Source organism: Numenius arquata, chromosome 12, assembly GCF_964106895.1.
Source record: "Numenius arquata chromosome 12, bNumArq3.hap1.1, whole genome shotgun sequence".
NCBI classification, from domain to species: domain Eukaryota; kingdom Metazoa; phylum Chordata; class Aves; order Charadriiformes; family Scolopacidae; genus Numenius; species Numenius arquata.
Window position 1 is genome coordinate 2,089,703 of NC_133587.1, and position 255,880 is coordinate 2,345,582.

A 255,880-nucleotide genomic window follows, 5' to 3' on the forward strand; every position below is an offset into this window, starting at 1 on the left:
GACACTGCACTGAAAGATTCATTCTCCAGCTGCGGCCTAGTATTGTGGTCCCTCTGCCGCCATGTGACTCGGCGCCATCGGTGCAACGGAGTACATCCCTCTCGCCTGCTGAACAAAGGCAGGCTGTGCACCTCTGGGGGCAGGCCTCAAGGCCTCTTCCAGCAGGGAGCCCAGCTCCTCAACCGCCACGGCACCGGAGGGAGGAGAAGAGGCTCGGGTGGAAGGCGGCCACCCCTGTTCCTGTCAGAGCGGTGGTGCTGCGGCGTGAGGCAGGCTGAGAGCCTCGGAGCAGCCTCTGCTGGAGACCCCCAGGGGGGCCGGCGGGGAGCGGGCTGAGGTGAGGCGGCCGCGGCTCCGGAGCCCGGGAAAGGCCCCCCCCTCAGCGGTCGGCTCGCTGAGGGGCGCGGGGGGGGAAGGCGATCACGCCCCCCTCCCATCCCCCCGCGTTATGTGACAAAACCTCTGCGACACGGGTGACCGGGCGGTGACATACGGCCGGTCCCTGTCAGCGACGCGGCCGGTCCCTGCCGCCGGGCGGGGCCCGCCCGCCCCGCTCCCCTCAGCCGCGGCAGCGCGGGAAGGGCGCGAGCGCCCGCCCCGCCCCGCCCGCAGCGCACGTGGCACCCGCGCCTGGGCTGGTCACGTGACGCGGGCTTCCCCCCCCCACCCCCTACCCCCCCTTTCCTCCTCCCCTCCCCTCCCCTTCCCTCCGCGTCTGACCCCGTCTCCCGTCTGGTCAATAGCGGGCGGCGGCGGCGCATGCGCGGCCTGGCCGCAGCACGCCCCCGCCCTGTCCCCCCTCCCAGCCCGTCTCCCTCCGCCCTATATAAGGCGGGCGCGGCGGGGCTCCCAGCTCCGCAGTGTGCGTGGGCGGGCGCGCGGCTCCGCGCGGTGGTGCGGCCACCCGCGCGGCCTCCTCCGCCTCCCTCAGCCCGGCCCAGCGCCGCCGCCGCCGCCATGAGTTCGGGGACCCCCTACATCGGCAGCAAGATCAGCCTGATCTCCAAGGCGCAGATCCGCTATGAGGGCATCCTCTACACCATCGACACCGAGAACTCCACCGTGGCGCTGGCCAAGGGTGAGGCGGCGCGACGTGGGGGGGGGGGGGGGGGGTGTCGGGCCTAGGCTGACTCTGGCGCCGCGGCCCGCCGCTCGCTGAGGGGACGCGGGGGGCCCCCCCCCGCCGCCTGCCTCTCCTGAACAATGAGCTCGGCCTGGGCGAGAGGCGGCCGGAGCTCGCACGCCCTGAGGGACCGCTGCGGGGGCCCTGCGGTTCGGGGGGCGGCGGGACCGGAGCCCCGCGCCTCCGGCCCTGCCGCCTTTCCGTGAGTCAGCAGTTGGGAGGCCGCTCCGTGAGGCAGGGACGAGCGAGGGCCGTGGCCGGGGCTCGCTGGGCCTCCCCGGCGGGGCATGCAGGGCCCGGGATGCTGAGGAGCCCTTGGCTTTGACGGGCCGTTACCAGTGCCCTGGAGAGGAATGCTGGCTCCTCTTACTCGTGTCAGGGCCAGGAAGGTGATGGTCAGCATCCCAGTTGGTGGTTTGGTTCCCCGCTCCTGGCTGTCCATGGACGCACGGCGGTATCTCGGTGCTTGGCTTGAGCAGGGCCGCAGGCCAGCGCCGGGGAAAAGAGAGTTGCTGTCGATGTGTCTTTGTTCCTTTCGTGGTCGATAACTGGACCCCGCGCAGGTGAGGAGGGCGGGAGCTGGTGCGGGGCTGTGGGGTACCCACGCGTGGGGCTGGTGCTCCCCACCTCGCAGGCTGCTCATCGAGGCTTTGCATTTTGTTTCCCTGTAGAAATAGTGATCTTTATCTTTTAAATTGTGTCATTTGGATTCAGTTGTCAGCTGTGCTGGGATCTCCCGTATTTACTCTCAGAGAAACCTGTCCTGTCTTGTTTAGACTCTCAAATAGGATCTCATTTCTGTACTGCTTTTAATGTCCACCTTGGCTACTCCAGCTAATGTGCATCAGCTTTTTCTTTCCCCGAGTTTTGTCCTTCCCTGTTCTGGGAAGTTTACACCTTCTTCATTGCCTTCAGCAACCCATCAGCATTGTCCACAAACCAAACATCTCTTGTTTTGGAAGGCTTATCTGCTGGCATGAGACACTGACTTGCCTGATTCTCAGTCATCCTCAAGACATCCTGTGCCACAATATTTATTCAGTATAATGTTTATGTGGTGCTGGACATAAGTATTTGACACCTATTAGTGTGTACTCTGAAACTGAAAATTTCAGTTTTGAGTTTTCACAAATTCATTTTTTTCCCTAGGGATGTAGGTGTTTATTTAAGTGTACAAATGCAGCTATTTATGTTAGTCTTTCACTCAAAGTAATAGGTTGCAGGAAAGATGCGATTCCTTTACTGTATGTGCAGGAAGGTCTTCACTCTTAACCAGCAGCAAGTAGAAATGGTTTCTCACACGGTTCTGGCTTCCACATAGCACTTGCTACTTCAGAGCTCAAGTGGTGTGTTTCAGAGGCACGTGTGATTAAAGTGCTTTATGGTGTGAGAAAGTACATGCTCTGTGTAAGATTTCTGGCAGTGCTCGTATTTATTGGTCTCTTAGTGTTCAGTTTTGATGAACTGGAATGCTTAAGAAGTAGTTGTTACAGTAGACAGAGAATGCATTTTTCCCACTTAAAGTGCTGGTCTATAAACTTCACAGTACAAACCCTGTGTTTCATTTTAGCTCGGAGGGTTTTTTTAAATTTAGAGACCTTATATCAAAAGTAGTGTCAGCATTGGGAACATAGCAACAACATTGGAGTTGGTGACAGCAGTATCAACCCTGTGCTTAGGGGGCACAGCGGTTTAACGCACTTGATCTGTAAAGGGTTAGAAGAACCATGAATTACTGACAAGCAGTAGAAGTTGTCCAGATAATTTACTAGCTATTATTAAGCTCTAGAGGCCACTGTTTAAGGTTCAGACAACTTCAATATGTAATTCAACTGCTATTCTCTTTACTTTTTGTCATCCAAGTAATATAAAGAAAAACTTAGATTGAAAGAGACCTCAGGAAGGAATCTGGTTCAAGTTCTTGCGCAAAGCAGGACTAACTTCAATTGATTTGTATTTGGTTCCTGTTAAATCTCAACACAGGCACAATATCTCAAATGCTGGATAAGGAGACTCCATGTGCTTAGTTAGGCACTGCAAGAAAGTTGTCTGTCTTGTTAGATGCTAAACTTAAATTGCAAACAAAGGAGTTTTAAGCCCATTACTGTCTGGTTGGCAGTGAACACCAGTAACTTACTCCCCCTTCAGTAGCAGTCTGGAGTTTTTGAGCAAGGAATATCCACGTAAGCCCTGCTTTCCAGACATCCAGGCACTCTTGTTTTGCTTCCTGACCCTTCAGAGGTCTAGCTCAGCAGAGCCCCGCACACGAGCACAAACCATATTGTGAAGCCCTGGCTGCAGCGCTGTGTGGGATTGATTTCCTCATCATCTGTAAACAATAGTCACTGTGACTCTTCGTGGGAGCCAGCCCTTCAGACCTCTGCAGACGCTTAAAGCTGTACTTTGAGATGTGCCAGAAACCATTAAACACTTCAGGTGCAGAGGGCAGTCATGCTCAACTCATAGAGCCCTTTCAAATGCCCTCCCTGATGTTTTGTCTACAGCAAGGACATAGTTTTCCAGCTTTTCAGTTAGAAACCTTGGGAACAACCAACTGAGAAGCTGCCTGGACAGCTTTGGGCTCTGCAGGTCATGCATTTCTCCATGTGGAAGCTAACGGGCTGATGCTGGTGCTCAGAGAAGGTGTGATGCCTTCCAAACTAGCCGTGGGATTCTGCAGTAGTCCCTGGGTGGCTTCAGCATACCTTACCATGAGCTGTGTGCTGTAATAATGTAATCTTGAGCAGGGGTGTTGCTGGTATGGTTCATGTCTGAAAGGCCACAAGCATTGCCTTCAGTTTATAATGTGTTTCTAGTTGACTAGGTTACAGCTGTAATATGATCAAACAGCAGCTGGAGATCTAAAATAACTTGGAGAGGTTGTATACCCTAGGGCTAATGGAAGGCACTCGTTCAAAGGAAGCAACTGGCAGCTTGTCCCCACACCAGTGGAGGTTCCCTTCCAGTCAGGTGTAAGCTGAGGTGCTCACTGGCATCAGTGTAATGGGGACAGGGTTTGGCACTGACCTGCTGTCCCCACAGCTCACTGCCCCTGTGAGCTGACAGACGTGCTGAACAGGGGTGAGGACAGCTTGCAGCACTAACTGGACACAGCTTTTCATCTCTAAGATCGGGACTCTTGATGAGTAGCCCATTAACGCTCCTAACAAATTAGTAGAGCTACTAATTAGTGTAGTACACCAGGGATGCTCAGCACTGGAGTTGAGTGGATCCCCTTTTTGCTGCCCTCTTTCTGGGGAAGCTGTGGTGCCCCCTGTCCCCTATCATCTGTGTGACAGGGCTGGCTGTGCCCATATCTTTCCAGCTGTGCTGTGGGAGTGGCAGCTGGCTGGCATGCCACCACAGGCAGTGACATGGCAGGTGCTTGTGAAAGGTCTGTTAAGGGTGTAATTTGTAAAGGTACTGCAGGAATAGTGCTGTGTCCTGGCAGAGAGGTTGAGTACTTCTATGGTAACCTGTTAGAAGCAACTGATGCAACTACAATACAGAATTATTCTGTGGCCAGAAAGAATACATCAAACCAGTATGTGCTGGTGCTTATCTGAACTGGCAAAGCTCCATGAAGACAGAAAACAACTAGACTAGAAAACTTGATGAGCTTCTGTAACTTGTGGCTGAAAAAAAATCTCTGTACATGTAGACCATGCCCATTCTCTAGCCCATTTCAAGCGTCGGTGTCCGATATAACTGCCACCTGTTTTCCTGCACTAGCAACCCAGTAGGTCTGAGTCTGACCTTTTCCTGTTTAATGGCTTGAATTAATTTATGCTTCTACCTGGTAGCTGCCACACAGTCAATTGCAGCCTTTTTTCCACTCGAATGTGTAATATTGCTGGTTAGTACCAGCTCAAGTATTCCAGTACTGGGTTAAGTCCCAGTAGGTACGAGATTTTGGATTTACCACTAAAAGCTTGTTTTGCAGTCAGTGGGTTTTAATCATAAACCGGTGGCATGGAGTAGAGAGAGAATTTTAATTGGATGTTCTTATCACTGAGTAGGTAAAAAACTTTACCTCTGCGTATAATAAATATATGAAACCAAAGGTGCAAATTTGAGCTCTAAAGCCTTCTAAAGTTTTTTCCCCTGCTGCTTCAGGGGCCTCTGGTGTGCTCTGCTGCAGTGGCAATTGTCTCAAGCTGAGTGATTGCAGAGGACAGTGCCTGGGGAGGGAAGGGGAATATGGCAGTGTAGCACTGTGGGGAAGTCCCCAGTTTGGAGTAGGAGTCTTCACTCCAGCTGGTCTATGGTCTTTACCTTCACGGCTTGATGTAAACAAAACTGTTTATACAGGCTGCTGAAAAAGTTGGCATTTGAGGGAACAGATGTGTGCAATAAGGAGATTTCAGGGTTCTGGAGGTAACCTTTTGTTACTTTTGGCAAGTATTACAAGAGTACTTTTTTAATTGCATAAATAACTGACAGAATGCTGCAATGGTAATACTGGGCTAATAGTAATCTTTCTAATGCTAAAGTGCGATCCTTTGGTACTGAAGACCGGCCCACAGACAGACCTGCTCCTCCGAGAGAAGAAATCTATGAATACATTATTTTTCGAGGAAGTGACATCAAAGACATCACTGTCTGTGAACCTCCAAAAGCTCAACATACTCTGCCACAAGATCCTGCCATTGTTCAAGTAAGTTAGCCTGAAGGGTTGGTGGAAAGCTATGATAAAACATTGGTGATGGAAGACTTGATTTTGGTATAAGCTTATAAAAATGAAGGCTAGTAAGTGTCTCAAGGAATCTTCAGATTGAAACATCCTAAATCTCATTGTAATGTTTAAAATAGCATCAGCATTAAAGACTTCAGTCAACAAAAGCCAGAGCTAGTTTACCTAGCTGAGAATGCAGGAAAACCGTGAAGAGGTAAACTAACCCTTCTCAGTATTTACTTAAGCTTTAGTAATCCTATGTGTGAGGTAGAGAATCGCTGCCAAAACATGTTGACTTCTGGACACTGTAAATGGAAATGTACTTTGTCTTGTTTCAGTCTTCACTGGGCTCTGCCTCTACATCATCCTTTCAGCCACATGTGCCTTACAGCCCGTTTCGAGGTATGCCACCTTACAGCCAGCTCGCTGCCAGCTCTTTGCTTAGCCAGCAGTATGCAGCTTCCTTAGGCTTAGGTAAGTAAAAACTTTACTTGCTAGAAAAACTGTACTTGCTAGTACAGTTCTTGTATGCAACTACTCTGAAACCAAATAACAGTAACTAATACCGAATTCCTTGCCGAGCGTCAGGCTGCCACAAGCAGTGAATCGGTAGTTAACAACTTTGTGCAATGATCTTGTTGCAGGGGGCCCTGCCTTTCACTTACATGCACATAAAAGAAAGAAAGAAACTAAATAGCTAAAGTTTCTTTCTGCAAGTAATCCGAATACCTAACAGTTGAGGCCAGTTCATTTCTAACCTAACATACCTTACGTATACATCATGTGTAAAAAGAACTTGTATTCCCAGAGAGGATGGTAAATACACTGCTCTAATGCTGTTCTAGAGATTCTTGTATCCCTCTCCAAGCCCTTCAGATGTTTCACTACCTTGTATCTTATCCATATATCTTTGCTTTCTCTTCTTCCCTCTATCTCTTTAGAGAAATTGGTAAGCCCTCCAGCATCAGCAGCTGCTTCCAGCCCTAGTTCTTCTCCGTCTCCACAACCTGTTTCAGAGCCTGACATGTCTTCAGAGCCCCATCAGCTCTCTTCCAAGGGTAACAGCAGTTTGAGGACTCCAGATATTTGGAAGAACTGCATGGCACTTGCAAACACTCTGTTCTTGTTAACCCCTCCTAGAATGATAGTGCTTATATGGGTAATGCTCGTAGAACTAGTTTTTTCTCAGCTGGTTGTGCCTTTCGTTACATGAAGTATTGCTCCTGTCCTAGAAGTATCAATTAGAGAGACAGGAGAAAGAAAAAGTACAGGACAGCAGATCTTCTTGTGTAAGTATCAGGAGAGGGCTGAGGTCTAGGGATGCTGATGTGCTGCATCCTGTCCAGGAACGCGTGTTGCCATAGAGACTGGGCGAGGAATTAATTAGTCTTTCCTGGAAAGATGAGCACACTGCTTAAATCGTGGGTGGCCTTGCTGGTAGAGACATAGGTTAATAGGAAATTTAGGAGTATCGCTGTAATTGAGGAAATATCAGGATAGACTTCCTGCATGGTGGGGGCAGAGTACCTTGTCAAGAGTCCCCGTTAGTAAAGCATGACTAACAGTAAACAATCTCTGAGTTGTGGTAAGCTGAGATAACGCAGTTCTGGGTGCTTGCTTCTGTGTGTGAAAACTTTTAAAGGAGGTTGAGTAGAGATACTAGACTGACCATCCTCAGAGCAGAGAGACCAGGTGCAGCCTGCACTTAAACATGGTAATTAGTTTCATCTGTTTTTAACTTAAGCATGTGTGCTTGTGTTGGCATGAAACTGTTCTTACTCTCTGGTTTTGGCCATCTATCTGTACATACTTTCTGAACATTCTGGCTAAGCTTTGAAACTTTCTCGTGTTAAGCTCGCACAGCAGCTTTGTCCTCCTGAATAATCCTTAGGATGTGTCTGTCTTCCTTGCGAGTTTTCCAGGTGTACATTAACTGGGAACCTGCATGATGTTACCTACTGGGTATAGCTCATGTGGACTTGGGTGACCCAGAAGTGTCAGTGGCTTGGTTTGTGTGTACTCTTCAGCTTTTCACTTTTCTTGCTCTTAAAGTATCTTCAGTTAAAGTTCGCTTCCAAGCAGTTCTTACGCATAACTACGTAAACCTGTAGTACTCCAAAACTTCTAATTAAATCTAGAATGCAGTGTTTCTTCTGAGTACTGAAGACTGTCACTTTTTGCTATAATTGGTGTAAGGTATACCAAACCATGAAAAGTATTTACGTGTTTTGTAGTGTGAATAAATAAGCCTGGATGGAAGAGCAACAGAAGTCTTGGTAACACTTTGGCCTTGACCAAGAAGGAATTTAAAAGGGTAACTTTGAGATCCTGGTCTGGTTTCAGGTTTTCTTTGTCTGAAAGCTAACAATAAGCAATGAAGTTGAAGGACTTCTAAAAGCGGCTTACAAAATGGGATATAGTTGAGGTGGTTAAGCTTTTGCTGCAAAACTTTTCTGACAAAGTGGGGAAGCTCTCTTGAGCAGTTTCAAAATAGTGCATTTTTTCTTCAGATTTAAAGTATTGTGCAAAGTAAAATCCTGCATAACCAAGGATACACATAGAAATTGGATTTTGGTATAAACAGTCTAAGAGACTGACCTGGCTTGTTTATCTCATGTATGTCTAACTTGGTTTAAGAAATAAATGGGTAAATTTCCTGATTGTAAGGCTCTGGATGTGAGAGCCAAGACTCGTGTGGCAGTAGTGCCTTACCTAGTGTATGTGCCACTTCAACATAGCGTGTAACGATAAACACTCAAGGCTTTGAGTAATTCCTGACAAAGTGGTTTCTCCATAGAAGCGGGTAGGGTTTGAATAGTGCTGGCACATTTTCGGAGAGGCGCTTAGTTACTGGGATTTTTTCCAGGTGCTGGCTTTCCTTCTGTTCACCCAGTCCGCAAGAGCCCCATGGTGGAGCAGGCTGTTCAGACTGGCCCCGTTGACAACATGAATTCACAAAAGCCACCCCCTGTGAAAGTACCTCCAGGGGTTCAGCGCAACGGGCGGCAGGTTCCGCCGGGCAGCAGCAAGACAAATGGTAAGTGTGCATCACCTTGTCTTCAGAGTGCTGCTTGGATGCATCCCGCAAAGACACGTAGCGAGACTAATCTGGTTTGGGTTTGTTCTTGTGCTCCTTTATTGAGTTTATCCTTCTTGTTCAGTAGATGCAGTTCAGCCAGCACCTGTGCAAACCCAAGGACAGGTGAATGATGAAAACAGAAGACCCCAAAGGAGAAGATCAGGTAGGTGAACCTCACACTGAACAGTCACCTCTGCCTGTAAAGGCAAATATTGCTAATTTCAGTGAAGGATTATTGGACAGAAGATTGAGGGCAAAATAAAGCTTGATAAGGCTGTGGGCATCCAGAGATGCTTCCCTAATAAAATAGGTTCTGAAGTCACAGAAGTTCAGAACATTCCAGGGACAGAATTCTAGTGTCTTTTCTAGAAACTGGAAGGTATGTTATACAAATTGATGCTATGAGTTGGCAGCAGCAACTAGATTTCTCTGAAACCTGAAGTGTTTTTACTGGGAAGAACAGCCTATTTGAGAATTTCCAGAGCTCTTGCAACTGAGAGGTGCTGTGGAGCCCTTGCTTCTATGGAGCATAGGTCTTAGCTCAAGACTGCAGTTTAAGCACAGGTCAAAAGAAAATGAAATTAAATTCAAACAGATATTTCTGCCCAAGCAAAATGAGAAAAGGCAGGAAACAAAACTTTAGGCTTCTCAAGTCTTCACGTTCATTTGCCTGAGGGCAGCAGTGTAGAAGGGGTTATAGGTTTTTCCAAAAAGGAGTTGATAGCACCTCAGTTGGAAACCAGAAAGCTGACAGAGGGCAAGCTCCCTTTGGGGGTAGACGAGCCTCGGGTGGATTTTCTGAAACCAGTGACCAGTGCTGCTCTTCACCGTTGTGACAGGTTTGTAGGGTAATTGCAGTACTGCGCTTACAGAGGAATAGCAGGCAGAAAAGATAGATTTCCCTGTTTCCCTCAGCTTTTCTCGGTTTAGTGCTTGTTCTGATTTCTGCTCCTCACACTGGAAGGAAACTTGGGTGTGCTCAGTCTTAATGGTAGGACTGACATCCAGGAATGCTTCTCAGAAAGCTGAAGTGTTGCTGTAACGTGTGTCTTCTACAGCCAAGTTCAAAAAGTACTTTGAAAGAGGTGTGGGCAAACCACAGACTGGAAGCCAGAAGCTCCGAGCTCTAACCCGGGTTTCCTCTGGTCTTGGGCGAGTCGTTTCACCTCCGTGTGCGTTACCCAGTGTTTGAACTCTCCCTCTTCCAGGGAACAGGAGAACCAGAAACCGTTCTAGAGGACAAAACAGACCAACTACTGTGAAGGAAAATACAATAAAGTTTGAAGGTGACTTTGACTTTGAAAGTGCAAATGCGCAATTCAACAGAGAGGAGCTCGATAAAGAATTCAAGAAGAAACTAAACTTTAAAGGTTTGTGACTTGGTTAAGTATGAATTGCTGAGCTAATAGTAAACACTGTGTGGACAAAGCCGTGCTGAGACACTGCGTGATTACATGTGGCAGCATCTCAAATCTTGTTTGAGGGAGCAGGAGAACAGATGGCTCTTTGGTATGCGTCAAGGAGGTGTAATACGTTTTATTATCTTCAGATGACAAACCAGAGACGGGGGAAGAAAAAGGGGACCCTGGAGTGGCAACTCAGAACAACGACGGTAACGCAGAGGAGGACCTTCTGGGACCCAACTGCTATTACGATAAATCCAAGTCTTTCTTTGACAACATTTCTTCAGAACTGAAATCTAGGTGAGTATTTCCTAAAAAGTTGCTTTTTTTTTTTTAAATACAGTTCTATGCTTAAAGAATTCTAGACTTATTTTACGTTGCATGGTTTAATAATTTAAAAATCTTAAAATGCAAGAAAGTCAGCAAACGGGTGTGTAGAAGGGGGTGTTGCCGTGTGTTTGATGGCTCCTGAGGGACAGTAACCAGGCTTCACGCAGCGGGATCAAACCAAAAGCGAGGAATTCAGCCGACGGTGATACGCTTGCCTAAACGGCGATACAGGAGTTTCCAGTTCTGTTTCCCAGTACTGACTTTGAGCCCATTGATTTTAAACAAATTTCTTATCTGGGTTGTGGGAGGCGGCAGCAGGGTCAGGCTGTGCTGGGGATGCGCAGCTGGCAGGCGGGAGCGGGCTGGTGTTTGGGCGGAGAGGGCCAGCTCTCTCTGCGGGAACGCATCAAATTCAATGCTGGGAATATTAAAGGAAAGCCTCATCTCTTGCTGCTGACACTGGCGTTATCAGCTGCCTGGGGAAGTCGGACATTCCTTTAGTGGCAGTATGGGAAATTCCCTTGGGAATGGGAATTCCTCCTTCCCATTCTCTGCTAGAGCAGAGCTCTCTTCCCAGTGCTGTGGTCTGCCGGGCCCCAGTCACAACAGGGCTTCCCGGGTTCCTGGAGAGGCTTCCCTCCAGTTGGTAGTTTGCAGCTTACAGGAAAGCAAGACAGGGTTTGAAATACCAGCGGGACCACGTTCAGCCCTTTTCCAGCCCCGTCTTCAGTTTTCCAGCATGACTGTAGCTCACAACAGCCAACAGCCGCCGCTTTCAAATCCCTGCCTAGCAGAGGAGCGGGGCTGCTGTGCCGTGCATGTGCTCGTGTCACTCTTGTCGCAGTTCAGTTCCCCAAAAGAGGGTGCTGGGAGCCTCTGAGCTAAAGGGGCTGGTAGGTATTTAATGTTTCTGTAAAATCTGAACGCAGCCTTGTTCAGTTCCAGACGTACCACGTGGGCTGAGGAAAGGAAGCTCAATACAGAGACGTTTGGAGTGTCTGGACGGTTCCTCCGTGGGCGCAGCTTTCGCGGTGGGTTTCGAGGTGGAAGGGGCAGCGGAGCGGCGAGGCGGAACCAGCCCGCTCACAGAGCTGGGACCGGCCGAGTGTAACCCCAGAGGCAAGTGTTTCAGCGGGAATAACCACCGACTCCGGGCCAGGGTCGCCCAAACTGTCTGTGCAACCTCTCCTGCTCTCCAGCCTCATGGATGGGCAAGAGCAGTTCCTTACTGTGTCTGAGCCGTCTGTTGAAGCGGCAGAAGGAAATAGGAACGGTTTTAAGGTGTTCTTCAACACGTTGGTGGTTCTGCTGATTTTTTTGGGCTCCCCCTCTGTCCGTGAGAGCAAGAGCTGCGGGTCTGAGCTCAGGCTCTGGCTGGGCGTTTCGCACCCATCTATCAGCTGAACTTTGCTGCTTTTCTTTTTCTCGGGGGAGGATCCCTGTGACACCAAACCTAATTCTGCCTTTTTTTCCCGACTAGGCTCTGACATCTCTCCCGAGAGGATGACGCTGTACATAGAAAGAAAACAACCAACTGCTGCACTAATGTGGGAAAATGGTTCATATTGTTTACTGTCTCGGCTCAAGCGACAGAACTTCATGTACTACTGCTTATATTCTGGACTTATTTTGGACCAGCAACTGTCAGCTGGAATATTCTTTGGAAGAGGGAATGTGTTCAGGGGTACCTTCTTCAGGGTGTCTTTTTTGTTTGTGTTTGTTGTTTTTTGTTTTCTTTTTAAGTGCAGACTTAACTTACATGGTTCTTCTTTCTGGGTCTCTCAAAGGCTGCTACAGTCTAAGCTTAAAGTCAGACTCCTTTTCTGAACCCTGAAGAAGATAAATCATGGTATTTTAACATGGAACCAAAGCTCACTTGAAACAAACCAGCTCTAATTTGTTTGTTTGGGAAACCAAACGGATCCCGTGGCGCTGCCGGTCTCCCTGTGCTGGGCAGCGGGCGTGGGGTAGCGCTGGGGGCCTGGGAGGCTGGATTCCTGGTGCTGAGCGGTTGTGTATATTGTCACTTGGGAATACTGGATTGTGGATCATGTAGTAGTGTAAATGCCCGTATGGCTGTTTGTAGCCGGCACGGACGCGGAGGTACCGTGGGGTGACACAAACCGGGGACCCTCCCTGGAGTGGGGGGTGCTGGGTGCTCCTGGGGGGCCGGGAGCCCCTTCCTGGCTCTGGGCAGCGTTGGGGGGGGGGGCAGGGGGGGACAGGAGCGGCGTCGCCCCTCGTGCTCTCGGAAGGAAGCGTTTTTTGGCAGTAGGTGACTGTCTGGGCTGGGGATCCGAAGCCCTGACTTCTCCCCTCAGCCTGTACCTCGCGCGGGGGTCGTCCCGAGCACAAACAGGTCCCCGTACACTCGTGACTGTGGTGGAACACTATGGGATGTCTTCATTAACCTAGCGATGGGAGGCCGTGTGACGAAGATTAACAGATGGGCGTGTTTAATTTGTTTCCTCTGTACCCCCCATACTGTAAATAGTTTAGTTGGGTTTTTTTTTTTCCTTTTGTTTTTAAAAAAAGCTGTATGTGGGGAGAGGGGCTGGGAGGGGGGTGACATTCCTTTGCATGACGCAGTGGGTTAAATCGCTCTAGGCATGTGTCCCTTTTTCGGTTGGTAGGGAATTTTGTTGAAAAAAGCACCTTGATGACTGAACCCCTTACATAGCTAGAATTTTTTAGTTCCGCGTTGACCTAGGTTACTGTAAAAGCTTGGATTTATTTTTGTAGGACTTTATTGCTAAGAATTAGACGATAGCAGTGGGGCTGCTCTTTGGAGTAATGTAAATTGTAATTATAATAAACATGTAAATGTTTCATGTTGCCCTCCCGCTTTGTTCTGTGTGTAGCTCGGTACCATCGGCCCCTACAACCTGTCGGACGCCTGTTCCTCGCAGGGCTCACAGGAAACCGCGCTGCAGAGTTCTGCCCGGCCTGGGGAGAGTTACACCGTATGTGAAACGGGCTTAAAAACCCGAGTCCAGGCACTGACCCCCCTGTCACCGGTAACTGTTTGCTCGGGGTGAGGGATTGGCCTCGTGGGTGTTGCTGTCACCCTGAGCTCACCTCCCTGTGCCCGACCGGCGCAGCCCAACAGCTCCTGTAGCTCCAAACCTGCAGCCCGAGGACTGATAAATGAAACAACGGCCCTTTCCAGCGCCTCCCTCCCTCCAGCTGCTCGGGCTCAAGCCCTCCCTCAGCAGGAGGGGGCGACGCTGCTGCTTTCCCGGCCTTGGTGCCCGAGCCGTGCTCTGCCCACACTCGCCTTTGCAGCCTGGGGGTGTCCCGGGGAGGGGACAGGGACGCTTCCAGTCCTGGCCGTGCTGCTGCCTGGTGGGTCTCGCTTTATACCTGTAAGAGCAGGTGCTGGTTGTCAGTAGCAGAGGGAAAAGCTGCTTTCAAGGGCTGGGGGGATAGAAATAGGGAAACTGGGGGGGGAAAGGCAGCACAACCGCTGAGGCCACCAACTGTCCCCTTCCCTGAGAGCGGGGAGCACGGATGGGGTGGAGAAAGCCCTTCATTGCTGAAGGGTTGTGTTGAAAGAGAAGAGAAGATAATGCACTTCTTAACACGGAGAGGGGTGATGAGGGGCTGGTGCCCACCTGGGGCAGCAAGAGGGGTCTGTGTCTCAGAGCAGCTCCTGCCTTGGCCCCAGCAGGACGTCCTGCTGTCCCCATCAGGCTTCCTGCAGCGCAGTGAGGGTGACAAAGCAGCCGGGAAGAGCTTTTCCCTGGCCAGAAGCGGACGCTGGATGTGCCCCAATGCACATACCCATCCGAAACAAAATTCCCTGTTCCCAGCCCCATCCCCCGGGGGCTGGTTCTGAAGCAGTTGAGTGAACGGTTGTCACCTGCCACCTCCAGATTTTACGTATTTCTAAGTTTATTACCTTACACACGTCACCGTCTGCAGCCAGGGGACGGCACAGCACGTCCTGCCTCCCCAGAGCACCGGTCTCTGCAGCCCCCACTGCACCTGAGGGCTCCCCCTCCGCGGGGAGAGGAGAGAAGGGGCTGAGGCCATCGCTGGGACCGGCACCAGGCTCCAGCAGAAACCCAGTTAAACCCAGCTCCAGGACGGGTGGGACGTACAGGAGGGGCAGCAGAGCGTTACGGTTCAGCTGTGCCGTATGTGACATTCCTGGAGTGATTTTTAGCATCGGGAAGCGCCGGGTCCGTAGGTCCCACAGCGGGAAATCACAACGGCAGCGCTTTATTATTCTGCCCTGGGGGGTTAAAGGTGAAGATGGCAGTTAGGGAAGGAAAAGCAGAATTCCCTATTTGTTCTGCTCTGGGGAGGCCAGGACACAACCCTCCAGAAGCTCCTTAAAAAAAAAAACCAAAGGGAGAAACTGCCGAGTGAGAGGAGGTGGGAGAGAATCATTAAACGAACCAAAGTGTCCCAGGAAAAAAATGCAAATAAAGTCTTTGTCCTTTAATGGGTCACCACTGCCGGCCGTAGCCAACCAAATCACCCCGGGGAATGAAAATCCAAGGAACAGACCGATACCTTTAAAATAACAGCTTTAAAAAAAAAACAACTCAGTGGGTTTTTATTGTAGGTCTGGAGGGGCACAGGCTGGGGCGTGGGGTGCCTCCCCCTCCGCACAGAGAAACCCCGCACTCCAATTAAAAAGCAGCAGCTGAAGCCGTGGAGCGAAATCCATCATGATGTTTTCTTCTGTTTTTTCTTTTCATTTTCTTCCTTTTCTTTTTCAATTTCAGCCACGTACTTCTCAATTTCTTCAGGGTTTAGGATCTGAAACAGAGACACGGGTGACCCTCCGGATACCGACACAACTCGGAGGCTTTTATTTAAGCAATTCTAGTTCTGACACGGACAGAGTTGAACCGGAGTTTACCCAGGTACCTCGTGCAGACACAACGACATTCCTTTAATAAAAAAGGAAGAACTGACACGGAACAGAAGTACTGGTGACATCGGGGCTGGACGTAACCGTGGCTCAGCAGGGACAGGACGAGGGAAAGGGAAGCGGAGTCGAGCCCTTACCTTCAGCGGCTGCTCCCGCCTCATCACTGCCAGCTCGATGTTCTTCCCCCCAGACTGCACAACCTTAACGAGAGACAGACGTGGCCGTTAGCAGCGTCTCCGTTAATTAAAATCTAACAAACCCCTTCCAGGTCGTCTTAGAAGAGAAGAGATGGGGAGTATTTCACTCATGAGCTCTAAGCTCACAACTCCGGTAGCAGCGGGAGCCCCAAAGCACAAGGCTCTTCCTGAGGAGCACCTCCCTCCCTCCCTCCCTCCCACCCGGGGTATCTTCTGTATCTTAAGCTTCAGTACAAGAGTAAAATATTCTGCATATGGTTGAGCACATCTTTGGTGTGTTTTTATTTTCACACCCAGAACTGAGGTCCGTTTTCCTTCCCAGAGAGAATTTCTTCTGTGTGAGCTACAGAAACCGTTACTGAAATATTCTGAACCTCAAATTCAATCCCACCCCCAGCCCGCACCGACCCGTTCCCACGGATCATAGAATCACAGAATCATTCGGGTTGGAAGAGACCCTTGGGATCATCGAGTCCAACCGTCAACCCCACTCTACAAAGCTCTCCCCTACACCATATCCCCCAACACCACATCTAAACGGCTCTTAAACACATCCAGGGATGGAGACTCAACCACCTCCCCAGGCAGCCTAGTCCATCCTCTCCTAGCGCTTCCCTGTGACACTCGGGAAGGTTTTCCTACGCTCCCATCGCAGAAGCGAATCCAAAGAGGCAGTGAGAAGCCACACGAGGGATGAGAACCAGACCCACCTCCAGAAGAGCCTTGATGACGAGTTTAATAGTGAGATCATCCGTTTCGATGGCCTCATCCGTGTAGTTCTTCTCCAGGAATTCCCGCACAGATTTGGCTCCTCTGCCAATGGCATTAGCCTGGAAACATCAGGGCGGGAAGGAGATAACAAACGGAAGTTTGGAAAACACTTCACTTACAGAACAAGCAAGAAATAAAGAGTTGTGCAAATCACAGAATGATATGGGGTTGGAAGGCACCTCTGGAGATCATCTCCTCCAACCCCCTGCCAAAGCAGGTCCACCCAGAGCAGGTCCCACAGGAACGTGTCCTGGGTTTGAACGTCTCCAGAGATGGAGACTCCACCACCTCTCTGGGCAGCCTCTTCCAGGGCTCTGTCACCCTCAAAGTAAAGAAGTTCCTCTTCATCTTTACATGGAACTTCCCATGTTCCAGTTTGTTCCTGTTACCTCTTGTCCTGTCCCTGGGCACCACTGGAAAAAGACCGGCCCCATCCTCCTGACACCCACCCTGGTAGTATTTATAGGCGTTGATCAGATCCCCCCTCAGTCTGCTCTTCTCCAGGCTAAAAAGCCCCAAGTCCCTCAGCCTTTCCTCCTAAGAGAGATGCTCCAGGCCCCTCATCATCTCTGTAGCCCTCCGCTGTCCCCTCTCCAGCAGTTCCCTGTCCTTCTGGAACTGGGGAGCCCAGAACTGGTCCCAGTGCTCCAGATGGGGCCTCCCAAGGGCAGAGCAGAGGGGGAGGATGACCTCCCTCCACCTGCTGGTCACACTCTTCCCCATGCACCCCGGGATGCCATTGACCTTCTTGGCCACAAGGGCACATTGCTGGCTCATGGTCACTCCGTTGTCCACCAGGACCCAAGACCCAGGTCTTTTTCCTCAGAGCTGCTCTCCAGCAGGTCAGCCTCCAGCCTGTACTGGTCCACGGGGTGCAAATACACAATCTGAAACCATTTTGGGATCACCGTGTATTTTCAGGAGACTGAACGTGTCACTCCCCCATGTCACACAGGCAGACGGTTGTCAGGGACAACAACTCCGGGGGAGAAAACGGGACAAGATTTCCCGAGTGAAGCTGAACCGCAGACTGCCATTCCCAGTAAATGTGATGGTTAAGGATTTCTGCAGCTGTGAGCCAGCACCATCGGGGCAGCGAGATCCCCTCTCGACACAGGCCTCTCCCTCAAGGAGATGTGAACTCACAGATACCTCACTTCATCTCCACGGGAGAGAGGAGCTCACCTTCCAGGCGTGGTAGGTGCCGGAGGGATCGGTCTGGTACAGCCGCGGGGTCCCATCGAAGTCAAACCCCACGATAAGAGCGGAGATACCGAAAGGCCTGCGGCCGTTGCTCTGTGTGTACCTCTGCGCAGGAAGAGGAGACACTTGTTTCAGCAGCAGTTTTTAGGGCAGAAAACAGACTCTGTAGAAGTTACAACCAGAGGAGCCACCAGAAATATTTTTAGTGGGCTCTTTTGCCACCTGAACCCAAAGTCACAAACCAACTATTTGCAACAATTCCATCAGAAATCACAGAAAGAGGCTCCAGGAAAGCCCGTGTCCCAGCCCTCCTGTTGCCACCTCGCCCACCAGAAGCCCCGGGAACGGGGAGGCCGGGCACCAGCAGCGTCCCCGCAGCACCAACACTGTGCGAGATTCATGCTTTTTAAGTTTTAAAGAAATGGTCAGTGTGGCAGGATGAGATACACAAACGTGAGATTACTGTAGAGGAAAAAGCTGAAACTTTGGGAATTGCCGTCCTGCTCTGGCAGGCAAGGGATTACTACAGAGTGACACTATTATCACCATCACTGCACTGACACGTCTGCGCACAAGTAAATTAGACTTTTTCTAATCCCCACTAGTTTCTGAGAATCAGCTCAACACACTGGCAGACGAATAATTTTATCACAGCATGCAGATGGGCATACTTTGACCCTGTACTTCCATTTTAAATTCATGAATATCAGCTGTAAATATGTGAAATTCTGCAGTGATTTGCTCCCCTCGGAGCCCTCCCTGCAACGGCTTAGTGGGAGGGAAAAGGAACAGGAGCCCCCAAAACGCTTCGACAGTAACAGCCCCATCGTTCTGAGGGTGAATTACAGCAGCGTGTTCCTGATGGTATCACAAACAGAGTTATTCAGCCCTTACAAGTACTAATTAATTTCTTCATCACTGGGAAGAAAAACAAATGGTAATCAATTGTCCTTTCCCATTACTACACCCCTATTTCCAGTAAGCACCCGCAATGGGTTCTGTTAACGCGGATTTTGACCATCCGAGTAGAACAAGGCCAGGAGAGAGGTTTCACACAGGGGAGGTGTCTGGAGCGTCTCCGTGTGGCCCGCGGTACCTGTTTGAGACTGGCGATGTAACGCGTGATGTACTCCACGGTGACAGGATCCTCCACCGTCAGCCTGTGGCTCTGACACTCCACCCGGGCTCGATTTATAACTATCCTGGCATCAGCCGTCAGCCCTGAAACGACAGCGTATTCTCAGAAATACTCGAAAACAAGCATCACCCCTTAAAAAAAAAATTAAAAAAAACCCCTTATTTCTTGTAGCTTATGATGCCATTTTCAATTTACAGCCTTGTTTCTGTTAGAGAACTTTTCTTCAAGCTTGTGAACCCACCCGCACGTATCACAGCCCTCAGCAAAGCAGCACACGAAAGCTGAAATCCACTGGTTCTGCCGGTTAATCAGCTCCAACACTGACACAAAGATTCTAAACTACTTGGAGAGAGGAGAAACCTTCTGAAATACATCTTCTCTCCATTCACATTTTTTTTTTTTTTTCTAAACCTTCACACCTCCTGTTCAAGCTTTGAACAATGGAAACTAAGGCATTTGGACGAGGAAGAATGTGGGAATGGAATATTTACACTTCAAATCCAGAGCTGTCCATTCAGAAAGAGTCTTCTGAACTAGAACCGAGGAGATTTTTCTTTTTTTTTTATGCAAGACTGCAAAATGTAGCTTTTTTGGCTTGATGCATGTGGGAAAAGGTCCCCATAACTGACAAATGTCTCCTATACTCCTGTAATATGTATTAATAATACATATTATATATATATTAAATTTAAAAAAAAATTTAAATGCAGAAAATATCTTAACTAAATATAGATAATAAATAAGCATATATGTCTATATAGATTTAAAGAGATGCCAATAACAGTTTTCATCCTCACATTGAACCTAGAGGACCTCAGTAACTTTAACATGTATTTCCTCTCATCGGATCATTGGCTCTCCCTGTATTTATCCATACAGTAGGCTACTCTTATTCAAAAAGGAATAAGCAATGGTGGAAATAGACTCCTTCCCCACAGTCCTCAGCCAGTTATGCTAATTATTTTATGTTCTCAGAACCCACAACCATACCCAAAGGTGCCCCAATAACTGCCAACCCCCCCGAAGGGCTCACATACCTGCAAAAGCCATGCAGACATTGTCATCCAGGGCACAGATCTTCCGTACAGTTCTTTCATCCTGAAGTTTTGCCACAGACTTCTTTTCCACACCAAGCACAACAATGTCCTTCCCTCTCACTCCAACCTTCAGCGTATTAAAAGAAGAAGAAAAAAGTTAAGTTAGGACCCGAAAACCCAGTAGTCGCAGACTTTACCGAAATGAGTAGGAAAAAACAAACACAAAAACCTCACATTGTAAATAATAATTTTAAATATAATTTATATATTTATTAATTATTTAAATTTAAATAATAATAATATTTTTTCAACTTGAAGTCAGTACTTTATTTCCTATTGCCACAACCTGGAGAAAGAACTGATGTAACAGAAACTGCGTTAGATTCCAGGGTGCAGTTTCATAATCATCTTACACTAATTTAAATCCACATGGCTCCCAAGAGATATATATTCCCACTCCTCTTACCACCTGCGTTTCCCCAACACCAGCATTCCCGTTTCCGCAGCCACAGAAGCAGGATCAACAACAAAACCACCTCTGCAACTAGTCCACGGGGATTGCTCAAGTCAACTGAAGATCAGACCGAGTGAAGCCTAGAAGCAGCCTGCCAGCAGCTTACTGTCCTAATTCGTGCTTTGAATATACATTTTCCAACATCAGGGAGGAAAAGACAGTTGGCCTTTCACACTCCTTCCCACTGCTTCTCCTAGGGTGACGGGAATCACTCTTTCTTAGGGGGTGGCCCTGCTGTTAGTGTGTGACGGGTGCTTCCAAAAACACTGAGCTCATCCAACCACCCAACAAAGGGCAAGACAGATGTAGATTATATTGCACGTTAGCTCTGATTTTACAGTGCTTTTAATTTCGGGGGGGGGGGGGGGGGGGGAGAAGAAAAAGATAAAAAGAAGGGCCTATTTGGCACTAAGTCTTGTCACGTTTACTTCCACTCCAAAGGCAGTACATTTTCTTCCAGGTATTGGGCTTTTTGGGAATTAAAAGAATCACAGAATCATAGAATGGTTAGAGTTGGAAGGGACCTTAAAGATCATCGAGTTCCAACCCCCCTGCCCTGGGCAGGGACACCTCCACTAGAGCAGGTTGCTCAAAGCCCCGTCCAGCCTGGCCTTAAACGCTTCCAGGGCCAGGCTGGATAATAGATGCGGGTTTTATTCCCTACCAAATGAAGAACCCCTTCATTGAGCAAAAGCTGGGGACGCTGGCAGAGAGGAACCGGGAAGTTGCTTCTACGCGGAGCTACTGACACCTTGCCCGATCCCCCGGGGATCGCACCCGAGTGAGTGGCCGAGGGTCACCGTTGTTCCGCCGGGGGCCGCAGCCCCTGCCCCTCGGGGGGACTGGCACCGGGGACCCTGCCGGGGCTCCGGCACCCACCGCTGATGGGCCTCAACGCATAAAAACCCCGACATTCCCCCCCAAAACCCACGCTAACGGCCCGAAACGGATCCCGAGCTCCGCAGGCATCTCGCCACCCGCCCCGAGGAAAGCGCTGCGGCTCCAGACCCGGCACCCAGCCCGGACACCGCCGCTGCGGCCTCGGAGCCCCCCTCCGGCAGCAGGGAGGCTTCCCGCGGGGTGACGGGCCGCCCCTCACCGCCAGCCCGGCCCCGCTCCTGCCGTGGGCCCGGCCGGACGGGGAGCGCGGCGAGCGGCAGGCGCCATGCCGGGCCTTCCCTCAGCCGGCCGGCCCGCCATCCCCCGGCCGCCCGCCCCGCGCTCGCTCACCGCGGTGGAGCCCTTCTTCACCGCCTCCTGAGCGTACTCCACTTGAAAGAGGTGCCCGTCCGGCGAGAAGACGGTGATGGCCCGGTCGTAGCTCATGGCTGCCGCCCGTGCGTCCCCGCGGGGCCGGAACCAGCCGCCTCCCTCAAAACAGCACACTCATCCCCCGCCCGCCGCTTCCGGCGCCCGCCGCCATTCCGGCCGCACGCCGACGGCGCCCCCTGCGCCAACTCCGTACGCTGCACCCCGAAACCCGCCGCGGAGGGGCGGGACCACATCTACGCTCTTGGCGTACGGAGCCCGCCTTACGCACCCGGCGTACCCCCCCCACACCTTCCTTGGCGCACAGGGCGGGCGCCCTACGCAGTTGGCGCAGGCGGCGCAGCTGGCGGCGGAGGCAGGAGCCGCCGCTCGCCTGCGACAGGAAGCCCCGCGGCCGGGACGCACCATGTGCGGCGGGCGGGGAGAGGCGGCGGGACCGGCGGCGGCCGCCTCCCGCCCGCTCCCCGCCTCCCCGCCGCCGCCGCCGCCCCGCCCCGAGCCGGCGGTGCGGGGAGGGGGAACGGGGGGGGGCAGGGGCGGGCGGCGGTGCGGGGCCGGGGGCCGGTGGCGGGGCGCAGATCGTACCATCTGCGGCGGCCCCCCCCGCGCACTGCGGCGGGGCTGAGCGCGGCCAGAGCGGGCAGATAATAACAATATTATCGGAGCCGGGAACGCGTATGTGATAGACACGGTAAAAAAAAACAAAACAAAAAAAACCAAAAAAACCCACCCAGTCCACCATGTCGGTTGCCTTTGCTTCTGCTCGCCCAAGAGGCAAAGGGGAGGTCACCCAGCAAACTATCCAGAAGGTAAAAAAGCATGCTTTTCTACCCAGGATTTCGGAGGTTTATTCCGCCGCCGGTGGTGCCGCCGGGAGGCCGGGGCGGGCGGAGCGGAGGCGGAATGGCGAGGGCTGCGGAGACGGACGGCTGGAGAGAGAGGTGTGGGGGAAGGAGGAGGAGGAGGAGGAGGAGGAGGAGGAGGTGGAACAAAGCGAAGGTGCGAAGAGAGCGCGGAGGAGCCGGGGGCTGAGGTGGCGATGGCACCTGGTCCCCGCGGGTCGCGGAGGGGAGACGCCGCCCGAGACGCGCCGGGACCTGCGTTAATGTCTGATGGCATGTGGGCTTCTACCACCCCCACCCCCCCTCCAAATCCAACCTAAAAAAACCGAATTAAAATAAAATCTTCAATTTGCAAGGGTTTTCTTTTGTACTGGGATGCAGGATTTTACTCTCTCCGAAGATAGAGGGAGCACCGATCGCTGGTGCTGTGTTTTTCACGTACTATTCTTATTATTATCGGTGATATTTGTTGATGTTCAATGGCAAACAAAGGTTTTGGAAGGTTTCTCCCCTGTGGGGGCCAAAGCCGCGTTTCCCGGTGGGGAAGGGGGTCGTTCCGACGGCAGGGACCGGGCAGACACCGACACCCCTTCCCCGGTGCGGCAGAGGGTCGCGGTCAGCGGGGAAGAGGCTGGAAATGTCAATAAAGAACATGCATGTTTTTACTTTGCCCGCTATTTGTCATTTGTACAGGGTGTTTTGGGGTGCTCCCCCCCCAGCACGGGTGCTGTGTGTGGTGCGGGGGCGGCCAGGGGGGGTGCGCTCTCCGTGGCCCCTTCGGAAAGAGCCAGCGGAGAAGAAGTGCCATTGCCGGTACCGCAGTTAACCATCGGCGGGGGCTTGGAGCCAAACCATCATCTGGTGCCAATTTATGCCTTCTAGGGAAAAAAAACCCAAGGCACCCCAGGGGCAGAGTGGGACAGGACGGAGATTAGGGCAGGACAAACTGCCGGAGGAGGGACGGACGAGGTGACTCGAGTCTCAGGAGACTGTGTGGGAACTAATCCTATTTTGCGTAGCTCTTGCAGCACACGTAGTATTGTGAACTCGTTAATTTTAAATACTAAATTATTGCCTTCTCAAGGGGTAAGTTTTTCTCTAACTGGCAGATTGGTTGGGGTTAGCACAGAATTTCATAATTCGGATAGTTTGTACTGAAAACCACGGCTGTATCCACAGACAAAGGGCAGCCAAAGAATCCTCAGTTTGATTTCCAAGCCCTTTTCCTTTTGCATATTTGTGAACTTTGTGGAGGCTTCAAAAATGTTATTTCTTTACCAATAACGCTGTAAGAACCCGCGTGGAGCCGTTTCCCATCTCGGGTGCACTTGCTGGGATGTTGCTTCAGGGCGGTCGGCGGTGGTGTTGGCTGCGGTGATGCCGAGGAAGGGACGCGCGGTGACGGGATGGGCTCCGTGGGCACGGGTAGTGCTGGGGCAGCGAGGGAAGGGGCAGGGGCTGGCGAACAACCCCCAAAGTCCTCATAAAGGGAGCTTTTTAGAGCACATGCCGATTTCCTTGAAAAACAAGGTTATTCCTATTCGCATTCGTAATATATAGGCAGCTTGTTTTTATTTATTGACTCAATTTCAATATTCTTTCAAAGCTGTTACGATTCCAGTACCAACTATTCCTAAAATAGCTTTCACGCGGAGGGAGTTAGAACTTTTGACAGGACAGCAGTGATGTCTTGATGATGCTTTGGAACAGTTCATCAAACAGCATTTGCAGGGCAGGAAACTTCTGTTTCTTCTGTGTAATGGAGATGAGGACTCCGATCTTTTTTCCTGGTAAGTTAGGAAAAGAGCTATTCCCCGTTCCTCTTGCAGTAAGCAAAATGTCAGTCAGGTAACCGTAGAAGCACAGCCCTTTTCTGACAAAGGTAGCTGTAATATTGCTTGGATTCTTGCTGCTGAGGCCACATCTTAACCGAATGGGAAAACGTCAGTGGCATCTGTCGTGCAAACGGAAAAGGACAGGTTTATATTCTTTGCTAATTCTCTGTACAGAATTTCCACTGAGACAGGTGAAAATTCTGTGTGACAACGAAACAAGGAGCTGCCCTGTGTATCAGGCGGGAGGGTTTTCTCTTAAAATCACAGGCTGCACCCGGGTTCCATGGGCACGGGCACACGGGCAGGGGGAACACGGACTCCCCCTGCCAGCGCTGGAGAGCAGGGGGACAACCTGCCTGGGCAGCCACAGCATCACCCCTGCTCCTCAGACCCCCTGTCACCGCGGGTCCCAGCCTGTCATGGACTGGGGGGGTCCAGCAAAGTTAAGACCAACTTGGAAATCACCAGCCAGAAGCGGGACAAGCCGAGTTCTCCAAGGGAGTGACTCGCTGGATCGCAGGTCCATCGGGAACACTCTTCTGCTCCTTTTCCCATCATCTAGCCCTTGTCTGCATCTGAATGGGTCAAGAATTTGTTCTGATCAGAGCACCAACCTACACGGATAAATTCACCTTTAACTCGTATGAAAACATCTTATTCTTTCCTCAAGGGTTCTTCTCTCCTGCCAGCCCAGTGGCTCAAAGGCCCAGTCTTGCAGGCGCTTACCAGCGGTGGTACCTACGAGCTGTACTGGGTTGGGAGTTTTTGCCAGAGGCAAATCTAGTTTGTAAATACTGTTGTTATTTTCTCCATTCGTCCACCTGCAGAAAGCTTGCCGCAGTCACAGGAAAGCAAGGGGGGAAGAGACAAACTATTGTATTTGAAATTTGAAAACAAATCAAAGGGTATTTTAAGCTTTTAATTCTATTGTAAGTCCATTAAGTAAAGGTCAGTGGTCATTTTGCCCAGCAGCCCTGATTCCCTTGGAACGAGTCAGTCACTAGAATTTATTGAATGACACTGAGCCAGCAGCCACCGATACACATAAATTAACTGATGTATAATAACTCTGTTTTCATTTTAAGCCCTCCCTGCATTAGAACTGAACTACCCCAAAGGGCACATTGGGGTGCAATTCTCTTAGACGTGGTTTCAGCAGATCCAGTAATGCAAATTTTATACTTCATCAAGCTCAGTAGTCAGCACACACAGGAAAACCCGTAGGTTTAAATCGCTTGAAGGTAATAAAATCTGAAGTTTTGGAAAGGGCTGGGTGGTGTTTTCGGATGAGGCAGAGGTATTTCATAGTGAAGGTGTTTTCCTTCTTCAGCAGAAAAATCTCTGCGATTTACGGAGCAGAAGAGGTAAGTCCATTAATTCTTCTGTGTTGCGTATTTCAATTAACTCCTTTAAACATAATGGTTCATAAGGGAATGACTTGAAAAGCACAATCTTGTGGCTCAACAGAGTCACGTGCAGGTACTTCGTAATGTCCCGAGGCAACAAAACTGCACAAAACACCCGCCACAGCCAAGAAGGGTGAACGTGGAGCATCACAAAACCACGGGACTTTAATAGGATTCTCCTAGTAACGTGTTTTGATTGTATTTTTTTCATGCAGATGCTAGATGAAAATCACCACCTAATACAGTGTATTATGGATTATCAGAGCAAGGGGAAAACCGCAGAATGTACTCAGTGAGTATTGCGAGTTTTGGAGCGTGTTAGAAATGTTTGGTGTGCTCAAGAGCAGCGCTATGAACAGTTCTGTTCACTCGTCACTGAGAAAATAGTTGGACTACTTTTTTAGATTGACTTGCATTAAGAAATGTATATTGTTCTTGGCACAGAGGGTTTTCCTGAAGTATTTGAGTGTTTAGTATTTACAATATTTTTAACAGATCGTTTATTAAAATAATTATAAACAATCGTAGTTATTGGACCACTTGCTCTAAGCAGATTCATTAAATTAAAGTAGAATCAGGTACAAAGTTAGTAAGATATTTTCATCAGAAAGTAATTAAATGTTAAGGATCAGCCATGTGGTTATCTGTGGCTAAAACACTGTGCCTGTAGACATACCAGTTTGTAGCACTGCTGACTATGCCTAATCTTGAATGCAAAATACTTTTATAACCTCAAGGAGTAAAATCTCGGTCAGGAAGAAGAGCCAGTCTGCCCCATGAAAGGTCAAGTTCTGGGGCCAAACCCAGAAAGCTGTACTTTTAAAAAAATGGTCTAAAAAAGATACCTTTTATGAGAGAAGTCACCATTCTGGCTTCATTTTTCCCACTTCCCAGCCATTTTCCCCTTACCAGAAGAAAACTCATGCTAAAAAACGCATTTTCTCCTGCTTTCTTGGAACTGTCCCCGTTCCTAGAAGTTTGACTCGTCCCTTTGCGGGGTGGCCCAGCTGTTGGTTTGCTTTTGGATGCCCTCCTGCTCTTTATTATGAGCTTTTCCAGTTCATTGACAACTGTGAAGGAGCATAAATGGTTCTGGTGGTGCTTACTTGAGTAAACACTCCAGTTAGAGCACTCTTGAAAATAACCTTGTTCTCAGCTTGCTGGCAGGGCAAACAGGTTTTGGGTTTGGGAGTTCTGGAATTTTATTACCAGTAGGACCCTTGTTAAGCAGAGGAAGAGGAAGTGGCTAATTGTTCGAGCAGCTGCCAGGTGTCACTGCTCAAAGAGGGAGCTCCCGGCGGCTTCGCAGTTCACTCAAAATGCTTTCGAAGGAGAGTGTATTTTGCTCTTCCCTTCCCCCAGGTTTACCCATTTGTAGAAGAGGTGTTGAACACACCGATCCTTGATGAAAAGCGTGACAGCACAGATACGGGTCATTACTATTGCTGTTTATTATGACAATGAAAAGTCAGCTAATGTAACTTAACTAATCATTTGTAAATAGCAAAAAAAAAAAAAAAGAGAGAAAGGTTTGGAATTGTCTGTATTGTTAACCCTTTCCAAATAAGCTTTACTCCTTATTCTGTAGATACCAACAAATCTTGCACAGAAACCTGGTTTACTTGGCAACAATAGCAGATTCTAACCAGAATATGCAGTCCTTGCTTCCTGCTGTAAGTACCGGTGCGACCATCAGATACATTTACTGTGCCAGAGGGAAATGGTCTTTGATTCTGTTACTGATCACTGTCTATAAAGCATTTTTTACTAATTTTTTCCAGCTAAAAGTTTTGAAGTGGTCAAGTAGACCACTGAACAAATCGAAAGTTACTTTTACTGTGTTTAAAACACATGATTAGGGACGTTTGTGTTAATCTCTGTTTCCGTAGCTCAAGTTCTCTATACTGTAAATGGTGCAGTGGTACAGATCTGAACAGGTTCCATTTGTTCCAGATTCATTATTCTTTGCCTGTCCGTACTGTGTTCTTTCCTCAAGAAAAAATGCCATTTTTATGTCAAAAATGTAATTCAGCATTTGGACATTGGTTTTGTCTTTAAACATTGTATTAATCTTGCTAAATGGATTGATTTTGGAGGTATCCCACAAAATACAGCATAGCTTTATGCTTGAGAAAGGTCAGTTTGTCAACACCCTTCTGTGTCTCCTTTGCTCACGGACACCCCCCCAGCGGTGGGGTTCTGAGCAGCACAAAACAAAATTCATGTGCGTACGGAAGAAGGGGCACAGAAGCCCGACTCTGCTCTAAGCCCAATTTTAAGATCTCCGCTGTGCTTCCTGCCGGCTTCTCCGTGTGGTGCCGGACGTCACTCACACGGTAGTCACACCAAGAAAGGTTTACGCAAGCCAGCCCCCAACGTGAAGGAAGCACATATTTAGTTGAGGCAGTTTTTTAGTCATAGTCAGGCTAATTTGGGGGATTATTATTTTTCTAATTAAAACCTAACAAAAAAAAAATTAGCTTCTCCTCCTTGTTATTTGCAGCCACCAACGCAAAACATAAACTTGGGCCCCGGAGGAATGACTCAGAGTGCATCCAACCAGTCTCTCCATTCGCAGAGCAATCTCAGCGATGCCATTGGGACGGGCCTTCCTCCTTCCTCCCTCATGCAGAGCCAGATTAGCAACGGTGAGCTCCCGGCCCCTTTGTGCTGCTTTGCTGTTGCTTGGCAACAAAATCATTAATGCAGAATATACTCACAGAGCTGTAAAAGACCTCTCCGAACTCACCTTTCAGGCATGTGGGGATTTCAGGCGCACGCTGAAATCATCACAAAATGGCTACAGTCAGTGATGATGTTGGCTTCTGCAAGGTCTCCAATCTGCTCAGTATTTCTAGAGGGGAAATTAAAAACATTTTTTAAAAAAAATGCATAATGAAAATCACCAAGTAAAGATGCATCCAAGTTTTTAGTAAGAAAAATGATATATTGTGGTATTTTTCTCTTGGAAGTGGTGGGTTGGCCAGGGTAAAATGGAATTGCTTGCATGACTGACCGCACAACCGAGCCTTTAGATTGCACAGACCTTCCATGGCACATCCTTCTGAGAAATCATCTGGTGCTGCATCAGTCTTTGTCCTCTACAGCAGCTCGCAGGGACTGTACTACACAGCCAAAGAGTTTGCACAGGCATTTCAGAGGAATAAGATAATATACTTTGCCTATTTGTTTCTTTTATTCATGCAACTAAAAAGAAACTAATTGAAAGACATTTTTTTTTTTTTTAACTGTGCATTTTATAGAATGAATAACATGTTTATTTATTTTGTAGTTTGTTGTTATTTAGTCAATTCTCATTTCTGTGGGTCTTTCCCAGAGTGACAAAGAGAGAAAGCAGATTCTATAAATAGAAATATCTGATTGTAAAATCACAGACCTTGGCAGGGGGACTCGGGAGCAGATGCAAGCCATGAAATTACTTCTGACTTTTTAAAAATCTATTTGTGGTCAAGCTGATAGTACCTTTTAAACTAATGGATGAAGTACCTACTTTAAACAGTTACAGCTTGTAAAGTGAACTTATTAAATTTATCTGGGCCTTCTTTTTGAAAGATTTATTACCTAGTATAAGTATTATAATAAGTCAGTCAAAACATTGCTTTGTGTTACTAAGAATCTATATTTTCAGTGTTATTGTTGGCTGGGTTTTCTTATTTGCCCCCCACCCTCCAGTTGTCTCTAGGAATTTAGTGTGGGTGGGAAGAACCAGTCCGGCAGTGCTGGAGACTGGACTGATGGGGGACTGGGACCCCCACACCCTGGGGCTGGGGGACACTCCGTGGTTGCCAGCCTCTCCTGCTACTGTCCCAGTGCCAGCTAGAATGGAGTTAGCACAGCGATGCTGGATGACACAGCCATCTGGATGTGCAGATAGACTTTGGGATGGAGAAATTACTCCACATTGGTCAACAATTGCTGGACAGTGTTTTTTGGAAATTAGGAGTAAATATGCACAAAGAATTCCAACATACGTAGGGCTCTAGTACTTGTCAAAATTTCTCATCTAATGGCAATAGAGATGAAAGTCTGTAATGAAGAGGTACAGCTTTGTAAGAGAGGGAAGAACAGGGAAGAAACAACAGAAGCTACTACATTTTATCCTCAGTCAGGACTTTACAGGGATCACCTCTGCAGGACAGTAACTGGGTAATTCCCTGATACACGGGAACTCTCCGTAGTGGCAGCTGGCTCAATTGTCATGATAATTCTGCTGGTGGGGACAAGCTGAAAACCAACCCACTGAGATTTCAAGTAGTCCACCAGCCACAAGTCAGTGATTCTTCCTGGCACAGCCCTGCAGGCAAACCCATTACATTCAATAAGCCGACCAGTGAAACTCGGCTGCCTCTGGACAGAATCGGGCCCAGCTGAGAATTTTAACTCTTCAGAAATCATGAGTGAGGCCTTTCAAAGAAAAATCCAACTGCCTTAGATTCATGAAAATATGAAAGAGGTTCAATGCTTTGTATTTATCTTATTGTTTTCGTGTTTTTATTTAAACACTTTTGGTCATGCTTTCATATTTTCACTTATAATCACAAAGTAGCCAAACTTTTTTCTTTTTTTTTTTTTTATTTTTTGCTTTGAAGAAGGCCAAGATTCTCCTAAGTTTTCCCATGCATACAGGGCAAGGTTTACCAACACTCGCTTCACTCCATCTCTCACTCAAAGCAGCTACTGGCTCCATTCAAACACCACATGGTGTTGTGTTGCACAAGTACAAGTATCAGCTTTGCAAGACCCACAGAAACTGGAGTGAAACACAGGGCAAGATCTCTCTCACGATTTATTGAGCTGGCTCTGCTGATTTCAGTAGAGCTGGCTCTCTTTATCTCGAGTTGAAAATGCTGCTAGCATCTCTCCATCAGAGGAAAATATAATAATCTACAGCAAATTTTCTCATTTTGGTGTCTATTAATACCATTAAGAGTAATTAATGAGGCTTGTACTAAGAGAATTATACACATTTTTCAGTGGCTGGAGATACACTTAGTAACTGCGAATTAAAATATCATTATCTAAACATTACAATATAATTCTGTCTCTTCTAGGGATCCTTCATGTCTTCCATTCTACCTAAATTAATTTAGATTGACAACAATACACACTGTCACAACTTAGATAGTAACAATACACAATGAAAACAACTTTCCAAAACTCATTCACAAAAGTATTTACAGCAACAAACAACAAAAAAATTAAGAAGCAGATTCTCCCCAATTTTAGTTACCCAACAGCGATAGAGTTTTAAAGAATAAGCATACTGCCGGGGAAGCAGGATGATACAAACTCAGGGTACAATTGGAGCAGTCTGATGATTAAGTGCAGTGATGTTGGAAAGGGAGTACCGTAACAACAGGGATTATTACAGTGACCTGGAAAATTTATTGTCACCATCTGTGTGAAGGGGGAAGAGGAATCGACAGCGGGACAGGAGGAAGGAAAGGACAAATTTGCGAAGGCAAATGTTTCCAGAGTCCGTGTATTTTCTGAAGTATCTGAAATTACTGGCATTTGTTAATTCTGCTGCCTGCTGCCGGTGAGGAACTGGTTGTAGGGCATTGCTGCTGGTTTTGTTCTTCCTGTCTGCAATTCTGTACAGCCTGGCTCTGGCTGCCAGGAAGAGGGGGATCACTCTAACTGTGCAGTAGGCAGTTTCAATTTGTCTGACATAACAGGGAATTTAAATAATGAGGATTTTTTTTTGTTTGTTTTGCCTTATCGTAAGGTATTTTAGAAAGGCCGCGAGGGCTTTAATGCTCACTGTACGTTGCCAATAATAGCACAGATTTTCTTGTTGCTCTCTTTAATTTTTCTAGGTCCCAATCACGTGTCTATGCAGCAGTCAGGCCAGAACACTATGCCCACGACCTCTCTGAGTATGACTGTCAGCAGTCATGGAACTGGGCCTGGTTATAGCCATACAGTGCCTGCATCTCAGAATGTGCCAATGCAAGGCCAGGGGTCAATAGGCAATTATGTCTCTCGAACAAACATCAACATGCAGTCTAATCCAGGTAAACTCCCTCTTCCTCCTTCGGGGCCAACTTGACTTTTCAGTGACCTCAGAGGTTTACCACACATGAATTTGTTCTGTAAATATTTTCTGTAGACAGCGACAAACATACACGAGGAACAGACAGCTTTAAGACATCTCTGAATTTCAAGATGTCAGGCACCAGTGTAAGTCAGAACAGTTTCAGACTTGCTTTAACTTACACAGACTTGCTATGAGTTAGCAGTGAGTTGGGGGAAAGAGGGTTAGCTTGAGGTGCAGCAGCACGATCTGATAGCCCCTGGCAACAAATCCCTCAGCTGTGGGAGGGATTGGAGAAGCACCTTTATCCTAGCTTAAAGAGGCCACCAGAGAGCATTACACACTTACTCTTTGTACATTTTTTGTTAGTTTGTTGATACTTCACACTGCTTGCAGGGCATAGAGAGACTAGCTGACAACTCGGGATTAATCTCTTAATTTGTAAAAACATTTGCTACTGAGTATTGAATGGGATGTCCAATGCTTAAGAATTCTTCCTGACAATATGAAATTTCGGGATCAAATAAATCCTAGAATGTTAGTTTATTTCAACTGTGTAATCATCAGGTATACAGTAAGTTGAAGAAAGAGTTGATTAGAAAAGAAATGCAGCAATGAATTAGTCAGGAGGTAGAGAGGAACAAGCATCAGTTCTTATTTCTTTCTTTAATCCTACTGTCATAGTGATTACATGATTTTAAATAAAATAATAATAATCATGGCTAGATGTATTTTTAAATGTCTGACTGAAGCAAGTGGCAAGAAGTGACCATATAATAACATCCTTTCTGGATTACAGTGCAAAAGAGTTAAATACACGGAGTAGGAAAACATCTCCCCCTGTGGAAAATCCCCAGAATGATCAGGATGCATGTTAGTTTAAAGTTTTAACTTGCTTCCGAAGAGACTAGGGAGAGAACTGTCACATCCTTTTAGAAAACAGTGTTTTCCATGTACGTTGTAGTCTCCATGATGCACCAGCAAGCAGCGACGTCGCATTACAACTCGGCGCAAGGAGGCAGCCAGCACTACCAGGGGCAGTCCTCCATCGCCATGATGAGCCAGAGCAACCAGGGCAACAGCATGATGGGTCAGCGACCAATGGGCCCTTACAGAGCTTCGCAGCAAGGTAAAACCCAGTATTAGATTAGCGATATAATTAGTATTAGATTGATGATAAGCAGCCCGTCCTGTGGGGTAGGTAAGTCAGCAAAATTTCCAAGTCACATTAATGAACAGGGAATCTTATCCGGGAACAGAGGAAATCTGGAATGGTGGAAGTAGCATGACAATCAGATGAACTTTAATCTATTTTCAAGATTTATCTATTTAATTATTTCAGGTGTTTAGAAAAATAATTCTGTCTAAAAGGGATCACATATCTCTAAAGAAAAGATGAACAATTTGACATACAGCTCACTCAAGCCACTGGGAATCTTTTCAGTTCTTTCAAATGGTATTGGATCAGCCGTAACATGGCACAGTTAACAAGGAACACATTTCTGCAAAGAAGATATAGTTTGCCAGCAATTAGTACGAAAAATTAGGCCAAGGAAAGGAAAACACCAGAGGATAACTACCATGCTCTAAGGCTTCTCTGGAAAAAGTTCTAAGAGGTAATAAAGCTGCTAGACTGATTCTAACATAAACTGATTTGCTAAGAAACAAATTAATACATTAATTAAAATATATTTAATTCTTTCTGTGCTCTTGAGCGTGGAATACATTCCTGTGCTTTCTAATAACTCCTATTAGTAAATGAAATGTAGCCATTACTTTCAGTATTGCCACAAAGTGAATGGTTTTAGGGCATGTTACTGACCATCGCCTAATTCAATTTCAACCGGCTTTGTCTGAGAATACAAGTTTATTTCCTTTTTCTAGTGAGAAAGACATCTTTGAAACTGCTCTCAACATGCATAGCTTGCTTACTTATCTAGATGTAAACACTGTTTTCTTAAAAAAAAAAAATCAGATAAGAAAAAAAATATCCCTTAGGAGTCCCCGGGCTCAGTTTGCACTCTCCTGTCTTTGCCTTGCAGGTTCCTCGCAGCAGTACATGGGTCAGGAAGAATATTACAGTGAACAGTACAGTCATGGACAAGGCTCCTCAGAACCTATGAATCAGCAATATTATCCAGACGGTAATTCCTCTGAGCTGTAGTCACTGTAATACTGCTAAAGCCTAGCCCAGCATGACTTGCCATATCCAAGGACATGGCAAACCCATTACGATTCACGTCCAATTTAAATGCTAGAAAATTCTAATCCCAAGAGATGGGAGCCTGGTACACAAACGCACACATCACTGCATCCTGCTTCAAAAAGAGCACAAAGCCAAGTTTGGATTAGTAAATGCGAGAGATTTATCCATAGGTGTGGCTTTCCTTGCCATGTGTTAAACCTCCTGTCTAAGGGGTCTGTATTTCCTCTTAGCCTCATCTTTGTGCATAAGTAGCTTCACAATAAATGTGTTCAACAATGTATCTCTAGTAATATTAACAATGTGCCTGATAAATCTTTGCAATTCCTTGCAGGACATGGTGATTATGCCTATCAGCAGTCATCCTATACTGAGCAGAGCTATGACAGGTCATTTGATGACTCTACACAACATTATTATGAAGGAGGTAGGAAAATAAATTGGCAATCTTTGTAAAGCAAAGCTCTAATCCGCTAAAATACTAATGGAATGCTTATGAAAATGTAAAATATGAGTTGCAGTTTCTGCATCACTAACTGCTACTTAGCTATATTCAAGGAGTGTCCAGGAAATGGAATTTAGCTAGGTATAGCATTTTTTATACCAACACCACTATATCAGACTCTACACACAGTATCATGTCACTCACTGTAGTGTGAGGCAGTCATGCTGTGCGGCCTCATGGGATCAATAATGACTTGTGTGGAACCTCATTCATTAGAAAAATGATCCTTGGTTGTAGCTGAGCCAGGTGGAATTATAGCTATGGATATTGAACTTTTTTTGCAGTAAGAGAAAAGACTTCCAGGAGATCAATATCCTCCACTCTTACAAAACTGCTTAGCAATTTATATAATGCAAATAAAAATGGCTGTATTAAAGTAAAAGGTTCTGCTGACAAAGATAAACTAACGCACTGCAGTTAGAAATGGCGTTCAGAGCTGGAAAAAATGGCAGCCATGAAAGGAAATTTCTCTAAGAAAGCCTACTGGTTAATTCCAAGACCAGCTTTTTTTAATCTTGCTTAATCCACCTTACAAATTGTGAAAAACAACGGGTTAAACGAAACTAATCTTTGAAAATTACCAGTACTATCAGTTTGCAATTCTACCACTAAAAAACTCTCAACAGTAATATGTCAGTAATGTCAGTGATCCTATTAAGATATCTGAATTCTAAATTAACTGCAAAGTATTAACTATTATGATACAGCGAGGTGGCATTTAGGAAAAGCAGTGTCACCTGTATCGTCTCGTTTCATTTTGTTGTTTCAGGATACTGCAAATGGAATTTCCATCATAGGTGTTTCAAAAAATACCAGGAACAACTAGCTAAGTGGTCTTTCTGGGATATATGAACAAACATTGTTATCAGGAAGAGAATACGGTGGGAGGGCTTCTTGAGAAACCGGCTATTTAGTCTGGTACCCTTATCTTTGTTACTTGGTGTTTTTCCTCTGAAACACTTCTGGGATAAAAAAAAACAACAAAAACCTTTAGGGAACAGGTTGCTCGTTTGCTTGTTTAGTGATGTGTATAAATAAACAACTCTCTCCTGTTCAAAAGACCTAAAAATCACTGAAGACATAAACTCATCATGATTGGCAAAATGCAAGCATCTGTTTCTGAAAAGAGTACTTGTTTATGAGTTCCAGGCCAAGGCCTCTTTGTTTTCCTTATGATTCGCACGCACAGTGAAATACCTGCCTCATCTTTAACCAAACTATTTCAATTTTTCCCTCATTAGGGAATTCTCAGTACAGCCAGCAGCAGGCAGGGTACCAACAGGGAGCTGCACAACAGCAAACATACTCCCAGCAGCAGTACCCAAATCAGCAAAGTTACCCGGGACAACAGCAAGGATACGGTAAGAAAACTGTCAGTTTTTGCAGTACTTCATCCTGACGCCTCCATTCCTAAGCTAAAATACGCTGTAAACTATTCCCTTGATTAACCTTGGACATCCCCATACCAAAACTAGCCACAGAACATAGCGTGAAAAGGGGTTCTGAGCAGGAACATACATTAGCATAGCGCTGCATTCCATACTGTTACGTTAGCATCCTGCACCCCTCTCTCTTGTGAAACAAACATGGAAAGTTGGAAAATACACTTTTGCCTCCTGTTGACTTCCTGGTCAGTGTCAGCAGGAGGTGACTGCCTGGATTCTCAGGCCTCCTACACAGCCAGTAGTTCTGAGCTGACATGAAAAAATAACATCAACAATCCAGACAGTCACTACTCCCTCACTTAAACCTCTTGCAACATCATCGGGGTTTTGTTCCTTGGTGAGGGACTGAGGCGAAAGGAACAACGTGGAAGTGCTTTGAAGGGGCTCTCGAACCCTTTGGATCACCAGGGGCGGAGTTGCCCACTGTCATCAAAAGAATCCGAGTTTGATGTCTGTCTCTGAGTTTTCTGACCGATGGAGGCAGCTTGTGTGTATCCTCAGCCGTTGGGAGAAAGAAACCATTTTGGGTTATTAAGTACAAAAACAGGGTCTAGAGAGCTTGGAATAATCTAAATCTTAGCTTCAAGGCGAGGGATTTCTTGTGAATCTCCCAGATGTGTTGGTACTTGACCTTGAACTGGCAACGTTAATCAAACTTGATAAATTACTGCTGCTATAAACAGCAAACTCATTCCAGAAATGCAAATTTTCATGAAACAGAACCTACATGCCTAAAAATGTAATTAAATTATTAACATCTGACTCTGCAGTACTAGTGGTTTGGACTACTCAAACCAGATATATTCTGTGAAACTAAACCCAAAATTCAGCTTATGATGTTAAAATCTGGCTTCCTTTTTGTAAAGGTTCTCCTTCATAAAAATCCACTGATAATGCTAAGAAGTAAGTGCACATAAAAGTCTATATACAGAATATACAGTCCCAAATAAATGGCAATCAATATCCCTGTGCAGTTGGGTGTCTGATTTGCATGTTTTTAAAAAGTATCTCTGTATGCAAGAAATTTCTTAGGCTCTGCCAGGTCAGCAGTGCTTATGGTGGCACAGCCTGATTAAATAGGAAATTAAATGTGCAATTGTTACTAAAATAAAGGCCAGGTAGCTTGTATATAGGTAATTGAGCTGTGCCAATCCAGATTTCAGGTAGGCAAATCATTTAAAAGTATATCACATTTCTGCACAAAGCTTAGAGCCTGAAGTTTCCACTGCTGCAACTAGATCATTATTAGTATTAACATTTTCTAGTGTAAAGCTTGAGGGGAGGTCTGTAAAATTTGCTCCCAGTTCATACTCGCAGAGCTTACCTTGTTCCTATCATGTTTTACATTATGTTACCATAAGAACTCCCCCTAGCAAATTAAGCCTTAAAAATAGATCTCACTGTCTCCTCAGGTCCTGCACAAGGAGCCTCTTCACAGTATTCCAGCTACCAACAGGGACAGGGGCAGCAATATGGAAGTTACAGAGCTTCTCAGACAGGCCCGTCCGCTCAGCAACAGAGGCCTTACGGCTACGAGCAGGTAAATTGTCTAAATCTCTGCCATGAAAAACCAGATTTAGCTGTTAGCTTTGCATATAAATCTGTCTGATAGTTTGGGGATACTTCAGTGGGTCTTTCAAAATTCATAGACCAAAAGAAACTGTCTAACTCACTGTTTGTAAACCTCTGATACGTTACTCTCCAACATTTTTATTTCTCTCTCTTTTATAGGGACAATATGGAAATTATCAGCAATAAAAGAATACGATCCCGTGTCAGATTCATTTCAATAGTATCTCCATCTTTTGAACTGGATGTACAGGCAGTTTTGATTAATTGTAATATGTTGGTTACCCCTTAGCACAAAGCAGCGTCTGTATGTGAACAGTGTTCATTTCATGCTGGATATGAAGCAGTGCACTACTGGTAACAAGACAATGCTTTAATGGTTTGATATTTGGTAGTGTGTATAGTACTGTATGTTGATACAATGCAGAAGTTTTCCATTTACCCCCCTACCCTGCCCCATTCTTGATGTTTCTAAATAGCTTTAGGATCATTTGATCACAGTTGTGCCCCATTCTGGAAAACAGCCAGGTTATTCTGCAGTCTGGCTCAATACAAAGCCATTCACTCATAGCCCAGTCCAGAGAAGTATCCTGTGGGAGGTTATTGATGGTTTTAACTGAATGCATTGAAAGAATACCTGCCAGCCTCTCAAATCCACGGCTCTTAACTTTACTTCTTCAGAATAAGGGCATGGATACATCCCTTAGGTGAAGACAGTTCTATGCTAGATGATAAAAATTAAAATGAACTGCAATTTCTGCAATACCTACCTACCTACCCGAGTCTTATAATTCAGTAATCTGCCTAAGTCCACATTTCTGTTGTAAAAGGTACAGAAAGAGGATCAAAACCTGTATTCAAGGAAATGTTAATCACTAGAGGCACCTTTTATATATCCATGTAAACTAAAGTATTTCTATCGTGGAAAGAAAAATAGAGGAGAGCTCTGAGATCTGCAGTGTCAGCCTACTAGATGTCAATATTGCTTCATATTGTGCTTAGCTGAGAAAAACTGGCAAAACTCCAGTCTTAAACATGCTACTCCAAATTTTATAACTCACATATACATTTTCATGCCAAATTATGCAAGCAGGTGGCTGGCATCCTTCGTTATTTCTGATTCTTCCATTGCCCTTGCTCAGATTTTCCAGCAAGCATTATAACCATAAATATTGTCAAATCTCTTGGTTGGCTGTTCTTACAGCTCATTATCATTTTTATTTTTCTCCTGTAGCTTGACAGAAATAGGTCAGAAGTAAAAGGAAAAAAAAAATCCATCTTCATTGCAGATAAGAAAGTAAATTCAGCTTTAATTGTGAAACAATATTATGCATATAGAGAGGGGAACTATTAATGGGGTCAACCAGTGAGAGAATACCTATAGAGGGAGAACTTAGAAATAAAAACTAGTGGTATGTAAAAGCCAGTATGAACAATGTAAGTCACTTCTATTCAGTTTTATATGTTCTTATAAAGTGTTGAAAAAAAAGCACTTGTAAAGTGCTTATATAAGTGCTGAATGAATTACCAAATTCTCAGAGGCAAAAGGTGAGGATGACTATACTCCATGAGCATTTTTTAATACAAGATTAACTGCAAATTTACAATATAGAGTAAATACACCCTCCGTAGGATTTTCTCCTTTTCTTTGTCTGAAATGGTGTATTTACAAGATTTCAAGTTCTAGTACTTTATATTTTGAAAAACCAAGACCACAAGGGAAAAAAAAAAGATCTCTCAATTCATTACTCTTTTTTCCTGTAGCGGAAGGTCTTTAACTGGACAGCTGAAGAGTTGACTATTAAATGTTGTCCAAGCACTGCCCTTGCTACATTAATGATTTCAATTACTGATGAAAATAGAAGACATTTTTTTAGTCAGTCTTGATTTCTCTCACCTTCCCTGCTGGTGTTTTCATACAAATAAGTACTCTCAAATAGCAAGGAACAGAAAGGAAGTAAGATTGTTTTCTTTACAATATATTAATATTACAGGTAGCCAGAAGAATGCAATATTGCTCTTTGCCAGCTTGGAAATATGCCTTTTATGTGGTTTTGGAAAGTGCTGAAATACTTTTGGGAGAATACAAACAACACTTAAAATGAAACAGCAACATTACATCAATCTGAAATGTCTTACATTAAGAACTTCTTGAATGTTGTGTATATAATGTATTTGAAAGAGCACTTTGGAAATAGTTTGTACATTTATTTCCTAATTTATACATGATTTTTGGTGTTAATATTTATAATTGTTAATAACAAAATGTTTATTTAATGTGTCGTCCATTTTTATGTATTAATGTGGAAACAAAGTGATGCCAGCATTTTGACCTCTTCCATTAATTGTATCATTTTCTGTTTTGTAATACAGAATGCTTGAAAAGTGTTTAGGTTAAAAACTATCTGAAAACAAAGTTGGTGGTACTTTTCTTACAACACGGGACATTTGAATGGAAACATCAGGGGAGACTTCCTTTGAGCTGCGCCCTCTCCCCTACTTCTCCAATACACTTCACAGATAATTATATATAATGAAAGCTGGTCCTAGCTTTCCAGTTATTTAATGTGCAAAGGTGAGATGCTCTGTGTGTACAGATTGGGTGTGTGTAGGTAAGAGCTCACCTCATGGTGTGGGGGGAAGGCATGCGGCAGGCAGACTGACGGTGCAGGGCTCCAGGGGCCGAGGGAGACTCCACAGGGGGCTGGGGGACTCCTCATGGGACCGGGGGAGACTCCTCAGGGGGCTGGGGGACTCCTCATGGGACTGAGATGGACTGACTCATCATGGGTTCGAGGGCAGAACTCCTCAAGGGGCCGAGGAAGAGAATCCTCAAGGCGCAGAGAGGGACTCCTCAAGGGGCAGAGATGGACTCATCATGGGGCTGAGGGAGAGACTCCTCAAGGCGCAGAGAGGGACTCATCATGGGGCTGAGGGAGAGACTCCTCAAGGGGCAGAGATGGACTCATCATGGGGCTGAGGGAGAGACTCCTCAAGGGGCTGAGGGAGAGACTCCTCATGGGGCAGAGATGGACTCATCATGGGGCTGAGGGAGAGACTCCTCAAGGCGCAGAGAGGGACTCCTCAAGGGGCTGAGGGAGAGACTCCTCAAGGGGCTGAGGGAGAGACTCCTCATGGGGCAGAGATGGACTCATCATGGGGCTGAGGGAGAGACTCCTCAAGGGGCAGAGATGGACTCATCATGGGGCTGAGGGAGAGACTCCTCAAGGGGCAGGGACCCCGGTGGGTCAGTCACCGAGCCCCACAGGCGGCGCTGTGTTACCTCAGCCGTCGCAGCTCGCCCCAGACCTACTGCGGGGACAGCGACTTCCAGCGCCGCTAAGACCGCAGCGGGCAGGACACTCTCCGGGCCCCTGAGGGACGGAGATCCCGAACCCGGGTCCCCCCACACCGCTCTTCCACTCATCCCTCACGGGTACCACAGACCTTTGTGCGTACCCCGGCGCTCGGACTCCATGCTCTGCCTGGGGCGGCCGCTGTGAGGCGCGACGGGCGGCGCGGCTGCCTGAGAGGGAGCGGGATGCTCCTTCCCGCGCTTTCTCCACAGCGGCGCCTGCGCCTGCGCGCGGCCGGGGGCGGGACGGGGCGGGGCGGGGCGGGGCCCGGGCCCTGCCGGTGGTTGCCCAGGCCATGCTGCCACCTCGCTGGGCCGTGCTGGCCGGCCAGGCCCTCACGGGGGTTACCAGCGCCGTGCTGCCGCCGTGCCGAGCTGTGCTGGCCGGCCGGGCCCTCCCGGCGGCTGGCGGTGCCGCGCTGGGCGGCTGGTCCCCGTGGAGGCCGGCCCTTCTCCTTCTCCTCAGGCCGGGGCCGGCGGGGGGCCGGCAGCCGACTTTCTCCACGAGCTGCGCGAGGTGCTCAAAGAACAGGCGGCTGAGGCAAAAAAGAGTCATTTCGGAAAGGAAACTGGTGAGTTCTAGAGTAAATGAGCTGTCAGTGTGCGGTGCAGTCACCTTGCTGGGCGGTCACCGCCCAGGCGCCTCAGGAAACAGCGTACCCGCTCCTTGCCGCTCGCTCCTCACAGCGGGCACATACGTGCTCTTGATGTGAGGGACTGTTTTTTCGAAAATCTGATTAACTTTGTGAATAGTGAGGAAATAACTGTGCCGCGAGGCAGTCCCGGTGCTCGGAGCGGTGTGGGTGCCCTGAGCCGCGGCTGGGAGTGTCCACAGGTCGGGAATTATGTAGATTTAAAGCTAAAATACCGTTATGTCTCTCACTGGTTTTACAGTCTCACACAGTAGTCAGCTGCCAAACAGACAGCATTTTATGTCAGAGAAACTGCGGTGTCCTGGAACTCTTTATGGTTTTTTAACGCTTTTAGGGAAAACCTTATTTTCTGATGATCAATAAATCACTTCCCATTTAGTTTCTTGTCTCGCCGTGTGGGGGTGCCAAATACTTTTCTAAAGAGGCTTTTTAAGAAATCACTGGTCATGGTATAACTTTGATTATCAACAGTTAAGGTGGTTTTATTTTCAGTTGTTCATCTTGGTATCATAATACTAATAAGACTTTTTCTCCTTCACATACTGTTTGGGCTGTTTAATTAAAGTGACCCTTGTTGCTCATTCTCGTTAGGAAGTCCCTTAGTAATTGACAGAATTTGAATGTTGCCACAGTCAAGGTCATGCTTTCTCTTTCCATCCCAGTACACAAACAATTTCACCTGCCTCTATGAATGTACTTCTCTAATACTTTCCCTGGGGGATTTCAGCCCACTTCCTGGGGATGAGTAAATATCATTAAACCTGTTTTGCCGACAGAAAAGCTAAAACATAGCACAGCATAATTAGTTTGCCAGAAGTCAAATATTAAGTTAATGTCAGAAATAGAGCCAAGATCAGGAATTCTCTTTACACTATAGTTTTTTTTTTTAGCCCTTGAGCAACTGGTTGGGGCATATATTAAGATTTCACCTACTTACTTTGTTTGTAAATACTTTCTATTCTTTGTCTTTAATATTTTTCTTAATTGTTAGAAGATTGAAGTTTGCCTTGATTTCATCACCTGGTATAGAAGGCATGAATCAGGATGAGAATATCCCTCTCACACATGTACTATGTCTTTTTTGCAAATTTCAGTTTGATTTAAAGAGGTAAAAAGTTTATGTATATAATTTTTTAAAAATTTTTGTTTTCATGAGTAGGAATGCAGTTACTGTGGGATTTTGGCTTACAGTGTGGCAGCTCTCTTGAGCTACCTGTCAGCATCATGTAACTGTATTAAAGAGATACTCTTCTTGTTATTAGTTCCCTTAACGCGAGTTTTGCACTTTTGATATCTGAGCTGCTGCATTAGGGTGTATCAACATAGTCTCAGGCAAGTACTTTTGAGAGGTTTCTTAAAAAATACTTGAACAGTTAGATCTGTTTTTCTTTAATATTGTACTTAATAGGCTGGTTTTAGTTGATGTGTGAGTGGCAGCAGAGTTCCGATTTCTTTGTTTTGTTTTTTTTTTTTTTTTTGCTGTTGAATAGAACTGATGATGACCTAGCAGGTCTGCATATTACTAAGTTTTGCAGAGCAATCAACTTGTTGGAAGGTGACTCTGATACACTGTACTTAAAGGGTACAAACCCCATCTTTGTTACAGACACGCTATTTTGTGGATCACCGGAAGGTGCGTGTGGTTGGAGGACAAGGAGGAGGAGGGGGTCATTCTTTTCATAGTGAACCCAGAAAAATATTTGGAGGTCCTGATGGTGGAAATGGAGGTGATGGGGGTCACGTCATTTTGAAAGGTAAGACTTACTAAATGTGTTTTGTTTTGTGTTGTCTTATCACTTAACACCTCACCCCCCCAGCAAAAATAACCCTAGAACACACTGTTTGTATGGTGGGAGATGGTAAATGTCAAAGATGTTAAAATGGTTATTTCTGTGTAATAACCATTACACAGGCTTTGCTTTTTAAGCTTTGTCCTGAGCTGTGGTAGCAGGAACATAAGTGACACTGACAGCCTTAGAAAGCATTTTGAAAATGAAGATATTTTGCAGACGTTTTAGTGGCTGATGCATGACTATGTTGTGATAAGGCTGGGATCTGATCAAATTTCACTCTTAAGATGGATAAAGCTGCTTCTGCCACCATCCTGCTGAAAAATCTGCTAATTTAGCAAATGAATTTTCCAGAGGATTTTGTAAAGGTTGATTTTGGAATGACCACGTAATAAAGTGCATAGTTAATAAACCTAAGTAAAGGCAGTTAAACTTCTTCACAACCTAAGTTAATATTAGTTTTCCCTGATAAGTTATTGTTGAGACAGTAAATAGGATATGCATTCTTGCAGTATTAAAAAAGGGAAAGAACAGTTAAAAGGTTGCTCTTCTGTGCCTGTTGTACTAACACAATGAGTTTAAAATGCACCTATTTTGCTTTACAGCTGACCGGCAAATGAAATCACTTTCTTCAGTCCTCCCCTTCTATCAGGGTTTTCATGGAGAGAAAGGAGGAAGAAAAAACTGTTACGGAGCTAATGGTGCATGCATGTATGTTAAAGTAAGTAAATTAAGCTTGCATGCTAGCGTGTTAGCTTTGTATGAACATTGTGGATTTTCAGGCTGGGTGACCTTATTGTGAGAAAATGTGCTTTTTATCAGGGAGCTTGTGTGCTGTCTCTGCTGAGACAGGGCTGGTTGGCACACGGGCGGATGAAGCTGTTTTAAGTCATTTGTAAAAATTAGACTTTTTTGGAATGTACATCTGGCCAATTCTGATTTGCTTTACTTCTAGGATTCATATGCCTAGAGCAATCACAACACAGAAGTTCTTAAATAGGAACAGACTTTTTTTTCTTCTTTTTTTTTTTTTTTTTTTTCAACGTGCCTGTTTTGGTGCACACCTACAATATGTTTCTCAGCTCACTACTGTGCTTAGGTTTCTCTGCATAAAAGGAGAGAAAGGGTTATGGTACTGTTAACATTTCAACGAATTGTAAATGCCTGATAGTGCTCTTTGGGTCCAGAAAGTGAGCCTCATGAAAGTCCACTTCTCTTTCTGGATTCCCCAGCTTGAGAATACGAAGGACTGATTTTCAACAAATCTGAAATCTGCTGGTAAAGAGTCTGCTGAGGACAGCTCTGCTGCAGGCTTTGAGCTGCAGTGTAACGCTTGCATCTCTCTTCAAGGTCCCTGTGGGTACATTGGTTAAGGAGGATGGGAAAGTTGTGGCTGACCTCACCCAACACGGGGAAGAGTATGTTGCAGCTTATGGAGGAGCTGGAGGGAAAGGCAATCGCTTTTTTCTTTCCAATGAAAACCGAGCTCCAACATTATTTACTCCAGGAGAGCCAGGTCAGGAAAGGGTCCTCCATCTGGAACTCAAGACAACAGCTCATGCAGGATTGGTGAGTGTCGCTGTGGTTCTTCAGCTTCCTTGTGGGATGACACTTGACTGACTGAAGAAATAATGTTTGATAACATTTTTGTTAGCCTTTTGGCTTGCTGCTTTAGAGATGCAACTCGATGCATTCTCACTGCTACTTGGTAGAAGGGTGTCCAAAGTGATCTGCAGAGCTGTCACTCTCTTGCTACTTGATGTCATCCTACTTTCACTAAAATCAACACTATATATAGGAAAGCGATGTGCAAGATTCATCAGCGATTAATAGATTCACTGAAGATGTACAGCAGGCTTTGTCTGCTGGTTCTGCAGATGAACAGTACAGTATGGAGAGTTCTTCTAAATTAATTTCTGTTTTCTTGGTTTTTTTTTTCTTAAAATTGATAAAGTTCAACTCATCTTCTATTTCACCCTTATATTTCTCTTTTTACAGACACTAAACATTCCACTTTGTTAGTGCCAGATTTAGCATCCTCTGAAAAGAAAATACTATTTAGACATGAATGCTAAGTCAATTTAGGGCTTAAGCTGTTTTCATTTTTAAGTATGGAAATGTTTTAACACCAGCTGGTAAAGCAGTTAAAATTACATTTTTTTTACAAAGAGTTCTTGCTGTAGTTCGACAACTGCAGAATAACTGGCTGGTCTAGCAGAACTTTGTGAATTTATTTTGAGACTGAGAAAAGAGTTGGCATTGATGGATCAATACATTTGATTCTCTGACCAGCTGGACACTCTGGTCCACCTTTTTTTGGCACTAATTTGGAAATCTGAGATTAATCTGTTCTGTTCTTCACTTCCTCAAGAATTCAAAGCGTCTGACATCAGCAAATAGGAGAATTTAGGATTTGATCTATTTTCATCTGGGGATTATTGACCATCTCTGTAGCTTTCACATATCAACTATTGGATATCCCAGAGTAATTTCATTTCTAGGATAGGTTTGTTTAAATTGTGCCTACTTCCCAAAAGGCCAAGTTGCAATTTAATTCGTTCATGTCGAGACTATGAAGAGCTGTAAAATCCCAAACTTGTGGGCAGTCTTTTTACTTACAGGCCAAGCTGTGTTACTGAATCAGGGACAAATCCAATTCTGAATTATTTTGGAAAATAATAAATCAGAGAACACAGTTAAAATGGGAAGTGCAGAACAAAGCGTAATAACATTATTTCAGGGTAGAAGACATCTTACGGTATATATGTTTTTGGCTCTGAACAAAGTGAATACTTAAGATGTCACAAAAAAAGTTAAGGGGACCCTTCTATGTTTGATTTGTTTGATGATTATGAGAAAGTACTCATATAAATAGAACAGGGCTTAGTAGAAATAAAAAAGGGAAAGCAGGATGCTTTTCAGAACTAAGTATGCAAAATTAATGTTCTTAGATTCATGCTCGAAGAACCTTGTCTCATCTGTAAAAGCTTATAGGGTTTTTTAATCGGGATTAATCTACAACTGTGGCTTTAATGAGTGTTTGTATTCCAGGTGGGCTTTCCCAATGCTGGCAAATCCTCCCTTTTGAGAGCAATCTCCAATGCAAAGCCAGCAGTGGCTGCCTACCCTTTCACAACCCTCAATCCCCACGTCGGCATTGTCCGCTACCAAGACTATGAACAAGTAGCAGGTAAGGATTGCAGTACATTGTGTGTGCCTTGGTAGCGATTTGTGTCACCTGGGTTGGTCTTTGAAATGCTGCACAAGTTTAGCATTTCTGTAGAATTCTTGCTAGTTCCAAAGAACTTCAAACAAAACAATACTGAAAGCCCATTTCACGTTGACTTACATGTGCCCTTAATATCAACCTTGCTATCTGCATTCTGTCCTCGCTGGAATAATCTAAATTTAGGGGTTTTAAAGGATAATAGCAGCCATACTTAACATGAGGTAAGCTTTAATATTGATGCTTTGAGATGTAATTCTAAAAGTACTTGCACTGGCCGGTAAAAAAGATAGGGATTTTTCTGTTTTATAGCATCTGTTGGATTCACTGTGATATTTCCCTCGTTGTAGTTGCTGACATTCCTGGCCTAATCAAAGGTGCTCATCAGAACAGGGGCCTCGGGATGGCCTTCCTGCGGCACATTGAGCGCTGCCGCTTTCTCTTATACGTGGTGGATCTCTCCGTGTCTCAGCCATGGATGCAGCTGCAAGACTTAAAATACGAACTGGAGCAATATAAAAAAGGATTGTCTGAGAGGCCTCGTGTTGTCATCGGGAATAAGATTGACCTTGCTCAGTCCAGAATCAATCTGCCTCTCCTTAAAGAACATACAGATGACCGGGTCATTGCACTGTCCGCATTGACGGGACACAACCTAGAGGAACTGCTGTTGCATTTGAGAGAACTTTATGATGCTTACGTGAAGACAGAACAATCACGAGGGCAAAGCCCAGTCAAGTGGTAGGAACCACAATTGCTGGGAACTGTACTGGAAGGAGGAAAAAAAAAAAAAAGTAATTTGATTAGATGGCATCTGTATGGTTTTGTTTTGGGTTTGGATTTATTTATTTTTAATGCGTGGGTCACAGCATGTGGATTTGTTCTGGACTGCTGCATTGGAAAGATTTGTTTATTTCTTCACCTTTGGGGCATCTCAGGTGTTCTACAACAAAATTTGAAGATTGTAATCATGATGGGTATTGAATTGGAAACCTGGGTCATGTTTGGCATTAGATAGCATTCTCTTCATTCCATAATGAACTATCTGGTAGAAAGGACTGAAACTCAGGATCTGCAGAAGATGCCGTCTTGCTTTCTGAATTGGAGTGAAGTGACTTCTCAATTTTCACTAACCAAAAATTCTAAAATAAAAACTGATGTGGTCCCATGTTTATTTGTTTGGATTTTTTTACACCATAACGACTTTCAGTCATCTCATAAACTTTTCTCCTGATTTGTTTGTTTGCTTTTCCTCAGGAGGCACAGGTGCTCAATGTTTTTAGGGAGGAGCAGTATGAAACAGCTGCAATTAATGATTCAGATTATTTCTATGTTGGTATAAATAATTAACTATCTTTAAATGATGGCAGGAGCTAAGTAGCTGTATAAACTGGCCAGGGAGCAGTCATTTGAGACTCACTTCTGAGTTCTTCTCTAGTTTCTTTGAGGAATCTCAAGCAATCTTCTGAGAAATCCAAGGCTTAGATATTCCAAGTAAAAGAAAAATTGAGTTTTCTGCTCCCCACCTCCCCCCTTTTTTTTTCCTATGACATTTTGTGGATGGTATTCTTAAACTTTTGTTCTCTAGAAGTTCAGATGGACTGGCTATAGCTGGAACGGGTCAGTCTTGTTCAATCTCTAAATTAAAGCTCAACTCGCACCCTCCTGCTGTATCTGTGTTGGGATCAGCTCTGTGATTATGATTATGAATTAGAACTCGCCTATATAAGGAAGAAGGTGGGTGCTGCTTGTTATTTTTAAGAGCAGCAGGTTTTTCTTCTGAAAAAGTGCAAGGTCGACTCAAATGCCTGAATTATTAAATAAAAAAATATGGGCAAATCAGGTGATTACCTCTTCTAAATTCACATTCTGAGAATTTGTAATTGTGATCAGGTGTGAAAAGTAATCTATGCATTATAAGCATTGATATTGGTATAAATACGATCGGGAAAAAATGAAACAACTATTAAATCCCAAAGTTGCTCTCATGTTTTGTTTCCTACCTGCTTCATCCTTGGGATTTACCAAACTGAATTAGGTAGAAGTTAATATTCAGTTCTGCACTTCTGGTTGGGTTTGTGCAGCATTTTTAGGCTTCACTGTTGTTTTTCCTTCTATTGCTATCTGTTTTTCAGCCGTATTTAATAAAACCAGGAGAAGATTGCTGGAACACAAAAGCTGGTGCAGCTACTTTGCAGAACATTTGATACCTACAAATACTTTGCGCTCTCTCTGGCTGTATTTTAGTATTTTACAGTCTTTGAGAATGACAGACGCTGTTTTAAAAGCCTCTGTACTCACAGGAGCTTTCACCTTTACTTCCTAGTCCTCACGCAACCTCAGTTCTTGGAGTGGAGAGTATTTTGTGTAGCGATGTGCAAAAAGCACAGCGTGTTTCTGGATGGCTTAACAGAATTCCTGTCGATCGTGTAATTGGTTTCTTTGTTCTTAACATTTCAGCCACCTGTTCCGAGATGACAGTACCAAGTTCCTAACCACATGCTTGGAGGGTTCAAAGAGGTTTTATGGGAGCCCATACTCCTTCATCTGTTGATGAAAAGTGCCAAGTAGGTCCAGCTTTAGCATTGGAACAACTTGTTTGTAGGAGTTTGAACTTGCTGTAGTCAGTAGATATCTATACCAACTGAAGAGGTGCCTGTGTTAATGCTAAAGGAGCTGCTGTGTGCTGGCCAGCACAATCCCAGCCAACAGCTTGGGTCACGTTTCTTCGTAGGGCTCCTTCAGTATTGGCATGAATTTCTCTTGCACCCCGTTCTAGTTATGAGGTGCAGAACCGAGGAGTAACCTCTGGTTCTGCTGAAAATAAGGTATTTGCAAAGGAAACCTGTTTTACCTCTAGGAACAGAGAAAAAAAAAATAATCACATTACAAGAGAGAATGATGAATTGTTTCAGAGGATGATGTACTATAGGATTTCTTCCCACTGTGTTTACAGCTGGGGTTGGGGTGGGCTGGCTTGTTTTCTTTTAGGTTTTAGAGGGGTTCTGGTGGCTTTCTTCTGCATGACTTTCCTCAACTAGCTTTTGCCTTCCTCTGCTGAAACCTTGATGTTGTCCTTGATTTTTAAGTTGACAAGAGGAAAGAGATCAGGGATTTTATTTCTCATTCTGACAATAAGCCTAATTTTAATGTGAATTGAAGTCCCAGTCTGTTTTATATTTCCTAGAGAAGCTTGAGACATAATTTTTTTTTTTAGCACTTTACAGTTCTAGTACTCATCTTTTGAATACATTTTTTAGTACATGATTGCAAGAATATTTTAGTGCTAATTGTGGGGGTTTTTTTCTATGTTTACTTGCAATCCTCTCTGCCTTTGTAGGTTCTTGGAAAGTGTAGGTGGTATCACTTGCGCAGAAAAAGAAATGATAACGAAAAAACAAGTACTAAAAAGGATCACACTTTTAAAACATGGATATTGAGGACTCACTGCAGTACGTTAAATAAAACATTGAATCATTGTGTTTAAGCTTTGTATATATTGCAATCTGCTTTACTTACATGGTCTTGTTAAGCACTTTTTTTTGGTATTACATAATATTTTTGAAGGTGAATCAGAACGTGTTCGCAATGAATTGACCTGATGGCAATAAAAATGAGACCCTGGCTGAACCTGTACTCAGGGGCTCTGCTCTGCTGCAGCACGGCACTGGGGAGAGAGCGAGGGATGCCACCACCCCCCCACAGGGAGCACTGCTTGGGGGCTTGCCATGGGGCAGGAGGAGTAGGACACTCCCCAGATGCTGTGTAATATCTGTCTGTATTCATTCTGATAATATATATGCTTAGACAGGTGATATTAAAGCAGCGGCAGGTCACCGGTTGCTGGAATGCAATGAAAAGTGAAGGCTGCCACAAGTGTCAGGTCTCACTCGGTTTCTTTTTCCATTGCAAGGGAAACTTCTTTCACTATTGCATGTGTATTTACTAAGCCTCTTCATAGTGATTTTTATTTTTAAGTAAACCTGTTGTTTTTAAACATGATTCAAATCACAGAATTAGAGGAATGGCTATGAACCAGAGATGCTACTGCATACACAACATGGATCTAACTTCTTTGCTGTCTTGTCTTCCACAGGATATTGCTAAGGAGGCTCGTTGGCTGCCACCTGTAATGTAAGGTTAATGTTGGGACCAGAGGTTAGGTGTGTTGCAGGTGTGCAACTTAATGAGTTATTAATTGAATGGCAGGTGGAATACGAATAGGGAGCAGACAGGCTGCTGGAATGCTAATGTCTGTTAACTCTGCAGTGGGAATTAAAAGACAGTGAGTATATGCTTTGGCTTAGTCTTTCTATGAATATCATTGTTGTGTAAAAATGGATTTTTACTAGTAGCAAGATTACCTTTACTTTGGGAGCTCTTATTTTTGAGGACACGGTAGCCCATAGCCTGGAGTTGATTGTCTTATGTGCAAGTTGTGAGAGATGATGCTTTTTGGGGGAGGTAGTACCTTGTGCAGTGTGTGTAGGGAGAACAGGTAAGTTTGGAGCTCAGCATCTCTTTGATAGGTTACAGCCCTTTCATTCGCGTGAAAGTTGTATTTTGGTTTTGGATCACTTCCATTAATAATGAAGTTCATCACCACTGGGCTTGGTATAAATTAAAAATTCATCCTGATACTGCTAAACTGCATCCCAGTGTCGATGTCTGCCTGGCATTTAAAGAGCAGCTTTGTTTTCTCCTGTTTGTCTTTCACACTGCAGTTTCCAGTGCTGTTCCCCATTAACAAGTTTGCCCAACTCGTTAAACAGGGATTAATTGTGCCTGCACTACAGAGATCTGGAAAGACTGAAGTTATTAATATTTGGAGGGGAGGTTGTATATGTGTGCCAATAATGATAAGGGGTGATTTTGCAACTCTTGATAATAGAACAAAGCTACCTTCGGGCTGCACTCTCCATTTTTCTCTGTGCGGTTCTGAAATTTATTATGTGGTTTTTGCCCGTTTTTCTGAGCCATAAAACATAGCTGGGAGGACAAAGGCAGGGAGATTTTTATCAACCTTGTTTTAATATTGAGATTGTGTTTGCCCTTCATTTTCCCACTGAGAGTAATTTTTCATCTCCTCTTTCTTGATTGAAATAGAATTGTCCAAGGAGGCCTTAACAGTGTCTGATTTCTTATCCACAGGTTGTTTTTTTTTTTTCTCTGCCCTTGTTTATATGAAATATCACTGACTCCTTGAAGTGTGCATTCCTTAGTTAAGCTCTAGTTTTGCTTATTGTTATACCGTTATGTCACCAAGGTGGAAGTATTTGTGTATTATAGATGTATTTCCTGAGTGATGAGGAAAGACAAAAGACTACCCATGCTACTAGACCATCTAATTATGATTTAATAATGAACTCATGTCCGCATGAGTTAGTTACTGCTCAATTTCAGTAAGAGGTAATGGGTATGGCTGGTTACTTTGTTATGATCCATTTTATTCTGGTAACATGCCATTAATTTTAATTGGAGTCATTCTGGCATAATGCAGCGGTGACCCTGGCCGAGGTTGGGGGTTTTTTTGTGGTTTTTTTTTTTTTTCTTTTAACCTGAATGTAACATTGCAGTATAGTAAAATGCTGTTATTTTATGTCATCATTACTGGATGAAATAAGCCACAAAACATGAAGAGCCTTGTGCTTATTCACATATGCTGAAAATGTTTTATACAGACTAAATCACCTTTTAAAATACACACTTTAGAAACGCACTTAGATCCAGACTTACTGGCACTGATTGAAAAGGAGGGCTAAAAACTAACTGCAGAACAAATTATGTTTTGTTTTTCAAATCCTCAGTGGGTGTCTTTCTGTCTTTGTAACCAGAGAAATCGATAGTCAATTAATGTGTAGGTAAGAGTCGATATTTTAGAAAACATCTAGGGGTTTGGATTGATTTTAGCATATGGAAAAGCTTGGTCATAGCTTTAAAGATTTTTCATTTGAATCTTGACATTTGGTTCCCCGTGCTTAATTATCATTGAGACTGGAACATCACTGTTTTCCAAAGACACGTGAGTCCCCGCCCCGAGCATCCTTTGTACACACACTAATCAGCCATTGATACAAGTTAGCTATTCACTGCCTAAATCTAGATAAATTAATCCTCCACTAAAAGTGGAAAATGCTTATGAAGAAAAATATTTGCATGAGGCAATGTAATTGCTAAAACACTGGTTGTCAAGAAGACATCTGTGATGTTACAGATGAAGTATCCATATTTTGATTATCTTATTCATGAAATCGTACTGGTTTGTGGCTATTCATTTCCTGTTGTTTTCCTCTGTTACAAATGAGGAAGATGAGTTTGGGCAGCTAGTTTGCTTTGTCCAGACAGAACACGCATTTATCACATTTAAAAAATAACCTGGTAAAAGGTCACCGTATTAAATCAACATTTTTTTACTGCATTATTTTAGAAAATATTTATTTTCCTCATTTACCCACCCCCACACCAGACATGTAATGGAAGTTTAGAACAGTAGTTCAAATAAACAATTACCGGGACAGTGAGCTCTGTCTAGAAAAACAAAACCTGGTGACATTAGTAACTTCAGTGCCAGAAGTTGGGGTTTTGAAGCTTGCCCGTGGATGCTAAGGATTAAGTCCCGTGCTGGCTGGGAGAGTCCTTATGGCCCCTGTAGCTATAGATGTACAAAACTTATTTTATTTCGGTAAGCTAACTCATCTCTGTTTCTATATCAACCAAAATTTTCTAGCTTCATTAACTAATTTATTGCCATTAGGAAAATGGCTTTGAGGGATGAAAATTTCCTGTGTTTTACATCATATATTCTTTTTTTTTTTTTTTTTTTAATATTACAATACCTTATGTTTGAGAGTGATTTATTAACCGTCTTTCACTGGTAGAATCACAGAAGGCTGAGTTCCAATTCTAGCCAGGCTAGGAAAAGCCTATATCCCACCTAATTTTAGCAGTTTTGAATTTAAATCTGTCTGGATTTGGACTCCATGGACTTGCACGGTCACACAGGAAATCTGTGGCAAAGTGGAGGACCTGGGATTTGGAAAAAATGGAATATAGTTCTAGTCCTGTAACGCTACTATTTTTATTGTAGGTGTGTTGTGCAAGCGTAACTTGCAGCTAACCATATAAGTCTAATTTGCATTTGTAGGTGGAGAACAAAAATTGCCACCTGAGACACGTACAGTTTATTAGCTGGTGCTACTACTTCATGTAAATTATCCCTAATTAAATGTTCTAAAGATAGTGATTTTTTTTTTTTTTTTAATGCTTAGTAAATGTATTGAAGTGGCTCAGGAAACTGATCAACACAGAAGAGTTTGAGAATTGTATAATAAGACTAAATTAAGTTAGTGCTACGGAAGTTAATTTCCTGATGTATTTAGTCTGGAACAAACCCAATAACACATTTAACTAGCCAGGTCGCTTGATGAACACTTGCACAGTTGGAAATTTGCTTTTAGTGAATATTCAAGCTAAAAACTAGCTATATTCCCACTTTCATGCTAGTAAAGGCTGAGTGCTTATATATTAATGGAGAAAATAATTGCAGAGGGTCATGAATGTAATTAAATAAAGAAGGAACTTGCTCAGATTTTCTCAGTATGCTTGTTCTTGTCTTTGATAGTTAATATATCTGTTTTTCAAGGGCGGTTTGGTAGATCCTGTTGGCGCACAAATATATATCTTCAGAGACCGCAGTTACAGTTAGGCTAACTAAAGTTGATGGTTTGTGTTGCTTTGGTGCGGAGGAGGCAATTCTCCTGTTGTATTGCCTGCTGACTTGATAACTTGTCGTGCCACAGCTCCGAGTGATTAATATTGATTAGAAAATTTCCCTATTTATACATCGTGATTGAAAGGCACTCTCCTGAAGTGATGCATAGCGAATAGCACTCAGTGAATTAATTGCTGAGGTAAAAACACGTGGATCATAATGACCTTAAACAGTTGTTTCCCTGTTAGTCTGTTCAGGACGTTGGCTGGGGCAGCCTCTCAAGAGACGAATGAAGGTTGTATTTCTAGCTTTCTCAAAGGAAATTGTTATAAAACCCATATTCTCGGAAACAATTTTTGAGGTGCTCCCTTTGAAGCAGAGGTCAGGAGCCAGTGGGATTTTTGCGGGGGGATGTCTAAGGATTTCAGCTCTGTCTGAAATAGATGAACTGTTGTGCGTGTACTTCAGTCTGTGTGAGTTCTTCAGAAAGGGTATCTGGGGTGCTTTAGTCCTCTGCTGAGATTTTAATTCACCTTGTTGCTGTGCACATGCAATGGCAGTCATCCATAGATTCATAGATTGGTCCAGGCCGGAAGGGACCTCCAAAGGTCATCTAGTCCGACCTCCCCGCAGTCAGCAGGGACACCCCCAACTAGACCAGGTTGCCCAGGGCCTCGTCGAGCTTCACCTTGAATATCTCAAGGGAAGGGGCCTCAACCACCTCCCTGGGCAACCTGTTCCAGTGTTCCACCACCCTCATGGTAAAGAACTTTTTCCTAATATCCAATCTAAATCTCCCCTTCTCCAACGTGTTTGGAGAGTCAATCCATGCGTGTTTGATTTCAGTCTCCCTTACTCTAGAACTAGCTATGGCAGCATTCTTCTGGCTGTATAGTCCCGTAAAGAACTTTGTGACCTGCATTAGAAGTATTAATGGCAGCAACAAAGGATCTTCTTACTTGTTACTTTCATGAAAGCTGTTGGGTAACAGCTTAATTCCTAGTTCTCAGAGCGCTTAACTTACTTCATGCAAGTAGAGGTATTATTTATCCCTGTGTATTTTGAATACAAGCTGTATCAGAGATATTAAACAGTGCTTTAGCAGTAATGGTCTATTAAATTTGTGCTTCTTGGAGTGTAAATTATTTTCATAATGGAGGGTAATTGCTCTGCTTTGTCAATCCTCCATCAATTCATGAACACCGCGGGGTGTACATGCAACCTCGTGTTCAAGGAATTATATATGCAACTCCTGTTATTGTTTGTTGTTCAATAAACAGCTTCTAATGACTAAAGCTGTGTGTGAGCTGTTACTTAACAGCTAAAAAATTTACCAGAACTGTCATTGCCCTTCTAGCAGAGAGCTCGTTGTTAGTGAATGCTCCGAGATATCTTGACTGAGATTATTAACTACTTTGCAATCAGTTTTCCTTCAGTGTTAATTGTGCTGCGAAATCCTAAGATATTGTGTTAAAAACCATTCAGAAGTCAGAGTCACAGATGCGTTTTTGTGCTTAAAAGAGCAGATGCTTAAGTTAGGGCACAGTCTGCCTATAAAAACTCCATTTTTGTCATGAATTGGGTATTTACACTCACAGGGGGGACGCTTGTGATGTTTGTACACACACGCGCCACAACCAGCCGCCCTCGTACCCTTTCCCTGCCATCTCTAATATATAACCCTTGTATGTTATGGCAGGGGGTCCTAGGAATTATTGACAGGTATTTGATGTGTAAGAAAAGCCTTTACAGCACAACAAAGTCCTGCTTGGTGCATCTGAGTCATTTAACAAATTGCTGCATGTTGTAGAATTTGACAAATGGAAAAATAATAGTCTTGTTCTTCCCCCACAAATGTGCGTGCGTAGCTCTACCTATAATGTTTGGTAATTGGATTAAATATTAGTTCCCTTTTTTTGTGCCCAGACTGTGCAAGCAGCTTGTAGATTATGGAGTAAAAACGTGGAGCTTGTGAATACCCAGTAATAAGTAATGCTCATGCATCCTGGACTGCAGCAATAAAAATGGTGCTGATTTACTGAGTCATCAGCATTCTGGAGCTCGCAGCGAGAAGTTTAGGGAGGGACTGGGGTTTTCTTGCCTTTGAGGTGTGTACGAGTCTCCCTCTCCCGCGTCGCAGTTGGGTTTGTTGAAGTGAATGCCAATGATGGTTTTATAGCTTTATAGCCAATGGTAGCTTTATATCTATTATAAAATGATGGTACTGGGTTATAGGTAATACCTTTCACCCTGCACAATTCCTCATTGCTTTTCTAAACCCCGTAATTCCTTAACGCTGCAAATACAACTATAATGTTGTGCGATGGTGAGGAGGAGATTTACATCAAGGTTAGGGCAGACAGAAGTGCTGCGAGTTCCCCACCATCCACCACGACGCATGAAGCCTTGGTGAAAGGCGGGCTTCGTGGTGGTAGAAATCGAGAGGGCTTTTCCCCTTTGTGGCACTCATCTGGGGTGGCTCGTGAAGTGGTTTTACTCTTGCCTGCAATTCCCACATCAGAAGTAATGATAAACAATACTCCTTATTGCGTTCCATCTGTTTGCAGAGCGGGTTCTGTGGAGTGGAGGAAGTCTCTTTGAGGACTGGGTCTGTACTGCGAAGTTGGGCTGGTGTCACTGCACGAGAGCTGGCATTATGAAAAACTAATCCTCCCTCAGAGAAATCGTGTTGTTAAACTTTCTAGCAAGGACACTAACCTACTGCCTTCCCGTCCTAGTTCTGCTGTGAAAATGAATGTTCATTTACAAACATGGAAGGAAAACCATTAGCATTCCTTCAAATCAAAATGTAATCACATCTTCCCCATTTCAAAGCCCATCCCTCCCGGCAAATCTCGCTAATTATCCCAGACAGGTGTTTTTCAACAAAAGCTCCTTCTTGTGTCCTCTCTTCTTCTCCAGCTTCTCCTTGAGCTAATGAAGCTCCAGTGATGCCCCTGGAAGGAGGGAGCAATTTGTGTAACTCCGGGTTGGAGAGATCAGACGGTAATTGAGGAAGGTGCTGGGGGGAGAGCGGGGGGAGCAGAGCCCCTCTCTCTGTGTAAAGAGATCTCTCCTTGGTGGTGATTACGGAGGGAGCGTTTCCCAGCCAAAAAGAAAGTAGCTGCTCTGAAAAATGTTCTTTGATAGTTTATTGATATGCAGGCCCACAGACCTCGTTAGGGTGGCCTTTCCATCCTCCAGTTAATGGAGTGTGGGTTTAAATTAAGAGAAAGGAGCTGGTCTTACGGGAAGAGACTCGGCCCGTTTCTTTAAAAAGCTCCTGGGTACAACTTACAGCTGCCCCAACGTTGTTTACTAACACTCCAGGCGTAAATTGCAGACTTCTCACTGGAAAAAGCTGGGTTGCTTTTCCGTGCGGAGGCCTACGTGCTTCCACAACTATCTGATGTGTATTCGTAATTACAGCGAGTCTCCTTATGAAGGCAGGTCCTGCCTGCTTGGTTTATGTCTAGACAACAGGAACGGGGCATTTTTGTTAGCAGGCACGGCAGCAAAAAATAGATAGATGGGTGTTTTGCTAAGGCTAGTTGACAAGAAGCCCTGCCTTGCCTAATGGTAATGTGTTTTCACAGTTCATATGTGATTATGCCTAGAAGCTCCCTAGTCCCTGCCTCTTCCAAATGCTAGAGACGTTCATATTCTGAACTCTAGAAATCAGCAGAATTCAAATACTCTTTTAAGCATATTTGAATTGGTAATCAGCTGCTCTGAAACTTCCAACCAGCTTATAACATTTCCAGTATGAAAACCAGGCTCAGGTGTGACCTCACGTCCAGGCATAAGCAGTTATTTTTCTTTTTTATTTGGCAAGGCAAGAGCTCTGCTTTCAGGAGGGAATATAAGTATCTTCCTTGCAAAATCCACCAATGAATAAAATTACTTCCAGCTAAGTTTAGGTGGAAGGTCAGAGACCATAAAAATACTGTGCAAAAGGCTTGCAGTGAAATGAATCCATTTCTTTACTCATTGGGGAAGGGACTTGAAGACCAAAAGCTCATTCTGAAGGCTCAGAGAAAAGTACCATTAGGATTTTAAATTATACAGCAATAGATTGATGTCACTAGTGAGCCTCTAAGAAAGCATGGTACTTGCACGATGACCTGCATTTCACGTGCATCATGGTCTTACAGATCACTGAAAGCAAAACCGATCTCCACCAACTCCCTGTGGAATTAGGAATGTTACGAGCCTCTTAAAACTGGGTATTTTGCTTACAGCTTCAGCTCTGTGTGTGAGCACGTGAAAGGCAGGAATTCCTTGCCCATGTGCTTCCAAAGTCACCTTGAGATTTAAAGCTGGTCTCGCTGCTCTGGAGCAGAGTTACTACCCGTGGATGTAGGGGAAAACCTGCTGCTTCCTTCAGTGCATAAATACTTCATTGTAAGCGAAGAATCTGGGATCTGAGGCTCAAACTATCTGGAAAAAAGGTCATGTTCAGAATTTAAACAGTTGCAATTCCCTTTTTAAGTGGCTGCTTGCTCAGCTCAGCATGTGCAGGAAAAAACAGTTCTGGAGCTCTAAGTGTTAATGTGTTGTTTTGGGGTTTTTTTTAAACTTTGATTCAATGAATTCAAGCTCTAAGAAGGGAAAATTTCTAGAAAGGGGGGAAAAAAAAGCCTGCTAAAGTAACTCAGCGTATGGTCCCTGTTGCTTAGCTCTGGTCTTCTTGCAGAATAACGTTTTAAGGTTCTTGAGGTGTATTGGAATGTGGAGGAAATAAGAAAAACAAACCCACCCCCCTCTGTCATCTGCCTGTTTTATTCTACTAGAAATCCCGATTACCGGTCCCTGCTCAGGCAAATGTCTCCAGTAGGAATCGATAAATTCTTTTTTCATTCATTTAGTCAGAAGTAACAAACCCGCGGTGTGGAAGGTGTTCTCACCTCTGGTTTATCGGAGGTTTAGCTGTTGACCCAGAGAGCTGGGAGAGTTTGTTTGGACCAGCTTTTATCTTTTGTTATGTTTCCTCTCTCGTAACATAATAGAACAAGTGTCTGTGCTAATGAGGTTGCTGGGATTCCCACTGTGTTTGGGGGTATTTCTGCAAAAAAACAAGCCCCCCATAAAGGGCGAAGGGAAGGAACCCAATAAGGTGTGTTATGCTGCAATCTTACTCGGTTTAGTTAAATAACTGGTATCTGCCTTGACTTTTCAGTAGCTGCCTGTAGCACCATACGTTTTGGGGGCAGTAGATGCCGTGCAATCAGCAGTTATTTGCAAGTGTGCCCAGGATTGGGGAAAGAAATCAGGGGACCAGAGGGATGTGTGTCCTACAGGTACAAGAAAGAGACACTTGTGTCATGTTGGGGCCAAAGAAGTGCTAGAGGAGCAAGTGTTGTGGGCATGGCTTCAGAGTCTGAGAAAATCTTCCTGGAGAAAGCTGGCTCTGGATGATGGAATGATGAAATGGGGCCTATTTCCCTTTTGCAACCAATTTAGTATCATTTTTACGGTGGCTTGGCCTCTACTGTGGCCAGACTATCAGAGGTCAGAGAAACTCAGCTGTTTCAGGACCTGTTTTTTTGTGGAATGTGTAGGCTTTAACTCTCTCCTCAGGCAAATCCATAGATGTTTTGCTTTCAGTTGGATGTTATCATGACCAGCAACACCCTGTCTACCATAAAATATTTGGCAAGCTTCATATAAAAATACTTTATTGGGGTTTTCATAAGGAGGCGGACACAAGGGAAGGTACAGGCAGGCTCAACAGCACATACTGTCAATTCTTAGTACACTGACTTCAAGGGATATATTTTAACCCATATATAATGGTCTGACTGAACATGTCACGAGACTGAAATATCATATACACAAAACAAGACATCGTTTAAAACCTGACTTCAGGTGACGATACTCATCTACTGAACACATAGCACTGCAATTAAAGTTGGATGGCGTTTTCTTTTATTCCTAGCAGCAGCCAAAAAGCAGTTTGCTCACAACAGCGAAGTGTAATTGGCAACCACAACATCATAAGCTTTTGGGCACTACTTTACAGCATTTGGGTGTCTATTTGCATTTGTAGTTTTCAGACATGATCTTGAACTTCCCTGTACAATACTGTTAAATAGGAGCGCTTGCCATGGCAACTAATTGCGTATTTGTATTACTTTATCACTGAGCAGTGCCAACAGAGATGGGCAGTTGAAGTCTTTTGCTTTATGGTCATGCTACATCTGTTCCCACAGAGGTTACACAATAAATGGGCAAGTACGATGAAGCCCGAGATGGGAAGCAGAGATAAAAGATTTTATGTTAAGACCAAGGGTAGAGCCCTGCTGTCTTGAGTTTGGTGCTCCGTCTGTGGAAAGAGTCGGCTGCTTTAAAAAATTTAAAAATAAAAAAAAAAATGATGCTGATATTACCTGGATCAGCTCAGCCTACATCTCCATTCAAATGATGTATTTTAAAAGAAACCATGTGAGATTTCTGGGACTTGCTAAAATTAAAAGGTCTGAAACGAACTTAAAAAAAAAAAAAAACACAAAAGTGTCCCTTCTCCAGGTGCTTGTCATTCTCCAGCACATGCCTTTGGGTTGTGGTGAGGGAGGCTGTGGAGCAGCCGGTGCCCTGCTGGCACCTTTCCCTCTCCTGGGGGCTCCCGGTGGGCTCCTGCTGTGGGAGCCCTGCTCTGGGGGGGCCGGGCGCAAGGAAACCCACTCAGATTTGAAGCCGGGCTCAGGGAATGCCAACAGGGTGCTGCGGGATGCTTGATGCCTCCCAGTCTTGCTATAATCTTCTTCGGGCAGAGATTTGTCCCTTCCTGGGGCGTGGAAGGGACGTTGATTGTACCGCATGCAACGGGCATCTAGATTACGGCTGTAGCTGCTGTGGCAGAAATGATAAACGAGCTGTTTTCCTTCTGGTTCGTTCTTTTCTTTCTGTATCATCACACATGTTTCATATCTTAAGCGTAAGGAAAAAACCCTCCCACTCGTGAAAAATCAGGTTTGCAAGCAGGTGAAATGTACACTAGTCCAGTGGCTTTAGGTTAGATATTTATTTTTGTTAGCTTTTCTTTTTCAGTTCTTATTTTAAGAAAAAGCTGGTGCCACTCGGGCTGACTAGGTGGCAGCAGAGCTCTTTTGTGGCACCTGCGAGTGGAGGACATGGATTTCACTGCCCGTGATTAACGTCAAAGAAAAACTCCTTACCCTGCTATTCCATGTGATTTTGTTGTTGATGGACAAGAATAAATGAATAGTGGTCTCACTGCTGCCTTCCTCGTGTGGCCCAGACCAGTGCTCCCAGGTTTTTCCAAGGAACCAAGCCACAGTCCTTTTCCCTAAGACAGGTGTATTAAAACAAGGCTCTTCTCCTCTGCACACAAGGGCTGGCCTCACTTCCAGCAGTTCTGAAGGCGATCGTGAGGTTGGATCTTTAGCTTCTTGGGACAGAGGAGTTTAATGAAAGCTCTTCTGAAGCTGTAGTGGCAGAGGGGGTAGAGGATGGGGTTGACAGCCGAGTTGATCCACAGCAGCCAGAAGGAAGTCTCGTACCAGTAGTCGGAGATGCAGTGGCCGTGGCAGCCAGCACGGATGATCATCAGGAGAGTGTACGGTGCCCAGCAGATCCCAAAAATGCCCACGATGATTGCCAGTGATTTAGCCACTTTCTTGTCTCTGGAGAGCCTGAGGCATTGAGTCATGCTCTGGGACACTGTCTTCATCCGTTTCTCTAAGGACAGAGTGGAGGCTGAATTTTTACAGTTCTTTTTGTTGCAACACTTGGGTTTCCCGGAGCTCTCGGAGCTGGTCGACAGCAGGTCTTTGGCACCCAGGCTGGCAGAGGAGGCTGCTGCTTGAGCTTTGCTCTTGGAGAGGTCGGGGGTTTCAGCTGGCTTCTTCTGCTCCCACTTACAGCACTTCAGGGACAGCTTCGCTTCTGGGCTCGTTTCCGTCTCTCTGGTGAAGGACTGGTTGTGCACTTTGTGGAAAATATCCAGGCGGATTTTGGTCCGCTTCTGTATGTTCAGGTAAATGCTCAGGTTGAAAAACATTACGCTGATGAAAGGGGTGAAAAACTCCAGCGTCGAGGCTGTCATGAGAAAATACCAGTTGTAGAAAAACTCAGCGTAGCATTCCCCGGTGGGTATGATGCTCCGGCCGGAGATGTACTCCCAGCTGATAATGGCAGGTCCGTAGAGCAGGAACGCCAGTACCCACACCATCACCATCTTCAGCACCGCTCGCTTGGTGTTGCCTTGCTGGGCTCTGTAGGCGACCTGCAACGGGGAAACCTTGCCTTAAGTGTGGCCACACACCCCAACGGGTTGAGGCTCTTCACAAATGAACTGTTAGCGTTCCTGGCAAAGTTGCTAGGCAATCTCCCAGCGGTCTAACAAATTCATGTGCCATAGGCGACAGGAGCAATTGCTAGATAAATCACACTCCCGCAGGGAAGACTTAGAACCCTCATCTTGCAGCTCCGAAACCAGACGTGGCTTCTGCTTAGTGGAAATGTACTGAACTGGTTCGGAGCCCGGCCGCCTGCCGCACCCCACCACTGGCCCACGGTGACCCCGGCTACTCTCTGCGACTCCCAGGGAGCCGCACGCCTCCCTGGACCAGCTTTCTCCCAGCTTTGTAGCTAATCCCTGTTGTATTTTGGAGTCGGGGAGCACACAGCCAGCTGTGGATCTGACCTGCCTGCGAATTGCTTGTTCCCTCCTTATGAAAGGCTGAGCCTTTTCATCTCACCACGCATCCAGAGAGCTCGGGCTGTGCCCTGCCAAAGTTGGTGCTGCAATCTACTGCCTTGGTAGCCAGGGAGAAGCTGGGAGTCCGACTGCAATCCGCTTGTTTGTCCTGGAGATAATAAGCCCCTGCAAGTTAGTAATAGGTCTGCTTACCTCGCTGACTCACTGGTACGCTACTGTCCTGTCATCTGGGAAGGGAACACCTGCACAATGGGGTCTGAACCTGAAATGGTTTAATTATGCCAGAAATACTAATCTGAAACTGCAGCTGAATTATGTTATTTGTGGGTAGTTATTGCTTTTCATCACCAGGCTGAAAGATTCTTAATTTCTGGAGGATTCAAAGAGCTTTTAATTATTACAGACAATCCGGAGGATAAAGCAGGAGGAGAGTTATTCTCCTCACAGCTGCCATGACAGGACTCACCGCTCTTGTCACCGAGAGGAATCTGTCATAGCTAATCAGGACGATGTTGAAGACCGAAGAGGTGCAGAGCAGGTAATCAACTACCAGCCAGAGTTTGCAGAGGCTTCTCCCGAAGATCCATCTCCCCGTCAGCACATAGGGCACGTACAGGGGGATGCAGAAGGCACCTGCAACCAGAGGGTTCCCTTGGCATCGGGATGCGGGAGCCCGCTCGCCGGCTGCCCCCGGTGGGGGGGGGGGGGCGCTGCGGGGTCCGGTCGGGCTCCGAGACCCCCCGCAACCGCCTGCGGCCACCGCTCGGCCGGGGGGTGACCGAAGGGTGCCCGGGAGGTGTCCGGGGGGGAACCCCGGGGCTGCGGGAGGGTGTTGAGGGGCAGGAGCGGGGCACGGCCGGAGGGGACCCCGGGGGTGCCGGTGAGGGGACGCCGGAGCAGCGGGACCGGGGACAGCCCCTGCCCGCCCCGCCGCCAAGTTGCTGCCGGGCCGGGCCGGGGCGCGGAGCCCCGCGGAGGGCGGGCGGGGGGGGACGGGGGACGGCACTTTACCTACTAGAAAATCCGAGATGGCCAGGTTGAGGAGGAAGAAGTTGTTCTGGGTGCGCAGGCTGGAGTCCGCCACGAAGGCCAGCATCACCAGCGCGTTGCCGGCCACCGTGACGGCGATCAGCAGGGCCATCAGCGCGCCCAGCGCTGCCGTGCCGGCGGCGGCGAAGCGCCCGGCGGCGGCGGCGGAGCCGTTCAGCGCCCCGCCGCTCTCCATGGCCCGCGATCCGCGCCGCGCCGCCGCCGCGGGGCTACCGCCCCCTCCCCGCCCCGGCCCGCCCCGCCTCCCCGCCCCGCCGGGGGGACCGGCCATCCGGCCCTGAGCATCCCTGCGGCCCCCCGGAGCAACCCTGAATCCCCTAAAGCATCCCTGGGGCCCCCCAGAGCATCCCTGCATCCCCCCAGAGCAGCCCTGCATCCCTTCAGAGCATCTCTGCACCCCTCTGGAGCAATCCTGAGTTCCCCCGGAGCCACCCTGAATCCCCCAAAGCATCCCTGAGTCCCCTCAGGGTATCCCTGCATCCCTCCAGAGCAACCCTGAATTCCCCTGGAGCATTCCCGAGTCCCCACAAACCATCCCTACGTCCCCCCAGAGCAACCCTGCATCCCTTCAGAGCATCCCTGCATCCCTCCGAAGCAACCCTGAGTCCCCTCAGAGCATCCCCGCATCCCCTCAGAGCATCCCCGCATCCCAGAGCAACCCTGGATCCCCCAAAGCATCCCTCAGAGCATCCCTGCGTTCTTCCAGAGCAACCCTGCATCCCCCCAATTGCCCTACCTTCCTCCTTCCCTCTCAACCCAGGAACATCCTTGAATCCTCCTAGACTAACCCTGCATTCTCCCACAGGAACATCCCTGCATCTCCCCAGTGGATCACTCTCACAACAGAGGCCGCGGGGAGCACTTATGGTTCCTACCTTGGGGTCTCTGCCTCAGTGGGGAGTGGAGGTCAAGGCTTAGCTTGTCTTTTACTCAGAGAGCAGCCAGGAGCGCTCCCCAGGCAGGTGGAGCGGGGAGGGGGATACTTTTGCCCCTGCCCCTCCCTGGCAGCAGGAGGAAGGGGTAAAGCTCCCTGGGAGCAGGCAGCTCTTTCCCAAGTGGCCATTCCACTTGGTCTGCAAACCAAGGAGTCCTTGCCCACAGTCCCCAGCTCCAGGGGGGTGATTAGTGCCTCCTCCTCCCTCTGCTTGTTTAGCTTTTCATATCTAAGGAGAGTAACTTTTGTTTGAATACTTTCTGCAGTTGGTGATGCTCCAGGATGAAGTCACCTGCCACTGTCACACCCCTGTGTGCAGTGCCTGCTCCAGACCACAGGAGTGGAGACGTCTTCACGGGTGTCCTGTCACTGGGGCAGGGTGAGTTCACCACGACCACCACCCTGGAGAACGGGATGGGGATGTGTGGGGCAGCGACACTGGAAACCAGGGAAGGATACTGGCTGGAGAGCCTGGCCAAGCGCCTTTCTTTCTGGGGAAGTCTGATAAACTGTGTATGTCTTTGAAGTACAGGGATTAAAAAAGCTAAGCAAGAAAATTGTGCAAACCCAGAAACATGCATGAAACTAATGCCCAGGGGGTTTGCCGCCTTCTGATTACTCCAAAAGCCATTTTCACATCAGGAACTGTTACAGCCTCGCAGAATTCCTCTTCAAACCCACTACCACAGCCACTATCTTGATAGCAGCTGCTGATCCTGCTGGGAGGAGGCTGAAAGGGCTCTTTTAAATCACGGTAAATCATTTCTAGCCGGCAAAGCCGGGAGGTGAGAGCACCTCTCAGCGCTGTGCAGCGCAGGCAAGGAGCTCGCCAAGCGCTCCCGCAGGGGTGGCCTTTGGTGGCACACGCAAAGGGTGGCCTCCGGCAAGGACCAGCCTTGTCCTGTCCCTTAACTTGCCCAGCACTGGGACAACCTGCTGGCTCCACGTTTAAATCCGGGCTTTCTTTTTGCAGGGGCAGTGCAGGCAGGTTGTGCTTGACACGAAGTGTCCCCTTCCTCAGGGAGACAAGTGTCCCCAAGCCACTCCACTCCACAGAAGGCTGGGTCCCCCGCTGCTGCCGCGTCCTGACGGAGGATGTCACTGTGGGCTCGTGGGAGCCACGGGTGGGAGAGCAGAGGATGCTGTGGGTGGGAGAAGAGAAGGATGCTGCGAGTGGGAGAGCAGAGGATGCTGCAGGTGGGAGAAGAAAAGGATGCTGCGGGTGGGAGAAGAGAAGGATGCTGCGGTGGGATAACGCCTGGGGGCTGCGGTGTGCCCGTGGGAGGCTTTGAGGAACTTCCCGGGTGGGTTCAGCGCTGCTCGGAGGAAGATCAGATTTGCTGACACCCCCGACTGAATTCCCCCCGGGGCGGGGAGCAGCCTGGCTGTGCAGCTGCAGCACGGCCACAGCTGAGAGCACCTGAATGCTGTGCATTTCATCTCAGATGTGACAGAGAAAGGGTTTCTTTTCCCCCCACCCCCCAGTTTAATAACCTCACAGACCACATTCATTCTGCGACTGTTTGTGATCTGGTGTTATTTGTAATCTCTAGCTATTCAGACCATCATTAGTATTCACTGAAATGTTTACAAATTCCAAATTATTGTGTGCATGTCGCAGCATTATCTCTAGGAGCTGTTTGCTGTTTGTTGGCTGTCATTCATTATTCAGAGTTTTCACCATCCAGATAGAGAGCAGAAGCCGTACTTTGTACCAAAGGTGATTTATAAAGTGATTTGCAAAATGTAACGTGGACAAATCTCAATTATTGTTTATCCAGAGTAATTTGCCAGGGTTGTTAGATAAATAAGAGATGGCAGAGCTTAGCAGAGTATAGTTTTCCCCGTCCTGATGTTTCTCTCTTGCTTCATCAGAAGGACAAATATATTTCTAATATATTTCAGGAAACATGCTATCTTGGTAATAAACCAAAGGAAATCGCCCAACCTAGAAGGGGCAGGTGAAGCAGATTGCATACAGATACACAAGCAGATGATATGGTTGCTAACATTTTAACCTGTCTTACACAGTACATTTGCCACGTGTAGATACCCCGTATGTTCCTAAGTGCTGATACATGTTCATATGGGGTGTTGATCACCCATGGGCTCCTCTCCTGGAGCCCCAGAGCCTGAATACAGATTAATCCTTGTGTAGGTACAGGGGCCAAAACAAGACCTTTCTAGAGGGTCAGAACTATAATTCAGCTGTAAGCTCTCCTGAGTTTCTCTTTACTCTAAGGTTGTGCCTGAGAAGGAGGGAGTGGGGATGGCAGATGCAGAGGTCCCAACCCAGAGCTCCCACCTGAGCCTGCTCTTGATGGCTTCTCCCCTGCTGCAGGGACATCCCAGCTGGTGGCAATGAGGCACTGGAAGAGACACAGCTCACGGCCTGGGTACCAAGGTAATTCAGCATTTCCTGAACACACACACACACACACACACACAAGGCTCAGAGACATGGCCAGAGAAACCCTAGAGGTCCCCAGGAAGGGTGAAGAGCTGGGGGCAGCCCAGCTCCTCCCCTGGGGTATCTGGAGCAAGGGGGCCAGGAGCTCTCCTCCCCTCCCTGCTTCCTCCCCTACTTTATTTTTGAGAAGCATTTGGCTTGAACATGAATTCTGCAGACGTCCATACCTTTAAAAAGAGGCCAGGGTAATATGTGGCTTTTTAAGGCTGCTTTGTACTGGAAGAGGGGTCTGCACTTGAAAGTCCTTTCGCATTCAAGCAGAGAGTAAGAAGCGAATAACCCTCCTGGAAGACGGCTGTTCTGGGGAGCTTCTCTGTGATGTGAAGCCTTCAGGCTAAGAGACAAACAGCTTCTGCAGCCTCCTGGTGTTTAGGGAACCGGAGCTTTGAATGTAATTTAGCGGCTGGCCCTTTCCTGGGTTTTTGGGCCCTGCGGAGCCCGTGTAGTGCCACATCACAGAGCGGTGCCCGAGCACCGTCGACTGCTGCAGGCTCTGCTGGTGACCGTCGCCTCTGCTTGGTACTGGTTACCGTGGGGGAAACAGGCCATTGCTCTGACTCACGGGGTGCTTTGTACATGCTTTGTATGCATGTGCCTTCCTGCCACTTGCTTCTGTTTCTGCTGTTTATTATTTTAGCTTGAAGGTCCTAGAGGGACCAATTTGGAGTTTCCTTTGCACAGCTATATTTCCTCTCTTCAGCATCTCATTTATGTTTTCTCCTGCGACTTGCAGAATTGCACACAGATTTACAAGCTGGACAGAGGAGGGACGGAGAAGTTCTGTCTTCTCCAAGAACTCTCATCCAAATAAATAAAGTTTCTGTGAGGACTGATTATGTTGGCCACCACAGACACAGCGCTGGGATCCGCTCTTTCCAGTGGGGCTCCTTGTTCTACAGGACAGCTTTAATTCTCCTTCTTTCTAAAATTTACCATCCCGTAGTTTTATTAAATCCCCATAATTCCATATTATAAAAATACCATGGTTTTATTAAACACCCAGTTCAAGATGTTTTTACTGTAACACTTGAGGGGTTCCTTGAGCTACAAGGCATATGCTACAGTCCATGTCAAATCACAGCCCATTATACATGCATCTGTTTTGTCTTGGACCACCGTCACTTGTTACTTCATGCATTTATTTGCAATTCATGAAAAATCTCAAGACAACATAAGCCAAAACACTGGATGTGGAGAACCATGCTACGAAACGTGTTTGCAGCTTCTTAGGAGTGCTGTAGGGATGCCGAGATGTTGTTGGAGGATTGTTTAGGTTCCTAGATTTTGTTAGATGCTCCTTATCTTTCTAATGAACCAAGAAATCCAGATGCAAGGACTTGGATTGCTGCCCGCTCTGGGAGGCATGTCAGTACGTCTGGGATGAGATAACTTTGTTGGCGTACTTTGTTATTTTTATCTGATCCACTTAAGTTTTATTACATGAAATGTCTTTTTATCCCTGAAGAGTACATTAAAGAGTTCCTTAAAGACGGCACCTTCTTGCACACAGGTAGCTCTTCTATACAGTAAACCTGGAGCGAGGAGGATATTCCTTTTTAGCTGGTTGATTAAATATTGCTACGTAATTGACAGATCTCCCACCTTCAGAGACTGTGATCTGCTACAAATGACAAAGTGATAATCATGCCTGAGTCATTAAAACAAAAACAAATTTATGCTTAATACACACTGTCTCCCTGCGGTTTGTCTTGAGACGGTCACAGCCAAATTCGACACACAAATGCTCCCGACTCCATGAGGCAGCAGATGGCTGAAAAGGTCCAAGAATTTCCTGCCCCTCACTTACAGGCACGTCTGTAACCCAGTGCTCGCACTGATGCGCTTGGCTCCCGCTCAGGAATCAGCTTGGAGACCAGCAGAAGTGTCTCCATCGCGGGGCACAGACGTGTGGGCAGAGCATCCCTCCCCAGGCCAACCCAGCAGCGCCAGGGCACACATCTGTGCTTCTTCTGGAAGGGGAGAGATGGAGGCTCCCGTTTCTCCTGGAATAAATCAAATAAACCCAGTAAATGAGGTGCTAATGACGAGGGCGTTATTCATAATCCGCAGGGACAGAAGTAACGTCCCCTGGATGTCGATCAGGCTCCTCCCGCCCTCCCTTGGAGGAATTTGCACTTTGGTACCGGTTTAGATACGCATCGTTGCAGTTACACAGTGGGGACAGCTGTGTCCCGAAATCGAGTTATGGAAATCAGAAGGCATATTAGCATCAGTAACACTGAACGGGGAAATGAGAGCTTTCTCTCCGATGTGTGTCTCTCTCTGCAGCCTCTGAGGTGCCACACCGAGGAGTTTGCTCCTCTTCCAGGGCAGTGAGGATGCGCAGGGCTGGGGGCAGAGCAAACACCAGACCTCCAGGAGATGTGCTGTTATTGCTATGCGTGAGTTGTCGTTTTTCCACTGCTTATTTCCGTCCCATGGAGCCAGTTTGTCTGTGAAACAAACTTTAAAGAAAGAGATGATTAAAAAACCTCTTTGTGTTCACATCTTTACTGATGAAGGTTGAAAGTGCTCTGGCATTCACACAAGTATCTGTCACCATGAAACTCGTCCCTCTGTTTTATTTCCTTTTCTTCTGCCTTTCATCACGGGGAAGGTTTATTCAGTTTGAAAAATTCCCTTTTTTGAGATCCCTTCGCAAGTTACCAGCACGCGTGGGTGAGAATAAGGGCAGTGTGGCGGAGAAAAGAGATCCCAGAGCAGCTGAGGAGGAAATCTCTGGAGGAGCCCTTGAGCCCCTTCTTCGCCAGACCATCGAGCTACTGCACAAACGGGGAAGCCGACCCCCACTATGAATTTTTTACACACAGCATCAGAAGACAGGACACACAAAATGCCGGGGGAGCACTTCCCATTCTAGAGATGCCTTTCCAGTGAAATGCTGCTCTTTGATATATATTTCTCTTTTAAAAACAAAGCCAACAACAACTTGTTTGTCAAACTTGGGAAGTTATTAGGACTGAAAAATAGCGATGGCAATCCAAACCCGGATGGGACGTCATGGGATCAGTTGCTGGGTGCCTTCATCCCGCTGCTCAGCCAGGAGTCAAAACGACTTCTGCTGCTGGAAGGTCTTTTCCTTGCCATATCGCAAAGGACTTAATTGAGAGAGCTTAAAGTTGGAGAAAGGTGATGCTGACAGGAATAGTCCTCAAAAATGCTCAGAAATACCCTGTGAACCAGCTTTCAAAAAGGTAGGGAAGAGCATCAGGCATACTGCAGGGCACCGGCCGCACCAACGCCGCTGGGGCTCTGGGAAGAACCACAAACACAGGAGGGAAATCACCCCCGCCCTGGGCTGGGTGTGTGTCCATCCCTATTTAAAACAAGCCCAACACCTTTGTACCTCTTTCTTTTCTTCTTTCTCCCCGTTCCCAGCTGTTGCTCTAACCTCCAAATCCAAACTCCCGAAGTGCCAAAACCTCCATCCTTTAGCGCAGGGAGACAGTTGGTCGTTGGACCCATCCCAAAGCGCCGTGACTGCTCTTGGCTTCTTGGGAACTAACTTTCTCCAAATTACCAATCACCTTGTCATCAACAAAAGTCACATTTCTAGTCTTGTGCAAACCGACTGTGCTTTTGTCAGCGTGAAAATGCTGAGTTTAGCTACTCTGGGGGAGGACAAAAACCACAGCAGAGCGAGATGAGTAACACGGTTACTAACGAAGTAACTGTCTGATCAGAATTAACACCTGGTTCTTGTCAAGGCCAATTCAATATTGCATTTTGAAACGAAAATTTCAGAGCGCAAGGGGAATAAAAACAAAAGTCATCCTGCATCTGTCAGCTTGGACCGAGTTGGCGGCTGCTGTTAAGACCAATAGATGTTTTCAGAGCGAGCCAGCAGGGTCTGAATAACAAGTCATGATATCCATGTACAGCTGCTGCCGACGGCGCTGGAAGCAGTTTGCCACGTGGAGGAGTAAACATTAAAGCTCTGTTGAAAAAGCATCCCTTAAATTCGGTACAGGGGACTGTTTAAGAAGCAGGGCTGGGCTTGGTTCCTAATACTCTTAGTGGCAGTAAGTGGTGTGGGTTAGGAGCGAAGTGAGGACACCTGAGAAGGACTAAACAACTTCTGATTGAAGGCGGTGCTGTTCCCAGGCGGCTGGAAAACTGGAGCAGCTGTAGAGAAAGGAGCTGGGTTTCTCCAGGCTCCGGTGCAAGCTGCGGCACAGTGGGCTCCTTAACATCTCAGCAAACTTTATAAAACTTCACGACACGAAGCAATTACAGGGGTAGAGTTTAAGCCCGCTCATGGAGTCCATGGTTTTCTTCAGAGCTACCACCAGGTTCTCGTGGGAGAAGCCCTACAAATGTCAGCTCCCTCGCTTCCCGCTGGCCCGCGGAGGCCCGGAGGCGGGGAACTCATTGGTAAGCTCATATAATATTTAACAGACTTCCTGGGCTAATTAAGCATATTACTTTATATAGTAACTAACATATCTCTAATATGTATCAAAATTTAATTCAATTTATTTCATTACCGCCGCTCAACGTGGGCCCGGTTCTCTTCGTCCTTTCAAAGACGCAGCCGCGTGAATTCCTCGCGTGTGTCAGGGAGGACAGGGCAGCCCCCGTTCTGCCAGATCGTCCCCAAGCAGAAATATAAAGAAAACTTTGCTCTTGTCTCTGCACAACCTGACTGAACCCAGAGAGTTCCTTCAGAGTCAGGCTGGCTCGGCTGAGAGCAGAAGCTGTCCCCAAACCCTCCCGTCGGGTGTTCAGTCTCTTACGAGCTGGAGGGTCCTTCGGGCACAGTAATTGAGGGACTTTTCTGCAAATCAAAGCTTGGACTTGCTGTCTGGGACTCATTCCCCGAGTGCCTGAGGTGGTAAAAGCAACACAGCGGAGAAGGAAAGGTATTTCCCTGAAGAGCAGAAGGCAAACAAGATCCTTGTTGCTGGGATTAGGAAAATCAGCAGTCTAGCTAGCTTTAACTTGTTTATTTGACCATTTGACTTCTGCAAAGCCCCTAATAACGAAGTCTGGTGTCTCCAGGCTGCTGGAAAGTGTCTAGTCAAGAGGGACTGAAGCTTCTTGCTATTCTCTCCCTCTCCAGTGGCTGCTGTGAAACGATCCAGCAGCGTCTGCCCAGGTCCTGTGGACAGCACGTTCATTCCCCGAGAGACTTTCTTCAGGAGAAGTCCCTCTGCCATGCGGACAGGACAATCTCTGCTGTTCCAGGCTGGGCTTTGGGGTAGGGGACTCTTCCTCTGAGCCAGCACCAGAAGCAAAAAAGGCTCCTGTTCACACGCAGCCCCTGAGAACAGCCCGATACCACACTCACGCTGCCCTGGGGTGGGTACACCGCTTCCCACCGGTGCCCCCCATGCCGATGGAGACCTCCGTGTGCAGGCTGTCCCTCAGGGGGAGAACAGGACGTTAGAATTAAAAGCTCTGCTCTGTTGCACAGGAGGACGGGGGGGAGATGCTGGGGAGGTACAAGGGGAGACGCAGGCAGAGTTGGCTGGGCTGCCTGTCCAAAAAGTCTCTGTAGGGTTCTGGGCTGTGACAGGTATCCTGGGCTGACCCGCAGATCCATCTCCCGAGGGATCCTGGGGGAGAAGGGCAGGCACAAGTTACAGGAGATGCCGCTGTTGTCACTCTTAGCAGGATTTTCAAGTGGCTGTTGCCTCTAAAAGCACTTTCAAGGGCAATCTGTCAAAGGCTGTAGGGTCCAACAGCTTCGTCGCCACTTACCGAGCGCATTTCCTCTGAAGGCAGGTACCCTTCCTGGGGAGAGGGGACATGTCCCTCTGTCTTTCCAGCCCCCAGCTGGGTTCCCTGTCCCACCCCCTGCGAGCCACCCTTCTTTTCCGTGTTTGAAGAGGCCGGATTCTGCTCATCTCCCCAGTTACAAGTCTGCTCGCAGGGGGATGGACGCCCCCCGCCTGCCCGTGTCCTTCCGAAGCCTGACCCCTGGTCACCCGCTGTCTCCAGATCAGTCTAATTTAGAAAGATCTTCGTCTGTACAAGGATTTTCCCTGACTCCTGGCTTTTCTCATAAAAACCCCTGTCTCAACCCCGTCTCTTGCTGCTCGTGACAACTCCAAGCCTGCCCTTAGATCTGTCTAACAAAGGCAGATGGAAAATGTATTTCATATTGAGCCTTGGTGTGTCTAATGTATTCCCTTCTATTAGCTATTGCTCTAGGTCCTGATCTCTGATTCCTTATCTTTTCAGGCTTCCTTTTGATGTTCGTTATAAGGCAGCAGAGACTAATAGAGAGTATGTCAGGCATCCGACTACAAAAGCATGGGGAAGAGGGATTAAAAGGGACACAGTGACAGGAGGAAGACAAAGCATTTAGGAAGCATCAGCTCTCTGCAGGCGAAGCTGCAGCGATGCTCAGGATGTTTTGGCTGTGCTGCTATCTACCGTCCTCCCCTTCCAAGCCCAGGTCTACGTTCCTGGAGCTGCCCTGGCCTCTAGACAAGCCAGTCATTTGGAGTCAGATTTGGGCAGAGAGAAACAGCTCAGGGCAGAGGAGCCAGAGCCCTCCTGGGTCTGGAGAGGAGCTGAAGCCCCAGCAGGTCTGTTTATTGGGCTGGCTTGCAGCAAACAGTGTTTTAGCCACGAAATCCATCAGCCTGCTGTTTGCTGAGGTTTCTGGGATGCTCCTCTGTAAAGAGAGGGAGTTTGCGGCTGCTGGAAGCAAGAGGATTCTCATTTTCCCGGCTGCCTTTATGATGCTCCTCTTCTGGTGAAGCCGCTCAGCTAAGCCATCCCGGGGGACTCCCGGTGCTACACAGCTGCCACCGAATGTAACAGGCGCTGTGATCTTAGCCGAGTTCAGAACATCCTGGAACAAATAATGGGGGGGGAAAAAAGAGAAAGGGAAACCGAAAGTCCCCCTCTCTGCAAGAAGCAATCATGTCCTGCCGGCGCTGACCTCTGCCGAGCCAGGGTGCAGCCGCACAGGAGGTGGGAGATGGGGCGCAGGGAGAAGCCGAGGACAAGGAACAATGTTAGACGCCTCCGGTATGAATTAAGGGGCTGAATCACACAGAAGCTTCAGGAAAACAAGTTGTGCAGGAGCCAGGCCTTCCTTCTGGAGGGCGTTTGCTCTCATCCCCCCTGGTCGTTGGCTGGTAACGCACAGGGCGGCTGATCAGGTCCTGCACCTCCAGGGGATGACGGTCAACCAGCAATTTTCCTGCGTGCCGTGGGGCAGGGGTGCATGTTATAGGAGTGAGAGTTTGGGGGATACCAGGAGCCAGGTCTCTTTTTAGCCTGCACCATAAACCCTACCTGCTTACCCCCAAACCAGCGGTCACAGAAACTCCTCTTCCTCTCTCTCTTCCCACGCCTCTCCGCCGCGGAGGCTGTGAATCGTCGCCTGTTAGCGGGGAAGGGAAAGCGAGAAATAATTTCCCCCCTGCCTCTTTTGTTCTTCTTTCCTTTCTTTCACAGGGCCTACGAGACACGGGGAAGCTTGAAAATGAATGTCAACCAGACACAAAACTCTGCCACGCAATTTCTGCAGGTGGTATTAGCTGATGGAGGCTGGGTCGGTGCTGGGCGGGTGGAGGGTTCCGCAATAATTTGCTTGGAAAAGAGAGGAGAGCAGCAAAAATAGGAGAGAGATGCAGACCTGCGTCTGGTGTGAGGGCACGGAGACTTCTCTGCGGCCACAGAGCTCCCACGGGGTCTCTCTCGGGCCACTCTGCGGAGGTGGTTTTCCTATTTCCCAACCAGATGCCGAAGGAGAGAAAAAGCAGCGATTCCCCGCGGGCAGAGGGGTGCTCCCCGGGGCTGCCCCTGGTGCTGGGGCTGGCAAAGCACGGACGGGGCAACTGGGAATGGAGGAGGGCACCAAACTGGTGCCAGTTGCCTTTGGCATTTCCCTGGTGGCTAAAAGCTTTGGCAGAAGGTGAGGAGCTGGAATATTCCCCTGCCATCCTGCTGCCACCTCCCAGCCGGGACCCCAGCACAATTTCTCTTTTAATTTCCCCTTGTCTCGCTCCGCTTTCGCTCTGCGAGTTTGGTGGCTCGCGGCTCTGCCTGTCGCTTCAGACGCTTTTTCCCCCCTTCTCTTTCCTTTCTGCTGTCTGTCAGCGCTGTCTGCCAGCACGACACGGCGCGGCGAAAAAAAGGGGGGGGGGATCGCAGAGCACAGCGATAAATTAATTGCATTTGCTCAGGTACAAGATGAATTGTCCAAATCGTTTTGCAAACAATTGCGTGTAGAGGCACCGAGCAGTTTCCTGAAACCCAGTTAATCATTCCAGTTGTTAATAATGCGTCGCACGCAGCTGATGCTGTTCCCAGCGCCCACAGCCGGGCTTTGTGGATCCCACTTGTTTGCAGGCAGGTTGGGAAGGAGAGGGAATTGATTCTGAATAGCGTTTCGTGAGACACTTGGCGTTTAAGAATATTATGGCATTGTTTTAAAGCGCTTCACCGGTTTCAAAGCAGTCCCACCCCAGCTCGCATGTATAAAAATGTGCTTATTTGTTGGCGCAGGTTGACATTGTATGTGTGATCTCCCCCGGCTGTCACAGCCCTCTTTTGAGCATCGGCACACACCGGCAGGCTTTCACATCCAAATTAATTGTGCAAAGTGCACGGTATTTTGAAAAACAGTTCCTAAATACTCAGTCTTGAGCAAGAAATGAAAGCGATTGGGAAAGCACATGGGTTGCTCTTTCCAGCAGCTAGACTTCAGAAAGTTTTAGCAAGCTACAGGCTGCCTTGAAAGCAAGCTTGAAATACTCCATAATATTCCTTTAATTCAATTATCATGATTAAGATTTATTTTTTCAATATAATGATACTAATTTTAGCAGCTCGGACCGGCTGAAGTCACTCTCCCCCTGCCTGCCCTGGCCACGCAGCCCGGCACGAAGAGATGATCAGGGCCGACGGAGCTTCGGGGGATGTGCTTCAAAGAGCTTTTCTACTGCTCTGCTCATCATCTCCCCAGCTCCGGTCGCTGTGGCAGGCTCATGGCAAGTGTGGAGCAGCGGAAAAAGCAGCACGAGGACGAGGAGGAGAGAGGATTGTGTGGGTAATTGCTGGCCTGTAATTATCTGCCATTGTGCGTTCCGTTAGCTCTTCCTGCTTCTCATTAGCATAGAGCGGGGAAAATATTTAATTGCCACACGGCTCCGTCTATGGCGCTATCTGCGAGTACAGCAGAGCAAATCAGCCTGCCTTGTGGGGACGAGGGAGCGATTAGCTTCAGCGGGGCAGCGGGTACAGCTGATGAAGATGAGGAGGCAGAATACAAATTGCAGGGTGCCGCACACCCGCCTGCGGTCACACGAGTTGCCGCCTGGAGCCGGCTTTTCTCTCCTCTTCTTTCTGCCCATCACTTGGTGGAGGCAGAGTCCCAGCCAAGGTCCCAAAGCACTTTGCAGCCCCAGGTTGGTTTCCCAAAGCATCCACTCGGGCTTCCACGCTCGGCAGGAGGCGGCTGGCAGCGGGGACGGGGAGTTGCGGCTCGGTGGCTGCTGGAAAGCTGGGGTTGAGATGGGGACACGCTTTGCTGTCCCTTGTCGCCGTGTCCCGTGCTCGGTCATTGCACGCTGGCAGGAGAACGCAGCCCCGGGGTGGCACAACGGCAGCATCCCGGTGGATGGGAGAGGAACAGAGCCCTCTCCCCACGGGAGGCTGCGCCGGGAGCAGCGAGGTTGAAGAAAGCACCAAAATAAAGTTGTATCTTGCAAGAAAGAGGGTCCGGAACAGCGGAACGCAGCTGGGCACGGACTCTGATTTTAACGAGGTGTGTGTGGTACAGTGCCAGCCCGAGCTGCTGCACGTGCAGCGACCACAAGTGGAGGCAAAACTACCCGGACGTGATCTGAGAACTGGTTTCCATCACAGTGAGAGATGCTAAAGCTGCCCCTTCCTCAGCCCCTGCTCCTTTTGCCCAGGCTGGAAGCTCAGCTCTGGCCCAGTTTGGCCGGGCACAGGCCAGTGGCAGCCCTGTGGCGTGGGTTGCTCGTGTGGATGAGTGTGGCTTTGTGCCTGCTGATCTGGCTTCCAGACACCGTGGTACCCCGGGGACCTCAGAGAGGGCTTGGGCAGCACTTTTCCCCACGGTCTGTGCCATGAAGTGAGGAGCTGGGTCTCAAACCAACGCTCTCTGCTCCCGGCCACCCTCTTGGGATCTGGACAGGTTGGATCGATGGGCCAAGGCCAATGGGATGAGGTTCAATAAGGCCAAGTGCCGGGTCCTGCATTTCGGTCACAACAACCCCCGGCAACGCTACAGGCTTGGGGCAGAGTGGCTGGAAAGCTGCCCAGCAGAAAAGGACCTGGGGGTGTTGGCGGACAGCCGGCTGAACATGAGCCAGCAGTGTGCCCAGGTGGCCAAGAAGACCAACGGCATCCTGGCCTGTGTCAGGAACAGCGTGGCCAGCAGGAGTAGGGCAGTGATGGTGCCTCTGGACTGGGCACCGGTGAGGCCTCACCTCGAGTGCTGTGTTCAGTTCTGGGCCCCTCACTACAGGAAGGACATTGAGCTGCTGGAGCGTGTCCAGAGGAGAGCCACCAAGCTGGGGAGGGGTCTGGAGAACAAGTCATACGAGGAGAGGCTGAGGGAACTGGGCATGTTTAGTTTGGAGAAGAGGAGGCTGAGGGGAGACCTCATTGCCCTCTACAACTCCCTGAAAGGAGGGTGTAGAGAGGTGGGTGTTGGCTCTTCTCCCAAGGGAATAACGACAGGACCAGAGGAAATGGTCTGAAGTTGGGGCAGGGGAGGTTTAGATTAGATATTAGGAAGAATGACTTCACTGAGAGAGTGGTCAGGCACTGGAACAGCCTGCCCAGGGAGGTGGTGGAGTCGCCATCCCTGGAGGGATTTAAGAAACGTGTAGACGTGGCACTTGAGGGCATGCTCTAGTGCCCGAGACTGTTGGGTTGTGTCTGTTTGTGGGGGTGTGTGGGGTGGAGTTGTGGGTGTTTGTTTTGTGTGGTTTTTGTTTTGGTGTTTGGTTGTGTGTGGGTTTTTTGTTTTTCGTTTTTTGGTTTTGTTTATTTTGTGGTTGGACTCGATGATCTCAAAGGTCCCTTCCAACCAAGAAGATTCTGTGATTCTGTAATATTCCCTGCAGGCAGAGGCATTTTTTTTTTCCATGCCCCGGCCGGATCCGTGCTCAGCAGCCGATGTGATCGGCGAGGGTGGCAATATTGAGGCTATTACTCCGGCGTGTTAGCCCGAACGACTAAGTCATCCCACGGCTCCGCAGCCACCTGATCTGCGGCGCCGGTTCCCACAGCCTCCGCGCTGCCGCCCTGGAACGCCGCCACCGGCGTCAGACATAACAGCAGAGTTAATTAGGGGGTGGCAGCCCGCCAGCACCCAAGAGGCAGAGCCGAGCTGCCGGCGCCGCTGTCAAAGGGGCAGTTTTTTTTAAAAAAAAAAACCAAAACCCCACAACACTGGGAAATAGCAGGGCAAGCCCTGCCGGGCCGATGCCAGCGGGGGTCAAGCATCTGTTTTTCCTCGGGTCCGTCCCCTCGGGGAGAAGCATCCTGTGGCTGACCCCGCTCCGGGGATGCTCATGGGGCGCATGGTGCGGTGTTGGGTCTCGCCCCCATCCCGCCCTGCCGGAAAGGGTGATGGAGAAGTGGGATCCCCACATTTCTGCGGGCTGGGGTGGAGATGGTGGGAGCTCTGGGCTTTTCCCCTGCACCGCGCTGCGGGTGACAAGCGGGGGGTGGGCCACGGCCTCATACGCCAGATGTGAACGCACAGACCCTGCCCGGCTCACCTGCCTCTTGCTAATTCCTCACGTTTTGGAGCCTCAAGTCTATTCACTTCTGTGACAAAACGAGACGAAGTGACATATTTCCAAGGCTATCGAGGATCTAAACATCTCCTCCCCGGAGACCCCAAGCGGGAGCGAAGGATGGCGAGCACCTGACTGAGGTCCCAGCCCTGCTATGGGGTTGTCATGGCATCTGTCCCCCCCCGGGCCACGCCACGCTGATGGTGCCAGCGCAGTCTTGATGCCGCAGGATCCCCAGGGGTGGGTACTCAGAGGAGGGCGGCATCTTTGCATCTGGAACGGAGCAGGAGCAGCCGCACGAAAGCAGGACGGGGACGACGCAGCTGCGGGAGGAGAAAGGTAAAATCCTCCGGTGCCACTTTGCAGCCGGCAGATCCCCGTGGCACATGTGCTCCGCAGCTCCAGGCAGATAACAGACAATGCCCTGATTATGGGAATGCATTTAGCATTGTGCGCCAAATTGTGTGAACGCCGGGTTAAAGAATAGCTATTCCACCAAAAAAAAAAAAAAAAAAAAAAAAAAAAGACCAGAGAAAAAGAAATCAGCCTTTGGTTTCTGAGTCATGGCTTTGCTTCGCACTCAGGATTTGGTCCACTGTGTGTCTGGAATAATTATTAAGCAAGTTCTGATGGAAGAATTTTATTTACCCAGTCTCAAAAAGGGAAGAAAAGAATCCTTAATAGTTGATTAGATCAAAAAAGCATAATTTGTTTTTCAATAAGTGCTTTAGATGTAAGATCAATGGCTTGAGGTTGACTGATAGGAGCTGTTTGCAAGGACCTTAGATCTAATTGTACTCAGGCAATCATACGGACTTTTTCTTTGACTAATACTAGACACCATCCCCCTTGTGCAGAGGGGGGGGTACCAGAAAATAGCAATACTTTGCATCGGAGAGTTGCTCAGCAACTGCCCTATAATATTTTTGAGTTGTCCCTGAGTACAGCCTCCTTTCTCTTTGATCTTTGCGTAATTTTTGTTGCTGCTACTTCTCAAAAAAGGCAACATTTTAAAAGAATTGCATCTCCATTTGCCACAATCTCTTTTTTTTTTTTTCTTTTTTTTTTTTTTTCCCCCCAAGCACAGCCGAAGCCTGATGACATCAGGGAAAGCAGTGCATTTCTTTGCAGAGGGGAGGAAACGAAGGTCCCTCTGCTCTGCTAGAGCCTTTCACGGGGCACGGGGGAACCTGGGCTCCTACAGAGATTCACCAGCTGTGTCTGTACATGGTCCATACGTGATATTCAGGGGCAGAATAACGGTGCTGGGCTCTTGCCACCGAGCAGCCCCGCAGATGGGTTTGGGCAGAGGAGCTGGTCCCATTTTGGCAGCATCTCATTAAGAAATGGCAACGGGATGATTTGTCTGGAGAAGAGACTGCCAAGGCTGGGATTTCTCACCCCGCTGGAATCCCAGATGGAGCTTGGCGTGGAAGGCATTACTCTCCGGTCCTGGTTTGGAAGGAGCATCACATCTCGCCAGGCAGTTATTATCAGCCCTGCTGAAAAATGCCTTTATGTGAGGGAAACAGTGACCCACCCCTGAGCTGCTCATCCTGAACCAGCGCTTCTTCCATGCTCTGGATGACACAGACCCCTCCTGGGGCCCAGCAGAAAGGAGCTGCTGGTTATTGTGGTGTATCTGATCCTCTTTTCTCTCTCTCATTTAATTTCTCTTACTGCCACGTAACAAGAGGTTTGCATCGTGTTTCGGTCTCCCCTGGGTACCACATGCAGAAGAGCAAGAAAACACTAAGTCCCTGCAATATGAAAAAAAAAAAAAAACCCTCAAAAAAGTTAGAGAAGAAAATAACCCATGAATTTAAATAGCACTTGCAAATATGAGTCAGGATTATCTGTGCTGAAATCTCTAGACAGCAGCGTTGTACAACTGCTGCCAGCTACACGGGCTGAAACTGGAACCGTTCGGGGAGGGTTAGCACAGCCCCTGCTCGAGGAGGACACCCACAGCTCCCGCGCCAGAGGATGTCATCGAGGGAAACAACCAATTCTGTCATTTCTCTCTGGTCTCAGAGTAACCCCATGCGGCAGTCAATTACCCGGGCAGAGCTGCAGAGCCAGGCACGGGGGGGTTCCTTCTTCCACTCCTGCCCCAGTGATGGGTGGCAGAAAGGAGCCGCTTTGTTTTGCTGGTGTTTAACCAGGCGCCACCCGAAAGTCTGAAAAACAAAACCCTGAAACTTTTCAATGCAAATTAACACCCGAGGCAGCAGCAGGAGGCAAATCTCTACATCTAGTAAAAATTTCAGCTTGAAAGGTCTAAAAATAGACTTTTCTTGCCTTGGGAATTCTAGCCTTGCCTTGTAACTCGTGGTGCTGCAGATCATTGCATTCATAATTTAAATGTTGGATGGGTATAAAATTACTCGCGTGGGAGTTATTCAATTTCTGGTAAGTACATTTACATTAAATAGCGGCTGCACATACAAAAGGTAGGAAAAAGCCCTTCCACTTCTGTTTGCCTGAAGCGGTGAGAACATGTGCAGCCCCACAAGGCTGCTGTTGTGAGCAGATAATCTTTTTTTCCTACTGAAAAGCTGATAAAGTTCACCATGGCTGAAAGGGCACTTGTGTCTCTTCGCTGACACTTGGCATGGGGCTGCTCTGGCCTAATCCTTCTCCGGGCTAGAAAAACACGCCGTGCTGATCTGCGCCTGGCCAGCGATGGCGGGTTGTCTCGTTTCCAACCACTGCATTTTGTCACCTCGGTGCCTGTGAAGCTGGAGAGCCCAGTTTCACAATGGCCCTCTCCCAGGAGTGTATCTATTTCTGTCTACAACCAGGTTGGGCTTGCTGGGCATCATCAGGTGGACCACTGTTGCTTCAATAAATCACTTGTTGCCTTTGAGGTCCATCCTTCTCGCTGCCTAATCCTCCCCCTCTCTGCTTCTGGAGTGGGTGCTCTGCATTTATGGCAACAGAGAGTTGGGGTTGTTCAGCCTGAAGAAGAGAAGGCTCCAGGGAGACCTTATTGCGACCTTTTGATACTTAAAGGAGGCTTATAAAAAAGATGGGGACAGACTTTTTAATAGGGTCTGTAGCAATATGACAAGGGGTAATGGTTTTAAACTAAAAGAAGGTTGATTCAGACTAGATATCAGGAAGAAATTTTTTATGCTGAGGGTGGTGAAACCCTGGCCCAGGTTGCCCAGAGAGGTGGGAGATGGAAACATCCAAGGTCAGGTTGGACGGGGCTCTGAGGAACCTGGTCTAGTTGAAGATGTCCCTGCTCATGGCAGAAGGTTGGACTAGATGGCTTTTAAAGGTGCCTTCCCACCTAAACCATTCTATGATTCTCTGTTTTTACGATTAATTTGAGAAAATCAGAGTCTCATTGGTCATTGTTCTTTCCTCACCCCACTCCTTGCCCCAGTCTTCATTCCCGCTGCCCCCGTGCTCCCAGAGAAGGGCTGTTTCTGGTCTGTGCAAAGCCACTGCCAAAAAACAAGTGGTTGCCTCTGGAGAGCCATCGAGGGAGGATGGTTGAGCTGGACCCAGCTCAATCTCCACCATCGGGGAACCCAGCTCTGCACCCGAGGGGCTGCAGCAGCCCCAGCACCCAGCCTGTGAGAAGTCCTGGCCGTCCCCACCGGCACGGCAGCATTACTGGGGCACTCGCTTGCCGGGCAGCCCCAGGGGTTTCAGTGATTTTCTTGTGCGATGCTGTTTTAATTCAGACAGTGCAAGCCTTCTAATGAATCACATCTTGGTCAATTAGAAGTTTCCTGTGAGCCGTGCCTTCTTGGACGTTATTCACGCCAGTGTAAATGCCACGCTCGGAGCCACAAGTGAGCTCCATCAGCCAGGGAGAAACCCTCCCTACGTGGAAACGAGGAGAAAGTACCTGCAAAATCTGCTTCCCAACGACAGGGCTTGAAAAATGCAAGTGTGCTTTGCATCCAGAGTGGTTGAATACAGGTTAAGTGGCTTCTCCTCCTCCCTTTCCCAGCCAGGTCCTCATCCCCGGCGATGAGGAATAAATAGGAATGTGGAAGGGGCGCTGGGAGCGATGCAGAGCGGGTTCTCGCTGCTGGAAACCCATAGCAGGCAGCCAGCTGGCAGGGCTCCTTCCTGCCCGCCCGCGGCCGTGGGGACGGATGGATGGCTGGGGATGTCGGCGATCGCGCTCGGCGCTTGGGAAACGCCACCCACCCAGCCGAGCAGACACCCGGGGGGGGTGAATTCTCTCCTTACAAGGCTCAGGAGTTGGATTTCCCCCCACGGTGAACAGCTTCGCCTCAGCACAGCTCCCCAGGCTGGAGCAGGGCTGTGCTTTGTGTCTGGGGCATCATTTTTTTTCTGCGTGGAACTGGGGAGAAGGAGGGATTCTATCCCCCTTTCGCCATCAGGGTGAGGGAGCTGGTACTTGCCAGCTGCAATTTCAACCCACCTTCATCATTAGAGACTTCTAATTCGGCACTTGGCTTAGTTAAGGTAACAAACCCTGGTTTTCCACGGTGCCCAGGCTGAGTCCACCTCACTTTTCTGTTACCAAATATACACACAGTAATCAAAATGATTCATGGTACTTTAATAGACAGAGAAATACAGCCCCTTCCTCCACAACAGGGTCCTTTCTTCGCTCCTGACAGCCATTCTTCCACCTAATCACTTGTTTTCTCCCACTTTCTGAAGAAAATGGGACAAAAATAACGCTGGACAGAAATAACGCTGAACGTGTAAGACATCATTGTGAATATCAATGGAGGTTTTTTTTCTTTTCCTTCTGCTCCCAGTTCCTCCTCTGGGCTAAAAGCAAATAGAGTCAGCTGTAGCTGACACAGAAGCTGATGAGGGAGGCACATTAGTTGCTTCTATAGCAGACTTCAGATCCAGAGCCAAACTTCCCCGCTCCATCTGGGACAGGATCTGATTTTTTTTTTATTGTTCATGCTCAAACATCCTACCTATTTTATTACTTTTTTTCTTTTTTTTTGGTGGAATTTCATGATGAGACCCTTTTCATATTTATCTTTAAACTGAAAATTAGTATCATTCGTTTCCAGAAAGTTTAGCTGCTTTCAAGCACGGAAGATACTGAGGCAACGTTAAATTAACCTGGATCTTATTTTGATCGATATGTGTGAATTTGTAGTTGCTAATTAGTTTGTTCTAGTGGTTGCCTAGGGACCAGTGAACAGGACTTTGTTACATTCAGTACAGGAGACTGTCCCAGCAAGTAATATGTGCATATAAATATTTGCTGGATCAAAGGTGCTAATTTTATAAAGCTAAAGAAAATTACGTGCTGAATTGGTTTGGAGCAGTCTCTAGTGTATCAGTAAAAAAAGTTTACATCTGCAATACCCAGTGCTTTGGGTTTGGTTTTTTTTTTGCAGGTGTTACTGGCAACCACAAGTGCTAAGGTTAAAATCCAGGGATTTTTTATAAAATTGCAGCGCTGAGGTGGCCTGAGCCCATTCCCGGGGCCAGCAGATGCCTGAGCTCGGGGCTGAGCCGTGAGGAGGTGGCACCTGGGGCGTTAGGGCAGTTGTCCTCCTGCTGTCACCTCTGCCAGCCCCGGCGGCTCTTCCCTGTGCCGTGGGGCACCGTGCAGACGGGTCATCAGGAACTCGTGAAAAATACACGTGCCCAGCACAGGAACCACCCCTCTGCTGTCTGCTCCTCCACAAAGCCAGCAACGGGGAGAGGGAACTGCTGCTGACCTGGGGAAACACCGCGCTACGGAATTAATAAGCATCTAATTCACTAAATAACCTAATGAAATTAATTTACCCGACAACAGCAACACCTCCATAGTGGCTGGGCAGGGGAAATGAAATCTGTTTGACTTTCTGACTTGGCGGGGGTATATCCAAAGGAAAATATCCCTTGTGCTGTGGGCTGCGAGGAGCATCCCATCGCCCTGCCTCGTGCACACCCATCCCGCTCAGCCCCTCGTGACGGGCGAGATCCTGGGGACAGAGGGAAGTTACCAGGGAAGCCCTCAGACAGGTTAAATTTTACTCACACTCATCAATAAGCATAATTAGCTTCTGCTGACTTCAATTTCCAGAAAGAAGCATCACACAAGCCATTGAGTTAATCTCTGAGGGAAGTACTGCCATACGTAGGCAGGAATTTGGCCCAAAGACTGCCAGGGTAACTCGCCATGCTGCTGTACACGTGGCTAAAACCAGACACTGTAATTAATTCTAAATAAGATGGTCTTGTGGCCGAGTTTGGCAAATAAGCCTCTATTAGGCTATAAAGCATCATTGATCACTGGCAGATGAGCTGGCAGCAGCACGATGGCGCTTGGGCACTGGGAAAACAGAGCATCTTCAGATCTGCTCCTGAGACAGAGACAGCCCAAGCTCGTTCCTCAAATCGGGCTCCACGGGGGCTCTGGTATCCCCCCACGGTGCCTCCCAAACCCTATATAAGTTGGGGGAGATGACAGTTGTGAATCAAAGCTGATCCATCATCTTGCCTGCCTGCTCTGGAGATGCAAGAAAACCATGGACTTTCCTCCCAGGGAAGGAGAGTCGGGATATGGAAGCGACCGAGTTTTGTCCGACTGTTTTTATCCCGAGCACAGCCCCCTGCTCATCTCTGCTTGGCTCCGGGAGTGGGATTTTCCAGTGCCAAAAGTCGCATCGGGAATTAGAAGGATTCAGGATTCAGCAGAGAGTAACACCTAGCCTTTGTGAGGAAGCATGGTTTTTAAGAAGCTTTCTGGCTTACTGTGGAAAGCCCCCCGTACGCTCGCTGTTCGGCTTTTCAGCTCTCACAACTGTGAGCACGGAGATTTAAAAATCTTTATTTTCCATTGAAGAGAAGCGGCTCAGCCCCTGAGCTGCCCTCAGCTGAATGGGTGCAGCTCCCAGGGGAATTATCGCTGAAGCGGAGGATACAGGCTGGTGTGTCTTTTCCTTTCCAGGCCGTTACAAAGAACATGCTTATTCAGCCTTTTAACAGACTGGCTACTGCTACTCGTTCAGCTTTTGCCGTGTTCCTCATTATTTATGGATTCCTTACTCTCTTGAATTGCTTTTCTTCAAGATTCTGGTTAAAATTCATGTGGTTTCAGCATTACTGTGTTTTTCACTAAAGCCTTATCAGTGTTACAAACGTCTGCTTTTTTAATGTCCTTTTTTATTAAATAAATTTACGTGACACTAGTTCTTTCACAATATCTTCCCTCTTTCAGCGCCAGCAACTCAAAATACACGATGACCATCAACAGAATTCATGTCTATCTTGCGAGGTGGGACAGGCCACAGGAGGAACTCTTTATTATTCGGATTGTGGAAGATTTGGGTGTTTCCCCGTTCGCAGGGTGGTGTCTGGCTGACTCGCATCTGGCCGCAGCATCCTCTCACTTGGGAGGAAGGAGACTCTGCCACCGCAAGCTCTTCAAGGCAGAAAGTTTCTTTCTATTCCATGTTTTCGCAGCCTCTGGCACGGCGTGACAGGGGCGGGCCGGCTTATAATAATCACAATTAATATTTAGCAAGAAAGCTGTGGAGAACGGGATGAGAAAACCACCATCTCCACCTGGGCAGAGCATAGTGGTCCGGGCTGGTCCTGCCCTGGGCTGGTGAGTTTCTGCCCCGCTGGCTGGCACCTCCCGACGGGATAACCAGGGGCTCCAGCCCTCCTCATCCTCCGAGGAGGTTTGCTCCTTTCCACCTCCCCCTCTCCCTGGGGCTGAGGGTAAACCCAAACCCAAACCGTCTCTCTTGAACACGTTCATTTCCCTTCTCCACTGACTTTGCAATCAGTGATGGCACGTTTAATCAATTGTTTTCATACCTCGGGGCTTATCTGCCCAGAGATATTTCAGGATTGCTCCTGGGCTTTTAATTCACACCCTCCCTTAATCCAAATTAGCTTTCAAGTGTGGACAAGCCCTGTACCCCTCAGAGGTGAAGCTGTTGGTGAACACGAGAGTTTCCGAGCGCATTCGGCACATAAGGACATCATTGTGTCTTGGAGACTCCCTCTGGCAGCACTCGGAGCATCGGGAATGCTGGCCTGGAGCTTTGGGTGAGCAGGGCACCCAGCGGGAACCAGCACAGGGCACCCAGTGGGGATCAGCACAGGGCACCCAACGGGGACCAGCACAAGGTTGGGCAGCAGATGCTGGAGCACTCACTGAATGAAGACATTTGGTTTGGAAGGTCCCTGGCAAAGAGGCATTGCCTGAACAGAGCTTCCCGTGGCAGAGGTGGACACTCGCCCACACGTGTTGGGGCTGAAGGGGCTGCCTTTGGCCACCGGCTCATTTGGAGGAGGAGAGAAGAGGCTTTTGTCTCTGCTTGCGTACAACTGGTGAAAGACGATGAGTGGTTTTGCTGTAACGTGCCGCTTTTCCTTGCATTATCGCTAGATCACAGGCTCAACGTGTTTTGTTTTCCCATTTTGCCCTCCCTCATTCTGTCGCAATTCGGGTTTTGTAAATGTGCCGCAGTGACAGGGTTTGCTTGGATCAGTTTTCTGAGCGGATTGTGTTGCTCCGCAGGAGGGGAACAGTTATTATAGGTGGAGCTGATGGTTACACCTATGCCTGAGACAGTTGCTCAATATTTTCCACTGTAAAACCCCATTTTAATTAATGTTGCAAAACTTTTGCCAGCCAGGCAAAATTTTCCATGCCATCTCCTTTAAAAGGTAACCGCTCTCTCCCCTCGTTGCCAGCATACGGAGCTAGATTCTTCTCCCTGTCCAATTTTGGGGTTTTGTGATTTTAGATTACTAGAGAGCAGTCCCAGAACGTTTAACAAAGGAAGAAATTCTCAATTCGCCTCATCTTTGCTAAGCACGGGCATTTGGCTGAAATACCCACAAAATGCTTGGGAGAAGGGTTTTTGTGGCAGGCTCAGAACGCACGTGCCTTCAATGGAGACCTGAAAAATCTACACAAATTCAGTATTCCTTGGTCATCGAATCAGTGGATTTCTCTTTCCATGATCCTTTTGAGAACTCTTCCAGATCAGCTCATGACAAAGGCCTGTTCAGTCAGAAAGTAATTGAAATTCACGCTTACTTTCTGTTGTGGGTCTTTGCTTAAAAGCTGCAATAGGAAGATTATCCCTGTTAATTGGTGTCTCATCTACTGCCAGATGTGGCCGGTGGCCAGGAGCCGTCAGCTCCTTCAGGAGTGAGTAACACACCGGCCACGGTGCCAGGCGAGGTATTTGGGGATGGCAGGAGGGAGCCAAGCAGCAAAGGAGCGGCTCGTCATTTCGCTGCTGAAAACATACTTTCTACAAGTGGAGGTGGAGGAATAAATCCCATCACAGTGTGGGCTTTTGCCATCGCTCCTACCTGTGACCACCACCCTGCCTTGCCAGGTGCCCGCAGCAGGTGACCATCCACGGTGCCACGTCCATGGGCAGACCCCGGTCTGCAGCAGGAGCCCTCGTGTGGAGCCCAAGCCCAGGTTCCCCCCCTGGGGATCCAGCACCCCCCTGGGACAGGTCCAGCCCTGCCTGTCCCCGGTCCCTCTCCCAGCCCCTGTGCTGAGGTCTGGTGTAGCGATGGATTCCCCCACCGGCCTTGCAGCCATTCCCCCATTAAACAGCATTTGTACCCACCTCTGCTGGCCAAGTTCTGTGCTACAGAACTAATATGCTAATTCCTATATTTGCTTTGCATTGAGAAGTGCATCAACAGTAGGAGAAGATAATTTTGAGGATAAATATTTCTGTGACTCATCTCCCTCCTTCACTCCGTACCGTTCCCAACTCGGGCTCCAGCTCGTTGTTCCCGAGTGGTTTTTGTTCACTCTTGTGCTGGAGCCTCCTGAGATCCCGTATGAGTTCCTGGGACAGCCAGCTCTCCCCCAGCAATTATATCAGTGGGTCGTTTTGTCTTAGTGATATGAGATGTACTTCATCCAGACCCATCAGTTTCCAGCTCCTCGGGATGGATGGTTGTCACCCCTGCGGCCGATCTCCTGAAGCACCTCCCTCTGTGCATAGAATTTGTTTTGTTTGGAAAAGACCTTTAAGACCATCGAGTCCACCCATTAACCCAGCTCTGCCAAGTTCCCACTGACCCGTGTCCCTCAGCACCACATCTACATGGCTTTTAAATCCCTCCAGGGATGGTGACCCCCCCGCTTCCCTGGGCAGCCTCTTCCAGTGCTTGCATGCTTTGCAATCTTCTTTTTTTTTTTTTTTTTTTTCCTTTTAAAGTCGTGGTTGCTGGGTCCAGTGAGATTTCATTCGATTCTCAGCTTTCACGTATGAAGCGGGAGGGAGACATTTTGGTGGAAAACAGTCTCAAATCTCTGATCACGGAAGAAGTCTAAGCGTATGTGAAGGACACCACCTTGCAGACTCAGAAACGAGGAGGTAAATAAGAAGAGCAGAACAGGTGTTACCTGAGAGAAATGTTATGAGTCAAATTAATTATAAACCCCTGACTCACAGTTTTGATACTTGCATCAACATCCACAAAGTCTCAATCGCTTTAACTGCCAGTAATTACTCTGACGTGAAGGGGGTTGTTACCAACTCGCCTGCAGGTACCTGTGGTGTCTGAGCAAGTGCAAGTTCAGGGCTGCCGGGAGAAGGGCACCTGCCAGCTCCTCTCCTGGCCAGGAACCACTCTGCCCACCCCGCTTCCAGCCCGGCTACCAGCCCGCGGCTGGGCTGGCCATCTCTCTGGGGTTTCCAGACACCTGGCAACCCGCTCGAAGCAGCCGGATGGACAGAATGGACAGACGGGGACATTGGCTGCTCAGAAGACACAGACTGGTGGGATATGGAGGATGATGGAGCTCACCGGAATGAAGGAATGCCCCACAATTCATAATGTCACATCCTGTGAGCTACGGGTGACACAGGTCACGTTTCAAAGCTGGCTAAAATGGTAAAAATCCCTAAACCGGTGACACCCATTTTGGTACATAAAACTAGAAGGTAGGCGGCCCTGCGGCGACGCACCCACAGCACTCCCCCAGCGAGCAGGTGCCGGACGCTGCAGAAGGTTGCCGTTTCCCCAACCCTCCATAAGGAGGACACTTTATCCTACACAGGCTACGGTGACCCAAGCTCTCCCTCCTCAGCTGGCTGCCGGTACAAGTGCCCCATAAAATGTACTTCGGCCGTCATAGTATGGCATGATCGTGTGCGTTTGTGCTGCGGATGCAACATCGTCCCCTCCGAAGCGGGGGATGCCGGTGCTGCCTTTATCTGCATATCCCCGCCCCTCCACCACGCCATTGGTCAGCAGTCTCCCCAGCGGTGGTGCGGCCCGCGGCTGTGAGGCTCGGCGCCTGATTAGCATTCTCCCCGCCTCCAGGCGGCTGGGCGGGGAAGCTGGTTGGGCTCTTTGACGACGGCGGGGCGCGGCTACCCTCTGTGATTGGCGGAACGGCGCGTCAGTCGGCCGCCGTGAGGGCCGCACTTCCGCCTGGGTGTCAGCGGTGCCGGGACGGGCCGGGGGGGGGGTGTTGCGGCGGGGCCGTCGCGGGAGCGCGGTGCCAGGTAATGCCGTCGGGCCTGCCCGGGCCCTGCCCGCCCCGCCAGGCCGCGCCGCTCCCCTCAGGGCGGGCTCGGCTCCCCTCGCCTGAGGGAAGGGCCGGAGCGCCTCCTCCGGGCCCGGCCCGGCCCGGCGCGGGGGTCCGCTCCCGGGTGGGCCGCTAACGGCTCCCCTCAGCGCTGCGGGCCGTCCTGTCAGCCCGGCCGGGGGCGGGCGGCGGTGAACGGGCCGTGGGAGCTCCGCCAGCCCAGCGCCACGCTCCCTGCCCCGGCAGAGGCGGGACCCGTGCCCCGCTGGGGCCGCAGGCCGGTGCGGCGGGGTCGGTGGCGCGTCGGACTGAAGGGATGTTGCTCTCCCGAGGCTCAGCGGGGGCGGCGGGCCCCGGGCGGCCCGGGCTGGGCAGCGGGAGCGTTCCCTCAGCCGTGGGGTTCCTCTGCGGGAGACAGGGGAGGTGGCGGGGGCTGAAGGACGTTGCTGCGCAGAGCTCGGGTTGCAGGTCAGTGGAGCTCCGTCAGCCCCAGTGGAGGGATTTTTTTCTAATTTTTTATTTTTTTTTTTTCCCCCTGGCTGCTTTCGGAGCTGGCTAGTTTAGCGAAAGAGTCTATGACACCCTATTCCCAAGATGAATGTGTTGAGCTCATCTTCAGTGCGGTGCAGGAGCCTCAAGGGGCTTTTTAGGCCACAGCTGGAGCTCAGCGAGCAGTTAGGATTTATTTGAGGGTGTTGGTTTTTGTTTTTTTCGTCTTCTTCAGTTACCTACTCAATGTTTCTCTTACAGAGCTCCTGAAAGGGAGACAAGCACGATGGGAAAAATAGCAGGAAAAAAGTCTTTTTTTTAAATAACATGCCACCAGAACTTCTGCATGGTAACAAAGGTATACATTCTGTTGCCATTTATTTAATTTGGATATTGGTCATGTTTGTGCTAGCGGTGTCTTTGGATTCAGGGCTGGGTTTGGAAGCAGTTGGTTACTCTGCAGCACTTCCAGGCCAGAATTTCAGATACGGGTTTGAAATCACCTTCTGGTTTTTAAGCCTGCCATCGCCTTGTGTTTCCCCTCAGAAGTATGTGTCAAAGCATGTTCAATGCAAGGAGATATCGCTTGAATTTACTGTGAATTTTCTCGATTAAAATACATACCCTTCATTTAAGCTTTCAAAAAGGGCAAAGGAGAGGCAGATCTGCAGTGTAGATCAGCGTTTCTCTACCACTCCTCTCATGGGGTTTCCTTTTTTCAAGTTGATGCCTGCAAGAAAATAAAACTGTTTCATTCCAGCTTAACCTTCTGAAGTTCAGTAACTCCACGTTCACGTTGACATCTGCGGGCAGCCACATATGTATCATCTTACAGACTTTATACCAGTATGTTCTGGGACTTCTGAAACCTTAGGGCAGTTTCTGGAAGCAGTGACTTGGGTGGCTTCCAAACATAAAGCCCTGCGCTGTGGGATGGAAGTAGGAGAACTGGCTAAACTAGCATGGAAGCAAGAAATTCCGAGCAGTGATTTTCCCCTAAGTAACCCCCTGGGTTTTCACTTACTGTAAACATAGTTTTTTCTTAAAATGGTTGTGAAGTCATACAAATGTTTGACCACGTGACAGAAAGTTGAGGGCAATCTAGGATAAATTCAGGAGTGATTCTTAAGGTTGTTTTCCTCAATCAACAGCACCTCATAATGAACCTGTAACTTCAGGGAGCGCTCGAAAGGAAACACTGAGACATCTGCTGTCCAGGAACAAATATGCCATTTTTTCTCCAAAACTAGCTCTTTAGCCATGCCAATATAATCTTAGAAGATAAAAGGTCAAGATAGAAAATGATGATTAGACAACAAACGCTATGCCTGCAAGTAGTTAAAGACTAGATCGGTCAAAAGTTTCAGTTGCTGCAATACTGAAAAACAGCGCGGTGCACGTAGTTATCTGTTTGCTGACATTATGCAAATGTGCTTGATTTGGTAACTGATCGTGGAGGGTAATTTTCACTATTGGATGGTTTCTTTAAATCAGTCTTAATACTGTTGCTGCTTTCTATGGTATGTACTTGCTTAAGCTGACGGGTTTTAGGATAGAAACTGGTGTTTCTTTTGGTCTTTCTTCTTGTGAATTCTGCTGTGTGAACTCCACGCATGCTGACCTAGAACTAAGGTGGAAAGCTTAGCTTTCTGTTATTTTAGGGTTGGCTGGAAAACATACCAGTTGGGGTTTTTTCGCTTTGATTAGACTATATTTTTAAATCACTGTCTGTAGTGCCAGTCAGATGATTTTTTTTGTTGTTGTTTGAAAGTGAGATTCACATGCAAGTCCACTGAATTTTTAAGCAGATAATTCATTAGCTGTGGTATTTGAAATAACTTGTCCTTGAAGAGTGCAATGTTACATTGTGCCACTTGATAACTGGAACTTCCCTTTACAAGTTGGCTTTTTTTCCAGCCCTTCACTCAGTATCAGTTTTGTTGCCCGAGTCATGAAGATATCTGATAAGAAATGTCCATATCTGATGCTAATAGGATGTTTTTAAATGCTCAGGGTTGAGTCTGTTCTCTGTGAAATAACGAAAATGTTTGGTTCTCTTGCATTTTTTTTGAAAGAAATCCACAAAATCAGGCGTGCAAAGAATATGTGTTAAATATGGAGTGCTCCACATCTTGAATGTTTTTGCTGAGTTGGAATATGTAACTGATCACAGAGACCTCCTCCCTCGCTGAGTACACTGGAAAGTGAGAGCAGGGGAAAGAAGGTCACCCTGTGTCCGCCACTTTGGAAGATACAGGACTTTGATATTTTTCCCGTTGCAAAAATATATAGGTCATGTGTTGTATCAGTTCTTTTACGTTTTTTATTATTTCATGGACTAGACAACCCTAGAACTTGGAATTGAAGAATACATTATCTCGATCCTTGAATTCTTAATAATCACTTTGCAGAGGAATGTATGATGATGTAATTATTTACTTTATATTCTTAAAGGCTCATAATAGCAAGTTGCATGAGAGCAGTAAACAATTAGAATGTGTCAAATGTGGCTTACCCTTACTTTCAGTTATACTCTTCAAAACTTCATTGTCGATTCAGTGCACAAAGACAATGTCTTAATTTTCAGGATCAATAAGTTACAAGAATAGACTAAGCTTACTTACACTTAATATTTTTTTTTAAATATAGTTACAATTGAAAATTCATTTGCTGGTCTAGACAGATCCTTTAGATTATTTTGGTATATTTTATTATGCACGTAATTTAATGAGACAGTTTTTTAGTAAATGACAGCAGCCCTCCATTCAGAGAATGCAGGAGGCTGGACAGCCTTGTCTTCCTGTGATTGTGGGAGAGTGCACAAAAGGTGAATTGTGTCGCAGAAATACATCTGGACCTTTTCATCTTGGCCCTTTTGATTTTACGGTCCCAAACTTAAAGTGTATATTGCTCTGTTGCACTCGTAATGCCTGTGCTTGGCATTAGACTGAACGGAAACCCTGACCTATGGCATCCCTGTTTGAGTTCCGTTCCTTTGCTGTGCTCTTCAGAGATGTGGATGAGATGGGGTTGTGGCTCCTGGGATGCTGCGAACCTTTGGGCTGTTACAAAGAAGTTTGTGCGCTTACGGTATTTGTCAAGAACTGTGTTTTCACAAATGGATAACTTTGTTATATTTTTACTGGTGTTATTTTTACTCTTCCCAGTCAGTTTCTTCTTCAGTTTTTTAGGGCTCCCGAAAGAATCTGTTAATATATCTCATTGGGTTTTGGTTCTAGTGATAGTTCCATGAAACCACGACACAATGATGGAATGGAAGGTGGGAAGGTAGGAGGGAGGCATTTGAATTCTCAGGTGTCCATGGTTCTCGTCACTTGCTTCAGACCTACCCAGCTCCGGCCACCCGGGGTGGCAGAGGCCGATGGAGGCTGTTCCCTCCAACGTGTCAGTGCGATCAAGTGAGAACGAGAATCCTTTTAAAATGCTCAATTATAAAACTGGTCCATGGTAAGGCTCTGGAGAAGTCAGCTCACCAGCATGTTTGTAACGGGCCATTTAGCAGTGTCCTGGTTTACTGCACAAAATGAGAACTTTGTTAGAACAAAACTTCTCCCCCTGCACATGTTCTTTCTAGGTTTTGCACAACGTCAATGAAACTGTTGAACGGATGTTTAATAGTGAAACAAAAATGCTATCTATATTTAGAGATGCAAATAACTTTATTTACATGACCTTATTTTGTCTTAAACGTAGTTCTAGGTGTTGTGCAACTGTTTTATTATCCAGGTGGGTTAATGTTACCAAGCAGATAGCCAGGTGGATTCTTTATTAAACCTGAACTTTATTTAGAGATATTTGCCCTGTCTTGGGGAAGTCAAAGTTTGTTTTGTTTTGTTTTAATCTCTTGACATGAGCAAACAGAGTAACACCCTTATACTGGAATCCATTAAGTAGCTATTTTAAATGTAGCTTTAAAGGAAATTCAGTCATAGCAGAAATTCTGACTTTCTAAAGCTTTTGCAAATTTGTGATGTCATCTTAAAACTCTTCAGCAAATATTCCGCTGGCTGCATGCAGGAGCTCCTGCTGCAGGATTTCAGAATTTTGGTGTGTGAAGAGTTGCTGGTAGGCACAAAAATAGTTTCTTATCCTGTAGGGATTTGCAGCAGGTTACTCAGCTGCTGTCCTGCATTATTTGCACTGTGATTGCTATCATAATTGTTTAAGAGTCTCCATGAAAATGATTTGCAAGATACCTTTTGCAGAATAAATGTAAAACTGCACCTACCCGGAGAGAGTGGGTCCACAGAGACAGAGCTTAAAAAGTGCCTTTTAGTGGGAAGATCAATAAATTAAACCTGTAGATATTTTTACTGTTCTCAGGGTTTTCTCCAGTGATATTATATGCTGTAATTGTCTTCACATTCTTAAGCTTCAGTGATCAGTTTGTAGAGGAGGTTACATTGTGATGAGATATGTTCAAGCATATTTAATTTTATCTTCAAAGTAATTTTTGGTTGAAAGAGAAGTGTTCATAAATGATTAATTATATCTCAATTGACACTTGTGTCCAAAGCCACTGTGCTTGGAGTTATTGATTACTTCCCACCTTGTCTCTCTTACAAAGAAGGTAAACCAAATCCTTCAGGGAACTAGTAAGAAGCAATTAATTTTACAAAACAGTATTGAGTTCCTATTTTTTTTTAACAGTGGGACTAGAAATGAGCGGGAGTATCAGCCATGGTCAAGCCTAGCATTATGCTTCATGGGTAGGGAAGGCGTGTAAACCAGTATTTTGTGATCTTTTATAACTGTGGACAACAAAATAGTTTCCAAGGCAAGGCTACAGAATGCAAAGGAAGCTGTATCAGGTGCTCTCAGATGGAAAAATGTCTCAAATTCTGATGCAGGGTTAAAAAAAGAACATTTACAGAATTCTGTGGGAATTTCAGTGGATTGTTTTACATCAGAAAATGTTAATCTGCTGGAATCAAGTTTCCTTCGTCTTTGTTTGTCAGGTTTGGTAGAAGTTCTGTGAGCCAATATCCTTAGCCATGGAACAGAATTTTTGGCTGAAGTGAATCTGAGGATAGCGCTGGTTCCCAGAGATGTTTGGTCACTGGACTGCTGGGGTGTTCTCTGCCCAGCTTCATCGTCACAATTTTTACATTCAATAAATAGTGCTTCTGGTAGCAGTGCTGTAGCTTTGTGCTGAGGACATTACTCAGTGCCCGGGACAATTATTGTGCTTTGCTCCCATGCAGAAACAGATTTTGTAGCCTGAGCTGGGTTGCAAACCAGACTTCTGACTCTAATTCTTCTGAAGTACCACCAAAAATCTGTATTCCTGAGAGAACAAAACCTAATTCTCTCTGCCATAAATCTGTTTGGCTCCTGTTCAGAGCTACATTTTCAGATGTTGAGTTTGCTGCCACCATTGTTTCCAGCGCTTTAAAAATAAGTTCAGCTGAACTATCGGCTTCAGATGCCTCCCTCCTCGCTCACCCTCTCTGCGCTTTGTTTAACAGGCTCCAGAAGGAATTTGCCTTTCTCTTACTGTGGGTGTGGAGGGAGTTTCATCTTGTCAAGGCAGCGCGGTGGAAGATGTTATTGCATTCAGACTTTGGAGTAGGAAACAGATCTAACTTGGTAAATAAAATCCTCTTCTGGATTCTGCCATCTGTGTAGCTGTTCTGTGGTTGAAGAGATTTTAAGTGCATAATAATTACAGTAGGTATCTAAATTGCCAATTAAATTGACTTCTTGGCTAATTTTTAGAGATGTTTTAGATCCAGTGCTGTTGGTAACCTCATTTCATGAGTCAATTAAGATTCATCTTTGCTGGAGCTTTCATTCAGAGATGAAACACTGCAGTTTGATGCTTTCAGGAGATGTGTATGAAGCAAAAACACATGAATATTTATCTTCTAGTTCAAGCTATTTATTTCTGTCCCTTGAAGTACTACAGCTATGTTTTATTTCAGCTGGCAACTCAGGAGATGGTGGGGCTGGCTCTTATTCTCCAGTCATGTTGTAGGACTGTTGGCTTTTTTTGTTCTTTTTTAAAAAAAAAACATTATTTTTAATGTCAGTATGAAGGGTGTGTGTATTTGATCTTCTGCTGACTCTTTTGGCATCTCTTTCTGGACAGAAGGTTCATCCTCTGAACCCAGGATATCAGACTAGTGAAAACGTTGCTCTTTATTAACATATGCTCTTAGGTGGATTAACTGGGGCATGGAATGAGTTTTCCTTTGTATCAAGCTAATTTTAAGATCTGTCCATACTATTTCTATTAAATTGAGCTTGTGCCCTTTTGACCCATTAAAGGAAAGGAAAAACCTGAAAACTGAGTGTCTTTTCAGAGTTTGTGGGATTTTCCCCTTCTCTCCCCCTCCCTGGTGCAGTATTTTTATCATATGAGATTTGACAGAAAGTTTTCTTTTTTTTCTTTTTTTGTGAGGAAAGCCTCACTTTCTTTTTTTTTGTTTGTTTGGTTTTGGTTTGGTTTTTTTGCTTGTGGTTTTCTCATTGCTTGTAAGTATTCTACTTTCAAGTTAATAAATAAACTTAATTTGTTTTAAAATTTGCTGTGGAAGCGCACATCCAGCAAAAGCTGATGAATGTGCTAGTTCAGGAGTTCTTTGGTGACACTCTAATTCCAGTGTATTGAGCTCCTAATACCCTGCCTGCTCGTGCTGGCCACCCTCTCTGGGTATTTTCACGACTGCTTACTGTTTCCTTTCTTGGTTTTACTTAAAGGCTCCTTGATCTCACAAGTAGATTCAGTGTCTGTACAATGAACGTGGCCTAGTGTTTTGTTTATGTCTCAGAGATGTACAACATGTGCTTTATGAGCAAAAAACCCCAGGATTTGGAAAGGTAGGAGGCTGGTGTCGACAAAGCAGTGGCTTTCCAAAATTTCTGCGTGATGTGAAGTTTCAAGGTCAGGTGTGGAGGAGTAAGAGGCTGGAGCTGCAGTCACCCAGGCAGGCTTCAGATCTGCTCCGGCTGGACCGCATTCCAGGCAAATTAGCTGTAAATGCTTACCTTTCCAGAGAAATGTAAATGTTTCTTTAAGGAGGAGTAACTTTTGGTTAACCAGCCGGGTCTCGAGGATTTACACAGAAGAACAAGTTAGTATGGAGTAACTAGTTACGTTGAATTAACTAAGTCATAGTAATTGCATGTTTGAACTCTTACAGGTTGTTTTGAACAGGTACTAGTGTTTGTTTTTTTAAATTGATGTGTAAATTCTGAGGACCGGGGATCTTAGTGACACAAACTTAAGGTGTTTTGTTTTGGTTTTTTTTTTTTTCCTTTTTTTCTATTGAGGAATGAAATTTGAGAAGGAGCAAACATACACGATGACAAACTTGAGGGATTACTGACCTCTCCAGATAAATGGCATAGGAAATTTCAACTTTTAGTACCTGGTAGAGTACTCATTTGTACTAGAGTACAGGTGATGTTATGGACTGACGCTACATGTCATCTCCACAGCCTTGTCTGGTGTGGGGAGTCCAGGGGCAGCCTCCCACTGCTCAGCCGGCAGCGGGTCACCCCACCTTTGGTTTTGGAGAGAAGCTGTGAAGGTGGGGCCTCTCTTTCCAAGGAGTCTCTGCATCTCTCCTCATACAGACGCTCACACGCGTCACAGAACACGTTAAGCAAATTAGATCCTTCGTAAAGCAATTTGCAAAACCTCGCATTTTTATTGTCCTGGTTTTAAAAATAAATTCAAGTGGGAGGAAATGGTTTAAAACAGGTGGGAACTGTGCGAAGTCTGGGCCTGTTCTTACTGACACTGCACCTCTGGAAAAGAATTCCCTGTACCTTCTGCTGGGGACTGCGAGCTTGTATGGGACCCTGCCATCTGCAGAGCTCAGCTTCTGAAACCCGAGCGTGTTCCTGGGAGCCAAATCATCCGGTTCGAGTTACTGTCGAGTTACAGGTTCAGTGCTTGACACAACACTTTGACGTTACTCATAACCAGCTGATTGACAGGTACAGGATGACTTTGTTCTTGCTTTGTCATGGGACCGTAGCTGTCACCCTGGTGTAGGTGGGATGAATAGTTATAGTCTCTGCATCAAGGCTGTAAAGATCTCCGAGAAACGTGTTTTCTCCTGATAATGAGCCTCTCAGGGTCTGTCTCAGTACGTGTTGTGACCGTTGGTGTGCCATGAGTGTCGAGGAACAGCCCTGTCTGTCTGTTCTCTCTGTCTGTGACAGATGGAAAGCAGTGTCAGTCCCAGTCATTCCCTCCTCTCTGTAGAACCTATTTCAAGTTGTGCTATGGACATGGGGCAGGTTTTTTTGTGTTTTTCTGTGGTATTTATTGCAACTGCGTACTTTGTTTTGCAAGGCCAAAGGACGGAACATCCTTGTGTCCTTTAAGACTGTCCATACAGTCATACAGGAATGGGTGAGCCTTTTCTGATAAATTGTGATAATTTTAAAGGAGTTTTAATGAGTAACCTGTTTTTGACGAGTTGTGCAGCACTGATGAGACCTTTTGATAACAAAAGTACAAAACAGACCTTGTGTCCAGGTGACTGGCAGTAGGTTGTATTTCTGTCCCTGACCTGTTCAGGTTTTGGGGTTACTTGCGTGGGACCGACACAGCATTCTTATTTCAGCATTTCTAAATTGTGTTGTTGGACAGCATAATATCTTGTTTAACCTGTTTGTGGATGGCTTTACAACATCACTAAGGTGCAAAGCTTATTTCAGAGGAACTAAAATCTTAGTCCTTTGATGAGAAGACACCAGAAGCTCTTACAAGTTTTTGACTTCTCATGCTCTGCTTAGCTTAACTCTTGCTAGTCTGGTTTTGTGTATTGTAGGCATTGGCATGCAAATAAGCAAAAAGACTAGAAAAACTAGGTTCTGCCCAAATAACTTGTTCAAGACTTGCTTCAATAAATTATATTAAACTGTGACGTTTTCTGTTAATTGCTTTGGCACTCACTTTAAATGTAATTTCAAAGAGTAAAATTGTACTGTGAATATTTTGGACAACCTAGTACGGAGAATTTCTGAGAACAAACTGTCAGGTAATACAGCCTGCAGTACAGAAATGCCAATCAATTCTGAAGTTGTTCTGTTGTGATGAGTATTACACTTTTTTTTTGATGCTTTTATCTGTTGTCTTTTAGTTTGAGCTTCAAAAATAGCATCTCTCCTGCAGGGAAATCAATCTATTACAAAAATAAAAATAAATGTGGCAGTTTTATTCATGCACGCAAATCCCATAGTAAATCCAATTAGTATTATACAAATCCATAGCCTTAAAATATGAGGAAATAGATGAGCTTTGACGCTTATCTTGTAAACCACAAAATCTGGGCTGCTTGTGGTCAGGGGTGTGTTGTCATCTCTAAATTATGAATTTCCAGTTCTCTTAACATGCCTCTACTTGCAACTTTTCCCTATTATTTATAAAATGATTTATCTACAGTCTTTCTTTGGTCATAAATGTGGCAATGCAGCTGGGCTGCAATCCTCGGGCCAAAGCACCTTTCTGGTTGCCTGTGCCTTGAATACAGCCTGGTGGCACCATGCCCAGCCTGGTGGCACGGGCTGGTAAAGGTCATTTTATCCTGTGACCCAGCAAACCCTTATTGCTGAAATAGTGTTTTCTACAACCAAAAGCGAGTCAAGTCCTGTATGGAAAACTGGGTGTTACAGTCCTGGTGATCCCTGTGTATCTAAGAAAATGCCTAAATATGCTTTGGATTTCTTCTGCACTGTAGGGCTAAAAGATGTGAACATTATATGATTTTTAAGCTTTATGAAAGGTTTTCCAGGATGGCAGTTGGTCCTAAGCTCCTAAAGGTCAGAATGGCAAGATTGATAAACTCTGTTAACTGCAGTTGTTAGTGTGTAAACGAGTTCTTTGGGTACATGATGGCCATGGAGGAGGAAATACAGATTACAAATGCTGAATGTGAAGCAAACAGGATGTTTTTGTCTTCGGGCATTTCAGCCTAGTTGAAAGTAACTTTTTGCTGTTGCTTTTAGTAAGAGAAAAGGACTTAATCTGAGCTTTTTGGTTCATGAAAGCTAAATGTTGTTGTCATTGTGTGTTCAGCCACATGCAAATTCACCTAATCTCTGATAAATAAAAACTGATATGAGCATTAAGTTATTCCTAGTGTAAGTCTGCAAAATATGTTACTTTATCACTTTAAAAATGCTCCTAGCACCTTAGGAGAGTTGGCAACTATTATTTAAAGTGACTTCCATTAGTATTTTGTTCTTTAGGTAATAGTTACAAACCTTGTGTATAATTTACAGGGATATGACTGCACTTTCATTTTCAAATAACAAAGAGCTGAAGATGTGGCGTACCCAAAGGAGAGCACAGCATAATTCTTGCTTTTGGTTAACTCAGGTCTTTGATTCTAGTTATTTCATGTGTACTTGGTGCGTGTTTTTATGGGATAAGCATCATTGTCTGTAGTGGAACGGCTTGCTGTGCGATGGAGTTCCACTTCACCAGGCCCTTTGTAACGCAATTATTATTGTGCAGGAGGGGGCAAGGAGAAACTGGCATTCATCTCTATGACCTTGTTTACTCTACGGCTCTTCATGATAAAATAACTGACAATTTTTTAAGTCGTAATTTTTATTCCTTGGTGCCTTCTATACTAGACTATAGCACATGGAGTTGCCATTGGGAAGCATCTCAGCTGCATAAGGTGGCTGCTTGGGGAGGGACCCTGAGGAAGCGCGTTCTTTGCATTCAAATTGAACCGGGGTGGGTTTTCAATGGGCTCTTTTTTTCCTTTTTATGTGTTGCAGGTAGATTTAAGGCTGTTTCAGAACAGTACCCCACCACATGAGCTCTATGCAACAATAGGATAGTCCTGCTGCAAGAGCTGAAACAAAAAATAGAGACTGAGCATCAAAAGGGAAGATGAAGAAAACATGGGGGAAATGAGGGAATTGTAGCACTGATCATGAGAGGGCTGTATCTTATGCACGTACAAGTTTCCTTCTGGAAGTACTGGCTGCTGATTTCTAGAAGGATGCAATGCTTGCAGACAGTCAAAACCCAGAATGTCTTGCATCTTCAAGGACACAGTAACTTGGAGGGTTAAGGATGTAACTTTTTTGGCAAACTAGCGGAGTCATCATTCCAGCGTGGTGGTAATGGCTGTTGGGGTGAACAGTTGTCCTGAGAGTTCCTGTTTACTCAGGCAATAGTTTTCTTTGGATTCCCTCTTTCTGCCCCCATATAAAGATTTATGTAGTTGCATCCTCAAGGACAGATTTTCCACAAAGATATGGCATATTTGGAGACCTTGGAAGAGATACTTCTAGGTATGTTGCTGGTAGGGCTGGAAAGTTTGAGGAAACTGTTAAGACAGATGGCAGCTTTGGTATGAACAAGCATTTTTTTATTATTTTTATTTACTTTTGTATCTGACTTGTTAAAGTTTTGAGCTGTTGCATCCTTGCCTAGGAGAATGCAGCACTTTGAGAAAAAGTAAGTTGTTGCTGATGAGCAAGAAGGTTGAAGAAGGTTTAAAGGTCTGTGACTGGAGAACAGCACAGGGGAAAAAGGGAAGGAAACTCTCATCCAGCTGAGAGCAATTGCATCAGCGCTGCAGCAACAGTCAAGAGAAGCAGCTGCATAAAGTTTTGGCCTTGTGGCGATAAGGATTTGTAAATGAGAAATTGCTGCAGATTGTGTGGAAGCTGAGATACTCACCATGATGCAGAGGTTGATGTAAAATCCTACAGTGACAAGTAAAATAGGGAGTTCCTAAGGGAGAAGTGACAAACTGAGATACCTGACCTTGACAGACGTAACTCTTCAAGGCAAACTCCATGTTAGTTAACTTAGATGAGTTCCAAACCAGGCTATTTTAGCTCCTCCTTCTGAATGGCAAATCGGAAGGATTTTATGTGTGAGGCATTAGAATAGTTTTTGTCCTGGGCAGTGAGGTAAAAAGACTTGAAATACAGGAAGAATCATGCAGTTTGATTTCTTGCAGAGAGGAAGAGAGAAGGAATTGGCTTCAAACACGGCAAGCTCTTCTGCTCAGTGGAGTGCGCTTCTGGCTTTGTTTCTCTTAATTGGAATGGAATTGTGCACACTATAATTACTCTGGAAAAACTACTGTCACAAAAGCAGTACGATCTTCAAGGATCATAAAAAATTGAGAGTGACAGATTGAGGTTGTTTTGGAGGAGGTATCGATAGCATTGCCATGCTGGTGTTCCTCGGTGGGTGCTTGGCTCCTCGTTGGTACCTGATGAACATTTGTAGGAGTGCAAACTAAGTTTTCTCATTATTCTCCTTTGACTAAAAATTGGGTGAAGTAAAAATGTTTATGTTACACTATTGCCAACCATCTGGAAAAACTCTAATTTAGTCTCTCCGTAAAGTAGAGCTGAAATGCTTCATAAATCTGTAAGTTATTTGCAGTGTGCTTGGCTTTCCTGAGAACGTTTGTTGGTTTTTTTTATGCTCTCCCTCTAGAGGGAAAAATCTCCAGTTGTCTCTTCAAGGGTTCATAGCAGCAGCCTGACAAAACTTCCCTAATGCTCGCTAGATCCTGACTGCATGATGTACACTGAGGCCCAACGTTTTTATGCAACAGTGAGGTTTTTGAGATATAAGGTTCTGTTTCTTGTTCCCGGCTTTTTTGGTTGAGGTTGTGATAAGGCTTATCCTCTTGCTGATGAGGAGAATTTTTGTTTTGCCAGCTGCCTTTTTCTTCCTTCAGTTCTCTGCTCCTTCTAGTTGTACTTGCCTGAAATGTAGCTTGCAGTAAATAAGGTATATTTTACAGTGATGCATTTGATGTGTTTATGTAGAGAGAAGCCTGGCGTAGTACATCAGCTGTTCCCAGGGTAGGTAGTATTCATCTTCCGAATGACTTTGGTATCAAAGGCGGCTGTTTACTTATGGATTCTTGCATTCATCTTTTGCCGTGGGAAGAAGTAGGAAAATTAGTATTTGTCAGGTGTGCATGTTTGTGCGCAGAAGAAACGCGGAATTTGCTAATTCTGTTTCCTTCTCTTGTCAAATAGATCATCTAAAGCAGCTGGGTATTTGCAAAAGAAGACTTTGACAGCACACAGATACTTAATCTCTAAATCAAGTTCAACGATGCGTTAGAGGAAGCTGGATTGGCCGTGCAGAGATTTCATACTGAAGGATGAATAGTGAAGAAGAATTTTATGATGCCGTTACGGGTGAGTGATGGGCACAGTGCCAAAAAAAAAAAGCTATAAATCGCATTGCGTGTGTGGTGGGGCGCTAATAATACATAGCTGTTAAGAAATAAATAAAAAGAAAAATACTGTTGGTAAAACTTGTAATGCTATCTTCGGAAGAGGAGAAAGGAAGAATTACAATTCAGGTTCAGACTTGGAGACAGGTTTTGTTGTTAAAGTTTAATGCTGGCTATCATTTTATCACCTTAACAGTCGTTTCATGGTAAAGTCTTCCTTTCATGCCCAATGAAGTGCTCGTAATTTAATAGCACCTTGAAAAGTAGATGCTTTTAACACCCTTTGCAAGGTGAAATATCTTCCATGGATTATTTTTATTGTTATTTTACTTATTTTAAACAGAAAACTTATCCTGAAGAATTCAAGTAGAAAATGTTTTTCTAGTCAGAAACAAATTACTGTAAAAGTATGCTTTCAAGATAGGGAGCCAAAAGTCTTTGCAACCCAGTGTTGTTTCTAGAAAAGCAAACATGAATCACTTCACACTCGAGCAGTGTATCAAATAGTACTTTTCTTTGAACTAATAAGGATGAATGGTTATTTACAAGAGCCTTACATGGTTTTAGTGGTGAAATAAAATGCTTTCCAAGATCTTAAGCAAATTTAAAGTCTCCTACTTAAATGTCTCCTCAGCAGTCCTGTAGTAGAGGTGACATGAGAAATGCTGGTGAGTGCTTAATGTAGAATACGGGAGTGAAAAGGGAGCACGGGGAAGAATGGAAGCAGGAGGAATGGGAGTAGCGTGGTAGATACAAGTGGGTAACATAAACTTGGACATGTTGGTTGGAAATTCATATGAGGAGTAAACAGAAGCAACATGGATGACAGGGGACTCTATAAGACTTGTCACAATTATGTCATGGAGAAGAGAAGGAAATTTGGGTTGCATTCATGCTAGCTAGGAGTGATAGGGGCTAGTACTCCAGATTCATCTGTAAAATCAAATCGTACTATAAAATTATTGGAATCACAATGGATTGTTCCTGTACGTCCTCGGTAATCTTTCAATTCCAAGAGCTCAGGACCACAGCCATAAATGAACTAGATTTCTTTTTTTTTTTCCACTGAAAAAGGTGAACAGGAATGTGCCCCTGAGCATGAGGTCTGTCTCGGCTTTGATGCATTTCTTTGTCTCTTGCTGCAGAAATTTGAGTCATCTGCATTTGAACACTCTGGTTTTGTCCTCTTTCCTCTTCTTTTTTCCCCCTTTCCTCACCTTCAGAAGGTTCTTTCTCCCTGCAAGTGCTCAAGGTGGCAATGACTTCTGAGCGACTGTGCATGAGATGTTCTTACACCTTGCAGTCTTGGCTGGCTCCGCTCAGAAGCGGGATGTAGTGCATTGGTTCTGTGAGCACTCCTTGTCCTGTCCTCATCTTACTCTTCTGCAGGGAGGAATGTGATGACAGGAGAGATGTTTCTAAGCAAAAGAAGGTCCGATGTCTTTATAGGCTCTCATCACAGCCCTCTTCTGATGGAGGGTGTTTGGTCTGCAGCTCCCATTCCAGGAACTAAATGAGGTTGAACTTTTCCCTCCATGGGAAGTTACTCTTCAGAATTCTGCAGCAGTCCCAGCAGCAGCCCAAGTGCTGTGCTGCCTCCTTTGAGATACCGTGAGTTCACTCCTTGAGGAAGCCACAGCTTTTCTGTAGTTGTTAATTAATGACACCCACTTCCAGAAAGTGAATCTATCCTAAGAGACCCCTGGTTTTTATTGTGGTGAGTTTCATCTCTTTGGCTGAGAAGTTTCCTGCTTCTGGCACTGTCCCCATCACATCCCAAAGACACGCTCATGTGCTGGAATCATGTGCTGTGGGGTTGGGAATCACCCTCTTGGCGCATGGTTTCACCCTGACTGGGTGATGAGTACGCCTGTAAACGTGCAGGAAGGACCATGCTATAGAGGTGATGAGTCGAGGTGCTGACCAGTGAAGAGTTACCATGGAGAGAAGTTTCTTTGCATTCAGAGGTTATTAGGATTGCTCATTAGTTGGATACTTGACATCCTCACTTCATGAATGAGTACTCTCCTTGGGAACCTCATGGAAATGTTACCTGCGGTCTCGGTTAATTCGTGACAGCGCAGCATCTGCTTTTCTCAAACGCAGGAGGTGTTCTCCGAGACTGGGTCAGGTAAAGTGGTCAATCCTTCGAAGAATTTCAGAGTCTTTGAAATTTTCTGTGAGACAGGGAGCATATGGCTTTGATCACTTGCCTTTAGCCCGTGTCACCTTGGGTTGTTAATCTCATCGCAGACTTGTTAAGGACTGTGTGCCGTCAGGTTCTGCTTGTCAGAACTGTCTCCTTCAGTAATTCTGTCACATATGATTCTATGATTCCATATCTATTTGCCAACGTGTTTTGTGAGAGGATTGTCCTGGAGCAGAATGCTTGGCTAGTTACAGGGTAATTTAGTTTTGACAAACATAAATAGTTTAGTTTGGCTCTTTAAAATATTAACCTGCAGTTCCATGGAAATCTGTTGTGTGCCCAGGAGGTTAATCCAGCTGGTCTATTTGTGAGGATATTGCCCGGCTGTTTCCTATTGCTTGGCTTTGTTCACTGTAAACTGTTGCTTTCACTTGGGGAGGAGGAAGTGAGATATCTGCTGCCAAATTTATATATTTTCATAATGTCTGGATTGAACCGAATCAGTGGATTCTTCCGTAATGTTTAAGAATTGCAGATGTGAAAGGCCTCCCGTGGGAGCTGCGCCGTACAGCTGCGTGTCAGGAAGACGGACTTGCTTTGGAAAGTGGAGAATGGTCATTTCTGTCAAAGAAAAAATTACCTCTCACCTCACTTGCTACCTGCACTTCCAGCGTATTCATCCCTCTTCCTTATGCCCCTTTTAGATCTGAAGGTTCTTGGTACTATACTATTTTGATTCCATTTCTGTCTTGAGTGACAAGGCTTAATTGGTATTTAAGGCAGTTGCTGAGTGTAGGAGAGGGGCGGTGTCTTGTCTTTGTGTGTGACTCACGGCAGAGTGTGTCTCTCCCCCATGGGTGGCTGTAGCGCAGGCCGAGGGGACCGGTGTCATTGCAGGATGTGGAAGAGGAAGGCTAAGAAAACTAGAGTTACCGGCAAGTCACTTTTCTTTAAGCTCTTGAAATAGATTAACGTTGGTGCCCAACTTAAGTATTTGACTTTGAAAATGTAAAACTTTTTAAAAGCTTTTGTTTCACTCTTAACACTCGTAAGTTGGGACTTTTGATTAAGCTAATTTTTGACATTTTATTTCTATCCCCCTTTTAAATCCTCATTTTAATCCTCACTCCTAGTGTCGTGTAAGTAAAACTTATCTACTGAGTTTTGCAAGTTCGAGGCTTTAATGGCAACAGGAGAGACTCTTTTTGTAGCTTAGAAAAACTACAACAAATCATTTCAGTAAACTGCTTTTATTCTAGATAAGTACTTGCTCTGTAAGAACATTCTCTGGATAGTTCTTCACAGAACTATAATACTTATAACTTAATTGAGAACAGCTTTTCAAACTTGTAGGAGACAAGCCAGCTGATGCTTAGGGTTGAAAGTGTAGTTGAAAGTCTAGTAATTATCTGGCTGTATACCCTAGTTTGTTGGGGTTTGGGTTTTTTAAAGCAATTAGGTGGAGACGCACTCTAGTAAAGCAGACTCTACGCTTCTGATATATCTTGCTTTTCTGGAGCAGGGATTTAATTTTTATTGTTCGTATCCAAGACACTTGTTTGAATTGGCATTTATTTACTTACCAATGACATAGTGTTGTCCATAAATAATATATATACCTGAATCTAAATTCCCATTGTGCTGTACAGGAACAGGGCAAAACAATTCTGAATCATGGAGAGACAGAAAGACTAGTGTGGATAAAAGCAATGAACATTTGATAGGATGTGCAAGGCTTCAGGTACAATGTAAAGGCTGTAATTCCAGTAACATTTTTCATAGCTATTCCCCTATCAGCCAGTTGGCTATTACTCCTATGAAACTTTACTTTTATATTTAGGTGTGTTTTTTCTCATTAAAGTGCCCATTAAATGTGATGCTGTTCCTTGAGTTATTTGCGCTTGATCAGCTTTCTGGGTGAGGGCACGTGCACTTTGAAAGCTCATCTGTTTTTTCTAACTTCATTAGTCAAACTAATAAAAGTCGTTGCCTTATGCCCTACGGTACTTGCTTTTTCCATCTCCTTATACTGTAACAGAATCCAAAAAAAGCTGCTATGTGGTTAGAAATGCCATTTTTAAATTATAAATATTTTGTTTTGGGTTAACTGAAGACAGGCACGTGTTTAAGACAGGTGTTTCAGGGTAGTCTTCATTTTAATAACCTGAATATATATATGACTATCATACTTTCCAATTAAGTGCTCAGACCTGCTGAGGTGTAGTTATTGCTGTGTAATTACATGCTTGTGACATCAAAATGCAGGAGACAGTTTAATACATGACATCACCCATTACAGCCGCTGTTTGCCAAATGAGGTCATATCGGTGGTACTTCCTTCTGCAGCGCTGAATGTTATTGTCATGGTCTCGATCCCTGCAAAAAATGCAGCTTTTTTTTTTCTGAACATGTGTCTTGCATTAATTGCTCTGATAAAGTAAAAACACCCTATTGGAGATGTAAACAGAAATAAAAGTTGAAGTACTACTTAAGATAGATATTCTCTATTTTTAAAAAGTTAATGTCAGAGAATCACAACATTTTACTCTATTTAAAATTTAAATGATCTTTGTCAAAGCTGATTTCCTTCCTCCATTAGGGTCTTTACGTGCTTTGCTATATTTCAGAATCTTTCTGTGCCCACAGCTGGACTTTGGGAAAGGCTGTAGCTGGGTGTGATGGTAGCTGTCAGCACAACGGCGAGTGGTTGCTCAGCTGGAATGAAGGAATAAAAAAATGATGGTAGTATATTCCTTCAAACAGTGGCAAGAATTGTGTGCCAGCAAATACCCGTGTTTTCATGTTGCTTTTGGATTCTGACTCTGAAGTTGGAAGCTGGAAACTTAAGTCTTATGGTTCTTGATGAAGAATTGACCCTTGTGACACTCAGAAAGGACTTAATGAACACAGAAGCTCTTGGTCCTGTAGATTCCTGTTGTTTTTAACTTTCTTCTTTATGGTTAAAGCCGTTGAAAGCATGTTGTTATTGGGGGTGCTGGTACTTAGTTACAAGGGTGTTTCCAGTAGCTGTCTTCCCAAGTGGATGGAACTGGGCCATGGGAAGTGGAGCCACTGACGGTAGATCACGCGTTGGGTCACTCCTAGAGCTCAGGGAATGACTCATGTCAGTGTCCACAGGTTCTTGCTGTCACCGTTAGGGAAGTGTTCCCTGGTTTGCACACGTGGATGGTAAAAAGAATTCAGTTAGTCTACATTTCTTTGGCCTTAGTCTGGATGATTGCTGCCAGGTTGTGAAATGGCCATTTTCTCTTTTTTTGTGCTCCTTGCCTGTTAGCAGCACAAGTAGGCTAAGTTAAATTTTGCTAAGGTCTTTTGAAGAAAACTACCTAACTGAATAAAATGACTGTAATCATGCTGCAGCTCTGAAGAAGAGACAATACCACTAATCTGATTAGGAGCTACTGGAGAATTTACAAGATTCTAAATTGGTTTTATATTCAGCAGTGTGAAAAATTAGTTGAGAATGCTTGATTCTAATGCAATACTTGGCTCTAAATACTCCTGGAAATTAGGTCACTTAATAAAGGGTTTTCACTCTGATATTCTTTAAAATAAAATAACCTGGAATAAGTGTACTTATGCTGTGAGAGTTACAAAATGTGAGCGGCGCTCTGTGGCATAATAGGGTTCCTAAGAAAACTATCGCCTTATGGTTTTTCTACAGGCTTTGATTCCGACAATTCTTCAGGAGACTTTTCAGAAGCAAATCATAAAGTTGCAGAAATGCTGGATCTAGATCCGCACCAAAGCAATAGGACTGGAGAGCATAACGGAGAGACAGAGATCCAAGAAAATGGAATTAAGAGGCACAGGTAAACCCGTAGTACTATGTAGTAAATGAGAAGCGAGTACGTGCTGGCTCTTCATCTTTTGGGCCATTTCTGTTCTCGTTGGAAGAGGTTAATTCTCTGGAGCTGAAAAGACGTTTCACTCGTCTGCTTCCTATGTCAGCTCTAGGTTAATGCTTTGGTTCCTTTATAAATAAATTTAATACCTCCAAATGAAAATGTCTTGTTGTTTAAGGGGATGATAACTACAGTTGTTTTTCCCTAATTACAGGACATCATTACCTGCCCCAATGTTTTCTAGAAGTGATTTTAGTGTGTGGAGCATATTAAAAAAATGCATTGGACTGGTAAGTTGGCGTGTATGAAATATGCTGATGTTACATCTCCTGACTTCAACTGGTTAATTTTATTGTTTAAACCTTAAGACACAGAATAATACCTGGTGCACTTTGCATTTTTTTTTTTTCTGTAGGGAACATCGTCTTAAACTGCAGCTCTCTAAATCTCAACATCCATTTAGTAATGGTACTGTTTCCTCATTGCTTTAGCTATTGGAGTATGTGGATTGGCATTTCTAATGCTGTCCTGTAAGAACCAGACTAAAGCCATTAAAAAAATAGTCGAATATGGTTTGATTAACACAGTGCTCTTCTCTGGATTTTTTTATTCTTCACTGAGAAAAATGTGATTTAGGGCTTTATTTTGGCATAGGTTTTTTTTGTGGATTTTTCCCCCCCCTTCCATAATGTAAGCAGTTTGTGCCAAAAAAAAAATTGTTTTCATCTGACTGAAGGGATAGAAAAGTTTGGGATCTGTTAGAGTTTCTTATAGAGCCCAGTACAGGCTTGGGGTATTAATGGTGTGGTGTAATCGGGTCACAAGATTTATTCTTGGGCTCAGAACCACAGACCTTTACGTTGGTCTGTGCTGTTAAAGGACCCTGATTCTTGCTTAAAATTTAAGTTTTAAGCACTTAAGTGCTGCTTTATTTCTCAGTCATGAGCGCGACTTTGTAATTAAACAGCCAAATTTGCTTGGCTCCGGTAGAAGACCTGGGGAATTGGAAATCTCTGTGTGACCTCTGTGTCTGTCTTGTATCCATGTGTAAAACTAGAAACGTTCTGACGCAAATAACGTGTTGCTTAAATAAAGCCACTAAAATTTGTTAGAGCAATTAAAATCCTATTCTTTATGTAACTGTTCCTTTTAAAAAATAATTTGTGGTTACTGCAGTAAAATAGATTTTATGCAAAAAGGTATGTGCGGATTTCAAAGGAATGCGTGGTACTTACATATCAGTAATGAGCTGGTTGGCACAGTATTGCTGCTATCTACGGGAATTTTAACCTCTTCTGTTTTATGTAGAGCACAGAATGGAAGGTAACATTTTTCTGGAATTTAATAGGTTGGCTGGATCACTTTTTGAGGTTGTTTACTCTTTCAGATTGCTAGCAGCATGCTGCAGTGTTTCTAGCCCTTCAGCTCTAGCACTTAGAGGTCTGCTATATAGGCTTCCCAGATGTCTTTTGAGGAGTGGTACAGATAAACTGACACACAGCTTATTTTCAAAGTTCTTGTTGTTGTCAGTTTTTAATTTAGTGTTGTGGTGAAGAAAATAACTTATCCTTTTGTTATGTAGGAGCTGTCTAAGATTACAATGCCTATTGTTTTCAACGAGCCATTGAGTTTCCTTCAGCGAATAACAGAATACATGGAACACATATACCTCATCAACAAGGCTTGCAGCCAGGCAGACCCCCTGGAGAGAATGCAGGTAACTCACCTTCTGCTTCGTTCAGCGGAGTTTCTTCTCACCTGGAGTCTTTATTTTAAGACAATTTCTCACTTGAGTGTATTTCTTTCTCTGAGGCTATCACAAGAATGTCTGGATTTGTCCAGACAAGTTTCTTGTTCCAAAGTGGCTGGATCGGGTGTTTGTGACACTTTCACACTTGATGCTGTGCAGAGTTTGAGCCAAAAGTCTAATGCAGGAGAGCACCGCAATCGATGGTGCCCAAGGCCCTAAACCTTTTCAGGACTGCTTACCTGTGACTCTCTTTGTGGTTTTATGTGTTGTGAAGATGAGATCTTAGCTTTAAGTCACCCTAAATTGATTAGTTGAGCGGCTCCATGATTTCTTAAGTTATGGAGTGAAAAATTGTTGTGACAGAGACAGGTTTTATCACTGTCTTCTTCTCCAAAACTGGTTGAATATATAGTGCTTCCTTTTTGGAAGAATAATGAAATACTGTAATGTGCAACAAATATAATATATTAAGCTCAGAGCTTTAATATACTGTTCTCATAAAAATGTGTTCTTAATTTGATTATAGGCTGTAGCTGCTTTTGCAGTTTCTGCTGTAGCTTCTCAGTGGGAGAGAACTGGCAAACCATTTAACCCACTGTTAGGAGAAACCTATGAATTAACCAGGTAATAATTACTTTAAATTGGGAGCTGGGGCTATTTGTGTTCTTGAGTTGGCAGACTCATACTAGTTTGGTTGTTTATTCAGTGAAATAAATAAAAATCTACTAAAATATATTTTTGACTGTAGTGAAAATTCTTTTCCCCAAACTATCTCAGAATCTTTGAGAAGTTGTTATAAAAGCTAATAATTTTATTTCTAGGTTTAGGTGGAGTATTCTTTGAATTATTAAGAGAAAAATTGATGTGTGTTCTTTCACCAAAGACATTTCCTGACCAGAGACTGTTGATTAATTTAAATAGTGTCTTGCTGATCATGTCAGATAGAGGAGTTAGGCTGTGGGATTTCCACCCCTAAATGGGTGATACGTATGCGGTGGAGAAAAGAATTTTCAGTCAGACCTTGTGCTGCCGCCCAAAGAGGTTCAGTATTTTCAAGAGTTATTTCAGTAAAATTTCTTCAAAAGCTCTTTTTGGATAGGAAGTCATTTGGGTGTTTGAATGTGGGTTGGTTTGGGGTATGAAGAGGAAAGGTGTTCAGAGTACAATCTCTTTCATTTCATGAACTGTAAATGTGTTGTGGGACTAGAAAAGGAAAAGTCTCACCTTCAGTTCAATCTAAAAATCCTTCAAACTTCTTAAAAGTATCAAATAACTCTTTTCTCTTGTAACATTTAAAAAAAAAAGTATTTCCTGTTTAATGCTCTTTTTTTGTTGTTGCTAGGGAGGACTTAGGATTTAGGTTTATATCTGAGCAAGTCAGCCACCACCCACCTATTAGTGCATTTTATTCTGAAGGCCTCAATAAGGACTTTATTTTTCATGGATCAATTTATCCCAAACTAAAATTTTGGGGGAAGAGCATAGAAGCGGAGCCTCGGGGAACAATTACTTTGGAGCTTCTTAAGTGAGTATGAGAAGTAAATACCTTTCTATGTTGATCTCCTGACCATTTACTTGGATGAAAAAATAGGTGGTAATCATCTTACTGACCCTTCAGAGGTGATTGCTGATGAGGTTGTAAGTTTATTTACAAGTTAATTTTCACTGCTTAATTTTAGGCTTCTGGTTTTTTTAAGTTATGCCATGCTCCTGTAGCTGTAGCAATTTGACCCAGATTTTCCACTATGAAAATTGGCATTTCTTAAAAATTGAATGCTGCTGAAAGCTAGTTCTGTGAAGGCATGTAAAATTTAAAGAGAGAGATAAAATTCTATTACGAGGTCATTCAAGCTCACCTGGCTTTTAAATAATTGTTGTTGGTTTTGCTTGTTTGTGTGGAAAGAACTGGGTCTTCCGAATAGCTGTTCTGTGTGGTGAGGGAACAGGAGAAACTTGCCAGGATTGCCTTGTCACCTGTTCAATGCTTCCTGTGTACGATCACCTTCCCGTTCAAATCAAAACTTTGCCTCTCTGGATTTCTCCCAGGCTCGTCTCTAATTGCATATGTCTCAGAATTTATGTGACTCTCCAGAAGTTGGGTTGTGCCCCCGGTGGCCCAGAGACTCTTGAGCTTTCCCCAGTAGGACACAAGAACCCACTAAGTAAGAGTTGCAGAAAAAGTATTCTGCAATTGAACACTTAAAGGTGCTTTTATAAAAGCTTTCCTCAGGCTTAACTCTGAGGTTGTTTTGAAATATCTGCTTATGAAACTTCTCGACATTTGGTTTCACTAAAGAGGCAGCTTTCCCTGCCCTATCAAGCACTGACCTCTTTTGAGAGTATAGTTTATTTGTTGAGCTGCTGGCATCTAATCTTCCAAAGTTTATAAAAGTATGAACTGGGTCTTGGATATTGAATCATAGAATTGTCTGGGTTGGAAGGGACCTTTAAGATCCAACCATCAACCTAACTGATAAAAACCATCGCTAAGCCATATCTCTAAGCACTGTGTCAACCCGTCTTTTAAATCCCTCCAGGGATGGTGCCTCAGCCACTTCCCTGGGCAGCCCATTCCAAGGCTTAGTAACCCTTCCAGTGTAGAAATCTTTCCTAATATCTAACCTGAACCTCCCCTGGCGCAACCTCTTGTCCCATTGCCTGCGACTTGGGAGAAGAGACCGACCCCCCCTGGCTACACCCTCCTTTCAGGGAGTTGTAGAGAGCGAGAAGGTCTCCCCTCAGCCTCCTTTTCTCCAGGCCGAACACCCCCAGCTCCCTCAGCCGCTCCTCACAAGACTTGTGCTCCAGACCCCTCACCAGCTCCGTTGTCCTTTGGACACACTCCAGCCCCTCAATGGCTTTTTTGTGGTAAGGGGCCCACCTGGGGACCCGTGGTGACACATGGGGACCCAATGGTGATGAAAGCAGAGGAAATTTCTTCTGAGTGTAGAAGGAACTATGAACGTGAGTGTAGAACGCAGACATGACAAAAATAAAGTTTGTTGCTGGAGAGAGAGCCTTTATTTAGAAGACTATTAAAATTCCTGCTTTGCCTAATCAAATTACAAGGCACAGATTTAAACTGGAGTATAAATGATTAAATAATTTATTTTAAGTAATTGCTTCAAGTTGGCAGCAGAATTTGAAATAAAATCGAGCCTCTCAGTGTTGTGATTCACACCCTTCTGCTGGGGTGAGCAGATTGAGAACTGCTCAGGGCCCGGGTGAAGGAGGAGCTGTTTGGGAAGCGAAATTGGGAGTCGGTGCTAAGTGCCAGGTTTGTGTTACCCAGGGCTGTGTTTGCAAAACACGCTTTAGGAGACACGCTTCCTCCTCACTTCTCCAGCACAAGTTAAGTGTTTTGATTTATCAGCGCTGGCCAGGAGTGGCTGGTGTTTAGTTTTAGGCTGTACAGCTGTTGGTGTCAAGTAGTTCATGAATAAAAATGAGCACTAAGGCTGGCGGGATGAATTTGGGGGGGTTTGGGTTTGTTTTTTTCCCCACTTGAGCAGTAGTCATTATTCTAAAGTGTGCTTGAGGACAGTTTGCTGTGGAAATGACTTCGACGGTCTGGTTTTGTTCTGTACTGGAAAATGACAGACCAGTTGGAAACATTAAATAAGGAGCGACCTCTCCGCACTTACTGGAAGTAGAAGAACGAGGCATTTGTTACAAAGAGGACTCTGCTTGTTTCGGTATTTTTTGTATTAAAATAGAGTTTGCAAACTTTCCTAAGGTGGATTGATTCCCAACCAGGTAACTTCAGCGTTTCTTTTACCAGCACAAGTGCGAATAGATGGCTTTGACTCCACCAAGCCAGTGACAATAGGAATCCTGTTGGTTAACACTTTGACTGCTTTTGGAATAATGCCTTTTTTTAAAGATTTAGGATCTGTTAACTCAGTTTGGTTAAGCTTTTCACAAAACATTAAAACCAAAATGAAACTTAATGGAAAATTCTTCAATTCTAGGACTTTTCTTTCTTCTTGGTCAATCTTTGGGCTGAAATTGAGCAATAAATGGGCTTTTTAAATGTCATGTTTATGAAGCATGAATATAGTGCTATCGTCTCCCACTGATGTCAACCAACCAGAAAAGCCCCAAAACCACACCCACCCACCCAAAATTGCCTTTGGTGACACTGGAGCAGCCTCATCTACCCATGTGGAAACTCGTGGTGTATTTGTGCAGTTGGTGACCCGTTTCATTCTCTTCAGGTTCAAAAGCCTTTACCACCCAGTGTTTGTAAAATAAAAACCGTACAAGTGGGTTAATCTGACCAACCCTTTGTGTCAAACCTGACTCAGAACTGGCAGTGACTAACCTCTCTGCTGGAAGACTCACAGATTTATCCTCAGTGCTTTTTTATCACAGAAAAAAAAAGGTACTCCAGATTATGATAGAGGTTTACAAGAAAGAGCTTGAGGAAGGAGCGTGCGGTGCTGCTGTGTACTGTAATACTGGCAGGAGAACCGGACTGACAAACGAACACCAAGGTGTTCGTTTGTCAGTCCGGTTCTCCTGCCAGTATTAAGTTTTATCACATACAGCTTTAAAAGCGCGAATGAAAATGATGAATTGCTGGACGGCTGTTTATGTTGGGCTGGAATTTGTAATCAAAAGCACAGCAACTGTAAAACTTACTATTCCAACTCTGCGAGAAGGAATTAAAATAAAGGGGATACCACTTGCACTACTGTTTAGATAGAGCACATTGTTGGCTTATAGAGAAAAGTCTGTTTCTTTTCTGTTTGAAGTTAACTGCTGCCTGTTCGCAGGAGCACTAAATATTTTGCCCTGTCATGAAGAGAATTGAAAACAGGCTTCCATTCCATCTCAAACTCAGGAAAATTATTTACTTCTCTGTTTTCTTCACAGACATAATGAAGCTTACACATGGACAAATCCAACCTGTTGTGTACATAATGTAATTATTGGAAAACTGTGGTTAGAACAATACGGAACGGTAGAAATTGTAAATCACAGGTAATGCTAATCGTGAAGCTGAGGGTTGGCTTCTAGGGACTGGTGTGTGGGCACTTCTGTTACAAAGCAGAGAGTTGTGATTTCTGTCAGATTACACAGGAACCTTTGCTTTCTGGGTCCAAAGTCTTGTCTTTTTTTTCTTTTCACAAATGCATACTGTTCATTGGATTTGGCTTAGCATCTTAATAATATTAATGAAAAGGCACAGGGCTAGATGGCTTATGGGATACAAAGATTTTACGTGTGTGTTACTCATTCAAATTCAACCCTATTGACAGAGAACAGAAAGTAAATTTAACTCCAGAACCATTAAATGGATTAATTGGAGGCTTGCAGTCGACCTCCATCATCATGGTCATTGTGATTTGGTTCTCTTTTTAGTTTTGAGAATAAAGAATGTCATAAAATAAGGGTGCAGCACGGAAAAATGACTGATAATGGGAATTTAGAGCATGTCAATTGCTCTGCCAACTGCCTATAGAAAAGCTTTTTACCTTGTATAAAATGAATTACCTCCGGTAATGATGATGGAGAGAATTTTGTGAAGACTGTATTACTTCTGTACATGTTTTTCTATCAATAACTGGGAGCTTTAATCCAGCAGCTGTTGTTTGGATACATCTCACAGCATCAAATCTACAACCCTGTCTCTTACATTGGCTCAAAAGCCCCAGGCTGGTCCCTGTATTCTGTGTGCCTGATGTAGGAACTTTTTTGTGCCTACGTAGGAACTGATGTAGAATTTTTGATATGCAATTTAGAGGTAACTTTTGAATGCCGTTAACACCAGATTTTCCTGCATAGGTCATTTGTAAAAGTTATTTCTCATTACAGTTAGCTGTAAACAGATATTAATCTGAAATGTGGTTTATTAATAGTGTGGGTTAAGTAGCAAGCAAGACTGCATTCCGTATTATTCCTAATACTTTTGGTATATTTTAGATATACTTGAAACTCAGAATTATGGTCATGTTTTCAGTTGGCTTTCACGAGCTGATGTTTTCATGTGGACATTGATTTCTTTTTTGTCCTTTTTCTGGAGCTTTGAAATTTGTGTGCCTTGTTTACTTCCCCAGTCAGATAATAAACCATAACTAAAGAAAAATAATGTTACAAATAACTATCCCTCACCTAATTGTAACTATATGAAAAAAGCTAAATAAGGTAAAAAAGTAAACTTACTAATGTATTTAGTGCCTTCCTGCTCTAAGTATGTGCTTATTTCCTCTACAGTACTGGAGATAAATGTGTCCTTAACTTTAAACCGTGTGGACTGTTTGGGAAAGAGCTTCACAGAGTAGAGGGATACATTCAGGACAAAAAGTAAGTGAGAAAAGCCTCTTGGCCTCTCCGTGTTTGAGTGCTGTGTCATTTCTTCAGTGCTGGCATCGTGACAGCAACTGACGTGACTGCAAAGTTGGTGGCAATGCAGATTGTCACCCATTTCTGCTCCCTGTGTCAGCATCAAACCCCTTGATTCCAGGATGACAATTTTAAATGTTATTAGGAAAACTCTCCAGTCCGGTCTTTGGAAATAAAGGTATCCAGGGAAGATGCAGAGTAGTGACAACTGATTTCACTGTTGTACAGTCACAATTCCAGTCTTCAGTTTAAAATAATAAGAATATGGTTATTAGAAATTTTTATTCAAACCCAAACCTGTTTGGTGATTCTGAGTCTCTGTCTTGTAAACTATTGGCTTTGTTTTACCCACACTCATTTCAGCAGGGGGAAAAGCGTGTGACTAAGTTGTGGAGATGTGTTCTGTGGGATTGAATGCCAGAAGGTCTGGAATAAGCTGAAACTTTTTCTTTGCATTATCGTTATAAATCTGCAAAGAAACATAAAATACAACAAAAAAAAGTAGGAAGCTGGGTATTTAACATCGATCAGAATCTGCATGACTTGGCTTCGAAGGCTTTATAAGAAGCAAAATCTAGGTCTCTTTTGCTTTCTCTGCAGCAGAAAGAAGCTGCGTGTGATCTATGGCAAGTGGACAGAATGTTTATGGTGCACTGACCCCACTACGTATGAGACTTACAAAAAGAACGAGAAGAGAGGTGGCGAGCAGAAGAAATTGAAGTCGGTAAGGTTAAGGGGTTCTTTAGGGAGAAAAGAAATATGGGAAATGAAAGGAAAACATCTGCTTTATGGAAATGGTCAGAAATGGTGGCAAATGGAGGGTTAAACCAGTCCGTCTCTCCTTGGGGGTCAGAGATGGGCAGTGTTAGTCCCGTGAGCAGGCTTTGCACTTGGAACTTGTGTAGTCAGACTTCAGCGTGGGCTGCTCGGATTGAAGAGAGCTCATAGAGGTTTGTCAAAGAGAAATCATCAAATATCAACCCCCAGCTGATGTTGTCCGGTCATTGAAGGAGGAAAGTGGCTCTGCTGCCAACTCCAGAGGTAGAAAAACTAGGATTTGGGCATTAAAAAAAAAAAATTGTAAGAAATTACATGTTCTTAAAGTCAGTTATAGTTTTTGGTGATGCAGCCTGTCAGAATTTGTGATGTAGAGAGCCCTGAAAACAAGGGGGTCTGGAAACACGCAGGTTTTTTTCATTGCATCACCTTGGTTGCTCATTGCAAATAAGTTAAACAGAAGCTAATCACTCTTAATGTTACGAGGCTCAAACTTATTTTTAAAAGTATTCTCATCAGAAGAATCCAGAGCAACAACAGTCCGTGCTTTTGGCTCTGGATTCCGTCATGGTACAAGCTAATGTTTTGACTTTTTTTAAAAAAAAATAAGAAGATTCTGTTCATCTTATGAAAATCAACTCTTTCCTTCCTTCCTTCCTGTTGAATCTATATTTAGATGGGGAACTGTCTAACAGTAAACCAGATGTCGACGTGGAAAGTAGTCTAAAAGAGTCTTTTTAAATAACGAATACTCAAACCAAATGATTGAAATGAGAATCTTAACCATATGGAGCTGTTTTCTAGAATATAAAACAGGTCTTGTTTAACTTAATAGGGTATTTTTGAATAAAATAAATGAGCCGTGTCAGAAGGGGCAGAAAGAAAATAGAAAGGAGGTGGGAGTGAGGGGAGGGAGGAAGACTGTGATACTGTCACTCTCGGGTGTTATTCCCCCAAACTTCCCTTCTGGTGGGTGTGGTTTTAAAAAGTTTCTGATGGTGAAATCCAGTGAAATTCTACAGTGTAGCTGTCTGTGTCCTGCAACAGTCAGATTCTCTCAAATTCTGGGAGCAGGCTCTTGAAGATACTGCATTTGATTTTCTATCTGTGTTAGGGCAGTGCAGCTGATAACAACGGAGCTTGGAAGGAAAGCTGCCATATTTATAAACTTAAGTACACAGTCTTCAAACTGAGAAAATTGGCAGTGATAATAGTTATTAGACTCTGAATCATAGGAAATCAGACTGAAACAAGTGCACATCTGTTTTTTTAATCGCACATCCAAATCTTTTGCAAATGATGAAGCAATATCTGGAAGCAGACATGCCCTATTGTCTTTCTTAACCAGTTCCTATAATGGCCTTAAATTGCAGTCTTTGCTCATTTCAACCTGAAGAGGTAATAGTCAGGTCAGGGCAGACTAAGCTGTGGCTGGGATAGAAGGGAAGCCAGAGAAAAGATTTCTGAGAGACATTAATTTACTATTATTATTATTATTTTTTTGAACAGACTTTCAAGTTGTAGATAGGCGATGGGAGTTTATTCAGAGATATCAGGAGCAAGACATTAAGATAAAAACGAGAGGAACAATATGCAGAGTGAGGAGAAGCAAACATGAGGGATGAGGCAGAAGTACAGGAGAGTGTTTAATATCTCAAATTCAAACAGATTCTTCAACCGTCAGTGTAAAACTCTAGATGAAACTGTCCAATTTCCCTTTGTTCCCCTGCCAAGAGTTATCTCTGTTTCAGAGTGAAGATGTTATTAAATCTGAAAACGATGAGGCTGATGATATGCCAGAGGTTCAAGACACGGTGCAGTTCATACCAGGCAGTAAATTGCTTTGGAGAATAAATTGTAGGCCACCAAACTCATCGCAGGTAACTGTTCCAGTCAGTCTGTGTATCGCTGTCTCTACTGTGTGATGTTCAAGAGAAACCCCGTGGAAGTGTCTGTCCTTAGTGTGCGGATTGTCAGGCTTTGTAATAAGATGATATTACACAAGCTCGGTGGTTCGTTCCCGTGCTGAGAGCACCTCTGCTGTGTCGAAGCTGGTGGAAAGAACGAGTCCGGTGTCTTGGGTTAACCTGCCTGTGAGGTCTCTGCACTCGGAATGGCTGAAGGGACACACGTCCCCTTCCGCAGCCCCTGCTCTTGGAGGACAGGCTTCCAAAAAAAAATAATAATGCAGTAACTGCACAGCTGGATATTAACTTCAATAGTTTCAACAAGACTCTTGGTCTTTTAGGTGTGGGTAATTTTTTTCATAAAAATCACGCTGTTAAATATTACATCTAGAGGAAAATTTGCCTTGATCCTCTGAAGCAAAGACTGCTTAAAAAAATGAAGGGTGTGATTTCCATCTCCTTCTGCTCTTCCTTGTCCCTCCCCTCCAACAAAAAATAATATCCAGTTTTGTATGAGCCTAACCTTGCTTTTGGGGTAACCAGTGGGAGAAGGTTTGAGTCAGTTACTTCTCTTGAAAGTTCTGTTGTATCCATTGGGTGCAGGGAACCCTGTGCCGCTTTGCCAAAATAACTTCTATGTTATCTTTAATTTGTTTTTAAGATGTACAATTTTACCAGTTTTGCTGTGAGTCTCAATGAGCTGGAAAAAGGCATGGAAGCAATATTAGCTCCCACCGACTGCCGGCTACGTCCGGATATCAGGAACATGGAGAACGGAAACATGGGTATGTGTTTGCTGGAGGAAATATTTCAGTAAGTTTGGAGAGGGGCGACTGGAGGGGGGTTGGTTGATACAGGAACAACTGCCTTCAGTTTCTCCTTCCCACAGCAGCCTTAACTCTTTTTCATCCCCTGTTAATGAACGTGGTTTTGAACAATGTATGATGTGTGTTTTCTCCCCAGAAAGTCTGGGAGAGCGAATGGGTCCGAGGTGGATCCCAAGACTCCTGTCCCCAGTTATGGTGTATTTGTGTGTTTGTCACCTTGGGGGCACCTGCCAGACCTGGACTCTCTTGCTCTGGCGTTTGTCTGGAAGGACGTGGTGAACACACATGCTGGGCTGCTCTGGCATTTGGCAGAAAAAACACATGGCCAAATAGTGGAAAAAAAAATATCACTCTATTACAGTTAATCAAAGTTCTTTCCCGCTGTCTGGGCACAGTGTTTCTGAGAGAGAAAACACCACGACTTCAGTTTTGACCCCGAGTTTGTAGTAGCAACTTTTCTGAAATGCCAGTTTTCATTTTTTGTTGCCTAAGATTTTCATTGTTCAGTGAGGTTGTGTGCAGCAAAGACTTTCTCATCCTTAAATGAACTTCTTTTCTGTGTTTTTTGGAGTTGTGTTTCTATTTTGCCAAGTAACCGATTTCTCTTGAAATGTCTGTTAGATGTGGCTAGCAAAGAAAAAGAGAGACTAGAAGAGAAACAAAGAGCTGCTCGCAAGGAGCGTGCGAAAGATGAAGTGGAGTGGCAGACACGGTAAGGGGGAAGGAAGCTGGGCACTTGTTCAGTGCTTGGGATTTGGAATTCTGCTTGAAATGGGTTTATTGAAGACAGCCTGTGTTTGATTTCTTGCATGACAGCACAATTTGTAGTGTCACTTAAAGCATTTGCTGGGTCAACAATTAAATGATGTAGCTGGAAGCCAAAATTGCTGATAACTTTGTCCTGGAGAAATTATCGAATAATAAATGCTGAAACTGGTCATAATTAACTACTGTGGCAATGCTGGATTTTTTTTGTTTTGTTTTGTTTTTTAAAACCCACAGAGGTTATATTTTTGTTAGAATGAATAAAATATTAAGTCTCATCTCTCCTTTAACCAATTTCTATCCAGCTTCTGGCAGTTTAGTAGGACGTTGTGGCCCTCCAGGGTCTTTTATTTTGGCACTCTTAGGACTTCTTGGTTTGGATACTTCTGAAATTGCTTTTTTGATAGCGTGTTCAAGTGACATCTCGGTTGTAGAACCCTGGAGTAACGTGTGATTTGTCTCCTGCTCCCCTGGCTGCTTTCCACAGATGCCAGTGCTGTGCAGTCAGGGTCTGCTCCTGGCCAGTTTCTGCAGGTGCTTCCTCAAAGGCAAGAACTTTGGGATGCTTCCATGATTTCATGGAATTCAGAAGAGAAAGCATTCTCTTCACAGCGCCTGGAGGAGCAGCTCCAGACTAATTCCAGTTAATGCCTTCGAAAATCTCTTCCAAAGAACATAAAATTGTTTTCAGTCAATGTGGCTAAAAAGGGAGCATCTGTTAATGCTCTGTGCAAAGTCCAGCTCCGCAGAAAAAAACTGTTTCCTGTTTGGACAGATTTACAAAAAGGATTGTGTAACTGATTTGGCATTCTTTTAAAGTAAAAATAAATATCTATAATCAATATATAATCTGGAATAGCAAAGCTAATTTTATTTGGAATAGGACAGCAATTTTAAAATCCATTTCATACTCCTTCTTGACTTTATCTATTAAAAAAAGAATTAAAAAGATGCTTTACAGGGTGTTGATAACTGTTTTTCATGTTCTGAATATTTCCTAAGAATTTTTTTTCTGATAAGAAATACCAGCATGTTCTTACAATGTTTTGTGAAAGAAGCAAAGTTGGTTTTTTCCCCTGTTAATAACTGTTCACTCTGTTTGCCTTTTTTTTTTTTTCTTTTATTGTTTCTTTTCTTTCTTTTATCTCTTACAGATGGTTTCATCAAGGCACTAACCCCTACACCGGGACTGCAGACTGGCTGTACTCAGGTGGCTATTTTGATAGAAATTTCTCAGACTGTCCAGACATATACTGAAATTACGGAACCAATTGCTCATCTCACCTGGACATCTAGTTACTAGATTTCATTCCAAGCCAGTTCCTCTGGTTTTGTCGATAGCAAAAACCAGCTTTTCTAAGTAAATTTTAACAAAAATTCTATCCGTCAACAATCAAGAATTTAATTATCACTAATGTTGGATTGCCAAATATTTAAATACTGTTGCGTTCTTTCCATAAAGCTGCACCTGAAATCATTATTTCAATCACTTTTTCACTAATTTTCAAAGGGACCTTTGGTTCTTCATTTTTCTCCCTAGTTTCTTTGTCAGGAAGATACGCTGTATCCGATAGAGCACATAACATCCTTGAAAACTACGTAACTTAAATAAAATAGAGATAATATCCTTGTTACTTAGTACAATAGCGAAGAAGCTGAAGTTTTTGGAACTGGGAGCAGGGATGAAAAGCTAATATGGTACCAACAGGATCAAATCCAGTGCTGTGGATACTCCCCGTGGAGAGATACATGTGAATTCCCTACGGTATGTAGCACTATGGGGGGACTGGAGCTCCTGCCCCCCTCTCAATACCAGTCAATAATTCAGAGACTCGGGGAAACAAAAACCCAACCTGAGCTGCTGGAGCTGTAGTTGTCCGTTACGCAGTCTTCACAACTTTGGGACACTGTGAGCATTAAACTGTGTACCTGTGATAACATCACCTAAAGCGTACGGCAGGAGAAGGGTGCCATAAAAAGGGCGCTTTTTCTGAAGTCAAAACGCTGTTCTTAAAACCCCAGGAGCTTGAGAAGCGATGGCAGGAATGTCGAGGCGGTTAAAATGTAAAAATATATTGCTTGCTACCACTGGGAGGCTTAGTTCTTCCGCACTACCTTTGGCAGCTTTGGCACTGTGTAAGCTTCTAGGCTAAACTTTCCTTTGAAGCACTTTGGTGTGTATAATCCCACAGGTTCAGGTTTTGGGGAAGTTTTTTGTTTGCATGTTTTTCATTATTAGGTCATGTCCGTTTTGTATATTGTGAAAAAGCAGAATCAAATTTAAAGCTTTGGCAGAATTATACCTATTACAAGTTTTCTGTGAGCACGTGATGTCAAAAAGTGGGATTTTTTTTTTGTTCCATATCAAGCCATGGAAGCCATATAATACTGGAAATAATCAATTACTGAATTGACGCATTCATTTTCTTCCAAGCGGTACACTTCGGGGGGAGGTAAAGGGGGAGAGAGGCTTGAAAAATTAGGTCCGGTAATTAAAACTAATCCTACTGTTGCATCCTCTTTTATGGAAGTTTTTACTTGAGTAACCAGGCAAAAACAGAGAGCGGCTGCACTGCTGTTCAGTTTACAGTACTTCAGAAATGGCTGGTGTTGAGCTGGTTGTGGAAGAACAGGTCTGACTGATGTCCAGACACGCTTGTGGTTTCAGCCAAAGAGTAGATTTTTGAAGTGCTTCTCTCCCAGCCACAGGATTAAAAAGCAAAAGAAAACGAACATACTGATGGAGAAAGGTGGTTCGTTGTTTTTTTTTTTTTGTATCAAATCATGCATCTAATGATTGGATTAACTTTAAATTCAGGAGAAACTTTGTTGTTGTCTTCATTGGAAAAATAAGAGAAGCTGTAAAACTCCAGGGCAGTCAATGAGGGCCTCACCTGAAACGTGCTCGTGGCAACTTTATTCAGTGGCCAGAAGCTGTACTTCTTGCTGGTTGCCCGTCTCTGGGACTCCCAAGCCACACTCGGTGAGACGGCACAGACAGAAGGGCTGTGCTTGTTCCCAGTGAGTGCACAGACCTTTCGCTTTTTAAAAAAGACATTGCTGATCCACGTGGGACAGCATAAAAATACATTTTATTAAAAAAAATGAATTTTAATGACCAGGCCAGGCCCTGTAACCCCCTTTCCAAACTTGCTGGAGGCAGTGTAGGGAAGCCTTTGCTTGGTGAGGATTGATATTAAGCCAGTTGAACATCTCATAGGAGTTTAAAACTTGCTTAAACTAAATAGTATGTTTAATGCTGGAGTAGTGTTTTTAAAACAATACATATAAATAGAAATTGCCTTAATGGAAAAACTGTAGAATAATTGCTAAAGAAATACTCTGTTTATAAGAAGTGTACAGGTTAGCATCCCTCTCGTCTCAGTTATGATTTAAATTCAAAGACCCACAGCCTTGTAATTATGTGAATGCATGAAAAAATTCTAACAATGCGTTTAATCCAAACTTCAGTATAGAATCTTTATGGGATTTAAGAAGGAACTGGGAAGATGTCTAAAGTAAGAACACTTCATTAATTTTGTCTTTACCCCCTTCTCCCCTTCCTTTAGTGTGAAGTTTTGAGTAAAATTTCAGTTTGGTTCCAAAACCATTTTTTTTTTTAATTTATTGTTCTTCATTGACAACACTTACAAATGACTTTCCCCTCACTGCCCGACTGTCTGTGCTTGGCTGGAGCCGCGGGACTCCTAGAGCTCTGAAAAGTGAAAAGGTTTTATTTTCGATGCAGATCTCGCCTCAGTAGTTTACGTGTCAAAACGTTAATAACTTTGCACCTTTTGAAAGAATGTCACTTTTATAACTTGATTAAACACTGTATATAAGATAACTGTGTTAGTATATGTTAATACAGATATGTAGAAAAAACATATAGGAAGAAATTAGAACAAATACTTAATACCTTGTGGTCCTCTAGATGGTGACAGAGAGGTTTTTGAGGGAGACTCTGGTACCAGGGCAGCTGCCTGGTGGGGCCGGAGGGATGGAGGGCAGCTGGAGACAGCTTGGGCTTGGCTCAGCCACCTCCGGGGCTCAGTTTTGGTTCAAAGATGATTTAAATGGGTACTTTGAACGCTTCCCGCCCTGCCATCAAGGTTTTCTTCCAGCCCATGGGGTTCCACAGCAGCCCTGAGGGGTGAGGGCAGGGAGATGGCGATGGCCAAGGACGGGATGGGGAATGGCAGGGCCTGGCGTGGGGGCGATGGCGGAGGGGCCGAGGGGGTACAGGGGCAAGCGGAGAATGACCTGTAATGGCTGCTGTGGCGTCTGCTCCTGTGTCTGAGGGAACCTCAGGCTGTAGCTGGGGAGCAGCCTGTTCGCAGGCATTTGTCTCATAATCGGCACCCAGATTAATGAGGACAGGAAGTGTGTACCCTGAACAAAACAGAACGAATTAGCAGGATTCATTCTTGTGTAATAATGAAAAATAACTTCATTTTTTAAAAACATGAAAAATGTTTTTAAAAAAACAGATGAAGCCTCTTCCCTCGGGAAGCAGGGTCTGCCCCGCGGCTCCTCCAAACGCTTGAGTTCCGTGAGGGCAGGGAGCCGCCGGCCCCCTCAGGAGACGCCTCACTGAAATGGATTTATTTTTGTAATATTTAATAACCGCCCCCCCCCCTTGACAGCCCTGCTCTGTACAGGTCTGCGGACGCAACCGTTGCGCTGTAAAGCTGTAAATGGCAATAAAGGTGGTTTTGGAGACGCGCCGGCTCCGGCCTCTGCTTGGCGAGCGGGCGGGCGGGAGCGCCGCCATCTTGCGCCGCCGTGACACAGCAGGCGCCCGGGGCCGCCGCCCCTGACTGACAGCCGCGCCGGCCAATCGCGCGGGGCCGCGGGGGCTCGCCCGCCGCCTTGCCCCGCCCCGCGGCGGGTGGGCTTCCGGCGCGCGGGGCAGGAAGAGCGGGGCGGCGCGGGGCCTGCGGCGGCGGCGGCAGGTACCGGCGGGGCGGGACGGGTCCCCGCGGGCCGCCCGGCTCCCCCTGGCTCTCTGACCGCCTCCGTGCTCGCCGGAGGCCGCCGGTGGCGCCCCGCGCCGGGGAGCGGGGTCTCCTGCCGGGGGAGGTCGGGGGGACGCGGCGCGGCGGCCTTGGGGGGGCCCGGGTGGGCGGGGAGGGCCGGGGGCGGCCGCGGGCCGTGCTGTGCCGGGGACCCCGGGTGCGTGAGGGGCCGGGTCTGGCGGTGCGCTGGGCTGGGGCGGCGCGGAGGGGGCGGCGGCACCGCAGGCCTAAGAACAACTGCAGAGTCACGCAGGCCGAGCGGCTGCGGGCATCGGCCTCCGCGGCCCGGCGGGGCCCGCCTCGGGAGGGACGGGGCCCCAGAGGGCGGTGGGGCCGGGCTCCCTGCGGGGTGCTGGAGCGAGAGCCTGGAAATCAGCGTAATTATAGCGCTTCTCGGGATTTAAAGGTCCCTGACCCCGCGAGCCGTGATAGGAACCGAAGGAAGGAGCTCAGGGGGTTTCGTTTTCAGGTACCGTGGCAGGTGGGCTCCTGGGTATGAGCACAGGGCTGTGCTCTTCATCCTGGGTTCCGCTTTAGCTCTTTGGATCACCCTGAAATCCTGCAGGCAGTGGAACAGATGGCTTTTGTGGAGCTCGCTTGATAAAGATTGAGATTTGGTATTGAGAGAATACCAGAGGGTTTCTCATCACATCTGCTGCTCTTTCTCTCTTTCCAGGATGTCTTCAGGCGCGTTATTTCCAAGCCTGGTGCCAGGCTCCCGGGGCTCTTCGAGCAAATACCTGGTGGAATTTCGGGCAGGGAAGATGTCGCTGAAAGGCAGCACCGTGACCCCCGACAAGAGAAAAGGCCTTGTGTACATCCAGCAAACTGATGACTCCCTCATTCACTTCTGCTGGAAGGACAGGACTTCGGGCAACGTTGAGGATGTGAGTAAGGTTTTGGGTTTCAGTGCTGAGGCGTTAAGTCGGGGTCTGTCTCGTTCTTCTCCCGATGGCTCTGCTGAAAGAGCTTCTTCAAGACAAATTAGGACGAGAATGCCACTGTGGCCTGACTTCCAAATCCTCTCTGTTCTGAGGAGCAAGGGGAGGAAGGTTTGGGGAGGAGGGCAGAGGTCTTTCGGAGGCTAAAAGGAATGATCATGTATTTCCTCAAACGTTTGTTTCTACCGCCACGTTTTGCAGGATTTGATTATTTTTCCTGACGACTGTGAATTCAAGAGGGTACCTCAGTGCACCACCGGCCGTGTGTATGTATTGAAGTTCAAGGCAGGATCAAAACGACTCTTCTTCTGGATGCAGGTTTGTGGGAAGCCGGTAATAAAGGTCTTGGAACAAAATCCTCCCAGTTTGCCTTGTACCAAGAGCAACTTTCTTGCAGGAGCCAAAGACAGACAAGGATGAAGAACACTGCCGTAAGGTGAACGAGTATCTCAACAACCCACCGATGCCAGGGGCTTTGGGTGGAAATGCCAGCGGGGGCCACGAGCTCTCGGCGTTAGGAGGTACAGTCCATTCTCTGCTCCTTCACGTGAGAGGCTTTTTTTTTTTTTTTTTAATTTATTTTTAGAATAAGCAGTTACAGTTCCCTAGGAAGAAATTCCTGATGGCTTTGGAGGGTGAGTTGGGGACAGTGTTAATACCAGAAGTGTAAAACGTGGTTTTAGCAAAATAAACTGGGCTGTTTATAAGAGGTGCAGACTGGAAGTTAAGACTGCCAGAAGAAATCTCTCTTTGTTTCCAGCAGATTCTCTGGAGTCTTACCTCTTTACGAAGCCAAGTTACATTTATCTTTTATGAGCATCATGAATCAGTAAACACTTGAAACTGTTTTTTCCATACAGAATGTGATGCCAATTAATCTCCTGCTGTTTGAGCCGGAGTGCTGTGAAAAAAACCCTATGTGAATATGTTGTGTTTCAGAATGTTTTTGTTTTTAGGTGAGGGTGGCTTGCAAAGCCTTCTTGGAAACATGAGCCATAACCAGCTCATGCAGCTGATCGGACCAACGGGCTTAGGAGGACTTGGTAAAATGCTTTAATATCTTTATGCCAAAATGGTATTTTCTCCTGCCAGGTTAAATCTTACCTGACAATATTTTCAAGTAGTGCTATTGATTTGAATAGCGCTGCTTTCACCCGAGAAAGCAAAGGCCCTGCCTCAAAGATGAGCTAAGGGGCAAAAAAAAAGGATGCAGGAAATGAAGGGTACCAGATTCTGCTCTCATCTTCGGGCTTGATCTGCAAGGAACCTCGGTTCTGCTCCTTGCTCCACTGAATCCTCTGCTTTTTTTTTTTTCCTCCTTTTTTCTACCCCTCCTCTTCCTCCTAAATACTCACTGGAGCAGGGACTGAAAACCAGGGTGAATGTCCCAGTTTCCAAGCTGTGGAGCTGCTCGTGTGTCTCTGACCCAGTGACTATTTGTGTGCGGAGCAGGAAGAGTCGAAGGGGGAGGCTGGAGCGTGTCCCCCCCCCAGGCACTCTCTGCTCAGAGCAGTACGGCTCAGGTTAGGGCCTTCTCTCCTGGGCTGTGCTGGGGGGAGACTGAATCGTGGTGCTGAAGGGGATGGGAGGTGTGTCAGAGTCCCGGCTGGGGGCTGTTGGGAACCTTCCTCGTGCTCCAAGCCCAGCAGAGCATTGTCTGAGACCCTGGAGTGGAAGGAGGCAAAGGAGCGTGTGGCAGGTGGCAGTGGTTAAGGTTCTCTGCCTGTTTTTGTGGATCTGGTCTTTTTAGCTTCAGATGCAAATCTTGTGTTGGTGGGATGCTCAGATGCAAATCTCATGTTAGTGTTGGAAGATTCTGGCTTTTAGGATGTGTTTGGAAAAGATCTTCCTTCTTGAAGCTTCACATAACTCCTGAGACTGTCTTCCTCTTCTTCTCCACACTTTTTCCTCAGCAGCTCTTCTTCCTTTGCCTTTACATCTAGCCCTAAGACATGAAGTGCACTCCTGTAATGCAGAGAAAACCATCTGCCTGCCTCTGCAAGCGGTGGTGGTGGTGAATCCCCGTGGAGCTCTTCCCCCAGTAGCGCCTTGTTCCTTTGCAGCTGGTTTGCATCTCTCAGGACTCTGCCTTCTTTGCAAAGGAGCTTCCTTGCTCCTGGGAAAGGTTCTAGCGAGGACAAAGGGAGCAGAGTGGTGTGTGGTGCGGCTCGGTTGGCGTCACCCTGCGGTTCCTGCTGCTATGGGAGCTTTGTGGTTAGTGAACGGGAGCGTTATGGCTCCAGGGAAGCGGGTCCCGTACCGAGGAGGGAGCTGGGGCTGGCTCTGACCTCGGGAGTTCTGCAGCTTCACTTCGTCAGGTGTTTGCTCATGGAGCGCTGTCCTTCTGTCCTCTGCCGGCAGAGAGTTCCCAGGAGGAGGGTGACGAACACGGGTGCTTGTGCAGGGCCAGGTGTCTCGGATGTGGTACAGGAACCACTGGATGGGAAGTGTTCGGCTGACGTGGCCCAAAGGAATTGTAGTGGGACAGTCGGTCAGTGACAACTCCAGTGAACCTGGAGGCTGCGGTAGCTCCTTGGTAGTTGGGGTGTGTGGGTAGGGGAGACCGATTCTGATTTCTCTTGCTTTTGGCAGTTGGCTGAAAGGCCGAGTCTTGGTTTCCTGCTGTGTTTCCTGCTGCTGCTCTGCTGGGAGCGCTCCGCTCGTGCGCGGGGTTGTCCTTCCTTTGAAGTGTTTAAGGACCGGGCTGATTCTGCTGCTGCATCTCTGCGTTAGGTCTGGAGCTGCAAAACCCGGGTGTGCGGGGGGACAGCGGGGGCGGGACTCAGAGGCTGCCTCCGTGACCTTCTGCCGAGGGCCTTGGCTTTAAGGATTAGAGAAAAGTTGGATTTTTGGAAACAGTAGGTGAGAGGAGAGGGCTGTGTTACAACGGTCGTGTACGGACGGCACAAACCGAAGTCACTTTATCCTTGCGTACATGTAGGAATCGAGTCATTTCTAAAACGAGCGACTCTCTAAGGCAGGTTTCTGAAAGGGCAAACAGAGCTGTTAATGCACAGGAAGGGGCGGGGGGGTTGGTCTGGGCTCTTTCACCCCCTCCTCCTTTATTTTAGCAAATAAAACCTTTCAGGTACAAGAGTGACCTCTCTAGAGCAGGGAGGTGCAAAAACCCCAAAGAAAGACATTTCTAAACCTGTTCTCGCTTTATGTTTACGGAAGGTGGGCTGGGGGCGCTGACGGGGCCTGGGCTGGCCAGTCTGCTTGGAAGTGGGGGACCCCCGACCAGCAGCTCATCCTCAAGGTAGGGATCCCTCTGCTCCGGGGCCGGAGTCATTTTGTACCTTAAAATGTCCCTTGTGTGGGAGGGATGGTGCCCAACTGAGCAGGAAACGTGGGGGGGATTAAGGCTGCTCGTTACCTCTCTAAAGTGAGGCAGGAGCTCGTCATATTGTAGGGGCCGGAAAAGAAGCTTTTCAAAATACGAGGGACAAAGCTGTTTTTTGCAGGGAATTAATGACACTAATTATCTTCTCCAGCTCTCGCAGCCAATCAGCTGCCGTGACACCATCTTCCACGACTTCTTCTACGCGTGTAACGCCCGCCCCGTCCGTCCCGGCGGCCGCCTCGGTGACCAGTCCGAGCCCCGCTCCCAGTTCGGGGAATGGAACCAGCTCAGCCACGAGCCCAACCCAACCCATCCAGCTGAGTGACCTTCAGAACATTTTAGCCACCATGAACGTGCCGTCTGGAGCGGGAGGACAGCAAGGTAACCGTGTTCTCACCTGGCAGCCGCTGGAGCCAGGAGTCCTTCGGAGCTGTTTGACTCTCCTATCCTCTTCCAAATTGCTTTGAAAGGTCTCTTAAATTGGTTTTTTGGCTCTTTTTTTTCTTCATTTGAGTGCTGCTCTTGGCTGCTTTGGGAGTCTCCTCACTCCAAAGCTGAGAGAGGGAGAAATGACGGTAGCAGCGTTCTAACTGCGTTTTGATTCTCCTCTGAAGAGAGCACTTGGCTTATGTGACAAAAAGGTGGGGGTTTGTGCCCAGTCTAACTGCCGGCTGGTTTTTTTTCATCCTAGTTGACCTGGCGACTGTTCTGACTCCCGAGATCATGGCCCCCATCCTGGCCAACGCTGAGGTTCAGGAGCGGTTGATGCCTTACCTCCCCTCGGGGGAGTCCCTGCCGCAGACGGCAGAGGAGATTCAGAACACCCTGACGTCTCCGCAGTTCCAGCAGGTTGGTGCCACGGGGGGGGAACATTTCTACTTCCCTCCCCTCCCTATGCCAGGATCTGCCCTGTCCTGGTTTTTGGGGTTAATGAGAGTGTTGAGCACAGGGAGTTGCTCTGTGGAAGGGAAGAGATTTAACGGAGCACTCGTTCTTCCTTCCTGCGGTCACCCAGGGGCGGATCAGAGTTTTTTGACTTTTGGAATTGGGTGTTACCTTTCCCTTTATTATAAACGCTCTGGCAAATTACAGGAGCAGGAGCAAATTCCTTATTCCTGGTCAAAGAGTGGCTGGTCAGCAGCGTCCTTAAGGGTCACATCGAGTGACTGGCAGGAAGAGATGCTCATGTTCACAGCGAATCCCTCGTTTCTCTTGGACCACAAGTTCTTAATTCCAGGGCTGGCTGGCTGTGATGAAAGCTGGTGTGGCTCAGGCCAGTTTGAACTGGTTACACTGGTTGACTGAAATATGTCAATCATCTGCAAAGTTTCCATGTTCAGGAAGATTGGTTTTAGTTCAAACTATGGCAGCTCTTTTGCGCAGCCGAGACTTGGCACCGAGGGATGGTTGTAGTTGGTGGGTTGCTGGAGCATCTGCCTGTAGATACTGATGTGGGTTGTCCGTGCGCTGGCGGGGCCCGGCGGGTTGTGCCGCTCTCCTGGCGCAGCGCCTGGGGCTGGAGAAACTGGAAGGTGGTTTTTGAGGCTGTTGCCTCCTGTTCACAGGCCTTGAGCATGTTCAGCGCTGCCCTGGCCTCGGGACAGCTCGGCCCGCTCATGAGTCAGTTCGGTTTACCCACCGAGGCCGTGGATGCGGCAAATAAAGGAGGTAAGTGGTGCGTGTTGGTGGGAACACCGTGAAGTGGTTTGTTGGGGTGGGTTTTTTTTTTTTTTTCTGGGGTTGTGGTTTTTTTTGGGGGGGGGGGAGGGTGTTTTTTTTTTTTTCCACTGGACACAGCCATTGACTGTGGGATGTGACAGTTGGCTCCTGTGTAACTGTCAGAAGCTGCCTCTTGCACTGTTCTTTTTACGAGAGGGCGTGTGTGTTCCCCAGCAGCCGCAGAGCGACCTCAGAGCGTGTTTAGAGACTTCAGCGATGTGCTGAGCAGCCCTGGCCCCCTTTTCTTGACAGAGCTGTAAAAGACTCCAGAGGGGTCACAGTCACCTTGTTCAGGGACGCCTTTTTTGGTGGGAGTCCTTAATGATTCATCTGAAATGAGTGAAGGCAGGAGGGGCCTGTAGCACCGAGGGGAAGGGGATGGCTTTTCCCTAACGAGCTTTTAGCTCCTGTTCCGTTGCTGAAGGGACTGGGGTCGCCTGTGCACGGCTGAAGCACAGACAAGGCTGGCTGTGGCAGAGAGCGCCAAGTGTGTGCTATGTACTGAACGAGCGTTAAAATTCTCCCTGCGAATACAGTCTCGCTAAAACAACTCTTTACTTCCCAAATAATTGGGAGCTTGACCTTGTGCAGACAATCAACTCCAGCCCAGAAGGTGCGAAGTTAAATAACGACCCTGTTTTAACTCGTAGATGTAGAAGCGTTTGCCAAAGCGATGCAGAACAGCGTCAAGTCAGACCAAAAGGAAGGCGACTCCAAGGACAAGAAAGACGAAGAGGAAGATATGAGTTTAGATTAAGTTATTTGCTCTTCTTTACAGATACTCCTAGATACTAACTTAAAAGCAACTGCAGTAGGATTACTAACTTCATATTATGCTTATATAAATCTACAAATAAAGGAATTTTCTTTATCTGCCACACTGTTCTCAGTCCATTTAACGCAAACACAGGGAAATACAACTGGAACGGCCCCATCTGTGTCACTCCCGAGGTGGTGGTGATTCCTCTCCCCCCTCTCCATCAGCCTCACGCTCGCTCCTCACCAGTAAAGAGAACGAGTAACGTAAAACTTTATTCGACTCCAAAGTATGTACCAGTGATTTACAAAGACCATCTTTAATACTACAACTTAAAAACAGGTCATAATTACATTGGTTTAAGATGGACATGTTAAAAACCCATTTTACAATATTTACCCTTCATAAAAATAATAAAAAAAAAAAACCAACCCCACAATGTAACGATATAAGTTATAAGTCCATTTCAGAAGCAAGAATTTGTCCCCAGGTGGCTAAATATATATATATATACACACACAAATAGATATCTGAGGTGTAAGTGCACAAGTGAAGGCGGTGTCGGGAGAAGGAGCGGTTCAGGTGAAGACGTGCTGCGAGGGGCAGGAGCGGGGCTGGGCAGGAGAAGGCCACCGGGGGCGGGGGGGTAAGGGATGGGACACCCCGACCCCAGCCACACTCTGAGGTCACTTCTTATGTCTCCCCTTCCAAGCAACAGCCTCGCGCTTCACCCAACAGCCCGGCTGTCTGTATCCACCAGCGCTGAGTGTGACTGCGGCGTGGGAGCGGTGGTTGTGTCTTCCTGCTTCCCCCCCAGCCCCTTTCGTTCCTTTCTTTTGATTCTTATAAATTAATCTGATGAGAAGATGCTAATTCTGTGAACAGAATTTTGTCCGAGTTCCCCCCGTGGAGCTTTTCATGTGGTGGTGGCAGGTGAGCCGAGACCACCCTCGGGAGGGAGGTTAAATGAGTCCTTGCTTATAAAAACACAAAAGTGACAGAATTAATCCAGTTTGTCCTAATTGCATTTATTATAAACCAGAAACTGCTGCCAGCCTTTAGCAGAAGACAGTCTGTGACTGTTATTAATAGCCTCGAGTGTTCTGTGAACTAAATCTACGTGCGTTGTGAGTGTGGGGTGAAGGGAAGGGGATTCAGGACGCGCTGCCGAGGACACTCGGGCGCTGTCACCACGTGCCACGAGGCCTGTCGCAGCCCCGTGGCCACCGGGGAAGGGCTCAGACCCGTCTCCGCATCCCGTTCCAATTTTTTGGTTCTATTTGTGAAAGCTGTCCCCGAGAGCCCCTTTCTCCCCACCTTCCTCCCCTGCCCTCCTCCCCCCCTGGATTGCTGCCCCCCCCCCCCTCTGGTTTTGGCCCCAGACTTGCACCTGCAGCCACTGGAGATCAAGTATGTTTGACCACGGTTAATGCTATCGAGGAGGTGACATCCGGGGCCCAGGGCGCGGTGGCAGCTGTCGGTCAGGCTGGACACGGAGGTGGCACTTACTTATAGCACGGGGCAACCCCTAAGGCCAACGGAGCCCCTGACGGTCCCGGCTCGCGGCAGGTCCAGGTGGCTCCGGTTAATCACCAGGTTCCTTATACAGCCCACGTAACGAGGCAGGGGAGGGATCGGTGACACGAGGCTGGCCTTGTCCGGCTCTGCAGAACGAAGAAGCAAAAGCAGCGTCAGTCTGGCTCGTAACAGGGCAGGGGACTCAGTGCCTCTATCCTGCACCTGGAACAGTCTCTCCCTTGGCTCCGGGGAGAGCATGGCTCCCAACTCACCCGGTAGCCCTCCCACGGAGAAGGTGGCCCTGGCGCTGGGTGCTGGAGGATGGCTGGGTCCCACCGTGTAGTTGCCTTCCGTGTCCACGTCAACCTGGATTACGTTTTTCCATTTGGTAACTTGGAAAGAAAACAAGAGTCAGTGGCGCTTCCTCACCCGGAGAGCAAGTCCTCCTCCGTTCTCCAGCCCAGACCAGTGCTGGAGCTGAGCAAAACCACTGGCCTGGGCCCGGCCTGGCTCCTGGAAAACACTCAGAGCCTGGAGAACTGCCCCAAAAATCTGTCCTTCGGCCACAGCAGCCACCCATAAAGCACCGGGTCCTTCTCTAGTGCAGAATCCTGCTAACCCTGGTCCCAGCTGTGGGCTTTGAGTCTTCTGGACACTCGGCCCCAGGGCAAATCCGGCTTTCGATTTCAGTAGGACACAACAGTCCTGGATAGAGCCGGAGCCGTGGGACATCCTTGGCCTCGCTGGCTGCTCCATCACCCGGGGAGACAACCCCTCTCTCCTGCCCACCGCACCCAACAGCACTAACAAGACCAGGCACAGGCTCTTACTAATCAGGAAATGACTTAATAGCACTGCAATCTTCCAAATTAAGTGCAGATGGGAGCTGGTAATTAGTACAGGTGGGAGCTGGGGTTTAAATACCCGAGGAAGGGCCCTCAGCTCCCCCCAGGAGATGAAGGCGAGTGGACCAGCGTCCCCAGAGCCAAGTGCTGGCTGTCACCTCACCTGCAATGCTGTGCCACTGCCCGTCGCAGAGAGATGGGCATGTCACCGATGTGGAGAACTCGTCAGCCCCAACGTTCGCTCTCACAGTGACCTGGTGAGTGAGACAAACCCAGTAGAGCCCAGTGGGACGGGCGGGAGATGGCCACTGCCTGTGGAACCTGCGGGGAAGCCCCCCTCCCAGTACCTTTGTCTGCTCCATGTACAGGAGAAGATGGTGGCTTCTCCTTGTGCCGATGTGGAAGATGAGGCCAGAGGCAGTGCGGGGACGGACCTCCAGTGTCACCTCCAAGTCCTGCTCGGTCACAACCGCGTCAGCTGGAAGAGAAATACCACTGGTGAGGAGAGGGACAAGGGACCTCCTCTGGGTCATGTCCCTGCTGGTCCCAGGGCTGCGGGAGCCAGCCCAGGCCAGTGTGGGGTACCGAGGACGATGGACCCGCCATCCGCAGCAAAGAAGACCCCGCTCTCCAGTACACCCTCATAGCATGGCGTCACCCCGAAGGTGTGTGAGGGGGCACCCAGGGGCCTCCCGTCCAGCTGTGGGTTCCTCAGGCAGCCGTCGAAGCTGGAGGCCGACTCAACCTGCAGAGAGAAGCCACAGGAGTTAGCGCACAGCGGCCAGAACCCAGCAGGCACGGCCCGATGCCACTGGACTGGGAACAGGCAGAGTTGGGGTGACGCCATGGGACCACCAAGCTCTTACCGGTACGTGAGCCTTGGCTTTTCCAGCCGGGACCCCCCCCACATATAAGGGGGTCCGGGCCACAAAGAGCCCTGCGGTGGCCACTGCAACACCCTGGGCTCGCAGCCCATCGATGACCAGCTGGGCTCGGCTCTGGTCTCTGCTGAAGAAGACCTGCAAGGACCAAAGGTCAGTACCAGTGCTGGGGGCTTCTCGGGTCAGGAGGGGACCTCAGCTCAGAGGTTCAGCCAGCCCTGGCTGTGTTTTTGCTGTCCCCTTTGGGGACAAGCCCCCACGGGACCACGAGTGTCCCATCCGCAATTAGGAAGCGGTGCCCAGAGCAGGGCTGCACCAAGCTCACCCCTGCAGGGGCACCTGGTGATGGGGGGAGCGACGTGGTGTGGGAAGGTCCCACCAGGCCCCAACCCTCTGCTCACCGTGTGCCACCGCCGGTCGCGGTACTTGTCTTTGCTGCGGATGCGCAGCCGGCGCCCACCGACGTCCAGCAGGAAGACAAAGCGCCCGTTGGAGACAAAGAGAGCCATGAAGGTGCCCCGCTCTCCCGCCACGTAGAAGAGCAGCCCGTTGGAGGAGTTCAGCTTCACCTCCAGGGAGAAATGGGACCTGTGGAGACACGGGGGGGTGACAGGAGCAGCCTGCTCTCCCGCTGGGAGGGACGCCTGCTCTCCAAGCGATGGTCCCCAGGGCTGAGCCTGTGTGGGGCGAGCAGGGGACGAGCCTCACCTCTGGCCAAAGGAGGCTGGGATCTCCTCGAACTCCCAGCGACTGCTCGGGGCACCCCCAAAGCGGAAGGTGCCCCTGGCTGCATGGGGCCGGGGGTGCAGCCGGCAGAGCCCATCCCGATCGTGGCGGCGGTCCTTTGAGGCGGGCCTGCCTGGCACCTATACAAGATACACCAAGGGATGGAGCGAGGGGAGCACCCATGAGGGTGTCACAGGGCAGATGTGCTCAGCGAGGGGGCAATGGTGGCATCTAGGGAGAACGGGGAGGAGGATGGTGGGGCATTTCGGCACCTGCTCGTACCTTGGGTTTCCTCCTGCCCTTCTTTGGAGTGACTCTGAGCTGCTGCGGCTGCTCACCCCAGGGACAGCTCATGGTGACGTTGATGCTCTCCACGTTCTGCTGCAGGTCCACCACCATCTGTGGCTCTGTCGTCCTACACACACAGGGAGAAGAGGTCCCTGTCACTGGGCCAGCTGGGAGATGGGAAGCGGCTGAGCCCAGCTCTCTGGAAGTGGCTCGGAGACGCTCACCGCTTGACGAAGACATTCCCGATGCAGCCGGTGAAGTTGCTGAGGGCACCCGGCGCCGGTGAACCCCCGAGCTGGAAGAGCAGCCGCCCGTCCTGCCGCTGCTGCTGCCGGCCGGGTCCAGTGCCCACCGCAGTGTCCTGCAGCTCGTCATCCACATAGAGCCGGACCCTGCGGGGAATGAGCAGCGTGGGCTGAGCGTGTCCCCGTGGCCATCGGCCTGCCATCACCCATGCTCCGCCACGACACGCACCCACGGGCATCGCTGTAGAAGGCCACATAGTGGGTCCTGTCATCTGCGTAGGCGTTTTCAGTGGTGACTTCGGTTTCCAGCAGGTTCAAGGCCAGCTGGCCCCTCTGGAGGGACACTCGGCACGTCCCCTCCTGCAGAAGGAATCACCCCATCGCTGCTCCGCAGCTGAACCCCAAGGAAGGGCCCGTTTCCCCGCTGCCCTCCAGGAGCACAGGACACAGATTTCACTGCGGATTCAGCCCCCGGCCCCACCAAAATCCCTCCCTTTTCCAAGAGGGAGCAGCCCCATCCCCAGAGCAGGAGCCACCATTTCTGCTCCACTGCCAGGACACCCGGAGGACTGCAGGTGCCCACCTGGGTGGTGTGGTGGTAGAGCAGCCCCTCGCGCTGGCTCGTCCGGAAGCTGAAGCCGCTGTAGAAGTCCCGCAGCCCCGGCACATCCTTCAGGGCCAGGGTCAGGTAGCCATGACCATGGACACTGACTGAGCGAGCCACCTGTGAGAGACACCATGGAGACAAGGTGAGAGCCTGGCCCTGGTGTCACAGGGGTGCTGGGAGGATGACAGAAGTGCTCAGGATCTGCCTGGTGCTGTGGCCAACCATGGGGAGCACCTCACCATCACCCCTCCGCACCAAGGACTTGGGGTTTATGCTTGTTTCTGTGTGATTGAGGGGAGATCAGGCTTGTCCTGGGGGGTCCTGTACCCCGTCTCCCCAACAGACTCTTTCCCCAGCGTGTTGGCCAGGTTGCCGGGGCTTTGTGCTTACCAGAAGGTCCGAGGTGCACCCGTAGCTCACGCCGACGGTGCTCATGCGCTTCAGGTCGACGTATTTGCCGAGAGCCTTCAAGCCCTTCATGCAGCCCCGGATGGGCCCACCCGTGGGGAAGAGGGCTTTCAAGCTGTGGGAGAATCAGGCGCTGTTACAAGGCAGTACCCAGCCCTAGTAGCCCTTCAAACAGAGTGCCTGGGAAGGTCCCGTGGTGGCCACAGGTATCTCCAGTGCCTCAGGCACAAGGCTGCTCCAAAGTACCCAGTGTGGCAAAGGAGGACTGTGTGACACCCATCAGCCATCATATTCTTCACCAGAGATGGAGACACCCTATACTCAAGCCCACAATCATAGGCAGGAAGAGGAAAGCTCCACCCCCGGAGCTCCAGCAGGGCCCCAATATCCCTGCATATGGCTGGGAAAGGGCCAGGGCCACCCCAGGGACACTGGAGAGGAAGATGTGGACTGTCCCACCCCACCGCAGACTGGACCCACCTGGGGGGCAGCACAGCCACGGGCACACCACCCAGATAGTAGGAGACAGCATTCTCCAGGGAGTTCTCCTGCTCCACCATGAAGATGGTGAGGCGCTCCAGCCGCACCAGGATGCGCTTCTTGTTATTCATTTTGAGGAGGAAAATCTGGATCTGGAGACAGAGCAGAAAAAAATGATCCACCAGCCTGGGACAATTAGATCAATCACAGAAGACAGTTCATGGCTCCGCTCAAAGACCACCTCGCAGGTCCCTGCTGTCATCCCCCAAAACAAGAGCCCCGGTGCCCCCTCTGGATGAGGAGCCCCCCAAGCAAGCCGGGCAGGCGGCCGCTCCCCCTTACCGCTTTGTTGGTGGTGCTGCTGATGGTGAGGGAGGAGGAGTTGCTGCTGGGTTTTGCCATCTCCAGGCCGGTGCTGAAGTCGTAGTAAAGCACCAGCTTCCCGTCCCGGATGGCCAGGCACAGGAACTGACCCTGGGGGAGGCAGGACGGACACTCAGCTCTGTGCCCCGGTGTCCAGCACGCAGCCTGACCTGCCCTTTAGCCACCATTGGGAGCAGGTCTCACCACCAGTGCCTTGACATATAACTGGGACAATTATTGGGGATTTATCTGCACAGGGATGGCACTGCCCGTCCCTGTGAGCCCTGACCCAGCTCAGAAGGTCTGCACGGGTGCTCTCGTTGTTCAGAGGAGTCCCTCTGGCACCAGACAAGTGACCGCCTCTGCTGGGAGGTCTGGGTCCAGCCAGCAAAACACTGGACCTCAAAGCAGCACTGCCATCTCCAAAGCCCTCTTCTACCCAGTGCCCGGAACTGGGAATGCCCCGGTCCACCAGCTGGGGGATGGATGAAGGCTCCCCAGGGCAGCAAGCACCTGCCTGGTTCTCCAGAAAGAAGAGGATGCCATTGTAGGAGACCACCCGGATCTCCTGCTCGAAGCGCTTGGTCGTGCCAAACTGGCTCTCAAACTTGATCTCTGCATAACCGGTGCCATCAAAGTAGGAGCCATCAGTCAACCAGGGGTCTCCTGTGGACTTGGACCTGAGACAAGCAAAGAAGAGGCCCAAGGCATCACTCCAAAGCCAACTGCCACGCTCTGGGGCAGCCAAGGGTGAGGGTAAGCGCCATGGACCAGAGCTGCTCCCAGTCTGGGTGCAATGCCCTACCTTGCACAGGGCTTTTCGGCGGTGGTATCCAGCTGGAAGGTGCGTTGGAAGTTGTAGAGGCTCACCACCTCCTCGTTCAGTGTGTCTAGCTCCAGGCACCCGCGGTAGTTGGGGTAGTGCAAAGTGGGAGGAGGCTGGGAATGACACCAGACAGTGTGGGCAAGTTTGATCCTGGCTTTCCCATGAAATCAAGGGTTTTCCCCTCCAAGAAGCTCCAAAGGTATCACTGATACCTCCTAGAAAACCGAGCCTCCCTCCCTGCTGCCTGTCTCACCGTGAAGCTGGAAGGGTAGCCACCCACGTAGAAGACCACGTTGCGCGGGTCAAGGTTGAGCAGCCCCTGCTCCCCCTTGGCCACACTGTCTCCCTTGGTCTCGTGCACCGTCTGCCTCTCCACGATCACCGACATTTGCCCATACTGCAGGATCCTGCAGCAGGGAGGGGTGGTTAAGACAAGGGAGAACCCCAAAGAAAAGAAAACCCCCTGAGCAAATGCCCTCACCACACAGCCCTACCAAAAAGGGGGTCATCTCCCACCGGGGAGCCCCACAGCAGCAGTGCATTGAGAGCACTCAGCGCTGCCGCAAGGCTGAACGGACCCCTCCATGGTGAGCTTCACCTTTCCTCTCCTGCAGGTACCCCCAGACCCTCCATGACACGGTAAGACACCATCTCCCTGCTAGTTTTTTTTGAGGTATCTCAGTGTTGATCATTTAGGGATGACTGGATGATGGAGTCCACAGTATCTCTGCAAGGCCAGGGCCTGTCTGGGCTTGAGCATAACACTACCTGCATCTTCTGCAGGGACAATCTCCCACTGAACTTCCTCGGGATGTGTCCCATCGGTCTCCTACCTATTGATGCTGATGGTGGCAAACTGCTCCCCAATATCCTCATCGACGGTTAGGGAGGCTGGCTCCTCATCGCCCAGTTTGTAGATCCAGTGCACTTTGCGGTCCTTGAGCACGATGCCCAGGTAGTCTCCAGTGGCCTGAAAGTAGGGGGAGAGAGGGCCACACGCTGGCATTCAGGACGGGCAGGAGCACCAAGTCATGCTCTCCCTGGGGCTCCCAGGGCCGCACTGGCCAAGCGGTGGCTCTCCCCATCCACCTCCAGCCAGGCTGATGGCCGCACCCAGGGCCTGTTCGTGCTCCCCACAAAGGTGGGGGAGCAGGCAAAGGGCAAGGGGCTGACATCTAGGTGTGATCCCCCCATTGTTGCCACCAACATGGGCACGCACGACCCCGTCTCACCTCCCGGCTGCCCAGGTACAACACGAACCGCCCCTCCTCTGCCCCATCCTGCCGTCGCTGCCGGCTCCTGGGCTCAGGGTTTTGGATGTAGAATTTGAGGGAGGTATAGGCTGCCAAGTCCTGCAGGTTGGTGGGCATCCGGACCTGCACACCTGAGCTGCCGTTGAACTTCATGGGGACTTTCACCTGGAGGGAGAGAAATCCAGACCCACGGCACTAGAACCACTGCTGCTGCCTCCCTCGTTGCTGCCAGTTTTACTGAGTCTCAAAGCATTTTCTGGAGTCTTCCTGTGAGGAAAGGACCCTGCCCGGTGGCCCCAGAGCTCTTCTAGATATCCCTTCCATCTGCATACTACCCTCAGGTGAGCCCTCATCCACCCTGAGCCCCTGGCACCCTGTGCAGAGCTCTCACTCTCCTGTGACCCACCTTGCTGGCGGCGTTCCTCGCCTGCGTGATGAGCTGCCGGATCCGCACAATGTTCTCCGACACCGTGGCGTTCTTGTTCCTCCTGTTCTCCAGGCTGCTCAGCTTCCCCAGCAGCAGCGGGATGGTGCTTTCCAGGCTGGACACTGGGGTTGGAGAGAAGGCAGGGGGTTTTGAAGATCAGTGAGAAAGCTCAGGTAATTTTGAGATATGCAAGTCAAAGCAGCAGCAGCTGGGAGCAGAGTCACAGAATGACCCCCTAAATCCAGCAGCCTTGATGGGGGCGTTGTGCAAATGCTCTAGAGCATGCCATCTCCTGCAGTAACAATACAGGTGACACACAAGCTGCAGGGAGAGAAAAAAATAAAGGGCCAGAACTTAAAGCACTCAGCGTTGGCTGCTGCCTCCCTCTATCTTGGCCTGGAGCTGCAAAGCACAGCTTTCAAAAGCACGGAGCTCTCTGGGGACATCTGTCCATGCACTGGCTCGTGCCAGACGCAGCCCGGGCAGCCCAACACTCACCAGATTTCCCGGCGTCCTGGACTGCCTGGTTCAGGTCTTCGTTTCGAAGGCCTCCGTACTGGTCTTTCCACTCATCCAGATTCTTCTTCATGGTGCTCAGGGTATCTTCCACTCTTGCCGCTGTTTCGTTGGCCTCGGCAGCTGCTACTTTGGCATTCTGGATCATCTCTTTCGTGTCCTCTGGAAAGTAAGGAGAAAAATCTCTGGGATGGCCAGGAGCGGGGAGGAAGTGCCCTTGGATCACAGCCTGGGCAGGAGGAAAGGAGCAGAGAGAACCAGCCAAGCTACCCCAGGACAAACCTTGCTCCCTGCCCAGCATGTCCTGCACAGACTGAAGCTGGCTCAGGAGCTGCTCCTTCTTCGCACGGAGATCAGCCAGCTTGTCCTTTGCTGTCTGCAGAGTGCCTTTAATAGCTGCAATTAAAGAAATGCATATGCTGTGTGTCGGATCTCAACCCAGTCTGAAGGACATCACACCCTGTAAGAAGCCTCTCTCACCCCCGTTGAGTTTTCTCTGCTCTCTCCTCACAGCCTCCTCCAGGTTGCTGCTGTTCCTCTTCAGCTCTTTAGAGATGGCCCCGAGATTTTCTGATATGACACTCTGTAAAACAAACATGCGCTGCCCAGGACTCGGAATTCAAGTGTCCGGCCCTGACTGCACACAAACTCCCCACGACACGTACCGTCAAAGCCTCGCCGGCTGCCTCATCGGCATCGTGGGCTGCTCGCTCGGCCTTTTTTACAGCTTCAATGATGCTGGCGTAGGCGTTGGAGGCATCGATCGCCCGCTGGATAAAGCCATCCTGGTTTGTGCCCTGGATAATGCTGTGTTGGAAGATGAAGCCATCAAGATCATACACTGCTCAGGCTAGGCTCTTGCCCATGTCCCCACAGATAGACCCCTTTGGGCTCCTCATCACAACATGTGTTCCAGGATAAAGCTTTGGAGATGGTTCCTGCTGCTCCCCTGCCATGGTGTGGGGCTGCAGTTTCCCACCCCCAACTCTGGTAGGAGATGGTCAGACTAGTGAGTGCGAGGACCGGTGCCTCACCTGGACAAGTTCCTCGCGAGCTCATCCAGGAGACGGGCATGTTCCTCCGCCTGCTCCACGATAGGGATCTTGCTGCTGGCTGGGGAGAACTTCTTGACCCGCTCTGTCAGGGGCAGCTTCGCCCCATCCAGCAGGGCTGCCAGCTTCTCGTACGCCTGCAAGGACACACGTCACTCATGAGGGCTGCCACCCCCTCGCGCTCTGCCTGTGCTGAAGCCCTTCCATCACTCACCTCCTTTGCACTCTCCATCTTCTGCAGGAAGTCCGAGACCTGGGCCAGGGAGTCCTTGGCCATCCTCAGGGTCTCCTGCACCAGCGCATGCTGCTTCTGGAGCTCACGGCTCTTTTGCTAGACACAGAGATGTGGGGTGAGACACCAGCAGGGCTGGGGTGGTCCCTGCCTCGCTGCATGGTGCTATGGGACCATGTGGTGAAGCTCTACCTGACTCTCCTCCAGGTTGTTGCGGTTCAGGCTGTTCAAGTCCTCTGTCTGCCTGGTTTTGTTGACGGCCTCATTGAGGGCATCACGGAGATCCATCAGCTGGGAGCTGTGCTGGGCCAGCCGGTCCCGAATGCTGGCCACCAGGTCCTGGTTGGACTCCCAGCGGGCGTGCAGCTCGCTCTTCACCCGGTGCAGCACTGAGGACCAAGGACATGAGAACTGTTGTAATCCATCCTCCTGTGTCAAAGGGCTCCTTCTGTCCTTGGCTGTGGAAAAGCCTTGTTCTGGTCTCACTTGGCAGGAATCAAGACCAGAAGTGACCATCTTCCATCCCTCCTCCCTCCTTCAGCCTGGATAGCACAGGATCTCATCCAAATTATCTCCAAACCCCCAGTGCTGGTGACAAGGATGGGATTTCTTTCAGAAAGACACCCAGCCATGCCTGAGGGGCTCCAGCTGATGGAGAAACCCCACCTGAGGCCCATTCCAGTGCTTGATTACTTCCCACTGTGGACAAATTAACTTATTTCTAGCAAGAGCCAGTTTGTAATTCCAGCTTCCAGCTGCTGAACTATGTTTTGCCACTGTCTGTTAGTCAGAAGCACTTGCTCCTGCAGCACCAGTGTGCCCAGTTGTGCAGTGGGGCTTGGAGTGGGAGCACAATCCCAGCCCTTGCTCCAGCAAGGGATGTCCTCAGGATGGAAGAGCTGCTGATGTGGTGAGTTGTTACGCTGAACCCCTTTCCTGGGACAGCAAATATGACAAACACCGGGTGACTTATTCACAGCTGCAATAATGGTAACTCCTGGTTCTCAGGGTTATGGCTTTGAGTCATCAAACAGAACTACCCAGTCTGTACAATCTGCTCTAAAATTCACCTTAAGGGAAAAGGAACCAAAAATGGAGTGTCACAGGGGACTCTAAACTACTGTAACACTTTTTTGGGGGTGCCTGCTCATTAACAGCACTCTCCAAACGTGACCATGATGTGTAGTGTTGGCACAGGCTCCAAGCCAGGCTATCAGGAATGGACAGACCCAGTAGGATCTGTGCCACTGACTCACACTTCTGAGCCTCCTCATGCTCATGCCTTGCCAGCTCCTCCTGGCTGCCCAGACTCCGCTCCTTCATCTCCCGCAGCATTCTTTCCACCTCGGCCATCTTCTGCCGGAACTCCTCGGTGGAGGTGGTGCTGGTGTTTGCTGCCCCAAACCTGGCCGTCTGCCGCACCAAGTCTGCGGAGAAATCCACATCCCCCATTAGCATGGACCAACCCAGGTCCTTCACAACCCCCTCGAGATCTTTCCTCTCTCACATCACCCTCAACAAACTGCACCCAGCTTTCACACAGGTCCCAGGCACCCGAATTGCTTGACATCACCCAGAGGTATTGCCCCACTTTTCTCTCTCCTTGGCTGCTACCAGTAACATGTGCTACGTCCCAAGCACTGGTTTGTGGCTTTACCTCCTCTCCTAGATCCAGTCACTGCCTGTTTTGCTAAATCTCTCCTGAAGCTGTAGTGCAGATTGCCCCGGTTTTATGCATTTTAATAACATTTGTGCAATTTTAATGTGTTTTTTTCCAAAGATTGCATTGAGCTGAACAGCTGGGACTCACAATAAGCCTGGTCAGAATAGAAGTCAGAATTCTGCAGGGGTCTGCATTTAATTTTTATTTCCCCTTGTTTTCTCCATGGCTCTTTCTAAGTGATGCAGTACTTAATGCTGTCTGAAAGCAAGAGCATGGCATTCCCAGCAGGAAAAACCCCACACGAGAGCCCTCTTTACCTACCCACGATGCCGTTCTGAATGCTTCGCATATTTAGCAGGAGCTGCTCCCCCCTCTGGTAAGTCTCTCTCGTGTGCTGCTCGATTCGGTTTGCTTCTCTGTGAGTCATTGTCATCTACGACAAAAACCATTGGTTTAGCTGAAGTTTGAGATTAGGTTTTATGCGATTCGTCAGTGGGAAAGGTGTTCCCAAAAGGATTACAAGGCTTGGGAATGTGCAGCTTTTGAAATTCTTGAACTACATCTCCTCCAACAGCCTGTCCTGTGCTGCTCACCTACATTCATTTGGTGACGGTCTTATTTAGCACCTTTGGAGAAGCACAAGCAATAAATGCAGCTCCAGTGCAACAGGCTCTGGATCCTGGAACAGTCCCAAGACCACAGAGGACAGCACTGTCCTGCACTCCTAACACAGGGGAAGCCCCAGAGCCTGGAGCTAGGCCCACCTGGGGTCTGACCAGGACATGAGAAGAGACAGAGGGCTGCAGTGTGGCTGTTCAGCGCGTAGGCGTGTAGACACACACATACACAGAGGCAGTTTGTCCACGCAGCTGCCCAGGGACGTACATCGAGTATTTTCCCTCTCCCTTAGATTAGGAGCCAACAGTTTATAAATCAAATCAAAACCAATCAAAACTTGCTCAGTTTGTAAGTTCTCTGAAGACACAACCGGTGTTTTTCAGACTATACAGACTGCATCCTGCAAAAGGCGTTGCTGTCCTGAGGCCTCCAAGGACTGTTACAACAAAAAGGGTTGACTCGTTTGCTGTTGGGGTCCAGGCTCTCCCTGCCACAGCACGGATACATCCAGGATCGACCTAGATATTTATGTTTCTTCCTCATACGCTCCTTCTATAAATCACATTTTACTGAATTTATTTTTACTGGCTAAAGTTGGAGCTGCCTCAAAAGCAAGTAATAAATCAAGAAACAACCATAAATATCACAAGATGTTTAACAGCCCTCCAAGGGAGGAATGCAGGTAATCTAGCTTGGGCATCTAAGTAAGAGACCCCGACACCCAAGCCTAGTGCCGGCTGGGCAGGAGATCCGTCCTGCCTGGATTGGGCTCCTCAACAGCCTCCAAAACACTCATTTTAGGTAAAAGGAGGGACTCGTGCTCTAGGAAAGGAAGATGCAGAAATATCCTACTTTGTGCTGCAGCGCGTTCAGGTCCTGTGTGAGGTCCACGCTCTCATCCTCCAGCTCATCAGCCCTTTGCCTGACCTTGTTCCTGGCTCTCTGGTACTCACGGAGCTGGTTCTGGGAAAGAAAAAAAAAAAAGAGATAAAATCATGCAAACGGGCCAGGAAACATGGGCAGAAAGTGATGTTAAACCTTCCACGTACAGCGACAGTCACCATAGTGCTGTTGAGGCCGTGGAGACGAGCCCAGGCGATGGAGCTGGCGTTGAGGTTGACCAACTGACTGCGAATGGAGGGGAAGGACCTCTCGATGCTCTGCAGATCCTCCAGCAGCAGCAGGACACAGCTGTCACACACTGCCGGGGAAACGGAGCCGTCAGCACAGGGCCCTTCCCGGGGCTTCCCTCATCCCTTTCCCCCCAGGACCGCAGGACACAGACCTTCACACCTCACGCTGTCCGGGCCGTTTGCCACTGGGATCTCGTGCTCACGTGCGCAGACGTCGCACTGCTTCCCTGTCAGCCCGTTGGAGCACGTGCACTCCCCGGTGCGCGGGTCACAGGAGCCCCCTCTGCACTCACACCCTGCCGAGTTTAATAACAGGGAAATGCCCGTGGCATCATTTTGTGCTGTTACCACCCGAGAGAGGGCAAGGAGCGGGTTTATTCCGCCTGCGCAATTGCATTTCTGCTTATCCACATGCTGGGGGTCTCCCTGTGCGATCCAGCAACGTGCACAGGACCTCAGAGAGTAGATTGTCACCTTTAACGATTTGACAAGCACACGTGCCACCAAAGCCTTGTCCCACTCCTCCACACGCAGGACCCAGCACCCAGGACTCACTTGTACAGCCGCTCTCGCTGAAGCCCCAGTAGCCCGGGGCACACTGGTGACAGCGCGAGCCGCTGACGCCAGGCAGGCAGCTGCACTGGCCCGTCTGTGCGTGGCAACTGCTCCCCACAGCACCGATGTCACAGTCACACCTCCGGCAGCCGGAGCATCCCTCAAAGCCATAGTATCCCTCCTGGGGAGAAGCAGGACAGTGGATACCCTGTTCAGCAAGAGGGCACGTGTCTTCCCTCCTGGGGCAGGCTGAGGCAACGTGGGACCTCAGCCTTGCTTCCTAGGAGTGTTTTTACCACCACAAAACTCGTATCAACACAGCAAAGATGTACGGGCAGATTATACAAACCCAGCCTTAACCATTTGGCTGCCAGCACCGCTCTGCTCATGGGCCTGGGGACATCAGGGCTGTCCTTCGTCCCCGTGCTCAGGACGGGCACCATCCCAGCAGGCAGGTGACCCTTACCTCACAGCGGTCACAGTGCTGGCCTGTCACTCCAGTCTTGCAGAAGCACTGGCCAGTTCGTGGGTGGCACGAGTCAGTCCCACAAGGCGAACAGTTGCACTCTGCCAGGGAAAAATACACCCAGTTATACAATGAAGAGCTCCCTCAGCCCCTCACAAACCTTATTCCCGATGGAATCCTATTTCCCCCTTATCTATCCCAGTCAGAGCAAAGACAGAGCCTCTCTCCTCTTGGATTTGCTCCTCACGACAACTTCCTCCCACACCAGCTCCCTTTTGTGAGCTGCAATTTGGCCGCTGCTCCTCAGAGGGTGATGAGCAGCTCTGGGAGGGAGGGCTGTGCAAAGCCCCACTCCCGAGGGAGCACCAGCACCGCTGCTGCAGGAGCTGCTCGGGGTCCAGCCGCTCCAGCCTGGGGGCGGTTTGACAGCTGACATTCAGGGGTGGATGGAGATTGTGGAGTTGTGATGCTGGGGGGCAGATTTTGGAGTCATTTTTTTTCTTATTATCATCTTTAGAGAATGCCGGCAACGTGTTCAACCAAGTGTGTGACCCGCTGGGGCGACGCACAGCCTGGCTAAGGTGCTAAACACGTCCAGTCGGTCTGTCCATCCTCCCCCCGCCGGCGCTTGCTGCCCGCCCCACTCACGTGTGCAGTTCTTGGCCACCACCGCCTCCCCGTAGTAGCCGGGGGCGCAGACCTCGCAGCGGGTGCCGGCCGTGTGGTGCATGCACCCCGTGCAGGCGCCCGTCAGGGAGTCGCAGCTGCTGAACAGCATGTTGGGATCCGTGTTCCCGCTGCAGTCGCAGGGCTGGCACGAGCTGCCGATCACCAAGGGATTGCCGTAGTACCCTGGGGCACACCTGGAGAAATACGGCAAGTTGAAACACAGCCAGGGCACCGAGGGGGATCCCTGCACCATGCTTGAGTTGTGCAATTGTAAGAGCATCCAGCACTTGGAGCTGCTGCAACCCTCGGGGATCTCAAAGCACTTAGTGTTTTGCCTCGTGGTACCTCAGAGAGGTGCCTTTATCACAGATTACAAGTTAAGGCAAAGCACAGCTAAGGAGTACACCCACGGTAACACAATATACCAGCAGTAGAGACAGCAATAGGGCATTTGCAGGCTGAAAAGGACCGAAAGAAATCCTGCCAGAGCTAAGCACAGTGGGAGCAGAGCCAGCCCTTTCCTCTGCAGTCTCTACTAGGACTGGCTGCAAGGGACTAGTGCATCTGAGGCCCCCGAAACATGGGTGCCATCACCCTTACCGCTCACAGTTGGGTCCAGCGTAGCCGGGCTTGCAGAGGCACTGCATGTTGGAGCCCTTGTGGACACAACCGACGGCAAAACTGAAATGATAAGGGATGAACAGGAAGGTGCAGTTACCCCTGACGTGGTGCCAGGGCAACCGATCACTTGGCCTGGGCTGCTGGGGCCTGGGCTAAGAGGCCACAGACATGGTTTGGGGCCATGGACAAGGCTGGCACCGGGACACCCGCCAGTGCCCCGATGTGGTACAGCACGGTTCCCAGCAGTTAAGCAGTGAGACCAAATATAGTCCCATCCAAGGGCACTTACTTGTTGGAGGCAACTGAAAGAGGGCACGGACACCCAACACACTGCAGGGGCTCCTCGGCAGAGCGGCTGCCCATGTAACCATCCTTGCATCGCTCGCAGTGGTCCCCCACCGTGTTGTGCTGGCAGTTCTGCAAGGAAAAGGCAGACCACGGGCTCAGCACTGACAGCAAGAAATGGTGTGTTCCACAAAGAATTCCTCACCAGATATTCTGGATGCTTCAGTCTTTCCTCTTTCCCAGAATGTCACCCCGAGCTCACCCTGAGCGGGACCACCCCTGAAGTGGCACCTGCAGCTAATGGTCCAATTCAGGCATGGTCCCACTGGCTCAGCTGGTTTGTGAAGAGCTTTTTAATTGCATGCTACAGACCTTACAACCCCAAAATAATCACGGTGTTTTACTGTTTACTTACAAGGCATATCCCAGAGCCCGGCAGGCACTGATCTGAGTGGCCGTTGCAATGACACGGGATGCATTTTCCCAGAAAGAGCCCCTTGGTGTCCCTGAAGTAACCTGGAGCACATTCCTGAGCAGAGAGAAAAAGATGGAGATACGAAAAACAGCCTGATATATTCAGGCAAAGAGACTAATTTAGTTTCCATAACAGAATTCCCACAGGGTTGTACTGATGGAGAAGAGATTAAAAGCAGCAACAAAGATTTTTCAGTGCAGCTTCTTCCTGCTCCTCATCAATAGGAGATAACTGACCAGACAGAAGGACCTGCTCTTCCAAGGTACCACATGACTTTATTTTGGTCTGCATCACCTGAATGGTTTCCCCATCGTGCCTCTTCCAAGAGGACAGATGCAGCTAATCCACTGCTCCTGGCCACCCTGGGTGAGAGGGGAACTGGTGTGGGGGAGCCTGGGAGATGTTGTTCCTTCCTCTGGCACAACCTGAGCTTTAATTTCGACTGAGGCCCTCAGGGGTCGGCTTGGAAGCTGGTACTTTGGCACCGCTGCTTTGTACGAACATCCAAACCCCACGGCTGCCACCCACACCAAGCACAGGAGGTGGCTGAGGCCCCAAACAGCGGCTGTTTGACCTCCCTCTGCGTGAAGTACCATGTTCCTTTTCACCCCTACCTGGCAGGAGTCCCCCTGGTAGTTAGCTGGGCAAAAGCACAGCTCTACGTTGCTGGCGCGGATGCCCGTGGCTGTATCTGTTGCCATCTCCAGGACCACGCGGCGCAGGGACACGGATGAAGAGAGCTGGGAGAAGAGCGCCCGGATCTGCAGCTGTTCCAGGTTTGCCAGCACCATCATGAGCTCCTCTCTAGACACAGGGTTGTGCGTCTCCGTGTGCCTGAAGTTGCTCTAGTGAGAGAAGACCTGATGTTACTGGCAGGAAGCACAAGCACCTAACATCGAAGCCCAGCCTTCACTTCCCTGCTGCTGGGATGTCTCCCCTTAGCACAGGTCTAACAGCCCTGGTTCTTCACAGCCAGTTCTGCTGCAACAAGCAGCACCTAAAATACTGAGCTCAGAGCATTGTTCCCCCTGTCTACATGCTAGTCTTGTCTTTTCAGTACCATCTGAGCACTTGGTACACACTTATGTGTTCAAACTCACCTCCACCAGCTGCAGCTGGCCCTCATGTACCTCCCCTGGGGATGGGTAGGTGCCTTCCAGAAACATGATGCTCATCTGGTTTCCCTGGGAAAAGCAAGGAAGGTGTCAGTCACCGCCTCATCCTGCTTGTGCATTAGCAGGGGGCTCCAGGGAATTTTTCCTGCACCTTCAGGATCACATCTGGGCGGGACTCCATGGGAATGAAGACGTCACCCCTCCGAGGGTCAGAGTGAAGCTCATAGCGCAGGTGCCCACCATAGGAGGAGACCTACGGGAGAGACAAATTGCCTATGTTGCTGCGAGTCCACACCGCTCTGACGAGTCAGAGCTCTCCGTGTTCAATCGGAGTGTGAGCAATGCCCTGCATGTCAGCAGGCATGCTGCCGGCACATGTGTTGGCGGCACCAGGGATGTCCATGACTGCTGGTCCAGCTGCCACCGCACTCTTACCTGGTCCCCGAGGTAGGAGCTGGGTGCAACCCAGTAGAGCTCTTGGTAGGCATCTGGGAGGTTCTTGAGATCAGCGCGGACGAGCTGCTCCCGCAGGCTCAGAGTTGTCGGCACTTCCTGGCGGTCGCTGCTCAACAAGAGCCACCCGTTCATGTCGACAAACTGTGGGGGAAGAGTACATCTTCTAGTGGAGCTACAGGAAGTATTTGGGTGCTGATGCTCCAGGAGAGCAAGTCCCAGAGCAGCAGAAAGGATGATAATGGGCTCACAACCTCGCACACATCCTGATGAAGCCACTGGAAAGCTGAGCACCACCCTTGCCTCCCACCCGGCACAGTCCCCCCATGCTATGACTTTCCACCCTCAGACCCCAGAGACCAGGAAAAGGGGCTGAAAGTGGGAAACGGGAGACAAAGATAACCCTCCTCACAGTCTGTCTTCCAGAGGGGTAGGATTAATGCAGGACAGAGACCTGAGGGCAGCAGGGAGTCAGGTCGATGGGATCTGGCGGCCCCTGGTCTCTCTCACCTCAGCTCGGTGCTTCTCAGCACTGCGGCAGCGATCGGTGGCACCGAAGCAGAAACACTTGGTGCAGCCCTTGGGGTTGCTGGCATCCAAAGAAAATGTCCCCAGGCGGCACTGGTCACACCTTGGGCCCTCCACATTTTCCTGAAAGACAAGCAAAGCTCAACAGCGTCAGCAGCTTCTCATGAGGCCTCGTGAAGGAGAGAGACGGCTGTACGAGCGATCAAAGTGCCGTAGTATGATGCTGAAAGATGATCAAGCAGTCCCTGAACACGTTTGCTTGCACAGAATCCATCAAACATTAAATTCACCTGGAGAAAGCACTTGTGAGCCCTGCAGAGGGGCTGGAGCAGGCAGCTCAGGCCCTCTTCTCCTCCAGCCCTGCTCCCTCCCAGCACACAGACACCTCCAGCCCGAGCAGGAGAGTCCAGCCAAGGAGAAAGGCACTGCGTGAAGGCATCGAAGGACTGACCTTGCAGTGACACTGCCCTGTGACCGGGTCGCACACGCTCGCTTCGGTGCCAGCCTGGTGGCAGTCACAGCGCCGGCAGTTGGGGTAGTGGTAGTAGCCCGGGGCACAGAGGTCACACTGTCGCCCGATGATATTGGGTTTGCACCTGGATGGGACAGAAGAGCCTCAGCGTTAGAAACCTCTGCCTTGTGCTGCTGTGCCGGGAGCAGCCGGGCTTTCGGAGCTTCACCCGCACTGGCACTGACACAACGTTGATGAGGATTTCCCCATCCTGCACGTTTGCTCCCTGCTGACGTGCCCCATCACTCCGGCAGGGACCAGGGATGCTGCCAGATGTGCCCGGTACCAGGACAGGGCTCCCTCACCTGCACTGCCCGCTGTCCACGTCGCAGCCTGGCTCCGTCAGCTCCTGCACGCCGGGCCGAGAGCAATTGCAGTCCTCGCAGCCGATGAGGGGGTGGCAGCCGAAGGTCTGGGGCTCGCAGACAACACACTCTGGCTTCAGGGTGTGGGGAGGGCAGATGCACTGCCCCGTCACTTCATCGCAGAGACGCGTCCCGCAGTCGCAGGCTGGAAGGGGCAAGAAAAGAGGCTGTGTTTTGGGAGAGCATGACCCAGGCAGCCCAAGGAGAGCACAAGGCAATGGATGCAGAGCTCAACTGGGCTGTTTTCATTCAAGTGGAGCCATTACAGGGCTGGAAAACGCAGCCGTTTCCCAAATCAGCCTCAGCCCTGCAAGAGGCAAACCAGCCGAGTGCTGGGAAAACAGAGGGGAAGACAGGACAACTCACGCCTACAGTTGGGGAAGCCCCAGTAGCCGGTGGCACAGCGGGAGCACTCTCGCCCGATGACGTTGGGCTTGCAGGGACACTGGCCGCCGAAGGGCTCGCACTGGCTGCCCCGTGCCCCTGCCTCGTGGCACCGGCAGGGCTGTGCCCCGTTGTTGTAGAAGAGGGACAGTGAGATGGCAGAGTCGCGGCAGAACCTCGATGATGTGCTGGGGCTGCAGGGGAAGGCAGGAGGAGTCATTGTGCTGCACACCCCCACAGCCTCCCCACCACCCCAAAATCCAGTAGGATCTTCTGCAGCAACTGGCACTGGCTTAGCGGGAGCCCTGCGAGATCCCCCAAATACCCACAGGTTTGGTCACTGGATCGGGAAAGCCTTAACCAGATCCCTCCCCTGCCACGTGTGAAGGGAACAGGTTTTTGCTCCCCGAGGGCTGTGCAGGCTGTAGACAGTGGAGCAGCCACCCAAAGCCAAGGGTCTCACTTGATGTAGAAGCTGTTGACACCACAGCTGCTGATGAAATCATAGGACTTGTCCAGGGGTTCTTCCTGCAGGTACTGAGAGCTGTAGCTGTCCTCAGGCACCACAAGGATGTAATCCTGTGAAGCAAGGATGAGATGGGTGAGCCGGGCTCCTCAGCTGAGCCAGCCAGATGCAGTCCAAAATGCACCCTGAACTTCTCATCAGCCCATCCCTTGCTGGGACAGAAGACAACACACAAAGTGCCCAAGTATTGGAAAGACCAGAGACCACTCTCTGTTGATGTTTGTCCATCAGGTTCCATTTAATCTAATGCTCCCCAAATTCACCGGAGTAAAAAAAGGTAGAATACCCCAAAAGGGCAGCACCGGCTGTGCTTCAGCTGAGGGGCAGGCCGTCACTGTCATCTTAAATGTCTAGATATGAAGGCATCTGGGTTCCAATTCTGTCTTTCAGCCATTTATCCAAATTTTGGTAAATCTTCTAGTCCTGTTCCCTAAGAATAACAAGTGCTACCTGCTCCCATGACGAGACCTGCCTGGACAATGCTATAAAATGTTGCTGGGGCAGGAATAAGGCCTACTCTGGATTATCACAAGCTACACATGCAATGCAACAGCTTCGATTTCTGTCTTGTTTTGGTTTCAAAACCACACAGTGAAGGACAACTGTCACATACAGATGCGAGTCCTGCCCTCAATTCTACACCTCTAAGGCTGGAGATTGCAACTTTCTAGGTTAGTTCAGAAACTGAGTGATGGTGGGAAACATTCCTGTGGTCACACAGTGACAGAAATCCTCAAGGACAAACTCCAGCCCCTCCTGAGCCATGTGGCTGGAGCCTGGTCCAGCATTGCCCAGGAGCTTCCCGGAGAGACACTCACCAGCCACAGCTGCTTGCCCTCTGGCACTCGAACAACCACAGTCAGATCATTATCGGTAACGTCCAGGACAATCTGTTCCTCAGAAACTACCAGGCTCCGGCACCCGTAGCCGTGTGGGCAGAAAGTGGCAGTGGTCTGACCTGAAAAGACAACAAACCTATTGGTTCCCACATTTGGAACAGATAAGTCACTCTCACTTCATCTTTGCACTCCACAGTGAGCCCACCGTTATTTTCTGGCACCCACTCCGAGGCTTCTGCATACAAGCAGCTTCCCCCAGGTCCTCGCTCTGCTCACCTTGCCAGATGCGCCCACCGTTGATCAACACCTCCACGGGGAAGGCGGGATGGTTGGGCTGGTAGTAGTGCAGGATGAAAGCATAGCGTCCCAGGGTCTGGATCCGACTGTTAAACACAACAGCAGCCTGGCCCGAAATGGGAGAACAAAGAGATAAAAACCTGTATCTTACACCTGTACTCACAACCGGGGTATTTTTTTTATTATTGCAGAAATTGTGCTCTTGTTGCACAACTGTCAGGTCTTGAGACTTTTGGTGAATCAACCCCCCCATGTCTCCACACTCCCCCCTCTAATGGTGCCACCTGCAAAGCTTTTCCTGGGAGCCCAGAGAACCAAGCAGGGTTGGATGGAGCTAAGGCAGGAGAGCCCAGGGGAATTACATGTTCAGGGACAAGTTTAAAGGCCAGATTAAATTCTGAAAATGCTGATTGCAAAATTGCTAATTGCTAAAGCTACTTGATAAAGAAGGAAAGCTTCTCCATGCCCCAGGTGTCCAGTGTCACAGCACCAGCAAACCACGGCGCTACCTGCGGTGGCTGCAGGAGGATGAGCTCTGCAGCGGGGTCAATCGCTGTGGGAGGCCGAGGGGCAGGTTCGACTGGGACCCCAGTTGGAGCCACATGAACAGCCTGAGCCAGGGGGACGTCAGGGGCGATGGGCAGAGCCTGGCCCCCCTCCAAAACGATCGACTGAGAAAGCTTCAGGAACCTCGAGGGAACACAGGAGCTGCTGCAAAACAAGGAGAAAACGGGATTTAAAGATCTGCAACAAGGAAAGGGAGAGGCTATGGGGGTAGCAGATCTGTAGCACCCAGCAGATCACGAAGTGTGCCCGCTGAGGGAGAACTTTCTACCAGGGCCCCAGGGGCTCCGGGACACGGGCTCAGCAGAAGAACAGGAATCTTCCTCAGGCTAATTCCTGTGCAAATATTTATTCAAAGTGATGTCAAAAATTCAGATACAGCGAGTATCTCTTGCCGTATATGAGTACGCAGAGGAAAGCTGACTCAGGACGACACTTGAGTGTCTGCCACGGGAGGCTATGTGGTGTTCAGATAAAGGACCAGCAGCCTGACTTCCAGCCCTCACTCCATGGCTGCCTGCTCCGTGGACAAGGGCAAGGCGCTTCACCTCAGCCCCAGATTTCTTTCTTCTGTATCAAGAACTGAAAAGGCTCCAAACTTGAGGGAAGTGAGGGAAGCAACTGCTTTTGGAAACAGCCACGTTCATGTTAAAACCCTAAGGGACCCGAGGCTCTTACCTGTTGGATGAGAACGTGCCATGGATGCTGATGCAATGCACCTTTGGCTGGATGAACTCCATGGTGAACCGCGCAGCGGGTACGAGGTACACTTTGTGCTGCCACGCGTGAAAGAGAGAGAAAGACACCCGGTTACATGACAGCCTCTGCCACTGGGAGCCCACGGCAGTTTTTGTGCCCACCGTCAGGCTGGCTACTCTAAGCACCTCCTTATGAGACACCTCAGCTAACGTGTGGCAGGTCACACCTCTGATTACTGCCCCTTCTTCCTTGGCACAAACCCTAAGGCATTTAGGACTCCCACATATTTATGGGATTCTTCTATTTTTAGCTAAACAACTGCAAATGCCTTCAAGGTAAAATAGGAATAGGCACTGCCAAACTCCTGCAGAGCTCCCTCTGTAAAGAGCAGCTTCTTCTCCCCATCTTCTCCCAAATCCTAGTCTCACGATTTACTTCAAAACACACCGCTGACCATGCTCTCCGCCTTGGACTGCTCAGGACATCGACTAAGATCTAGTATCCAGGCCAAACAGGACTAGAAAACCCTTCTACAGGCTGGGTATCACTCCTGCCTCTCCTGCTTGCAGCCTGCCAACAGGGAGCCTTACCAGGAAGAAGTCAGCCAGATCAGAGGTGAGCTGAACAGTGGCCTCTGAGGTAAGTTCAAAAGTTGCCATGCGGCTCTGGGAATCCACAGCAATCCCACGACAAAGGAAACTGTAAGAGAAACACAGATTTTGAAGCCAGCCTCGGGCAGGGTCTTGACGTGCCAATTATATGTCCTGAAGGTATTTACACAAAGTCCCTGTAAATCTTCTGATGCCTTTTCTGGCAAGTCATAAGAGTGAAGTTTCTCAAGGACATCCCAGACATTCGTTTCCTATTGTAAAGGTTGGAGTCTGAAGTCAGACACTTCTACAATAAGGGACAGGGTTTGACCTGCACCAACAGCTTTAATAAACCTGCCTGAAGGCCGTTCCCTAATTTGGGGCGCCTAGCAATCTACCCAGCTGTAAAAGGGAGTAGCGAATTGTCTCCTGGCAGAGGCAAGAGGACTATGTTGGCCCAGGTATGTATTTCCCAGGGACGGCTCATCACTAGAATCCACGTCCAGCTAGAATGGGTTTGGACACACACAGCTTAGACATACAAAGCTGAGGTGCTGCTTTGTTCATGGGATGAAGCAGAAAAAGCTCAACTGGGGAGGGCTCTGTCCTTGCCGTGTCAGAGGAGGACCCAACCCTTTCTCCATCTCAGAGATGACCGTACCTGTAGACACAGGGGTAGAAGATGAACGTGCCCTGCTGCGTGGCTAACTGTGGCGAGCTCACAGCAATACCCACTGTCTGCAAAGCGTTGGTGTTGGCATACTCCACCACCAGCACGTATTTCCCAGGCTGGGGAACAGGCAGGGACAGCTGGACTTCCACCTGAAGGACAGACAGAGAGACGACTGAGCAGGGGGCACCTGTCCCACTCCCCATAGTGAGTGTGTGCAGGACGCCCGTGCTACAAACCAGCCCTCTCTGCAGCTGAGGGGACAACAGGCCAACTCTTACCATGTACCGCGTGTGTCCTTGCAAGCCCTTTGCATGCGAGACACTGCTTTTGGGTGCCTTGAACAACAGGGCACGCAAGCACACAGCTGTGAGACTGTGGGGGCAACGATGGGGTGTACGGGGGCGAAAAGCCCTTTCGGTAACCTGCCCGGAGGGTGGTGGGAGCAGAAGGGTGAGCGTGGCAGTGCCCGCGCGAGGAATGAAGCAGAGGCGCCACTCACGTCACTGCCGCTGCACGTGGCCATCCGAGGGTGGGAGGGGGTGAGCTGCTCGGTGGGACACACTCTGGGTAACCGGTTGTCCAGCCGGCACACCGCATCCACCCCTGACGCGGCAGGGAAGCCCTCCACAGACAGGTACTTATACAGGAGGCAACTAAAAGCATTAAGAAAAAAAAAATATTGCAAAGTATGGCTGTTACATCATGATTCTGAGAGTCAAGAGCACCCAGGCAGCCCGATCCCAGCACAATTTGCAAAAGGCTTTGGTACAACACGAGGGTTCCACTGCCTAAGAGTGTGTAGAGGAAGAGATTGTGTACTAGTGAGGGCAGTAACAAAAAGAAGCTTCTCCCCTCACAATGTGCCTTATCCTGGGGACCACTGCTATAGCGGAGGGGACAACGGGTGTCCAAAGCCCCACCAGCCTCCTGGCCAACACGGACAGAGAGGTCCTAGCAGAGCAAGCAGAGGCACTGAGATGCTCTAAGCACTACCAGACTCTGCACGTTCAGTTAAAATAGTCCAGCAAGACTTAAGCCATTGTAGCCATTTTCCAGGGCTGTCGACTGACAGACAACCCAGCACTGGGAACCCAGCCCAGCAGAGGAGAGGGCTATGGTCTTTCGGAGTGAGCTGCCCCTCCAGGGTCCATAAGAACACACAGATGGACTGTGCCATGGATGAGGAGATCTATGTCTCGGCGGAGGTTCAGCGGGCTTTATCAACCATGGCAAAGTGCTCCATTAAGCAGTTTTACTGCATCCAGACCCTCTCAGAGTGTGGACTGTATGTATTTCTTAACCCCAGGACAAGAGGAGCTGAGTAGGTCCCACACGGCACAAAGATGTGGAGAATCCTTACTTCTGGGTGGCTTGTTCGGGGGCTGGCTGGTAGGTACATGGCTCTGTCACCTTCAGCTGCAATATTGGAGCTTCATAGTACGAGCTGGGCAGCAAAACTAGATAGTCCTAGGAGGAGAGATGGGAGAGATGGTTATGTTTGGGACACTTGTCCCTGGGGGGCTGCTGAAGCCCCCTGCGGTGGATGGAGCACAGGCGGGTGGTCCTTACCAGCAGCACACCCTCTGCTTCGACAACCAGAGACCAGGTGTTGGGGTTGAGTACGAAAGGCTCCCCAAAGCTGTTCTGGGGGACGGTGACAAAGGCTGGCTCCGTGCTGGGAGCAAAGACAATCTGCTTGGTCTGCTCTGTACCTGGAGTGGGAGGGACAAGAAGCTGTGAAGGGACTGGGATGGAATACCTGCGGCTGTAAATAGGTGGCTACGGTGAGGGAAGCAGCCCTGCAGTGCAGCGGGGAGTCCCGGGCTCCTGCTCTCTCGGCGCTGCCGTAGCAGATGCACCACAATCCCACACTCTCCCATGAGAGAGACATCCACTCTGAATCTGCTCAGTTGCTTAATGGGAGAGAAAAAAATAATAAATCACTGCAATCCTTAATGCTAATCCACAGCTCTCAGTGTGCTCTGCATCCCCGGACTGCAAAGCACAGTTTTGCACGCCAAGGAGCGTTTTGCCAGCTAGAGAAGGAAGGAACTCATCTGTGAAGAATTTATTCTGAGACAGACAAAAAGAATTGCCCAGATACATTCTTCCTTAGGGATATGGTGACCCCAGCTCCACAGGTGAGATACCTGTATCCTGGCAAACTCTCAGACCCCCATGCTGCGCTCCTGTCTGTCTTGCCAGCCACAGACTTTGCACCTGAGATTTAGACATTAATTTTGATTAACAGGACAGAACGGGTTTAAGACCTGATCCTGCTGCTGTTGCACAGCTCCTTGGCTCAGCTGACACAGTCCCACCACCTTTGAATTCATTAACTTTGGATGCAGTAACGGGACAGCACCTAGAAGCAGGCTGTCTGCCTGTCTGGCAGTCTCAGAAGCGTTTTGAAGAGCACAGGCGGGAGGGATCCACCGCGTATGGCTGCACGGCGAGCAGATGACATGAAGAAGGAAGTGGGGAACACGGCACGCTGACTGTCCTCGTGTGGTATGTGGACATCAAGGCAAAATGCAGAGGGCCAGAAGCTAAAGCAAAAGGGCTTGTGCTACTGCTGGGATGGGTCAGCCCCTTCCCATGCATGGGACATGCTCTGTGACACCCTGGCATCAGCTGGAGCTGAGCCCTGGCTTTCTCAGACAGGAAGCAGAGGTGCGGATGCAAGGAATGAAGAGATTCCCTGAGCAGGCAATGGGAAAGATTTCTTGATAAGCTGAAGTTTCACATCCCTTTGAGATGACACACAACTCAAACCAAGATGGCTTCTGCAGGTGGGGTGAGAGAAAACGGTCTGCAAATCATATACTCGGAGAAGGCTTCCCTTTTTGCAAGCCACATCTTCCAACTTATCTTCTTTCCAGGCTGCTTGTCCTTTCCCATGTGAAGCCCATGCCACCCGGTCAGAAGGTGGCTCAGCATTTCTGGAGCCTACCAAAGAAGCTGCCCTCCTGGATCCCATCGCTGGTGTGTCAGTCTGGCAGCTTACCTTCAGCACTAGAAAAATCATGTTGCTTCTGAGCAAGGAGGGAAGCACATTCTAAGGCAAACGAGCTCTGCTGCTGGATAGATTAAATACTTCCTGAGCATTGGTGGGATCCTAAAGCACGAGCATGGCTCATGCTTCTTTTTCTTTCTGCTGCGTAACACTACTGGCCTTAAAAATAACCAGCTATTTTTCTTCTCAAAAAAAAAAAGTAGAAAAATAGTATCTTGGCGTTTCTAACCTCGCCTATCTCATCAAAGGTAAAACACCTTCCATGTCAATTCAAGACAGAGGAGAGAACTTCACACACTGATAAACTAGGTAGTTGGTGTCGACAGCGTTGTGCTGGGCACATATGGTCTGGAAGAAGAGCTTCGGCAGGACAATGTGGCTGTAGCATCTGAAGGGGTAAAACCAATCAGCCAACCACCCCCTAGGGCACTTGCATGGCCTCAGGTCTGCCCCCATGCAGTCTGGCTCGTATTGATTCCCAGAGTATTTGTTGTCCAGGTCTATAGGCTTGTTCAGCCATCTTTTGGTGGCTCTTCTTGTCCTCCAGCAGCTCACGGCTTGATAAGAAGACGTTGGACCAGAGTGCAATGCCTGTATAACGTGCAATTCCACGCCACTTCCAAACCCAGGGCTGGGGGCCAGCTTGCTGCTGCTTTGTTAAATAAGGGGGGCTGAAAACTCAAACCTTTCAATTGGAAGGGCAGGACTAATGGGATAAAGGCATATGGAAGCGTCTTCTGGAAAGGATGATGCAGAAGGCTGCCTGGGATGGGGAGGAGGTGGCGATGGTGCAGGGGAGCAGAGCGGTCTAGGATCCTTACCTCTCCTTCGTGGCTGATAAGCTGTAATTTTGCCATACACAGTGGCCCCTCCTGAATTAATATACCTCAGGATGACATGGAACAGATAGAGCTCTGCCTCCTTCACGTCTACAGTGACTCTGATTTTATTCTGCAAAAAGCAAAAAAGCACACGGGGCACATGTCACTGGAGGGGAGCAGCTCCTGGTGGCTCACCCGCCTGCCTACCTGCCTGCCTACCTGCCTGCCTGCCTCTTCCCCCTCCCTCGACACCCCCTGGCTCGGCTCTGGCCGGCCACCTGAGATGGGCACACCTGAGATGGGCACACCTGGGGCAGGAAAAGGGGCAGAGGAGCAGTGTCGCAGCGTGGGACGCTCTGAGTTAAATCTAAAAGTGAAAAATGCACTTACAGTTGCCACAAACATTAAACTTTCCTTCCTCAACGACCGAGACCCTCCCTTCCACACTGGCGGGCCCCCGGCTGACGTAGCGGAAGACGAGGCGGAAGAGGTCTGGGGAGGTCACATTGAGAGTCACCACTACCTTGGGCTGGTGGGAGAGAGAAAGGGGAGAGAAGCAGAGCACACCTTCAATTACCTCCACCGCTGACAGCTACCAGCCCAAGCGCAGCCGCTCGGCTCACTGCTCCCAAAGCCACATGCCACACCGCAAGGAGGACACAAGCACTGGCCCTACAACACTGGCCCTACTGCACAGTCACGGCACGGGTCCCTTCTGGGGCCAACCTGCCTGCGGGAAGGGGGTGGAAAGGCTCTGCCCACATCTGGAAGATGCTCTGGCTCAGCAGGGTGGCTCGGCTATCCCTGGGGCAAATCCAAGCCAGAGGAGAGGTTTTAAGAAGTTCTTGCTTTTGTTATTGGCACATTGTTTTTGGGCTTTGTGCTGTAACCAACCAGCGGGTACCAAACGCTGAAGCACCTGCCCCTGTGTTTACGGGGCTCTGCCCAGATGCCCTCAGAGGAGGCTGCAAATGGAGCTGGTGCCTCGGCCTCGGGAGCACGCAATGCTAAGGACTGGTGGTACTAAGAGAGCGTGTGCCATTGATGGGTGCTTCGGGCCTCTGCCTGCCTGGACCATGGTCAGGCAGACCTCAGTTAAGCAGATGCTTAAGTTCAACCCATTTCAAAGAGATCTAAGCACGTGCTTAAACACCCTCCTGCCTACAGGGCAAAGCTGGGGTCTGCCCAGGGAGACTCCTAATGAGGGCTCTGTGCTTCTCGAAGCTCCAGTTACACACCATCGTGCCGCTGGAGAGCAAACTGGAAGGATCTTGCAGACAGAAAACTACAGGTGAGACCTGCCAGCCGAAAGCCATGTGCTATCCCTTCTATCAAGGCCTATTTCTATCTCAGGTGCCAACACTGGATGCAAAACAAAAGCCATGAAATTGAGCATGAGCTCCATCCTTAAGCTCCAAGGCTGGGATTTTCTCAAGGGAGCCTACAGAAGTTTGCTTCTGAGCTCCTAGGTACAAATTCAATGGGAACGACTAATGCATTAGGCCCTTCTGTTATTTCACCTAAGCATGACAAAAGTGAAGACTGAAGGCACACACACCAGAATAAGGAAAATCTAACACAGGACAAGACTGTCAGAGAATCGCTGCCCTGCACCCCGTCCGCAAACACACACACACAGGCGACACTTCCCCAGGGGCCATGCAGAAGATGACTCCAAGGAGAAAAAAAAAAGGTCAACAGATGGAATAGCTTCACTCACAGGGCTTAGACAACTCCAGGTTAGTGTAAACCATTGTTACAGCAAACCATCTAACAGCAAGAGCGGAGGCAGAACGGTAACAAGAGGTCCAAGCTGAACATGGCAGCTAAGGAGGAGCTAGTTTATTTTTGGAAAAGGGAGGGAAGGTTATGCAGAATTGCAGGAAAGAGCAGAGTCAGATGAAAGAGCCGCAAGAAAACCCAGAGACAGTTTATAGACATCCCTGTAAGTAATCACCAAGCTACCACCTTTGTCTCACTGGATTGGGATGTCAGGGGATTCCCAATTTAGGATCTTTCCCCTCATCAGTCTATGCCGTCCCCAGCCCTACAGGAAGTATCTGCGCAAACAGGCTATATATACCCTCTGCTGTTTATGTTGGCCATCGTGTGACTTGCGGGGTTTGAGAAGCACTGGGAGTGAAAGATGTGTGCCAAAAGCACGTCAGTCCTCCACCGGCCGCATCCTCCCCAGGGGGAGCTGGGCTGGGACGGAGACACCAGGCGTACCTGGATGGAGGACATCTGTGCGTATCCTCGCCAGCTGAAGCCCTCAAACTCCAGGGGGTTGTAGCCAAAGCGCACAGCCCGGCCGGCCGGCGTGGTGCCTTCCTCCAGCTCGAACTTCAAGTGGTGAAGATCAGGGAAATAATGGTCCTGCGCGGGTCTGGGGAAGAGAGGGAGCACCGTTACCTGCTGGGCTATTTGGACGGAGCGGCAAGAGGACACCTCCGCCAGGCACACGGCGGATGTGGCAGCAGCCCAGAAGGTGAGGTCCCCATCCTCGCGGTGGCCGAGGACACCTTTCCTGAGGGAGGGAACAGGAGGTGCAGCACCCCAACGTGCGTCTCCCATTGGCAGCTTACTGGGTGCAGGTGGGACCGCGTGTGCTCTGCCGGCAGCGACAAGCTCCGCTCCGCTCCTCGCAGGATGGCCCCAGCGACCCGCCGACGTCGCACTGGCAGCCTGCGGGCAGGAAGCGCCTGTTTACATTCCCGCCGCGCTAACGAGGCTCCTGGTCACTAATCAAAGGCCCGCCCCAGCGGGCCGGGGAGGCTGGGGACACTATTTTTATTCCATTGTATCCGTTTTCATATTGGCCCCAGCCCCACTTGGATCGGCTCCTCTTCCACCTCAGCGCGGAGCTATTTCCAGACAGCTGCAGGAGGAACAAGGTCTGCAAAGGCTCAGCCGCAGCCCTGCCGCCAGCAGCGGCCTCGCTCCCTCTTCCCAGCCCTGCCAGGACCGCGTGGGGCTGGCTGAGAGCAGCCGGATCTCCTCCTTTCCCTCTTCCCATAGCCATGATGGAGAGCAGCCAACCCCACACATCCATGCCCACCTGCTCCCAACAGAAGGAAGGGGTAGAGCTGCAAGGACGTGGCCAATGGTTAAAATGCAACAGTTTCTGGCACCCAAGGGGGTGCCTTTCATTCCCCTGTCTGATGGGACCTGTGCCCAACGGTGCCAAAAGTAAGAACTCAGGTCTCCAGATCCACAGCAAGACCCAATCCCCACTCTGGGCCGTGGTATGATCAAAACCAAGAGGTGGAACATCTCCTGCCCCCTTCTCTCCAAGGCCAACAGTGAGCTGGTAAAGGCAGAGCTGGTTGTCCTCCCTCTCCTCCACCCGACACATCACAAAGGGGGCTCACCTTGGCAGCCAAAGTAATTAGCGTTCTCCATGTTGAAGTAGCCGTCCTTGCACATTGAGCAGAACTGGCCACAGATGTTGGGTTTGCAGAAACACTGCCCATCACCCTAGGAGAGAGCAGAGATGGAAACTCCTTCCCTCCCATCGCTTGTAAAGGCTAAGCTGTTTCTCAAGTTATTTGGATCCTAGTCTGAGATGGCGGAGAGGCATTTTGAGTTTCAGGCTCTACATTGCTTCCTGCGCGTGGGTGGGCCAGATAAGTTAAATTATCCAACAATGCAGGCAAACAAAAATCCAGGCATCCTGGGCCAGAAATATTTAGGTGCCTAATTTATGACAGGTCTTAATCCTATGTTCTCAAGCAAACCCAGATTGTGGTGCAGCCTTTGAGAGCTCAGCGCCAGGACAGGCCTCTCCAGCAGCTGCTGGGACGGAGCTGAAACGCTCCCAGGACACGCTCGGAGGTATCTGGAGGCAGAGAGGAGCAAACCCACCTGCTGGCACTCTGCGATTCCACTGATGGTGCCCTTGGTATCACACTTGCAGCCTGGAGAGAGGGAGATGAAGGAGAAAGCCAGAAAATCAATCAGCCCTGAGAAGAAGCCTGATGGGGGACGGTACCCATCACACCAGAGGACACCAGCTGGGATAAGAGGAGCTGGGAACTGGTCAAGTAGAGGGTAGCGCTGCACAAGGGCTCTCTTTTTATTTTGGACAGTTAGTGTTGGGGACACAACTACCAAAGACATTTGTCTTTTCTGCACATTCCGCCATGAACAATTAAGCGTGCAGTCTGCAGGGAGGGCTGAGAACGACACAACTCATTGCAGGAGCCCTGTGTTTCATCCCAAGCAAAAAGCTCCAGGCTCCAACCTTTCCCCTCTCCAAGTAGGGTTGTGTTACCCAGACCACTCCAGCTCTGAACACGTCACTTCAGGGTGAAGAAGGAAGGAAGGAAGGGTGTCACTGTCAACCAACAGTGCTGGTCCCCGCTGGCTTGGGTTTGGGTCTCACCCCACTACAGAATGGAGGGGACTTTTTGGGGCCATGCAAATGCCATTTCCTTACTCGTGCAGCCGTAGGGGTTCTCTGGAGTCAGGTTCCAGTATAAGGGCTTGCATCTGTCACAAGCTGGGCCTTCAACGTACGCCCGACACGCGCAGGAGCCCTCGGGAGAGAAAAGAGCAGGTGAGAATTGGCACAGTGGTGGCTGAACGTGGTGTGTGTTACTCTGGTGAGGGTAACGGCAGCTTTCAGGATGTGCTTACAGAAGGATTTGCCCCCAAATGAGTAATGGGGATCACATAGGAATGACCTGCAGGGGGTGGTGGGTTTGTTTGATACTCACTGGGGCCAGCGAGGGATCTGCAGTCACCAACCCTGCGGGGTTACAGGAGCCCACTAGAAAAAAGAGGCACAAGGGGGGATTTATGAAGAGATAACTCACCCCCTGCTGCTCCCAAAGGGGGGTATTTCTTCCTTACAAAGCTCTTGGGGGATGGTAAACCCATTCCAACCCAACCTATTCTACGATTTACCAGCACCGCACCGCTCTGTCCCAAGACACCGGAGTCCCCCCCATCAGGGAGGAGAAGGAGGGTACCTTCGCAGTGGGGAAATCCGTAGGCGCCTGGCACGCAGCTATCGCAGCGCAGCCCCGTCACTTTGGGGCGGCAGCTGCACTGCCCCGTGTCCTGGTCGCAGGTGCTGTGCAGGGAGCCCTCCCGGGAGCACTGACACGCTGCAAGAGAGGGGACAGCCACTGCTGGGGCTGCAGGACACAGGGACGCCTGCATTCGCTCACGGCTTCCCACCACCCACCTCTTTTGTCTGCCTGACCTTCACCACCATCAAAGCAGCCAGAAATATGGGTTATAAATAACATACACACTCTTCTTTGCTTTTGGTTAAAAATATGCCATCTTTTAAGAAAAACAATAGAAGCTGCAATGTTTATCACACCTATTCAACATACATTTATGTGTATTTTGGGACAGGGAGAGAAGTTTTGTTTATGGAAAAGGGGAACGGGTGATCTCATCCCCAAAGGTCAGCAACCAGTGACAGATCAGACCCTATGAAAGCCCATTTGCACCCAAACACCCAAGAGCAGCGTTTGGCCATCAGGGTGCCTTGTGGCCACTGTGTGTGAGCAGCAGCCCCGCATCACAGCCATGGCCCTGCCGGCAGCGGGGGACAAGGGCAGGGCAATGGCTCTGGGGCGTCCTGCAGGCCCTGCCTCCTGCGGGCGCAGGCAGAGACCCTCCTGCCCTATCGCATGAAAGGTCAGCAGCTGCCTGGGAGCCGCCTGTGCCCTCCTTCCCCAGCCAGCATTCCTCAAATCCCTGCCAAAGGGGACGTTTTGGGCTGACACCCCCCCAAGACTGGCTAAACATTGTTTGTAAAACAACAGATTTTGAAAAAAAATAAATAAATCAGGTTCTCCTCTTTTTTCCTTGCTGTGACTCCTCTACAGCTCTGCAATTTGGACACTGCTTTGGGAGACAAAAAATAAAAAAGAAATAGTGACTACTGGACTCCTGCGAGACCATTTCATCTCTGTCTCCAGCCTCTTCAAAGGCATATTGCCGGCATCAGCATTTGGAGCAGCGTGCTGCCAGCTGGCTGTGGCTCAGGCCTCTACATTTAGTATGGTGCAAGAGGGTGATGATGCTCTTTTGTTGCTTCAGGGAAATTGTATCACAGATTATTTTTTAATGAGCAGTAAATTCTTGCTGGGAGACAGAAGAGTACATCTGGCTTCCAGTTGGACTGCCGGCAGGGAGGGAGCCGGGGACACTCTGCCCAGAGCCGGGGAGAGCTATTCAGAGTATCTGGGGCCACGGGCACCTGCCAGGGACATCGCTCAGCCCTGGCACCCGCAGCCCTGCAGCGCCCAGGGAAGTGGGTGCAAAGCTCTCACCGTGCCAGCAGACACCTTGAATTTGGGGCGGACACGAAACCCCAAATCCTGATTGTTCACCCCGTTGTAGAATCACGCTCCCGTTGGTTTCGGCACTGCTGCTTCTCCTGTGCATCGGCACGAACCAAGGTGGAGTGAGCCCCAAAGAGCCTGCATGTGTCATGGGAGCCACGTCTGAGCATCTCACGGCACCAGGGTACAATCTGAACGTGCATTTTGAGACTTTGCTCACCCCGTTCGGAGCCCTGCTCTCCCTGGCTGCAGGCACTCCAGCCTGAGGCCAGATGCAATTCAGCGCATGTTTTATGTGCATCTGCTCACAACGCTTTCAGAGAGAGAGAACCTGGACCACAGCTGCTCCCCAGGCCATACTCTGTAGGTCTGTTTCTTAATAGGTTGTGTCCCGGTCTAGGTTAAAAGGCCCGATGTCCAGACTGGGTTTTATTTCCAAACCATGCAGGCAGACCCAAGCTCCTGCCGCTAGTGACAGTGCATGAACCGGGGCAGACAAACCCCACAGCCTCTGGAAAGCATTTCTTCGAGGTGTTTACTCATTAGAGAGTCAGATGAGATAGCCAGGTGAACCGCGCACAGGAAAACTGATTCCTGCTGCAAGAGCCAACTACATTCATATATACACAACCCTGGGAGACGGGTTAGGATAAGGAAAACCATTATAAAGCCAGTAGAAACACCGTTCCCTTCCCTCCCCTTGTGATGTGACGGCGGTTACTCACGTGTGCAGCTGGGGTACCCGTAGAAGCCCAGGGCACATTGGTTGCAGGTGTGTCCCGCAAAATTCAGGTGGCATCGGCACTGACCAGCTGGGCTGCAGTCGTTGTCCACCGCACCCCGGGGGTCGCAGGAGCAAGCTGTAAGAGCAGGACTCTCAACAGTCTAATGGAATGCGTGATCCGTGGCCAACCTCTGCTGGTCTGAATTGTCATTCAGCCCCAAAGGAATTAGCCTTTTCCCTCAGAACTAAATTAATTACTTAATCCCCTAGAAAGACAGGCAATATTTTCAGTAAGAGTCACAGCCCTACCAGGAAAATGACACTGAGGGTTTTTTTACAGCCCATTCAACGTTCCTCAGCAGTTCAGTAGGCTAACGCACTAAAAAGACAGACAAAAAAAGCCATGGGCTGAGACACCAGGTCACAGCAGGGCTGTGACGAGGAAGTGTGACCGATAAAAACTGCTTTGTCTTCCAGGCTTTGGCATGATCGACGATCTCCAGAACAAGCCTGGCAAATTCATGGGGCAAACCACCTGGGTTTTGATTTTGAGAAACACCCAAGTCTCACAATAATGGCCATGTCTTTCAGAAGGTTACAGCCCAGCAGGAACGGAACGGGAAGGTCCTTACCGTAGCAGTGGGGGTAGGAGTGGTGCCCGGGACTGCACTGCTCGCACCGCGGCCCAGCAAACTCGGCTCTGCAGAAACACCTCCCGACGGAGTCACAGCCTCCCGGCAGCGTCCCGACCGCGCTGCAGCCGCACACTGCAACACGGAGAAACCGTCTGCCCTGTGCTGGGACCACGGGGCAAAGCTCATAGCAATATGTTTTATTTTCTGAGGTTCTCAGATGGGCATTTAGGTGCTGCTCTAAGCATTCAAACTCTCAATCTCTGCCCCCTGCATATAGAATCACAGAATCATAGAATGGGTAGAGTTGAAAGGGACCTTAAAGATCATCTCGTTTCAACCCCCCTGCCCTGGGCAGGGACACCTCCCACCAGACAAGGTTGCTCAAAGCCCCATCCAGCCTGGTCTCGAACACTTTCAGGGATGGGGCATCCACAGCTTCTCTGGGCAGCCTGGGCCAGGGTCTCACCACCCTCACAGCAAAGAATTTCTTTCTGGTATCTAATCTGAATCTCCCCTCTCTCAATTTAAAACCATTACCCCTCATACTATTGCTACACTCCCTGATAAAGAGTCCCTCCTCATCTCTTCTGTAGGCCCCCTTCAGGTACTGATATCCCCTAAAACGCCCACCAAACCCCTTCCCAGTCCTTCAAAACCCTGCCAGAAGACCCTGGCTTTGTGTGTACCCCCCCAGGCCCGTGGGAGGACAAATACGCACGCTGGCATAGGGGGTAGTTGAAGTAGCCGGGCGCACACTGGTTACACAAGTGCCCTTCAAATCCCGTTCGACACAGACACTGCCCTGTCTCGCTGTCACACGTGCCATCGTACTGACCGGGGCCGGAGCACTGGCAGGCTGGAAGGCAACAAGGGCACCAGTAAATAAACGGCTTCTTGGTCTTGCCCCTTCCTAAGAAAGGAACCAGAGGATCTGTTCCTCTGGGGTGGAAACGCAGTCGCTGGAGAAACCATGTGGGACACAGCTGACAGCAAACACCCCTGGCCCACTGCTCACATCCATAGGGAATTTCTCAAGAGCCCCCCACGAGCTGGGAAGATACTGGAGGGTCAGGGCTGGGTGGAAAATACCAGCAGAAGTCATGGGAATTTGTCACTTAGAAGTGGGGCTGGAGAATTCCTCCTCCCCAGCGCGAGCGGAGGATGGGGAGAGGCACGCTCCTCCCCAGCAGGGCAAGCTTGGGGCCACCGACCCCGAGTCACTCACGCTGGCAGCTGGGTCCGTAGTGGCCTGGGGCGCACTGGTCACAGTGTGTTCCCTGGAAGTTGGGTTTGCAGACACACATCCCCACCCGAGGGTCTTTGCGACAGGCGTTGCCTTCTGTCCCACCGGCGTAGCAATCGCAGTCTGGAGAGGGGGACACACAACAAGCAAGGCCAGACACGGCTGTCAGTTGATCTCTGCTGCTGGGAGGGGTCCCATGAGGACAGGGAAGGAGTTGCCATGAGAGGGAACAGCACAAGCATTTGCCTCCTAATAACCTTCCCACCAGATGCTAATGTTTTAACCAAACCCTGCTCAGGCAACCAGCTCGTGGGGTCGCAGGGAGACCTCAGCATCACGCCGATGTGCAGGACGACACACAGGGCAGAGAAACACTGCCTGCACAAGCCCAGACAGCTGATTCAGCACAGCATTGCCCAAGAGCTCTGTGGGAATGACCAAAGCCTTCAGTTACCCAGGGTGAGGTTTGGGATTTCTCTCTGGTCACTCCACACTCAGCTGCACCCGAGACCTTCATGCTGCCAGGGCAGGAGGGTGCTCCAGGTGAGCAGCGCTCAGACCCTCGGCCAGCTCTGCCTTCACTGGCAGCAGCAGCGCAGGGTGCCGGGCTGGGAGAGGGAAGGGCAAAAATAGTCCAAGAACCAGAAGGAGGGGGAGGTGGGGAAATGAGAAGGGAAGTGAGAAATTCCAGCACAGGAAAAAAAAAACCTTGCTGGAAGATAGAGAAGGAAGGAGAAGGTTATCTGGAGCGCACTGGGGAGCATGAGACAGGGGAGAACTCGGTGGGAAAAGACAGGAAAAAAAGCACAAGGGAGGAGATGAACCCAGCGGAGCGAGCATCAGAGAGGAGGGAGGTGGAGGGGAGCGGAGATGAGGGCACGGGTGAGCTTTCAAAACAGAGAAAGCCACACAGAGCGAGCAGCCCCCTGTGCACGCTGCCCAGGCACCCGCAGCAGGGCACGGGGGCCGTGGGCAGGGACCCGCTGCGCTCTCCACCAGATGGGAAAACACAGGCACACAGGTCTGGCAGAAGGACAGGTTTGTATCTAACCCGAAAGCTGAGATCTGGGAGAACCCAGCTCAGTTCCAGCTCAGCCACAGCCCCTCTGCTATCTTAGAGGGGGGTTCTTACAGAGAGGCCAGAAGGAATGTCACCAAATGGCCTGGACACCAGAAAAAAAAAGCACACAATCACATGGCCACTTCGGGCTAGAGTTTCCCTGTCTATAAAAAGGGGCTCATAAAACTTCCTTTCCCCCACCCCACCGCTGCCTCCTCTCTCAGAACCACTCTGTTAGGGCTGCCTCTTACAACGTACGTGCCTGCTAAGCTGAGGACCTCATCTTGCTCTGGGTGGTGAGATATAACAGTAATAAAGCACGGTGATTGCCAAAGCAGCAAGGAAAACTGCACTGCTTACTTATGATCTGTCCCGCAGGGAGCACTTGTTCTCCAGTATCGTTGTGAGCAAAAGCTGGAACAGCTACACAGAGAAAGAGACATTGCACAGGTCAGCACACATGCTCAAAGAAATCCTGCGGGGATATCAAAGGGTTGACAGTTCCAAAACAGAACAGGCTGAATGAAAACGTTGAACGTGGAACAAAGTGCAGAATCCCCGTAAACAAAGAGCCACTGAAACCATTTTTAACCTGGGCTCTGGAAAGATGGTCTGGGTTCTGGACTCTGGAAAGTCTTTCACAGAAAGGGAGAGCCGAGACTCCAGTCAAACGGACTCCAGAGAGCCAGGTTCAGCCCAGCCCTGGTCCAGCTTCCACTGAAGCCAAACGTGGGCTTGTCCCCATCTGCAGGAACTCCTCCAGGAACAGGAGTGCCATGCGGCACGGGGAAAAGGCACCTGGAGAGCAGCCCCAACTGGAGCTGCTGGCCCATCCTGCCCCCGCTGGGTCTGTGCGGTCCCAGACCCGGCCACCCCACGGCCCCACACCCCGCAACGTACGGTAGCAGTGGGGGAAGTTGAGGTATCCCTCGGCACAGGCATCGCAGTGCTCCCCGGTGTAATTGGGCTTGCAGTAACAGCGGCCGGTGAGGTCCTCGCAGGTGCCATCGGTGAAGTCAGACTCACAGTTACAGCCTGCAGAGAGGGACAAGTCAGCGGTGGTTGTCACTGACAGTCACTCAGCCAGCCATGAGCACCACAGAAGCATCACTGCGACACAGAGCCTCTGTAAGACACCCCGCCATCTGCTGTAAATTCTCTCCAAAAATAAAAAGCACAATTTTGCCTCTTTGAAAGGGGTCTGGCTTAGAGGAACTGCTCCCACTGTGCCTGTCCCACTGCAGGGACCCAAGTGAAACAGCACAGCTCCAACATGCCTCTCCAGGAGACCCCAGTTTCCCCAGAGAGGTGCTGGTGGACACTGCAGCAAGGACACAGTCCAGAACAGCTGATGTGTCACAGCGACCAGACCGAGCTGGGCTCCCCAGCAATACAGATACAACCCACTGCTGCCTAGAAATCCCTGTCTCAGCGTGTGGAGGGTAACAGCCTGCAAGTGCCAGCTGAAAGGGCACAGAGGCGACAGCCGAGACTGGACTGCCCTGCCGGCAACTGCAGCGGTAACAACACATTTTTAGCTTGTTGCAGCCTTAGAACATGCCACCACTTTGGATTTCACGGATGCTGCACACACATACTGTCTGCATGTACACATACACTTCCACGGGCAGTGCCAGCTGCAGCAGGAACACCCACAGAGCCACATCCCTTTCGGTCGTGGAGTCCCTACATCAGAAAAATCTCCCGGCCCAATCCTTCAGACCACCCTCCTCAGCGTCAGTAAGTCCAAGCAGACGCCTACAGCCTACAGAGGAAATCACACTCACGGTAGCAAATGTACGGAGAGTCGATGGGGTGGTCAGGGGAGCGGTAGTATCCTGGGATGCACCTCTCGCAGTTAATGCCAGTGGTGTGATGCTGAAAGAGAGGGGGTTAGAAGGGCATTGGTTTCTCTGCCCACAGGATTCCTGTTCATCTGCCGGATTTACTAACAGCTTCTGGGGCCAAAGGGAGCGATTCAGAAGTATCAGCACACAGAAGACCTAAATCTGCTCAAAATTTCACACCGATTTGAAAACAAAGCATTTCCTGCAAACTGCGTATCCTCCCATAAGACCAGTCTGAGCTTCAGGTTCGTATCTGACCGCGAGCTCATTTCAGTTACTTCAGATGGTAAAATGTCCTGACCATTTTGTGTTAGCAGGACGAGAGCAAGCTGTTTCCTCCCAGCAAGAAAAAACAGCTTAGAGTTTGATGCCACTGCATGTAACCAGCTCACGGTCACCTTGGGAGTGGAAGAGCTACCTTCCCTCCTTCACTGGGAACTTCAGAGCCTGAGGAGATTGGCATTTTGGTGGTCAGAGGAGATCCAGAGAGATGGCAGCACCTGAGCTCTGCAAACCAGACAGGGACATCCCAACGTGCTCAGCACCAAGCCATCCCTCCCAGTGCTCTGTGCCTCAGCAGACCGCACCCTGAAGGCTCAGAAAGGTAAAGGTACCACCCGGGGGACAGCCAGGAACCCAAGTGCTGTGTTCATTACTGGCGCACACCCCTTTAACCCGTGGCAAAGAGACTACATTTCCAAGGAGAGACCTAACTAAGGCAAGTGATGGTGCGTGAGGGCTGGTGGAGCTGCCGGCGAGACTGAACTCCAGGCTGACAGCGGAAACAAACACAAAAATCTTTTCCAGGGGAGCTCTTCAGGCCTACCTGACAGTCAATGCAAACGCCTCCCCCTTCAAACTTGTCTTCGCGACTTTTGCTGGCTTTGTGGCGATCCACCTCTGGGTCGTAGTAGCAGTCGTAGGCATGGCCATTGCAATTGCACGCTGAAAACAGAGAGAGACGTTAGCCAAGCCACCAGCCCACGCAGGTCCTTCAGGCACCAGCCGCATCTCAACATCCCAACTCTTCCTGCTGGGTTTGACATCGGATGGGTGACTTTTCAATGAGGAAAGATGCTTGAACGCATCTGGGGGATTACGTGATCACCCAAGCTCCCAAAAATCTCCCAGTTCAAACGCGCAGAAGCAGCAACTCTTTTGCAAGGTCTAGTCTGCAACTGGAAAAACGCAGCAGGCACAAAATCAGAAGTAAAATATGTGCAGGCGTGTATAGACGAGAAAAACAAATTACCCAACTTTAGGGCCCCAGGTAGTCTGGTTTAGAGGGCAACATTCTTGCCTCTCTTATCCCATCCGGGATGGAGGTGAGCTGTAAAGTTCAGCGCCCGGTGAGGCTGCTCTGTACAAACCCCCAGGATTAAGATCCAACTGTCCTTTGCTGCCCTGCGTTTATAAGAGACGGTGTGATAGAGCTGTGCTCCGTGCTCCGCATTCCCAGTGCAGCATAAATTCCACTGTCGGCATTTACCAAAGGTTTCTCTGGACAAATAAAGATGTCCTGCACGTAAACACATCCACATGTAATTCATCTTGGAGACAGAATTGAGCAACAAGACCTGCCTGCACGAACCCTTGGACACAGAGGAGGAACTGGAACATAAGCAGAATCAAAGTCCTGTACAGACCTGGTGGGCCTGCCTGTGCGAGCCTCGAGTGAACACCATTAACCAGTGATCCCCACTTCACCCAGTGCCCCACACCATAAACCCCACCATTCCAGCGAACGGCTCCTCTGCGCTGCAACACCAAGGGGCCGGCGAAGGATGGTCGACCTGCGCTTTGCAAAAACAGCTGGGAAAGGAAGGGAAAACCCAGCTCCAACTTACGCTGGCACTCGTTTGCGCTGTCGGCAGTGGCGGGCTTCCACGGGAACTGGTTGAAGCCGGGGCAGCAGCGATCGCAGGACCCGCCGCAGGTGTTGTGCTGGCAGTCGCACTGTAGCCTGCAGGGGAGAGAGGAAGGAGCTACAGCCAGGGGCGATGACAGGGATGCGTGGGATGGGGACCCACCGTATAACCCTGCTGTGCGTAACTATCACCAGTCAGATACACAAATGAGCGACGTTTGTTAATCCAAATACTCTATAGAGAAGAGGCTTCTAAGCCATTTTAAAAAACTTTTTAATTACTGATTTTTTTTTCTGAGCCAACTTTGCTTTTCCAGTGCCATTCTCTCCCTTCCTTCTCCTCCACCATCACTCCTCTTTTCTTCACAGGGAGACAAGGATTGGAGAAACATGAGTGTTCCGCTGCCCAGCCAGCTCTACAGACGATAAAATGTGAAACGGTTGGAGGCGGCAGTGGTAGAAACCGGAGCTGAAGCAAATGAGAGCGTGGTGCAGGGACACGATGTCCGGCCACACAGGTCCCGTCAGCTCCTCCAGGTAGTACCTGTCCTTGCAGAGAGGAAGGCCGTGAAATTTGAATGAAGTCTCTTAGCAGACGCTGGCCCCACGCTCCCTCCCGCTTTTCTCGGCCGGCACAGGCAGGGCTGTGCTGGGTAAACAGGCAGCTCCGGAGGCGCCAGGCAAGAAATCTCGACGGTCGACGGACGGATCTCGTCCCTGCTCGACCGCAACGGTGATTCATTAACATCAGTGACATCATCTCCAAAACTTCCACTTAGCAGAAGGCGATTCCCATCCAACACAAACGCTTTCTGTTGTATTAGACTTATGGATAATACAGCATGTTCCAGCTTTTATCTGTGCAATTACTCATTTCCCCTCAGGGTTGGTCTGCCACTCCCATCTCTCCCTCCTCCAATGCTTTTCCATTCAAAAGCAGTGTTTAAAAATAAATGTAATTTTTTAAAACGTTAGAAACAAATGGAGTAGTCATTCTTGGTGAAATGCAGGAGTGCAGACACACTCTTCCATGCCTGCAGTGAGCCGAGTGCCATGGTTTCCACCCACGTGTATTTTTAAGAGGTGGGACCTGCAAGTGTATGTATAGCAAATAGCCAGACAGAGGCAGCAGCACGGGACAAGAGAACTGATTTTACTGAAATATGGGATGATCTGGAAGTTCAGGGGAACGCGGGCAGGATCCACATTCAGCATGTTTGGTACAGCCAGAGGGGTTGAGGGGCAGGAGGTCCCGGCTCTGCTGGTGGTGCTCCCCTTGCAGATGCCACGAAATGCTTGGCCACAGTCATGATGCCCCAATCCCTACCCTCATTCACAGGCTGGGCTGCAGCTGGCAGAGTCCAGGCACAAAAACAAGCCCCAGAGGGGTTGGCTGGAGCCCAAGTCACAGAAATGAGCCCTGAAATATTCCCCAGGAACTTTATTCTCCCTTTGTTTTGCAGACCCAAGCGGGAGACTCAATGAGAGGCAAACCTTGGCCATGCCTCTCCAATGAAACCACTTGCAGACCTCTCACCTGGCTGACTACACTCAGCACTTCCAAGAAAACACAATTTTATGGTTTTTTTCCATGGCAGCAGCTGGAGATCAAGATGAACATCCATAAACACATGCGTGGAGAAAGATGGTCACTGAGTCAGGGAACTTATAAACCTGCTGAGCGGTGTTAATCTCCCTGGCTGGAGGATGTGGCTCCGGCCACACACCCTGGCTCTTTAATGTTCGAGATGTTTGAAAAACACTGGTTCAGTTCCCAGAAAGCAAAAAGATGGCACTCAATGAGTGAAGATGCACATTTCAGCTGGAGAAGGAGCTATTTATTTAGTCTCTGCTGTCCAGAGTTAGCAACGACCTCTCAGATTGTTCATCTATCACGGCAGCTTTGCCATACCTTGTGCCGAGTCCGCGCCGCTAATGAATTATGGACAAATGTGCATAAGCTACAATATTTACACGTTTCATTGATTGAGTATATACAAGGAAGGGGAGGGAGCGGCTGTGTTCACATAGCACATATTTCCTGGTTGTTCTGCTGTAAAAAAATAAAACCACGGTCTTCCCACTGGAACTGATGCTCAGTAAGAGACTATAAACAGTTTCCAGCAAGCAGCTCTGTTGGAGCTGAGGGCGGCACACAAGCGCTGCAGCAGCTGGATTTGGCCAGGACATCTGAGATACACAGACCAGAAAAAAAAGCCCCTTCCTCTGATTGCTTCTGACTGTACTGAGGGGAAACCACCTGCCAAAGGGATTCGCAGATGGCGCAAATCCACCAGCACATATGGTGCTTTGTCTTCCAAAATGGGAAAGAGCAAGCTAGCAGGCAGGATCCAGCAGGGAAAGCATCCTAGATCTCCTGCAGATCTGCTTCTGAGCAGCCCGGCTGCTGTTATCTTCCTGATTATCTTCAGCATCAGGCACAGGAGCAGCAGCTGGACTCTGGTTGTCTCCTCTCTTCCTTGTGGCATCTGGGATGGGGCAGTGAACCCATGGAAGCAGTTGCTCTTATCAGACAAGAAGCAGAGCTCTTTCAGGGCTCTCCTGAGCTCACACCACCAGCAGCTGCATGTTAACACAGGATTCCTGTCCAGGCTCTCTGTCTGCAATGTGCCAGGTCCCCACTGATGTTTATCACGCTGCTCACAGGGTTTGCCAGGAGAAAGGCTTGTGCCTGATCCTGCTGGTGTTCACCTTTAACCAGGAGAACTTTCCTTCCCTCTGCTTAATTCAGCCCATTTGCTCTTGGGGCAAAGGGACAGTTGTGAAAAGAGCAAAGGATCCTCGAAGAGGCTCTGTCTGCCCACACGCTGTATGCCCTTGCACACTCACACGGGGACCAGACGTGCTGCCAACTTCACACAGCTGGATGTGCAGCCTCCCTAACTTGGCGCTTCAGAGAAGCTTTCCAAAGCTGGATAAACATTATCATTTATGGCTAGGAAGTCAGCTCATGAACATGCTCCATCACGTCCTAAAGGCTTTGCCAAGACTTCTTGCTCACCTCACCTCTATCAAAGTGCTCATCCCGCCTTTCTGGGCAACAGGCACAAGAAACACGGGCGTGTGCAGAGGAAAGAAGTTAAAATGAGAAGCGGAGACCTCCCAGACAGGCTGAGACATAACTGGGATTTTTAACAGGGCTGGGCCAATTCACATTCCTTGTTTCCCTCTATTTGCACTTCTTTGCCCCGTTGGTGTCACACTCCGAAGAGGCAGACACGTGCAGAGGGACACACCGCAGCTCCTCCTCAGACGGGTCACACAGATTTCTGAGGGAATGATGTATTTCTGACATCTGAGGCCCAGGACATGAAGGGACATTGTGTCCCAGCCCCACCTGCCTCTGCGAAGCCTCTTGTCCTGCAGCACTGTGGCAGGTATCACCGTGCTGGCTCCATGCCGTGTCCGGGCAGGAGCGCTGGGATGAAGCAGTGCCCGTTCCGGCAGGAAGGCTGGACACAGCTGCTGCTGGAGCCTTGGAGAATGGCAGCGTTTCACCGATTACTCATTTTCTCAACTGAAAGTATCATATTTCTGCTGACTTCTACATGCTGCTGGGCTTGCTAACAGGGCACAGCAGTGCCAGGAGAAGTTCTGCTATTTACCAGCGTCTTTGTCCTGCTGTATCCCAAAGGGCTTCGCAGATGTTAGGAAGCACCGAAGTAGGAAATGTTTTCTCCTCCCGGCAAGCGCGATCTGCTCTGGGTGAAATGCAACAGCTGCTGCTGAACACGTGCTGCAACGTTAGAGCATGGTTTGGGGCCAAGAGCGAAGATGCCAAACGCATCCAAGCGAGGGTAGAGGAGGGGAGTTCTGGGAGGCAGGGACAGTCGTCAGCAGAAGTGGCATTCAACAAGGTTCCCAACACATCTTTCCTCCCTCAATTTTTCCTCCCTTCCTGGAGAGCCCCGAGCCATCTATATAATGATGTCAGGGTGTTTCTATGTTAAAGAATCACTTTGCACCATGAAGCCTTTTTGCTCTGGTACAGGGGTGCACTGTGCATCCAGCGACACCAAAGTCCAAAACAAAACCAAGGAACAGGACATTCAAATATTTACAAACTTCCCTCTGTCAGAGCGTTAGGCACACTAATGCACACTTGCTTTTCAATACATCTTTGTTTTAACACTTAACAGCTTTTAGCCTTGGCTGGGACTCCCTGGAATTTTATTTTAGAAGATCCAAAAGCTCTACATGATCCTGATGAGAAAGAAATATAAGCTTTCCCTCGTCCAGCTGAATCTACCCATCCCTTTCATAAAGGCAACATTCAGGCTGCAAACAGATGGCTAAGAAGCAACATTTTCATGGTTCGAAGCAGCTCTTTGGCATTTCAAGTTGCCAAGGCAGATGGAAACAGTCCCATGAGCCAAAACATAACTGCTTTGCATGCTCTTGCTCTTTTGTAAAGAGTAGTTTAGCTACGTATGTAACCAATCTAGGGTTCTTAGGAGTAGAACTGAACAGTGGGGTTTGGTTTCTTGGGAGACCATCTATATCTGAGAGCACTGCCCTGATTTATAAGAAGCCACCTGGGAAGCAAGTGAATTCTCTGAACAAGTTCAGAAACCAGCCCTGGGCTTTGACAAGAAACGTCCATGTCCAACACCAGTATCGGCTTTATATACCTACCCTCCATTCCAGTGCTCTGCTCCCATGGGGATGGCAAAGCTGTGGGAAGAGAAACCAGACCAGGGAGCTGATCTGGCTGACAAAGTGTTTAATTCTTGCTACTTTGGCAGGACCAGTTTCTGGTTCATTCTCAGGGCAGAGCCATGAACAGCAGCACTGGCGCAGTTACGAGCTCAGGACAGAACACAACCCACGCTGGCATCTTTCATTCTTAGCCTAACAATTCAGAAGCTTTTACACAGAACTGGGACTTTGAAAAACATACCTGTAAGGGTCGTTTGGGTCCTTGGCATCACAGACATCTGCATGGCCATGGCAGACACAGCGCCCTCCAATGCTGATATCCTTGATGCTGTAGTAGTACTGGAGAGCACAAGAAAGTTTGGCCATTAATATCTTTACCAATAAGCTTCACAACTGCCCTGTTCAGAATTCAGCAGGACTTATATTTAGTAAAATGATGTGTCGGGACATTTCCCTTACAGTGACAAGCTCGACCCTGTAGGCTGCAATATCTGCCACCACTAACAGAGCCCATGAGTTACAACTTGGGTCTCCCAGCACAGCCAGAAAGCCACGTGTGACACACGAAGCGTTTCCCAGTTTCACGCTGCTGGCACCAAGCACAGCTCTTCCCATGCCTCCAGCTCCAGCCACGGCAGCAGCGGCACCCACTGCAGACGCCTTCAGCTTGGGGAATACAAATACAGGGAGAGGAAATCCTCACAGGCAACATTCAGGGATGCCTTCTCCCCAGAGGCAGCACACACAGCCCTCAAACACTTCCACCTCATTAGCAAGAGGTATCAAGGCCTGTCTTACCCTCCTTGTCACTGTAGGGTCCCTTAAAGCTTTGCCCATCAGGTGCCCGAGCAGAGTGTTTGTCTGCAGGAAGCGCAGTCTGATGTTGGTGGCTTTTGTGAAATTCCGCAGGAGAGGAGAGTAGGAGAAGTTCATGGCTCCTGGGCGCCCGTTTACCAGAGAGACAACAATCTGTGAATGCAAGGAGAGAAAATAAATCTGTGTAATCCTCTGAGATGGGAAGAAATTAATCCCTCCCTCAGCCGAACGCAATCTTTACCTCCCCTTCAGGACGACTGAATCAGTTCCCTGCCAGTCTCATTTGTTTTAACAGAGTAATTCAGGTGGCACCCAAAAGTCTAGAGGGAACCAATTAATAAGAGAACCTACAGTCACGGAGAAACCCTGGAAACTCCAGGGGATAAAAACCTGCAACTGCTCACCTCCCCATTTTCTAAAGGCACGATCCGGGAGTATTCAGTAGTGCAGATGGCATGGTCATCCTTGGTGATACGGTCCACGGTTTGCAGTCCAAACTTCTCAATGCAGTCCCTCTTGGAAGCTGTTCACCAACCAGAGGTGAGAGCAGTAAGAGACAAAGAACAATTCACAGCCCTGCACTGATTTTCCCACACTGAGAAACAGGAGAGAAGGGTCTATGCTCTTTGTTAAGCATTTACTACGTGCAGATTGCTTTGTATCTGTCCTTGCTAACACATACTGCACTAAGGGAGGGAGTCACTATGAGAGTAATAGGCATGGTCAGAAAATCCCCAAATCACTTCAGTAAATGGGAAAAGTGAGAACGGCCATTGTATTGCTCTGCTCCTGATGTAGGGGCATGTACTATCACCATCGCGTAGCTCCTCAACTTCTCAGGTAATTCCCAAAGAGTGAACCGTCACAGAACCACACAATGGGAGCAACCACAAGCCACGGCCACCGCTGCGCCATGTCCCATCAGGCAGGGTGGAGATGCCGGGGTGAGGAGGGGTTTTATGGTGTTTGGAAGAAGCAGACTGCCTGCAGGACATCTTCTCCCACCTTGCTCCGAACTCTACAACTGCTCTTAAACAAACACTACAAAACAGAAATGCCAAAGCCGCCCAAAACAACCCCTTGGGGACAGCCATCGAGGGCTCCTGCCACTAAGTGGCAACGCAAGGCTGGCTAAAGCCAGGGGACAAGCATGGTCAGGCAGTCACACTGCTGGCCCTGCAACCTGCCTTGGGGACACTGCACGCCAAGAGCCTCCTTGCAGCTGCAGGAATGTCCTGGCTTCCCTCCTGCGAGTCCAGCACCCTTGCCCCCAGGATGTCCGACATCCCTGTGCCGGCAGAGCCAACCAAACCCCAGCGAACGCACTGGGGCAGTTCAGGACCTGATTGCGCAGGACGGGGAGCACCCACATCCACTCATGAAAACACCTTCACGGGGCCACCCTCCGGCCACTCTCTGGGGCTGTTTCCCCAGGGAAGAGCCTGGGACAAAGGCTGCTGCTCCGTCCCACTCCCGTTTCACCTGGGCCAGGAGCTCTCAGCAGTGCGTGCTGAAGGACACATCACTGCAGTGGCTCCTGAGGGTGTTTCCATGGGGAGAAGAGGGAGGCAGCCAAGACAATCTGCTGCTCCTGCCAGTGCTGCTCAGCTCATACTGGGAGCTGATTGGGAAACGTTTGCCTAATTTATGGAAATAGTACTCCAAAATCTGTTGCAATGTGCCTCCAGGAGGCGTGTTCCTCACTCCATGTGCTGCAGTGGAGGAGGCTAAGCCAGGCAGGAGGAAGAGGAAGGGGGAGGAAGAGCTTCTGCCTCTCCTGCCTTCACCTCTGGCTTGCACCCACCCACACCTCATCTCCAGCAACGTGGCCTCACTCCACGGAACACTGTTCTGGCAACAGCAGGAGCTCAGTTGCATCCGCAGGAAGATGGTGTGGAAACATTTAACATCAGGTCTCTGGCCGCCAGGCTTTGCTTCACCAGGTGCTTTTTTTAAAGGCAATTTATTCTGCAGCCCCAGGTGAGGAGCCTGTCACTACTGGCTCGAGATGATTGATTTCCGGAGCACGGCCACGGCTGGGCACGGAGACGGGATGCTCAGCAAGAGCAGCTACTTGGGAAAATCAAAAGTCTCCTCCAGTTATTGCAAATCTACACAAGAAGCCGAGCACTTTGTAAGCTAAAACAGAGTAACCCGTCAACCTTAAACCATAGACTGGGAAGCCCACCCTCAGCGGAGAGAAGGACGGAGCTCTGTGTTGTGGCTGCCTTCCCCCAGCAGTGGCACTGCCCAGCAAAGCGAGACCAAAGGGGCTAATCCTGCTCAGACACTGAGCTGGGGCAGGCGAGGCTCCATGGGGCTGGATGGACAGCTGGGACTGGCTATCCTTCATGCCCTGTCCCCATTTGAAACGCTGCGTGGGGAACCCTTCACGGGGATAAACACCAGCATAAATCTCTCCCCAGCGTTCCCGCTTCTCCTTTGGTGGCCGAGGAAAGGGCGGCCGCAGCGCAGGGAGGATTCGCATTGTCACAGTCCCTCCAGCCCCTTCTCCCCAAGAGATGTTTTTCCACCACACTCATTTCTTCCCTCCTCCCGCAGAGCTAAGCCCAGCAGCATTTCAGCAGCCTGGCTGGGGGGCACGGGGCCGCCTGGGGAACGGGACACCTCCCACCACGAGCAGGGCTCCAGGGGCAGCGCGGGGACGGTGTCACCCAGGGCAAGGCTCGCTGGGGTCTCTGGAGAACGCTTACATTTCTGCTTTTAAACCCTCTTACTGAACTGACCAGTGTTTTTGTTAGACCACCTACAGAATTCCCCGTGCCAAAAATAAACCTCCGCAGAGGACTTCTTGTGCTAGCGAATCTGGCAGGTTTTGGAGCAGCCACCTCTTTATTTCCATGGGAATTTTCCACTGGGCTGTGTCACTGCGTGGCATTTCTGAAGGGGGGGAGTGGTAGCAGGGGCTGATGTTGCGGGTGGGAAGAGGACTCCAGGGTGGGAAGAGGACTCCAGATGCTGCAGTGGTGCCACCACAGTCAGGAACAAGCGAGTGGGGCAAGAAGTTCCTGCTCAGCCCCAGACCAGGCAATAACGTGACCACAAGGGGCCCCGGGAGCGGCTACAGAGCTGGGAGGGAAATTCTCAGAGAAGATAAAAAAAAAAAAAAAAAAAAAAGCAAAGCAGGGAATTTGACAGCAGTAACTCCCCACCAGCAGAGGGGAAAACATCCGCACTGCAGGGGAGCTACTCAACTAAGGCAAGACGGCGGGTAAAACGTCTGCAGCTCTTCCTTGCACAAAAGGCCAGCAAAGGTAAAGCACAGGGTGACAGGTAAGCCAGAAATACGAGCCTTTAGAGGTCTCTGAGTGCTCCCAGGTCCTTCCTTGCCAGGTTTTAAGCTCTGGCTGTAGATCTTAACTCACATCTTCTCCCAATTACTGCTGCTGCTTCTGGGAGAGGCTGGTGGTTAACAAGTTCCTCAGCATCTGGCTACCCCGTAGACCCTTTGGGAGAAGAGTGCTGTAGAACCAGCTGTTTCTAAAGGCATCGGGTTTTAATCAGAGATCGGGGAAGTCAAACACACAGCCCGGATCTCCGCAGTCATCCTTTCCACCTGCTTCTGATCCCACCTTGCACAGTGGCAGGACAGCGGTCTCCTGCCCTGCACAGGCTGTATCTGACCTCCGGTACCAACAAGAGCAAGGGGACCGTTTTCTGCCTCCTGACCCTTAGAAACGAGTCACTGGTTTGCTTCTGGAGGAGCTGAAATATGCCAGTGCGGATACGGCACAGGGCAGACAGAGAGAGGAGGGCGGGGAGGAGACAATAAGAAATCTCATGTTCCAGACCTAGATCAGCAATGCCCAACCACTGACACTGGTGCCAACTTCGGCATCCAGAGAGATTTGTGGTGGGCACCAATGGTAATACTTTAAATAATACACGTATTCCCAGAAAGCAAAAAACGTTCTCCTGCTCTGAGAAGCACCACAACGTCACTGAGCTACTCTGACCTGAGCTTCAACTCCTGCAGCCTTATTGGGCAGGAGAAACAGAGGACACGTATCACATCACGGCAACGACACAGAAATAACTCCAAACCCAGGCCAGGACTTGCACAAAGAGCCATCTTCACTGTGGCCTCGCTGCCCGGCGCTAAAGCTGCAGCTCTCTTGTAACGCTGGCATACTTACAGGCAAAATACTGCCAGGGCTCGTAGGTAAGGCCGAAGTCGGTAGATCGCTCCAGCACCCAGAGGTCAGGACGAGGGGAATTGGCAAATTTGATCAGGACATATGCCACGTGGAAGAGCTGAAAGAAAGGAACACAGAGTTAGTTGGCTGCTCAAGGCCTCATGAAATCCAGGGAGAACTTAGTGGTATCCAAGCTGAATAAACGAGCTGGCGCTTTGCAGATCCTGCAGCTCACAAGCAGCTTGTGGAGCAAAATCCGCCGTATCTAAATGGATCGTGATAAAACACGGCTGCTGGAGAGAGACAGATTAGGGAGCTCCGCTCCCACTGGTCCGAACGCAAATAAAACACAGACTTTGTGGCTACGGGCTGCACTCGGGAGGTTGTGCTGGGCAACACCTTCGACTTAGCCTCGACCCGAGCTGACACCACTATAAACCAGTGCCACTGCCCTGCCAGAGCCCTGCCAAGGGAATCTCATCCTGGCTTGGCAGGGTAAAGGCTTGGTCCCAGCCACCAAGCTCTGCAAGGTGATTGTGAAAAGCTGCTAAGTGCTATGAAGCTGTTCTGGGGGCGACATCCTGGACTTTATACACGTGCCAACCTGGGAACACCTGGCTGCACCTTGCACACAGTATCACAGAATCCTTTTTTGTTGTTTTTTTTTTTTTTTTTAAAGGCTCTCTACATAGCAGCCCTGCTTCACCCACCCAACCTGTGGTTTTAAGTTGGGTGCAGAAAGTCCCCAGCGCAGCTCCTCTTCCCCAGGTGCCACCGGGAGGGGACAGCAGGACACCCACTTGGCTTCAGCCCAGCTCTGACACTGGGCTGCTCCCATTTTTCTGGACCCCAACGTGTGCACACACCCCCTTGCCAAGAATAAAATAAACGTACTCTTTTAAAGAACTAAAATGTTGGTGCTAGAGAGAAACAAAAGCCGCAGCAGAATTTCCCTTCCCCGGCTGGCACGGGCTCGCTCCAAGAATCCCCACTCCATCATCCTGTCACAAAGTGATATTTAAAGGCAAATAAAGTTCTCTTATCAGAGAAAATTCCTAACGTCAAAAACAATTCAAAGGGGAGTTTAGTACTTGAAAAGCAGAGATTTATAGCTCAGGAGTCCCTCCTTGTACAAAGCTGGTGCTGTATGAGCATACAGCCCCCAAAGACTAACAGGTTTGCAGTGGGACACTTCTCCAAGGGGAGGAAAAGGAGGGCTCCGTGCCCGTCTCAGCCCTAACCAACTGCAGGGGGGCCAGAGCAGCAGCCCGCGCCTCAGCCCTGCCCTAGCCACACACGTTGTCCAGCCAGAGGGCGAGTATTAATAATAACATGCTTCCAAAACAGCCCTGACAACCGATAGGAGACGTTTTAAGGGGAAAAGGAGACAAGGAAGAGGCATTTAAATTGACCAAGACATCAATAAAGTACACGTCTTGCTGTGGTCATTCAGTGAGGGGGGCTGAGCGCTGCCGTGAGGGTATGGAGCAGGACAACGGGTGCAGCCCCATGGACTGGCATCAGCTCAGTCTCCTCCTCAGCAGGACACACGGACAAAAACTTCCTCAGGCTCCTGCCAGACGCTCCTCTGGCTCCGGGGCACCTTCTCCTCCAGGTATCCGGGATTGTGCTGGCTCCCACCGCAGACTGGTGGCACCAGGACTCACGCCTGGCTGTAGGCTAAAGGGGCTTGAGAGAGATGCCTGGGGAGCAGTGGACTAGGTCCAGCTGGGATATCTGAGTGATCCTGAAGCATGGCAGGTCAGAGGCCGTTCTCCAGCTGCGAATGGGCAGGAGGGTGGGATTTGTCACCACTCTCAGGGTTTGCACTGGTAAGGACTGGCACCATCCAGAATGAAGAAGTCAAAACGGTCACCCAACACAGTTCCCTGCTGCCAAAAGATTTGTGGGCCCAATCAAGGGGTAAGCTAACATCAATTCCAAGTTCCTAAAACCTGAGGAAAAGCAAATCTAAATGCTGCCTTAATTCCCCTCTGCAACCTGTGTGCTGTCAAGGCATACGAGACTCAGCTTTTTTGGAGGAGCAGCATTTTCTGCCCGATACCCTCTCAGCAGAGCTGTTATCTGTTAGTGAAGCCCAAGAGGCTTCAGCTGCAGCAGCTGCTGTCTTTGTGGGACCAGTTCTCACAGTTTAACATCTGCCTCTTGGCACGGGAACAGTGCTGAGTACCAGCCAGTTACACCTTCCCTCCACTGCAAATCCTCCTCCGGCTTTTATTCTACAGGGAATACATTAATGCTCCTGCTGGAATCTGGCATAGCCTTTAGCTGGACAAAATTCACCACGGCTCCAGCATTACCTGCACGTGTTCTGGTCCAGACACTGGGGTGTCTGCTCTGAATGAAGAGCAACCACAAATATATAGAAATGTGAGGCACATCCCTGTCTTCTGCATTTATCTTTCTGCAAAGCCAGCTACGGGTTTATAGTCAGTAAATCCCATGGAGTTTCTGGGGGGTCCTCCTCGCTGTCCAGTTCCATGCTGGAAAGAAATGTTCCTAATTAAACGTCCTTGAATCTAGTCTCCTTTCACGCCTCCAGCTCTCAGAAGTCCCCTGCCTCTGGAGAGCATGGATTATAAACCAGTCGAACTGGCGCACGGTGAGAGCTGTTTTTTGCACAAACACTGAAATGTGATGCAAAGCCCAGCCTAGGGCTCAGGGCTTTACAAAGTGAAAACAACAGCCAAAAAAAAGAACTGGTGCTGCTGGTTGCAAGCCCTGGGACCAGGGAGTGGTGGGGTCGGGCAGCGCACAGGCTCCTGACCTGCAAGAGCCCTCTCTAGCTGAGAGAAGACGATGTAGGTGGTTCCAGTGCACTTGAAGTCATGGAAGATGGGGGTTTGTGCATGTACACACACGTACACAGACTGGGCACTGGGGAGAACTGTGTCCACGTTTGCTGGGAGCTCTCTGAAGGGCCAGTCCCACCGCCACTGGCAGGGTTAAATATCCAAGGCCATGGCTAGCACGCTGACTTTTTATCCTTTATTGCTGCTTTTCACAGGAAAGACCAAGACCCTCTGGGTTCTTGCTAGATATTGCTGGATCGGCCATAGTAGCTCAGCTGAAGCGCAGTTCCGATACTCCTATCCTGCTCCCACTCAAAGCCAAACACAACTCCTCTGCTCCATACCCAAACCCACTGGTGGCACTGCCATGTGCTGTTAGGCTGAATTTTATTCCAGTTGTGACCACAATTTTGGGACACAAAGCAGCCAGCCAATATCACACACCCGCTCCCCCCCAGCACGTAAGGGTTGGGGTCATTCCTACATGAAGCACTGAAATATTCAGGAGTCTGCGACCGCAGTGAACCCGCTGCTGGAACAGGACCCGCATCCTGGTATTCAGAGGGATTTTTGTCAAATCTGGCGAATCCCCTGCCCCTCCACGCACCATACTTATCTTGCCGGAATAAATAAGGGCAGATTGCCTGCTTCAAGTGCATATGCTGAGAAAACTCCAAGAGATACAAAGAGGGAGCAGTAGCTCTAAAAATAGAGTTGGCAGAAAAGCCAGACTTTTCATTCCATGTTTAGTTCCAGTACAGTTCTGCCCAACCAATATTGCAAGAGAAATGGTCGGGTTTTTTTCCAAAGCCTTTATTTAGCTCCTATTATCAGTCAGATGAATAAAAACCTCTATCCTCCCAGCCTCTTGGGCAGTTTTTTCCCTTCTCCATGGAGGAAGGAGGAGAAGCAGCACGTTTGATGCACGCACTTGTCTCCTGGCAGACCCTTTGCTCTCACCACCTCTGAAAACGTGCCAGGTACAACTCAACCCCTGACCATCGCCTGGGATTTCACGAAACGGAGTTTTCAGCCAGGAAACACTGACAGGAGTATTTTAATTAGCAACCGACTTTCTTTGAAAACAGTAACATCCCTACATCTAGCTGATGTTGCTGTTAGTGGTTTTGAAGCGTGTTTCCTTAGTAACAATCAATTGCGGCTGCCCCAGTGCCTGGAAGGATGGAGCAAGTCCCAGAGCCAGGAGAGGAAGATGGAGATGAGGGCATTTCCTCCATCTCCTACCCACTCCATCCCTTTGGACGGTCAGGTGGTGGGCAGCTTCATCCAGCACCAAAATCCCATGAAAATATAATTCTGATTCCTGCCCAGCGTGGCAGTGCACAGACTTGAAGAGTAAAACCAGGACCCAGAGAGGCAAGAGAAACTCAGCTGCTTTTGGAGCAGCACGTTCTCTGTCCATCCATCCATCCATCCATCCTCCTGCAGGAACAGCACACAATGGCAAACTCACACGTTTCTTCTCTATTCCCTCCCTCAAGACACTGATTTCACTTTTCCAGCTCTGGGAGGTACATGTGGAACCAAGACAGCAAACTGGACCCAGCCACATCCCGTGTCTCTTCGGTGAATTCTCACTGATACGCCTCTGAGGTGCCCCAAAGCCATCCAGCAACATTCAATAAACAAAATAAATCTTCACGTTGTTGGAATATTGGCAACTGCATTTTGACAAACAGCAAGAGAAGCCCTTTTTTTGTCCTCTGACAGCAAGGTACGAGCAGGCTACGTTGGCCGGCAGCAACACGCAGCTCTACTCCCAGCCCCGGAGCGCGCAGAAGTAGTTTATATAGTAAACCACTCTCTAATTTTCTGTAGGACAGATTTATTACCTTTGGCATTGACTTATTAAAATAGCACCATGTAAAAACAAAGCAGTTCATCTCTTCCTAACCGCTGCTAAATATCCCCGTGGAGCGGGCGTGTGGATAGCATTACCAGCGCTGCCCTATTCCTGCTTGGGATTTCCTGAAAGGATCGGGTGGAGCGGGCCAGCAGGTGCGGCTCAATGGCAATAAATCCCACTCCTTAGGGGCACACGAGGCCTCCTGGATATGTGCAGCACGGTCAGGAGCAGTGGCCAGCCCAACGGGCTTCAGAGCAGCCACCTACGGCATTTCGGGGCATAGAGCACCCCAGTCTAGGTCACTGCACAGCAGCTCCAGACACCCACAAAACCTAGACCGAAGCAGGGAAAGCAGAGAAAACCCAGATGAACCATTTCAAAACCACTGTGGAAAGTGGTGGTTTGGGTTTTTTTAATTTTTCCCCCGATGCTTTTGCTTCCTCCCAAGCCCATCCGTCCCCCAGGCACCGCCCCGGTCCAACACAGCCCACCTGGAAGAGGTGGCAGAGGCCAGAGCCTGGATGGGGCTATCGGTCCCCAGCCCCACGGAAAAGCAGCTCCCTGGGAGCACAGGTCACCTCTGTCCACAGCCCCCGCGGGCACCAGCGTTCAGGCAAACGGTTGCCCAGCTCCCGTAGGTGCGGTGAGCACTCCTCACGCTTGGAAACACTTGGCAGCGCTGGCACCGCGTCCGCTCTTCCCAGCGGTGGCAGAAGGTAAAGCTAATAGAGATCAAGCCTCCTCGGGCACCTCGCAAACAAGTATGTGGAAGGTGAAAAGGCTCTGGAAAGCCAGAGAGCTTCTGACTTGCTTTGAATTTCTCTAGGTCAGTGATCTGCCACTTTTGCATCCTTTGCTTGTAATCATTTATTCTCATTGAAGAAACGGCTTTACTCATTAACAGCCGGACTGTCCCCCTGCTGAGCTTCTGCTGTCTTACAGCAGATTTATTTCCTCCTAGCCCATATATCAGAATCCTTTATTAAAATCTCTCACATTTATCTGCTGCTAAGTATGTGCCTGCCTCTTATTTCCAATCACACAAGAACTATTCCAACCCTTCTCAGCAGTAGAGAAAGGTGCTTCCCCTCCAAGCAGGCATGGCTTTTTACCCAGTCACTTTTTATAAAATACTCAAGTCCCTGAGACCAAACAAACTCCGCACAAAAAAAAGCACAAAAGTCAGTGTTTGAAAGATGGGCGTGTACCGAAACCACAGACTTTGCCCCCATTTCCCTCTTTTGCTCCCAGCACCTCCTGCCTCTTTTGCATCTCTGTGTGTGCGTCAACACCTCACTCCTAAAAATAAAGGGCTTTTTCCAAGTGATTCATGCAGGGTAGCAGGGTTCTGAATGAGATCTTTCCATATGCTTGTATCCCAAGATTTTGACAGCCCAGTTGTAGAAACCACCACCCATCCCCTTTCACTGTCTGCAGAGTCCAACTCATCACACCCATGCTCAGAGACCCTTCGTGGTACCCCAGGCCGCTGAGAGAGAAACCAGAGCTGCCTGTCCCAGGAGGCGGGTTAGCCCTTACCTTCCTCCAGAAAGGCTGGGACAAGGCAGAGCCTTGGGGGCAGCTGCTCCGGGAGGTGACAGCCACCCCTGGCCTGTCACACAGCACGGAGCCAGAGCCCCGCGCGGACCCGAGACACCCGCAGGAGAGGACAGAACGGCAAAGCTGTAATTAGTCAAACATCTCTGCGGGGCTGGGCAGAGAGGTGAGAGCCAAGACTCGGGGAAAGGGAAGGGACCGAGTTTTGCACCAACCCCTTTTCTAATTTTTTTTTTTTTTTTCCCTCAAAACTCAAGGGTTTTATTGAGGGAGATCAAAGGAAACACTCTCCTGGAAGCCAAAGATTTGGAACTACCAGCCAGCGTGAAACCTGCTCAGTGTCACAACTAACAGCAACAGCAACCCAACGTCTTGCGCTATTATTTTCTAAACAGCGCCTGTTCCCTTTCTAAGCGGCTTGGCTTTGGTGAACAGCTGATAAAGCATCTTCCACAAAGGGTTTTTTCTTTAAACACCACTTCTGAGCACGATTTGGCTCGTTCACTAATTTCACACACAGCCCTGCTTTATCTTCACAGCATCCTCCTGGGCGAGCTGTCCCTCCCCAGCCAGCGCCACACACGCCTCCTGCCAAAAGTCCTTGTGGGACCAAATCCGTGGCACTTGGCACAAGCCAGGACAGAGCGGGGCCATCACTTGTGGCTCCGTGAGTCTGGACGGTTTAAGAAATGCCAAGTTTTAGAAATGAGCACCAACAGGGCAGCAGCAAGAGGCTGATACGCAGCGGGTTCATGCAGCTGCTGCTAAAGAAGAAAAAGGCACGGAGGAGTCTGAGCAGGACGCGGGATTTGGGGAGAATCCTGTTAAATCCACGCCTGCCTGGAGCTGCAAACAGCAAGTGCCACACAGCTACAGGCACAGTGTTCAGGGGGTGCTGACACACCAACCTCTACACGCTCAAACACAAGCTTGTGCTTAAACCCCAGCGAGTGCGGGTCCTTCCGAATTGAGCATCGTCCCTTTTGCGTGTCACCGTACCACCCGGGTGTCACTTACTGAAGCCAGGCATGCCCATGGTGGGTGTAGGTAACCGGAGGCGTCACAGCAGAGCAAAACAGGGCGAGCACAGCAGGGATGGCTGGAATTCCTCGGGATGAGGCTTCAGTCACTCACAGATAAGGGCTTCGCCCACACTAGGCTCTCACTGTGCATTAGGAGATAGTGCAAAGGCTGTCTCAGCGGAGTGCAGGGTTTCTCGGATGCTGGGAGAAGTGTGAAGTAACCCCTTAGAGACAAGACTTAAATATGTGTCTTTTAGCCCAAACTTGAACTAGCACACCCTTGGGGAAGGGCTAAGTGGGCTCTCCTACCACCACAACGGGGACAGCCTTGGGCAGCCCATAAAGAGGACAAATGGTGGCCCACCAAGGCCAGCCCAGCCTGGGAGCAGCCTGAGGACATAGGACATGGAGAGGAGCAGGTGCCCCAACCCCCAGGACCGTGACCCTCCCCAGCTGCTTTAATCCTCTTGCAAACACCAGCGGAAACCCAGCACGATGGTGGCCGTAAAGATGCCCTTAAAACTTCCTAATGCTTCAGAGATAAGACACGGTACCTGTATTCAGGATTTCAGATCCTCAGAGTATTTACCTTGAGGTGTCAATTGTCTCTGACTGTTAAATGCTTCTAGGAAGCTTCTGGGAATGTTTTCTGGGAGTCGGGTGTTCTGGGAAAATATCAGTATCATAATTAGTCACTGGCAGGATTAGCAGCAGTTCACACCAGGTTCTTCCAAAGGGCTGTGTTCCTCCCACTAAAATAAGGCATTACTTGGAAAGGGGGGTAAGGAAGAAAGGGGATAAAAGAAAAAAAATGGAAAATGAACATGGGTCTGTGGGCTGCTGGAGGCACAAGGGGCACCGATAGACAGAGGGGCTTCCGCAGCCCCAGCTGTGAAATAACGGGTGCTTCGTGCAGAAGCGAAGAAACCAAACTGCCTGAAGGAGCTTCATGTGACAGGTGAGCAATGAGCAGATGCCTTGGGAAGACTTGGTATTGTAGAGGAATTTAACTGGAAGTCACTCAAATCCAGATATATTTAAATCTTGCCACCTACATGATGATGGCTTTGAGCAGAAAAAAACCCCACATTGTTCTTGAGGCTGATTTTCAGAGTCCCTTGGTGCATTGCCTTAATTCTCCTCCCTTGAACTAACAGGGGTTTGTGACTAATTTTAGCAAAATAAAAAAATATATCAGCAAAGACTCTAGTAATCCCAAAACATACAGAAAAATGTGCATTTCTATAAATAGAAAAATGAGGGAGTTCCTGCTTGCTAGTACTAACTGGTGTCTTTGCATCCCAGATCTGAAATTGCTAAGAAAAAGCATGACTTGAGGGTTTTAATCCGACAGCAGTTATTCGAGACAGCAAGAAGCAGCAGCTCTTCAGGGGGCTGTCAATTCTCACACAGGGAGAGTATTTTTTTTGTAAAAATACAGAACCCAGCCCATCTCTTTACCACATTATTCTTTACAGTTTTTCTTTATGAATTTCAGCATCTTGCATGTGAAATCTGTTACCTAACAGAATTCAGGGCTTCTATTTTGCATTATATGAAGCAGTAAATAAATGAAAACAATAGGCTATGAGATCTCTGAGAGAAAGTCTTTCTGAGCTATTAGTTCAAAATGGTGATTAATAGACAACCAGCCTTCTCTTTTTCTTCTATGCCATGGCAACAGCTGGAAGCCAAAACCAATTTCAATCCAAGTGAAGAACAGCAACAGAAGACCCAACGGGCAGATCCAGTTTTATCTGTGCCCCACAAGCCTCAGAGATTTACTTTTTCTAACGGGAAAAAAATGATTCAGTTTTTAATGCCAGTTAGACTTCAAGAGGCTAAAAAAAAAATAATCTCCTTGGAGTGTCCCATCCTACTGTGACAAATTTTAGACCATGAGCATGGGCCCAACCTGGAAGGATGTGGCTGGTTCCCATGCCCAGGGTGAAGGACTCAGTGCCTCATGGTGAGCTCCAGCACGGCGCTGCTCTGCAAATAAACCTTTTAAGTCCACTTCCCTCTGCATCCATCTGGGTCATCCTCCAATGCTCCTGACCACATTGACAACCTCACAGAATCACAGAATGATAGGGGGTTGGAAAGGACCTCCGGAGATCATCTAAGTCCACCTCCCTCGAGAGCAGCTCACCCCAATGCCACTTTTGCTCAGGGAACAATCTTACACCAATAGATGAAGAACACCAACTGGTTGCTCTGTGAAGGAAGACTCGAGCAACAGACAATACACACATACGAAGGAGAGGATGGCACAGTATTTTTGCCACAGCCTCTCCCCACGCGGCTGAAAAACCCCATCTATCCATTACTTCTTGCTGTGCAGAGGGGAGAAAGTCCAACTTCAGAGAAAAACCTGTCGCTCTTTTCCTCCCCAGTGACTGACCATCTCTGCAGACAAAGCTCTAGCAGGGCTGGAGGAGAGCCCAGCCCAGCCCCTATCTACTGCCAAACTGTCCCAGCAGCCGAAGATACAGGCTGTAAGGGCTCCCTGGGCATCCGCTCCTGGGACAGAGAAAGAATGGGCTTGAAGTCAAGAGCTGTAATACTTTAATAACGATGGCCCTGCCTGGTACCTCCTGTTTATCCACACGCAGTCCGACAGCGCAGAAGCTGTGACCTTGAGAACAGGGAAAAGAAAGGATTCCATTAAAAGACCATGTTCATCCCTCTACCAGCCAAGGACAACGTCACCACGAGAGTATTTCACCAAGAGTTTGCCAGCCACAGCTCAGCACTGCTCCCGAGCTTTCTCGTTTCCTCCGAGTATAATTTAACAGCTCTCAGTTAATTTGGTTAACTGTCCACCCAGCTGCATGTGTGCTGAGATGCAGAGAATAAAGCGTCCACAGTCACGGATTGTTTGCTTTTAAAACATATAGAAGGAATCCGTGACTTTAGCAGCAATCGTGACGAAAGCAAGTCATTAAAACATGGCACATTCCAGACCCCGATGTATGGGCACAGCTGGGAGAAAGCACGGGTCCAGGGTCCAGAGCAGCAGAGCTCAAAGCCCCTGGTGTTCTCGGGTCCTCCAGGCTCTGCCCAGGCTGCGGCCCCTTCTCCGAGAACCTTCTTGGGAGGAGGCTTGGGAGAGCAGAGGGGCTCTTGCGAGCCCCCACCAGTTTGGGCAGACACAGTCTGCGAGATGCAAAGCGTTTGTGTCCTTATAAATAAAAACCAAGGCGAAGCCTCAATGGATCTGCGAGCAGAGCTGCCTTCCCCAGTCCGAGGGCTCCCACACAACCAGGCAGGAATTTCAACGCACATTGGGCCAAAATTCCTCAACTTCCTCCAAACAGCAAACATCTCCTCGCTAAGAAATCTGGGCTGACCTTTCATACTGCTTCGTTTCTTCTGCTCTGCAATTAAGAAGCGGCAGCAGCACAGCACGGCCATCAATTTTTTGCACAATTTCTGTATGGAAACAGCACGGGCCACTGCCCATCAGCTTGGGATTGCTGAAGTAAATCGCTGTGTGGCGCAGTATGTGGCACCTACGTCGTACTGCTGATGTCCAAGCTCAGTGAACACCATTTATGGCTAAGTTACACCCCAATAAAGCCGGGGTGCCTACCAACACGGTACCCCCAAGGGCATTTCAAGCCAAGCAAAGAAACTGGCACAGTCAGAAAGGAGAGCCCGCCTGGTTCTCAGTGTGGGTCCAAACCGAGAGGAAGGCAGAGGGGCCGAGCTCCCTCTCAAGCTCCTACGAGATGTAACACTTCACTGTTTTCAAAACCATCCTTGGAGACAGTATTTTGGTTTGGAAGCATCTTAAACCCCCTGGAGCCAGTGTGACCCTGCGAACAGTTCCTATAGCTCATTGTTCTCCCTGCCATCCCTCTGCCTTCAGCACCTCCCGAACTCGGGGAATTAAAGAAACCTGCCACGCAGAGAGACAGGAGACCTCTCTCCATCGGGTTAACGAATCCCTAACGATATAACGCCGGCTTCCCGACAAACTGGGGTGGGAGGATAGAAAGTCAAGACAAAATGCACAGTGATGAATTTCTCCTCTTTGTAGAAGTGTCAGACATCACAAGATGGATTCGTGGAACAAGAATGCAGGGGAGGGAAAGCTGAGGAGGGTACGTGAGAGACCTTGGGATTTAGGCCAGGTATAAGAGCAAAATCCTTTAAATGGACTACGATTAAAAAAATAAAAATTCAGTGAAGTAATATACATGATGTAATACAGCCCTGAACAGAATGAACTCGTGTCTAACAGGTGGTCCCAGTTAAACTTGAAGCTGTTTCAGGTACTCCACAGGCCGAGCTGGCTGTGCAGGGCAGCTGGTGAGAAAAGTCAGCGTCCTGACAGGCAAGAAGTTTAGATTTCCTTGAACTTTCCAGCCTGCCAGTTCACCCGTACTCTCTGAAGTGCGTTATCTCTGCTTCCAGGGTTTACCCCAGCCTTTTATTGTCATCTTATCTCCAGCCTCTTCCTGCCCCAGCTTCAAAAAGAACACTTAACTTCACAGAACAATATGAATTAACTAAGAGGGAAAAAAAAGAAGTATATATATACACACCAGTCCAAACTCTTTTGCAACCTGTCTCTCCAGCACACTTGCAGAGGCAGGATGGGGTTTCACATGCAGAGACGAGAAGTCATCTCCCCTGGCTGATGAGGACAGGGTAACTACAAAATTCCTTCAGTGAAGCTTGGTGAAGTGCTGGTCAAACCGGACAGACCTATCTGCAGCCCATCACTAACCCCAAGCATCCACTGGGGTCATGGAAGGAAGAGAAAAGGCAAACACATCTCAGCTACATTTGTGCCAGGACCACAAAACACAGTCTACTCTTGGGTACCATGGACTAATTAAGCAGCCTATCTGCAATCCATGGTGCAACCCTTTAAGGACAACAGCCACGTAGAAGTTGATTCCTGCAGTGCTATTTGTGAGGCTGCACTGAAAAACGTTTCCCGGGAGCTGGAAAAAACCCCTTCTCTCTCTGGCTGAGCCGACCATGTCCTAAAGGTCTTTTCTATGGACAATACGCACATTCAGGACTACTGGAAGAAACCTCTAGGGCTGCCAACCCAGCAAGAGGGATCCCAGGAGGCAGGCAGCCCTCTCCCTTGAGAGCACAGCAGGATGGACACGTCTGCGGGGGCACGGACCTAGAGCAGCAGGTACCAGAAAGGCACCTGAGTTACCTCACTCAGCAAAGCGCAGGATAAGCCCTGCAGCTCCCCTCCTCTGCCAGATTTAAATAAAAATTAAAATAAATAAATTAAAAAACCCCCAAAGCCTGAATTCCCTGGTCCCAGCACCTCCCACATAGGCCAGGGCTCATGAGTCACGGCCTCAACCAGAGCCCAGGCGGCCGCTATGGGATTTTTCCGCAAGGCTCTATCTGCCCAGGAAGAGCGCCGTTATGACACCAGGGGCTGCATTCGAGACAAACGTAATCTCCCGAGATAAGGCTTGTCTGTGGTGAAAGGAAATTGGCTGCTTTGTTTCAAACCAGACCTCCGTCGCAAGCACCTTTTTGCATACGCTTGCATCTCCTCGGCCCGTGGGTCAGCAGTGGGGCTCCTGCAACAGCAGAGCCCGGGAATAAATCACTGCAGCAGGCTCCCCGCCAGCAGCGAGGGCTGCTGTGAAACAGCCCTCCCTGGGACCGGCTTAACTGGACCCTTTAGACTCGCTTCACATTTCCAAAAAGAGGCCACTGTCCCCCAGCGCTATTTGCTCCTTGCAGAAGCAAACTCAGGAGCCCTATCCATCAATGCCTGATGCTAACGAAGACCGGGAAGCAATTAGCAATCCCCCCCCCCGCCCCGACCACCTCATCAGGGGTTTCTGAAATCTAGATGTGCCACAGGGTGTTCACCCACTCTGGCTACACTGCAAGGCTCCTGCAAAGCAGCTTTGAGGTCATCCGGGCTATTCAAGTTTCGTGTTATTTTTAGGGCTCCAAATTATGCAGGGATATCCGGGAAGACTTCACATATCTAGTCCAATTCCCATAGAGTTCGAGACCAAATTGCTCACAAACTCATTTTATCCTCAGGGATTTTTTCTTAATGTTTGGCTTATGCCCTCCTGCTTCCATCGGTATTTTAATGCTTTTTAAAAAATGCTATTAAACAGTATTTTAGAGGGAAAAATATGCTGCAGTCTTTGTGGGTGAAACAGATATTTTAAAGCATTTCCCACATTGGGAATGAAGGTCCAGAATGGCTGAAAAGTCCATTCACATCCTGCCTCTCTCGTTATCTTCAGGCTGTTGCCACTGAAAACAGGGAAGAGATAAAAAGGACGGAGATATCTTTAAAGGTACATAGGCAGGAGGGAGCTCGATGGGCGATTTAAGTGTCAAGTTAGTCTTTGCAGAGATGGCATTTACAACACAAACAGCCCACACGTCCATTCCCACGTGGGCATCTGTGTGCCTCCCCACATCCCCAAACACCACTTGGGCTGCGCGAGAGCCGTCCATCCCAGCTGCGGAACAGGGACCGCGTCAGAGACTGGGAGAAACCACCGTCCCACCTGCTGGGCTCCTCCTGCTTTCCTGTTTGAGAAATCCCTCAGTTCCATTTCCCAGGTCTGCTCTTTCTCTTTCAATCATCTCAGCTCCCAGTTGGGATTCTACTGGCTCGTACTCCTTTGAATTTCAACTAGCCCATAGCAAAATTTTCAATATTTCTTTTTCTTCTCACACCACAAATTATCATCTACAGCATCAGCCACTGCTGTTCTGCTCCAAGAGCTTATTCATGGAGGCACCCTGACTACACCACCACTTTCATGAGCTGATTCAGATCATGGGCTGCTGTTAACCGTCGATGACAACCCTCTCTCTCCATCTCTCTGCCTTTCTGAGAAGATGCCCTGAGATCCAGATGCTGCCATCGCAGACCCTGGCATCACCCCCCGTGGGAGCCCCAGCCACACACAATGACTACAGACAGCAGCGCTTCCAGATGCCTGAATTTATCTCCTCTAACTCCATGCACCTTCTTGACCAAAGAGGGAAACTATGTGCCAGACTTTGGCACCTTAATTGCCCAAGTTTAGCTGGAATAAGCACAAGGTGGTGTCCTGCAACCCCCTATTTATGGAAGTGCCCGGGCCACGCTGGCCTGGCCAAGGTGACTAGAAGCACACAAGCTGGAGCATCCCTGCTATGAGCAAAGCCAACACTGGCAGAGGAGGGAATACTCCACCAAGCTGGAATTCACCCCTCCTCCTCTTAATCCAAAATAGCCCCATGGCTGGCTCCTCGGGCTCACTCCAGGACCCAACTGCTCCGGGGTCAGGTGAGGAGAAAGGAGTCGGAGGCTGGAGATGTGCTGTGAAGGCAGCAGCGTGTTTGGTGGAAGCGGTAGCGCTGGAAGATTAATGCAAAGGGCCTGCTAAGGATGGATAATCATTTCTGCTTTGTTTTTTGGGGGCTGGGGTTTGGTTTTATTTTTTTAATTAATGCAAAGCTGCCTGGAGGCAGAACCAGACAGTTGGTTATGGAATCTATACCCAAATAAAGTGACTGTGGGCAGCTTGGGGACAGCTGACATATTAAGGCAAGACCCCAGCGACTCCCCAGCCCGTTCATCACGCCGGCGTTCGCTCCCCGCTGCAGCCAGCTCGGCTCGCTGCACGCTGCTGTGCGGAAAACAAATGATACTAACTCACTTGTCTACAGCATATTATGTTTTGAAATATTTATTGCCACCCCAATCGGAAAAAAGAAACATTTCTCTCTTGGACATAATGAAGAACACATTTCCAGTACTTAACAGCTGGAAGCTGGAAAGGTGGCCAAAGAAAATCCCTAACTATTTTTTTTTTTTCCCCCTTTAAAGTAAGCATCTGGAAAACTCATTTGCTGGGGAAGAGGAACGCTCCCAAACCAACCCAGGGAAAGAGTCAATTAAACTTGGTCACAATTCACAGGCAGGAGCTGATACGATCGTATCGTGAGAGTGATACCAACAACGTGTTTTCTGTCTGCCCCTGGCAGCTCGACTCCAGTAGGATGAAAAGAGGCTGCTTTTATTTAATGAAATGCAGCAACTCCCCCAGGCAGAGATTGTCAGTATGGTTTCGATCAGCCACTGAAATATCAGGGAATTCTTTAATCTCCACCCCACATATTTTCAGCTGATACACTCCGGGCGATGCTACCTTTTACTGTCCCCCTGGGATGCCAAGCAAGTCCCCTCAACCCCTTCAGCTTCAAGCCGTCCCTGGGACCAGCTCCTCCAGCCCAGGCTGGCACAAACGCAGCAGAGGGAATGACAACTGGCACACAGGCCTCCGAGAAAAATACTGCTTTGTCCAGGCCAGGCCCTCCCACTAACCCTTCCAAACGACCAGGGAACCCCTATTCCTTTCCTCCCGATGTTACGCCGTCCCTCTCTGCACCCTGAGCAGAGAGGTCTGGACCCCAAGGTCTGGAGCCTGTCATCGATCAGAAGTCACGGAATAGCAAGAGGGAGCAGGGCTACACGTTATTTGCCAACACAGATCCGTGTTCTTCATCATGTCTCAATCCCAACAACTTCAGGCTGGTGCCAGGTTGCCCAAACCTTTCTCTGCCTTAAGCACCTCTGCCTGGGGGGGCTACGGCAGGTCCCTGCCCAATGGGACTCCCCCCAATGACAGCGCTTCTTGCCCCCGCATCCCCAGGAAAGCCCCGCTGTCAGATGCACCCGTTGCTATTCCCAGAAGCTGACGAGAACAGAAACACTCTGCTTTGGATGGGCTGTCTGGGAAAATGTTCCTCCTCGAAATTTCATGACAGGTTCGAATTCTTTCAGAGGGAGGACTAATGTGGGGTTGTTTTTAAATACGCGCTGTGTTATTGTAACTAACAACAGGAAATTAACGGCTCGCTATGTGGTGGGACAGAAGGCAGTCCCTCTGGGGCAGTCTGCTGACTGTCCCCTCCGTGGCCATCCCCTTCATGCTGGCTGTGGAGCAGGGGACTCCCAAAAGCACCGGACACCCCTCAGAGAAGCAGATACAAGGGAAGAGGGAATTCATCCCCATCCAGAGCCGAAGCCTTCCATTGCAGCCCATCCTGCATGTCCCATAGCTGTGGGGCAACTGGAGCCTGAAGCCATTGTCTGGGTCTATTTATCCACCCTGGACTCCAAACACACGTCCAAAATGAAGCGTGCCACTTCCTCTGCCTTGGGGACAGGCAAAGAGATACCCCCCTCCCTTACTGGGTCCCCAGCTGCCACTTACCAGCCACTGGGAGAAAAGCTGCTTCTGGCAAACGCAAGACGTTTCTTTTTGAGAAAGAGAATTAGCTCACGCTGTTTTCCAGCGTTCAGTTATCTATCTCAGCAGGCAATCGGGCTTTGCCAGAATAAACAGGACATCAAATAACAAGGCATTGAGACGAAGCACGCTGTGGCCACGTGCAGCCACTCTGCTCTCGAGCTCCCGTGGCTCCTGCGGCTCAGACATCTGTGGCCGCTGTGCTCCGCTCGCCACAGAGCCCTGCTTTTCCCTGCGCCGCCTTGGGGGTACTTTGCTGCAGAAAGCGGGCCTTGCTGCTGACAGACAAGCCCAGCTCAAATGCAGTAGCTTCGCTTAGCTGAGGACTGATGCTTTCAGCACACCTCCAGCCATCCTGGCCAGAAAGGTCTTGGCACACAAACAAGCAGCCAACTGGGAACAACATTACCCCTGTAAGTGTTTCTGCTCAGACAGCATCAGAAGCAGCGCCGTCCACCTGCTCACAGTTTTAACACCGAATTTCTGGCCGATGAGACACAGGCAGTGCCCAGCAGCCAAGGACCAGAGGAAGAGGCGCAGCCCAAAACGTCTCCAGGCCAGCAGTGCCTTTCAGGTCATGCTTCTGACCCAGTTTCAGATCCGGGGGGTTTCTATTCGCGGGGAGCTGCCGGCCACGCAGCTGTCGGCCCCTCTCCCTTTCAGCAACCCGAGCCAGGGCAGCCACGCCACAGACGCACTCCCATCCTGTCCTGGCCCCGGGGACACCGAGGCACGCAGGGCAGGGACACTCAGCCGCACCAGGTGTCACTGCTGACGTGAGACACAGACGTTGGGACAATAAACTCCAAAGCCTTTCCAGCACCAGCACCAAAGAGAACGTCCCGGTCTGCGCGACAGCTGTCTCACCTCTCCTCCTTCCCGGTGGTGTCAGTCCGTGGTAACCCGTCGGTCCCACCAGCGCAGAAATCCAAGCCCTTATCTCCACTCCCTGCCCAGAAAATAGCATCACCAGGGGGATTTACTGCCCCTCAGCGCAAGAAAACAGGACAGCGATTCAAGTACTAGTCATGGGTACAATGTGAACGCGGGATTACAAACTCAGCGTGCCCCAAACACCCTGCGTGTCCTCACTGGAGAGGTGTGGGACCACCAGCCCCACAGCTCACCTCCACCAGGCTCTGGGACAGCGAGAGGGGCAGCACACGGGGGGTGTCACGCTACCCCCGCTGCTGCTGGTCATCGCCTGCATCCCTGCTGCTCCTCGGAGCAAGAATGAAGGATGCAGGCTATTTTGGAAGCAGCAGTAGCCTGTCGTGCTACCATGAGATTATCAAGAAGCGTTTTAACAACCTGGTGTGAACATCCCAAAACACCTTTAGAGCAGCTGCAGAGAGAAGCCATTTAACTTCTATCCTTTGCTGAATGCTCGTGGTTCTTCTCGAGGCAGGGACCTTGCGAGTGCAGTTTAGCATTAAATACAGCCCTGTGTATAACGGGGATATAAGCACCGTGGGGTCAGTAAGAAGTGGCTGTTGGGAAGAAGCGGTTCCCTGGGCAGGACACACGCTGACCTGGGCGGGTTTGGCTCACAAGCCGTACTTCACGGTGCAAGGGAGGCCACTGTACTGTATGGCTCTGCTCCCAAGGGGAGATTTATAAGTATTTTCCAGGATAAACATTTGTAAATAGTGTCTTTCAACTTGTCAGAGAACAGATTCTTGATCTCCTGTTTTCAAAAGACAGTCATCATCTTCAAAGGAGGGGAGGCAAAGCCGTTCAAGCAAACCGGGTAGCTACAAGCAATCCACAGTGTTTGGCATTCGCCTCCAAAGCTGCTGCAGCGGGTGTTTATATTAGACGGTGTGTCTACCAGGCACAGGCAAAGCCGCCCCTGCGATGCCTCCCAGCACCATTCCCAGGAGCGGGGTACATCACCCTGATGGCCTCCAGAAATGGGATCTGCCCGGGGAAACGCGATCGCCTCCAGAGCTCTGCTGCTGAGCGACAGGGGCCGCATTCTGCTGAGATCACAGCAAAGCGGGCTGGCATCCGACTCCGAGCCTCACGGTTCATGAAATCAATCCATGGACCATGGTAGTAATTTTGCCTCCTCTGCTCTTTGAAGAGTTCCCTCCCTTCCCCCTCTGTTGGCCATGAAACCAGACTCTGGGTGGTCCCTTCCAAGACTGTAAATTGGCTTGTTGAAAGCCTTAGCAAAAGAAAGGTCAGATGCCTTATAGACTGAGCAAAACAGACAGCGCTATACAACTATTTGCACATTATTCAAAGGATATGCACATCCACACCGCAGCAGGCGTCACACCTCATCCAGACGCACCCACATTGCACAGGTTTCCCCCAGAACAGCACGTGAAGATGCAGCTCTTAGTGCCATGTCCCAAACCTTCAGCTCCGGCTGCAGCACGGAGCAAAGGTGGTGCGAGTTGAGGAGTTACTGCCCTTCCCTGTGGATGGTAAAGCCCCGTAGAGAAAACAAACCTGGTGGGAAGCAGAGCTGGGACTTGGTGCTCTCCAACTCAAAAGGGTCAATAAGCAAGAAAGATATCCTTGCGTGGAGCAGCCATAAAACCTGCAGTCTTTTCTGCAGGTTCAACCACAAGAGGGCAACGGCATATACACACATATAGACACACACCTGCACAGACACACACAGGGTTGATCCAGAGCCTGGGGGGGCTGCCAGGAGGTGTCCGAATACTGCGAAGCCACTGCTGAATGCTGACTGTTGGAAAGGGAAGGAAAACACAGAAGGAACTGCAGTACTTCTCACCAGACGTGGTAATTTCATGAGCTGGGCAGGACAGAAGCTGCACCGTCCTTGCAGACAGTGTCACATGCGACCAAAAGGCCCAGCGGAGTGCGTGTGGGTGCCCAGCCCTGCTCTGGATGGAGCCACCGACTGAAGGGACAGCAGAGTCCTCCCCCAGCACCCAGAGCACGCCAGGCTGCAAAAGTTCAGATGCTTACTGGTCCCACAGATGCCTACTGGTCCCACAGTCTGCCTGGAATTACTGAAAGCACTTCCCAGGACTTCACAGTATCCTGATTCTGATGGCTGGGAAGAAGGACAAGGCAGAGACATGGGGACAGACAGAAGAGACAAGACCACACGGACACCTGGCAGCGACCTTCAAGCCAGTTTTCAGCCCTTTTCCATGTGCTGACATCCACATGAGAAACTGCAACTTTGTGCTGCACCAACGTGCTGCAAATCCTACTGCCTCATGCACTAAATAAGAAGAAAAATAAAATAATAACAAAAAAAAAGAATTGCCTTGCAGAGACCCAAACTGCCCAGCAATTAGGAAAAACCCAATCATCCTACAGGTGCTCCTACTGCTCTGTCCTGCCTGTCCCCAAGAGCCACATGGCATCGCCGCAGGGCAAACACACATTTACTGCTTGCTCAGCCCCTCCTGCTTCCCCGCTCCCCCTGCCCAGCCCTGGGAAGGAACAGAGATAAGGGGAGTGCTACAGAAAACACGAAGGGCTTAAGAAAGCTGTGATTTAGTGGAGATAAAAGATCTGGGCGTGTAACACGCACCACCAAAAGAAAGACCACTGCTGGGAGAAAGGAGGGTGTGCGATGGCATGTGTCCAGGGTGGGGGCACAGCACAGGGATGTCGTTTACTTGGGAGGTTAAAAACAAGTTTTTAAAGCAATAGCTGCATTGCCATTCTTCCAGCACCCCAGTCTGATGAAATACATCCAACTGGCCTACCATGGAAGTGGCTCTGCAGGTGGCTCGTGGATGCCCGGTGTGGTGTAGAGAGGGGCTCCACAGCTCAAACCCGTGCCCTGCTCCTCTGCCCCGAGGGCTGGGGTAACCACTCGAGCATTTGAGGCAAAAAGCAGCAAAAAGGGAAGAAAAGCCCTTGGGTGCCTGCAGCACCCATCTACCCTCCCTGGAAGGAGATCTGCTTCTCTGCCGGGCAGGCTACAGCATTTGCAGTGCAGGAGGTCCGGAGCTGCCCTTTCCTAACGCTAGAGGTGACACACAACTGGCTCTCGACTTCTTTGTGCAGTCAGATCACCTCCAGGAACAGCCTCCAGTGCTGCTGCTCATGGTGAGAGTTCAAACCGCGCTCTGGATCACAGACACGGTGGTAGAGATTGGGTGCTGGACTGGGGGAAGGAGATCACTGGTATAAAAGAGGGGGTGTTCAGCAGCATCCTCCTCTGGCTCGTGTTGCTGGCATTATGAACCCAGACTCACCCAGAGCTCCCAGCGTTTCAGCTGCCAGCCACAGGGATAGCCTAAGCCAGGAATATTTCCGTGTAGCCCTCACTCTCAGCACACAGCTCCCTGGGCTCCTTCATAAGGCATATTAATTTTTCACACTGTTAAGGGGAAAGCAAACAGTTTAGGCATTTCTGTTCCTGCGTTAGGCTCTCAAGCACATTTGCTGCGTATCTTATCAGCACAGCTTAGCACCCTTCCTAAGCTGTTTCAAGACTCTGGCCTTCAGAAACCTGGAGAGGGGGGTGGAAAAACCCTCTATTCATACTTACACCAAAGCACAGCACGTTTTCAAGAGGACGTTCCTACCATCCAGAGCAAACAAATGTTCCCAACTGTACATTCTCTGTGCTGCTTAATTTACAGTAATGCCAACCCAGGCTCACTGGGCAAGACAATTTAAATATTTTTAAGGGTTCCTGGGCCAGTTTACAACTGAAACGGAGAAGCCAGACAAAAGAACACTTGTCTCTGCTTTAGAGACCTTGCAGGATGGTTTACACCTAGATTTTTATAAGCACAGCGACGTCAGCTGGAACCCCAAGCTTGTTGGGATGGGGTCTCCAGAGCATGCTAGGAGCTGTACAAATCTGGGACCTGCTCCATCACCAGACATTCTAGGCCCTCCAGAACTAAAAATAATAATAAAAAAAACTATAAAAGAGCTACAGTAAGACCCTTTTCAGTACTGAAAAAGCCTTGCTGATTTGCTAAGTTTATTCAGGAAGTCCTTGGCCAAATCATAAGACTGAAAAAAGAAATGAGCCCCCTTCCATAGGATACAAATAGGATTTTGTGCTTTAGGCACTAGATGAGACTTGAAACAGCTTCTGCTCTTTTTGTGGCCAACAGTGCATTAGATGCCTGTGAAGTTCCCACAGCTTTCCGGGGTGGCTGGGGCACCACCACTACGCAGGATGTACAGAAATAAATGCCACCTGATTAACTATGACAAACGCAAGTCAAATCTTCTGTCTGGCAGGGCACAGTGGGCAGAGCAAGGCGTTAGAGCACCAGTCCCCCAGCACCAGCCCCTTCACCCAGGAAGAGCCGTCTCACCCTCTCCATACAGCCCATAACCCCGTCACCCCATGGCCCTGGCCATCATCGCTTTGGCCATACCAAGGAGTTAAAACCCAGAAACCCCTGCTTTTCTTACCACCGTCATTACAGCTCTGAATTTATTACAAAGGCCTTCTGCAATCACAGCAGGGCTTGGGCATCACCAAGAAGCTAACATGTTGGATGGTACAGGGGCAATCATCATCTTAACCACACAACTGAGTTCTTCTAGAAAACCCAGGCCTGCTGCAAGCTCTGCTCTTAATTCACCTAAAAAAACCCCAAGATGGATTTTAACCTTGACAAGGCACAACTTGTATGGCTGTGACGCAACAACTTCCCATCAAAGAGAGGATTTCAGACCCAGCCTGCCTGTAGCCCACCCAAGTCTTCTCTTCCCTTGCATTTATGGGATTAAAAAAAAATATAAAATAAATCCCAATGTCATGCATTTCACTTCAGAGCTGCAGGAAACCCACTCCAAGTCGCATGCCAGCTTCAGCTCCAAGGGTTTCCTTGGGCTGCCCTTTCAGTGACAAGGAGAACAAAGCAACCTTGGCAACTGGCCACGCTCCAAGCAAATATTTCTCCCATTCCCTTGAATGGAGTGGATATCCTGTCGCAAACCTGCGCGCATGGGAAGGGCGAGGAGGGGACGGAAACGGAAGAGGATGAATTAGCTAAAAATTGGCACAGAGTGTGAGGTCTCAGCTTGCCACCAAAGCCACTGAAAGGCTTTTCATTGTAGGTGACCAAATGCCGAAGATGAATGACTCGCACAAACCTCAGAGGAGTCCCAAGCTCTCTGGTACTCAAGAGCAGTATCCCTAAATCCTTCCTCTGTTGGATTTGGAAGATGATATGGATGCTTCAGCTCTGATACCTTATTTCTGTTTGCTTCTGACCCCAGCTTTTTAGGAGGTGGCAAAGGCCATTTCCTTTCTGCTCTCCCTTCCCTGTCTTTCTTACTTCCACCTTGTCCATTCCCAGGGCCAAGCGATGGTTTTAGAAGATTCTGGACCATGGCCAGGCAGCAGCTCCAGGCTCCACACATACAGAGAAGGACTGGCTCCAACAAGAAAATTCTCTCCCTTGCACCCTGTACTCTCTCCCTGCACCAAACCCGACTGAACCAAGCTTCCAGGGGTTCCAGCAACATCGCCTTCCTGCAATTCTTGTGCATGGTTCCTGTGAGCCTTGACAACACCGGGTTTAAAGCTCTAGCTGTTAGCAGATTTCAACAAAGCCAAACCCAACACGTGCAAGCAGGTTTATTCTTCTAAAAATCTGCGTTACAGCCACTCACTACGTTAGCATTTGTCAGCAAGTTTCCCTACCATGACAGTGCCGTTCAGAGCCGGGTGAGCTGACCCCACAGCAGCGCATACCAGGGCCAGGGCAGGATTAACATTCCCAATGCCATCGCTAACACCAGCAGAGATAGGCAGCTACAGTGTGTGCGCGGCAGTTCTTCCTGCTCTTCGGACATACAAGGCTCACAAGAACATGGGTCCTGGAGTCACGATGCCCCAAGAATGTATTTACAGCCCCATTTATAGAGACTTGAAGTAAGCTTATTCCAAGGCAGAAAGCAACGACGGGTAAAGAAAGAAAAAAAACAAAAAACAAAAAAACAAAACCTCATCCTGGAGTCCAGCCAAAAATCTTTGTGCCCACTAAGTCTGAGTAGATGCAGACTTTGCAAAAGCCTGGAAAAGGATTAAGCAACAGCTTTAGCAAACAGCCAGGACAACAACAGTGAAGTCATGATGAAGCCAGTGATAGAGATTTCTGTTTGCAGTCATGAGTCTGTGTTTACAGTTTGCAACTATGTGCAAATACCAGAAAACCATTCTTTTCCCCTTCCCATCAGGGCCTGGCATCGTATGCATTTAACGAGATCCAAGAGATGCCTACAGCAACGTGCCAGCTGGGCTTTGGTCACAGGGCATGCTCTGCTCCACAGTGACGGGAACTTGTAGGAACCCATAAATAGAGCTCAGCTGAGTGTGTGAGGGAGAGCTCTGCATCGAAGCAGGCGGAGAAAGAAATGGGAAAGAGCAACCAAATGCACGTGTGAAAAATTGGGGCAACTCTCAGGGTTTGGCTGTTTGCTTGTCACTGCTGGGGTTACGCAAACAACCACTGAAAAGGCTCAGGATGCCAAAGAGAAGATGCAGAATTATTCTCAGGCAGAGCACATCAACCCCAGTGGAGTTATATGCACAGGCTTTGCCAGTGAATCTGCTCCATCCAAGGTGCGGTTTTCAGCTTACGCAGGTACAATGGTAAAATCCATCACTGACAGGCAAATCTTTGGGATAAAGGCAACCTATTCTTAGGGAAACCGTTCTAACTTCCAGATACACCACGCAACACAGACACATGTATCCTTGCAACGGGAGCTGACCTAATTTAACCCTGCTGGCAGAGTAACAGCTCCTCAAGGCAGATGTGGCTGGGAATAAGAGGTATGACACTTCCCACCACATCCAGGAGACACACGTCTCCCATGAACACCTTGCTACTTGACGGAGGGAAGGACAAGACAGTCAAACTACCATCCTAACACAGTCCTCCAGGAGCTCTGACCGACAAGACCCAGCAAGTCATGTCGTAGCAGCAATTGCTGGCCCCCGTTACCTGCTTGTCCTCACTGCCAGAGGCTGTCACCCCTGAACAGACCTGTCAGGAAGGAGCATGTCCCCATCCCTGCTGCTCCAGGGGCACCTGACATCTAGCAGTGGTACCACCGTGCTGGCAGGCAGTTGATACCCAGTCTACCTTGAGAACGTAACCTTCTACAGAGACAAAATAACATCATTCCTCCCACACTTGTCACTCTCTGGTGACCAAGGGAGCCCCAAACCACTATGCCATGTGCCATTGTCACCTTGTGCAGGGTCATCACTTGTCACCTTGTGCAAGTCCCACTCTCGAGGCCTTGTCCTCCTCCCGGGATCTCCCAGTAATACAAAGCCCTGTCCCAATCTCTCCTCTCTAACCGTCCCCTGAGCATGCCTCCAGAAGCAAAAACTCAGTTACCAGAACTGTGTTAATAAGCCTCATTTCCCTAATTAGCTGACACTGAACTTGAGTCTGCTCATAAGCCATTTAGACTCTTCTGTCCCATCACACCAAGCACAAGTCTCTCACCTGGTGTCTTTGTACTGGTCTCCCTTTTATTTTATATCAAACGGGAAGCAATGTACTATTTATTGCGCTGCTTGGCATCACACATAGGAGGGGAGGTCTGGAATGTGAAGAACACTGAATCCAGAAAACAGGAAACGGCTGAGGATCAAGGCTGGGCACAGCCCAGAGGCCCACGTTTACAACTCTAATAAAAGGATAAGGCAGAGATGAAAGCAGGGCTGAGCCAGGCTTGGTAAAGCATCAAAAGAAAGGTGCAGGGGGGCTAGAACAGGCTTGAAAGAGCAGAAAAGCTGACAAGGCAGATGATCAGAAGTGCATTTAGCATCCTCCCTGCCAGCCCAGCGGATGTGAGCCAGGACATAGCTGTGCCGAAGCTGCGGAGGGCAAGGACGGCTCCCGGAAACCTGCCCTGGCAAGCAGGAAGAGCCCACTTGAGGGGCTGCTCGTCGTGATCAGGACGAGCATCAAGAACTAATCCGACTGTGCAATGCCACAGGATAAGCATGTCTCCCAGCCCACGCCTGGGTCACACCAAGAGCACCTCCAGGCTCACAGCCCTCAGCTTCAGCAGCGTGCATGGGAGTGTGTGTTTGGGACCCGAGTTTGGGGACAGCCAAACGCCCCCCACAAAAGGGAAGGAGGCTGTCACCGGCTGGAGGAAGACAAGGGACAGAAGAGAAGGGCCGCACAGGGCCAAAGCCAAGTGCTCTCCTTGGGGCTTGACTCAAATCATTGTCTTCTGCAAGCAACTTTGTGCTTGTTGGTCCGGTGCTGGGCAGGCTCCAGCTTGGTGCTGGGCTGTGCACACAGAATGATGCGGATAGATGCAAAGTTCCCATTTTGGAGATGGAACAAGCCAAAGTGCAGAAGACACTAACCCACCTACTCTGGTGCCAGCACGCTCCATGTCAGAGCTGTGAACCTCTCCGGTTCCGCTGGGTGTACTGATCTTCACAAAATGCTCCCTGTAGCATCTGTCCGAGCAGGAAAACACAACTCTCCAGTAAAAAGAGGCTTGACCTGGATGGTTCTGGTCTGTTTTAACTTGCCTGGTGCACCCATGAGCAGCCAGAGAGAGCTGACCCCTGGAGCACACATATCTGCACACATTCCTACCCAATTCAAGGCAGCCCAGCCAAGCAGACACTTTCCAGGAGAACAGCAAGGAATGACAAGGCTTGCCTTCCAGCTATTCATTACAAACTAAAACCCCCATACACCAGCTCGCAGCTCGCCTGACCTCTCCCCAGCTCCTGCTCACCCCAAGGCTTCCTCCTTATCTTTGAAGAATCCCAGGGAGTGGAGCAGGAGCTGGCAGCCCGGTGGGGAGAGGGAGCTCCGTGGCAGGAGACCTCACCGTCAGCCTCCTCATTTTCTCATCATGCCAAAATTAAAAATAGGCAACAATATCGAAGGAGAAATTACAGTGGAAAATCTTGCACGCGTTTTTTAGAAACAGAGTAATTATCCTTTCATCAGTCGTTACCTGGAGCTGTTTGGGGTGGGGGTGGGGGGGAGGCTGAGGCTTATTTTAACACCTGAATCCTCCGGAGCTGGTTCAGGTCTGGGCAGAGCAAGTGCAGCCTCTGGGAAGATTAAGCTGTGGAAGCACAAGGGTCATCTGTACAAGCAGCAAAGACAGGCGGAAACACCCTCCTTGGGGGCCACGAAGGTGTCACAACGCTGAGTGATGTGCCCAGAGCATCCTGCTCCCCCGGGAGCCTGCTCATCTCTCTGCTCACAGCCTGGGAGACGTGAGGCACAGCAGGCCTTTTGGGAATCAAATGCTGCAAACGAAATACCATCTACTCGTTGCAGCCCTAGAAGACTGATTTTAAGCAGTACTGGTTCATGACACAAGTAAACGTAACACACAATTAAAATTCACATGTCATCCATGATTTACCTGAAGTGATACAACGCACAACTCCCTTCCAGCAACCACCAGCAGCACTCAGCCTTGGCTGTTCTGGATCCGGGAGAGGGGAACTTGGCACCCGACTTGGCAAGGCTGTTTGTAAAGGAGAGGATGGGTCTGCTCTTGCTGCCGGAGGAGACAGATCCCCACTTGATTAACAACCAGGCAACTCCCTTCCCGCTCACCTGAGCGGCTCCCGCGCAGCCGCCGGAGCCAGGAATCCGGTGGGAGCTGGCAGAAAGCACAGAAAGGTTGAGAAAGGCCAAGTGAAGGCAAAAATCTTCCCTTATCAGCACAAAAAAAAAGCTGTTGGTCCGGGTCAGGGGAACTGCAACTTTGAAGAAAACAGAACAGCCTTCACAAGCTAAGTTATTTCAAACAATAAAGGAGAAAATGTATTGGAGGAGAAGAGAAGAGAAGAGAAGATCCATGAGAAGATCCATACACCTGGGCTCAGCGCCAGCTCCCAGGGCTGCGCGTGCTCTCACACTCACACCTTTTCTGCTTGTCCCAGAAAAGCATTACAAATATGCACCCCGCTTCTATTCTACAGTCATGTTAAAATACAGGAACAAATAGAGATCTTGATCTACTTTTGGAGCATTTTATGGCAATTGCAGAGGACTCTACGCAGGAGAACAGACTGTAGGCTCAGCTGTTGAAAGCAAAAAGGATTTCTGCTCAGCCTGCTTAACGTGCTTTATTTTTAATACTGCTTTTCCTCCAAGAGCCAGCGAACAATTTGGAGAAAGAATGTCTTTGTTAGAGATTTTACGCCCCAGCCCTCTACTTAAGGTGCAAAAGCTCACAATAAACGTCACTAAGCCCTCCTACCCCTTTCCCACAGTGGTGCCCCAGCACAGCGAAGACCAAGCAGACCCTACAGGAAGAGAAATTTAAAAAAAAGGTAAAAACTATGTACAAAAAAACCCCTTTAAATCTTCACCCATTCTTGCAATGCTCCGTGAAAAACACATGCCAGGCAGATAAGGCAGCCTGCAGCCCCAAGAGAAATGAAAGCTGTGCTGTTCCCAGCGATGTGTGCTGGGGAAAAGGATGCAGAAAACATCCCCAAGGGGAAGGAAAGGAAGAGACTCGTTTCAAGCCTCCCCCCGTGCATAGCAAGAAGGAACACGATGCCTCAGAGGTCAACGTAGGCAGCAGCTACATCACTCGGAGGCAGGTAAGAGCTCTCACAACAACTGAAACGAAGGTGTAAAGAGAAGGTGGTGAAAGAAGGGAGAGGTTTTCAGCTGAAAATTCTTCTTGGATGACCATCATCCAGATCCCACCCTAGGCTTAGGGAAAGCAGCCACCAGGAGAACAGCTCCAGTCAAGAATAACCAGGATTTCTCTTGGGATTCCATGAGTTCTCTCATCAAGAAGGTTTGGGTTTTTTTTAGTTAATTAAGCCCTCATCAAGAAGGTTCTTTTTAAAATTAATTAAGCCAGGGAATTAACATCAGATTCATCTGCTTTTGCTGGGGACAGGGAGGTAAGCCTCAGCCCACCGGTTTGCAAGGCTTTCCTTCCTGCTGCCTTTCAAAGGGGGCTCCTGAAGATCTCCACCAACAGCTTCCGCCACTATTTCGATTAAATGAAAATAAATGGGAGGCTAGAAACTGAGGTGAAAGAAGACTTCAGAGCACCGCGACACACAGGGTGCTATGCTCTGATTCAGTGGTGCTCCTTTAGCATTAGGCCAGGTGGTAGTTTCACCCACAGAGCCCAGCCCACAGCTACCAATGATGAGTAGGAATTTAATATTCATTACCAAGAAATCAGTTTGCACAGAGAGGATTGACTTGTTTGTGCAAGTCAGGCATTCAGCCACATACCCAGAACCTGCAAGCATCCTGCACGTCTAACCGTTGTGCAAAGCCAGTTCCGAAAGGCCACGTTTGCAGTGGAAGAGGGAAAGGAAGTAGATTTATGCCCTGGAAATGTACCACAGGAAAAAAACCCACCTCCTTTTGAGAGAAGTTTCACACTGGAAGACCAGCAGCCTGTTGGCCAAGGGCTGAAGCGTCCAGTGTGTGTTGTGCCAATGAACACCTTTACCTTGGAGCTAGAAGAGCCTGGCAAGCACAAGTTAATCAGTTCAATAGAGGCCAGAAAAAGTGGTAACTTTGGCAGATGCAACTGTAATTACCAGAAAACTCAAGAGGTACTTCTCAGTGCACACGGTGAGCTACCGATCTACTCCTTTGACTAAATGTATCTCACAGTGACTACAAAACACACCTTCAGACTGGCCTGGGAGCTCAGCTCACAATCCTTTTCATTTCCTTTCTGTCTTTCTGAGTTACCAATGAATGCAACTTTTTTTTTTTTTTTTTCCCCTTTTTAACCCTAAAGGGAGCTGCATTTTAAGCAGTAACAGCCCGGAGCTCTCTCCAAAGGAGAGGGTTTCTCATCTCCCCTCGGTGGCAGAGGTGAATGGACGTGGGTGTTTCTTGCTGGTGACGGGTGTGTAGGGGAGGCTGTGTGCCCTCTGTGGAGCGCTGCCGAATTAAATACCTTTGGGGTGTAAATCAAAATTCCCTGCAAAGCTTCAGTCTGAAATTCTGCTGTTCTCTGGTGTCACCGGGGCCAGCAGACACTGGGGATTGCGGGGGGAGACAGGGGATGCTATCCAGCCACCTTCTCACTGCAGTAATTAACCTCGAGCAAGCACTGGCACGAAGCTCCTGCTCTTGCATGACTGCAAGCATTCCTCTCCACAGAGTTTATCATAAAGCACCAACTATCCATAAACAGCTCTGGGAAGGGCTGGCCTGGGTTCACCTTCACGCAAGGAAGATGTCAGGCCCTGGCAGGGAGCCAGCCATTCATGTTTCTTTAAACCTCCTGATTTTTGTCAGCTCTGACTCAAACGACCTCCTTGGAAAAAAAAAAAAAAAGAAAAAAAAAAAAGAAAAGAGAAAAAGAATCCTCCATCACACCCTTTCCTCCCCTCCGCCCATTATGGCACTTAATCACATCAGAATCACAGGGGACAGTTCCCATGGTGGCAGTGAGTCATGGTCTCCTGTCCCTCTGCTCCCCGAACAGCCCTGTTGCAGCAGAGGCACTTTCCCATTTCCAGCTGGTCTGGAGGCTCAGAGCAGGAGCGGAAAGAGCTCGGAGCTCAGCAGCAGTGGGGCGGGCTGAGGAGCCTCCATCACAACATGGGCCTCTGCCCTCTAAGCCAGGCACCATGGCCAGTTTTGGGGACAAGCTCAGATTGTCCAGCAGCACCACAAGACACAACAGTGTCCTCCCAGCACCCTTCAATTCTTCCACCCTGCAAAACCTGACCCGTGCTTCGTCATGGTGCCACAATGATGTATTTTGCAGCAAATCCATGCAATGGCCCAGCCATTCATCCTAAATTTACTAAAGCTTTAAGCACAAGGTCATGATTAAAAGCAAGAAAAAAACCACCAACAACTTTCCCTTTTCATCCTCCCCCCCCAGCAGCTGCTAAAATCCATTTAACTTTCCTCCTTGGAGGTGTTTGCCGCATTTCTGGTGCTCAGACCCGGGTCTGACATGGGAACCCTCAAGTGACTTTTCCTCTTCTTCCAGCTTTTCCTCCCATCAGTTCTGAAAAGAAAAATTACTCCTCCCCAAGGAGACAGGAACAGACACAGCACCAGCAGGAGCAATTCAGATCCGACCCCCCCAGCAGATAATCAGACACAATCTCTTCCCATGCTGTGGTGGGAGCTCCGATCCGCCTTTGCTGATGAAGCTGTTAAGATTAGGCCACTGCTGGCACTAAGATGACATGATGCGAGTGTTTAATATACTCACACCAACCGGGTGGCCAGCCTGAGCCATTCTGTAACTTGTTTGCTGGCTGTGAATATTCCTCCCTCTCTCCTTCCCATAGGACTTTAACATCCCTGTGAGGAGAGCAAGCTCCCAGCCGGCGAAAGCAAAGACCAACAGGCTGCTTAATTAACTGCCCCTCTCCCAGTCGCCACAGCCTTGCCAAATGCTGGAGAAACCCGATTCTAGCTGGTAATTAAGCACTTAGGGCTGGAGAGGGATGGAAGACAGCAGGGAAACACAGCAGCGAAGGGGGGGATGACACCACAGCCTCCTGCGCCAGCTCCTGCCGTGCCCCCACTGAAGCACCATGCCATCAGCACCGGCCCTTATGATCCCACAAAGGGACAATAGCTTTTAGTGGCCGTCAGTCCCTTAAATTAAATCTTAATTGATCCGAGAGCTCCCTAGTGGATTACACAGAGCAAGGAGAGGCCTTCGTTTGGCAGCAAAAAAAAAAGCCCTGCTCTCAGACATGCCTTTGGGGGTGTTACCTGCGCTGTTTCACAGGTATCCAAGGAATTTGTAAAGCCTGGCTGCCAGGTACGTCGGCCCGAGCCGGCACTCGCCCTGCAGAATCCCGCTGGGTCCCCAAGAACTCCTCTTTTTATCTGCCATCCTTTCAACCAGCCTCAACTTCAAAGGGAGGAAATTAGCGATTCTGTAACATTTCGTCTTGTTTCTATTGCCTGACCTACCAAAACAAAGGAGGGAAAAAGCAAAGACCTGACTCTCACCAGGAGCGTAACCAGGTTATTATAGCAATTACATATAATAAGGGCACATATAAAGAGGAAGCCACTAAAAACGGGCTGAAGCTTTAGGTCTGTGCTGCTGTTGAGAGCAGCTGGGCAATCGCTTACTTTGCGAAGGCGGGTGGGAAGCGGAGGATCCGTGAGCCCAGAGAAACTCCCCATCAGGTGAACCAACTGCAACCAGCCCTAATCTTGCAGAAATGCTGGTGCAATCCCACCCCCGGGGTACCACGAACAAATAAATACAGAGGCTTGGGAGAGGAGGGCAGGAGAGAGTTTTAACAGTAGTTTGAACAGTACCACACCACACCCCCCCCCCAAATTATTCCAGGCTCTGGCTCCCAGCACCACAGCCCTGACGGCTGCAAATCCCCAGGTGAGCCAAAGGCAGCAGCTTGCAAGCACACAGCACGGCTGGGGTGGCTCTGGCCTGAGGCCAGAAAGTTGCCAGTTGCCACAGGGAATGACAAAGAGGAAGAGAAGCTCCATAGAAAAGCTGGGTCTTTGAAAATCCCTTTCCAGAGAAGCGGCGAGCAATCAGAAAGCTGCCTTCCGGGCTGGCCCTTGGTCGGAGGTGGGAGGGAGTCCAAGCCATCCACCCACCCAGCACTCCCCTGTCAGCTGGGAGGTTTCTAAGGGACACAGCAGATGCCACCTACGTTGGCTAAGAGGATCGGCACACTGTGTGCGGCTCCGGGAGGCTTTGCCCACACAGCTATTATGCGATGCATGATGTGCCCCGGGCGTTAGGAGATACTTTGCTGGTGCTGTGTATAGCACAGCTTTAGATAGCTGGCACTCAATTCGTAGAGGGCGTTTGAGAGGCTCCAGGCAAGTGCAGGGAGCAGATCAGAGACAATCCTGGGGGCTAAAATGCGTGTTTGGAGCATCTAACAGAAGGGAACCATCATCAGTACATCCCAGCTGTCCATAGCTGTAAATTTGGAGTCAGATGCCTTACAAACAGCGGTGACAAATGAGCCTTTGCTGCACCAGAGAAGGTGAAAAAGGCACCTGCAAGGTCGGCGCAAAGCTTCAGTGCCCCAACAAGGCTTGAAATCACTGCAATCAGCGCAAAATCCCAGCTAAAGGGGCAGTGAACTCAGCCCCTGAAAGGCTGCCTGAGCAATCACAGCAGCCACGTTTGCTAGGCGAGAGTTTAGCTGTTCACAGCAGCACAACTGTCCCATCTCACAGCCTTCCAGCCAAGGAGGACCCAAACGTGGCCTTTGGTGCTGCAGGGCTGGTAGCAGAGGTCAGGGAAGTGCAGCAGAGGAGGTGAAAGCCCAGCCCTACCTGTTCATGAGGCACTTAGTAGTTAACTGCTAAACTGTCAGAGAATAAAGAGCAAATGCCCCAAATCCTGATTTATGAGGGCGATCGGCTGCCAGAGACGAGGGTGCAGGGCACTGCAGAGGAAGGGGTGTTTCACACACCCCCTGCCCTGCCCAAAAACTGAGGAGTTCCCCCATCCAACAGCCAGAGCAATGGCCCCATCCCAGAACGCAGACCCACATCCCGCAACCCTTCAGGCTCGTAACACCTTCCTGGTTCCACAGCTTCACCCAGGATGTCTTTGCTGCTGGTTTCCTTTAAACCGAGGAAAGTCTAAGAGAATAACCCATTTCCAGCAGGATGGTTTTGTGGATGAACAGGGGCAGCAGAGGAGGCTGGGGGGGGCTGGCAGCCCACATTATTACAATGTTAATCCCCTTTGACTTGCCAGCATTAGAGACCAAACATCCATTGTCATCCTCTGTCTTTTATAGGAAGATCTTCAGCGGGGACTTGCTGTTTTTAGAGTTTTAAACACATCAGTTAAAGTTTTACAGCACAACCTTAAATTCCTCAGGGCTGTATTTTCATGTTCTGGAGTGAAACCTTGCCCCTTCGGGAGGCAGGTACCTTCTTTCGGGGAATGGCACCTGCATGGTGCTATAGGTTTCCATGATTGACTCAACTTTAAGGGAAAGCCTAAATAGTAACAGCAAATAGCACAGACTGCAATTAATACCACAAAGAGACACACAAGCGGTTTTCCCTTCCATATTTTAACCAAACCCTCCTGCCCTGTCATTAAATGAGCAGGTTTTGTCTCACCCTGCCAGCAAGGACCACTGAAGGACTTCAGAAGCAGAGGGGCAGGTCCTTGCCAGCGCAACCTACAACACAACCAAGAAGGACTTGGGTTACCTGTCCAAGGTCCAAAGTGACGTTGACCTGGTTGAACTCCAGCCCCCGGGAGAGAGGGGGGCTCTGCCACCAGCGCTCCGTCCCATCAATGGCATTTGTTATGGGGTGGGCCTTGTTGCTGTTTGCGGAGGAGCAGATGTCGCAGTACTGGCCCTGTTGGAAAGTACAAAAATAACATTTAACTGTAGCCAGAAAAGTGTGGCACAAAGCAGACAGGTATCACAGCAATTCAGAAAATATAGGGTGTACGCCTGCTAATACAAAGCAATATATAAATTTTTTTGTTTGTGCCAATTTAGAGCATGGATGGAAAAAGGAACAAGAAAAAGCTCAAACCCCCCCCCAACAACAACAACCCAGTGTAGAATTTGGACTGCTCTAAGCAGCATCCCTTCTGTATTTCAGATAAGCACCCAGAGCTGGCAAAGGGACCCAGACGCAAAGACCTGGTTGCCAGATGCAGAAGAGTAGGCAGAGGGAGGAACCGCGCTGCAAGGGAGAGCAGTGGCTCAAGCTCCAGGGCCACCGGCTCCTCTCCCGAGGCTGCCACTCACAGCCCTGCTGACACCCAGGGATCCTGACCCGGACCATTCAGTCATTCCTATGGACTCGGACTGGCAGTTCTTCTGCCCAACTCCCTGCAAGCTGTTTCTTGTCAACCTATTCATTTCACAAGTATAGTTCTTTCAGCTGCATTTTCAAGCTTAGTAGTCCAGCAGCCAAGTCCCTTTTGCTGGCGATGCTGCAATGCAAGGCCAGAAAGGGACGGTCCCCGCTGTCAGCTGGCCAGGGACCTGGCTGCAAGCATTTTTCTGCCTTACTTTTGTGGAGCGGGTGGCTTTGTCAGCTCCATGGACACGCTCCAGAGAAAACAGCTCTGCAGCTTTAACAGCACCTCCTGAGCAGGATCAGACAAAGACCCAAGCTGTTAGGGGCAATTCTTTCTTTCCCATTTAATGCACAAATGAATCTGACCCACTCTTAAGGAAACCTGCAAATAGCCCTGAAAATTGGCAAGTTATTTCTTTTGTGGAGCCACTGTTCTGTCACTTGAATTGCTGCTAGAAGAGAACTCTGTTACAGGCAGTTTTCCTTTAAAGGCACAGTTAACCCCAGGCAAGCGAACTGCCCTTGCCTGTCCCAGCTGAAGCCAGCTTTAATATTGTACCATGTACATGATCTCAAGACACACAATCTCCTTCCTGCTTACTCCATCCACATCCCTGCAAGGGCTGAAGCAAGACAGAGCCACTGCAGAGCGTGTGATTTTCCAGATGCCCCAAACTCCGGAGGAATCTCAGTGCAAAGGAAACGGAGATTTCACAGCATTCTTCCCCGCAGCCGTGTGCTACGTTATTTGCAGGCAATTATGCAATGCAAATTGTTCTGAACCAAAAACACCGTTTAATTAACTCCTCTAGAGATATGAAAATAGCAGAAGGGCAAGCACAAGGCCAAAGAAAAGGGCAGCTGAAACCATCCAGGTAACCCTGATGCCCATTGAGGGAGGTCCCGCCGTACAGAGAGGTCAGGACAAGGCTCGTTGGAACACGCACGGAGCGAGGAGGGAGAACAGACCAGATAAAACTGACCCAACTCTTCAGCTCAAACCCTTAACAGGAACCGGTGCAACAGGTTGTGTGGAAATTTCTGCTGCACAATCCACAACGCTGAGGTGTGCGGGGGGAGAAGCGAGGCAAGGTTACAAAATGGGGAATAAATAACACCAAAAAAAAAAATTTAAAAAAAATGCTTTCATACTTTAAATTCTTACCACAGATGGGAAAACCATTTTGAACTCAAAGTTCACACTGATGGGCAACAGTCAATTCAAGTTTAGTAAGAGGGGACTATAAATTAGGATCAGCTGTGCCACATTTGTAATGCTTCTGTTATCCCTCCCCACTGCATGCGGGAGCTGCCACTGGGCTGGTAACACATCAACAGCTGAACTGAGTTTGCCATTAAAAGTGCAATTAGTCCCACTGATGCACCAGTTGCTCATTAGTTATTTCATTAGAGCCAGACCTAAACCTGATGAGAATCATTTGCAGCTTTTCCTATTTTAGAGCAACTCGGGCTCCTGCACAGTGCATCAGATCAGGGAAGAGGGAAGTTCTCACATCAGCAGAGGATTTTAATTAAAAAGCAATTGTGAGCCACAGGCTTAGAGGAGAGAGCAGGAGAGGCGGGGACATCACCAAGGTACACCAAAGAAAGAACTTGAGCGATGCAAGGAGTTGCAAGGCAGCTTAGAGAACATAAAACCGCCACTATCGGAGCGGAGGGAGAGAGATAAGGAGGAGGTTTGAATGGAGGCAGCTTCCAGAGACCTGCAGGGCCTGATCCTCTTCCCGCTCACATCAATGGCAACTTTGAAGTTTCCCCTGAGCATAAAGACCAGCCTGGCACCCCACTGGCACAGCTTGCCTGGGGACAGTGGATGGCTTTGTCCCAGCTTATCTGGCCCTGCCATGACCCAACCTCAGCTCTCCTCACCTAATTTATCGGAAAACCACAGGGAGCGTGACCCAGCCTGTGCTGCTGGGGATGAGGCAAGAAGGGCAGGAAATGGGGGCCAAAAAGTAGTATTTCAGACAAGAAAAGTGCCTGTTTGCAAGCTGTAAGCGGGGCTGTCCTGGCAGATCATGTAACTGCTCACACAGAGTTAAGCAGGCGCTGTCTCACGTGGGGTCTTCTCTGTGGGCAACAGCAGCTTGTTCTAAAAACTGTATGTCTTCAGCTACAGTTAAACCACTGGAGTCCAACGCTATCATATATGGAAACACAGAAGAGACACCTAGAGAGAAGTACAACATCAACTGTCACCCAAACTGCAGAGAGTCCCCCTGGCCACGCACAAGAGACAGGCCATGGGACAAATAAGCATGGGCCGGATGGTCACCGATGACCGCAGGACGTCAAAAGAGAAAGCCACTTCAGGTATGAAATAGCTTCAGACCTCATCTGTTACCAACACCTGGAAGAGTGAGGGTATTAGACCTCTGGTGCTCAGGCAAGTGGAGCTCCAGGCTGCAATGCAACATACAAAGGAAAAGCTGCTCTGATTTGAAATCAGCGAGATTTGTTGCGCATTTTTAAATTCCGAGTTATACAATTGCTACAGTTAATGCTAGTAACTTCCCTGATCGTTATACAACTAATCTCCTGAAATAAAGTAATCGACTACAGCCCTGCCTCACTCCCGGCACGGTGTACGATCCCTGCCGGCTTTGGCAGGTCCCTGGAACAGCCCCCAGGCAGCTGGATGGGATGGGGAACACCAGCACCGGGCTGTGCCCTTGCAGAGCTCGCTCTGCCTTGGAAGACAAACAGCTACAAGCCTCTTCAGTAAAGGTTGATCAGAAAAACAGACCTATAACCTCTCTTTTGCCTCATCTCCAAGACCTTATCATGAAGGTAGGACTGCCCACAGTGATTAGCGAGTGGGACAAGGGAAGCAAACCTCCATGGCGAGTCCCTTTCAGCACACCTCAGCGTCGCTGTGCATCACATCCTTGCAGACCGAAAAGCCCCCCCCAGTTAGAAATGCTGTCCTCTGCCAAAGAGCCCTGAACAAAGCAAAGGAAACTCCGTGAAAAGGTTGAGAGCCTTCCCACAAGCTGTGCCAAAACCCCTGCGAGTGCCTTTAGGACAGCATTATTTCAGAAAGCTTAGAGATTATCAACGTTTTAAGACTATCACATTTTAGTCAATGAACTCACTTTCCTGAAAGTCTTCTATAATGTCAAATGAAAACAAGCAGAAAACAGAGAACTGACTGAACTCATTGACTAGATGATTGTGTTAAGGTTTACACTCGGTCTTTAACCAAGCAAACGTCCCTTCACCACCACAGCACGTGGAAATCTCTGGGAGGGTCCCAAGAGCCACTCTTCCAGAGTTCCTGAGCAAAACCCCCTTTACGCCACGGCTGCACGGAGCAGGTGAGTGGAGAAGGGAAGGGACCCGTCTGGTGGCACACACAGGCAGCGAGGACACGCATGCGGAGTTCGTTATTGTCATTTCAGCCTGCTCAAATTGAACACTTCCCTCCTACCTCCCTCATTGCTTTAGTCACCGGGTGGTGCCGAAACCCCGAAAGGGGATGAATTGGAAACTCTGACCTCTGCTCTGATGCCTCCTGTTTCCTCCCCTCCCTTTTAGGTGCTGCCTGTGGCCATGGAAAGGAGCCACTACAAAAGGATTTTATTCTAAAGCTTTCAGACTGACCGAAGACTGCTGGCCTGGGAAGTGGTGCTCAGATCAAAGCGACCCCGAGCCAGAGCTGCGGAGGGGACGGGAGGGGGCCGCTGCAGAAATCCGCAGCTGAGGAGCCCTCTTAGCGGGGGGAAGCCCTGAGGATGTGCACACCCTGCGGTGTCAGGAAAGGGCTGCGCTTGAAGGATGAGTTACAACTGCCCCCAAAGCTGGTACAGCCCGGAGGGTTCATTTCAGTCACCAGCATCCTTAGCGCAGTGCGTCACGCTACGCTGGCAGTGTGGCCAGAGGATGGGTGAACAGATGTAGAGCGATAAATCCATACCCACGTTTAGCAGCTTTTCCAAGCAGTTTATCCTCCCAGTTTTGCTCGGCAGATCATTCATATTTGTCTGTGAGCGCACTCAGTAGCAGCTACTTCTTCACCCTTCCTTACTACCTTTGCCTCACTGTGGGCACAATTCCTACATCCAGGTCCCTATAAGTCTCCTGCTACTGGTACTTAAAGCAAAGCTTCTTCAAGTTACATTATCTTCCAGGGCAGCAAAGTGAAACAGATCACTTTAAAAGGTGGCAGAACTCAGAGGAGGCTATGTCAGCTTTTTGCCACCCAGTAACATCTCCAGCAACTTCTACTCCATACGGAGCAAAATTCCGTGTCAGAACCACACAATAGTCAGAAAATTCCTCGTACGGCACTAACTCAGGAGAATGCGGCCAGAATGAGAAAAATGCTTCAGAGATCATCTTATAACAAAGCCAGCCCTACCGAAAGACTCCATCCGAGCAGCTGATAGTTATCCCTCGCTCTTCCTCACTGCTCTGTACAACACGGACAACCCCATCGCTCCACAGCGGCAGGTGAACTGGCACCGTGACCCTCATGAGCAACAAGCAGCAAACGCTGGCGGCTCCGTGGAGGTTCCAGGCTGCAAAGCCTTTCAAATCAGAGCGGCTCTGCCCAGCTCGGGCTGCCCTGAGGGGGGCAGCGGGTCTGGAGTTCCTGCCACTAAAAGTAGTGTTTTACAAGCCCGTTTACAACTCTTCTTTCCTCTTTTTTAAAAGAGCCATAGCTGTTAAACTGCACAGCAGGTTTTACCATCCACATTCCTGGCTGCAAGCTCCCTCTGGTCCGCTTAAAATGGGACCCCTGAGATGAGTCACCTGACATCGGCTTGTAAAATTCACCCTCTTAAAACTTTCTCCTCCGCTCATCCCAATGCCCCACTGAACACACAGGGAATGGCCGAGATGAGACCTAGGAAGATAAATATTATCACGTTTATCGTGACGAGTCCCTGACTGGCAGAGGAATTTGTAAACCGGGATTTTGTAAACGTAAAGAACCAAGAACTTTAAAAATAATGCCATGGGAACGGAGCGAGCCGCGTTTCACGTGTGGAACTTCTGGCAATGCCGGGAAAGAGCACGTGCGTCCCATCGCCCCGCTGCCCCGGGGGGGCTTCGGGTGGGCCCCCCGGCTGCGGGGCACAGGCCTGGGCAGGAGAGGATGTCCTGGGGACCACCCCTGCCTGCCCTCTGCCCCCTCCCAGAGCACCCCACCACCGACCTCCCAGCCAGTCGGCGCACACCAGCTCCGGCTGAGAGCGGGGAAAAGACGGGGGGCAGCGGGGGCCCCGCACGCCGCTTGCCCGCCCCACTCTTTGCCGCAGGCGAGACCGAGCTCTGCCTCTGCACCGAGGGCTGAAAAACCCAGGGGCGGGACGAGGGAGGGATGGCCGGGGGAGCACAAAGCCGGGCTCGGACCTTTCTGCACTCCCCCCCGGCCCAGAAGCGGCTTTGCCACCCCGGCGAGGCTCCGCAAGCTGCCCGTGTGCGGGTACCCCCCCGCCGCCGGCCGTACCTGGATGGTCTGGTTGGGGTCCCCCCCGGCCACCGGTCCCCCGACCAGCTTGCAGTAAAGGTCCTCCACGGCGCGGCGGCTGCCGGCGCCCACCGCCTCCTCGCCGCAGGTGGCGGTGGCGGAGATGCGGGTGCCCTCGGCCAGGTTGAAGTAGGGCGGGTGGAGGCTGTGCCCGTTCACATCGCTGGGGAAGGAGGCGGGCGGGCGAGCGGCGGCGGGCAGCAGCAGCCCCAGCAGCAGCCCCAGCCACGCACCGCCTCGCTCCGCCGCCCTCGCCATCTTCACCGGAGGCTGCCGGAGCGGCGGGGGCGGGCAGCGGCACCGGCCTCCCCCGTCCCGCCGCCTCGGCACTGCCCGCCGCGCCGCCGCCGCCGCGCTACTTCTGCCGCCGCGGCGGGGAGGGGCCGCCCGCCCCTGCGCGGCCCCGCCGCCATTAACCCCTTCGCTCGGAGCCGGCGCCCTCGGCAACCCCCCGGACCCCCCCCCGCACCCCCGCCAGTCCCAGCCTCCTGGGACGAGAAGCCAAGTGGGGTGAAGCGATTGCCCCCCCCCCCCCCTTCTTCCCAAATAAAAGGGGGACGGGATCCTCCGGGAACAATGCGCCTATTGTAGCCGCGCTGCCTTGGCCGCTCGCTGGTGGTTTAGTTCGTTAAACTCCATTAACCGATAGATCGGGTTATCTCTCGGAAAAACTCTATTACTAATTAACAAAGCACTGAAAGGCTCCACAAAACCCACTTTACTCTCCTGCTGTTGGTTCTCATTAAATTCGGACAAGTGAAAAATCTGCTTCCGCTCTCCCCAGCAAGGCTGGCTTTGGGGAAAGGCTTTGCATCTCCTCAGGGAAAGAGGCAGCTCAGGGATAACCCGACCTTCTCCCCATCCCTCCGTCACCCACGGACAGTCTCTCCGTGGTGGGACTCACAGGGACACACACTGCCAGGTCTTTACATACCACTGGGGGGAAGACACTTTACGGAGAAGAAACGGAACATATTCCAAGAAGTTACATATCACAATACATCAATTAACTCATCAGAGCACTGCTTTGATTCTCTAGCCCAGACCGACTTTTTTAAATCCAAGAATTGAACAATACACACAAAATGCTGTGCCTAAACTGGCCAATACTGTTTCTTTAAACTAAGAAGACAGAGAGCAGACCAAGGGAGATAAGGTCCGGACTCCATGCCCTGGGATAGCTGTGGTGTTTGAACCCCACGGGAAACAAAACAAGCTCTTAAGCGTGTCCAGGTCTTCACCGGCTGCTGCTGGGCATTTGCTGGTTGCCTCACATCATCCTCTTTGTTTCTCTTTCATGGGCAGCCGCGCAGGAACCAGCCCTCTTGGAAAAGTTACTGTCTTAAATACGGAAAGCTTTTTTTTTAAAAAAAAACAAAACAACATTGTGATGTGTGTAGTTCAAATAATGTACCTCCAGGGACTGCACTCGCACATGGCAGGTACCTGGCAGGCAATGCAACTACTCTCATTTCAGCACTTTCAAGGGCCTTTGGAAGATCCCTTTTACTGTGTCTAAAGCGCTGTACGTGGCCTATCATATAGCGATATATCAAGAGATTACCGTGGGGTGGGAGTGGAGCCCTGGTCACCGCCGTGCTCGCTGCTGGACACTCACAGCCCTCCAGGTGCCTCTTGGGGAAGGTAGTGGGTCCCAACATCAGGAGGTGGAGGACCGCAGAGCCGCATGCCATCACATCCTGGGGAGCCATCCATCCATCCATCCAGTGCCAGCTGTTTCTCTCCTGGCACTTTGTGCGGTTCTGAGAACGCATTAGCATGACATCAGGGCTGGTGAAGGCAGGGTGGTGAGAGGTGCCTGGTTCCACATGGCCAGGAAGCACTGAAGCACAGCCGCCAAGCCCATTCACTCAGAAAGACTTCCTAAAGGGCTCTCAGACATCTTTTAACCCCTTCCTGCTTGTCCATCTCTGGACATCTTTCCCCTGGTTTCCCCACTTAATGCAAGATCTTATCACTCAGCAGATGAATGCCTCCTTTAAAAGCTAAAATAACCTTTTAAAACAAATTCTTACGAAGAGAACAGGCAGTCTTTGCCCTTTAAACTGTGCTTGAGAATGGGTAGCTTGCTCTGAGGAAAGTGGAAGAGCCACCTTTGAAAATGTGCTTGTGCTCTGCAGTAATGGTTAACTAACATGTTTATGTATGGGAGACCCATACTCCACAGGACAGGAATTAAAGCTTCCTTAAACTTTATCAAATGCCATATTTAATTAGCTACTTACACCCCATGGCACCTGTGAACATGTAAAAAGAGTTAACGAGGAAAGCAGGGCACAGATTAGGAAAAGAACTTTCTCCCACCCCCACAAGAGAGTTACAAGGCAAAACACTTGGGCCGGTCTAATACCCGTAATCCCTCTAGTGGTAACGCTGTGGCACGTAATTAATCACCCCTCAAAAATGCAATTAAGGGAAGTGAACAATCCATCCCGAGTGAAATCACAGGTAGCGCGTGGGTTTTGTGGCACCGACTCAGGAGCACCATGCTGAAAAAATGACCCTTCTGCAGCCTGAACTGGCCTCCTCAACCACAGAGCTACCTCGCAAAGGCAGTTTGAAGACTGAAAACATACTTAGGCTGCCTGTACCCAGGGCATCTGAAGTTTTCCTAAAAGCAATGGAAATGGTTCAAAGAAACAGGATTCTGAGGTTTTTTCCCAACATGGAAAGAAAGGGGCAGAGGGCCGATAACATAGCTAAACATCCAATTTAGAGGTTAACCAAGAAGTTGAGGTTAACAGTTTGAACTCCTGTCCTGCTGCCATCTCTGGTCAGCCACACTCAGCAAAACAAGACACATTTGCTAATCTGGACCAGACACAAGCCCCATGTGTCCCACATCTCATCAGAGAGCCCCAGCAGCAAACATTTCAGGTGAAAACCCCTGTAGGTGGGCAAGGAATACCCTGCTCCCAAAAACGATGTCCCCTGATCTCTATCAACTAGAATTTAGCTTGAATACTGAAGTCTTCCTTCTATTGAAGAAGCTTTTCTAAGCATTGACTTCAACAGCCCTGGGCATTTACCATTTGTTGTTATCTGCTCTGATCCCTCTTTGAATTTTATTGGTTTCTTGAGCCTAACAATGGTGCTTCTTGGCTCGGCTTCACAAAGTTACTGGTCATAGTGACACACTCTCAAATAGGAGGCGTTGAAGCAGAAGAGACTTTTCTGTTTAAAACCAATCCACTACCAGTGAATGCAGAAAGAACTGGGGAAAAAAAATAATCCAGCCTGTAGCAATCCTCCTCCAATCTTCTCTGAACCTACATGTAGCTACACAGCTTAGGCCATGCTGCTATCCATCTGCAACCATTAAAGGCATCCGAGTGCCACTGAAGTTTTTACTTGTCTTCCTAAAAACTGCAGGACCACGAGGAGCTCGGCAGAAGCTGCCGTCAGAAACTGCAAGCTCTTTCTTCAAGCAAGATGTTTTGGGGAGTGTAGAAGGACAGGAAGAGCTTAAAAAAGATCCGAGAACAAATTGAATGCTTGGGCTCCCAACAACTTACATTGATGAGGGAATCTAGTTCCTAAATATGAACAAAGATCCAGCAAATTACAAGCAGGAGTTTTTCTGTCTGCACAGACTTTTTTAACCTACTGCAGAAGTGTTCCATGGACAGAAGCAAGGCCTGCTGAGGAATTCAGTGCCAATGCAGACACGTTCTGCCTGCTGTGAATAAATTCTCTGATTTTGCATTGTCTATTATCTAGCAAAATGAAAGAAGTGCTCCTCATTCTGTGAAAACCAACATATGGACAATGGAAAAAGAACCATTGCCTTCACATGCAGTATTTCCTCTCAAAGTACCACCACAACCGGAGCCGTCAGTAAAAGCAGCGCCTGAGCCAAGAGAAATTAGTGAGCATATGGTTCTTGTACCGGGTATTGTATAGGGTCAGGAACATGTTATCTTACGCAAGATTTAATTACTTTTCTGCTACCCTTCTGCAAGCAGTGTGAAGGAACGTGTTTCCTGAGTTTTGCTTTGTGGTGACCTGAGAACGTTACACCAAGATCACCGTTTTCATAAGCATGTCACGTCCTGACACAAGTGTGTCACGAACAGCTACTAGAAGCTAAGAACTAATTCCACATGAGCTAGGATTGAACTAACGAGCCAGAAGAGCAATCAATATCCTTCAAGCACATCTCCAGCTTTATAATGTTACCAGCTTCACAGGCTGTACCTGAGAAAACTGTAAAACAACGTAAAAAAGACATAAGCAGGTTTCAAGTGAGGTTCACATTGAGTTTGCCAAGTTGAGAGAGGCACGGAAAGGAGTTCCCCCCCCCATTCACATGGACCCTGCACACACACACACAGACAGTTCTGCAAACAGCCCCCAGAGACCCAAAGTACATTTCTCCTGTTTGTTCTTCAAACTGACAGCTCAATTACAGCTTTTTAAGCCCTTCTGCATATGGGGAGCAAGGGCACGGTTTGAATCTGCAGTGAGAAATGACTGAAGACTTTTGTTGAAGGCGTGAGGAATGTGACCAGGATCTGCCTCACTTTCTCAGGCTGGGTCTTATGAACCAAAGCCAAAACCCAGAAGCGACGATGGGACACATCACACCACCTCAGCTGCCATCTCCTACAAGCCATAAACTTCTGCCCTGCGGTGTTAGAACCAGCACAGCTCTCCTTTTATTAAAATATTCCTGTGCTGTTTGACAATGTTAACAGAAATAGTTAAAAACTGGACAAACCAGACCAGACCGATAAGGTGATGCAACAGGAAGCAACTCTAGGAAACAGCACATCCTTTATATCTGTTCAGAATTGAATTACATTAGATGAAAATGCAAAACCTTAAAACTGACAAGTGCCAAATGAGCATTAGCAAGACCTGACTTGGGGGACATCTGGAATTAACAGTTATTTCCCCCTTCTTTGTAAAATTACTTTAATATGTCTTATCTTTGTTTCCTTCAAGATCTGAATTAGGAGACATCTGGAATTAACAGTTATTTTTACCCCCTCTGTAAAATTACTTAAGGTGTCTTATCTTTGTCTCCTTTATAGTGTTTCCCTTTTAATATTTATTCAAATTTGAAAACGACTGTTTCGATACACAACTGGTCGACTTGCCGTGCCCGGGCAGCACCCCTTAGTTAAAATCAAAAGGCAGCATGCATCTGTGTTTTGTCTGCTGCAGACATTTTCACCAAGAGATCAAGAAGTTTCATAATGGAGCAGGACATGTTACTCTACACCAGAGAATTCAATTCACTTTAAGGTCAGCCTGTACCTTCCCTGTAATCAACTGGTTCCAAAATCCTCCCAAAGCCAGAACAGGTGTTTCATTCATACTGTCTGTCTACCTGGCAAGGACCCAAATACTTTCTTTTAAAGCCTAAACTCAGTATTATTCTGGGATGCACTGAAAACGCACATATGTGCTGTCTTCTAGGTGTGCTTCAGCCTTGGTCATCACTAGCTACATGTTTTCCTTTGCACAAATCAAACAGGAACGCAGCTGCTTTTATGTTAATAACTAAATCAGGCTTTAAACGTCTGCCGCACAGCTCTCCCTTCAGCCAGAAGGGCCCTGCAGATTTAACGAGCTGACATGTCAACGGAGATCAGTTCACCCACCAGAAAAGCGCGGCTACTCCTCGGGTGAGACATGGTGGCTGTTCAGCGCTGCAGGAGAACCACGGCTGCTGTGTCAAGTTGGAGCCACAGAGGATGAGCGAATGTGCTCGGGATGAAAACCGGCGCGATGACGGGAGGTAACGCACCCACTGGAGCGTGGAAGAGCGGTGGGGGCAATCTAGAGACGCACAGAACATGCTTTTATTTTTTGCCTGAAAGGTGGGAGACATCCAGCCCTGCAAATGGGAGACTGACTCAAGCCTGACTCAGAGAAGAGGATTTTTTCTACTATGTCACTGTAACTTCTTTGAATACCGGGAAGTTCATTCTCCCACAGATGACTTCCCCCGGGTTTGTTTCTGTACCCTGTGGCGATGTGCACAAATATTCTACAGGCAAGGGGTCCCGACAGACCCTCGCTGGCTTCCACAAACATCACATCACATCACATTTTTCAAAATCCAGGTGGAAATTACCAGTGGTGAGGAACTTCAGGGATTTCAGAAAAAAAACAGCTAGCATTTCTAATGCAAATACACGCATTTTTTGAAGGAGGGGAAGGAATGATTCATGCAAATAAGGATTGCTCAGATTAAATCATCCACTGTATTTCCATTCAAGGAATTTCTTTTCTCCTTGCCATTCTTGAGAGCTGGTGCTGTTGTCACAAATAACTCTGAAAACAATAGGTCCTGGAGAAAGCTCGTAGCCAACGTGGCAAAAGGAAGATCTCACCCAGATCAGACAGGCAGGACACCAGCGGAGCGTTGCAGGGTTTGTCCCTGCCCTGCCCCTGCGACTGCGGTTTTATTCCTTGCCCAGCTGTTCACATGGAAAGGTGCAGGTTCGCTTGGATCAGGGAAATGCTCTGATTTCATTAGCACAACTATACCAGCACAAAACGGAGCTTGCACACTGGGTTTGGTAGGTAACACGGCTGTCTGCAGGAAACACAGCGCTGATATAGATATACCCCCCCCAGGCAAGCACAGAGCTCCTACTATGGAAACAACTTCTACCTTCCAACCGGTCTTTTGTCAGTAACTTTTATCACTTACACTGATGGACTCTAGGCTCAGACTTCTCCTTTCCTATAATCTGATTGATCCAAATCTACTCTCCTGGTTTTGCATAGGAAATCTTTCTTCTTATAATCTAGATATAATTGGAGTCATGAGATGGTGGGGCACACACTCAAATACTCAGTACTAACATAAATGGTTTCTATTAGTGCTAATTACACTATCATACACAGACCCAATTTCCCCAGGACTGATGAGACCTAAATCATGCCTTAAAGCCCCTCCACTATCAATTTCTAGTATTTCATGGAAAGCCTATATCTTCTCTACCATACAGGATAGTAATATTGGCATTTTCCTATTAAGTCCTATTTCTTTAATGAGAAATAATACATAGTTAATGAAAAGCATAATTAGGAACAAGCAACAGAGCCCAGAATCATTATAAATGCCAACCTGGCCCCGGAGGAAGGACCATCTCGACAAATATCCCACACCAGCAGATGTCCTTTGGTTTTCATGTGTGTTTTGCCAGCTGAAGGGGGTGCCCAGTCCAGCACCCGGTGGCTCCCCAAAGGAATCAGTGACAGCTCTTGTGTCAGTCACAAGGAACACAGACAGAAGAAGGTGCATGGACCCAACAACCCAACGGACTTGTTGGACTTAGCAGAACAAACATTTAAATTGGGAATTTCCCTGTTACCTCCAATCTGCAGTTTAGCTTGTTATTTTAAAATGCACAGAACTGAATGGAGCTGTGGAGACACATTCCAGCCATAAAGCTCTGGTTTTTGCAACTCCCCAGCAGCTTTTCTAATTGCACTGCACATGTTTTACCAGATGAAAAAAGAACTGTGGGTCTTATGAAGAGTGCCAGCTGGTAAAGAGGTTAGATGCAAAGTTTGAGGAAAAAAAAAAAAAGTTAAAAATGAAGGGTTTCTTCCCTCATCCCTTTCAGAGCAGTTTCTGAACGTGGGAAATAACCTCATTCCCCATGTCCAGGAAGTTGAATGGCCAATACCAGCAGCACTGGTATAATGAGTACGTGGGGCCCCTGCCACACAGACAGGCTGTGCTGGGGTCACCAAGCAGCCACTGGGCTTCCTCTACAAGATGGGAAGCAGAGACCAGCCATCCGCCCCCCTGCCTCGTGTGATGCTTGCCAGAATTACAGACTAAGACCAGTATTGGAACCTTCTATGTACATGTTGCCAAGGCAAAAACCAGTCTCAAGACACAGGTTTTGTGTTTTCTTCTCACTTCAGACAGGACAAGGGCAACAGAAGGTGAGGGAAAGGATAACTCCTCTGGAGTAAGAAAGATCAATGTGGCCAAACAGAAGGAGCTGGTATCCAAAGTATACACCATCGACATTAAACACCCTTGTGTTTGCATTATTTGATTTAGGAGACATAAATGTGATACCAGTAACTCTGCCTAGTAGCCCCCATCCTTTACCAGAGCAGAAGCTGCAGTGCAAAGAAAAAAAGTCAACAGACATTTGTGTGCGATGCCTCAGCTCCCACGGCCAGGGAAGGTCAGACAGCCCCTGCTTGCCATATCCCCGCGCATGCTGGCAGTGGGGACGCGACTCCAGCACACCCAGCGATCAGGGCTGCAGCAGTCTGGTACGACGTTGGTTCATCTGGAGCAAACTGGGACCTCTCTTTGACAGCACCAGCTTGTACTGGTACGAGCTGTGCTGCCGTCACTCTGAACAGAACCTGGCACGGCACTGCTGCTGGGTGTCTTAGCACCATCTCAACACAGAGGAGGATGAGTTCATACCTGTGTTTTCCACTTATTCCAGAGTTGGAAAGAGGGAGACTAGTTACAACCTAAGACTCTCCACAGGGCACAAGGCCGTGCTGGATGGCAGAGTTTAGCTCCAGCTGTGCATTGTGGGCTCTGCCTATAGGAAACACTACTTTTTTTCCCCCCTTTTTTTTTCTTTCCCTGGAATACACTCAATCCAAGCACAATATTGACAATAAACTCTTCTTTCTGAGATTCTCAGCCCTAATCCATGGGACTTGCAGAGGGCGAAAGCATTGTAATGAAATATTAGCAAGAGTTGCCTTGGTAACTGCCCAGATGAAGCCCTCTTATATTCAGTGAAGTTCTCCCAGCGTGACTAATACCTCCTGGGCTACAGTTACACCACTCTGAACGTCCTGAATGCATGACCAAGTCAGCAGAGCAAACACACTCAAGCCCCATTTATACAGTTATGGCTTAATCTGATTATTTGTAGTTTGACTGAGTGCAAGAGAAATTTGTGGAGCTCCACTCTGCAATCATTAGCTCCTCACTTTCATCTTGCCCCTCTCGCTAATTCAAGCTGGGATTTCCCGTTCTGTGTTTCCTAAGACAGAAAAACCAGCAGCCTAACAGCTGAGTGCAAATTGCAGTCATCTGTTAAAATGCATTTGGTAACATTTGCTTTATCCTGTTAACCTTATCAGTGAGTGTAATACGGGGGAACATGGAGGGCCTTCACACAACGCAAAGCAAGAACAACTCCATGGACAGGCCTTGCCAGCCCCTCTGCCGCAAAATCCAGGTCAAGGGTTTCAGCAACTTAAAACGGTTGGTGTGAGAGAAAACCAGCAGAACCACGGGATACAGGGAAAGGCACTGGCAGAGATCCTCGCCTGACCTGAACAAGCCTTCTCCCCCTGTCACTTCCCTCCCCACAGCCCCCCCCCAGCACGGCATGTACACCGTTCCCCTTCTGCTGAGTGCAATCTGAATTGCTCAGGTACATACCCTTGACCATGTTCAGCCTAAGGCTTGCACAGAAGAGGGATTTTCTTCTGCTTGAGCAGGGACCTGCAAAGAAAGCCCTAGACTGCAGTGCTGCTGTCCCCAGGAAGGCTGGCACCATCCCACCCACAGGACCACGACAGCAGAGGAAACCTAAGTGGTTCCTTTGTAGGCTGCAGCTGACAGCAGCAGAGAGCTATCATTACTCCACACTTGGGCTCACTCCTTGTGCTGGCTCCCTCCATCCCAGCTGTCCACCCAGCCCTTCATTTTCCTTTTGCAAAGCTCCTTTCGCTGCCAGGACTGAGGATTTATAGGTCCCAGAGAGAACAACTCGGTGCCCTTATCCTCCCTACTTCTCACTCTTGCTCTTATTTCCAGGAGTACATGTTTGGCAATTCATTTCCCCGAGTGGGATCAGGGGCAGAGCTCCTGCAAAGGGGAATACTCACAACATCAAGAGTTCTCTTCTATTTAAAACTTTTGGGAAAGGCACATCATTTGCTTTGACAAGATAATCACAGAATCACAGAAATGATCTCACAATTCAGACCCCCCTATTTCTGTCCAGCACACCAAGCTCCCAAGCCTCCTGCTTTAAACGTGGGAGAGGGCAGTCGCAACATCAGACAGAGAAGGTTAGGGTGACACTGTGCACTGGGGTGTTTTCTCTCCAGTTAAATGAGGGGGGGTCCTAGTAGCTGTTCAAGCATTGGAGCTGAAAGACTGAGGACAGCTCAGCGAGCACCATGGTTTTTGCAGTTCTGTGCTGCACTAAACTGCAGATGAACCAGCTTTTAAGAGTCAATTTATAGCAGATACAGCAAAACATATTATTGCCCACTCTTAACCTATTGGGCAGTATCTGACTCACCCTCTAAATGCACACCTCAGTCGGGGTGCGCTGCGGTAACGGGGATATTTATGCCTTTCATTAGTGTTTGTCCCTCGCATGCAGCACAAGTGAGCTTTCACACCTGTGTCCGCCGTAGATAAGAACTAGCCATGGTTTGGGCTCCATATCAGGAAAAGATTTTACATATTTCCATTGTCGCAGCCATTAATCTGAAATCTAAATTACTTCCTATTTGGGAAAGCATCGGAGTTTTTTCCATGCAGATTATTTCTACAGTAGCTTAATAGGAACAGCCAACTATTTTGCGCTTAAAAATAATTCCCCACAGTAGGAAGAGATAGCAAATGGGAAAATAGGTGCTTTCTCCAAAACAGAAGAGCTACGAGCTTGTTTCTAACATCACAGAGAAAGATGATGCCACAGCCAAGAACCTTGGTATGGCTGAGGCTCAAATCCCTTCTCTACTGGTTTCCTGCATGACCTTGGACACACCACTTTCTCTTTGCCTCTCTTCAACTCAAAATGAAAAGAAGCGGCAGTCATGGGGTAGGATGAGAATAAAAGCTGTGAGATGCCCAAACACCAAGTGTAGGTGCATTTTTAAGTTTGTAAAAAATGGATTTAACAGCTAAGCCCTGCTTGATTTTGTAGGTCCAATAAACTTCAGTGAAAACCCCACACGCTCTGCACAGCCTCTCCAGCCATAACACTTCAAATAGTTGGATACGTAACAGAGAGCAGTCCTGGGTTCCTTCTTTGCTGGGTTTCAGCAGGAGATTTTCCTCCCTTGCAATAACCTCCAATTTCCTCAGCACTTTATAAAGGTTTCTATAGTGCACAAGCTTTGTACAGTCATCCAGGAAACCAAAGAAATCTTAAACTCAGAATGGCTGGTTTGCCAGGATAGATCCTGTTACTGCTTTTAAATATTTCGCATTAATATCAAGGATAATATTTTAAATAAAGAAAAAAGAAACCTCATAACCACAGCTGGGCTATTTGTGGGAGGTTTCTCATCAGTTTTCAAAGATCCTTGAAAAACTGGCAAGGAAACCCAAAACTATTTTACGTTCTTTAGGAGCACTAAAGGGAAAAAGGTACTTTGCGGATTAGGAGATTAGAATTACAAATACACTATCTGGTAATTTTATAGTAATTAAAGTCATTAACTCGATTGTATACTGCCGTTTCAGCTGGTTTGGGCTTTTAGAATGTTATTTAAAGGAGCCACATTATTAAAGAGCTTCAGATGTGGAATTACTGCTGAAAGGTATCCACTCCGGATTGATCCATAGCTCTGAACTTTTAAGAGCTCCCAAGATGAAAGCCATTTGGAAACTCCTTATGTGATTTACGCATATAGTGCCTGACACCCTCGTCTTCACGCTGGGGGATTTATTCCTTCCCTAATGAGGTGAAGGTCAGACATGCCACGCTCGCTCTGGAAACGGCAAGGGTACGGGCGTGTGCCCATTGGCATTCTTGCCTTCAGCTCTGCACTTCAAGCATGAGGTATGAATAAAGGAATTTAATTAGTTCTTGCCTGCTTCTATTAAACCTCTCTAGAGGGAGGGATGCAGAGACAGTGTAATAAAGAGGGTATGTGATTTGCATGCTAATAAAGGCACATACACTTTCTCTGGACAAGCCTTGACTTGATACCAAGATTAGAACTTGCACTAAACCCAGCTTTGTTCCAACGCGAGCCTGCCACACACAGCACTGCGAGTTTCACGGGGTTTTAAAGTTAATTACAATCTATTCTGCTTTTGCTGTTTCATGTCTCTCTGGCTGTTCCCTGGCCTGCAGCTCACTGAAAAAAAACCCCAGCAGATTAAGTGCTTTGGGGTGTTTATCAAATCCTTATTATTACAGGCACTGGCTGGCTTTGGGAGAGGAAGCATCGGATTCTCTTTTGCTGTTTGTTGATGGTGTTTAGGGCTGGCGGGAAGGGCACAGACCTGCTCCCCGCACAGGAGGGACCCAGGCCACGGTCTCACAACATGTTGTCTTTGGCAGCAGAGTCGACCTAATCTCTTTCTGCCCTCCTTCCCCTCCTGGCTGTGCCAACAGAACCCTTTGTGGAACCAGGCTGTGAACCAGAATAGGGAACTGACCCAGCTATAAAAAGGGGTGTAAACAATTTTTTTACAGTTTATTTTTTTGAAGCTATCTTAAGTCATGCAATAAACAGCCCTCCCTGTGGGACTGCACAAGTCAGACATCTGGAAGCACAACTATTTCTGTCCGAGGATGTTAACACAGGTAAACGCTACAAGCTGTTGAAAGGGACATCCAGCTCTTAAGACAGCAATTCCTAATATTAAGAGCAATGATGCATCACGAAGTGGAGCGTCACCAGGCCAGAAGTGAAAGCGATCCATCCATTTCAGGGGAGAGGAAGACAGGTCAATGCACTTACAGAGGAGTTTTTAATTCTTGGAGGATGCATAAACTGTGCTGTTTCAGCTAGACTTACAGATCTTGTTAGGGCAAAATCCCAAGTGTTTTGCTGAAGTATTCTCCAGCCAAATCCAGTTTTGCAAAAGGGAGAGCAGAATTAGTCAGGAAAGATAAATCAGTTGCACTAATAAGCAGCAAAAGAGAAAACCCAAAAATATTTTAAGTGCTTATCTGGGTGCTGGATTGAGTCCTTGATTTTCCTACATGGTCTTGGAAGACTTGTTTGCCTGCACCCCAGTTTCCCAGCTACAAGACAGATACAACAGCACTTCAAACACAGCAGACGAGACGCAAGACACTGAGGTAAAACACTCTCCTAGGATAACGGAGAAAAAAGACTCACGTAACAGCACATGGCATCAGCAGAGGACAGGCAGCTTGTACCCACTGCAGGGACAAGATGGCAATGGGATCTCCTGACAGGAATTTCCAAGCAGAGCCATGTTCTCAGGGAGAGATCTGGGTGGTCTCCGATGCGGCTCACTCGGGTAATTTGCAATAAAACACCATCTTGGCAACATACCACAAACACCTTCCTACTAAATGAAAGCCCAACTTTGTCCCTGGAGCGTACTGTTCAACCTGCCACAGCTGCTCTGAACACCGGCCAAAGGCCCTGCAGAGGGTGGGAGGTACATGGGAAAACCCTGCAGAAGTGTAGGTGAGACAACCTCCTCCTTTCCCCCAAATCCCTCAGTTTACAGCCCAGGCGTGGCTTCTGCATCAGTGGTTTCACCACACCACAATTGCTCGATGATTTGATTTCCAGCAGATCTTCCCTGCCCCATTGAACCACCTGCACCAGCTGGACCTGGGACCTTCACCGTCCCACCCCATCCCATCCCAAAGGGTGGGAACATCTCTCTTGTTGAGCTGCACCCAAAGCCTCCCCAAAGTGGAGCTCTGTGAAACAACAGGCTTGGGGAACCGCTGCTGGCGATTCGCCCAGGACCCCCATCGAGCTCAGGGGTTTTACACCCAGGGAACAGGCAGCAGGAGCCAGCCAGAGGTTTAGCTCTTCTGCTGTTCATTAGCAATCAATCATTAACCTCCTCCAATCTGTCAGGAACCTCCAAACACACTATCACAGGTGGATCTCAAGACCAACAATATCCTAACTCACAGGTGGGGGTAAAGACTAATTTGAATGCATTTGCCCCTCCTCCAAATTACATTACTATCACCAGTTAGCAGAAACTTATTTCAAATATAACAAATCCCCCATAAGTGCAATGGGCTGGGTTATTCAAAGGCTGCAGCTGCCATAACCCAGTTCCCAACTATTCAGTTTGTGAAAAGATCCACCTTTACACATTTTAACCCCAGACTATGTCACAAGAGATTTTTTTTTTTGGGGCGGGGGGAGGGAAGAGATGTGATTTGCAATCCAAATTTGTCCACTGTAAAATGGTTACATTTTGAGGTAAACCATGAACTTGTGCAAATCAGACGTGCTACACCAGACACTCGAGATCAATAGCTGTGCTCAGCAGTGCTGCTTTGCACGCAAAGGATTAGAAGAAAAAGATCCCATGTGAATATGCTGAAATGTATAGACTGACAGAGGGCTGCTGTTCTGCCATATAACATTGACGCTTCACTCTTACACTCTTTCCCTGTGAGCACCGCAGCACCCTGCCAGCCAGCAGTAAATCCCCAAATTCTTTGACAAGTATATGCATCCTGTTACCCTGCTTTACAACTACAGAAATTAAGGCAAACAAGTCATTTACAGTAGGTCACAGCGAGTCTATGCCAGATTTCTTTAAAAATAGTCGAAAATCCTCCATGAACATCTCCGTTGTCTCCAGACAGCAAGTTTGAAAGGAGATGAGCTGGGGAATAGCACAAGCTCCCCCAGAGAAAAGGAATCCCTGCAGAATTCCTCAGGAACGCAGAAAAACCTCACAACTCTTCCCAATATTTTTTTCTACTCTCTTGGTGATTACAAATCTTTATGGCGTTTACATTCCATCTATCATTTTTATAACCAGAGATCAGAAAGGGATTACGACCAGGGGCTGCAAGCTATTCACACAGGGACCCTGTTTATCTAAGCAAAGAGAGCAGCTCTTCTACTTTAACCGTTTCCGTGGTGGCAGAATCGTTACCATCTGGGACACGTGCAAAGCCAATTTGCTGTCCTACACCAGTAATTTAAGCGGTGCCATTTCTATCAGCAGAAGCATCTCTAAATACAGAGCAGTCACAAACACCAAGCACACACCCCAAGCAGATTGTCATTTTTACATCCAGCTTTTTTTTTGAAATTAATATCAATAATGACATCCCTTCTCCCACACTGCCGGGAGCGCGCTGGGAGCTGGAAGTGCTGTGACGAGAGAGCGCCGTGACCCGAAGACCTCTGGCAGGCATCATTTAGAAAAGTCACAGTGCCGATCTAAATTCATACTAAAGGTCAAATCATCCCCTGGGGGCTCGCGGGGGCCAAAGCTCAGCTACAAGAACTGGGCTGCCCAAATTGACCAGAAAGTAAGTAAAGTCCAGCCCCGGCTGCTGGATTTAGCGTATCTCAATCAGCAATGGCTACTCCCTTGGATGAAAAGGTTGGTTATTTAAGAGGCGGCTGCCACCTCTTAACGGTAACAAACTATGACATTTGAAAGGGTTCCTTTGATCCTCAGCAAACACTGCAGCCCTGATATCAGAAATACTGTAGCTTTTCTTTTGAAGCAATAAGTGGTATCACCCGGTTTCCACTTCCCTTTGAGGGGGAAGGTTAAAAGAAAAACAACAACAACAACCACCAAAAAAAAAAAAAAAAAAAAAAAACCCACCAAAAAACCAACAAGCCCAAAATAAAAGGAGCAAGACCTTAAAAGAAAGCAATAAAATATCTGTAAATATTCAGCGGGTAAGAAATGAAATTGATTCCTTGATGATGACAGCATCTTCTTAAATATCAGGAAGAACGGTATCTGCTTTAATCCAGAAAGTTGTATGTAATAAGAACAAACCAACTGATGAAGGGAAGGAAAAGGGAGCTCAGGAGACTTTTTGGAGCAGGAAGGTGTTTCAGGTTATGGCAAAAAGGGAGAGTCAGGGATTTAAAGCTTCTAAGGTCATATTGCAAACTTACTAAGGGATTCTCCCCCAGTATTTACTTACAGAGTGCTCTGATACCCTTGAAGTACTATATAAATTACACTATAACAAAGAAGAGTGGGACTTACTGGCTTGATAGGCTTTTACCCTGGTTTAAAGACCACTCCCTCTATGGATGTAACTGCATCTTCAAAAAAAGCTGGCATCCACTCATTTTTCCCACCAGGTGTGTTTTTCATCTCCTGCCGCGCTATTGTCTCTGCCAGCATATGGCAGTTCCTATCCTCAAACACAAAGCCTGGACAGCCCACTGTCACTCCGACGGGCTGGGTGGCAGGTGGGGAATGGGCATGGGACTCTTTTTTTGTGCTTTGCTGCAAGATAAGCCAGACTCAGCTGCTTTAACATTTGGAAACTAGCATTAAAAAGAAAATTTGAATATGCACACTAAGGCCTTTAGTTAATGGGGAGAGGAAGAGTTGCTTCAAAACAAAACCTGACGGCCCCAACCTTCAGACAGGAGCCATCTACTTGCAGTAAGTCGGGTCTGAGAGGTGCTCTGCATCCCAGAAGTGTGACCAACAATCTTCTGAAGCAGCTCTCAACCACCCTCAGCACGAGCAAATCCGGCATTAGGGATCCTTCCCCAAAAATGAATGTTCTGTGGGTTCGGGTTGAGCTATCGCCAGGACTCTGGGGCAGAGATGGGCTGTGCTGCTGCCCACAGTAACGGCAAAGTGCCCCCCCCCCTCTGGCTACAGCACAGCCCCACAGCAGAGGAGCCCAGGCTTTCCCGGGCACTCTCCCCACGCTCCCCGCTCCCAGCCCTGCAGGTAGGAGCACCCACTGAAATCCACAGCCCCTCCCCGCCTCCCCCGCAGTCAAAAGCAAGCCTTGGGGACAACCGCAGACAGCTCTGGGAGGCAAAGGTTACAGGTGTGCCCCCCGCTCCCTCCTGGGTGAACCAACCTCGGCAGAATGAGCTCCAGGCCCCGGGGTGACAGCTTGACGAATGACATGCCACATCAAGGCTGGCAGCTTCTTTGCCTGGGAGGAGCAGAGAGGTTCACGAGCATTTTTCTCCTCTGAAATCATTCCCCTGCCTGACTGCCATTTCTAGCCCCTGTAGAGCATTTTTTCCCTAATAAACTGCTTTAAAGATAAAAGGTATCAGGAGAAGATCCTCTCCTTGAGATCAAGGCAGTTGGCACTGCAGGGATCTCCATGCTTTGTGGCTGGTGGTTTTCCCAGTCACCTCCTGGTGTGACAAGGCGGCTGCGGCAAAGGGGACAGCTGCCACAGGGGACCTGGCACCGTATTCTCACCCCTTTCACAGCTGTGCAACGTGGAGAAATAGGGCAGATCCTCATCCCACAGGTCACTCCTGGTTCTTCAGAGCACCGTAGTTCGTGGGTATCTGCTTTGTCTTCTTTGCGCCTTGGACACTGGCTCCTTCTAGCTCTGAAGAGAAGCCTCAGGAGTTGTTCTGGAGGCTGGTGACTACCCTCCAATTCCAGAACCGGTGGGAGCAGAAATCACCGAGGCACAAACCATTAACTCCAGTCGTTACTTCAGGCAAAGCAGAGAGATGCTGCCTGATTAAAATCTAACCCTACAGAGTCCCTTTCTGCTATAGACAGAGGTGCTCGGATGTCAGCAGGAGCCCTCACAGTCACATCAGCAGCTGTGGATCCAACCCCGAGATCTGTTCTTCAGCCCATACCGCAGCTCTATCAGTGTTTCCATCCTGCCCCAAGCGCAGTGCCATCACAACACAAGTACTGCACAGCACCACCGTGCACCCTCACAGTTTCTCAGCTCAGCTCCCCTGCTCAGCATAAAATTTGCAGAAAAAGCCAAGTCCATGTAGAAAATTACCCTTTTTTAAAAAAAAAAAAAACAACACTGAAGATGTAAAACAAGCGAGACTGCAGAATTCTTTTTACTAAAGGAAAGCAGACAAGGCAAGAAACACCAAGGACAAGCCTAGACACCTGAAGCTACAGGCATCCCTCAGATGGCTGTATTGTAGCATGGACACCAAACAGGTGGGAAAGTTCCGCCTGCAGCTCTGCCACATCCAGGAAGGGCCAAGGCCCCCCTGCTCTCTTTCGGCAGTTTGAAGTGACACATCCGACCATGGCTCATAAATCTCAGCTAACCAGGGCATTTCCTTAGGCCCCCGTATCTTTGTTTAATCACTTTCCCTAGACCACGCTGACTTTCCAGATCTTGCATGCAATAGCTCAGCAGTTCCAGCAAGTGACATGAACAACCGCGCCAGCCCGATGTACCCCCCCCGCCGCTCCCCCGAGCTCGGGCTGCTGCTCACACACAAGAACAGGCATCTGCAACCTCCCTGCGAGCTTCGGTAGGGCTGTTTCACAGCAGTGCCCCACAGCAAGGGCTGGCCTGGACAAAGGTTTACTGTTAGATACGTCCGCTTGTGCGGTTTTACATGCACCATCTACCATGCTGACAAAGATTAAATGAGTCATCCTTTAGCAAGTGTTCAGCTGGCCAAACTCAATCTCGTGGGGATCTCTGACTGTAACTCAAGCTACTTAAATCTGTTCTACATTAGACTCCCGTCAGCCAAAATGGCTTAATTTAAAACATATGTTGGGGTGTAATCACACCTTTCAAAGCAGACTCGGTAAAACCCAAAGGTGCTTGAAAAGCCAATGTGGTATAAATGACTTCTCATGAAAGCCTCCTAAATCTGTAAGCCAAGCAGTCTGCTCTTCTGAGAGCAGGAATCTGACTCAAAATGCACCTCGGTTAGGTCATGTCTCGGTCTGATACTGATCCATGGGAAAAAGTTGGTATTAGTACAAGACACAGTAGCAAAGAGTTTAAATTGTCCATGTCTGGGGACTGCTCTTTGAGTTTTCAGTGAACGCCTGCTATTAAAATCCTTGTGCTGTAAATAGTCCAAAATCAACTATAATTTTAGCCTGTGACTCAAGCAGAATTTAAAAAGTATTTTAAAAACAAAACAAAAGATGCTTCGCTTTCATTTCTGAGTTACAAACCAGCTGAGTTTGGATTGGGGGAGGGGGCACTAATTCACCTACAGAAATAACGAATGAGACAGTAGGTTATATTTCATAGAGTTTGAAACACTTTGGCCACACGACTCCAGAGAATACAAAGTCCTATGCATCCTGGCACTTTCCGTCATCGGAAGACTCTAGCCTAACATTTGAAAACTAGAGGTTGGTATTTACATGCGATAATAATTTATTCTTTTTAACAATGGAACTGCCAGGCTGGCAGTGGTGGTGAGGATTAGGTATTAAGATGTATTTTTATAAATGGGCACAATCAGTCAGAGCTGTCAGGATGGCTTTCGTTAGGATTACCAAAGTAATACCCAGAGTGAAGGTGTTTGTAGGAAACCAGATGCCAAATGCAGCAGTGCTTTGCATCACATCAATTAGCAAACAGGTAAAGACTCATTACAAAAGAGACTCCCCGTGTGTGTACACAGACACAAATATTTGCAAACAGAAAAAAAAAACAAACCCGCATGAAATGTACTGTCCTAATGACACTTTCAGAGAGCATCTAGCACAGATCTCACACTTGTCCCGATCCCACAGGGGATTAGGCTGCTGTAACCTATGCTGAATATTTACACCAACATAAACCTATTAAAAAATTATGCCCTGTGTGTTAATGAACACCACACTCGGATGTGGTGAGATACTGCTACATGCAAAGGACTCCTATTTGGGCAATAAACCACACTGGTGGCTATATCACATCACTTTTGCCTCCACATTTGCTCCTCCCTTGAGCAAACGTGCTTGGAATGGGCTGTGCCGTGGGCAGCAATCTCAGCAGAGACACAGCCATGGCAGGGTGAGGTGCAGAAGCTTTTCTGGCCTCTAATATTTCTGAACGGTATCCACTAGAGCAGTTCCTGAAGCTGGCATGAATTCCTGTGGGCATCTCTCTACTCGGTTCAAAGACATCCTGCTTCTCGGAGCACAAGTTAATCTTTCAGAACACTTGGGGACAAATCCCCACCACAGATGGCACAAAAGGGATATTCTCACTTGCCTCCATACCAAACACTGCAGCAAAAGCCCAGAAACACATGAACAGGGTGAAGTCAGCGGACGCAGGCAGTCACTGTCTGTCATCAGCACAGCAAATGGACCCTACAATTAAGAGCACAGGCTCTGTCTGGTTTTGGCATCATTCATTTCTAATGGCTGCTGCCGTATAATATACAGATGCTGTAGGTGAAATTAAACCTGAAACACTACCAACAATATATCATTTTTATCCCAGTATCTGAAGGGAAAGGTATGCTTATGCTGGAATGTGACAATTTAAGTGTTTTCCTGTCAATCTTCAAAAGCATTTGCAGTCAAATTGAGCTGCCCAAACTATTTTACTCCATTTGAAAAATTATGAGTAATAAAAATAGTGTTAGATGATGAGCGGAGTAGACAGGTGATGCTGAAATGAATTAACATGTAAAGTCTTGGGGACCTATCTGTAACTCCTCATCCTGCAAGAAGCTGATCCTTGTAGTATTTTGATATATGTGGTTTTGGTTCAGGAGAACAGAGGCAAGTGGAAACAGTAGGAAAAAAAAGTGGTATCTGAGCAAGTCTATATCCAAACAGTGGGAAACACTGGGGTGGAGGCAGGGAAGAGAACAGCTTCTGTACAGGAGAACCTGATCCCTGGGGGACTTCCCGGATGGGTGACGTGCAGGGCCTCCTCTCCTCCACGGTGGTGGAAGCTGAACATTCCCATTACGCAGGCGAGTGATTTGTCCTTCCCTCATCATTGCCCCGATGGGCCTGGGCGGTGCAGGCAGCAGAGAGCACACTGTGTTCACAGCCCTACGCACTCCCATCCCCACACACCCTTTTTCCACGTGGGAAGCCTGGGGGAGGCCACACAAAGGGATTTTTCAAATCTCTTCTGCTGTAAGTACTACAGCTACAAACACAATAAAAACAGGACCCAGCCCCTCTCTCTCCACTCGAACCCCACCACTGCAGAGGCACTGCCTGTGCCAGTCCAGTTGCACGTCCTTTATCTTTGCAAACAGCGTCCTCAGCTCCCCATTCAGGCTGCTACATCTAACACGGGCTTTAGTTAATCATATACAGCGAGAACACAGCCCTCTTTGTCAGAGCCCTGCAAGCGTAAAGGACTATTCGCTAACGGGTGGGCATCGCTTGAAATTATGACACTAATGAGGGTCAAATGCTCCTTGTTTCCCTTCCATTTAGTCACATGGAGCCTGTGTAACACAGCAGAAAACCTGTGCCTGCCCATCTCCACGCACTGAGCTGCACAGTGCCCATAGAGGGGTCACTACCAACGCCGGGGCTGGTCTGCAGTGGAAGCAGTGACATGTAGATGAACACACGATGGCTACACCTCTTTTCCCCAGCAAGGGATACCTGTGCATGGCACCAGGAGGCTAGGAGAGGGCTACTGGCCCATCAGTCACTTCCAGTACTTTTCTCTTGGAAGGTAACAACGCATCTGTCACCAATGCTACCGAGACTGGCTGTCACTGCAGCTCGTGTGTTGGGTGTACAAAAGTCTGTACATGCCTATGTATGTCCAGCAGCCTCCCTCCAGCACAGAAGAGATGGAGCAATTTGGATTCCTACCACACGCTGTCATGCAAACCACAGTAAGTTATTTCATCCCTCGCCTTCCTACCATACATATGGCCTCCCTGCTTTGGGATGGGGCTTGAATGCTTCCGTGACATAAAGTGGGGTTTCGTGTAAACCACACCAACCTTCCCTCAACCAACTACATCATGACATCTCAGCTCCTGAGCTCAATCTCTGCTTGAAAACTTAATGGATTTGTTCTGCTTGAGCGGCAACAACTCAAACAGCAGTTTCCAGAAGTGCCTTTGTTGGGACTGAACCTCGAAACAGCCAAAACCGCTCCACAGATGCACCCGCTTGTGTTCAACCACAAAGCTGATGGGGAAAGCCCAAGTCATGATTGCCTGAGGTAAGCCCAAAGTGGACGTCGTGACCCAAAAGTTCTGTTCCCTATGCTCCCATAGTGGTGTTTTTAAAATCAAAATTTAGGAATGAGCTTATGTTGGCTTGGGCTGGTAAATGGCCACAGGCTGCCCTGTGTGGGCTGACCTCCAACATCCCAGGACCTCCAACAGCCAGAAGAAATGTGCGTGGGCAGAATTCCTGAGTCCACAACTGGCCTCAAAAATCAGATAATATCATGGGAAAACACAGGGATGACCCCTCGTATCCCCAACAGCGTTCCTGAGAGTGACTCTAAAGCTGTCTTCACTGTACGTAATGCCATTAGTTTCTGTAACTGCAGTAAACGCCTAGTTGTTTGAGAACTGGCTACCAAACACACTGCCTAGATCTGAGCAATTAAAAATTAAAAAAAAGGTATATTCTACTAGCCAACTATTTAATTATCAAGGGTATTAGGCACAGCATGCAACTGATAGAAAAGCTTTAGATTTCCAGAACAAGCTATTCTCTCCGTTCTGTTTATTGGACAGAATTTCAGTACACAACAGGACGTGAGTGTGATCTATTCCCGTTGGTACAACTCATACTGTGGGCTGCGATGGAAATGCCACAGGTCTGGGTACATGCTCTTTGGTAGGCTCCCAAGGGAAAGCATGAACTCCTTTTAAGAATCCGGCAAGATTCCCATTATGGAGACAATTCCCTTGGTAGGTTTGTACTACCCTACTACCATAGTTGGCTTTATGTCATCTCTCTGCCCCCCGTCCCCGATCTGCAGAGGAGATTTTCTGGTGGTCTAGAAGAGGGCAGTGCTGAGCCCTACATTTTCTGGGAGATCTTGCACTCCTCTGGCCCTGGAAGCTCTCCAGGGAGATAATGCTGTCACTGAGCGATGAGCCCACCAGGACTGCTGACACAGCATTTCTTTTCAAATGTAAACAGTTGTTCATGGTCCAAGAAAGCATTTCACAGTGCCCAGCCCAAACATTTAAAAAAAAAAAAATCCTCCTCTCCGTCAGTCTTGTTTAAGAACCTCAATTTAATCTTCATTGTTAATGAGCGCTAGTGTTTTTCATCTGCCTTTTGGTTTCTGTACCATCGTTGGAGTTCATTTCAAGTTTTTCCCCTACAGACTTCATGGGTCTGTAGAAATGCAGTTTTTTTATGAAAATGCAAGCAGAAAAGGAAACTGCAAGCAAAACATCTGATATTGCAAGACATGATAAAATCACAGGAGCTGGCAGAACTGGCAGGCTGCCCTCTCCTCCTCCATCCATGGTCTATGTCCCTTTGTGAATTGGCCTTTGTTTGCTACAGATTCACTCTAGCGGTTTCTCACACCAGAAATTAAGCCCTATTTTATCCAAACCTGGCCCAGAGGGCCTTTGGCTCCTAGCCAGAACATACATAGCATTTCTTTTTATTTGCTCTTCCTTTCTCAGTCTCTCTCCCTTCAGGGTCCTGTTATTATTTTTTAAAAAAATAAAATTTACAGATTAAAGCGCTTACTTTCATGTTGCTACATTTGTTTTGTACTGCCTTTGGGGTCATAAGGAAGTAAAAATTATTTTGGATTTAGAGGGAGCTGGGAGAAAGCTGAGGAGAAAAAGGGATATTATCAAACATTCCTTTGGTACTGAGACACAGGCACTGATATTAGCCAAGTGATGATTCAGGACTGGGGATGGAAATGGTGTTTGCATAAAATGAGATGGCCTGTGATGGGCCTCTAATGGGCTGAGGGGACACACTGTTATCAGCAGGGCCATGCCAAAGGACGTGCTGCGAGTGTGGTGGGACATCGGGTCCTGTCACAGCTGCTGCCGGGCTGGATGCAGGCAGCACGCCTGGGAACAGGCATCCGAGATGGGAGTGCGTCGCACTCCAGCGACTCAGCCAGGGCTGTGCTTCCTGAGCTCACCACAACACATACTGCCAGAGCTTTAAAATCACAGGCAAAATAGCACCCAACAAGCTGCTCTCTGCACAAGCCCTGAATTCCAGCAGGGAGACAGATGCCTGACAGCAGGGACAGTCACTCCAGACCATGTCTCTGCCAGATGCGGTTGCATCTGGCACACACGTGCAGCCAGTCTGGGCCAGGCTTCTCGTCCTACCTCGACGTGGCCGTGCTGCACGCTGCTTCTCACAGGGCTGCTCCTCTCCTGCTGCAGGATGTTGGTTTCTTGGCTTTGCTCCCAGTGAACTTCTAGGCTGCTGCTGCACAGCATCTTCTCAGAGGCAGGCACGGAGTCCTTTGCTGTTTTGCTGCTGCCCTGAGAGTTAAGAAAACATCAGGTGAGGAAACCCTAAACGGAGACTGTCTGAGCAAAGATAAACCCGCCTTCTCAGCTGGGTATAAATCTAAGCAGCATCACAGTGGGATGGAAATTTGCATCTGAGAACCAACAAATTCTGCCCCTCTTCCAAGTGTGGAGGTCTGAGATCAGAGACCTTTCTGGTGCGCAGCTCACAGGTGCTGCCACCTTCCTAATTCCCAAGGTCTGGGGAACACAGCTGCCGGTGGATCCGGAGCATCCTGGAAGTCACTTACTGTCCCCTGCACACTCACCCCATGCAAGCATTTGTGCTCCCCAGGGATGACAGCACCATGCTCTGACTCTGGCCTGTCTTTCTGGCTCTGTTTGCTCTCAGAGATCCCAAGACATAGGGTGAAATCTCTGAGGGAAGAGAATAGCCAGAATCAAACGGGGAAATATTAGAGGATTGTAGGAGAAAAAACGTTTTCTTGAAGACTTACAGGTCTTCCTTCCCATCCTCCTCTTATCTGCTCAGTTCCTTCTTCACATCTAGTTCCAATTTCCACTTTCAAGTTCTCTTTCCTGATCCTAGAGATCTGACTGTGTACAGGCCGCTTCCAACAGATAACTAGCTCCTACCTAACCTGCCCCATTTCTTTCCTTCTCTCCTGCCTGTGAGATGAGACCTTGTGCAATTGTCTGGATGCTCCCCTCTAAGGCCTGGCCGTACCACCTTGCCTTTGTCTGATAACACCTGGACCCTGTAAGCATTTGCTGAAAAGCATGGAAAAAATAGCTACATCTACAAAGACCTCAAGCAGACTAGAGAGCGGTGTCTTTATCCAAATCTGGACTCAATTGTCTTTTAAAGTCAGTTTAAACTGAAATAAGTTCCACTCTTCCCTCATTCCCTCTCCAAAAATCAGCTGTAATCACAGAGCACTCTCAGTCTCAAAAAGGCTGGAGACCAGAATGTGCCTCTGACACAAGTACTGGGCAATTTATCACAGGAGATTACACCCAGGGAGGGTGCTCATGTGATTCGGATTTAACAGTCAATTAAATAACACCGACATTTCTAACAAAGAAGCTGGGATTAAGGAAGGACTCCAAAATGACTCCTTTTCCTTCCCAACTCTGATGCCAACCTTGGGAATCTCTCTGTTATTAACCCAGATGTTCAATTAAAGCCAACCGGAACAAATAAAATCGCTTCTGAAATTTCACTACAATGGGAATCAGACGGTCAGGTCTGCCCTCGAGGCAGCCGGGCCGTTAGGAAAGCGTGCGAAGGAAGCTGCCCTGTGTCTTGGACCTTATCAAAAGGATTCCAGCCTTGTGTTTAGTGCAAGTGATTACACTGTTGCTGCTCAGGTCATTTCTAAGGAGCAGACAGGGAAGTACTACTTCTTTTCAAGATTAACCACCACCAGGCAGCGCAGATGAATGCGTCGCTGCTGGTTAGAAAGTACACATTCAGCTGTGATTGCCTAGGCGTTTACAAGGAACACGTAGCGATGCAGTGCTGGCACAGTGATCTGAATGTCTGGGCCCCACACAACGTATAAATACACAAAAACTCTCCCTTCCCAATCTCCTCCAGCAGGCAGCAGTACCTCCCTCCAGATCTCAGTGCGGCTTCCCTTGAAATTTCCTCCAAGTTGTGACCACTGAGCACCTCTCAGTCTTGTCACCTTCTCGCTCCTTCCTCACCCACTCCTCCTGCTTGAACGTCTCCACGGCTCCTGCATTTATCCTGCTTTATTCCTTCTCACAAGCAGGCCAGGCCAGGCACGGGGAACCAACAGACCCACTCCAGATGCTCAGCAAGGTGTCCTTGTTCTGGTGGTATCATCTCCAGTTCCGTGGCTTCCCTGCTCTTTATCCAACCACCAAGCCTCTCTGTCTCTCTTCACATCTCACCTCTTGTTTTCGGTTATGGTCCGCTTGCCCTCCTTTCTTGGCCGTGGGAGCGGGTTGCATCCAGCTGTAAACCATCTCATTCACCTAGTGCAATGCATTTCAGAACAGTGTAGGAAGAAATGCGTATCACTGTACTGTCCCTTCCATGCTGGGTGACGCTGTACTGGGATGGTTTTTAAAGCAATATCACAGACTCAGCATTTAGGTAAGCAGCTCCTTTCAGGACAGTAAGAAGAGCTTGCTGCCCAACCTCTGTTCACCTTTCACTAAACACAAAACATTTCCATCTCCCCTTTCTTTCAATGACTTTTTACAACAGTAAAAAAAAAAAAAAAATTATCAATTTATTTCTCATTTTCTCTTCTTTCTCATTTTTCTCTTCTTTCTCATTTTATCAATTTCTTCCCCTACACGCTGCTCCCCAGAGCTGTTCTTTGGGAATATCACTTTGCACCGTGTCACCCCTGGTGCCAGAGCTGTGACAGCACTGGGTCTCAGCATACAGCTACCGTGCTGCTGAGGCACAAACAGCCTATTTAGAAGTTCCCTTGATATCTAGAAGGACACAGCTTTTGTGACCCGATTTTCCTCACCACAGAAGTCAGGGAGGTGATATTACACACTTGTGAAGGTAGCCAAGATGCTGAACATTTTCCTATGGCAGAAGAACCAACCTTCCCCTCTCTGTACCCCCACCTACACTGCAGGCTGCCGCAGAGATTTGATGCATCTGCTTGATCCACACCAAGTCCCCCAGGTTCACACCTCTCTCTCCACTTTGTGAGGTGAGTCCAGAGTCTTGTTTTATATGTTCATCCAAAACATCAGAGTTATTCCCAGTATCCTGTTCCGGACAACTCATCCCACCAGTGTGTGACATGGTGTTTAGGAAAACACCAAGAGTATTTAACATACTAACAGAGTATTTTATGAGGTCACTTCATCAGCTAGTCCTTGTTCAGCGAGGTCATTTAAAAGTCATGATAGTGAAGGCAAAATCCCCTTATGCTCTTTTTGGCTTATTGGAAACTACAGAACTATTTGCTGGAAGAGACAAAACATGGCTGAAATAAAACCACAGAATTCCCCCTAATAATGTTGTTAGAATAAAAGCAAGGTCATGACTCCTTCTCGCTTCTAGTAATTGTTGCAGCACATCCTTAAAAGGGATTGCTGACCACAATATATATTTTTTTTTCCATGTATCAGGAAATTGTTGAGAAATCACTTGGAGCACATGAGAGTCAGCCTAATACTGTACTCGGGACCAGCTACTCCCTAGGGCTGCTCATCTTCCCACATCTACATCATTCTTTAACAGCAAATCCAGAGTTTCCATAACAAAGCTGTTTGGGTTTTTTTTTTCCAAGCAGTAAATGCAGATTTACTCCCAAAGGAGAAAACACCTCATTTTTATTAAGCTATAGTACCTCAAAACAAATGCTTGAGGCAAAACCAGAGTTAAGATACATAGATTACCATGGTGTGGTCTCACGTCCTTCTCCTCAAGTGATCTTCACCTTCCAAGATGCAGGGTAGCTCTGCAACTGCAGTGACGACACCACAAGGGTGACAGTGACACAGCGAAGGTGTTGCTGTCAGTGTGTTCATTCTTCAAGAAGCATGGAGCCATGAGGCCTAATTCCAAGTCCCAAGAGAGACACTGGCACTGTATTTTAATGAAGACTGTATTCCAACAGATACTTCGCATTAGAAAATCAGATCCCAAAGTCAACATTTAAACAACCTCCGTACTTCTGGTGTGTTGTTTTTGCCAATAGATGTTGTTTTACTCATTAGTGCATTTTCCAGCCACCTGAGTGACAGCCAAACAGTAATTTGGGGCTGTTTATTGGAACAGTAACATGTTCTGCTCTTTTTCCCTAAGGCCACACACTCAGAACCAGCATCCCCCCCACCCCCAAACATTTTCCAGGAAGTAGTGACTTTTGGGAACCCAAAAGATAGAATGGATGTCGTTGATCAGAACAAGCAGCTGCAGATCCCTCGAGGGGACACACAATGCAGAACGGGATGCTGCCTGACACTCTGTTTAAATTGGGTGGATTTATGAGCTTCTCTGATAACAAGTTTTATCTGGAGCAAGAATCAGTTGCCGCCCCCTTTGCTGGAATTTCTCTTGGTTTGTTCTGTTCCCAGCTCTGAGCTCTTCTGGAGAGTGTTCGATGTAGCTCTGCCTTTTGCAAATTCATGAAGATGGGAACCTAAGTCTGATGGTATCCTGTGAATTTGCATTAAAGGCTCCATTGGCCTCAGAGATTCAAGAAGTCTTTAGACCAGGCCAGAGCTGTAGGAGCAAACATCGCAGGTACCACTGTGTGCCTTGGAGCAGCAGTGGATTCTACAGTGAGCAGCCCTTTGTGCCATTCGTGACTGCGGAGACCCAGCTACTGATACAAGAAATGGGTGACTGAGAACAGGCTCCCCATGAGCATTGCTTTTTGCGTTTTGGAGTCCCCAAATACCAGAGGCATTATCTCAAACTGCAGAGCATCGTAAATCAGAGTCACTCTTTCCAGCAGTCAACTTTAACATGACCCTCCCTCTCATTATCCACCCCCTAAAGGAAGAAAAAGTGCTCAAATGGTCCTGCCCCCGTAAGTGGTACTGGATTCGAAAAGAGAAAAAAGATACCTGGGTTATTTTATTTGCATGTCCAGAAAATTGGTGGTGTAAAATTTCCCTGCTGAATAGAGGATAAAACCAAGGGTTAAAATAGTAAATCAGGAAACCTGCCTCTGGCTCAACTCTACTGAGTTTACTGCAGATCTTCTTTAAAGTAGATATTCCTTGTATAACAGTTATTTAAAGAACTGTGCCAACTCATACTGCATTTTCTGAGCACTCCTCAAATCAATTCAAAGCTTCCTCCTTTTTTCGTCACATTCATTGTAGAGATGGGTAAATTCTATTACAGGACGTAGCGGTTGACACGTCTTGCTCAAAACAAACGTCACTGTCAGAAGCAGAAACTAGGTCTCCTGAGACCTTGGCCCCAGTGCTCTCGTTTTTCTGAATGCCTGTGATGCACACTGCATGGGAAACGTGCCAGGAACGGCTCTCTGCTCAGCAGAAACCAACAGTACTTCTTTATCCTTTCTTTCTTTTTCTTTTTTAAAGGCACTGAAGACAGTGAGGGCTGAGTAACAGAACAACGAGCCACAAGATACCTGAAGAAGTGACATAGTTTGAGATTTTTACATAACCGCATGGAAAGCTGTTATACATATACGTGTATGAAACTCCTGAATATTCTAAGTTTTCAGGGGCTAAGACTTATGGCAGTGAGTCAGTACCGGTTCCAACTGAGGTGAGGATTAGCTCTGCTGTCAGGGTAGCCTCAAACCAGCTTGAAAAAGAAAACCCATATTTTGGAAAATAAAAATCCTGCATCTGGAGCCTTAAGACCAAACCAGTTCCGATATCAACTATTCAGTAGCCAAGATCAGAAGGGAATGCTGGCCGCAGCGTCACTGGTAGGACACTGCCACCTGACCCACACCTGCAAAGCCTCCTGCTCCCTAGAGAAGTGCAGTGTTTGGCAAGTGGTCAGAAAAATCTTATAAAATTGCCTCCCTTTGCCCTGAAAGGGTTTGTGCCACACACAAGAAGGCAACTGCTGAGACATCAATTCTCTCTGTGATCAAAAGACCCAGAGCTTGGTGCCGTTATCTCCTGTGGGAGGATGCAGGCCCCCCAAAGGCAGCGCTGTGTCAAGATGTGCTGGGTTTCCAGAAATATGAGCTCTGTGCTGCAAAGATCAAGCTCCC

General features: G+C 48.6%; 8 protein-coding genes across 15 annotated transcripts; 5 read left to right on the forward strand and 3 right to left on the reverse strand.

The window, feature by feature from the left end:
• The first annotated feature begins 858 nt into the window (after positions 1 to 858).
• LSM14B (LSM family member 14B) lies at positions 859 to 13,440 on the forward strand. 2 transcript variants are annotated; one of them, XM_074157061.1, is made up of 10 exons: positions 859 to 1,078; positions 5,617 to 5,780; positions 6,137 to 6,272; positions 6,740 to 6,856; positions 8,665 to 8,835; positions 8,960 to 9,040; positions 10,086 to 10,247; positions 10,427 to 10,580; positions 11,550 to 11,729; positions 12,091 to 13,440. In XM_074157061.1, exons 1-9 carry the CDS (start codon positions 958 to 960, stop codon positions 11,719 to 11,721), a joined length of 1,278 nt encoding a protein of 425 aa, XP_074013162.1. In that variant the 5' UTR covers positions 859 to 957; the 3' UTR covers positions 11,722 to 11,729; positions 12,091 to 13,440. The 2 variants fall into 2 exon arrangements, with proteins under 2 accessions (XP_074013162.1, XP_074013163.1); XM_074157062.1 differs by lacking the exon at positions 6,740 to 6,856.
• A 1,051-nt stretch (positions 13,441 to 14,491) lies between these two features.
• On the reverse strand, positions 14,492 to 22,007 carry PSMA7 (proteasome 20S subunit alpha 7). 2 transcript variants are annotated; one of them, XM_074156902.1, is made up of 7 exons: positions 21,586 to 22,007; positions 19,842 to 19,968; positions 18,763 to 18,887; positions 17,649 to 17,771; positions 16,403 to 16,522; positions 15,633 to 15,695; positions 14,492 to 15,380 (listed from the first exon to the last, which is right to left on the reverse strand). In XM_074156902.1, the coding sequence occupies exons 1-7, from the start codon at positions 21,679 to 21,681 to the stop codon at positions 15,288 to 15,290; spliced, it is 747 nt and encodes a 248-aa protein (XP_074013003.1). In that variant the 5' UTR covers positions 21,682 to 22,007; the 3' UTR covers positions 14,492 to 15,287. The 2 variants fall into 2 exon arrangements, with proteins under 2 accessions (XP_074013003.1, XP_074013002.1); XM_074156901.1 differs by having other exon boundaries at positions 15,043 to 15,380; positions 18,763 to 18,905; positions 21,586 to 21,681.
• Positions 22,008 to 22,262: 255 nt separating this feature from the next.
• Positions 22,263 to 39,895, forward strand: SS18L1 (SS18L1 subunit of BAF chromatin remodeling complex). Its single transcript, XM_074157129.1, has 11 exons — positions 22,263 to 22,433; positions 25,923 to 25,999; positions 27,296 to 27,380; positions 28,211 to 28,355; positions 31,548 to 31,745; positions 32,730 to 32,894; positions 33,808 to 33,909; positions 34,303 to 34,395; positions 35,715 to 35,834; positions 37,331 to 37,458; positions 37,650 to 39,895. Exons 1-11 carry the CDS (start codon positions 22,365 to 22,367, stop codon positions 37,674 to 37,676), a joined length of 1,209 nt encoding a protein of 402 aa, XP_074013230.1. The 5' UTR covers positions 22,263 to 22,364; the 3' UTR covers positions 37,677 to 39,895.
• Positions 39,896 to 41,096: 1,201 nt separating this feature from the next.
• On the forward strand, positions 41,097 to 47,678 carry MTG2 (mitochondrial ribosome associated GTPase 2). The gene is made up of 6 exons (XM_074157287.1): positions 41,097 to 41,414; positions 43,102 to 43,249; positions 43,891 to 44,006; positions 44,636 to 44,854; positions 46,337 to 46,475; positions 46,862 to 47,678. The coding sequence occupies exons 1-6, from the start codon at positions 41,139 to 41,141 to the stop codon at positions 47,254 to 47,256; spliced, it is 1,293 nt and encodes a 430-aa protein (XP_074013388.1). The 5' UTR covers positions 41,097 to 41,138; the 3' UTR covers positions 47,257 to 47,678.
• Positions 47,679 to 61,585: 13,907 nt separating this feature from the next.
• Positions 61,586 to 64,208, reverse strand: HRH3 (histamine receptor H3). Its single transcript, XM_074157266.1, has 3 exons — positions 63,917 to 64,208; positions 63,372 to 63,538; positions 61,586 to 62,470 (listed from the first exon to the last, which is right to left on the reverse strand). Exons 1-3 carry the CDS (start codon positions 64,128 to 64,130, stop codon positions 61,586 to 61,588), a joined length of 1,266 nt encoding a protein of 421 aa, XP_074013367.1. The 5' UTR covers positions 64,131 to 64,208.
• Positions 64,209 to 90,501: 26,293 nt separating this feature from the next.
• OSBPL2 (oxysterol binding protein like 2) lies at positions 90,502 to 126,543 on the forward strand. Of its 3 annotated transcripts, XM_074156842.1 has the most exons (15): positions 90,525 to 90,583; positions 91,357 to 91,453; positions 104,107 to 104,271; positions 110,144 to 110,291; positions 110,539 to 110,614; positions 111,907 to 112,041; positions 112,601 to 112,698; positions 113,417 to 113,599; positions 116,953 to 117,060; positions 118,294 to 118,383; positions 119,023 to 119,146; positions 120,951 to 121,079; positions 121,768 to 121,891; positions 122,555 to 122,645; positions 123,853 to 126,543. In XM_074156842.1, the coding sequence occupies exons 3-15, from the start codon at positions 104,235 to 104,237 to the stop codon at positions 123,953 to 123,955; spliced, it is 1,446 nt and encodes a 481-aa protein (XP_074012943.1). In that variant the 5' UTR covers positions 90,525 to 90,583; positions 91,357 to 91,453; positions 104,107 to 104,234; the 3' UTR covers positions 123,956 to 126,543. The 3 variants fall into 3 exon arrangements, with proteins under 3 accessions (XP_074012944.1, XP_074012943.1, XP_074012945.1); XM_074156843.1 differs by lacking the exon at positions 91,357 to 91,453 and having other exon boundaries at positions 90,502 to 90,583; positions 123,853 to 126,538; XM_074156844.1 differs by lacking the exons at positions 90,525 to 90,583; positions 91,357 to 91,453 and having other exon boundaries at positions 104,235 to 104,271; positions 110,180 to 110,291; positions 123,853 to 126,538.
• A 1,061-nt stretch (positions 126,544 to 127,604) lies between these two features.
• On the forward strand, positions 127,605 to 134,733 carry ADRM1 (ADRM1 26S proteasome ubiquitin receptor). 4 transcript variants are annotated; one of them, XM_074156846.1, is made up of 10 exons: positions 127,605 to 127,653; positions 128,393 to 128,603; positions 128,859 to 128,975; positions 129,055 to 129,178; positions 129,614 to 129,700; positions 131,835 to 131,916; positions 132,152 to 132,381; positions 132,692 to 132,849; positions 133,566 to 133,668; positions 134,370 to 134,733. In XM_074156846.1, the coding sequence occupies exons 2-10, from the start codon at positions 128,394 to 128,396 to the stop codon at positions 134,474 to 134,476; spliced, it is 1,218 nt and encodes a 405-aa protein (XP_074012947.1). In that variant the 5' UTR covers positions 127,605 to 127,653; position 128,393; the 3' UTR covers positions 134,477 to 134,733. The 4 variants fall into 4 exon arrangements, with proteins under 4 accessions (XP_074012947.1, XP_074012951.1, XP_074012950.1 ...); XM_074156848.1 differs by having other exon boundaries at positions 127,652 to 127,780; XM_074156850.1 differs by lacking the exon at positions 129,614 to 129,700 and having other exon boundaries at positions 127,606 to 127,653.
• A 2-nt stretch (positions 134,734 to 134,735) lies between these two features.
• On the reverse strand, positions 134,736 to 226,355 carry LAMA5 (laminin subunit alpha 5). The gene is made up of 80 exons (XM_074156845.1): positions 226,077 to 226,355; positions 219,992 to 220,144; positions 186,344 to 186,461; positions 182,591 to 182,709; positions 182,169 to 182,339; positions 181,612 to 181,709; positions 176,671 to 176,786; positions 175,650 to 175,768; positions 174,764 to 174,854; positions 173,877 to 174,011; positions 173,337 to 173,399; positions 171,899 to 172,039; positions 171,392 to 171,529; positions 170,671 to 170,805; positions 170,040 to 170,174; positions 167,983 to 168,120; positions 167,728 to 167,780; positions 167,448 to 167,547; positions 166,874 to 166,926; positions 166,381 to 166,486; positions 165,595 to 165,694; positions 165,239 to 165,395; positions 163,400 to 163,538; positions 160,742 to 160,884; positions 160,533 to 160,639; positions 159,672 to 159,825; positions 159,161 to 159,321; positions 158,500 to 158,608; positions 157,889 to 157,986; positions 157,156 to 157,357; positions 156,626 to 156,752; positions 156,329 to 156,468; positions 155,448 to 155,563; positions 154,967 to 155,178; positions 154,541 to 154,745; positions 154,176 to 154,320; positions 153,707 to 153,847; positions 153,179 to 153,340; positions 152,895 to 152,996; positions 152,729 to 152,812; positions 152,243 to 152,473; positions 151,569 to 151,682; positions 151,158 to 151,285; positions 150,848 to 150,928; positions 150,227 to 150,441; positions 149,579 to 149,679; positions 149,113 to 149,293; positions 148,710 to 148,853; positions 148,474 to 148,625; positions 148,277 to 148,387; positions 147,128 to 147,239; positions 146,400 to 146,570; positions 145,336 to 145,532; positions 145,126 to 145,242; positions 144,894 to 145,048; positions 144,525 to 144,666; positions 144,340 to 144,442; positions 144,142 to 144,255; positions 143,842 to 144,021; positions 143,323 to 143,465; positions 142,896 to 143,081; positions 142,497 to 142,633; positions 141,917 to 142,070; positions 141,643 to 141,776; positions 141,355 to 141,517; positions 140,817 to 140,948; positions 140,475 to 140,626; positions 139,977 to 140,109; positions 139,563 to 139,703; positions 139,209 to 139,339; positions 138,959 to 139,126; positions 138,729 to 138,861; positions 138,429 to 138,586; positions 138,122 to 138,308; positions 137,706 to 137,858; positions 137,425 to 137,584; positions 137,187 to 137,317; positions 137,003 to 137,093; positions 136,267 to 136,386; positions 134,736 to 136,140 (listed from the first exon to the last, which is right to left on the reverse strand). Exons 1-80 carry the CDS (start codon positions 226,353 to 226,355, stop codon positions 135,986 to 135,988), a joined length of 11,076 nt encoding a protein of 3,691 aa, XP_074012946.1. The 3' UTR covers positions 134,736 to 135,985.
• Between the last annotated feature and the right edge of the window lie 29,525 nt (positions 226,356 to 255,880).

Excerpts from the sequence above, each read along its gene's own strand:
- ADRM1 (XM_074156846.1), top strand. The coding sequence starts at position 128,394 with ATGTCTTCAGGCGCGTTATTTCCAAGCCTGGTGCCAGGCTCCCGGGGC. Across the intron at positions 129,179-129,613 it reads CGAGCTCTCGGCGTTAGGAG|GTGAGGGTGGCTTGCAAAGC; the intron begins GTACAGTCCATT and ends TTTTGTTTTTAG. Across the intron at positions 131,917-132,151 it reads ACCAGCAGCTCATCCTCAAG|CTCTCGCAGCCAATCAGCTG; the intron begins GTAGGGATCCCT and ends TATCTTCTCCAG.
- PSMA7 (XM_074156901.1), bottom strand. The coding sequence starts at position 21,681 with ATGAGCTACGACCGGGCCATCACCGTCTTCTCGCCGGACGGGCACCTC. Across the intron at positions 19,969-21,585 it reads TGAAGAAGGGCTCCACCGCG|GTTGGAGTGAGAGGGAAGGA; the intron begins GTGAGCGAGCGC and ends AATACGCTGAAG. Across the intron at positions 18,906-19,841 it reads TGTCTGCATGGCTTTTGCAG|AATACGCTGTCGTTTCAGGG; the intron begins GTATGTGAGCCC and ends AGTATTTCTGAG.
- LAMA5 (XM_074156845.1), bottom strand. The coding sequence starts at position 226,355 with ATGGCGAGGGCGGCGGAGCGAGGCGGTGCGTGGCTGGGGCTGCTGCTG. Across the intron at positions 166,487-166,873 it reads GAATCGCAGAGTGCCAGCAG|GGTGATGGGCAGTGTTTCTG; the intron begins GTGGGTTTGCTC and ends GCTCTCTCCTAG. Across the intron at positions 145,533-146,399 it reads GCATGAGGAGGCTCAGAAGT|TGCTGCACCGGGTGAAGAGC; the intron begins GTGAGTCAGTGG and ends CTTGGTCCTCAG.
- MTG2 (XM_074157287.1), top strand. The coding sequence starts at position 41,139 with ATGCTGCCACCTCGCTGGGCCGTGCTGGCCGGCCAGGCCCTCACGGGG. Across the intron at positions 44,007-44,635 it reads GTGCATGCATGTATGTTAAA|GTCCCTGTGGGTACATTGGT; the intron begins GTAAGTAAATTA and ends TCTCTCTTCAAG. Across the intron at positions 46,476-46,861 it reads AGACTATGAACAAGTAGCAG|TTGCTGACATTCCTGGCCTA; the intron begins GTAAGGATTGCA and ends CCCTCGTTGTAG.
- SS18L1 (XM_074157129.1), top strand. The coding sequence starts at position 22,365 with ATGTCGGTTGCCTTTGCTTCTGCTCGCCCAAGAGGCAAAGGGGAGGTC. Across the intron at positions 22,434-25,922 it reads CCCAGCAAACTATCCAGAAG|ATGCTAGATGAAAATCACCA; the intron begins GTAAAAAAGCAT and ends TTTTTCATGCAG. Across the intron at positions 33,910-34,302 it reads TCAGCAATATTATCCAGACG|GACATGGTGATTATGCCTAT; the intron begins GTAATTCCTCTG and ends AATTCCTTGCAG.
- LSM14B (XM_074157061.1), top strand. The coding sequence starts at position 958 with ATGAGTTCGGGGACCCCCTACATCGGCAGCAAGATCAGCCTGATCTCC. Across the intron at positions 6,273-6,739 it reads TGCAGCTTCCTTAGGCTTAG|AGAAATTGGTAAGCCCTCCA; the intron begins GTAAGTAAAAAC and ends CTATCTCTTTAG. Across the intron at positions 10,581-11,549 it reads TCTTCAGAACTGAAATCTAG|TTCCAGACGTACCACGTGGG; the intron begins GTGAGTATTTCC and ends AGCCTTGTTCAG.
- HRH3 (XM_074157266.1), bottom strand. The coding sequence starts at position 64,130 with ATGGAGAGCGGCGGGGCGCTGAACGGCTCCGCCGCCGCCGCCGGGCGC. Across the intron at positions 63,539-63,916 it reads CATCTCGGATTTTCTAGTAG|GTGCCTTCTGCATCCCCCTG; the intron begins GTAAAGTGCCGT and ends CTCTGGTTGCAG. Across the intron at positions 62,471-63,371 it reads TCCTCTCGGTGACAAGAGCG|GTCGCCTACAGAGCCCAGCA; the intron begins GTGAGTCCTGTC and ends TCCCCGTTGCAG.
- OSBPL2 (XM_074156843.1), top strand. The coding sequence starts at position 104,235 with ATGAATAGTGAAGAAGAATTTTATGATGCCGTTACGG. Across the intron at positions 119,147-120,950 it reads AGCAGAAGAAATTGAAGTCG|AGTGAAGATGTTATTAAATC; the intron begins GTAAGGTTAAGG and ends TCTCTGTTTCAG. Across the intron at positions 121,892-122,554 it reads CATGGAGAACGGAAACATGG|ATGTGGCTAGCAAAGAAAAA; the intron begins GTATGTGTTTGC and ends AATGTCTGTTAG.